The sequence below is a fragment of the Oncorhynchus keta genome, chromosome 12, assembly GCF_023373465.1.
Source record: "Oncorhynchus keta strain PuntledgeMale-10-30-2019 chromosome 12, Oket_V2, whole genome shotgun sequence".
Taxonomy (NCBI): Eukaryota; Metazoa; Chordata; class Actinopteri; order Salmoniformes; family Salmonidae; genus Oncorhynchus; species Oncorhynchus keta.
The window spans coordinates 43,688,214-43,976,571 of NC_068432.1; the positions used below are offsets into that span (position 1 = coordinate 43,688,214).

Here is a 288,358-nt window from a genome sequence, read left to right on the forward strand (position 1 = left end):
CACAAGACCTTTTCCCAGAAGGCCACGCTGCAAGACCACCTTAATCTCCACACAGGGGACAAGCCACACAAGTGCAACTACTGCGCCATCCACTTCGCACACAAACCAGGCCTCCGGCGCCACCTCAAGGACATCCATGGCAAGAGCAGCCTTCAGAACATGTTTGAGGAGGTGGTGTGAGCCTGGGAGCTGCTGGACTTCTGCAGCAAGAGACTTCTGAGTTAAGCATACCAGTGCCTAAATGAAAATTACAAAGAATTTGAACAGCAAAAAATGTAAACTACAGAGAATTAGAACTACAAAGAATTAAAACTACAGAGAATTAGAACTACAAAGAATTAAAACTACAGAGAATTAGAACTACAAAGAATTAGAACTGCAAATAATTAGAACTACAAAGAATTAGAACTACAAAGAATTAAAACTACAGAGCATTAGAACTACAAATAATTCAAACTACATATAATTAGAACTACAAAGAATTAGAACTACAAAGAATTAAAACTACAGAGCATTAGAACTACAAATAATTAAAACGACATATAATTAGAACTACAAATAATTAAAACTACAAAGAATTAGAACTACAAACAATTTAAACTAAAAATAATTAGGACTACAAAGACAAGGAGGAAACTAGTGTAAATGTATGGCACTCAATGTGTATATATGCCAGTATATATTCAACTTGTCTGCCTCTTTAATGATGTAGCTAGAGTTTTAGCACAGACCCATGTCTAAATGAAAACTATGTAGAAGAACAGGCCAGGAGGGAGAAGTAGACTAAACTAGAGTGGATTGAAAAGATATTGAAATGACCAATTGAAGATGATCTTCCACTAGTTTGTCTCTTTCCTGTTTTTGCACTTTATTTTCTCCCCCCATCCACATACTCTAATGAGTGTTTTGATGGATTAGCACAGGAACATACAGAATCAGTCAACAAACTGTAGCTACATCACTGCTATTTATATTTTTGTGCATTAGAGTGTGTACCCACAAGTGTGTGTGTGTATTGTGTGTGTGTGTGTATTTGTGTGTGTGTGTGTGGGTATTCGTGTGTGTGTATTTGTGTGTGTGTATTGTGTGTGTGTGTATTTGTGTGTGTGTATTTGTGTGTGTGTGTGTGTGTGTGTATTTGCGTGTGTATTTGTGTGTGTGTATTTGTGTGTGTGTATTTGTGTGTGTGTGTGTGTGTGTGTGTGTGTGTGTGTGTGTGTGTGTGTGTGTGTGTGTGTGTGTGTGTGTGTGTGTGTGTGTGTGTGTGTGTGTGTTTGTGTGTGTGTGTGTGTGTGTGTGTCTGTGTGTGTGTGTGTATTTGTGTATTTGTCTGTGTGTATTTGTGTGTGTGTGTATTTGTGTGTGTGTGTGTGTATATTTGTGTGTGTGTGTGTGTGTGTGTGTGTGTGTGTGTGTGTGTGTGTGTGTGTGTGTGTGTGTGTGTGTGTGTGTGTGTGTACTGTTAGAGAAATGTGTCCACCTGTCTGTGTTTCTTTACGATAGATATCTGCTGCTTTGATATATGGCCGTGACGCACAACACCTCGAAGGATCCCATGTGTGTGTTTTATTAAGATGATGTTATTAAGATGATGTTGTTAAGATGATGTTGTTAAGATGATGTTGTTAAGATGATGTTGTTAAGATGATGTTATTAAGATGATGTTATTAAGATGATGTTGTTAAGATGATGTTGTTAAGATGATGTTGTTAAGATGATGTTATTAAGATGATGTTGTTAAGATGATGTTATTAAGATGATGTTGTTAAGATGATGTTATTAAGATGATGTTGTTAAGATGATGTTATTAAGATGATGTTGTTAAGATGATGTTATTAAGATGATGTTGTTAAGATGATGTTGTTAAGATGATGTTGTTAAGATGATGTTATTAAGATGATGTTGTTAAGATGATGTTGTTAAGATGATGTTGTTACGATGATGTTATTAAGATGATGTTGTTAAGATGATGTTGTTAAGATGATGTTATTAAGATGATGTTGTTCAGATGATGTTATTAAGATGATGTTGTTAAGAGGATGTTATTAAGATGATGTTTTGGTTTTACTACTTGACTTGTGAAGCACCTGAAAATAATGAGGTAGTTTTATGCTGATTGACAAATCAGACATTGCTAATTTTAGGTAACTTTGCAAATGTAACATTAGCTGTCTCTTTTCATATGAATATTACATAATGTCTCATTGATTAAATGTGTGTCTGTTTAAATCAGCAGTTCTCTTGTCATGGTTGTAGATTTGAACTGCATACTGCGTTGTAGACTTTTATAGATGGCCACAAGGTGGCACCTGCAGTATGGGATGATGTGAATTTCATCTTTCTGACATTTCACTTGGAATAAAGAGTTTACTTGTAGACGGTCATTCTCCAAGAACACGTAATCATGGAATGTGTTGGTGTGTGTGGGAATGGAATGTATTAATCAATATATTCTTTGCGTAAATGAGTGCTCTACAATATGTTGGTGTTTCTGTGTGTTGGTCTGTAGGGCTATGTGTTCTGCATGGGTAAGAGATGTAGAGTGAGGGAAGCAGTGGTATGCCCCAGTATATAACCTGAATCATCTGTGTACCTCACTGAGCCCCAGTATATAACCTGAGTCATCTGTGTACCTCACTGAGCCCCAGTATATAACCTGAATCATCTGTGTACCTCACTGAGCCCCAGTATATAACCTGAGTCATCTGTGTACCTCACTGAGCCCCAGTATATAACCTGAGTCATCTGTGTACCTCACTGAGCCCCAGTATATAACCTGAGTCATCTGTGTACCTCACTGAGCCCCAGTATATAACCTGAGTCATCTGTGTACTTCACTGAGCCCCAGTATATAACCTGAGTCATCTGTGTACCTCACTGAGCCCCAGTATATAACTGAGTCATCTGTGTACCTCACTGAGCCCCAGTATATAACCTGAGTCATCTGTGTACCACACTGAGCCCCAGTATATAACCTGAGTCATCTGTGTACCTCACTGAGCCCCAGTATATAATCTGAATCATCTGTGTACCACACTGAGCCCCAGTATATAATCTGAGTCATCTGTGTACTTCACTGAGCCCCAGTATATAATCTGAGTCATCTGTGTACTTCACTGAGCCCCAGTATATAACCCGAGTCATCACTGAGCATCTACACTGTCTGAGTGTATACTCTTGCATGTCTGAGAGGGTTTCCTTTCAATCTCTCCCCTCCTTAATCTCTCTCAGTCACTCTCTCCTCTTTCTCTTTTATCCCTTTACTGGATAAATGTCAGCCTCACTCAGCTCAGTGCAAACCAACAATTCTCCCATGATCCCCCCGGAGTACTGAGAGGAACACAGAGCGACTGTAAAAGGGAGTTGTGTGTGTGTGTGTGTGTGTGTGTGTGTGTGTGTGTGTGTGTGTGTGTGTGTGTGTGTGTGTGTGTGTGTGTGTGTGTGTGTGTGTGTGTGTGTGTGTGTGTGTGTGTGTGTGTGTGTGTGTGTGTGTGTAAAGTGCTGTTTCCATTATTGAATGAGGAATGGAGGAGAGGAGAGAGGCGGAATATTGGGCCTCTCTTTCTCCATCCTCTGAACAACGTTTCTGCTACTTCTAGAGCCATACTACAACCAGCGAAAACTTAAGATTCCAGTATGGGCTCAATAACTAGGTTATTATAGGAAGGCTACAATCATGACACAGTAACAACTGATGAATTACTGAATGCTAGAAACATTCGGAATGCACTGCACTTTATCTTGCATTAGATTGTACTGTTAGACAAATAAGATTAGCAAGCAGAAACAGTGAGAAGGTCAATTCGATAGGTGACTGTCATTATAGCGCCAAAACCCGCTCAGAGCATTGTGTCTATAGGTCCTATCGCATCCCCTGTCTCTTTAAAAACGATGCGGTCCACGCCTCGAAAAGCGGCTTGTTCCGGCTTTGCCCCTTTACGTCTTTATCCTTGCCCATAATATGAAAATAGTACCATATACGCACAACCATAATAAACAAGGTTTCGAGGTAAATGTTCAATATATATTATTTTGTTCCGCTCGTTTTAACACGAAACACTCTCCTGCTGATCAAGACGCGCCTGCTACCGGCACGCAGTTCAAAAACGGGAAGCGGAGTGATACAATACACACGATCGTTGTCCGTTGTTGTCAAACCAAGGGAGGGTAGGCTACCTGAGCGAACAAGTCGCGTAGGTTGGGAATGAATATAGAAATTGGAGCAGATAACTGTCATTTGATGTGCTGAAATGACAGTTTTCAATGTGGGATCTATATCATTCAGTTGATTACAGCTGTTCCATTGCAACAGCTGCTGATGGTTTTTTCCGTTTGTTCTCTTGGACGATAAAAAGATGATAATTGTAGTACTCCGTTACAGTGCCTAAGGTAAGTGACAGAAAGAGGCGCGAATTTTAGCTGGTTGTCCATTTACGATTTGTTTGTGTTACATGCTACTAAAACGCTAGGCGAATGGCTGTACATTTTGGATGTGGAATCATGTAGTAAATGCAATTTATTTTGGAAATATTGGTGACTTAGCATTTTCTTCAGAGGAATTCATATTTATGCATCGAAAGTGCAGCCCAGTGTTATCATCATGAAGTCAAAATTCACAACCGATAACTGAGAAAAAGACCATATAAACAATTGCATCTTCATCTATTGGAAATAGAGCTATTATTCAATCAAGCTCTTTGCACAGAGGCATCAACAGATTAATGCTAGACAATGTTACACAAACTGGCTGTCCACTGATGTTGCCTAACAAAATGCAGGCTCCAATAATTAATGTTGCACCTACTTCCGTGTATAGTCAGATCTCTCACGGGTGATGTGCCGGTGTCACCCAACCACCGCCAAGGTATTGATGCCAGGCTGAATACACTCTGAAAAGGCCTTCATAAATCAAAATGAATACAGTCTGATATACAGCATATAATGTGCCCCAGGCCTAATATCACAAGGGCTACAAATGTAAAGTTGCACTTATAGTTGTGTTTATAGGACTGCAGTTATTCTGTTCCCAAATGAGAATAACAAATGGTTAAATTAATAGTCTAATATTAACCCTGACATATGGATTATGTTTGAAAGTCACTCCACTAATTAAATTGTAAAATGTTGACCTCTGAATAGAAATCCAAACTGATAAACAAAAACAGGAAATAAACACTGTTGTTATTTTTGAACCCAGGAAGAGGAAACAAGCTTGTTTTGTTGTTTTTCCTACAAACAGTTTGTTTTGAAAGGACCTCGTGTAACGGCTTTCTTCTGTGGACGAAGGAGAGGACCAAAGCGCAGCGTGGTTAGTGTTCATCATCTTTAATATAGACGATAAACGTGAACACTACAAAATACAAAACAACAAATGTGGAAAAACCTAAACAGTTCTGTCTGGTGCAGACACACGAAGACAGAAGACAACCACCCACAAAAACCCAACACAAAACAGGCTAGATAAGTATGGTTCCCAATCAGAGACAATGACTAACACCTGCCTCTGATTGAGAACCATATCAGGCCAAACATAGAAACGGGAAAACTAGACACACAACATAGAATGCCCACTCAGCTCACGTCCTGACCAACACTAAAACAAAGAAAACACAAAAGAACTATGGTCAGAAACTTGACACCGTGATTCTATTTCTCAGATAATGAGGGGTACCGAGCAAAGAGCAAGCTATACCATGCAAAGGAATATAATATTGAACTATTCATTCAGGAGGTAGTGAGGGAATGGTGATTAGGTTTGTGGCGGTCTTTTTTCATGGCTCAAATAGACAGTAATGACTGGGACTCATTGAAGCCCACTCTGCTGGCAATGTTCCGTATTCCATATTCTATATTCCACACATACCTTTGCATGCACGTGTGCACTCTCTCTTTCTGTCTTCCTCTTTCCCTCTTTCTCCCACTCACTCACTCACTCACTCACTCACTCACTCACTCACCACCACCACCACTCACTCACTCACTCACTCACTCACTCACTCACACCACTCACTCACTCACTCACTCACTCACTCACTCACACACACACACACACACACACACACACACACACACACACACACACACACACACACACACACACACACACACACACACACACACACACTTATAAAACAGCCCTACTACTGGAGCTAACCTCCTCACATTACAGGGATTCAGGTTCTACCCCTGCCCAAAGTGGGAGGAGGACCGGCTAACATGAGGGCCTGTCCATCAGCAGACTCACTGATGATCCATTTAGAATGCCAGGCAGTCCTTTAGGTTCTAGAACACCTGCTGTTCTGTTGAGGCACATATGGAGTCAACAGGGAACTCTATGGGGCCATGTGAGGACTGACTGGGCATACAGTATGTTTGAGGAGAGCCAAATGTGTAGAGCCAAACGGGTATAGCCACATGTTAAATGTAAATTATCTGCTGGTGGAAGACTGTGTGTGTGTGTGTGTGTGTGTGTGTGTGTGTGTGTGTGTGTGTGTGTGTGTGTGTGTGTGTGTGTGTGTGTGTGTGTGTGTGTGTGTGTGTGTGTGTGTGTGTGTGTGTGTGTGAGGACAGATATCCCCTTTTCTCACCCACAGTAGTCACAAGATGATGAGCATGCCATTTCCTCTTGTTTATATATAGTTTATCACATCGGTTACTGATTGTATAAGATTCTATATCACGAGGAGATCAGGTCCGATCTTTGCCTATCTGCCACTTTAGGCGAGACTGACGAACACTGCCTCCCGCAAAACTAGAATAAGTAAGCAAAATGACGTTGAAAAGACGTCTAAAAGACATCTAAAATACGTATTTTCCAGAAGTTGAAGTTAGGTTCCATTTAGGTTGTGAATGAAAGTTGAAAATAAGTCATTTATAAATGTCTATGTTTTGGCCAAATCAAGGCTGGTCAAGACCGGACAAAATCGGAACCAAACATAGACCATGTCTGTGGATGTGGAAATCAAGGCAAGTCTGGAACTGCACCAAAAAGAGAGGTCCAAAAGGCATCGGCCTGTGCTTACTGAGGTGTAGCTTACCACGTTGTCTGAAATTGAATGTTATGATGCCCATCAATGTGGTAAGTAAAACACCAAAAAACGTTGTCAGTACAGGATTTAAAAAAATACATCCAAAAGAGGTCGGCTCATGCTTACTGGGGTGTATGTAGCCTACCATGTCGGCCATCCATGTGGTAGGCCCATTTTTTGTAAAACAGGCCATTGCATTGACTTTATAAGTCCTGTTTGCTGTGACAAATCAATTTTACTATTTTAAACTCTGAATATCAGCTACCCAACTCTATCAGTAGTTATCGCGAGCCTATTTGCAATGTGTTTACACAGCGGGAAATACAGAATTATTTTATTTTATATGTCAAAAAAAATTCATAAATGAACAATACAAACTTGAAACCACTGATCATAATAATGGTATGAAACTCCTGGATAATAGTTGTGATTGTCCATTCCATATTGCCCATGTTACTTTGACCGTTACCGTTTTTAGGATATGTTGTTTATTAACATGACAGCACGTTTTTTATTTGTTTGAGCACTATTTAGGTTCGTCTATTTGATCGGAGAAACCTGCTACAGAAAATGCCACATACTATTTCTACCATATCGTATATCTACTACGTGATTTATGTTAGATCATTTTTTTTGAAGGAACTATGGTGGATCGCTGCAGAGATGCGTCTCTCCAACAGCACCATGGAGAGGCGCGCTGGGATTGGACAAGCAAACTGTTTTGCGCCCCTGCCTTTAACAAAGTATTTGCTTATCAACGGGCGCTCACCTAAAAAGCCCATACGCCACTGGTTGAGTGAAATTGTCATCGTTTTTAGGCAGAATTATGTGACGTTTTATGTGTTGTTGTTCGAGGTGCGTCTTGGTCAATTTATCTCAGAAAATGCCTCGTCAATCTGCCACCCTAGGCAGCCGCCTAATCCTTCCTGGGGAGATGTTTTAAATGATCTGGGGCGCCCCGAACAACAGGATATGTCGCCGTATCTTACAGTCAGGAACATGTGGGTTCAACGAGACACTGAATCACTCACTGTGGTTCAAATTGTATTTACCATTTCCCCGCCCAGAGGCTTCGGCGCGTCATCAAATCTAACTTCAGCTCTCCAAAACGTGCCCTTGATAGCCTTTACATGCGTTTTCACTTTAGTCCGCGAGCCAGTGACTGAGCCCTCGCGGAAACATGACGCGCAAGATCAGCACGGAGTTGTTCACGCGGGAGAGGCAATGTGGACACCGCGCGCCCTGGGCCACTTGGATGGTGCGTAATTTAGTTGGAAAAAAGCTTGACCTGCTTGATATTTTAGTAGATAGAATTGTAGGCATGCATATACTTTATGCAACATTTCATTTTCTAGTTGGGTGAGATTCGTGAGTTGAGTTAATTGTTGTTATTACTACATAATGGCATTTTCTAGACTGGCTTATTGGCCAGATCGTCTGCAGCAATGCCAGTCAAGAATGTTCACACACACACACACACACACACACACACACACACACACACACACACACACACACACACACACACACACACACACACACACACACACACACACACACACACACACACACACACACACACACACACACACACACACACACACACACACACACACACACACACACACACACACACACACACACACTTACCTGTCCTTGGGTTCACGGTGGATGGTGTCTCCCTCTCTGCACAATGATTGATTGTGAACAGTAGTGTGTTCCTTTGTTGCATAACTGAACTCAGCATTACAGTAAGATAGTTCAGGTCTAGCCTGGTAGAGCCGTCACTGGGCCTGCCTGATGCAACTTCCTCATGCCATGCATTGGGTGAGGGGTGATGATGGAGCAGTTGGTTCCACCCAGCAGTTGCCGGTCTGTCGGTGCAGCCGTGGCTCCCGGGTGTTTTTCCTGCATCGTACAGAACCCCATGGTCTAAATGAAAGCCTTGCACTGACTGGCTTATTGGCCAGATCGTCTGCAGCAATGATCCTTATCCATTTGGCTACAACTGGCTGTATGAGCATATTCTCTCTATCTCTGTCTGAACCAGAATCTAGCTTTACTGGAGACGTTGATATGGCGAATCTCCTTTAAGCCCATGAAGCAGCCATTCAACTTGCCATTCACTAGCTTTTCAAGGTTAACAATTATTTACTGACGTCACGGCCGGTATGTACTTCCATAAAAGGTTGAAAATAAAAAGGTCTATTCGGGCACCTTCAATCGTTCACGTCCCAAGGGTCCCGAACAGCACTAACCTTACTGCCTACAAATCTACAATACAAAGGATGTTGCCGTAGAGGCATTTTTTCGGGTTGCATGTACATTTTTATTTAGACCTTGCATACCGGCTGTGACAGCAGTAAATGACTATAGCTGATAATCGAAACTCCATATTTGGTGAGTGACTTACGTATTTAGACATTATTAAGCTTGAAACGCTGCTTAATGGCAAGTTAAATGGCTGCTTCCTGGACTTTGCCAGGAGTTTGCCATATAAAGACAGATTCTGGTTAAATCCCTGTCTCCCTCTGTGTGCCCATACTGATCCTGTTGCTTTCTTGGGTTTAACTCAGAGAATTTATAATCCTGTGCCCTGTAGCTGACTTTATAGAGAGAGAGAGAGAGAGACAGAGAGACAGAGAGACAAAGAGACAGAGACAGAGAGCGAGAGAGACAGAGAGAGACAGGGAGCGAGTCAGAGAGAGAGAGGGGTGTAAATCTGGCCTGGTACTCAGTCAGTGTGTAAATCAGACTGATAGGATCATGCCATGGTAGAGCACCTCCATGGTCTTTAGCCAGCCAAGGGAGGCCTCTCCACCTGCTTGCCCAGGAGGAGGCATGATGTAAGGGCAGGGAAGGTATCAGAGAGAGGGTGGAGATGCAGCAGAATGGGTGGGGTTGTGGGTGTGTGACCAACTGAGGTGTTCCCTAATTTCGTGGTCCGCTGAGCTAAAGCCTATGCATTAGATCAGGCAGTTAACACAAGTCTTCAGGTCTCAAGACGAGGTTACTCATCATGAGAGTGTGGTTCAGCAAACCACCTGTGTTACAGAGGGTTGTGGGCACTGGATGAGAGAGGTGTAGAAGAGAGTGAGATTGAGGGAAAGAAAGAAAGCGTTGAGAGATTGCCGCTCACCGCTCTACATTATTTTCCAAGATTGTGATTGTGAAACAGCTACAACGTCTATAGCCACTAGGGGACAGATTTATGGAGCATTGCACCTGGGCAGTTGGCACCTTTTTGTATTTTCAAGGCAACGAAATACAAAAAACTACACTGAAACTCAACAGGCCAGTTTCCCAGACACATTAAAAGCCCAGCCCAAGACTAAAAAGCTTGCTCAATGGAGGAGCAATGGAGTGCAGGATCTCTCTGGCGATGACCAGTCTGGACGCTGACCTGCACTCTAACCCACTTTCTTTCTTCTTCTATACCAGTTGTCAGTGAGCTGTCGGGGCGTGGCGGCATGCGATCCCCCTGAGCAAGACAGCGCCCTCCAGAGGTGACAGCAGGGAGGACAGGCAGCAGGATGCCAGTGCAGGCGGCCCAGTGGACAGAGTTCCTCTCCTGCCCCATCTGCTACAACGAGTTTGACAGCAGTGGCCACAAGCCCATCAGTCTGGGCTGCTCGCACACTGTGTGTAAGACCTGTCTCCACAAGCTGCACCGCAAGGCCTGTCCGTTCGACCAGACAGCCATCAACACTGACATCGACCTCCTGCCAGTCAACAGTGCCCTGCTACAGCTGGTGGGAGCTCAGGTGGGCACAGCATGTCTTGTTGTTGTGGTTCTTCTGATGATGATATTTATGCTAATGATGATAATGATTGTGATGGTAATGATGATTATTGTGATGGTAATGATGATGATTGTGAAAATGATGATGATACTGATGATGATGATACTGAATATTGTGATGATGATGATTGTGATGATAATTATAATGATTGTGATGATACTGATGATGATTGTGAAGATAATGATGATGATTGTGAAGATAATAATGATACTGCTGATGATATTGATGATACTGATGATGGTGATAATGATGATATTGATGATACTGATGACTGTGATGACAATGATGATGATTGTGAAGATGATGATACTGATGATGGTGATAATGATTATAGTGATGATATCGATGATGATTATGAGAGTGATGATAATGATGATGATTGTGAAGCTGATGATACTGATGATGATAACAATGATGATTATACTGATGATGGTGATAATGATTATAATGATGATACCAATGATGAGAGTGATTATTGTGATGATAATACTGATTATGATGTTGAGTGTCATGATAATGATGTTGTGTGTTCCCAGGCTGTGGAGTCCCAGGCTGTGACTCTGAGCAGTGCTGTGGAGGTAGGGCACTATGAGGTGTGCAGGGTGTGTGTGGAGGAGCTGGCTCTCTATCTCAAACCCATCAGTGGAGGAAAAGGTACCAGAACACAGAGATTTGGTGCTAAATGCATCTGTGTGTGTGTGTGTGTGTGTGTGTGTGTGTGTGTGTGTGTGTGTGTGTGTGTGTGTGTGTGTGTGTGTGTGTGTGTGTTTCCAGACAGAGAGGTGCTCTCTGCTGCTGACCCTGTGTTCAACACAGTGTTTTTTTTTCCTTCTGAGGGGACACTGAGGTCAGAGCAGTGTGTGTGTGTGTGCAGTTGAGGTTAGGTTAGGTTAGAGAAACACAGTATTTCCTGTTATTCTCAGGGTCTGAGCTTAATGTGGTGGGAACGTTTGCGTCAGAGCATGTAGAAGCAGCTAGAACCAGGAAGCCCATGCGCTCTGTAAGGCCATACGGAACTTGGGCCCCCAACACCAACACAAAGCCTGAAACCCCACATTACATCAATAGGAAATGTAATGAGTTGTGCCGAAAGTAGTTTGAGTTAAATTAGTTTAATTTAAAGGAGTCCTTCAATTAGATGACAAGAAAAAAGTATATTTACGAAACGTGAAGAAGTTAAACGAACAACATGACTTTACCCTGCATGTCATTTCAAAGGGCACATTTCATTATACCTCATTCTCAGAATAACAGTATATTGCAGAGTAGATCATCTGTAGCGAATACTTTAGTTTATTTATTTTCTTAAAACTACACGGTTGGTTAAGGGCTTGTAAGTAAACATTTCACGGTAAGGTCTACCTACACCTGTTGTATTCAGTGCATGTTACAAATCCAATTTGATTTGATAATTGCATGGTGGAGGATGGAAAATCCTTCTCCCAGGACCCATAAACCGCTGTGAGACGGGCAGTAAACCTTGAGTCCTGTTTTCCCATCAGTGCTTTTAAAAGCCCATATCTGAGGAGCAGTGCTCCGTTTATTGGGTTAATTCACCTGGAAAGCTGAGAATGCAGTTCAATCCCTCGGCAGCTTTGTCAACTGTTTTTGTGGTGATCACAGAATTGGAGAGGGGACAGTGGTCATCCATCCCTGGTCTTTAATAGACTCACTCTAATAAAGGGTTTTAAGACACTTTCGTCAGCACTTTGTCCTGCTATGGGACATTTATTAGAGGATGAGAGGGGTTTTCTACTGTGGGCAGCACTAGCAGACTACATAAATGCACTTTTGTTTTAGACCATGATTACATTTTAGCTCTGGTAAACAATACCAGAGTTTGGGAAATTGTCTCTGTATTAGTATATCATTGTGTGTGTGTTTCTGTTACTGTGTCTGTGTTTCTGTTACTGTGTCTGTGTTTCTGTTACTGTGTCTGTGTTTCTGTTCCTGTGTCTGTGTTTCTGTTCCTGTGTCTGTGTTTCTGTTACTGTGTCTGTGTTTCTGTTCGTGTGTCTGTGTTTCTGTTCGTGTGTCTGTGTGTCTGTGTTTCTGTTCGTGTGTCTGTGTTTCCGTTCGTGTGTCTGTGTTTCTGTTCATGTGTCTGTGTTTCTGTTCGTGTGTCTGTGTTTCTGTTCGTGTGTCTGTGTTTCTGTTCGTGTGTCTGTGTTTCTGTTCATGTGTCTGTGTTTCTGTTTGTGTGTCTGTGTTTCTGTTCATGTGTCTGTGTTTCTGTTTGTGTGTCTGTGTTTCTGTTCATGTGTCTGTGTTTCTGTTCATGTGTTTGTATTTCTGTTTCTGTTCGTGATTCTGTCTGTTTGTGTGCGTATTTCAGTATTTATGTTTCTGATGCCGCCTTCTGACGTTTGACCCCTTCCTCTCTGCAATCCAGGTGTGGTGACCCTCAGTCCGAGCGTGCTCAGTCGGCCCATGCAGAGGAAGCTGGTGACACTCGTCAACTGTCAGCTGGTGGAGGAGGAGGGGCGGTTGCGGGCAGTGCGGGCGGGCAGGTCGCTAGGGGAACGTACCGTCACAGAGCTCATCCTGCAGCACCAGAACCCACAGCAGCTCTCTGCTAACCTGTGGGCCGCCGTCAGAGCACGGGGATGCCAGTTCCTGGGGCCTGGTGAGTGGTGATAGGATAATACACCTGTCAATCACATCTTCAGCATGCTTTTCGCTCTGTGTCCTATCCTCCCTCTCTACTATGTTATATGATGCTGCAGCACTATGGTGTCTTATAATGATTACTCATAGGGCAGATCCTGAGTGAGGGGGTTCCAGTCTGAGGACACTAGTACAACACTGTATCATGTCCTACAGAGTGATAGGATTCCCTCTTGCTGTAAAAAACAAAAATATATGATGAAATGCCAGATATGTACTAATACATATTATGTAATTTATTTATTTGATCAGGTTAGCCTCATTGAGGTGAACAATCTCTTCTACAAGAGAGACCTGGCTAAAATAGCAGCACACAAAGTTTCAGACACATTTACAACATAAACCACAAAGCATAACCTCCCTAAATGACTACCACCCTGTAGCACTCACGTCTGTAGCCATGAAGTGCTTTGAAAGGCTCACATCAACACAATCATCCCGGAAACCCTAAATCCACTCCTATTTGCATAAACACCTCCCTCTGCAACTGGATCCTGGACTTCCTGACCAGCCACCCCCAGGTGGTAAGGGTAGGCAACAACACATATACCACGCTGATTCTCAACAAGGGGGCCCCTCAGGTGTGCGTGCTTGGTCCCCTACTGTACTCCCTGTTCATTCACGACTGCGTGGCTACGCACGACTCCAACACAATCATTAAGTTTGCTGACGACACAACGGTGGTAGGCCTGATCACTGACAATGACGAGACAGCCTAAACGAAGGAGGTCAGAGACCTGGCAGTGTCTTATAACGTTAGCAAGAAAAAGGAGCTGACAGTGGATTACAGGAAAAGGAGGGCCGAACAAACCCCCATTCACATCAACGGAGCTGTAGTGGTGCGGGTCGAGGAAAAGGAGGGCCGAACAAACCCCCATTCACATCGACGGGGCTGTAGTGGTGCGGGTTTAAATTTCTTTGATGTCCACATCACCAACAAACTATGATGGTGCAAACGCACCAAGACAGTTGTGAAGAGGGCACGACATCACCTTTTCCCCCTCAGGAGACTGAAAAGATTTGGCATAGGTCCTCAGATCCTCAAAATGTTCTACAGCTGCACCATCGAGAGCATCCTGACCCGTTACATCACCGCCTGGTATGGAAACTGCTAAACAAGGTGGTGTCAGAGAAAGGCCCAAAAAATTGTCAGAGACTCCAGTCACACAAGTCATAGACTGTTCTCTCTGCTACCGCACGGCAAGCTGTACCTGAGCGCCAAGTCTAGGTCCAAAAGGCTCCTTAATAGCTTCTACCCTCAAACCATAAGACCATAAACCATAAGAACACTTAATCAAATGACAATCCGGTCAATTTGCATTGCCCCCTCCCCCCCTTTGTTTTTACACTGCTGCTACTCGCCGTTTATTATCTATGCATAGTCACTTTACCCCTACCTAAATGTACAAATTACCTCAACTAACCTGTACCCAGCACATTGACTCGGTACCGGTATCCCCTCTAAACAGCCATGTTATTGTTAATTTATTGTGTTACTTTTTAGTTAATTTTTTACTTTAGTTTACTTAGTAAATATTTTCTTTACTCTATTTTCTTAGAACTGCACTGTTGGTTAAATCGGGCTTGTAAGTAAGCATTTCACAGTAAGGTCTGCACCTGTTAGTTAAGGGCTTGTAAGTAAGTATTTCACAGTAAGGTCTGCACCTGTTAGTTAAGGGCTTGTAAGTAAGTATTTCACAGTAAGGTCTGCACCTGTTAGTTAAGGGCTTGTAAGTAAGCATTTCACACTAAGGTCTGCACCTGTTAGTTAAGGGCTTGTAAGTAAGTATTTCACAGTAAGGTCTGCACCTGTTGGTTAAGGGCTTGTAAGTAAGTATTTCACAGTAAGGTCTGCACCTGTTGGTTAAGGGCTTGTAAGTAAGTATTTCACAGTAAGGTCTGCACCTGTTGGTTAAGGGCTTGTAAGTCAGTATTTCACAGTAAGGTCTGCACCTGTTGGTTAAGGGCTTGTAAGTCAGCATTTCACAGTAAGTTCTACACCTGTTGGTTAAGGGCTTGTAAGTCAGTATTTCACAGTAAGGTCTGCACCTGTTGGTTAAGGGCTTGTAAGTCAGCATTTCACAGTAAGTTCTACACCTGTTGGTTAAGGGCTTGTAAGTCAGCATTTCACAGTAAGGTCTGCACCTGTTGGTTAAGGGCTTGTAAGTCAGTATTTCACAGTAAGTTCTACACCTGTTGGTTAAGGGCTTGTAAGTCAGTATTTCACAGTAAGGTCTGCAACTGTTGGTTAAGGGCTTGTAAGTCAGTATTTCACAGTAAGTTCTACACCTGTTGGTTAAGGGCTTGTAAGTCAGCATTTCACAGTAAGGTCTACCTACACCTGTTGGTTAAGGGCTTGTAAGTCAGCATTTCACAGTAAGTTCTACACCTGTTGGTTAAGGGCTTGTAAGTCAGCATTTCACAGTAAGGTCTGCACCTGTTGGTTAAGGGCTTGTAAGTCAGCATTTCACAGTAAGGTCTGCACCTGTTGGTTAAGGGCTTGTAAGTAAGTATTTCACAGTAAGGTCTACTACACCTGTTGGTTAAGGGCTTGTAAGTCAGTATTTCACAGTAAGGTCTACTACACCTGTTGGTTAAGGGCTTGTAAGTCAGTATTTCACAGTAAGGTCTACTACACCTGTTGGTTAAGGGCTTGTAAGTCAGCATTTCACAGTAAGGTCTACTACACCTGTTGGTTAAGGGCTTGTAAGTCAGTATTTCACAGTAAGGTCTACTACACCTGTTGGTTAAGGGCTTGTAAGTCAGTATTTCACAGTAAGGTCTACTACACCTGTTGGTTAAGGGCTTGTAAGTCAGTATTTCACAGTAAGGTCTACTACACCTGTTGGTTAAGGGCTTGTAAGTCAGTATTTCACAGTAAGGTCTGCACCTGTTGGTTAAGGGCTTGTAAGTCAGTATTTCACAGTAAGGTCTGCACCTGTTGGTTAAGGGCTTGTAAGTAAGTATTTCACAGTAAGGTCTACTACACCTGTTGGTTAAGGGCTTGTAAGTCAGCATTTCACAGTAAGGTCTACTACACCTGTTGGTTAAGGGCTTGTAAGTAAGTATTTCACAGTAAGGTCTACTACACCTGTTGGTTAAGGGCTTGTAAGTCAGTATTTCACAGTAAGGTCTGCACCTGTTGGTTAAGGGCTTGTAAGTAAGTATTTCACAGTAAGGTCTGCACCTGTTGGTTAAGGGCTTGTAAGTCAGTATTTCACAGTAAGGTCTGCACCTGTTAGTTAAGGGCTTGTAAGTAAGTATTTCACAGTAAGGTCTACATCTGTTGGTTAAGGGCTTGTAAGTCAGTATTTCACAGTAAGGTCTACATCTGTTGGTTAAGGGCTTGTAAGTAAGTATTTCACAGTAAGGTCTGCACCTGTTAGTTAAGGGCTTGTAAGTAAGTATTTCACAGTAAGGTCTACATCTGTTGGTTAAGGGCTTGTAAGTCAGTATTTCACAGTAAGGTCTGCACCTGTTAGTTAAGGGCTTGTAAGTAAGTATTTCACAGTAAGGTCTACATCTGTTGGTTAAGGGCTTGTAAGTCAGTATTTCACAGTAAGGTCTACATCTGTTGGTTAAGGGCTTGTAAGTAAGTATTTCACAGTAAGGTCTGCACCTGTTAGTTAAGGGCTTGTAAGTAAGTATTTCACAGTAAGGTCTACATCTGTTGGTTAAGGGCTTGTAAGTCAGTATTTCACAGTAAGGTCTGCACCTGTTAGTTAAGGGCTTGTAAGTAAGTATTTCACAGTAAGGTCTACATCTGTTGGTTAAGGGCTTGTAAGTAAGTATTTCACAGTAAGGTCTACATCTGTTAGTTAAGGGCTTGTAAGTCAGTATTTCACAGTAAGGTCTGCACCTGTTGGTTAAGGGCTTGTAAGTCAGTATTTCACAGTAAGGTCTACTACACCTGTTGGTTAAGGGCTTGTAAGTCAGTATTTCACAGTAAGGTCTACTACACCTGTTGGTTAAGGGCTTGTAAGTCAGTATTTCACAGTAAGGTCTGCACCTGTTGGTTAAGGGCTTGTAAGTCAGTATTTCACAGTAAGGTCTACTACACCTGTTGGTTAAGGGCTTGTAAGTCAGTATTTCACAGTAAGGTCTGCACCTGTTGGTTAAGGGCTTGTAAGTCAGTATTTCACAGTAAGGTCTACTACACCTGTTGGTTAAGGGCTTGTAAGTCAGTATTTCACAGTAAGGTCTACTACACCTGTTGGTTAAGGGCTTGTAAGTCAGTATTTCACAGTAAGGTCTGCACCTGTTGGTTAAGGGCTTGTAAGTCAGTATTTCACAGTAAGGTCTACTACACCTGTTGGTTAAGGGCTTGTAAGTCAGTATTTCACAGTAAGGTCTACTACACCTGTTGGTTAAGGGCTTGTAAGTCAGCATTTCACAGTAAGGTCTGCACCTGTTGGTTAAGGGCTTGTAAGTCAGCATTTCACAGTAAGGTCTACTACACCTGTTGGTTAAGGGCTTGTAAGTCAGCATTTCACAGTAAGGTTGTATTAGGCGGATGTTTATTTGATTTGATAATAATACATAAATAAAGCATAGTGATATCAATAATACAGCATATTAATATCAGATACTATGTACTATGTACTAGTACTTAAAACATTCGTTTCGGAACATAAGGTCACTGATATGTACTTCATAAGTACTATGCAGTATGTACTAGTACTTAAATAATTCCTTAATTAATCCTCTTCATCCCCTTTGGAACATAAGGCCACTGATATGTACTAGCATAACTTCATATGTGCTATGCAGTATGTACTGTAGCTACATGATGACAGTTGTGTGTGTTGTCTGATACAGCCACGCAGGAGGATGCTCTGAAGCTGGTACTGTTGGCGCTAGAGGACGGCTCAGCTCTGTCCAGGAAAGTTCTTGTCCTTTTTGTGGTCCAGAAGCTGGAGGCTCGGTTCCCTCAGGCCTCCAAAACCTCCATAGGACATGTGGTTCAGCTACTCTACAGGGCCTCCTGCTTTAAGGTGAGACCTATTCTACTGTATTGGTATATTGTATTGTATATTGTACTGCATATTGTATTGTATAATGTACTGCATATTGTATTGTATATTGTACTGCATATTGTATTGTATGCTCCCAAATGCACTTATGATGCACGTAGGCATGCAAATACACACACATACGCACAAGTACACATGCACACGCACACACCACAAACTCATACACATCACTGGTCTCCATAACCTTGTAGCCTTCAGGCTGTCGTGGTTTAATATAATGATGATAGAAAATATGGTTTTATCAAAGCGCTAAAAAAGCATTTTAAAAGTGCCAGAGACATAACTAGGCACCATACTGTACCATACCACCAGTCATGATTACTGATGCACTCTGAAGTGGTGCCACCTTCTGCCTCTGGCACTCATCATGCCCAGCAGTGGAGAACGCTTCCTCTTGTCACTTACCATGTGTTCCTGAATCTCTCTGGGAGATTTCAAATTCACATCTCTAGTTTAGATTTATATGGCCAATTATGACACATTACTGTAGCTGTCATTAGAAACATGTTCCACATGAAACAACTCAAAATGGTCCTCTTTCTGCTCACTCCTCTGAAAACTCCCAGTGATAGAAACGGTCTGCTAGTGGTGAAGTGTGTGTGTTTGTGTGCATAAGTGCGTGTGCATGTGTGTATGTGTGTGCACTCGTGTATGAGTCCTCCAGCCTGTAAGCATGGTTGGCATGGTTGGCAGGACTGCAATGCCAACCATTTACCCAGGGTGAAACACTGTTCTATATTTTCCCCAGTTGCCCAGTCGGTCACAGAGGCACAGTCACAGAGGCACAGTCACAGAGGCACAGTCACAGAGGGACAGTCACAGAGGGACTGGCCTGGTGTATTATGATAATTACTCATAGGGCCGATTCTGAGTGGGGGAACTCTGTTTCTCACACCTGATCTGAGTTTTGAGTTTCGAGTCTGAGGACACAAGGCAATAAAACACAAATATCTTCTCAGTCATATGAGAGTGATGCGATTCTGTTTACTGGTTACTATAGGTCATTGGGTTACTGAAGGTCACTGGGTTACTGTAGGTCACTGGGTTACTGTAGATCACTGGGTTACTGTAGGTCACTGGGTTACTGTAGATCACTGGGTTACTGTAGATCACTGGGTTACTGTAGGTCACTGGGTTACTGTAGGTCACTGGGTTACTGTAGGTCACTGGGTTACTGTAGATCACTGGGTTACTGTAGGTCACTGGGTTACTGTAGGTCACTGGGTTACTGTAGATCACTGGGTTACTGTAGGTCACTGGGTTACTGTAGGTCACTGGGTTACTGCAGGTCACAGGGTTACTGTAGGTCACTGGGTTACTGTAGATCACTGGGTTACTGTAGATGACTGGGTTACTGTAGGTCACTGGGTTACTGTAGGTCACTGGGTTACTGCAGATCACTGGGTTACTGTAGGTCACTGGGTTACTGTAGATCACTGGGTTACTGTAGGTCACTGGGTTACTGCAGGTCACTGGGTTACTGCAGATCACTGGGTTACTGTAGATCACTGGGTTACTGTAGATGACTGGGTTACTGTAGGTCACTGGGTTACTGTAGGTCACTGGGTTACTGTAGATCACTGGGTTATTGTAGGTCACTGGGTTACTGTAGATCACTGGGTTACTGCAGATCACTGGGTTACTGTAGGTCACTGGGTTACTGCAGGTCACTGGGTTACTGCAGGTCACTGGGTTACTGCAGGTCACTGGGTTACTGCAGGTCACTGGGTTACTGTAGATCACTGGGTTACTGTAGGTCACTGGGTTACTGCAGATCACTGGGTTACTGTAGATCACTGGGTTACTGTAGGTCACTGGGTTACTGCAGATCACTGGGTTACTGTAGGTCACTGGGTTACTGCAGGTCACTGGGTTACTGCAGGTCACTGGATTACTGCAGGTCACTGGGTTACTGTAGGTCACTGGGTTACTGCAGATCACTGGGTTACTGTAGGTCACTGGGTTACTGTAGATCACTGGGTTACTGTAGGTCACTGGGTTACTGTAGATCACTGGGTTACTGTAGGTCACTGGGTTACTGCAGGTCACTGGGTTACTGCAGATCACTGGGTTACTGCAGATCACTGGGTTACTGTAGGTCACTGGGTTACTGCAGGTCACTGGGTTACTGCAGATCACTGGGTTACTGTAGGTCACTGGGTTACTGTAGATCACTGGGTTACTGTAGGTCACTGGGTTACTGCAGGTCACTGGGTTACTGTAGATCATGTGAATTTGTTTGGTTTATTGGGTGTAGGTTTCTAACTGTACTGTATGTCCCAACCCTCCCCCCTACATCCTCTCCCTCCCTCCCTCCCCCCTACCTCCCATCCTCCACTCCTCCTCTCGCACCCCCTCACCTCCTTTCCCTCCACCCTACCTCCCAACCTCCGCACCGCTCCTCCCCTCACCTCCCCTCCCTCCACCTTACCTCCCATCCCTCCCTCTCCTACCTACCTTCCTCCCTCCCTCCCTCCCTCCCTCCCTCCCTCCCTCCCTCCCTCCCCCTCCCTCCCTCCCTCCCTCCCTCCCTCCCTCCCTCCACCCTACCTCCTATCCTCCTTCCCTCCCTCCCTCCCAGGTGACGAAGCGTGACGAGGACTCGTCGTTGATGCAGCTAAAGGAGGAGTTCCGTGCGTACGAGGCGCTGCGTCGCGAGCATGATGCCCAGATCGTACACATCGCCATGGAGGCAGGGCTCCGTATCTCCCCTGAACAGTGGTCCTCTCTGCTCTATGGAGACCTCATCCACAAGTCACACATGCAGTCTATCATCGACAAGGTTTGCTGTCAAATCAAATCAAATCAAATTTTATTGGTCACATACACATGGTTAGCAGATGTTAATGCGAGTGTAGCGAAATGCTTGTGCTTCTAGTTCCGACAATGCAGTAATAACCAACAAGTAATCTAACTAACAATTCCAAAACTACTGTCTTATACACAGTGTAAGGGGATAAAGAATATGTACATAAGGATATATGAATGAGTGATGGTACAGAGCAGCATAGGCAAGATACAGTAGATGGTATCGAGTACAGTATATACATACGAGAAGAGTATGTAAACAAAGTGGCATAGTTAAAGTGGCTAGGACCTATTTGGGCGGTAAGCAAATTGGAGTGGGTCTAGGGTGTCAGGTAGGGTGGAGGTGATATGGTCCTTGACTAGTCTCTCAAAGCACTTCATGATGACGGAAGTGAGTGCTACGGGGCGGTAGTCGTTTGGCTCAGTTACCTTAGCTTTCTTGGGAACAGGAACAATGGTGGCCCTCTTGAAGCATGTGGGAACAGCAGACTGGTATAGGGATTGATTGAATATGTCCGTAAACACACCGGCCAGCTGGTCTGCGCATGCTCTGAGGGCGCGGCTGGGGATGCCGTCTGGGCCTGCAGCCTTGCGAGGGTTAACACGTTTAAATGTCTTACTCACCTCTGCTGCAGTGAAGGAGAGACCGCATGTTTTCGTTGCAGGCCGTGTCAGTGGCACTGTATTGTCCTCAAAGCGGGCAAAAAAGTTATTTAGTCTGCCTGGGAGCGAGACATCCTGGTCTGTGACTGGGCTGGATTTCTTCCTGTCGTCCGTGATTGACTGTAGACCCTTTCCACATGCCTCTTGTGTCTGAGCCGTTGAATTGAGATTCTACTTTGTCTCTGTACTGACGCTTAGCTTGTTTGATAGCCTTGCGGAGGGAATAGCTGCACTGTTTGTATTCGGTCATGTTACCAGACACCTTGCCCTGATTAAAAGCAGTGGTTCGCGCTTTCAGTTTCACGCGAATGCTGCCATCAATCCACGGTTTCTGGTTAGGGAATGTTTTAATCGTTGCTATGGGAAGGACATCTTCAACGCACGTTCTAATGAACTCGCACACCGAATCAGCGTATTCGTCAATATTGTTATCTGACGCAATACGAAATATATCCCAGTCCACGTGATGGAAGCAGTCTTGGAGTGTGGAGTCAGCTTGGTCGGACCAGCGTTGGACAGACCTCAGCGTGGGAGCCTCTTGTTTTAGTTTCTGTCTGTAGGCAGGGATCAACAAAATGGAGTCGTGGTCGTCTTCCTCCCCACCACTGTATTACTTTTATTCGTGTAACCTTTATTAAGGCAAGTCAGTTAAGAACAAATTCTTATTCACAATGACGGCCAACCTCGGCCAAACCCTACCTCGGCCAAACCCTACCTCGGCCAAACCCTACCTCGGCCAAACCCTACCTCGGCCAAACCCTACCTCGGCCAAACCCTACCTCGGCCAAACCCTACCCCGGCCAAACCCTACCTCGGCCAAACCCTACCTCGGCCAAACCCTACCTCGGCCAAACCCTAACCCGGCCAAACCCGACCTCGGCCAAACCAGATGTCTATGTGTCAGGGGAGAAGCTCCAGGTGGTATCCAATTTTAAGTACCTTGGCATCATACTTGATTCCAACCTCTCTTTTAAAAAGCATGTGAAAAAGGTAATTCAAATAACTAAATTCAATCTAGCTAATTTCTGATTTATACGAAATTGTTTGACTACAGAGGTAGCAAAACTGTACTTCAAATCTATGATACTCCCCCACTTAACATACTGCTTGACTAGTTGGGCCCAAGCTTGCTGTACAACATTAAAACCTATTCAGTCTGTCTACAAACAGGCTCTCAAAGTGCTTGATAGGAAGCCCAATAGCCATCATCATTGTCACATCCTTAGAAAACATGAGCTCTTGAGTTGGGAAAATCTTGTGCAATACACCGACGCATGTCTTGTATTCAAGATCCTTAATGGCCTGGCTCCCCCTCCACTCAATATTTTTGTTAAACAGAAAACCCAGACATATGGCAGCAGATCCACAAGGTCTGCAATGAAAGGTGACTGTATAGTTCCCCTAAGGAAAAGCACCTTTAGTAAATCTGCATTCTCTGTGAGAGCTTCCCATGTCTGGAATACACTGCCATCAGACACACATAACTGCACCACATATCACACTTTCACAAAATGCTTGAAGACATGGCTAAAGGTCAATCAGATTTGTGAACATGGTCCCTAGCTGTGTGTTGCCGCTTTCCATGTTGTCTGTAGCTTGTGAGGTATGGAAACACTTTGTTGCTTTTATGAATTTTTGTCTTGCTGCTTTTTTGTTCTATGTTGCTCTGTCTGTATGCTATGTCTTGCTTGTCCTATGTTGCTATGTTGCTATGTCTATGGTGCTATTGTCTATATTGTAATTGTTTTTAATAACCTGCCCAGGGACTGCGGTTGAAAATTAGCCGTCTGGCTAAAACCGGCACTTTTACTGAAACGTTGATTGATGTGCACTGTCCCTGTAAAAATAAAATAAAATAAACTAAACTAAACTAAACCCTAACCCGGCCAAACCCTACCTCGGCCAAACCCTAACCCGGCCAAACCCTACCTCGGCCAAACCCTACCTCGGCCAAACCCTACCCCGGCCAAACCCTACCCCGGCCAAACCCTACCTCGGCCAAACCCTAACCTGGACGACGCTGGGCCAATTGTGCGCCGCCCTATGGGACTCCCAATCACGGCCGGTTGTGATACAGCCTGGAATCGAACCAGGGTCTGTAGTGACGCCGGTTTGCCAGGGACCATGTCCCAGGGACCACATCTGCAGTGGAACACATCCCAGGCACCATGTCCCAGGGACCACGTCCCAGGCACCACGTCCCAGGCACCACGTCCCAGGGACCACGTTCCAGGCACACCGGCGACCTAGGGATCCCCACCATACGTTAGCAACAACAACAACAAAAAATCACAACTTGTCTTGTCATCAGGCGAATGATAATGGCAAGGAGAATTCATCAACATTTTAAAATGAAAACATTTAAGAGATAGTTTTTCATTATTTTGACCTCCCCACATTATAATTGGAAGAGGAAATGTAAACTCTATTGACTGGTAGCCTACCACAGGGTTCAATTCTCGGGCCGACTCTTTTCTCTGTAAATATCAATGATGTCGCTCTTGCTGCGGGTGATTCCCTGATCCACCTCTACGCAGACGACACCATTCTGTATACATCTGACCCTTCTTTGGACACTGTGTTAACTAACCTCCAAACGAGCTTCGATGCCATACAACACTCCTTGCGTGGCCTCCAACTGCTCTTAAACGCTAGTAAAACCAAATGCATGCTTTTCAACCGTTCGCTGCCTGCACCCGCCCGCCCGACTAGTATCACTATCCTGGACGGTTCTGACCTAGAATATGTGGACAACTACAAATACCTAGGTGTCTGGCTAGACTGTAAACTCTCCTTCCAGACTCATATTAAACATCTCCAATCCAAAATCAAATCTAGAATTGGCTTCCTATTTCGCAACAAAGCCTCCTTCACTCAAGCCGCCAAACTTACCCTAGTAAAACTGACTCTCCTACCGATCCTCGACTTCGGCGATGTCATTTACAAAATAGCTTCCAATACTCTACTTAGCAAACTGGATGCAGTCTATCACAGTGCCATCTGTTTTGTTACCAAATCCCCTTATACCACCCACCACTGCAAACTGTATGCTCTAGTCGGCAGCCCTCGCTACATATTCGTTGCCAGACCCACTGGCTCCAGGTCATCTATAAGTCTATGCTAGGTAAAGCTCCGCCTTATCTCAGCTCACTGGTCACGATAACAACACCAACCCATAGCACGTGCTCCAGCAGGTGTATCTCACTGGCCATCCCCAAAGCCAACACCTCCTTTGGCCGCCTTTCCTTCCAGTTCTCTGCTGCCATTGACTGGAACGAATTGCAAAAATCGCTGAAGCTGGAGTCTTATATGTCCCTCACAAACTTTAAACATCACATATCTGAGCAGCTAACCGATCGCTGCAGCTGTACATAGCCCATCTAAATAGCCCACCCAATCTACCTACCTCATCCCCATATTGTTTTTATGTACTTTTCTGCTCTTTTGCACACCAGTATCTCTACTTGCACATCATCATCTGCTAATTTATCACTCCAGTGTTAATCTGCTAAATTGTAATTACTTCGCTACTATGGCCTATTTATGGCCTACCTTGTGTTATTAACTGTACGGTTGTTTATTCCATGTGTAATTCTGTGTTGTTGTTTGTGTCGCATTGCTATTCTTTATCTTGGCCAGGTCGCAGCTGTAAATGAGAACATGTTCTCAACTAGCTTACCTGGTTAAATAAAGGTGAAATATATATATATATTTTTTAATTGACTGGTAGCCTATTGACTAGTCGTCTTCTGACTGGTAAGCCTATTGATTGGCTACTGAATGGTAGCCTATTGACTGGCTATTGACTGGTAGCCTATTGACTGGTAGCTTATTGACTGGCTACTGACTGGTAGCCTATTGACTGGTAGCTTATTGACTGGCTATTGACTGGTAGCCTATTGATTGGCTACTGAATGGTAGCCTATTGACTGGCTACTGACTGGTAGCCTATTGACTGGTAGCCTATTGACTGGCTACTGACTGGTAGCCTATTGACTGGTAGCTTATTGATTGGCTATTGACTGGTAGCTTATTGACTGGTAGCTTATTGACGGGTAGGCTATTGACTGGTAGTCTATTGGCTGGTAGCTTATTGACTGATAGCCTATTGACTGGTAGTCTATTGACTGGTAGCTTATTGACTGGTAGCCTATTGATTGGTAGCTTATTGACTGGTAGCCTATTGACTGGTAGCTTATTGACGGGTAGGCTATTGACTGGTAGTCTATTGGCTGGTAGCTTATTGACTGGTAGCCTATTGATTGGTAGCTTATTGACTGGTAGCCTATTGACTGGTAGCTTATTGACGGGTAGGCTATTGACTGGTAGTCTATTGGCTGGTAGCTTATTGACTGATAGCCTATTGACTGGTAGTCTATTGACTGGTAGCTTATTGACTGGTAGCCTATTGATTGGTAGCTTATTGACTGGTAGCCTATTGACTGATAGCCTATTGACTGATAGCCTATTGACTGGTAGCCTATTGACTGATAGCCTATTGACTGGTAGCTTATTGACTGGTAGCTTATTGACTGGTAGCTTATTGACTGGTAGCCTATTGACTGGTAGCCTATTGACTGATAGCTTATTGACTGGTAGCATATTGACTGGTAGCTTATTGACTGGTAGCTTATTGACTGGTAGCCTATTGACTGATAGCCTATTGACTGGTAGCTTATTTGCGGAGGCTTTGAAAAAGCACGTCAGTTACTCCAGTGAGTGTAACTGACTCCAGTGAGTGTTATTGACTCCAGTGAGTGTAACTGACTCCAGTGAGTGTTATTGACTCCAGTGAGTGTAACTGACTCCAGTGAGTGTTATTGACTCCAGTGAGTGTAACTGACTCCAGTGAGTGTAATTGACTCCAGTGAGTGTAATTGACTCCAGTGAGTGTAATTGACTCCAGTGAGTATAACTGACTCTTTTTTTTCTCAAAGCCCATGTCATATACTCCAGTGTGTTTAATTTGCTCAACATTAGGAGTTGAGAAATAAAGTTGGCATTATCAGGAATAAGATATTCTCCTCTTTTCCTACTGTAGGTATGTCATTCAAAATTAGTTTATTCTGTTGTTGCTAGAGATATTCATAAAAGCATTTTTTCCACTTTTATTTTAATGAAAACATATTTTTTTGTGGATCCCCTGCAGTACCTCCACTGACCCCTGGTTGAATACCGCTGGTGTAGACTCAGTACAACCATATTAAATTGCACTTCACTGTGTTGTTAGGTGTTTCTTCACTAACTCTATTGGATGATGGTCACTCCCACAGCTCCAGTCCCCAGAATCCTTCGCAAAGAGTGTCCAGGAGCTGACGATAGTTCTACAGAGAACAGGAGACTCAGCCAATCTGAACAGCCTCAGACCACACCTGGAACTACTGGCCAACATCGACCACAGCCCAGGTAGACACAGTACAGATCAACCTACACCTTTTAGCTCAGGGCCTGGCGAACCCAGCAGCTACCCATGACACTCCCATGAGGTTCAGTCCAGGGTTTCCCTCTGGCTGCACCTTCTGATTTCTGGCCCATAGCACTACACAGCTGATTCAAATAACCAAAGCTTGATGTTCAGTTGGTTATTTGAATCAGCTGTGTAGTTTTAGGGCAAAAACCAGAAGGTGTACCTGGGGAGGGGAACGAGTTTGGGAAGCCCTAGTTTAGATCATCACCAACTATAGTACTGAACAGAAGAGCTAACATGATAATGCACCATTGTTTCATGTTAGTGGGTGAAAACTGCCTGCAGTGAATACACTATGACTCACTAGACTTGTAAAGAAATGGACAGACCGGCCTGTGAGACAGGTGGACAGACCGGGCCTGTGAGACAGGTGGACAGACCGGGCCTGTGAGACAGGTGGACAGACCGGGCCTGTGAGACAGGTGGACAGACCGGGCCTGTGAGACAGGTGGACAGACCGGGCCTGTGAGATAGGTGGACAGACCGGGCCTGTGAGACAGGTGGACAGACCGGGCCTGTGAGACAGGTGGACAGACCGGGCCTGTGAGACAGGTGGACAGACCGGGCCTGTGAGACAGGTGGACAGACCGGACCTGTGAGACAGGTGGACAGACCGGGCCTGTGAGACAGGTGGACAGACCAGGCCTGTGAGACAGGTGGACAGACCGGGCTTGTGAGACAGGTGGACAGACCGGGCCTGTGAGACAGGTGGACAGACCGGGCCTGTGAGACAGGTGGACAGACCGGGCCTGTGAGACAGGTGGACAGACCGGGCCTGTGAGACAGGTGGACAGACCGGGCCTGTGAGACAGGTGGACAGACCGGGCCTGTGAGACAGGTGGACAGACCGGACCTGTGAGACAGGTGGACAGACCGGGCCTGTGAGACAGGTGGACAGACCGGGCCTGTGAGACAGGTGTAGGTATCTGTGGTATATCTTTCTGAGTTTTGCTGGATTGTTTAGAAGCTGCAGACACTATGATATTGTTTAGAAACAAGGAGACAGGGATGTTGATATGGGATGTGTGTTTTGGTGTAGATGCAGCGGCGGCTCCGTGTTGGGAGGAGCTGGAGAGTGTGATGCTGGCGGTGAAGGTGGTCGTTCATGGTCTGGTTGAGTTTATACACAACTTCAGTAGGAAGAGCCATGAGACAGCACAGGTACAGAACCGGACATCACACGTACCCACACACACACACACACACACACACACACACACACACACACACACACACACACACACACACACACACACACACACACACACACACACACACACACACACACACACACACACACACACACACACACACACACACACACACACACACACACACACACACACACACACACACACACACACACACACACACACACACACACACACACACACACACACACACACACACACACACGTACCCACCCACACACACACATGCACGTACCCACACACACGTGCGTACACACACACACGTACCCACACACACACACACGCACGTACCCCACACACACACGTACCCACACACACACGTACCCACACACACACGTACCCACAGACACACACACGTACGCACGCACACACACGTACTCACACACACACACACACACACGTACTCACACACACGCACAAGAACACACACACACAAGAACACACGCACGTACGCACACACACACACACACAAGAACACACGCACGTACGCACACACACGTACGCACACACACGTACGCACTCACACACACACACAAACACACGCAAATGTACACACACACACACACACACACAGAAGCACATGCACGCACACACACATGCACGCAAAATCACACACGCTCATACACACATGCAAATGTAATACAGCTGTTAAATGTACAACAGAGACAATGTGAGAGACATTGATATGTGACAGATATGTCCTTCATCAAGCACAGTGGTTTTCTATTGTCAGTAACATTGTTCTGTCTGTCTCCTTCCCATGCAGCCGCAGCCCAACAGCAAATATAAGACCAGTATCTGTCGAGACCTCCGGCAGCAGGGTGGCTGTCCCCGAGGATCCAACTGCACCTTCGCACACACACAGGACGAGCTAGAGAAGTGAGGGAGAACACCACCACACTCATTTGCATGCGATGCACAGACCAGTTTTTATCAAAGCTTTTATGTGAACAAAACCTTAAATGGACCTACCCTTCTAATTATCTCTGTCTCTCTCTCTGTCCCCCCCCTCTCCACCCTCTCCATCCCCCTTTCAAGGAACAGAATGAGAAACAAGAAGATCAGTGGCGTGGGCCGGCCCTTCCTCCTGGCCCAGGGGAGTATGGGTAGTGCTCTGAGTATGGAGGGGGGCGACTCAGGAGAGGAGGCCTGCACTGGGGGCCTGAAGAGCTCAGACAGTGGGGGGTCAGGGTCCCTAAAGGAGGGGGCCACACCCTCCCAGCTCATGCCCAGGGGAGAGGATATGATGGAGGAGATGAAGAGGGAGAGGTCTGTATTTAACGGATCCACAGCCTCCAGCCGATCCTCATCTGGCTCTATGGAACAGTAAGTAATTCTCTGTCACATTATGATCCTTCTACTGTAATGCTTCATGCTAGCAGTACAGCATTACTTTCACTTTCGCATTCAGTCACTTACTGTATATTCTTACGTTTCAGCTGTCTTTAATGTGTCATCATGTACAATGAGTCATATTGTTGTCTCTGTAGCTCCCTCCAGTACCCACGAGCACAACCGTTCCTTGATTTTAACTGGCAGCTTTATTCTGTAGTTTTAGTCAGAATTATCACCTTCCGTGAGAACTATAAAGTAAATGAAAAGACAGTTAAACACACTCTTACAACCTCCTTACCTCATGGGTGACTTATTAGCTTGGTATAACTCTGAAGTGCTTACATTCATAAACAGTTTAGCCGGAGCTATAACAGTATCAGATTGAACACATGAAAAATACCTCATTGGCTGCTTATTACAGAAGGGAGGAAATCAAAAACTTCACACTTATTATTCCTTGCATGAATTCACGCTTCAACCTTAATTATAACGTTACCATCCTAACATACACAATTCAACCTTTACGAACTACATCCGAAGACATGAAAACTTAGCCAACACAGCGCGGGATTGCCTTCCCTCCAAAGGTGTGTTGCTACAATAATGATCCCCGTTACAACAGTTATTAGCCACGTAGTTCCACTAGTCTTATCATTTCCCCTGCATAGCGAACACGTAAACAATTAAGCCAAAAAACAACGACAGACTTACAGGGTAATTGTCAGTTACAGTCTCTCTCGACTGACATCCTTTCTCTGTTTCTCTCTCTCTGTGTCTCTCGCTGTTTCTCTCACTGTGTCTCTGTCTGTGTGTGTCTCTCTCTCTGTGTCTCTCGCTGTGTCTCTCTCTCTCTTTCTCTGTCCCTTTCTCTGTTTTTCTGTCTCTCTCTCCCTCAATTTTCAATTTAAGGGCTTTGTTGGCATGGGAAACATATGTTTACATTGCCAAAGCAAGTGAAATAGATAAAACAAAAGTGAAATAAACAATAAAAAATACACAGTAAACTTCCAATACTTCCAAAAGAATAAAGACATTGCAAATGTCATATTATGTATATATACAGTGTTTTCTCTGTCTCTCTCCCTCTTTCTGTCTCTCTCTTTCAGGAAGTCTATTTCTCCTCCAAAGACACCAGTCAATTCCTCCTCAGCTCCTTCTCCCTATGGCCCAGGGTCTAGACTAGAGTGTGACTCTGCACACCCCAAACAGGCCCAGTACCTAATGATAAGACCCCTTCCTCAGCCCCCTCCCCACCAACCTCAGTCCTCTGAACTGTGTTACCAGGACCCCCAACCTCCCTACGACGTGCAGCCCTACCAGCCAGCCAGTGAGTACAGCCATCTAAGAGACATTGTAACCGGTGTCTGTCAGACCTGGGTTGAATAGCATTTGTTCTCTTTCAAATACGTTAGCGTTTGATTGAGCCTCCCTGACTGCCAGAGGGGCGGGGTTTGCACAGACTATTCCATTGGTTCCATTGCTCCAGACAACCATAGTCAATTGCAGCTAAAGTATTTGAAAACAAATGCCTTTGAATCCAGGTGTGTCCGTTTCACTCTATTCGATCTTTCATCATCTAAATAAGGTATTATGTAGACTCACTGATGATGTCTTCTGTCCCTCTTTAGGTAACTACTACCCCTCTGCGATACACCACCACAAACCCTGCGTGGCTCGCTTCCTCCGTTCCAGCCATGTCCCAGAGTCCTCTCTGCCTCCCTCCATGTCCCCTCTGTACTCAGAGCAGTACCCCTCCTTGCCCCCACCACGGGAGCACACTGGTCCCTCTCCCTACGGTCCCTCATCGGTCCCCCAGTACGGGCCCCTGGCCCCAGCCCACGGTGGCTACGCTCCCCTGTATGACAGCCGGCATATGTGGAGGCCCCAGCTGTACCACCGAGAGGACGCCAGGAGTAACTCGCTGCCTCCCGAGGTGCTGCACTCCTCTGTGTACCAGCCCCCCCTTCGAGAGAGATACGCCTCCCTGGACAGCCCCTACTGCTCAGCGGGGGAGCACAGAGCAGCACTGCACAGGGTACGGTTACTGTATAGCCTCCTCTGCAAGCACGCAGAACAGTCTTGAACACAACTGGCTTTATCATGCCTTTCTATTCCTCCTGCCTCTCCTCTCCTCCCAATCAGCATAGCAAACTCATTGTCACCCACATATTCTCTTCCTCCTCCTCCGCCCCCTCATCGTTGCCCTCCTCCTCCGCTTCCCCTCATCGTTGCCCTCCTCCTCCGCTTCCCCTCATCGTTGCCCTCCTCCTCCGCTTCCCCTCATCGTTGCCCTCCTCCTCCGTTTCCCCTCATCGTTGCCCTCCTCCTCCGCTTCCCCTCATCGTTGCCCTCCTCCTCCGCTTCCCCTCATCGTTGCCCTCCTCCTCCGCTTCCCCTCATCGTTGCCCTCCTCCTCCGTTTCCCCTCATCGTTGCCCTCCTCCTCCGCTTCCCCTCATCGTTGCCCTCCTCCTCCGCTTCCCCTCATCGTTGCCCTCCTCCTCCGCTTCCCCTCATCGTTGCCCTCCTCCTCCGTTTCCCCTCATCGTTGCCCTCCTCCTCCGCTTCCCCTCATCGTTGCCCTCCTCCTCCGCTTCCCCTCATCGTTGCCCTCCTCCTCCGCTTCCCCTCATCGTTGCCCTCCTCCTCCGCTTCCCCTCATCGTTGCCCTCCTCCTCCGTTTCCCCTCATCGTTGCCCTCCTCCTCCGTTTCCTCTCATCGTTGCCCTCCTCCTCCGTTTCCTCTCATCGTTGCCCTCCTCCTCCGCTTCCCCTCATCGTTGCCCTCCTCCTCCGTTTCCTCTCATCGTTGCCCTCCTCCTCCGTTTCCTCTCATCGTTGCCCTCCTCCTCCGTTTCCTCTCATCGTTGCCCTCCTCCTCCGCTTCCCCTCATCGTTGCCCTCCTCCTCCGCTTCCCCTCATCGTTGCCCTCCTCCTCCGCTTCCCCTCATCGTTGCCCTCCTCCTCCGTTTCCTCTCATCGTTGCCCTCCTCCTCCGTTTCCTCTCATCGTTTCCCTCCTCCTCCGTTTCCTCTCATCGTTGCCCTCCTCCTCCGCTTCCCCTCATCGTTGCCCTCCTCCTCCGCTTCCCCTCATCGTTGCCCTCCTCCTCCGCTTCCCCTCATCGTTGCCCTCCTCCTCCGCTTCCCCTCATCGTTGTCCTCCTCCTCCGTTTCCTCTCATCGTTGCCCTCCTCCTCCGTTTCCCCTCATCGTTGCCCTCATCCTCCGTTTCCTCTCATCGTTGCCCTCCTCCTCCGCTTCCCCTCATCGTTGCCCTCCTCCTCCGCTTCCCCTCATCGTTGCCCTCCTCCTCCGTTTCCCCTTATCGTTGCCCTCCTCCTCCTCCTCCTATTGAAGGCTATGATTAATGTTGTTGTATATGGTTAGTGTACATGGGGGAGATCTCAGACAACTCTAACCCCTGCTCTCTCTCCATCTCTCAATTCAATTTCAATTTAAGGGCTTTATTGGCATGGGAAAAATATGTTAACATTGCCAAAGCAAGTGAAGTAGATAATAAACAAAAATATTATAAAAATGAACAGTAAACATTACACTCACAGAAGTTCCAAAAGAATAAAGACATTTCAAATGTCATATTATGTATATATACAGTGTTCTCTTTCTCTCTCTCCCTCTCTCTCTCTCTCTCCCTCTCTCTCTCTCTCTCCCTCTCTCTCCTCCTCCCTCTCCCTCTCCCCCTCTCTCTCTCTCCTCCTCCCTCTCCCTCTCCAGAACTCTTATGGGCGTTTTCCTCTTGGATGCGAGGATCTGTTCAGGCGGAAACAGGAGCAGTGGGCACACCATCACCACGGCAACGTGAACAGGCCCTCCCAGTCCTCCCCCGTCTTCACCGTAGACTTTGGTGCAGAGGTACGTAGGCCTGCATGTACACAGAGTGTGTTTGTACATCCGTTGTGAGTCACGACCATAGAACGAGAGAGAGAGGGAGAGAGAGGGACAGGGAGAGAGACGAACAGGGAGAGAGGCAGAGGGGGAGAGGTTAGAGAGGGAGAGAGGGAGAGAGACGGACAGGGAAAGACAGACAGGGAGAGAAGGAGAGGTTAGAGAGGGAGAGAGACGGACAGGGAAAGACAGACAGGGAGAGAAGGAGAGGTTAGAGAGAGAGAGGGGGGGGGAGAGACGAACAGGGGGAGAGGGAGAGAGACGGACAGGGAGACAGGGAGAGAGACGGACAGGGAGAGAGAAGGACAGGGAGAGAGAAGGACAGGGAGAGAGACGGACAGGGAGAGAGACGGACAGGGAGAGAGACGGAGAGGGAGAGAGAAGGACAGAGAGAGAGGGAGAGAGATGGACAGCAAGCGAGAGGAAGAGACGGACAGGAAGCGAGAGGAAGAGACGGACAGGGAGAGAGACGGACATGGAGAGAGACGGACAGGGAGAGAGACGGACAGGGAGAGAGACGGACAGGGAGAGAGACGGACAGGGAGAGAGACGGACAGGGAGAGAGACGGACAGGGAGAGAGACGGACAGGGAGAGAGACGGACAGGGAGAGAGACGGACAGGGAGAGAGAAGGACAGGGAGAGAGACGGACAGGGAGAGAGACGGACAGGGAGAGAGACGGACAGGGAGAGAGACGGACAGGGAGAGAGATGGACAGGGAGAGAGAGGAAGAGACGGACAGGGAGAGAGATGGACAGGGAGAGAGAGGAAGAGACGGACAGGGAGAGAGACGGACAGGGAGAGAGACGGACAGGGAGAGAGAAGGACAGGGAGAGAGACGGACAGGGAGAGAGACGGACAGGGAGAGAGACGGACAGGGAGAGAGACGGACAGGGAGAGAGACGGACAGGGAGAGAGACGGACAGGGAGAGAGACGGACAGGGAGAGAGACGGACATGGAGAGAGATGGACAGGGAGAGAGAGGAAGAGACGGACAGGGAGAGAGACGGACAGGGAGAGAGAAGGACAGGGAGAGAGAAGGACAGGGAGAGAGACGGACAGGGAGAGAGACGGACAGGGAGAGAGACGGACAGGGAGAGAGACGGACAGGGAGAGAGAAGGACAGGGAGAGAGAAGGACAGGGAGAGAGAAGGACAGGGAGAGAGAAGGACAGGGAGAGAGAGGAAGAGACGGACAGGGAGAGAGAAGGACATGAAGCGAGAGGAAGAGACGGACAGGGAGAGAGAGGAAGAGACGGACAGGGAGAGAGACGGACAGGGAGAGAGAGGACCTGCCTTCACTATGGTGAATCACTAAAAGAATACAGAAATACACTACGGAAAACGAAGGAACAGCACGTCAGAAATCAGCTCAATGTAATTGAAGCATCCATACACTCTGACCACTTCTGGGAAAATTGGAAACCACTAAACAAACAACAACAACACGAAGAATGATCTATCCAAAATGGAGATGGGTAAACCACTTCTCCAATCTTTTGGCTCTATAACAAAGAATAAAGAGCAAAAACATATACAGGATCAAATACAAATCTTCTAATCAACTAATAATATATATTAAAGACTACAAGAACCCACTGGATTCTCCAATTACCTTGAATGAGCTACAGGACAAAATAAAACCCTTCCACCCCATAAAAGCCTGTGGTGTTGATGGTATCCTCAATGAAATGATCAAATGTACAGACAACAAATTCCAATTGGCTATACTAAAACTCTTTAACATCATACTTAGCTCTGGCATCTTCCCCAATATTTGGAACCAAGGACTGATCACCCCAATCCACAAAAGTGGAGACAAATTTGACCCCAATAACTACCGTGGAATATGTGTCAACAGTAACCTTGGGAAAATCCTCTGCATTATTATTAACAGCAGACTCGTACATTTCCTCAATGAAAACAATGTACTGAGCAAATGTCAAATTGGCTTTTTACCAAATTACCGTACAACAGACCATGTATTCACCCTGCACACCTTAATTGACAACCAAACAAACCAAAACAAAGGCAAAGTCTTCTCATGCTTTGTTGATTTCAAAAAAGCCTTTGACTCAATTTGGCATGAGGGTCTGCTATACAAACTGATGGAAAGTGGTGTTGGGGGTAAAACATATGACATTATAAAATCCATGTACACAAACAACAAGTGTGCGGTTAAAACTGGCAAAAACACACACATTTCTTCACACAGGGCCGTGGGGTTAGACAGGGATGCAGCTTAAGCCCCACCCTCTTCAACATATATATCAACGAACTGGCGCGGGCACTAGAAAAGTCTGCAGCACCCGGCCTCCCCTGCTAGAATCCGAAGTCAAATGTCTGCTGTTTGCTGATGATCTGGTGCTTCTGTCACCAACCAAGGAGGGCCTACAGCAGCACCTAGATCTTATGCACAGATTCTGTCAGACCTGGGCCCTGACAGTAAATCTCAGTAAGACCAAAATAATGGTGTTCCAAAAAGGTCCAGTCACCAGGACCACAAATACAAATTCCATCTAGACACTGTTGCCCTAGAGCACACAAAAACTATACATACCTTGGCCTAAACATCAGCGCCACAGGTAACTTCCACAAAGGTGTGAACGATCTGAGAGACAAGGCAAGAAGGGCATTCTATGCCATCAAAAGAAACATAAATTTCAACATACCAATTAGGATTTGGCTAAAAATACTTGAATCAGTCATAGAGCCCATTGCCCTTTATGGTTGTGAGGTCTGGGGTCCGCTCACCAACCAAGACTTCACAAAATGGGACAAACACCAAATTGAGACTCTGCACGCAGAATTCTGCAAAAATATCCTCCGTGTACAACGTAAAACACCAAATAATGCATGCAGAGCAGAATTAGGCCGATACCCACTAATTATCAAAATTCAGAAAAGAGCCATTAAATTCTACAACCACCTAAAAGGAAGCGATTCACAAACCTTCCATAACAAAGCAATCACAAACAGAGAGATGAACCTGGAGAAGAGTCCCTAAGCAAGCTGGTCCTGGGGCTCTGTTCACAAACACAAACACACCCTACAGAGCCCCAGGACAACAGCACAATTAGACCCAACCAAATCATGAGAAAACAAAAAGATAATTACTTAACACATTGGAAAGAATTAACAAAAAAACAGAGCAAACTAGAATGCTATTTGGCCCTACACAGAGAGTACACAGCGGCAGAATACCTGACCACTGTGACTGACCCAAAATTAAGGAAAGCTTTGACTATGTACAGACTCAGTGAGCATAGCCTTGCTATTGAGAAAGGCCGCCGTAGGCAGACATGGCTCTCAAGAGAAGACAGGCTATGTGCTCACTGCCCACAAAATGAGGTGGAAACTGAGCTGCACTTCCTAACCTCCTGCCCAATGTATGACCATATTAGAGAGACATATTTCCCCCAGATCACACAGATCCACAAAGAATTCGAAAACATATCCAATTTTGAAAAACTCCCATATCTACTGGGTGAAATTCCACAGTGTGCCATCACAGAAGCAAGATTTGTGACCTGTTGCCACGAGAAAAGGGCAACCAGTGAAGAGCAAACACCATTGTAAATACAACCCATATTTATGCTTATTTATTTTATCTTGTGTCCTTTAACTATTTGTACATTGTGTATATATATATATATATATATATATATATATATATATATATATATATATATATATATATATATATATATAATATGACATTTGTAATGTCTTTACTGTTTTGAAACTGTTGTATGTGTAATGTTTACTGTTAATTTTTGTTGTTTTTCACTTTATATATTCACTTTGTATGTTGTCTACCTCACTTGCTTTGGCAATGTTAACACATGTTTCCCATGCCAATAAAGCCCTTGAATTGAATTGAATTGAATTGAGAGAGGGAGAGACGGACAGGAGAGAGAGAGAGAGAGAGAGAGAGAGAGAGAGAGAGAGAGAGAGAGAGAGACGAACAGGGAGAGAAAGGGAGAGAGTAAGACAGACAGAGAGAAAGAGAGACGAACAGGGAGAGAGAGGGAGAGACGGACAGGGAGAGAGAGGGAGAGACGAACAGGGAGAGAGAAAGAGAGACGAACAGGGAGAGAGAGGGAGAGACGAACAGGGGGAGAGAGGGAGAGACAAACAGGGAGAGAGAGGGAGAGACGGACAGGGAGAGAAAGACAGAGAGAAAGAGAGACGAACAGGGAGAGAAAGACAGAGAGAAAGAAAGAAAGAAAGAAAGAAAGAGAGACGAACAGGGAGAGAAAGGGAGAGAGAGAGAAAGACAGAGAGAAAGAGAGACCGGGAGAGAGAGAGAACGTTTGTGTATAGCACAAGTATAAAAGGCATACTGTAATCAGTTTTATCCACTCTGTTGCCCCATGAAATCATGGTAAAGAATGCTGACTTATACAGTATTGTATGTTGTTTGTGTGTGTTTTTGATTCTGGCCCAAAAGCTGTGTTGAATCCAAAGCTATTTTAGACTGTGACTGTTGCTTGGCAACTGGTAGCTACAGCATAGAGAGTCTCAGTTTGTGTTTGGGAGTCCTCATAACTCTCTCCCCCCCTATTCTCTCTGTCCCCCATCCCCATCCCTCCATTATTTTCCCCCCTCCCTCTCTTCTCTCTCACTCAATTTCAATTCAATTTAATTTAAGGGCTTTATTGTCTTGGGAAACGTATGTTTACATTGCCAAAGCAAGACGAATAGATAATAAACAAAAGTGAAATTAACAATAAAAAATGTACAGTAAACATTACACCTACAAAAGTTCCAAAAGAATAAAGACATTTCAAATGTGTGTCTCTCTCTCTCTTTCTGTCTGGCTATCTGTTCTCTCTCTTTCCCTCTCTCTCTCGTTCTTTCTTTCGGTCTATCTTTCTTTCTCTCTCTCTAGCATGATGACGGTGGTGGTGGTCAGTGTATGAACTGTAAGTTCCGTGGCGAGGAGAATCTGTCCCACTACTCTCCCTGGTCCTGTGGAACCATCAGTACCTGCATCAGCCCCTTTGAACCAGAGTATCACAAGGCCTCAGCTCACTCCCGCTCCGAAAACTTAGTGGGTCTCACAACATGCCTTCTTAATTCAACTAAACAGCCACACAGACACATATAGATCCTACAGAACATAACAATATAGTCTAGCATCACATGACAAATTAGACAATTACTGTGACATTATCTACACTAACAAATGAAAATGTCTATGTTTTCTACTAATGCTTTGTCTTTCAGGAAGTAGACAATGGTGAAAAGACGCGGTGGCTACACACGTTTGAGCCCTACCGCCGTCTGAAAGATGAGGACCCCAGCATACCGTTTGAAACCTACCTCCGTCTGAAAGACGAGGACCCCAGCATACCGTTTGAGCCCTACCGCCGTCTGAAAGATGAGGACCCCAGCATACCGTTTGAAACCTACCGCCGTCTGAAAGACGAGGACCCCAGCATACCGTTTGAGCCCTACCGCCGTCTGAAAGACGAGGACCCCAGCATACCGTTTGAAACCTACCGCCGTCTGAAAGATGAGGACCCCAGCATACCGTTTGAAACCTACCGCCGTCTGAAAGACGAGGACCCCAGCATACCGTTTGAAACCTACCGCCGTCTGAAAGACGAGGACCCCAGCATACCGTTTGAAACCTACCGCCGTCTGAAAGACGAGGACCCCAGCATACCGTTTGAAACCTACCGCCGTCTGAAAGACGAGGACCCCAGCATACCGTTTGAGCCCTACCGCCATCTGAAAGACGAGGACCCCAGCATACCGTTTGAGCCCTACCGCCGTCTGAAAGACGAGGACCCCAGCATACCGTTTGAGCCCTACTGCCGTCTGAAAGACGAGGACCCCAGCATACCGTTTGAGCCCTACCGCCGTCTCAGAGACGAGGACCCCAGCATACCGTTTGGAGAGGGGCCCATCATACCGTTTGGAGAAGGGCCTATCATCTCCAAATGGGGGGTGATATCCCGCGCCTCCCGTACAGGATACCACACCACCGACCCGGTCCAGGCCACAGCCTGCCAGGGAAGCAACAGCACCATCCCCATCAACTTCAGAGGTGAGGAGGGGATGGGGGAGGAAGTGGGGGGTTGGAGTTCAAATGTAAAGGAATAAGATATTATACCTCTCTTGTTATGTTTTATATATCCTGTCTATGACTTGTTATGTCTCTGATTTACTGTGAAATGACAGCAGAAGAAAAAAGGTAAGAATTGTTATTCCCTAGTTCATTTTCTCTTTCAAATATGCTAGTTTTAGGACCAGCTGCTAGTCTAGCACAGAGCAGAATCCTCTTAACATTTTATTTTATTCCTTAATTTAACTAGGCAAGTCAGTTAAGAACAAATTCTTATTTTCAATGACGGCCTAGGAACAGTGGGTTAACTGCCTGTTCAGGGGCAGAACAACAGATTTGTACCTTGTCAGCTCGGGGGTTTGAACTTGCAACCTTCCGGTTACTAGTCCAACGCTCTAACCACTAGGCTACCCTGCCGCCCCAACATGTGTTTTAGGACCAGCTGCTAGGCTAGCACAGAGCAGAATCCTCTTAACATGTGTTTTAGGACCAGCTGCTAGGCTAGTACAGAGCAGAATCCTCTTAACATGTGTTTTAGGACCAGCTGCTAGGCTAGCACAGAGCAGAATCCTCTTAACATGTGTTTTAGGACCAGCTGCTAGGCTAGCACAGAGCAGAATCCTCTTAACATGTGTTTTAGGACCAGCTGCTATGCTAGCACAGAGCAGAATCCTCTTAACATGTGTTTTAGGACCAGCTGCTAGGCTAGCACAGAGCAGAATCCTCTAAACATGTGTTTTAGGACCAGCTGCTAGGCTAGCACAGAGCAGAATCCTCTAAACATGTGTTTTAGGACCAGCTGCTAGGCTAGCACAGAGCAGAATCCTCTTAACATGTGTTTTGGACCGGCTGCTAAGCTAGCACAGAGCAGAATCTTCTCAACATGTGTTTTAGGACCAGCTGCTAGGCTAGCACAGAGCAGAATCCTCTTAACATGTGTTTTAGGACCAGCTGCTAAGCTAGCACAGAGCAGAATCTTCTCAACATGTGTTTTAGGACCAGCTGCTAGGCTAGCACAGAGCAGAATCCTCTCAACATGTGTTTTAGGACCAGCTGCTAGGCTAGCACAGAGCAGAATCCTCTTAACATGTGTTTTAGGACCGGCTGCTAGGCTAGCACAGAGCAGAATCCTCTTAACATGTGTTTTAGGACCGGCTGCTAGGCTAGCACAGAGCAGAATCCTCTCAACATGTGGGGGGATTAGAGCGTGAATATGAATGAAAGTTCTTTCATCTCCAGGCCAGTCTCTGAATGCAACCAGCTCTCAGCAGAGCCGTGGTTCACTACAACCAGCTCTCAGCAGAGCCCTGGTTCACTGCAACCAGCTCTCAGCAGAGCCCTGGTTCACTGCAACCAGCTCTCAGCAGGCCCAGTAGAGCCGTGGTTCACTGCAACCAGCTCTCAGCAGGTTCAGCAGAGCCGTGGTTCACTGCAACCAGCTCTCAGCAGGTTCAGCAGAGCCGTGGTTCACTACAACCAGCTCTCAGCAGGTTCAGCAGAGCCGTGGTTCACTGCAACCAGCTCTCAGCAGGCCCAGTAGAGCCGTGGTTCACTGCAACCAGCTCTCAGCAGAGCCGTGGTTCACTGCAACCAGCTCTCAGCAGGCTCAGCAGAGCCGTGGTTCACTACAACCAGCTCTCAGCAGAGCCGTGGTTCACTGCAACCAGCTCTCAGCAGGCTCAGCAGAGCCGTGGTTCACTGCAACCAGCTCTCAGCAGAGCCCTGGTTCACTGCAACCAGCTCTCAGCAGGCTCAGCAGAGCCGTGGTTCACTACAACCAGCTCTCAGCAGGCCCAGCAGAGCCGTGGTTCACTACAACCAGCTCTCAGCAGGCCCAGTAGAGCCGTGGTTCACTGCAACCAGCTCTCAGCAGAGCCCTGGTTCACTGCAACCAGCTCTCAGCAGGCTCAGCAGAGCCGTGGTTCACTGCAACCAGCTCTCAGCAGGCTTAGTAGAGCCGTGGTTCACTGCAACCAGCTCTCAGCAGGCTTAGTAGAGCCGTGGTTCACTGCAACCAGCTCTCAGCAGGCTCAGTAGAGCCGTGGTTCACTGCAACCAGCTCTCAGCAGGCTCAGCAGAGCCGTGGTTCACTGCAACCAGCTCTCTGCAGGCTCAGTAGAGCCGTGGTTCACTGCAACCAGCTCTCTGCAGGCTCAGCAGAGCCGTGGTTCACTGCAACCAGCTCTCTGCAGGCTCAGTAGAGCCGTGGTTCACTGCAACCAGCTCTCTGCAGGCTCAGCAGAGCCGTGGTTCACTGCAACCAGCTCTCTGCAGGCTCAGTAGAGCCGTGGTTCACTGCAACCAGCTCTCTGCAGGCTCAGCAGAGCCGTGGTTCACTGCAACCAGCTCTCTGCAGGCTCAGTAGAGCCGTGGTTCACTGCAACCAGCGCTCCCATGCATTCACTTAAGCATAGTGTTGACAAGGGTGGGAAAATGTATTATAATAGTTTTGCTCAATGTTGTTATTGTAAATCTATGGTTCTAACAGATTATGGTCCACGCATCGGCCATGGGGACTACAGGTGGAGCTCCGGGGGTTCTGACTCTTCCAGCCACTCCAGTTTCCTAGAGGGGTACAGTATGGATTCTATACTATATACTACTATATAATACTATACTATATAATACTATAAAATATGATATACTATATAATACAATACTATATAATGCTATACTATAAAATACTATATAATACTATACTATATACTACTATATAATACTATAAAATATGATATACTATATAATACAATACTATATAATGCTATACTATAAAATACTATATACTCCTATATAATACTATACTATATTATACTATACTATATATATGTAGAGCCATCCCCCCTTTCTCTCTTTTATACCTTGTCTTTTATACCTTGTCTTTTTTATCTTGTTTTTTTTATCTGGTCTTTTATACCTTGTATTTTTATCTTGTCTTTCTTATCTTGTCTTTTTACTTCGAGGTCCTATTGTATGTATGCAGCTGAGTGTTTGCTTGCTCATCATGACTGTGTTGGAAGTGTTGTTTTCACCCTCTACTCTCCACTCCTCCTCTTCTCTCTCCTCTCCCCTTCTCTCTCCTCTCCACTCCTCCTCTTCTCTCTCCTCTCCCTTTCTCTCTCCTCTCCACTCCTCCTCTTCTCTCTCCTCTCCCATTCTCTCTCCTCTCCTCTCCCCTTCTCTTTCCTCTCTCCCCTTCTCTCTTCTCTCCCCTTCTCTCTCCTCTCCACTCCTCCTCTTCTCTCTCCTCTCCCCTTCTCTCTCCTCTCCCCTTCTCTTTCCTCTCTCCCCTTCTCTCTCCTCTCCCCTTCTCTCTCCTCTCCACTCCTCCCCTTCTCTTTCCTCTCTCCACTCCTCTTCTCTTTCCTCTCTCCTCTCCACTCCTCCTCTTCTCTCTCCTCTCCCCTTCTCTTTCCTCTCTCATCTTCTCTCTCCTCTCCACTCCTCCTCTTCTCTCTCCTCTCCACTCCTCCTCTCCTCTCCCCTTCTCTCTCCTCTCCACTCCTCCTCTTTCCTCTCTCCCCTTCTCTCTCCTCTCCACTCCTCCTCTTCTCTCTCCTCTCCCATTATCTTTCCTCTCTCCCCTTATCTCTCCTCCCCACTCCTCCTCTTCTCTCTCCTCTCCCCTTCTCCTTCCTCTCTCCCCTTCTCCTTCCTCTCTCCCCTTCTCTCTCCTCTCCACTCCTCCTCTTCTCTCTCCCCTTCTCTTTCCTCTCTCCACTCCTCCTCTCCTCTCCCCTTCTCTTTCCTCTCTCATCTTCTCTCTCCTCTCCCCTTCTCTCTCCTCTCCACTCCTCCTCTTCTCTCTCCTCTCCACTCCTCCCCTTCTCTCTCCTCTTCTCTCTCCTCTTCTCTCCCCTTCTCTTTCCTCTCTCCTCTCCACTCCTCCTCTTCTCTCTCCTCGCCCCTTCTCTTTCCTCTCTCATCTTCTCTCTCATCTCCCCTTCTCTCTCCTCTCCCCTTCTCTCTCCTCTCCACTCCTCCTCTTCTCTCTCCTCTCCACTCCTCCCCTTCTCTCTCCTCTTCTCTCTCCTCTCCTCTCCCCTTCTCTTCGCTTTCCTCTCCTCTTCTCTTTCCTCTCTCCTCTCCCCTTCTCTTCTCTTTCCTCTCTCTTCTCCCCTTCTCTCTCCTCTCCCCTTCTCTTTCCTCTCTGCTTATCTTTCCTCTCTCCTCTCCACTCCTCCTCTTCTCTCTCCTCTTGTCTCTCCTCTCCCCTTCTCTATCCTCTCCACTCCTCTTCTCCCTCCTCTTGTCTCTCCTCTCCCCTTCTCTCTCCTCTCCACTCCTCCTCCTCTCTCTCCTCTCCACTCCTCCCCTTCTCTCTCCTCTTCTCTCCCCTTCTCTTCGCTTTCCTCTCCTCTTCTCTTTCCTCTCTCCTCTCCCCTTCTCTTCTCTTTCCTCTCTCCTCTCCCCTTCTCTCTCCTCTCCTCTCCCCTTCTCTTTCCTCTCTGCTTATCTTTCCTCTCTCCTCTCCACTCCTCCTCTTCTCTCTCCTCTTCTCTCTCCTCTCCCCTTCTCTCTCCTCTCCACTCCTCCTCTCCTCTCCTCCTCTTCTCTCCCCTTCTCTTTCCTCTCCCCTTCTCTTTCCTCTCTCCTCTCAACTCCTCCTCTTCTCTTCTCTCTCCTCTCCCCTCCCCTTCTCTTTCCTCTCTCCTCTCCCCTTCTCTCTCCTCTCCTCTCCCCTTCTCTTCTCTTTCCTCTCTCCTCTCCCTTTCTCTCCCGTCTCCTCTCCTCTACTCTCCTCTCCCCTTCTCTTTCCTCTCCTCTTCTCTTTCCCCTCTCCTCTCCCCTTCTCTTTCCTCTCTCCTCTCCCCTTCTCTTTCATCTCCTCTTCTCTTTCCTCTCTCCTCTCCCTTTCTCTCCCGTCTCCTCTCCTCTACTCTCCTCTCCCCTTCTCTTTCCTCTCCTCTTCTCTTTCCTCTCTCCTCTCCCCTTCTCTTTCCTCTCTCCTCTCCCTTTCTCTCCCGTCTCCTCTCCCCTTCTCTTTCCTCTCCTCTTCTCTTTCCTCTCTCCTCTCCCCTTCTCTTTCCTCTCTCCTCTCCCCTTCTCTTTCCTCTCTCCTCTCCCCTTCTCTTTCCTCTCTCCTCTCCCCTTCTCTTTCCTCTCTCCTCTCCCCTTCTCTTTCCTCTCTCCTCTCCCCTTCTCTTTCCTCTCTCCTCTCCCTTTCTCTCCCGTCTCCTCTCCTCTACTCTCCTCTCCCCTTCTCTTTCCTCTCCTCTTCTCTTTCCTCTCTCCTCTCCCCTTCTCTTTCCTCTCTCCTCTCCCCTTCTCTTTCCTCTCTCCTCTCCCCTTCTCTTTCCTCTCTCCTCTCCCCTTCTCTTTCCTCTCTCCTCTCCCTTTCTCTCCCGTCTCCTCTCCTCTACTCTCCTCTCCCCTTCTCTTTCCTCTCCTCTTCTCTTTCCTCTCTCCTCTCCCCTTCTCTCTCCTCTCCCCTTCTCTTCTCTTTCCTCTCTCCTCTCCCTTTCTCTCCCGTCTCCTCTCCTCTACTCTCCTCTCCCCTTCTCTTCTCTTTCCTCTCCTCTTCTCTTTCCCCTCTCCTCTCCCCTTCTCTTTCCTCTCTCCTCTCCCCTTCTCTTTCAGCTCCTCTTCTCTTTCCTCTCTCCTCTCCCTTTCTCTCCCGTCTCCTCTCCTCTACTCTCCTCTCCCCTTCTCTTTCCTCTCCTCTTCTCTTTCCTCTCTCCTCTCCCCTTCTCTTTCCTCTCTCCTCTCCCCTTCTCTTTCCTCTCTCCTCTCCCCTTCTCTTTCCTCTCTCCTCTCCCCTTCTCTTTCCTCTCTCCTCTCCCTTTCTCTCCCGTCTCCTCTCCTCTACTCTCCTCTCCCCTTCTCTTTCCTCTCCTCTTCTCTTTCCTCTCTCCTCTCCCCTTCTCTCTCCTCTCCTCTCCCCTTCTCTTCTCTTTCCTCTCTCCTCTCCCTTTCTCTCCCGTCTCCTCTCCTCTACTCTCCTCTCCCCTTCTCTTTCCTCTCCTCTTCTCTTTCCTCTCTCCTCTCCCCTTCTCTTTCCTCTCTCCTCTCCCCTTCTCTTTCCTCTCTCCTCTCCCCTTCTCTTTCCTCTCTCCTCTCCCTTTCTCTCCCGTCTCCTCTCCTCAACTCTCCTCTCCCCTTCTCTTTCCTCTCCTCTTCTCTTTCCTCTCTCCTCTCCCCTTCTCTTTCCTCTCTCCTCTCCCCTTCTCTTTCCTCTCTCCTCTCCCCTTCTCTTTCCTCTCTCCTCTCCCCTTCTCTTTCCTCTCTCCTCTCCCTTTCTCTCCCGTCTCCTCTCCTCTACTCTCCTCTCCCCTTCTCTTTCCTCTCCTCTTCTCTTTCCTCTCTCCTCTCCCCTTCTCTTTCCTCTCTCCTCTCCTCTTCTCTTTCCTCTCTCCTCTCCCCTTCTCTCTCCTATCCTCTCCTCTCCTCTCCCCTTCTCTTTCCTCTCACCTCTCCCCTTCTCTTCTCTTTCCTCTCCTCTTCTCTTTCCTCTCACCTCACCTCACCTCTCCTCTCCTCTCCTCTCCTCTCCTCTCCCCTTCTCTTTCCTCTCACCTCTCCCCTTCTCTTCTCTTTCCTCTCCTCTTCTCTTTCCTCTCACCTCACCTCTCCCCTTCTCTTCTCTTTCCTCTCGCCTCTCCCCTTCTCTTTCCTCTCTCCTCTCCTCTCCCCTTCTCTCTCCTCTCCTCTCCTCTTCTCTCTCATTGTGCTGCAGTCAGTTCTCTCCTCAGACTAAACATAGAGCATCTCTCAGGTCTGTCGTTGCTTGCTGCTCACGTTCTCTTCTGTAACCCCCTCTGACTAACAGTCTCTCTGTAGCTTTGATTGGAGAGGGGAATCTAGTCCTCTGTTCTGTACTCCACAAGTCTCTCATTCTGCTGTCAGTACATCAGCTATTTACACCATTTCAGTCAGAATACACATGATAACAGTACAGTACAATACAATGCAGTACCATACAGTACAAAGCCACTGTTTTACTGTAATGTTGCATATCTGAAGCAGCACATACAATGAAGATATTGTAGATAATCTTAAATTGCCACCATTCCTGTATGTTAACAGTGAACAGCTAGCCGCCCTTCGGCGGTCCTTCAGCAGTGGAGAGAAGGTTGGTGCAGGAGACATGCTGCAGACTGACTACTGTAAAGACACGACAGAGCATCAACTGGACAGAGACGTAGAACTGGAGCTGTCTGTACTAGACGTAGAGGACCCTGTCCTGCAGGACAACCGTCAACAGTCTGAGGTGCAGTGACGTCTCTATGTGTCTGATTGGTTGATTTCATTATTGACTGATTGATTGATTGGTGTCTGTGTCCCATAAGGGATGATCTGGGATCTGTAAAGTGGTGGAATATTGCAACATCTGAATTTGTAATGTAGTTAGTTGGTTAAATCAAATATGTTTTCCAGGAGGCGGAGCTAGCATGTTGGAGTGAACGGCTGTGCGTGAGAGGCTCCTGCAACTTTTTTGTGAAATAATCTAATTTAACCTACTTTATGGCACTTTTTACAACAAACGTTTCTTTCTAATACAAGATTGTAACTTTTTATATGAAAATGCCGAGTAATAAGCGACCAAAGGACAATAAATTCACAACAGAGGCCTACTCCCCACTAAACAACGAGACAGACATGGCGGGAGGCACATGCAACAACGTGACACTTACAGAACTTACCCGGGCTCTGGGGGAGCTACGTGTTGCTATAGCTGAGGATCTTAAGGCCACTATTGCTGAACTGGACACCAAAATCGAGAGCATCATTCGAACGGTCGCGTCGCATGGCCAGAGTATTGTGGACCTTGAGAAAGCTTCTGAATTCAACGCTGGTAGGATCGACGAGTTAGAGAAGCTATGTATGTCATTGCAGGATACTGTGCAGAGGCTTTCTGTGAAAGTGGTGGACCTGGAGGGCCGATCCAGACGTAATAAACTTTGCGTTGTTGGTCTGGCAGAGGGGATAGAGGCTGGCTCTCGCCCTACCGACTTCTTCGCCAAGCTATTGAAGGATGCAATGGGATCGGATGTTTTGGATTTGGATCCCCAGCTGGACCGCGCACATCGCTCCCTTGTCCCAGTGTCTGGACCGGGCCAATGTCCTCGCCCAGTAATCATCTGTTGTCACAGTTTCAAGACCAAGGATCTTATCCTGCGTGAAGCTCGAATGAGGGGCAACCTGTCACATAAAGGGCATCCATTCCGTGTCTATGAGGATTATGCGCCCGATGTGGCAAAGCATCGCGCCGACTACAGAGATGTCATGACCAAACTCTACAAACTCCATCTTCGCCCAGCCTTACTCTTCCCTACAAGAATAAGAATTACCCCGCCTTCCGGTGAGAAGATTTGGCTCTCCTCGGTTTTGGACGCAGAGAAGTTTATCCGGGGATATACACCAATCCCCCGTACAGGTTAGAGTGCCTTGTTATTGCGTGTTAGGGTCTGCTCATGGACTCGAATCCATACTATACCATATTGGGTGAAAACACATTAAACGGGCTCAACAAGGGCTACCGAACATGTAAGACGCTGAGCAGACCAATGGATGGCGGTCAGAGCTCTCATTTAACTTTAAATTCACTTTCATCCCGGCGGTGCTCAGCGATGCATATTTTTTACTTCCAAGTTTGATCACTGACACCTTCGGACGGATATACTTATATTCCCCCACTTTTGTTTTGTTTCGTTATTTATTTTACAATCCTTACATTATTCTTACTACCATACCATTTATTTATTGCTTGCAGGGGACTGGGGGTGATGGTTGGGAGGGGGCAGACGCCTGGTTAGCAAGTTGATGTTTTGTGCCGTTCTGCCTTTGTCTGGCCGTGGGCCTCTCTCCCGACTAGAGTCCCACCAGCCCTCTGTAGTGCTTATGTATGTGTAGGTGTGCGTAAATATAATTACTATTTGTACTTTATTACTATTTTCTCTTAGCATTTTAGTATTATGTATGTGTACATTTTAAATTAGTGTAGATTGTTATTCTGGGGTATGAATGTTTGTATGTGTATGTGTGCCTATGGATGTATATACATATTCTTTAAATATATATATGATTTTTTTTGTGTGGGTATGTATACATACATGTATGTATGTGTGTTTATTTTTTTAATTTTTTATTTCACCTTTATTTAACCAGGTAGGCTAGTTGAGAACAAGTTCTCATTTGCAACTGCGACCTGGCCAAGATAAAGCATAGCAGTGTGAACAGACAACACAGAGTTACACATGGAGTAAACAATTAGCAAGTCAATAACACAGTAGAAAAAAATGGGCAGTCTATATACAATGTGTGCAAAAGGCATGAGGAGGTAGGCGAATAATAACATTTTGCAGATTAACACTGGAGTGATAAATGATCAGATGGGCATGTACAGGTAGAGATATTGGTGTGCAAAAGAGCAGAAAAGTAAATAAATAAAAACAGTATAAAAACAGTATGGGAATGAGGTAGGTGAAAAAGGGTGAGCTATTTACCTATAGACTATGTACAGCTGCAGCGATCGGTTAGCTGCTCGGTGTGTGTGTGTGTATGTATATATATATGTATATATAGGTATGTGTATGTGTGTGTATGTATATATATATGTGTGTGTGTGTGTATATGTGTGTATGTGTATGTATGTATGTGTATATATTTATATATATATATAAATATATAAGGTATATATTTTTATTTATTTTTTATTAAACATATTTTTTTTATGGGGGGGAATGTTTCATTTAACAAATCCTTGTTCCGATCTCCTGACCCACAGTATGTAAAGGTACGGCTGACTATGTCGGTTGCGAATGGTTTATTTTTTGACCAGCAGTGCTTAGCAATATTATCTTGAGGCTATATCTTGCTTATCTCTGGGATTGACCCAGGATGACGCTTAAATGCGCAATATGTTTAAGTTGCAACTTATTCGGTTTAGGTTTATTAGATGCTAACTGAACACTTAACTCGCGGGAGCCTCCTCAGTTCATATGTTAGTAGAAGTTCTAGGATAGTGAGAGGTGAACGTATAGTTGGGATTTTATTTTTGTTTTACCTTGTTAGAGGTCGCGCCGTGCTTTTTTGGCATCGGCCAGACAATGTGTTTATTATTTTTATTTTTCCTTTTTTTTCTCTCCTGTTTGTACATGCCTGTTAAATGTGGGTTGATGGGGGGGGGGGTAAGTGTTGGGGAAATTAGGGGAACAGGGTGGGAAGTAAAGGTGCTTGCAGGGGGAGGGGTGGGTTGGATACTGCTCGGGTGTAGGTGCTACATATGCTGATCGTGATGGTTTGGTGCGCTTTCTTACCTTTCTATCAAGTTACATGGTATGCAGGCCACCATAGGAACTACAAACGAGAGGAGGACGGGACTTACATTCACTTCCTGGAATGTCAAGGGTTTAAACGAACCAATTAAGGCAAGGTCCTAGCCCACCTGAAAGCACTCTCGTCTGATATTATATTTTTGCAAGAAACCCATCTGAAGAATAACTCTCATAGCAGACTTAAGTGTAGGTGGGTGGGGCAAGTGTATCACTCTGACTTCTCTGCCAAAATGAGAGGCACAGCGATTCTGGTACGGAAAGGAATTCCCTTTCTACATAAAACCACTATTGCGGATAAAGAGGGTCGGTATGTGATCGCAATAGGAGAAATCCACTCTACCTCAGTAACTCTACTAAATATCTATGGGCCAAACATTGACAACCCCTCTTTTTTCAAAAGAGTCCTTGCCCTGATTCCAGATATCTCCCATACTAACCTGGTCATTGGAGGGGACATTAACTGTGTGCTAGACCAATACTTGGATAGATCCTCTACCCGGCGAACCCCTACCTCCTATTCAAGCGAATTCTTGAATACCTACATAAAAAATTCAAACTTATTTGATATATGGAGGATCGCTAACCCTACGGGTAGGGAATACTCCTTTTACTCTCATGTTCACAAGGTTTACACTCGAATTGACTACTTTTTGTTGGATGCTAGACTACTCCCCTATACCTGTAATGTGAGGTATCATGATATTATAATCTCGGACCACAGTCCACTCACCTTCTCCCTGAGATTGGGTGACATTGTACCAAACGAGAGGGTCTGGAGGTTGAATCCTCAGCTCCTCACAGAACCAACATTCTGTGAATATCTTAAAGACCAAATTACATTTTTCTTTGATACCAACTACAACACAGAGACCCCCCCAGCATTATTGTGGGAAACACTGAAGGCTTATCTGAGAGGCTGTATCATCTCCTTTCAGGCTGCCAGGAGTAGGCAAAACAGAGGAAAACTGGAAGAACTAGAGGGACAAATTCACTTACTGGATAGGGAGAATGCTAGCCACCCATCTATGGAGAAACATAAAAAAATTACCTCTAAAATTAGAATATAATCAGATTCAAGATATAATCAGATCCCCCTATCTGCACAAAATGTTGGTTCAGGCCAATGAGGATGGAGCTCTCCCTTCTACTTTGGATGAAGCGTTCATTACAGTTATACATAAGAAGGGTAAAGATCCAGAAGAGGTAGGGTCATACAGACCAATATCTCTCCTTAATACAGACCAAAAGATTTGAGCAAAAACTCTGGCTAACAAGCTTAGCACTTTAATTGGCAAATTGGTCCATTCGGATCAGATTGGCTTTATCCCTAACAGAAACTCATTCTTCAATCTCAGGCGCCTCTTCAATATTATGTATTCTCAGAGGTTACCCAACGTGGACCTTGCCGTCATATCTCTTGACGCCGAAAAGGCCTTTGACCAAGTTGAGTGGCCCTATCTATTCAAGGTCCTACAGAAATGTAATATTGGAGATAGGTTCATAAATTGGATCCAGCTTTTATATAGGAACCCCTGTGCCAGAATACTCAATAACCAATCATTGTCGCCCCGATTTAACCTCAACAGGGGGACAAGGCAGGGTTGTGCGCTGTCGCCTATGCTCTTCGCCCTAATTATCGAACCGCTCGCTCAGACGATTAGATCTCATGCAGCAATACACGGCTATAATACTAAAGATACTCTAAATAAGATCTCCCTATACGCAGATGACATCCTCCTCTATGTAACAGAACCCCAGGCTAGTATCCCAGCTATTCTTGATGTGATCAAATTGTTTGGTACCTTCTCGGGATACAGAATAAATTGGAACAAGAGTGAATTAATGCCCAAACGGTCGCAAAATACCTCCTGGCTAGAACATCTCCCATTTAAGTTATCTTCAGAAAAATTTACCTACCTAGGAATTGTAGTTACCAAACAATACTCCTTACTATTTTGAAGAACTCTCCCAATTTCTCTGCTCGGAAGAATTAATGCCATTAAAATGGTCTTCCTCCCACAACTGCTCTACCTATATCAGAACATCCCAGTATTCATACCTAAATCCTTTCATAAACAACTGGACTCAATAATCAATCCTTTCATCTGGGATTATAAAACACACAGGATAGGTAAAAAACACCTCTGTAAATCCAAGATGGAAGGAGGATTGTCTCTCCCAAATGTTATATTTTATTACTGGGCCGCTAACCTCCGCATTGTTACGTTTCTGTTGGATGACGTACTTCCGGCATCCAGCTGGCTTAGTATGGAGCGTGAGGAGTGTCACCCCTTCTCTATTGGCGCTGTGATTTTGTCGCCTGTCAATCTGGAGATGTCACTTTATTGTAACAATCCTATTATACATAGCACAGTCCGAATCTGGAAGCAAATTAAAGTCCACTTTGAGCTTAGACCAATGTCATTCATGCTCCCTGTCGCCAGGAATCCCTCCTTTGCCCCTTCTAACCTTGATAACACCTTTGAGCAAGAGAGTTGGGGATAAGTACCATAGGGGATTTATACATAGAAGGGACCTTTGCTTCCTTTGAGTTGCTGAGGGAAACTTATAATCTTCCCAGAAGTAATTTTTTCTGATACCTACAAATTAGAGACTACGTTATAAAACACCTCCCAACATTTGAGAATGCTAAACCTTCCATGTTTGACAGATGCATAAAAATATGCCCCACCTCAGATAAACTGATATCGCGTCTATATGATGCTTTTTAATTTGTTAGCACACCTTCTACTGATGCCATCAAGGCAAAATGGGAGGAAGAACTCGGGACTGACATCTCGGTGGCAGACTGGGAAGAGAGCTTGGAGTATATCCACACATGCTCCATTAATTCCAGACATCGTCTCATACAATTCAAGGTATTACAGATTACACTATTCCAAAACTAAACTGCATAGGATATTTCCTGACACATCCTCTACATGTGATAAATGTCAGGCTGCGCAGGGTACACTACTCCACTGCTTTGCCCTGTGCTCTAGCTTGCATGGTTATTGGTGTGGAATTTTTAGGATCCTCTCTGAAGTTTTGGAGACTTCAATAGATCCAGACCCGCTTCTGATAATCCTGGGAGTATCTGAGTCCCTAAACGGATTAACCAACCCCCAAAAACAACTCATCTCGTATGGTCTCATCTCATCAAAAAAACTAATCTTGTTGCTTTGGAAAAGGAGGGAAGCGCCCTCTACCAAATTATGGCTCAGTGAAATGGCAAACACTGTACACTTAGAAAGAATTAAGATATATTCTGAACAATAAATTATCAACATTTGATCAAATCTGGCAGCCTTTACTCTCCTACTTGGATGAGTCGGCGCTGTGAATTTGTACTTATTAACGCACTCTCAATTGTAATATTTTAATCTACTTTGGGCAGCGTGTGCTGGCCCTACCACCCGAGCAGTTGGGAGGGGGGGGGAATAGGGGATGGGGAGGGGGAGAGGGGGGACATCTTCCCTCTTTCTTTCTACGTGTCCTTGTTTTGTATGTCGTGTTTTGTATTATTTGTTCTGCACCCAGAACTCTGAGTCTTATTGTTCCTGTCTGCTCTTTTATGTTTAGATAAGAATTGTATACCTGTCATGTATACCTATACACCATTCTTGTGTGTGTTTAATAAAAATATTTGAAAAATATTAAAAATAAAAAATATGTTTTCCATGTCTACTCTCTCCGTCTGACTTTTTCTCTGGTTGTCTTAGAAGCCCCTGGAGCTGAGAGAGCCCCACCTCCTCACCCCTCCCAGCAGTGAACCCATGAGGACACAGACAGACAAGCTGTCAGCAGACAAGATGGAAGCTCAACTACTGAAGAAGATGGCCTTCAGGTGAGCTCGGTCAACAACTAGCCTCAACCGATGTCTGGCAACGTGAGACAAGTAAACACTAAACACACCAGTAGCAAGGCTCAATATTGATGTGGTTTCTCCCTCATCGCAAACATTCCATTCAATAACCTTTATTTATCCCAGAGGGTAATTATTTTTGGCAGGCATGGTCATAACATGGTCATACACACATCAGATAGGCCAACACTTGGGTGAGTAAGTGCAGCATAAAATAAACAACTGTTCCCTTACTGCAGCTTCTCTATTTCTGACAAGGACTATAAAGGCAGAGATCTCTTCTACTCAGTGGTGACTGATCAGAGCTCATACTGCATCTGTGTTCCAGGAGGTCTCTCTCCCCTGTAGGTCTGGGCTCAGGAGGCCTCAGCGTGGGGAAGCTGATGATGAGGACCGGCCCTCTGAGACTGGGGGACATGGGCCCTTGCCCTAACACAGGCCCTGAGATGCTGCTCAACGGGAACTGAGAGGGCAAACACACCTCACCGCCACGCCTGGGGGTGCCGAAGGTGGTCCCGAAGCGGTGGCCCCGAGCATTGGTACCGGCCCAGCGCTACACAGCTCCTACACCTGCTGTCACAGTAACATCTTAGGATTGTATAGGCCTGTATCATCAGACAGCGATAAGGTCTCACCCCACTAATATCACCAGTCTGAGGGCATATTACATACAGTATGCTACTTTAGACCACAGGTAGTGTTGTTTCAAACATGACAAAGAGAGATGTATAGTTCAGACACACACACACACACACACACCAGTAGCCTCTGTCGCATTTACTCTTTTCTCATCTCGGCAGGGTCTTTTTTTGATCAAGTGTTTGTTTGGGTGTGCTGCTCGCTCTCCACTTCCTATAATGATGGTGATGATGGTGTTTATCATGCTTCACATGGCATCCAATAGTTTTATTTTTGTTAGTTCTACAATGTTTCCAAGGTAACAAAGGTGTTCAGCACTGTTGTGTGTGTGTATGCGATCAGCATCTGTTGACATTGAGCTGATGACAATAACAGCACATTACTATGCATTTGTAGTCATAGGAAGGATATTTGCCTCTCGAAAAATTCAAAGTCTTTACTTTGAAAAAAAATAGCGCTAATTGAACAGGGTTTGTAGGTCTTAAAAGAGGACGATGAACAGGAAGAGATGGAGGATACCAACACTAGATGTTGCTCTAGTCCAACTCCCGTCTACTTTAGACATTGTAGTAGCCTATCAAAGGTTCCTAAGGCTTGGCCGTGTTATCCTGTGTGACGTGTCATTTGTTGGTCTCAAGCATTTCATAGATGAGATTGAAGACGATGACGATCAATCAGATGTCACCGCACTCACGTGTATGCACAACTGTGGCCTTTTTTATGTTGGTCAAATATCTCTTCATATTTAGTCTCCACCATGGGGCTAAGACGTTACAAACACCAAATAGTAAAACATGTATCAACAATCCTTGATATATTCAACAGATTTCACTATTCAGTGGTTCTGGCACCATCATGTATTGCCATCCTCTGTGCAACTGCAGCCAGGGATTGAATTATAGTGATCTGCTGTGATGAAATGACACGTCATACTTACAGATATCTGTACACTGTAATCACATGACATATACTCACAATGTAAACTGGTTGTTGCAGCTCATTTTGCTTCTGTGCATCAAACTCATAACCTGCGTTTACTATGACAGATTGTCAACAAACCACCAGGTGATTATTGTGTTCCCTCATGCTTTCTTTGTTTAGTTCTATCCCTGGTCAAACTTTTCACTAATGTTTTGTTATTTTCTTTGAAGCATTGCTAACTTCCGTGAAGTTGTTTGTCAAAATATTTTGTATCGGGATCTCTGTTTTGTTTCGTTGTTGGTCGTAATTTTTGGGAAGAAATGAAACCGATCCATCAGTCTGTCTCTATATTTACATTTACATTACATTTACATTTATATATTCATGTTTCGAGCAGTCTTTTCACTGCTGGTTAACGGTCTAACGAATACAGTCCATCATCATTATGTGATCGCTACAGAGGGTCATGCATTGTCCTAAAAGGGTCAGTGTTATTTTACTGCAGTTTTGTGCACTGAATGTTCTGTTTGCTGTCTTCTCCTGCCTGTGGGGGTGAAGAGATTCGGGTGACGCTATGTGTTAACTTGCAGCACTTAGATAAACTCTCCTATTTATAATAGGGTTTATTTTGTTACGGTCTGAAAGGAAGCAGACAGGCTAAGTGAGACAACTTGACCAGTGATTGATCATTCTTAAGGACTGCCCCATACATATATAGACATACAGTATATCTATTATCTAAGCATTACTGACAGGCTACTGTATTTCTGTTGCTCTTCTGTTCCTGTTTCAGACTTTGACTTAAGAAATTGTCTTAATGTCATATTGTGTACAATCAATCAGCGGAGTCCATTGTTGTCTAATGGTGGACAGGGCCCTTTAGGGGATAGGGGCCTTTGGGTATAAGATGTGGGCAGGACCAGGGGGTCTATTAAGGTTTAGAACCTGGTCAAGTTCAAGGGTAGTGTTGTGATTCTAGACCAATCTATCTGGCTCCTGTAGTTTAGGTTTGTTCCAGCAGGGAGTGCTAGAGCCTAGTCTCTGCAGCCCTTAGTGATAGAGCCTAGTCTCTGCAGCCCTTAGTGATAGAGCCTAGTCTCTGCAGCCCTTAGTGATAGAGCCTAGTCTCTGCAGCCCTTAGTGATAGAGCCTAGTCTCTGCAGCCCTTAGTGATAGAGCCTAGTCTCTGCAGCCCTTAGTGATAGAGCCTAGTCTCTGCAGCCCTTAGTGAGAGCCTAGTCTCTGCAGCCCTTAGTGATAGAGCCTAGTCTCTGCAGCCCTTAGTGATAGAGCCTAGTCTCTGTAGCCCTTAGTGATAGAGCCTAGTCTCTGCAGCCCTTAGTGATAGAGCCTAGTCTCTGCAGCCCTTAGTGATAGAGCCTAGTCTCTGCAGCCCTTAGTGATAAAGCCTAGTCTCTGTAGCCCTTAGTGATAGAGCCTAGTCTCTGCAGCCCTTAGTGATAGAGTCTCTGCAGCCCTTAGTGATAGAGCCTAGTCTCTGCAGCCCTTAGTGATAGAGCCTAGTCTCTGCAGCCCTTAGTGATAGAGCCTAGTCTCTGCAACCCTTAGTGATAGAGCCTAGTCTCTGCAGCCCTTAGTGATAGAGCCTAGTCTCTGCAGCCCTTAGTGATAGAGCCTAGTCTCTGCAGCCCTTAGTGATAGAGCCTAGTCTCTGCAGCCCTTAGTGATAGAGCCTAGTCTCTGCAGCCCTTAGTGATAGAGCCTAGTCTCTGCAGCCCTTAGTGATAGAGCCTAGTCTCTGCAGCCCTTAGTGATAGAGCCTAGTCTCTGCAGCCCTTAGTGATAGAGCCTAGTCTCTGCAGCCCTTAGTGATAGAGCCTAGTCTCTGCAGCCCTTAGTGATAGAGCCTAGTCTCTGCAGCCCTTAGTGATAGAGCCTAGTCTCTGCAGCCCTTAGTGATAGAGCCTAGTCTCTGCAGCCCTTAGTGATGGAGGATTTATGTTGCTAAGCTACTGATAAAGGGTTTACTCATTACGCTGATTCTGTTGAAGGAAGCAAACGGAACCAAACAAGGAGGGACATACCTGAATTTGTACAATATAAACTCTCATTTTAGTTGCAAAACGCAATATTTTGCAACTGTTTGGCTAATGAGTACACCCCTGAACACATCTTCAGCACTGAATATTATGGGTCATGAGCGCAAATATTTACATTAATGAATATAGTTTAATGTAACTTTTCACCACATAAATGTGCTAAGGAGGGATTTATAATTTGCTATAATGTGTTTATGTCTAGATTCAATACCAAAAGTATTACCCAGTTGGGAAGGGAATGGGCACATTTAAGAACAGGGAGTTATGTTGGTAGAGTTCCCAGAGAGTTCCAGTGCCTGTCTAATGACTCACTGGTGTAATGATCTGATCGCACTGCACTTCCCACGTCATCATTGCAAGGTGCTCTTACTACCCACTATCCAGCCAGTGCCCTCAGGTCATGCATGCTAGTCCCTCTTGTTGTCATGGTGAAGGAGGAAGTACATGATTCTGTAGTTGTGATACAACACACCCAGCCCTGTAAGTGTTCTGCACATGCCCACTGTGTGGCCACGCCAAGTATTTTAGCCTGCCTGCAGCATTTGACTGTTTACTGCTTCTGAAATGCTTTATTATTGACAACGATCAATGTATTATTACTTACTACCATCATTGGTTGAGTTGTAGTACTTCACTCTGGATAAGTCAAGTCTGCTTCTTCAGTTGAATTTTGAACATTTTCTGAAGTCAAAGTTAGCCGAGGATGGTCTTGTAAGGTGAAAACATTTGCCTGTTTGTCAATTGTACAACTATGACAGAACTGATGTTTGAATATTTATGTCTGTATTAGACATTTTCTTAGCAAATCTATTGTTCGATTGAAATGTAAATGAAATACAAGATGGTGCACACATCCATCATTATTGTACACGGCTGGCACCATCGTTAGATGGACTAACTGCTTGTTTATACAACAAAATGTCATCAGATATTTAAATAAATACTGATATAGAGGGACAAATAAAGGTTTCACAATGATGAAACTGGCTGAGACAGCATAAAAAAAGTCTAAATGAATAATATGTATTCCATTTATTTCATTTGAAATATCACTTTGTGAAAGGTTTCCCTGCATTGCAAGGCAATATCCTGAACCGTATTCTTAGTTTGAAGTATTGATTGTGTTCAGATGTGACCAGCCAACTGCCTGACCTGTTGGTTGTCTTTGTGTGCTATTTGCTCCTGCACTGACAGCTTGGCCAAGCAGAATACTCCGATACTTTTTTGATGGACCAGGCAGACCTGTGAAATCAGAGGGAGATGTCAGTACCTGAAACGTTGCTTGCTACAATAAATGAAAAACAAACACAAAATATGTGTCCTGTCTCAACTGCTTAGAGGACTTCGGATCTGGGCCCATATTCTGGGCTCCCAAGAGGCACAGCGGTCTAAGACACGGCATCTCAGTGCGAGAGGCATCATTACAGACACCCTGTGGTCCTTCTGTAGCTCAGTTGGTAGAACATGGCGCTTGTAACGCCAGGGTAGTGGGTTCGATCCCCGGGACCACCCATACGTAGAATGTATGCACACATGACTGTAAGTCGCTTTGGATAAAAGCGTCTGCTAAATGACATATATTTTTATTTTATATTGATTCGATTCCAGGCTGTATTACAACTGGCTGTGATTTTGGAGTCCCATTGGGTGTGCACAATTGTAAATAAGAATTTCATCTTAATTGACTGGACTAGTTAATAAACATAAGGTTAAATATTCATAAAGCTTCAGAACAAGTGTGAATGGCTCCCCCTGGTGGGCTGCCTGTGACTATTGCTACGATTTCCTATTGTACACACTTCCCCTCCAGCTCTATTTCAACAGAATATACCAGAGGTAGATACAGAGTTTTATGAGGTAACATTTCACTCTTTAGTCCAGGAACATGATGAAACAAGCCTTGACAGGAAGAACTAGCGTTACATGGCCTTTACCATGGTGTTGCCGAACCTGAATTTAGATTCTGATACAATGTTTCCTCAGGGTTTTGATGGCGGAGGGGAGTTGCACCAATATGCAACAAGAACCATATGTTCAGAGGGGAGTGTGAGAGGAAATGCAGAAAGAGATGGTGAAGCAACAGCTGTGCTGGAATGAGAACAATATGTGTGTCAGTTCTGATGGTACGGAGCGGGAGGATGAGGGTCAAGGACCAGAATGATCGGTACTGGAAAGACATAGGAAGAAGAGAGATCATGATGCAGAAAGCAGTGGAGCGTCTAGTAAAGAAAACAAAGAGGGCCAAGGTAGAAAGCAATAGTCGTGATGTGTTGGAGTGGAAAGTGGTGTTTGATGAGACCACAAGGCCTCACACCCTATCCAACTAACTAATGCCATAGAGAAAGAGGTCGGTGAAGTGAAATGAGCTTGTCTCATTGGAAATGGTAGATTGTTAACATTGTGTGGTAGACAGGCTCAGCAAGAGAAGATTCTGAAAGTGGAAAAGCTTAATGGGAAGAGGATTAAAAGCCATGTCCCTGGTGATAATGCTAGATTGAGGGGTCTTCACTGGGGTCCCAATATCTACGTCCACAGTTGATATTAAAGAGAATGGGAAGGAAGGCAGAGTGATTGAGGCCAAAAGGTTAATCAGTAGGAAAGAGGGTCAAACAAGTGAAAGCTTATCAGTGATGCCGAGGTTTGAGAAAGTCTTCCTTAGTTTCAATGTTAGAGAATTTGTCCCATATGCACTGTGGTGTTTTAAATACCTAAAGAATGGTACATGTAGCTTCTCAGGGTAAAGGAAAGACAAGATGTGCCAAGTGTGGAGGGGAACATGATTATGGTGAATGTGGAAGCAATGTGAAGGTAATGGGGCAAAACACAGAGCAGCTTTTGGTGGATGCCAACTACAGAGAGGCTAGAGAGGCTCAGAGATACAGGATCAGTCATGATGTATCATATGCAGAGGCTGGAAAACAGATTGGTAGAACTACAGTGCAGACTGATGGATCATGGATGTACAGTGGGGCAAAAAAGTATTTAGTCAGCCACCAATTGTGCAAGTTCTCCCACTTAAAAAAGATGAGAGAGGCCTGTAATTTTCATCATAGGTACACGTCAACTATGAGACAAAATTAGATTTTTTTCTCTCCAGAAAATCACATTGTAGGATTTTTAATGAATTTATTTGCAAATTATGGTGGAATATAAGTATTTGGTCACCTACAAACAAGCAAGATTTCTGGCTCTCACAGACCTGTAACTTCTTCTTTAAGAGGCTCCTCTGTCCTCCACTCGTTACCTGTATTAATGGCACCTGTTTGAACTTGTTATCAGTATAAAAGACACCTGTCCACAACCTCAAACAGTCACACTCCAAAATCCACTATGGCCAAGACCAAAGAGCTGTCAAAGGACACCAGAAACAAAATTGTAGACCTGCACCAGGCTGGGAAGACTGAATCTGCAATAGGTAAGCAGCTTGGTTTGAAGAAATCAACTGTGGGAGCAATTATTAGGAAATGGAAGACATACAAGACCACTGATAATGGGTCCTCGATCTGGGGCTCCACGCAAGATCTCACCCTGTGGGGTCAAAATTATCACAAGAACGGTGAGCAAAAATCCCAGAACCACACATGGGGACCTAGTGAATGACCTGCAGAGAGCTGGGACCAAAGTAACAAAGCCTACCATCAGTAACACACTACGCCGCCAGGGACTCAAATCCTGCAGTGCCAGACGTGTCCCCCTGCTTAAGCCAGTACATGTCCAGGCCCGTCTGATGTTTGTTAGAGAGCATTTGGATGATCCGGAAGAAGATTGGGAGAATGTTATATGGTCAGATGAAACCAAAATAGAACTTTTGGGTAAAAACTCAACTCGTCGTGTTTGGAGGACAAAGAACACCATACCTACTGTGAAGCATGGGGGTGGAAACATCATGCTTTGGGGCTGTTTTTCTGCAAAGGAACCAGGACGACTGATCCGTGTAAAGGAAAGAATGAATGGGGCCATGTATCGTGAGATTTTGAGTGAAAACCTCATTCCATCAGCAAGGGCATTGAAGATAAAACGTGGCTGGGTCTTTCAGCATGACAATGATCCCAAACACACCGCCCGGGCAACAAAGGGGTGGCTTCGTAAGAAGCATTTCAAGGTCCTGGTGTGGCCTAGCCAGTCTCCAGATCTCAACCCCATAGAACATCTTTGGAGGGAGTTGAAAGTCCGTGTTGCCCAGCAACAGCCCCAAAACATCACTGCTCTAGCGGAGATCTGCATGGAGGAATGGGCCAAAATACCAGCAACAGTGTGTGAAAACCTTGTGGAGACTTACAGAAAACGTTTGACCTCTGTCATTGCCAATTGACCCTCCTTAAATATACCAGGAGCTGTGCCAGGCCCGCCACGTCTGACTCATCCAGCTGTAAAGCATAGAATTCACTAGCTTGTATGCAAAGTAGTAATTGTTTCAAAACATCTCCTGCTGTGTCACCGATGCTTCGTGAAACAGTGTTGGTTTGATGAAGGCATTGTTTGTATTGTTTTTTTTGTTGCCTTTTCGACCATCATTGTCCCAGCCATGTCCATGGCAGCAGGAAAACTTAAGTCCTCTACAATAGTATGGGGCTTGCCTGTCCTAGCCACACGGTAGCTCACCATTTAAGACGCTTCGAGACCCTTCTTATTGGTGGTATATGTTGGTTTTATACATATCTTACTACTCAAAATTCGTCTTAATTTTCGCTCAAAAGACTCCTGGGGCTTATTTTTCAAATGTACATGTTTTGTTTCTAAATGTATGCGCAGAGTGAAGGTTTCATCGAGTTGTGAGATAGTACTTGTCTGAGAAAAGGCACTACTCCCAATATAAATGAACCCCAAATCAATGTAGTACTCATTATATTTGCGCCTCTTCGATGGTCCAACGTCCCTGTCTGTTGTTCATTGCTTTCCCGGGTAGCTCTTCGGCTGCATCAGATTCACAACTGTAAGTGTCCATGCTAGCTGGGCTAACAACAAATGTAGAATTACTGATGCTAGCATTGGATGTGCTCGTGGAAGAAGAACAACTTGTGTCGTCGACAGGTACAGTTGTAGTACTGCTGGTAGTAGCAGTATGACCAGTAGAGCTGGTATGTGTCTCTATGGACGCGGGCCTAACTGTTTTTAATCATTCATCAATTTTCGAGCAAACGGAATGAGCAGCAGCTACGTTTGGCAACATACAGACAGACGTTCCCGCTGGAAAGTAACGGATAATGTGATTGGATGTTCATTATTTGACGAGGCTACCTGTGTTTGACATTGTGTTGTTATTTCGCAGAACACTAGATGGTTTCATTTTATTTCATTATTTTTGTAAAATATATGTTTTATGTGAATCATATTTTTATTTGGTAGACTACAGTTTGGGAATACCTGATTGTAGTAGATCACGTTTAATGGGTTTGGGTGGAGGGTGTGGTAGAAGATGATTGATCGTACATTCCAGCACAGTAGGTGGCGACATGCACTTTAAACGTTTGTTTGCAGACCGCCATGATATCATAGAAGAAGAAGAACCATATGTTCATCATCCACATTTTTCTGGTGATGCACTGTTCACGGTGTCATTACTGGTATGCCTGAATCCTATGCAGAATACTTATTTGACACTTCATTCGATTTTTCTCAGACACTCAGTGCCTCTTAATTTTCTCATATAGACTTTAAAAAAAAAGATTTTGCACGGCTACATTTTGACAACCAGGACATTGTGCTGCGCATGCGCCGTTACAGTGGAGTTTGGGTTCTGTTTACAGAAGGAATGCTGTTTCAGAAGTAGCAAGCTAACTTGTGCAATGTTATGTCAACCGTCTTTGGAATAAAACACAATTATGGACAAAGGTAAGATATGACACTTACATGCATATTTGTTTTCAATAAATATGTTGTCTCCTTTTGAACAGGATAATTTGAAGCTAATGCGTCTGTTGTTAGTTAGATTGCTAGCTCCGACAGTGCAGTGGGGCTGCTGGACGAACGTCAACGTTCAAGGCTTGTGCATCACTATTAAGGCCAAGTTTTGCCAAAAGTTTTATCACATATTTAGTTATATTTGGTTTTATGTCCAAACTAGACAGTAGCTAGTCAGTAACGTAAGCTAGTTAGATATATAACGTTAGTCTTCCTTCAACTTAAGTTGGCTGGAGAAAGCAGAGTTAGGTAGCTAACGCGTCAGCTAGGCTAGCGGGGCTATCTGCTCACTAGAGGTAATGATAGTTACCGAGAAAAACAACCATCTACGTTAGCTAGTTAACTTAGCTCTACCCAGGCAGCTACTGTACAGTTTATTGCACTCAATCGTGTGTTAGATGGTTGTTTAGCTAACGTTATTTGTTTGCAGATCAAATAATCGTGCTAACCTTAAGTTAGCGTTATTTACAAATGAAGAGGACTTAAAAGATAGCTACTTTAGCTAGTTGCATGGTATTAAATTCCATAATCGGCATTGGCAGATGAATAGTTAGCCAGCTAGCTGGTGGCCCCCTGATGACTAACAAATGACATCAGGGTACTCGCATAGCGGTAGTCATGGCAACGTAGCCAGACCAGGTGAGGTGTGTTCACTCATCTGAAATACAAGCAGCAGTCGACAAAACAACTATGCAGCTTGTCACGCATCCTCTTCCCCATTATCCTGAACTATATTCAAATATTTGCATAAAAACCTGCTTCGGGAGCCCCAGTGGAGGAAAGCTCTTTCCTAAAGTGGTATTTGATCAGTGTTTGGTGGAGTTGTTGTTGACTGTGTGCAGGTGTTTTGAATAATATACCAGGCTGCAGAATTTCAGTAATTTTCCTTTGTGTAAATTAATAGCTGGCCATGTAGCCTTGAATTGTGTTACTTCAGGTATAGACAGGCCTTACTGTTGTTGCATTGTTACCCCTTTGTCCAGTCAGCCTAGCAGTGGCATCTGTTGACAGCCAGGCATGGACAGGAGTCAGGTCATGACAGGACAAGGCTTTCCCCAGAGAACTTTCACAGGTGGTACTCTGGGCTAATTGTACCTGCTGAACAAGGTAGTCAGGTGTTCGCCTGCAGGATGTCACCTGTGTGGATATAAGACACCTATCCTTGTTCTCTATGCAGACAGACACATAGTGTGTGTGCTATTACTGTACCCCTGAAGTAGCTGAGCACACCACCTGGTCTTTCAGCTATGGGAAGGGAGTTTCAGTGTCAGTGTTGCCATGTGCTGTTCATTGATTGATTGTATTATGCAACCTTTCTTACATGGAAAGGGTGTAGGCCAGGCCAACACATACAGATCTTCATGCAGTTTCTCAGTCTTCCACATAATACAGTTTAGTAGCTTATGATGAGAAACTGTGTGTGTAGGATGTCTTTATGAATAGCCAGAAATCACCCTAAGCCAGTCAAGCTTGTTCATGTGGCTGAGTTCTCTAGGTTCAAAATGAGATGGTTATCATTACAGGCACAATGTGATTCAGTGACTGTCACTGTCTCTCTCTGCCTCTCTCTTTCTCTCCCCCTCCTCTCTTTCTTTTGTGCACTGCCACTCGTGACTTGACTGTCCCAAGCTCAACTGTAACCACGGTGTCTCTCTGTCTGTGTCTCTCTCGCTTTCTTTTTCTCACTGCCTTTGAAATCACTGCTGTAAATGTGGTTGAAACTAGCGAATAAGCAAGCCTGACTGCTTACAGTCCCAGTCCCTGTCTATCTTTAGTGAGATGAGAGGGAGAGCGACAGACAAGGGCACAAAGAGATAAGAGAGTCCCCCTGCAGTGTCGGGACTGAAGACACAGCTGACGAAAGCTGTTGAAAGGCAGTGGCAGCTGATTAGCCGAACTTTAGTAACCAAACTACTCCAGCAGCTGAACAGTGAGCAAAGCAGACCCTAGCCGAACTTCTCGAATACACTGACTGATGACCACTGAGAGGCTTTATTAACAGCCCAGACAGTCATTTTTGTCAATATGTTGAACATCTAGAAATCTTAACATGGTCTCTCTAGAGGGATAGATAGATGGTGTTGTCATGGTGAGACACAACTGACATGAGAACAGCTAAGCCTACAGAACAGAAGACAGAAACTGGTTCTTGATGCATCAGCTTAGCAATCAGAATAACCCCCATTTGCTTTCTTCCCATATATGGATGTGAGAGTGAGACTGAGAGAGAAATGTAGGGGAGAGACGGAGGGAAGAGACAGAGGGAGGAAACATCAGCAGCTTGTGTTTCAGTTCAGAGAGGGAGAGGGAAAGCCTTGACAAAACAGCCTTTATAAGGAGCTGGGAGCAGGGAAACAGAGCAGGGTGTCAGGGTGTGAGACAGCAACATGAAACAACGTCTTCTTGTGTGAATATGTCAGTGCAACTGTTAAAGTGGTTTGTTTATTCAGTTTCAGCCAGTGTATTGTGTGTTATTGTCTGTTCATGCATGTGACTGTCTAACTGTCCCATACTTGGACCCCAGGAAGAGTAGCTGCTGCTTCTGTAAAAGCTCATGGAGATTTTAATAAACAAACATATACTGTGTGTGTTGAATTTCTGCCTGGGTGCATCTACAATATCTCCACAGATTATTCACTCGATGTATAAATGTGAAGCATCCGTTTGGCGTTTCCACTCACTACCAGATATGGTGATGAGAGGAAGCCCAGTGGGAAGCCCAGTGGGAAGCCCAGTGTCCGGCAGTGGGAGAAGATGGAGTGAGATGAATTTCTTCCAACATTCTGCTAATTTTCTCATTGATTAAACATTTGATGTCAGTACAGTTTTCTGTTTCCAAAACTATAACAAACAGAGTGGACTGCGTTTTGTAGACTTCACCCAAAGTGCCAGGACGAATTGAGTTATTGCACACGCACACTTTAGAGTAGGCGTTCCCTAATGGAAATATGCAATTAAATGCTAGAATGCGCCAATAGAATCTCACTAGCTTGTGCTTGGCTCTGCCCACTTCCTTGTTTGTTCTGCCCACTTTGATAAATTTGCTCCGATTGGAAACGACAGGCTCTGGTCTATTTTGGGTTAGTTATTAAAATCTTTGACATCTCTGTGTCAATGTATGTGACTTGAAAATAATTAGGCACTGAGCCAATTTGTGTTCATGTTGAAGGAAATGTTGTCAGTGTCTATGATGTAACAATGTGGTTGGTTTGAGGTGGTTATGCTTAGAGCCTTGTGTCCAAGAAAATCATGTCACATGACTTGTGACGAACTGTTCCCTTTGACTTTTTATATCAGATGGTCCAGCACCATCCTCAGACAATTGCTTTCATTGTTGGTGTAATTCTACTTTCTGGAAAGCCTCAAAATGAAGGTTAAAATCGAGGTCATGTGACATGATGGCCCTAAAATGCCATATGACCAGCTCCCTAGCTGTCCTAGAAAACCAAATCTGTGTCAAATTTGGCTAAATTCAAGAAAGGAGTCTCAACAGCTCAGGATAAAAACCCCAACCATGCTTTACTTTCATGTCAGCTGTTGAATCTAGAATGATGGTTTGTGCTGTTTGTGCCGTCATTCAGTTGAAATACTTTGCATCTGCACTGTTCTTTCAGTAAATGTGTTTTTGTGGGTATTGTTCAATGTAGTCCTTGTGTATAGAGTTATATGGTTGGTTTAACTTTACAATCATTGTTTTTTGTTTGACATACATTTTAAAGTGTCAGTGTCACTCTGTTACCATGGAATTGCCCCATGTTGGATTTGATTGTGTTATTGACATATTGTAAAGCTCCGAGCCGTTGCCTTTGTGTGAACTGCTCCCATGTTTGTTCCTCTTATTCCTCCGTTGTTGGGAAGGATCCAGGTATAGCTTGCTGTATGGGCCTTGACCCTCCGCCAAAACCTTCTGGTGCCCTTTTCTTCCTGTTACATCCCTTCTCTTTCTCTGCTCTGTTTTCCCTCCATTCTCCTTTACGTGTAGCTGGCATCTCTCTCTCTACCTCCTCCCCTCTTCCTGCTAGAGAAATCAGCAGCCATGATAACCTGGCAGGCTGTGTGAGAAAAGGCTCCTTTCAAACATCACATGGCTTTCATTAGGCCTTCATTAGCTACCAGACTCAGAGGAATGTGGTTCAGTTCACTGGGGATCTTTGAAAGTGGTAGTTAAGTTGTGTGACTTGCTAATTTGCTGGCAAATATGTATGTAGGCCAAGTGTTTGAATATATTTGGGGCAATAATTCCTTGCTGGTTAAGTAAATATTTGTATTGGTTAGCTTAGGTATTACAGTCACAGCCCTGTTGTGATGGGGTGTCAGAGGGATCATGTGATGGGGTGTTAAAAATATAGGACAAAACACACATCACGACAAGAGAGACAACACTACATAAAGAGAGACCTAAGATGACAACAGCCTGGTAGCAACACAACAATAACATGATAGCAACACATGGCAGCAGCACAACATGGTAGCAGCACAACATGGTAGCAGCACAAAACGGGGTACAAACATGGTTGGGCACAGAGAACACTACAAAGGGCAAGAAGGTAGAGACAACAATACATCACGCAAGTGACAGACCGCACTCTGGACCCAGAACCGGATCAATACGGACCGCGGTCCGGACCCAGAACCGGATCAATACGGACTGTGGGTCCCGACTTAAAAATAATGAAACTTTTTTTTTTAGGAACTCATTCAGGCTTTCAACTTTCTGCTGTTGAGAGTTGTAATAGTAGAATGCCAAAGGTGCAATTTGTAAATGTTGTAGTGCCCTGGCAGTTTTCCTATTACTGCGTTCACTGACTGACCTTCGAGAGCACACATACAGAACCAGTCGATAGTTTGGACACACCTACTCATTCAAGAGTTTTTCTTTATTTTTACTATTTTCTACATTATAGAATAATAGTGAAGACATCAACACTATTAAATAACACGTGGAATCATGTAGTAACCAAAAATATGTCAAACAATCCAAATATATTTGATATTTAAAAAATATATAAAAGTGACCTTTTATTTAACTCGGCAAGTCAGTTAAGAACAAATTCTTATTTTCAATGACTGCCTTGAAACAGTGGGTTTAACTGCCTTGTTCAGGGGCAGAACGACAGATTTTTACCTTGTCAGCTCGGGGATTTGATCTAGCAACCTTCCGGTTATTGGCCCAATGCTCTCGCCACTAGGCAACATGCTGCCTGAGATTCTTCAAAGTAGGAATGTTCCATCAGCAGGAAAACACCATTATCAAAAGTCACCGCAAAATGCAATTATGCATGTAATGCTTTTATTATAACGGTGCATATTTATGGTGAAAATTATCTTCCCCAAACTTGAAACTCACATGCTGCTTATGAATGCCAGTTAGGCTCTACACCCTTTGTAAAGCGGATTAATGTGCTCAATTTTAAGAAGTTATTTGGCCACTTTAGTTGTGATACAAACCTTATTAAAACATATAGGCCTATGGGCTAGGCTACATGAGGTGTGCGACTATGATTCGAAACAAGTCGAAAAAAAGGCATTGTTTCTTATATTGGGCATCATTCACAAGTGATAATATACAATTCACAAGTGATAGGCTGAAATTGTCACCCATCAAACTATTCTTGATTTAATCTTATCTTTAAATATACTAAATAATGTATGTGACATTTGTTTTGATTTAGAATGGACCATTATCAAGCACCTGTATCGAAGCAGGGGAAAACAATCCATGTCATCTATGCACTGAAATAGCAAAAGGAGGCCGCTTTTCCCCGTGGTTTATTTTCATGCCAGCCAGGTAGGCTATACTCCTGTTGTAAATGTAAGCAATGTGCTTAATATTAGGAAAGTTGAGAAATAACTATAGTAGGCCTAGCCTATAGAAAGCTGATAGAATTCTCCTCTTTTTAAGAGGCCATCACTCTGTTTTCTCCCGCAATTACATAGCCTATAGAAATGTTGTGCAACATGAGCTTTCATGAAGTCTTTGATTAGATTTCGATCACATTTGCATTGATGTCAGAGTCATTAGAGGGACAATAGAGTGCTGAGTACCAGGCAGTTAGCCAGTTTGAGGGGCTACTAATGACCATAAGCAGCATCAAACCTTGGAGAAGCCTAATTACCGTGGCTCATGTGGAATTGAACTGCCTTTATGACTCGTGACCGCCGGTGTGGCGGTAATACGGTCATACCGCAGCCCTGTTTATTTAAATGCATTCAGGTGACTACGTCAAGAAGCTGGTTGAGGGAATGTCAAGGATGTGCAAAGCTGTCATCAAGGCAAATTTAACATTCATTTAACTAGGCAAGTCAGCCAAAGGGTGGCTACTTTGAAGAATCTCAAATATAAAATACATTCCATTTGTGTTATTTCATAGTTTTGATGTCTTCACTATTATTCTACAATGTAGAAAATAGTAAACTTTTGACTGGTACTGTAGGTCTTTTTGTTAACTACACCGATAAATGAAAACATCTATCAGGACCTTCTCGAATAGTATTCCACAGTGCTGCTGCTTTTGAACAGTCCTGCATTAGGACAGGGTAGCCTAGTGGTTAGAGCGTTGGACTAGTAACCGAAAGGTCACTAATCCCCGAGCTGACAAGGTACAAATCTGTCGTTCTGCCCCTGAACAGGCAGTTATTTTTTATTTTATTTATTTAACCCACTGTTCCTAGGCCATCATTGAAAATAAGATTTTTTTTCTTAACTGACTTGCCTAGTTAAATAAAGGTAAAATAAAAACTACTGTGATGGAGGGGATGTTTCTGACAGGTGTACCTAGAGGTGTGCCCCGCCCATGTCCAGGCTTACATCCCTCATCCACACACACATTGGCTTTGTATTGTAATGACACTTGGTTTCGCAGCACCATGGCTAAAACTTTACCTTGCGTTCTCTTACTTTGCAGATGACAAGTTTTACATTATACTTCACTGAAATGCATGACTCAACTTTCAATGCAAAATATGGATCTTATTTTCTTCCCTCTCTCTGCTTTCTTTCTCCATTTCTCATCCACTTCCCTCTTTCTGCCTTTATCCTTCCTTCTCTCTCTCAAACTGTCCTTTTCCTCTTATTTCAACAAAAGAACTTGCTCACTGTTGCCACCATCAGGTGCTTATGTGTAACTGCACAAGCTCAACCTCAATGCTCCCTCTGAGTTCTTGATACTTTCCCTACTGTTTTTTTCTTGAGGTTAAATAATAAATGCTATTCACAATATCGGCCTCATTTCATCATTACTTTTATTTTTGTTTTTCCTTTTCCTTTCTAGGTGATTTTACTCATTTCCCCTCCATTCATGCGTCTGGCTTGGTTTAGCTGTCATGGATGACAAGGCCTTGGTGGGGAAAATTAGCGTGTCGTCCGACTCAGTGTCCACCTTGAACAGTGAGGACTTTGTGCTGGTGTCGCGGCTGGGGGACGACACCCCAGGCTCCTCCATTAATAACGGTAGTGATGACGAAAAGACAGGACTGAAGGTAAGACAAAAGAAAGAGTACCTAGGTGAGTGGACAGAACTCTAACGTGCCCGGATCTAATTCACTCACAACCTTTCACCTTTAGCCTGGATGCCAGTCTGTTGCTGCTCTCCAACTCTTTATGAAAATTGTCATGCCAAACATTGACAATAACAAGTGGAGTAGACATGCACTAACAGATCTGGGACCAGGTTACTTCCTTGGCCCTGTGTCCCTACCTAACCCTGTGATGTTTGCACTGTAGATCTGAACTTCCTGGGTAGGTGGTGTAGGCCTAAGCAATGCAGTGATGGAGTTTTTTGAATGTAACATTTATCTCGACAAGGAGTCATGCTGAGACGAAAGTCTCTTTGACATATGAGCCCTGTAATAACAAAAATATACACATCAATACACTATAAGTGAGTGGGTACATTGCACTGTGTAGGGTGCTGTCTTTCAGATGGGATGTTAAACCGGTGTCCTGACTCTCTGTGGACACTAAAGATCCCATGGTACTTATCATAAGAGTAGGGTTGTTAACCCTGGTGTCCTGACTCTCTGTGGACACTAAATATCCCATGGTACTTATCATAAGAGTAGGGTTGTTAACCCTGGTGTCCTGACTCTCTGTGGACACTAAAGATCCCATGGTACTTATCATAAGAGTAGGGTTGTTAACCCTGGTGTCCTGACTCTCTGTGGACACTAAATATCCCATGGTACTTATCATAAGAGTAGGGTTGTTAACCCTGGTGTCCTGACTCTCTGTGGACACTAAAGATCCCATGGTACTTATCGTAAGAGTAGGGTTGTTAACCCTGGTGTCCTGACTCTCTGTGGACACTAAATATCCCATGGTACTTATCGTAAGAGTAGGGTTGTTAACCCTGCTGTCCTGAATCTCTGTGGACACTAAAGATCCCATGGTACTTATCATAAGAGTAGGGTTGTTAACCCTGGTGTCCTGACTCTCTGTGGACACTAAATATCCCATGGTACTTATCGTAAGAGTAGGGGTGTTAAGCCTGGTGTCCTGACTCTCTGTGGACACTAAAGATCCCATGGTACTTATCATAAGAGTAGGGTTGTTAACCCTGGTGTCCTGACTCTCTGTGGACACTAAATATCCCATGGTACTTATCATAAGAGTAGGGGTTTTAACCCCTGTGTCCTGGCTAAATTCCCAATCTGGCCCTCTCATGGGCGCGCGATTCTCACAATGACAAGCCCCATTGAAAGCAGACATCGCGCTGAAGACATAGAAACTGTTCCCAGGTCTGTAGCTGCTTGGGAAGGGTGGGGGCGATGACGTCAAAGTTGGGCCAACTGATGACAAGAGAGAGTTTGGGAGAATGGCTGCCCTGAGAGTTCTGCTTTACATACAGACATAATTTAAACGGTTTTAGAAGCTTTAGAGTGTTTTCTATTCAATAATAATTATTATATGCATATATTAGCAATTTTGGACAGATTTTTTTTCTGCTTACTATGGGCATGCAATTCCTCCAAAGGGGGCAGTAGTCAGCCCTATCTTTAACAGGTTAATCATCCCCAGTTTACAATTGGCTCATTCATCCCCCTCCTCTCCCCTGTAACTATTCCCCAGGTCTTTGCTGTAAATGAGAACGTGTTCTCAGTCAACTCACCTGGTAAAATAACGGATAAATAAAAATGAGCTGTCTGAATTGCCCTAGAGGCACCAAATCATCACATTTGAGAGTTTTGGAGATTATTCCACAAGTCCCTCTGCATGCACATCAGTGACAACTTGAAATGGTCACTTCACACAGACGGCGTGGTGAAGAAGGTGCAACAGCAGCGCCTCTTCAACCTCAGGAGGCTGAATAGATTTGTCTTGGCCCCTAAGTCCCTCACGATCTACTGCAAATGCACCACTCAACTCAACTGACATCACAAAATATACATTTCATTGCATGAGCCACATCAGTTAAAATGAAATGAAATTCTCCATTACCATGGAAATGATTGCATCACAATAGCAGGCGGCTATTGCGAGTGTACCTATGAGTTTACTAGCCAAAGTTAGATGTTCCAAGCCCATTCAATTCATCATTTGCTACAACACCTTGCTTGTTTCAGCAAGGATCAACAAAGTTTCATCACGTTTTATCGCAGAAACGGACTCAACTGCACGAATGACCAGCCATCCCGTCTTCAGCTAGCAGTTCTTTGGGTGGGGGGGGTTAGATATAATGTTTTTTGGGGTGGGCTATGCCTGTTATTTTATCCATAACTGTCGGTTACATGGTTATACAGCAGTTGTGCCAGCCCTACTGTTCATGTGGGTCTGTACCATTTTATGCTGTCAAAGGGAAAACTAGCCTACAGTACATTTTCATTAGCCTATATTTACAATGTCAGTACAGCATATCCATTAAGAGGAGAGGAAGCCAATGATGTACTGTAAATAAACATGAATACACTGTAGTCTATGTACAGTGGGGCAAAAAAGTATTTAGGCAGCCACCAATTGTGCAAGTTTTCCCACTTAAAAAGATGCGAGGCCTGTTATTTTCCACCATAATTTGCAAATAGATTCATTAAAAATCCTAAAATGTGATTTTCTGGATTATTTTTCTTAAATTTGTCTGTCATAGTTGAAGTGTACCTATGATGAACATTACAGGCCTCTCTCATCTTTTTAAGTGGGAGAACTTGCACAATTGGTGGCTGACTAAATACTTTTTTGCCCCACTGTATATATATTGATTTATATATACATACACACACACACACACACACACACACACACACACACACACACACACACACACACACACGTAATATACAGACATAATAAGTGTATATGTGCGTATACATATGTTTGTTAACATTTATGTTAATGTTAGTTTCCCCTTAAATGTTTTACTTTACTTGGTGCCTCTGGACAGACCCATCTTGTGATGATGTGGTGCTTTGAAGTCACCAGGTTATCCTACGTAGAATGTATGCACACATGACTGTAAGTCGCTTTGGATAAAAGCGTCAGCTAAATGGCATATATTATTATTATTATTATTACCAGCAGGTGGTGCTAGTGGACTACTGAAATGACTATACCCAGCTATTCACAGGCAGGCTACTCAATTTCCTTTGGTTGAGGTAGAAGATATAGAAGACATTTAGAAGATATTTAGCCTAAGGAATGTTAAAATGTAAACTCACAAGTTTCAACTCCAACTGTACACATCATCACCATATTTATTAATCAGCAGAATTTATTTGGAAAAAAAACTTCCCTGTTAGTCACTTCTCCCCAAGCCCACTAGGTAGAGGTATGTAGCACATTGTGTCTAAATGTGTTGTTTGTTACGCAGGTGATTTCTGAGGAAGGGGTCAGCTTTAAGGTCAGTTTCTCTCTCTCCCTCTCTGTGCTGTGATTCTGTGGTGACACTGTCTGTGCTCGGTGAGGCTCTAAGTGTTTTTGATTGGCTGTTGAATGATTTGATTGCCCTAGATTGTCTTGTGAGGAGGTAGCAGCTAGCTCAGTTGCTCTGGAGCAAGATCTTGTTCTAGCTATCAGTCCCGGGCTTTCGGGCCAGACCCCCAGTCACCCCTCCTGAGTTCCCCCTCTTGTAGCCTTGTCCGCCACTTTAGGGTGTGATGCGCTGTTAGGCTTCTGCTGTAGGCTGAGGACTATGCTTCGCAGTCTTCACTAGTTGGTGTTTCAGGTTTTGTGCCCCTCTGTTACTGTAATGTCCTCTTTTGCTTAGCGTCTGTCAGCTCTTGGCACCTGCAGATAGTGAGAATGTGCTTTCTCTTTTCTTCGATAGGCTACAATTTATAAACAGACATACCAGAAGTAGTATCTCGACACTTGTTAACCCACCTTTAGTGATCTAATGGATTCACAATACTAAATTAATTCACATACTAATCTAATCACTTGTTACTTCCTCCGTTTGATAATTCCCTTGTCAATCACTTGGAGAGAATCTCAAGATCAGTATAACATGTTAAACCGAGCCATTCAGTATAACATGTTAAACCGAGCCATTCAGTATAACATGTTAAACCGAGCCATTCAGTATAACATGTTAAACCGAGCCATTCAGTATAACATGTTAAACCGAGCCATTCAGTATAACATGTTAAACCGAGCCATTCAGTATAACATGTTAAACCGAGCCATTCAGTATAACATGTTAAACCGAAACCATTCAGTATAACATGTTAAACCGAGCCATTCAGTATAACATGTTAAACCGAGCCATTCAGTATAACATGTTAAACCGAGCCATTCAGTATAACATGTTAAACCGAGCCATTCAGTATAACATGTTAAACCGAGCCATTCAGTATAACATGTTAAACCGAGCCATTCAGTATAACATGTTAAACCGAGCCATTCAGTATAACATGTTAAACCGAGCCATTCAGTATAACATGTTAAACCGAGCCATTCAGTATAACATGTTAAACCGAGCCATTCAGTATAACATGTTAAACCGAGCCATTCAGTATAACATGTTAAACCGAGCCATTCAGTATAACATGTTAAACCGAGCCATTCAGGTAATTGGGGAGGAAAAAGGTTACTGAGGTTAATGAACTGTTTCTTAAGTAGCTTGATGAATGATAATAACCTTGTATTTTAACCGTATTCCCCATCTGTGTGTGTGTCTGCCTCTGGGATTCTCTGTCTGTTTGTGTGCATCCATCCGCCTGACCGTGTGTGTGTGTGTGTGTGTGTGTGTCTCTGTGTGTCTCTGTGTGTCTCTGTGTGTCTCTGTGTGTCTCTGTGTGTCTCTGTGTGTGTCTGTGAGTCTGTGTGTCTGTGTGTCTGTGTGTCTGTGTGTCTGTGTGTCTGTGTGTGTGTGTCTGTGTGTGTGTGTGTCTGTGTGTGTGTCTGTGTGTGTGTGTGTGTGTGTGTGTGACAACAGATTGTGGGAAACGGCAGTGAGCAGCAGTTGCAGAAGGAGCTGGAGGATGTTCTGATGGACCCCTCTGTAGCTGACCAGATTCTGAGCAGTGGCGGTGGTGGCTGCGGAGACCAGGCGGGAGGGGGGGACCATGTGTCCCAGCCCACCACAGCAGTACCACCCCAGTCCATGCCCCAACCGTGCCCTGACCCCCTCAGCGACCCCCTCAACACCCTGCCAAAAGTTGAGATGGTTCTGCCCGTCCAATCCGCACAAGGTGCACAGGAGAGCGAGCTAAATGAACGATCGTACCGCGGTGAGTCGGAGCAAGGATACCAAATCAACCCCGACACCGGGGGTAGGGAAATGTTTTGACTCAAGGGCCATATTGTAAGTCGCTCTGGATAAGAGCGTCTGCTAAATGACTTAAATGTAAATGTAATATTGGGGTTTCGAAATTCAGCAGATTTCTTTTTTTACGGATTTGTTTGTCAAAATCTATTTGTGGTCTAGACAAAGTGCTCATATTGGAAAATATATAGATCCATGATCATTTGCACGTGGTAATCTATCTATTTCTAGACATTCAAGAGTGGCCTGGAGTGTTTTTTTTTTTAACGTAAAATAATAATCTCCAGCTGGCTGGATTGAATGGGCCCCTCGACACTTCTGTAGATATGAGAGGATTGGATAGATGTCAGAACCTCGGTAATAGCTTCATCTTGTCTTCTGATTGGCTGGGTGGAAATATCAATTCTGTATATCCAATGTCCTAGCGGTAGGGTCTACGGTTAGATTTTGGATTCAGGGTTAATCTGATGTCTCTCCCTCTCACTAGACCCTCTCTGTGTGACCTTTGACTTCCACAGGGGATGAGTCATCATCGGAGTGCAGCCCCAGTACACCCATCCCAGACGAGGACAGTGTGGTCTTCAATAAGCTGACCTACCTGGGCTGTGCCTCGGTCAACGCCCCCCGCAGTGAGGTGGAAGCTCTCTGCATGATGACCGTCCTCAGAGGGCAGTGCCAGCTACCCCTGGCAGTCACCCTATCTGTGCCCGGCGTCTCAGAGGGCACCGTCAGGTCAGGACTGCTTGTCAAACAAACCAACACCGGAGAATATTGTGTGTGTGTCTGTGTGCGTGTGTGTGCACGTGTCTGCGCGCATGTGTGTCTGTTGTCCCATCCGGGTTGCCGGTGGGGCGTACTTGGCGTTACTCCTCCTTTCCTCTCCTTTTATCTACTCCTCTTTCTTCTCCTTCTCTCTGCTCTCTTCTCCTTCTGTCTCTACTCCTGGCTCTCTCCTTCTCTCTGCTCTCTTCTCCTTCTGGCTCTCCTTCTCTCTGCTCTCTTCTCCTTCTGTCTCTACTCCTGGCTCTCTCCTTCTCTCTGCTCTCTTCTCCTTCTGTCTCTCTCCTTCTCTCTGCTCTCTTCTCCTTCTGTCTCTACTCATGGCTCTCTCCTTCTCTCTGCTCTCTTCTCCTTCTGGCTCTCCTTCTCTCTGCTCTCTTCTCCTTCTGTCTCTACTCCTGGCTCTCTCCTTCTCTCTGCTCTCTTCTCATTTTCTCCTTCTGTCTCTACTCCTGGCTCTCTCCTTCTCTCTGCTCTCTTCTCCTTCTGTCTCTACTCCTGGCTCTCTCCTTCTCTCTGCTCTCTTCTCCTTTTGTCCTTCTGTCTCCACTCCTGGCTCTCTCCTTCTCTCTGCTCTCTTCTCCTTTTCTCCTTCTGTCTCTACTCCTGGCTCTCTCCTTCTCTCTTCTCCTTTTCTCCTTCTGTCTCCACTCCTGGCTCTCTCCTTCTCTCTGCTCTCTTCTCCTTCTGTCTCCCCTCCTGGCTCTCTCCTTCTCTCTGCTCTCTTCTCCTTCTGTCTCTACTCCTGGTTCTCTCCTTCTCTCTGCTGTATTCTCATTTTCTCCTTCTGTCTCTACTCCTGGCTCTCTCCTTCTCTCTGCTCTCTTCTCCTTTTCTCCTTCTGTCTCTACTCCTGGCTCTCTCCTTCTCTCTGCTCTCTTCTCCTTTTCTCCTTCTGTCTCTACTCCTGGCTCTCTCCTTCTCTCTGCTCTCTTCTCCTTCTGTCTCTACTCCTGGTTCTCTCCTTCTCTCTGCTGTATTCTCATTTTCTCCTTCTGTCTCTACTCCTGGTTCTCTCCTTCTCTCTGCTCTCTTCTCCTTTTCTCCTTCTGTCTCTACTCCTGGCTCTCTCCTTCTCTCTGCTCTCTTCTCCTTGTCTCCTTCTGTCTCTACTCCTGGCTCTCTCCTTCTCTCTGCTCTCTTCTCCTTTTCTCCTTCTGTCTCTACTCCTGGCTCTCTCCTTCTCTCTGCTCTCTTCTCCTTTTCTCCTTCTGGCTCCACTCCTGGCTCTCTCCTTCTCTCTGCTCTCTGCTCCTTTTCTGCTTCTGCCTCTACTCCTGGTTCTCTCCTTCTCTCTGCTCTCTTCTCCTTTTCTGCTTCTGTCTCTACTCCTGGTTCTCTCCTTCTCTCTGCTCTCTTCTCCTTTTCTCCTTCTGTCTCCACTCCTGGCTCTCTCCTTCTCTCTGCTCTCTGCTCCTTTTCTGCTTCTGTCTCTACTCCTGGCTCTCTCCTTCTCTCTGCTCTCTTCTCCTTTTCTCCTTCTGTCTCTACTCCTGGCTCTCTCCTTCTCTCTGCTCTCTTCTCCTTCTGTCTCTACTCCTGGCTCGCTCCTTCTCTTTGCTCTCTTCTCCTTTTCTCCTTCTGTCTCTACTCCTGGCTCTCTCCTTCTCTCTGCTCTCTTCTCCTTCTGTCTCCACTCCTGGCTCGCTCCTTCTCTCTGCACTCTTCTCCTTTTGTCCTTCTGTCTCCACTCCTGGCTCTCTCCTTCTCTCTTCTCCTTTTCTCCTTCTGTCTCTACTCCTGGCTCTCTCCTTCTCTCTGCTCTCCTCTCCTTCTGTCTCTACTCCTGGCTCTCTCCTTCTCTCTGCTCTCTTCTCCTTTTCTCCTTCTGTCTCTACTCCTGGCTCTCTCCTTCTCTCTGCTCTCTTCTCCTTCTGTCTCTACTCCTGGTTCTCTCCTTCTCTCTTCTCCTTTTCTCCTTCTGTCTCTACTCCTGGCTCTCTCCTTCTCTCTGCTCTCATCTCCTTCTGGCTCTCTCCTTCTCTCTGCTCTCTTCTCCTTCTGTCTCCACTCCTGGCTCTCTCCTTCTCTCTGCTCTCTTCTCCTTTTCTCCTTCTGTCTCCACTCCTGGCTCTCTCCTTCTCTCTGCTCTCTTCTCCTTCTGTCTCCACTCCTGGCTCTCTCCTTCTCTCTGCTCTCTTCTCCTTTTCTCCTTCTGTCTCCACTCCTGGCTCGCTCCTTCTCTCTGCACTCTTCTCCTTTTGTCCTTCTGTCTCCACTCCTGGCTCTCTCCTTCTCTCTTCTCCTTTTCTCCTTCTGTCTCTACTCCTGGCTCTCTCCTTCTCTCTGCTCTCCTCTCCTTCTGTCTCTACTCCTGGCTCTCTCCTTCTCTCTGCTCTCTTCTCCTTTTCTCCTTCTGTCTCTACTCCTGGCTCTCTCCTTCTCTGCTCTCTTCTCCTTTTCTCCTTCTGTCTCTACTCCTGGCTCTCTCCTTCTCTCTTCTCCTTTTCTCCTTCTGTCTCTACTCCTGGCTCTCTCCTTCTCTCTGCTCTCATCTCCTTCTGGCTCTCTCCTTCTCTTTGCTCTCTTCTCCTTTTCTCCTTCTGTCTCCACTCCTGGCTCTCTCCTTCTCTCTGCTCTCTTCTCCTTTTCTCCTTCTGGCTCTCTCCTTCTCTCTGCTCTCTTCTCCTTCTGTCTCCACTCCTGGCTCTCTCCTTCTCTCTGCTCTCTTCTCCTTTTCTCCTTCTGTCTCCACTCCTGGCTCTCTCCTTCTCTCTGCTCTCTTCTCCTTTTCTCCTTCTGGCTCTCTCCTTCTCTCTGCTCTCTTCTCCTTTTCTCCTTCTGGCTCTCTCCTTCTCTCTGCTCTCTTCTCCTTCTGTCTCCACTCCTGGCTCTCTCCTTCTCTCTGCTCTCTTCTCCTTTTCTCCTTCTGTCTCCACTCCTGGCTCTCTCCTTCTCTCTGCTCTCTTCTCCTTTTCTCCTTCTGGCTCTCTCCTTCTCTCTGCTCTCTTCTCCTTTTCTCCTTCTGGCTCTCTCCTTCTCTCTGCTCTCTTCTCCTTCTGTCTCCACTCCTGGCTCTCTCCTTCTCTCTGCTCTCTTCTCCTTTTCTCCTTCTGTCTCTACTCCTGGCTCTCTCCTTCTCTCTGCTCTCTTCTCCTTCTGTCTCCACTCCTGGCTCTCTCCTTCTCTCTGCTCTCTTCTCCTTTTCTCCTTCTGTCTCCACTCCTGGCTCTCTCCTTCTCTCTTCTCCTTTTCTCCTTCTGTCTCTACTCCTGGCTCTCTCCTTCTCTCTGCTCTCTTCTCCTTCTGTCTCCACTCCTGGCTCGCTCCTTCTCTCTGCGCTCTTCTCCTTTTGTCCTTCTGTCTCCACTCCTGGCTCTCTCCGTCTCTCCGCTCTCTTCTCTTTTTCTCCTTCTGTCTCTACTCTTGGCTCTCTCCTTCTCTCTGCTCTCTTCTCCTTTTCTCCTTCTGTCTCCACTCCTGGCTCTCTCCTTCTCTCTGCTCTCTTCTCCTTTTCTCCTTCTGTCTCTACTCCTGGCTCTCTCCTTCTCTCTGCTCTCTTCTCCTTTTCTCCTTCTGTCTCTACTCCTGGCTCTCTCCTTCTCTCTGCTCTCTTCTCCTTCTGTCTCCACTCCTGGCTCGCTCCTTCTCTCTGCGCTCTTCTCCTTTTGTCCTTTTGTCTCCACTCCTGGCTCTCTCCTTCTCTCTGCTCTCTTCTCCTTTTCTCCTTCTGTCTCTACTCTTGGCTCTCTCCTTTCCTCTGCTCCATTCTGTCCCTCATACATCTCTACCTCCTGGGATCCTGCCTCTTCTCTGTCTTGTAAAGTAAGCCATACATTTGTTATAAAAATGATAGCTTATGCTTTTAATGAGTTGCCTAACTAAAGAAAGTTAATTCAGGCTGATTTGACGTTAGCTTGCTAAGTTAACGTTACCTGACACTCTTGTCCCTACTCCACCTTTTTCTTTCGCAGCTGTGGCTGGAAATATTTCAATAAACTCAACTGAGAAAAAGAAAATCAAACCAAAGACCGATAAATGTCTTGCTAGCACTTGATACAGTTCCAAACAAACTAGCTAGCTAACTTGCTAGACTAGTAATGTTAGTTAACTATGTGTCTATCATCAACATACTTGTCTATATTGGATAGCTAATTGCCGTTACAAATTGTGGCAGCAAAATAATAGATCTGAATGATGCTAGAAGAGTTTTTAGGTTATAGCTAGCTTATGTAATTGGCTAGCTAACGTTAGTCAAACAAACAAGATAACGTACCTTTCTAGCCATTTCTCACGCAGGTGCATTTTGAAGTGATTCAAGCTAATTGTGTTTGGCGGCACTGAGCGTCTCAAGCACTGGTCACAGGCTTGCATCACTAGTTAACTACGCATGGTTGATATTACTAGGTTAACTAGCTTGTTCAGTGTTGCATATAATCAATGCGGTGCCTGTTAATTTATCATCGAATCACAGCCTACTTCGCCAAACGGGGAAGGATTTAACAAAAGCACATTCTCGGAAAAGTCACAAACGTTGCACGAATGTACCTAACCATAAACATCAATGCCTTTTCTTAAAATCAATACACAGAAGTATATTTTTTTAAACCTTCATATTTAGTTCAAATAAATTAATGTTAGCAGGTAATATTAACTAGGGAAATTGTGTCACTTCTCTTGCGTTCATTGCAAGCAGAGTCAGGGTATATGCAACAGTTTGGGCAGCCTGGATCGTTGCAAACTATTTTGCCAGAATTATACATAATAATGACATAACATTAAAGGTTGTGCAATGTAGCAGCAATATTTAGACTTAGGGTTGCCACTTGTTCGATAAAATACAGAACGGTTCCGTATTTCACTGAAAGAATGAACGTTTTGCTTTTGAAATGATAGTTTCCGGATTTTACCATATTAATGACCAAAGTCTCGTATTTCTATGTTTATTATATTATAATTATGATTTGATATTTGATAGAGCAGTCTGACTGAGCGGTGGTAGGCAGCAGCAGGCTCGTAAGCATTCATTCAAACTTTACTGCGTTTGCCAGCAGCTCTTAGCCATGCTTGACTCACAGTGCTGTTTATGACTTCAAGCCTATCAGCTCCGGAGATTAGGCTGGCAATACTAAAGTGCCTATAAGAACATCCAATAAGGTATATGAAATACAAATAGTATAGAGAGAAATAGTAAACACATCATAATTCCTATAATAACTACAACCTAAAACTTCTTAACTGGGAATATTAAAGAAATGGGAGTATTGAACCACCAGCTTTCATATGTTCTCATGTTCGAGCAAGTAACTTAAACGTTAGCTTTTTTACATGGCACATATTGCACTTTTACTTTCTTCTCCAAAACTGTGTTTTTGCATTATTTAAACCAAATTGAACATGTTTCATTATTTATTTGAGACTAAATAGATTTTATTTATGTATTATGTTAAGTTAAAATAAGTGTTCCTTGTTCATACAGTATTGTTGTAATTGTCATTATTACAAATATATATATAAAAATCGGTATCTGCTTTTTTTGGTCCTCCAATAATCGGTATCGGTGTTGAAAAATCATAATCGGTCCACCTCTAATCTGGATATAAACTATTTAGGATGTATATGATCTGGATATTGGCTGGATATAGGCTGGATATCATCTCTATATAGTTTCTATATAATCTGGATATAATCTCCTATATAGGCTGGATATAATCGCTATATAGTTTCTATATAATCGGGATATAATCTCTATATAGGCTGTATATAGTTTATGTAATCTGTATGTAGTCGCTATATAGTCTGTATGTAGTCTGTATGTACTCTATATAATATGCATGTAGTCTCTATATAGGCTGTATATAATATGTATGTAGTCTGTATGTAGTCTCTATATAGGCTGTATGTAGTCTCTATAGGCTGTATATAATATGTATGTAGTCTCTATATAGGCTGTATATAATCTGTACGTAGTCTATATAGGCTGTATATAATATGTATGTAGTCTCTATATAGGCTGTATATAATCTGTATGTAGTCTCTATATAGGCTGTATATAATCTGTATGTAGTCTCTATATAGGCTCTATATAATATGTATGTAGTCTATATAGGCTGTATATAATATGTATGTAGTCTCTATATAGGCTGTATATAATCTGTATGTAGTCTCTATATAGGCTCTATATAATATGTATGTAGTCTATATAGGCTGTATATAATACGTATGTAGTCCCTATATAGGCTGTATATAATCTGTGTATAGTCTGTATGTAGTCTCTATATAGTCTGTATGTAGTCTCTAGGCTGTATATAATATGTATGTAATCTCTATATAGGCTGTATATAATCTGTACGTAGTCTATATAGGCTGTATATAATATGTATGTAGTCTCTATATAGGCTGTATATAATCTGTTTCTAGTCTCTATATAGGCTGTATATAATCTGTATCTAGTCTCTATATAGGCTGTATATAATCTGTATGTAGTCTCTATATACGCTGTATATACTCTGTATGTAGTCTCTATATAGGCTGTATATAATCTGTATGTAGTCTCTATATAGGCTGTATATAATCTGTATGTATTCTCTATATAGGCTGTATATACTCTGTATGTATTCTCTATATAGGCTGTATATAATCTGTATCTAGTCTCTATATAGGCTGTATATAATCTGTTTCTAGTCTCTATATAGGCTGTATATAATCTGTTTGTAGTCTCTATATAGGCTGTATATAATCTGTATCTAGTCTCTATATAGGCTGTATATAATCTGTATGTAGTCTCTATATAGGCTATATATAATCTGTTTCTAGTCTCTATATAGGCTGTATATAATCTGTATCTAGTCTCTATATAGGCTGTATATAAACTGTATGTAGTCTCTATATAGGCTGTATATAATCTGTTTCTAGTCTCTATATAGGCTGTATATAATCTGTATCTAGTCTCTATATAGGCTGTATATGATCTGTATGTAGTCTCTATATAGGCTGTATATAATCTGTATGTATTCTCTATATAGGCTGTATATACTCTGTATGTATTCTCTATATATCAAATCAAATCAAATTTATTTATATAGCCCTTCGTACATCAGCTGGTATCTCAAAGTGCTGTACAGATTATATAGGCTGTATATAATCTGTATCTAGTCTCTATATAGGCTGTATATAATCTGTTTCTAGTCTCTATATAGGCTGTATATAATCTGTATCTAGTCTCTATATAGGCTGTATATGATCTGTATGTAGTCTCTATATAGGCTGTATATAATCTGTATGTAGTCTCTATATAGGCTGTATATAATCTGTATCTAGTCTCTATATAGGCTGTATATAATCTGTATCTAGTCTCTATATAGGCTGTATATAATCTGTTTGTAGTCTCTATAGACTGTATATAATCTGTTTGTAGTCTCTATATAGGCTGTATATAATCTGTATCTAGTCTCTATATAGGCTGTATATAATCTGTTTGTAGTCTCTATATAGGATGTATGTAGTCTGTATGTATTCTCTATATAGGCTGTATATAATCTGTGTATCATCTATATTTTACTTTTACCAATTAACTTTGAACTATAACAGCCATAACCTTACCTGCCTGTTTCTCTGCAGGTTGCTGGACCCCCAGACAAGCACAGAGATAGCCAGTTACCCCATCTACAAGATCATGTTCTGTGTGCGTGGTCATGACGGCACGCCTGAGACTGACTGCTTTGCCTTCACAGAGAGCCACTACAACGCAGAGATCTTCCGTATACATGTCTTCCGCTGTGAGATCCAAGAGGCGGTGAGGACACACACACACACACAGAGATTCGGGGATGGTGACAGACTGAGACATCAATAATATATATATAATAATAATAATATATGCCATTTAGCAGACGCTTTTATCCAAAGCGACTTACAGTCATGTGTGCATACATTCTACGTATGGGTGGTCCCGGGAATCGAACCCACTACCCTGGCGTTACAAGTGCCATGCTCTACCAACTGAGCTACAGAAGGACCAACACTTGCACATAGCCTTTACAAAAGCCCAGTGGTAAGTAATTCACTTTCAGTGATTGAGTTGTTTAGCTCCATGTTGCCTTGGACTTCCTTCGCCTAACTACACTTCCGTACACATTTAACTGCAGTATAAATCATGAACTGCAGGGGGAGCCAGAGTCCCTACCCTTTTTCACAGTACCAGATTCTTACCTCTGACAGCACTTTTCTCATGCTGCCCACACACAATGCCCAAACATTCATGTTGAGAGGACATATCTCTCCCTGTCAGCTGTTTACCCCTCTCTTTCTCTCTACCCCCTCTCTCTCTATTTATCTCTATCTACCTTTCTCTCTACCCCTCTACCTCTACCTCTACCTCTCTCTCTCTTTCTCTACCTCTCTCTCTACCCCTCTCTCTCTTTCTCTCTACCCCTCTCTACCTCTCTCTATACCTCTCTCTCTCTTTTTCTCTACCTCTCTCTTTCTCTCTACCCCTCCCCTCCCTCTCTCTACCCCTCTCTTCCTCTCTCTACCCCTCTCTCTCTATTTATCTCTATCTACCTTTCTCTCTACCCTTCTCTCTACCTCTACCTTTCTCTCTCTTTTTCTCTACCTCTGTCTCTTTCTCTCTACCTCTCTCTCTTTCTCTCTCTTTCTCTTTCTCTCTACCTCTCTCTTTCTCTCTCTTTCTCTCTCTCTCTCTCTCTCTCTACCCCTCTCTCTCTCTCTCTCTCTCTACCCCTCCCTCTCTCTCTCTCTCTACCTCTCTCTCTCTCCCTCTTTCTCTACTTTTCTCTACCCCTCTCTACCCCTCTCTCTCTCTCTACCCTCTCTCTCTACCCCTCTCTCCCTCTCTCTACCCCCCTCTCTCTCTACCCCTCTCTCTCTCGCTACCGCCCATCTATATACCTCTCAATTCAATTCAAAGGGCTTAGAATAGACAATAGACAATAAACAAAAGGGAAATAAACAAGGGAAACATCAGTAAACATTACACTCACAAAAGTTGTAAAATAATATAGACATTTCAATTGTTATATTATTGGCTATACAGTGTGCATATAATTGAAGTATGAAAGGGAAAATAAATAAACAGATGAATATTGGTTGTATTTACAATGTTGTTTGTGTTCTACTGGTTGACCTTTTCTCATGGCAACGGGCCACAAATCTTGCTGCTGTGATGACACACTGCAGTATTTTGCCAAACAGATATGGGAGTTTATCAATGTTTATTTGTTTTCTAATTCTTTGTGGGTCTGTGTGATCTGTGGGAAATATGTGTCTCTAACGTGGTCATACATTTGGCAGGAGGTTAGGAAGTACAGCTCAGTTTCCACCTAATTTTTCTTGGGCAGTGTGCACATAGGCACATGTGCTCATATAAATATCTTGGCATTTTAATTGATGACGGCCTCTCTTTTAAATTGCATATTCAACAACTTACAAAAATATTGAAGCTGAAATTGGGATTTTATTTTAGGAATAAGGCCTGTTTTTCTTTTGAAGCCAGAAGGAGGCTAGTATCAGCTACAGTTATGCCTTTACTAGACTATGGGGATATTTTATATATGAATTCTTCCCCTCAGTGTTTGAGATCAATTGACACTCTTTACCATGGCACTTTGAGATTTATTTTAAACTGCAAAACCCTTACGCACCACTGCACTTTGTATACCAGGGTTGGCTGGCCTTCTAGTCACTCGTAGGCTCAGGCACTGGTATACTTTATTTACAAAACCATTTTGGGTTTACTACCTTTTTATTTGGGCATTTTTATTGTTCAGAAATGTGGTGGGTACTCTCTTCGTTCGCTGGACTTTATCCTGCTAACTGTTCCAAATGTCCCAACTGAATTTGGTAAAAGGGCTTTGATGTACTCTGTGCCATCGTCTTGGAACGCCTTACAAAATACTTTTAGACTGGAAGAACTTGTCCCGATTGGTATTTTTAAATCGCTGATGAATGATCTTGAGACTGATTCCCTGACCTGTCAATATTTTGAATTTGTTGTTTTTGATTTTGTTATACTTTTGTGAATTCTATGGGTTTTTAGTAGATTACTTGTAGTTTGTCATGTTGTTCGTCTATAATTTTTGTCATGACTTGGTGCTGCCTATCTTGGCCAGCACGCTCTTGAAAAAGATATTTTAAATCTCAATGAGCCCTTCCTGGTTAAATAAAGGTTAAATAAATAGGCAGACATGGCTCTTGAGAGAAGACAGGCTATGGCCTTTCTCTCAATAGCAAGGTTATGCTCACTGAGTCTGTACATAATCATGGATTTTCTTAAGGTATTCTGTATAACACTTAGTGACATCGGCTGATGTATAAAGGGCTTTATAAATACATTTGATTGAGATAGCGTTCCAATTTGTTTGGTTGATTCTTTCCAGTATGTCAAATAGTTCTCTTTTTGCTTTCTCATAATTTGGTTGGATCTAAATGTGTTTCTGTCCTGGGTAGAGATGGGTATCGTTAACATTTTAACGGTATTACTACTCTTACCGATACTGCTTATCCATCCGGTACTTTAACAGTATTCTTTCGGTTATTTTTTACGAGAAAAACAAAAACAAATTAAGAACAGAATTCACATTGCTTTATTTTCTGAAATATAATGTTTTGATCGAATCACTATTATAGACTAGGTTGTGATGATAGGGTTGGGAGCCAGGCCTTTATAGAGTTCGACCTCAAGGTCAACACGCTTGGTGAGGGACGAGGTGTCCTGTTGGATCGTCAACCTCAACTCCCTGTCCTCCTCTGAGAACAGCTCCTCCAAGGCACTCCTTGTTTTGTACAATGGAGGGACTGTCTCCTCCATTTCCTCTCCTTCAGACTCCTTCTGTTGCTGGTGCTCTGTGTCTGTCTGCTGCGGCTCCTCAACAGTTGCCTTCCTCAGCCTGTCCCAGGTGGCGTCACTCACCAGCCTCCCTTTAAATCTGGGGTCCATTGCTGTGTCCTCATGCAGGAAGGATGGAATGTCATCATCCTGATAGCACTCGGAGAGGTTCTCCCACACCTTCTCTTTGATGGTTGCCACTAACATTGTATCTTCATGCTTCACTGTGAAGTTCTCTTCCAGTTTGTGGAGGACGGGTTTGATCTGACCACAGGTGGCATTCTTTTCACATGACACAGTGTGGATGTATAGAGGATTCTCATGAGCTGGACAAACTCCTCAGCCTTATTTATTAAAAAAATAAAATAATAATTTCACCTTTTATTTAACCAGGTAAGCTAGTTGAGAACAAGTTCTCATTTACAACTGTGACCTGGCCAAGATAAAGCAAAGCAGTGTGACACAAACAACAGAGTTACACATGGAATAAACAACCGTACAGTCAGTAACACAATAGAAAAAAAAGAAGTCTATATACAGTGTTTGCAAATGTCATGAGGAGGTAAGGCAATACATTTCCCATTGTAGCGAAGTAATTACTGGTGTGCAAAAGAGCAGAAAAGTAAATAAAAACAATATGGGGATGAGGTAGGTAATTTACAGGCTATTTACAGATGGACAATGTACAGCTGCAGCGATCGGTTAGCTGCTCAGATGGCTGATGTTTAAAGTTAGTGAGGGAGATATGAGTCTCCAGCTTCAGCGATTTTTGTAATTCGTTCCAGTCATTGGCAGCAGAGAATTGGAAGGAAAGGCGGCCAAAGAGGTGTTGGCTTTGGGGATGATCAGTGAGCTATACCTGCTGGAATGCGTGCTATGGGTGGGTGTTGTTATCAAGACCAGTGAGCTGAGATAAGGCAGAGCTTTACCTAGCATAGACTTATAGTTGATCTGGAGCCAGTGGGTCTGGCGACGAATATGTAGCGAGGGCCAGCCGACTAGAGCATACAGGTCGCAGTGGTGGGTGGTATAAGGGGCGTTGGTGACGAAACAGATGGCACTGTGATAGACTGCATCCAGTTTGCTGAGTAGAGTATTGGAAGCTATTTTGTAAATGACATCGTCGAGGATCGGTAGGATCGTCAGTTTTACGCGAGTATGTTTGGCGGCGTGAGTGGATGGAAGTCCTCGTCCTTCAGACGGTCCAGCTTGTCATTGCTTTTCACAGTCGTGGGTCCAAGGCTGCTGCTTGGATTGTTGTATACTGCTCCATGAATCTCTCTATCATTAGATAGAGTTCCATCTGGTCCTGACATCAAGGATGAGTGAGTGTTGCGGAAGGTCTGAAACGACAACAACAACACAACATACATTTATTACCGCACACTGGAATATTGAATTAAATTCTTAAATGTGTGAATTTCAAAATAATATTTGAATATTGTTTTGGGACGGTAGGTAGCCTAGTGGTTAGAGCGTTGGACTAGTAACCGAAAGCGGACAAGGTAAAAATCTGTCATTCTGCCCCTGAACAAGGCAGTTAACCCACAGTTCCTAGGCCGACATTGAAAATAAGAATTTGTTCTCTACTGACTTGCCTAGTTAAATAAAAGGTACAATTAAAACATATATATTGAGCTGTGGCTTCTTACCAATGAGCTGCTGCTTTTCCTTCGACTGTTTTGGACATCGAGGATCTCTTGAACCACACAACCACTGCTCTGATTTCTGTGCTGCCACATTCAATGTGTAGCCTCTTGATGGCAACATCCATATTAACAGCATTATCAACAGTCACAGCTACAATCTGCTCGGCTCTGTCTCAAACTCTTCCAGAATGTCTGAGATGTCCTCTGACACTACTTAGCCAGTTTGTACACTGCCCTGGAGTGGGTGACCTTCTGTTTTACACTGTCCTGGAGTGGGTGACCTTCTCTTTTACACTGCCCTGGAGTGGGTGACCTTCTGTTTTACACTGTCCTGGAGTGGGTGACCTTCTGTTTTACACTGCCCTGGAGTGGGTGACCTTCTGTTTTACACTGTCCTGGAGTGGGTGACCTTCTCTTTTACACTGCCCTGGAGTGGGTGACCTTCTGTTTTACACTGTCCTGGAGTGGGTGACCTTCTGTTTTACACTGCCCTGGAGTGGGTGACCTTCTGTTTTACACTGTCCTGGAGTGGGTGACCTTCTCTTTTACACTGCCCTGGAGTGGGTGACCTTCTCTTTTACACTGCCCTGGAGTGGGTGACCTTCTCTTTTACACTGCCCTGGAGTGGGTGACCTTCTGTTTTACACTGTCCTGGAGTGAGTGACCTTCTCTTTTACACTGCCCTGGAGTGGGTGACCTTCTCTTTTACACTGCCCTGGAGTGGGTGACCTTCTGTTTTACACTGTCCTGGAGTGAGTGACCTTCTGTTTTACACTGTCCTGGAGTGGGTGACCTTCTGTTTTACACTGTCCTGGAGTGGGTGACCTTCTGTTTTACACTGTCCTGGAGTGGGTGACCTTCTCTTTTACACTGCCCTGGAGTGGGTGACCTTCTGTTTTACACTGTCCTGGAGTGGGTGACCTTCTGTTTTACACTGCCCTGGAGTGGGTGACCTTCTGTTTTACACTGTCCTGGAATGGGTGACCTTCTCTTTTACACTGCCCTGGAGTGGGTGACCTTCTGTTTTACACTGTCCTGGAGTGAGTGACCTTCTGTTTTACACTGTCCTGGAGTGAGTGACCTTCTCTTTTACACTGCCCTGGAGTGGGTGACCTTCTCTTTTACACTGCCCTGGAGTGGGTGACCTTCTGTTTTACACTGTCCTGGAGTGAGTGACCTTCTGTTTTACACTGTCCTGGAGTGGGTGACCTTCTGTTTTACACTGTCCTGGAGTGGGTGACCTTCTCTTTTACACTGCCCTGGAGTGGGTGACCTTCTGTTTTACACTGTCCTGGAGTGGGTGACCTTCTGTTTTACACTGTCCTGGAGTGAGTGACCTTCTGTTTTACACTGCCCTGGAGTGAGTGATCTTCTGTTTTACACGGTCCTGGAGTGGGTGACCTTCTCTTTTACACTGCCCTGGAGTGGGTGACCTTCTGTTTTACACTGCCCTGGAGTGGGTGACCTTCTGTTTTACACTGCCCTGGAGTGGAGGACCTTCTGTTTTACACTGTCCTGGAGTGGGTGACCTTCTGTTTTACACTGTCCTGGTGTGGAGGACCTTCTGTTTTACACTGTCCTGGTGTGGAGGACCTTCTGTTTTACACTGTCCTGGAGTGGGTGACCTTCTCTTTTACACTGCCCTGGAGTGGGTGACCTTCTGTTTTACACTGTCCTGGTGTGGAGGAGCTTCTGTTTTACACTGTCCTGGTGTGGAGGACCTTCTGTTTCACACTGTCCTGGTGTGGAGGAGCTTCTGTTTTACACTGTCCTGGTGTGGAGGACCTTCTGTTTCACACTGTCCTGGTGTGGAGGAGCTTCTGTTTTACACTGTCCTGGTGTGGAGGAGCTTCTGTTTTACACTGTCCTGGTTTGGAGGACCTTCTGTTTTACACTGTCCTGGTGTGGAGGACCTTCTGTTTTACACTGTCCTGGTGTGGAGGAGCTTCTGTTTCACACTGTCCTGGTGTGGAGGACCTTCTGTTTCACACTGTCCTGGTGTGGAGGAGCTTCTGTTTTACACTGCCCTGGTGTGGAGGACCTTCTGTTTCACACTGTCCTGGTGTGGAGGACCTTCTGTTTCACACTGTCCTGGTGTGGAGGACCTTCTGTTTCACACTGTCCTGGTGTGGAGGACCTTCTGTTTCACACTGCCCTGGTGTGGAGGACCTTCTGTTTCACACTGCCCTGGTGTGGAGGACCTTCTGTTTCACACTATCCTGGTGTGGAGGACCTTCTGTTTTACACTATCCTGGTGTGGAGGACCTTCTGTTTCACACTGTCCTGGTGTGGAGGACCTTCTGTTTCACACTGCCCTGGTGTGGAGGACCTTCTGTTTCACACTGCCCTGGTGTGGAGGACCTTCTGTTTTACACTATCCTGGTGTGGAGGACCTTCTGTTTTACACTATCCTGGTGTGGGTGACCTTCTGTTTTACACTGTCCTGGAGTGAGTGACCTTCTGTTTTACACTGTCCTGGAGTGGGTGACCTTCTCTTTTACACTGCCCTGGAGTGGGTGACCTTCTGTTTTACACTGCCCTGGAGTGGAGGACCTTCTGTTTTACATTGTCCTGGAGTGGGTGACCTTCTGTTTTACACTGTCCTGGTGTGGAGGAGCTTCTGTTTTACACTGTCCTGGTGTGGAGGACCTTCTGTTTCACACTGTCCTGGTGTGGAGGAGCTTCTGTTTTACACTGTCCTGGTGTGGAGGAGCTTCTGTTTTACACTGTCCTGGTGTGGAGGAGCTTCTGTTTTACACTGTCCTGGTTTGGAGGACCTTCTGTTTTACACTGTCCTGGTGTGGAGGAGCTTCTGTTTTACACTGTCCTGGTGTGGAGGAGCTTCTGTTTTACACTGTCCTGGTGTGGAGGAGCTTCTGTTTCACACTGTCCTGGTGTGGAGGACCTTCTGTTTCACACTGTCCTGGTGTGGAGGAGCTTCTGTTTTACACTGCCCTGGTGTGGAGGACCTTCTGTTTCACACTGTCCTGGTGTGGAGGACCTTCTGTTTCACACTGTCCTGGTGTGGAGGACCTTCTGTTTCACACTGTCCTGGTGTGGAGGACCTTCTGTTTCACACTGTCCTGGTGTGGAGGACCTTCTGTTTCACACTGCCCTGGTGTGGAGGACCTTCTGTTTCACACTGCCCTGGTGTGGAGGACCTTCTGTTTTACACTATCCTGGTGTGGAGGACCTTCTGTTTCACACTGTCCTGGTGTGGAGGACCTTCTGTTTCACACTGCCCTGGTGTGGAGGACCTTCTGTTTCACACTGCCCTGGTGTGGAGGACCTTCTGTTTTACACTATCCTGGTGTGGAGGACCTTCTGTTTTACACTATCCTGGTGTGGAGGACCCTCTGTCATCTTCCAGACAGTCCAGACCCCCATATCATCTTCCAGACAGACAGTCCAGACCCCCCGCCATATCATCTTCCAGGCAGACAGTCCAGACCCCCCCCATATCATCTTCCAGACAGACAGTCCAGACCCCCCGCCATATCATCTTCCAGACAGACAGTCCAGACCCCCATATCATCTTCCAGACAGACAGTCCAGACCCCCATATCATCTTCCAGACAGACAGTCCAGACCCCCCCCCCATATCATCTTCCAGACAGACAGTCCAGACCCCCGCCATATCATCTTCCAGACAGACAGTACAGACCCCCATATCATCTTCCAGGCAGACAGTCCAGGACCCCCCCCCATATCATCTTCCAGACAGTCCAAAACCCCCTCCCCATACCCCCTCACAGTCCAGACCCCCCCCATGTCATCTTCCAGACAGTCCAGACCCCCATGTCATCTTCCAGACAGTCCAGACCCCCCACCCCCATATCATCTTCCAGACAGTCCAGACTAGAGGTCGACCGATTAATCGGAATGGCCGATTTAATTTGGGCCGATTTCAAGTTTTCATAACAATCGGAAATCGTATTTTGGGGTGCCGATTTAACGATTTTTTAAAAACTTATTTGTTCATATTTTTTCATATATTATTAGTTTTTATTTATTTTTACACCTTTATTTAACTAGGCAAGTCAGTTAAGAACACATTCTTATTTTCAATGACTGCCTCGTTCAGGGGCAGAAAGACAGATTTTCACCTTGTCAGCTCGGGGGATCCAATCTTGCAACCTTACAGTTAACTAGTCCAACGCAATAACGACCTGCCTCTCTCTCATTGCACTCCAACAAGGAGACTGCCTGTTACGCAAATACAGTATGCCAAGGTAAGTTGCTAGCTAGCATTAAACTTATCTTATGAAAAACAATCAATCATAATCACTAGTTAACTACACATGGTTGATGATATTACTAGATATTATCTAGCGTGTCCTGTGTTGCATATAATCTGACTGAGCATACAAGTATCTAAGTATCTGCCTGAGCGGTGCTAGGCAGAAGCAGGTGAGTAAACATTCATTCAAACAGCACTTTCGTGCGTTTTGCCAGCAGCTCTTCATTGTGCGTCAAGCATTACGCTGTTTATGACTTCAAACCTATCAACTCCCGAGATGAGGCTGGTGTGACCGAAGTGAAATGGCTGGCCAGTTAGTGCGCGCAAATAGCGTTTCAAACGTCACTCGCTCTGAGCCTTCTAGTAGTTGTTTCCCTTGCTCTGCATGTGTAACACTGCTTTGATGGTGGCTGTTGTCGTTATGTTGCTGGTTCAAGTCCAGGGAGGAGCGAGGAGAGGGACGGAAGCTATACTGTTACACTGGCAATACTAAAGTGCCTATAAGAACATCCAATAGTCAAAGGTTAATGAAATACGAATGGTATAGAGGGAAATAGTCCTATAATAACTACAACCTAAAACTTCTTACCTGGGAATATTGAAGACTCATGTTAAAAGGAACCACCAGCTTTCGTATGTTCTCATGTTCTGAGCAAGGAACTGAAACATTAGCTTTCTTACATGGCACATATTTCACTTTTACTTTCTTCTCCAACACTTTGTTTTTGCATTATTTAAACCAAATTGAACATGTTTCATTATCTACTTGAGGCTAAATTGATTTTATTGATGTATTATATTAAGTTAAAATAAGTGTTAATTCAGTATTGTTGTAATTGTCATTATTACAAATATTTTTTAAATTTTTAAATCTGCCAAATAATCGGTACCGGCTTTTTTTTTGGGTCCTCCAATAATCGGCATCGGTGTTGAAAAATCATAATCGGTCAACCTCTAGTTCAGACCCCCCCATGTCATCTTCCAGACAGTTCAGACCCCCCATGTCATCTTCCAGACAGTTCAGACCCCCCCATGTCATCTTCCAGACAGTTCAGACCCCCCCCATGTCCTCTTCCAGACAGTTCAGACCCCCCCCCATGTCATCTTCCAGACAGTTCAGACCCCCCATGTCATCTTCCAGACAGTTCAGACCCCCATGTCATCTTCCAGACAGTTCAGACCCCCATGTCCTCTTCCAGACAGTTCAGACCCCCCCCCCATGTCCTCTTCCAGACAGTTCAGACCCCCCCATGTCATCTTCCAGACAGTTCAGACCCCCCCATGTCATCTTCCAGACAGTTCAGACCCCCCCATGTCATCTTCCAGACAGTTCAGACCCCCCCATGTCCTCTTCCAGACAGTTCAGACCCCCCATGTCATCTTCCAGACAGTTCAGACCCCCATGTCATCTTCCAGACAGTTCAGACCCACCCCCTCATATCCTCTTCCAGACAGTCCCGACCCCCATGTCATCTTCCAGACAGTTCAGACCCCCCATGTCATCTTCCAGACAGTTCATATCCCCCATGTCATCTTCCAGACAGTTCATATCCCCCATGTCATCTTCCAGACAGTCCAGACCCCCTATATCATCTTCCAGACAGTCCAGACCCCCTATATCATCTTCCAGACAGTTCAGACCCCCCGTGTCATCTTCCAGACAGTACAGACCCCCCTCCCATGTCATCTTCCAGACAGTTCAGACCCCCATGTCATCTTCCAGACAGTTCAGACCCCCCATGTCATCTTCCAGACAGTACAGACCCCCCTCCCATGTCATCTTCCAGACAGTTCAGACCCCCATGTCATCTTCCAGACAGTACAGAACCCCCCCTCCCATGTCATCCTCCAGACAGTCCAGACCCCCATGTCATCTTCCAGACAGTCCAGACCCCCCATATCATCTTCCAGACAGTTCAGACCCCCCCATGTCATCTTCTAGACAGTCCAGACCCCCCATGTCATCTTCCAGACAGTTCAGACCCCCCATATCATCTTCCAGACAGTTCAGACCCCCCATGTCATCTTCCAGACAGTACAGACCCCCCTCCCATGTCATCTTCCAGACAGTTCAGACCCCCCATGTCATCTTCCAGACAGTACAGAACCCCCCTATATCATCTTCCAGACAGTTCAGATCCCCCATGTCATCTTCCAGACAGTCCAGACCCCCCTATATCATCTTCCAGACAGTTCAAACCCCCCTTGTCATCTTCCAGACAGTACAGACCCCCCTCCCATGTCATCTTCCAGACAGTTCAGACCCCCCATGTCATCTTCCAGACAGTTCAGACCCCCCATATAATCTTCCAGACAGTTCAGACCCCCATATAATCTTCCAGACAGTTCAGACCCCCCTTGTCATCTTCCAGACAGTACAGACCCCCCTCCCATGTCATCTTCCAGACAGTTCAGACCCCCCATGTCATCTTCCAGACAGTTCAGACCCCCCATGTCATCTTCCAGACAGTACAGACCCCCCATGTCATCTTCCAGACAGTTCAGACCCCCCATGTCATCTTCCAGACAGTACAGAACCCCCCTCCCATGTCATCCTCCAGACAGTCCAGACCCCCCATGTCATCTTCCAGACAGTACAGACCTCCCCCATGTCATCTTCCAGACAGTTCAGATCCCCCATGTCATCTTCCAGACAATCCAGACCCCCCCCCCCCTATATCATCTTCCAGACAGTTCAGATCCCCCATGTCATCTTCCAGACAGTCCAGACCCCCTATATCATCTTCCAGACAGTTCAGACCCCCCGTGTCATCTTCCAGACAGTACAGTCCCCCCTCCCATGTCATCTTCCAGACAGTTCAGACCCCCATGTCATCTTCCAGACAGTTCAGACCCCCCATGTCATCTTCCAGACAGTACAGACCCCCCTCCCATGTCATCTTCCAGACAGTTCAGACCCCCATGTCATCTTCCAGACAGTACAGACCCCCCTCCCATGTCATCTTCCAGACAGTTCAGACCTCCCCATGTCATCTTCCAGACAGTTCAGATCCCCCATGTCATCTTCCAGACAGTCCAGACACCCCCCTATATCATCTTCCAGACAGTTCAGATCCCCCATGTCATCTTCCAGACAGTCCAGACCCCCTATATCATCTTCCAGACAGTTCAGACCCCCCATGTCATCTTCCAGACAGTACAGACCCCCCTCCCATGTCATCTTCCAGACAGTTCAGACCCCCATGTCATCTTCCAGACAGTACAGAACCCCCCTCCCATGTCATCCTCCAGACAGTCCAGACCCCCATGTCCTTCTGTGGCTCAGTTGGTAGAGCATGGCGCTTGTAACGCCAGGGTAGTGGGTTCGATTCCCGGGACCACCCATACATAGAATGTATGCACACATGACTGTAAGTCGCTTTGGATAAAAGCGTCAGCTAAATGGCATATATTATTATTATTATTATATTATGTCATCTTCCAGACAGTCCAGACCCCCCATATCATCTTCCAGACAGTTCAGACCCCCCCATGTCATCTTCTAGACAGTCCAGACCCCCCCATGTCATCTTCCAGACAGTTCAGACCCCCCATGTCATCTTCCAGACAGTACAGACCCCCCCATATCATCTTCCAGACAGTTCAGACCCCCCATGTCATCTTCCAGACAGTACAGACCCCCCTCCCATGTCATCTTCCAGACAGTTCAGACCCCCATGTCATCTTCCAGACAGTACAGAACCCCCATATCATCTTCCAGACAGTTCAGATCCCCCATGTCATCTTCCAGACAGTCCAGACCCCCCTATATCATCTTCCAGACAGTTCAAACCCCCCTTGTCATCTTCCAGACAGTACAGACCCCCTCCCATGTCATCTTCCAGACAGTTCAGACCCCCATGTCATCTTCCAGACAGTTCAGACCCCCCATATAATCTTCCAGACAGTTCAGACCCCCCTATATCATCTTCCAGACAGTTCAGATCCCCCATGTCATCTTCCAGACAGTCCAGACCCCCCTATATCATCTTCCAGACAGTTCAAACCCCCCTTGTCATCTTCCAGACAGTACAGACCCCCCTCCCATGTCATCTTCCAGACAGTTCAGACCCCCATGTCATCTTCCAGACAGTTCAGACCCCCCATATAATCTTCCAGACAGTTCAGACCCCCCTTGTCATCTTCCAGACAGTACAGACCCCTCTCCCATGTCATCTTCCAGACAGTTCAGACCCCCATGTCATCTTCCAGACAGTTCAGACCCCCCATGTCATCTTCCAGACAGTACAGACCCCCCTCCCCCCATGTCGTCTTCCAGACAGTTCAGACCCCCATGTCATCTTCCAGACAGTACAGAACCCCCTCCCATGTCATCCTCCAGACAGTCCAGACCCCCATGTCATCTTCCAGACAGTCCAGACCCCCCCCATATCATCTTCCAGACAGTTCAGACCCCCCATATCACCTTCCAGACAGTTCAGACCCCCCCATATCATCTTCCAGACAGTTCAGACCCCCATGTCATCTTCCAGACAGTCCAGACCCCCCATATCATCTTCCAGACAGTACAGACCCCCCTTATCATCTTCCAGACAGTCCAGACCCCCCTCCCATGTCATCTTCCAGACAGTTCAGACCCCCATGTCATCTTCCAGACAGGTCAGACCCCCATGTCATCTTCCAGACAGTACAGACCCCCCATGTCATCTTCCAGACTTTTCAGACCCCCATGTCATCTTCCAGACAGTACAGAACCCCCCTCCCATGTCATCCTCCAGACAGTTCAGACCCACCCCCCATATCATCTTCCAGACAGTTCAGATCCCCCATGTCATCTTCCAGACAGTCCAGACCCCCCTTATCATCTTCCAGACAGTCCAGCCCCCCATGTCATCTTCCAGACAGTCCAGACCCCCATATCATCTTCCAGACAGTTCAGACCCCCCATGTCATCTTCCAGACAGTACAGACCCCCCATATCATCTTCCAGACAGTTCAGACCCCCATGTCATCTTCCAGACAGTACAGACCCCCCTCTTATCATCTTCCAGACAGTCCAGACCACCCCCCCATGTCATCTTCCAGAGAGTCCAGACCCCCCTTCCCATGTCATCTTCCAGACAGTTCATACCCCCCTATCATCTTCCAGACAGTACAGACCCCCCCCTCCCATGTCATCTTCCAGACAGTTCAGACCCCCTCATGTCATCTTCCAGAGAGTTCAGACCCCCCCATGTCATCTTCCAGACAGTCCAGACCCCCATGTCATCTTCCAGACAGTACAGACCCCCCACCCATGTCATCTTCCAGACAGTCCAGACCCCCCATATCATCTTCCAGACAGTACAGACCCCCCTTATCATCTTCCAGACAGTCCAGACCCCCCTCCCATGTCATCTTCCAGACAGTTCAGACCCCCATGTCATCTTCCAGACAGGTCAGACCCCCATGTCATCTTCCAGACAGTACAGACCCCCCCCATGTCATCTTCCAGACTTTTCAGACCCCCATGTCATCTTCCAGACAGTACAGAACCCCCCTCCCATGTCATCCTCCAGACAGTTCAGACCCACCCCCATATCATCTTCCAGACAGTTCAGATCCCCCATGTCATCTTCCAGACAGTCCAGACCCCCCTTATCATCTTCCAGACAGTCCAGCCCCCCCATGTCATCTTCCAGACAGTCCAGACCCCCCCCATATCATCTTCCAGACAGTTCAGACCCCCATGTCATCTTCCAGACAGTACAGACCCCCCATATCATCTTCCAGACAGTTCAGACCCCCATGTCATCTTCCAGACAGTACAGACCCCCCTCTTATCATCTTCCAGACAGTCCAGACCACCCCCCATGTCATCTTCCAGAGAGTCCAGACCCCCCTTCCCATGTCATCTTCCAGACAGTTCATACCCCCTATCATCTTCCAGACAGTACAGACCCCCTCCCATGTCATCTTCCAGACAGTTCAGACCCCCTCATGTCATCTTCCAGAGAGTTCAGACCCCCATGTCATCTTCCAGACAGTCCAGACCCCCATGTCATCTTCCAGACAGTACAGACCCCCCACCCATGTCATCTTCCAGACAGTTCAGACCCCCTATATCATCTTCCAGACAGTTCAGACCCCCCCTCCCATGTCATCTTCCAGACAGTCCAGACCACCCCCCTTCCCATGTCATCTTCCAGACAGTTCAGACCCCCTCATGTCATCTTCCAGAGAGTTCAGACCCCCCCATGTCATCTTCCAGACAGTCCAGACCCCCATGTCATCTTCCAGACAGTACAGACCCCCCACCCATGTCATCTTCCAGACAGTCCAGACCCCCATGTCATCTTCCAGACAGTCCAGACCCTCCCATGTCATCTTCCAGACAGTCCAGACCCTCCCATGTCATCTTCCAGACAGTCCAGACCCTCCCATGTCATCTTCCAGACAGTCCAGACCCCCCCATGTCATCTTCCAGACAGTCCAGACCCCCCATGTCATCTTCCAGACAGACAGTCCAGCCTGGTGGGGGCACAGGGCATCCACTGAAACACACACAATCACACACACACACACACTACATACAGAGAGAGAATTTAGCTCAGCCCTATCTATGATACTCTATCATGTCTCCCAATGACTGAAAAACGCTCTAGTACTCTAATGGTGTGTGTATGTCACTGATATTCAATCCCTGTGTGTGTGTGGTGTGGTGTGGTGTGTGTGGTGTGTGAACTCCACAGGTCAGCAGGATACTGTACAGCTTTGCCACAGCCTTTAGGCGGTCTGCCAAGAAGACGCTCCTCTCGGGCTTGGCTCCGCCCCTGACGCCAGACAGCGACGTCTTCACCTTCACCGTCAGTCTAGAGATCAAGGAGGATGATGGGAAAGGGACCTTTAGGTATGGTGCATCGCAACCATGCCATTCATCTTATCAATCTGTACTCTAGAGTCATTGTCCTTAGTCTCTACTTAGTCTCTACGTGTGGTATGGTACATTAGGGTTCATCGTGGACTGGATGGTACATTATATTTCATAATGGACTGGATGGTAAATTAGGATTCATTGTGGACTAGATGGTACATAGTTAAAGCTGTAATGTAACAAAATACTTTCCGAAGGGACTGTATTAGAGGTTGACGGATTAATCGGAATGGACGATTAATTAGGGCCGATTTTAAATTTTCATAACAATCGGAAATAGGTATTTTTGGGCGCCGGTGTGCCGATTTTTAAAAATGTTTTTAGATTTATTCTTTATACTTTTTATATAACTAGGCAAGTCAGTTAACCTCTCTAGGGTAGGTGAGACCCTAACGTCCCACCAGGCCAAAATCTTGTGAAACTGCAGAGAGCTAACATTCTAAATACACCATTTGTGATAGTAAACATTCTTGTAAATACATGAATCTTACATCATTTAAAAGATGAACATCTTGTTAATCCAGTCAGATTTCAAGAAGCCGTTACTGCGAAAGCAAACATGCTATTCTCTGGGGACGGCGCCACGCACACACAAGTATTACTAGTATTTTCCAGCCAAGCATTAGCGTCATGAAAGTCCGAAATAACAATAAAATAATAACAAATAAAATAAATCGCTTACCATTGAAGATGCCAAGTGTCCTAACTACACAGTGAATGTTTGTTTTGTTTGATAAAATGTATTTTTATAGCCAAATACGAAACATTTGTAAACAGCTTGCGTCGTGATTTCCGTCTCATTCAACTTTGGACGATGCGTTCGTGGTAATTACACACACTAAACAAACTTTTATCCAGTCATGGTTTCTTTGCAATCCTCTGAATGTTACTAAAACAACCATACTTGATGGTTCTTTTCCGTATTGACCGAAACAAACAAACAAACAAAACGATTTGAAGACACCAATCAATGACATCATTGCGCACCAATGGTAGGACCGGTCTATCGTTGATTGACTTTATTTTTGCCCAATGACCACTGATCATCTTGAAATATAGCTTGGAAGATTGCCAATGAGCTGAGGTAAACGGCAATATGTAATGGTAATACGTTTGAAGACCAGCCTTTGTCGTGAACTCTGGCGTAAAATCGGTTAATTCGCCGTTGCAAATCCTACTTGACAGAGCCACGGGTGTTACGCATAGCAGTACATATTCAAAAGCATTTTCAACAAGTTTATATATTTAAAATATTTAAAATATTTAAAATGCAAGTGGACATAGATAACAACCAGGGATTCAGGCATTTAGACCTATTCTGTAAACAACAATAATAACCTGCACTGAACATTTGTTTCTTAAACACTGTGATCTGAATAGCAACAAATTCAAAACTACTAAGATGTAGGCTATAGATTATTTACACTATAGAAGTAGTCACTATTTTTGACTGAAAACTCAAATGATTTGTTATTGCATTCCCTCAGATATTAGAATGTATGCACACATGACTGTAAGTCGCTTTGGATAAAAGCGTCTGCTAAATGGCATATATTATTATTATTATATGGCAAATAAATCAGGAAAAGCTAAAACAAAGTTTAGGTATACAGATTTCACCCAAATTATAGAGGAAATAGATAGATACAGAGAGATCGAGTTGCTTCAGGAAAATGAATCTTTCAGCTAAGCTAGTTTTGACTCCCAGGCGGAAGACATGTTTCTTTATGGCGAGGATGCCATGCTGGATTGATAAGTTCTAATGTCATTGTTTGAAATTAATAATATCAAATATGATTCTATTGAGATTTAAAAAAATATTTTCTTATTTTATTTGCAATATATAAAAATATAATCTGTAATGAAATGTGTAAAGTACACATTGGCTAAACTGTGTGTGTGTGTGTGTGTGTGTGTGTGATATATATTTTTAACATTTATTTGACATAAACATGGAATGGAACAGCCCTTCACCACTTCACCATAGTTATTATATTCCATGTACTTGTTGATACAGGGCTCATGTATTATATTAAGATAAAATATGTGTTCATTCAGTATTGTTGTAATTGTCATTACAAATAAATAAAATAAAAACCAGCCGATTAATCGGCATCGGCTTTTCTGGCCCTCCAATAATCGGTATTGGTATCGGCGTTGAAAAATCATAATCGGTTGACCTCTACACTGTACTGTATATTACATTAGAACATTTTAGAACGTCACTGGCCTCATTCTCTCATCTATTTGTTGCTTATTTACAAGGTTATTTCCCCCTCTCAAACCACACCAGTAACTGAATTAGTTCTACTGAAATGTATGGCATTCAATCTCACTCCCTGAAAGAAATATGGCCCTTAAGTGAACAAGGAAATGACAAAAATAGAAATGTCTATTTTTTTTCTTCTTTTAGAGTTCTTTCTTAGAAGTGTAGACATGCTTCCACTAATTTATCACCCTGAGCAGCAGCCTGGCCGTCTCTGCTCTGATACCCTGGTTTCACAAAGAGGCTTATTCACCAGCGGAGTGACACTGGCCCAGGCCAACACACAGACACATTCTCCTAGGATAGGAATCATCACTACTGGACCGGAGACAGCCTGGTTCTGCTCACCAGACAGCCTGGTTCTGCTCACCAGACAGCCTGGTTCTGCTCACCAGACAGCCTGGTTCTGCTCACCAGACAGCCTGGTTCTGCTCACCAGACAGCCTGGATCTGCTCATCAGACAGCCTGGATCTGCTCATCAGACAGCCTGGATCTGCTCACCAGACAGCCTAGTTCCGCTCACCAGACAGCCTGGTTCCGCTCACCAGACAGCCTGGTTCCGCTCATCAGACAGCCTGGTTCCGCTCATCAGACAGCCTGGTTCCGCTCATCAGACAGCCTGGTTCCGCTCATCAGACAGCCTGGTTCTGCTCACCAGACAGCCTGGTTCTGCTCACCAGACAGCCTGGTTCTGCTCACCAGACAGCCTGGTTCTGCTCACCAGACAGCCTGGTTCTGCTCACCAGACAGCCTGGTTCTTGCTCATCAGACAACCTGGTTCTTGCTCATCAGACAGACAGAGAAGATAGTCACTGACTGTCACAGGGTGACTTTAGACATGCCTGCTTGGAATGGAAAGGGAGTGCGGATGCTCTTCAGGCAGGCATAGGTCCTATTATTAGTCAGCTCTGAGCTGGGTTTTATTTATTTTTTGGATGAGAGCAGGATCTGGTCTCTAGAACTAATGGCTTCTCCTCCAAGGCTCTGTCTCAATTGCCTAAAAATGTGTCCTGTCCTCCTCTCCTCCCTGTCATTGTCTACAGTGTCTTCCTGTCCTCCCCTTCTCCTCATCATCTGCACTGATTGGTGGAGGCTCGTCAGTTCTCTCAGATCAGAGTGATGGAGGAGAGGACAGGGGCCGTATGTATCAAGTGTCTCAGGGTAGGATTGTGATATAAAAGGCTAACCTGATCCTGGATCAACACTCCTTCTCTTAATATAATATATAATAATAATAATAATTCTCTTAAAACATACTGCCCCCGCTTTTTATGGCAATTAAGACATAGCCCTAAATCTAACCCGTCCTTCTCAGGCTCTGACATAGCCCTAAATGTAACCCGTCTGTCTTCTCAGGCTCTGACATAGTCCTAAATCTAACCCGTCTGTCTTCTCAGGCTCTGACATAGCCCTAAATCTAACCCGTCTGTCTTCTCAGGCTCTGACATAGCCCTAAATCTAACCCGTCTGTCTTCTCAGGCTCTGACATAGCCCTAAATCTAACTTGTCCTTCTCAGGCTCTGACATAGCCCTAAATCTAACCCGTCCGTCTTCTCAGGCTCTGACATAGCCCTAAATCTAACCTGTCCTTCTCAGGCTCTGACATAGCCCTAAATCTAACCCGTCTGTCTTCTCAGGCTCTGACATAGCCCTAAATCTAACTTGTCCTTCTCAGGCTCTGACATAGCCCTAAATCTAACCCGTCCGTCTTCTCAGGCTCTGACATAGCCCTAAATCTAACCCGTCCGTCTTCTCAGGCTCTGACATAGCCCTAAATGTAACCTGTCCTTCTCCTCAGGCTCTGACATAGCCCTAAATCTAATCTGTCCTTCTCCTCAGGCTCTGACATAGCCCTAAATCTAACCTGTCCTTCTCCTCAGGCTCTGACATAGCCCTAAATCTAACCTGTCCTTCTCCTCAGGCTCTGACATAGCCCTAAATCTAACCTGTCCTTCTCCTCAGGCTCTGACATAGCCCTAAATCTAACCTGTCCTTCTCCTCAGGCTCTGACATAGCCCTAAATCTAACCTGTCCTTCTCCTCAGGCTCTGACATAGCCCTAAATCTAACCTGTCCTTCTCCTCAGGCTCTGACATAGCCCTAAATCTAACCTGTCCTTCTCCTCAGGCTCTGACATAGCCCTAAATCTAACCTGTCCTTCTCCTCAGGCTCTGACATAGCCCTAAATCTAACCTGTCCTTCTCCTCAGGCTCTGACATAGCCCTAAATCTAACCTGTCCTTCTCCTCAGGTTCTGACATAGCCCTAAATCTAACCTGTCCTTCTCCTCAGGCTCTGATGGGGGTTGTTTCCAATTCCCACCAAACAAGTCACTTCCCTTAGCTCACAAATAGCCAAATACTACACTGGTTGTTTTGAAAACATAAAAGTCCCATTGCTTATTTTTAGACGGGCATATTTCCTCCTCATTAAGCCTTGGGTTGCTTGTTTGTGGAATGCTGAGATCTAAGAGCAGCGTTCACACGCTAGCTAGTAATACGCAAGTAGCCTAGTGGTTAGAGCGTTGGACTAGTAACCGGAAGGTTGCGAGTTCAAACCCCCGAGCTGACAAGGTACAAATCTGTCGTTCTGCCCCTGAACAGGCAGTTAACCCACTGTTCCCAGGCCGTCATTGAAAATAAGAATTTGTTCTTAACTGACTTGCCTGGTTAAATAAAAAGGTAAAAATGTTAAGCTCCAGGAATTCCAGAACAGACACTACAACTACAGTACTCAGCAAATATGCAAAGATTGTAAAAAATATTGTTTAGTGTGAAGAGCTGAAATGATCCTTTTTAAGGAACTTGGACTGTCTTACCGTTCAGTCTTCACCCTCTAATATGGTGTTCATTAGCAAATGTATTGGTTTTGTTAAACGTGTATTTACAGAATTACTCTTAGACCGGTTGACACTGTTTTTATTTTGCAGACTAACTTACTGTTTTTACGATCTCACATGATCATAGCTCCCGTGTGGTGTATCTAAAAGCATGTTTGTGCTGTTTTAGTGCCTGAAGTGTGTGCTGTGGAAATTCTTTGTGATTTGTGTAATATATTTTGGGTGGAGGAGTCAGGCTTTGATCAGGTTGACTCATCTATTTCGGCAGACATTCAAAACATTACGATTCAAAACAGAATGAATGATCAGTGCTCGCGTCATCACGTTAGATCAATGAAATGCATGAACAAACGCAAAGTGGGATATTATCATCATGCGTATGGTATTGCGAATTTCATGGAGCTAAAGACTCTCAGGGCAATGAGGCAAGATCTCTCCCAATCCCAGCCAAAGCATTTCAGAGAAAGAACTCTTTATTTTTCTATTTTTCCAGCGCTGTGGCGAAAGACAAAGACAAGAACAGCTTTAAGCTGCGTCCTGGAATGGACAAGAAGGTCTTCATCTACGTACAGCAGACGTCCAATAAGGAGCTGTCTATAGAGAGGTAACGTATACACACAACGCAGACATGACACAGTCCTGCCACCACGGAGACTTCTCAGGCTGGACGTCTCCCTGGTATTCATAACAGGCCGTAATTCAGTTCTAATTGATAAACAACCTCTGTTTGATGTCTGTCTGTTTCCGAGTTGAAGTGTCCCAGTTCAGCCATGAGAATTAGATGGATGTTTCTGTTCTGAGCCTGCTAATTCTCTATGGTTAATAATGTTGTTTTGAACCACCGTCCTCTCATTTCCATGGCTCTTTGTTATTTTACACTTCCTATACTGGGCCGGAATTGGAGAGCTCTTTTATCCTCCGTTTTATGAAGGATATATAGCTAGCTAGACTGATACTATGTGAGAGATGAATCAGCTGAGAATTTCCACCTGGTTCCACTCTTATGAGGTGTGTGTGTGATCTTTGCTTCCTCTCTGTGCGTGTGCTCTTGTGTGTGCTCTTGTGTGTGTTCTGTGTGTGTGTGTGTGTTCTGTGTGTGTGTTCTGTGTGTGTGTTCTGTGCGTGTGTGTGTTCTGTGCGTGTGTGTGTTCTGTGCGTGTGTGTGTTCTGTGCGTGTGTGTGTTGTGTGTTCTGTGCGTGTGTGTGTTGTGTGTGTGTGTGTCTGTGTGTTCTGTGCGTGTGTGTGTTCTGTGCGTGTGTGTGTTCTGTGCGTGTGTGTGTTCTGTGTGTGTGTGTGTTCTGTGCGTGTGTGTGTTCTGTGCGTGTGTGTGTTCTGTGTGTGTGTATTCTGTGCGTGTGTGTATTCTGTGCGTGTGTGTGTTCTGTGTGTGTGTGTGTGTTGTGTGTGAGATCTGTGCTTCCGCTCTGTGCGTGTGCTCTTGTGTGTGTTCTGCGTGTGTTCTGTGTGTGTGTGTGTGTTCCAGGTGCTTCGGCCTACTGCTGAGCCCAGGGAAGAACGTGAAGAACAGTGACATGCACCTGCTAGACCTGGAGTCGATGGGGAAGTCATCCGATGGAAAGTCCTACATCATCACAGGGAGCTGGAATCCCAACACGCCTCAGTTCCAGGCTGTCAACGAGGAGACAGCCAAAGGTACAGCAGGCCATCATGCAGTGGTGTCCCTAGCTTGTTATGTAGAGCCAATTTAACATTGGTATTTGCCCTGTCTGTATATGTCCACCTTTCTAAGTATAATGACCCCAGATAGTTCATAGCCAACCGTGACCGTGGCTGGCTCTCTAGCTGATGTCGTCTCGCTACATAGCTACGATCACAGCTACTGTACTGGTCATAGAGATATTTGTGTTCCAGATAAGTTAATTTACAGGTCCACAACTTTAAGGTTTACATTGATGAGTGTTGGGTTCAAGTACCTGATCACAGATTATTACATTTGTTTTATTTAATTTATTTTTTATTCCAAAATGTTTTTGTTGTACTTTTACCCCCTTTTCTCCCCAATTTCGTGGTGTCCAATTGGTAGTTAGTCTTGTCTCATCGCTGCAACTCCCGTACGGACTCGGGAGAGGCGAAGGTCGAGAACCGTGTGTCCTCCGAAACACAACCCAGCCAAGCCGCACTGATTCGTGACACAACGCCTGCTTAACCCGGAAGCCAGCTGCACCAATGTGTCGGAGGAAACACTGTACATCTGGCGACCGTGTCAGCGTCCACTGTGCCCGGCCCGCCACAGGAGTCGCTAGAGTGCGATGGTACAAGCACATCCCTGCCGGCCAAACCCTCCCCTAACCCGGACGACGCTGGGCCAATTGTGCGCCGCCCCACGGGTCTCCCGGTCGTGGCCGGCTGCGACAGAGCCTGGACTCGAACTAGGATCTCTAGTGGCACAGCTAGCTCTGTAATGCAGTGCCATAGACCACTGCACCACGCAGGAGACCTCGCCTGACCACAGATATAAGGGTTTCTTTAAGGGTTATATTAATGGCGATTATGGGTTATGTCAAACAGATACGTTTATCTACATGACGACGGCGGTGGACCTGGTGATCACTGAGGTGGAGGAGCCGGTTCGTTTCCTGCTGGAGACCAGGGTCAGAGTCTGCTCCCCCAACGAGAGGCTCTTCTGGCCATTCAGCAAACGCAGCTACACAGAGACTTTCTACCTGAAACTCAGACAGGTGAGAGGTTCTTCCTGAAACTCAGACAGGTGAGAGGTTCTTCCTGAAACTCAGACAGGTGAGACGGATCTTCTAGCTGAAACTTGAGACAGGTGAGACGGAGCTTCTAGCTGAAACTTGAGACCGAGCTTCTAGTTGAAACTCAGACAGGTGAGAGGTGAAAGCTGAAACTCAGACGGGTAAGATAGTTTTAAACACTTTAATATCTGACATCATCCTCTATTTATATTCATTGTACTTCACTGAAACCACTACTCCTTTTTCCTGGCTTTTATTGTTGTGCTATTAATAATATATATTTTTATGACACTTAAAAATGAGTGGCCGGTTTCCAATGGATAATCCACATCGAACATACCTTTTGGTGTTCATTTATGTCAACCCAACATGAATTGTGAGAAGGCTCTTTTATATTTTCTTTGACAATGTAACTGCTAGTTAAAGTGGTCACCTATTGTCTTGAGCTTGTATGTGACTCCATTTCCCTCCCCCTTCCCAGAGAGGGACAACAACACCATCCAATGCTTTTAGATCCATGACAGGAAGGGTGTATGTGCCTCTTTACCCATGAAACCGGTTACCTATTGTCTCGACCCTGTACATGACTTTCCCACCTTCCCAGATGGAACGTAAGAGGAACAAGGACACCCTGTACGAGGTGCTGAGCCTGGAGAGCGAGTTAGAGAGGGAGAGGAAGAAGACTACAGCCAGCCCCAACATCCTGCAGTCTGCCTCCCAAGGATCCATGGTGCCATCGCCCCCTGAGGATGATGAGGAGGAAGGTGACTGACTGACATGTAAAAAACATGTATCTTTTCACAGAAAGTCCCATCGAGGCCAGAAGACCTAGTTCCCATTACATTGATATTTTAGTCATTTACCAGACGAGTGGCGCAGTGTTCTAAGGCACTGCATCTCATCACTACAGTCCCTGGTTCGAATCCAGGCTGTATCACATCCGGCCGTGATTGGGAGTCCCATAGGGCGGCGTACAATTGGCCCAGCGTCATCCAGGTTTGGCCTGGGTAGGGCGTCATTGTAAATATGAATTTGTACTTAACTGACTTGCCTGGTTAAATGAAGGTTACAAAGTAGGTAAAGCTATCACAATAATTGCAAGTAAACCCTCCCATTGCTCTATGGTGCCATTACTCTGACGATGACAAGGAGGAAGGTGATCATCTGAGCAACCCTCCCCTCCTGCCCTTCTATGCTGTCTTTATAACCCAACATTTATATTTTATTCATTTAGCATATGGTGTAATCCAGAGCAAATAACAATTTAAAAGTAGCTAGAAAAAGAAAAAAACACCAAATTATTGCAAGTGAAACTTTCTTGAGAATAGCCCCTTTCTGCTGAAGCAGTGCTAGGGGGAGTAAATGATAACCCTTCCTGCACTCCTGTCTCTGTAGCTCTATCCCAATTCAATCCCTAGCCTCTTCCCCCAGCCTATGTCATAGGCACTTGTTGAGTTCTGAGAAGATTAGACAGGCAGAAAATCGACACAGCTGAACTTTAAAACAAAATACAGATTTTGATGGTAGTCTCTCCCTGCCTGTTTGGGGATTGGGTGGTAGTCTCTCCTTGTCTGTATGGGAATTGGGTGGTAGTCTCTCCCTGCCTGTTTGGGGATTGGGTGGTAGTCTCTCCCCTGCCTGTTTGGGGATTGGGTGGTAGTCTCTCCTTGTCTGTATGGGAATTGGGTGGTAGTCTCAACACCATAGTGCCCTCAAAGCTGATCACTAAGCTAAGGATGCTGAGACCAAATACCTCCCTCTGCAACTAGATCCTGGACTTTCTCACGGGCCGCCCCGAGGTGGTAAGGGTAGGTAGCAACACATCTGCCACACTGATTCTCAACACTGGAGCCCCTCAGGGGTGTGTACTTCGTCCCCTCCTGTACTCCCTGTTCACCCATGACTGCATGGGCAGGCACGACTCCCAACACCATCATTAAGTTTGCAGACGATACAACAGTGGTAGGCCTGATCACTGACAACGATGAGACAGCCTATAGGAAGGAGGTCAGAGACCTGGCCGGGTGGTGCCAGAATAACAACCTATCCCCCAACATAATCAAGACAAAGGATATGATTGTGGATTACAGGAAAAGGAAGACCGAGCGCGCTCCCATTCTCATCGATGGGGCTGTAGTGGAGCAGGTTGAGAGCTTCAAGTTCCTTGGTGTCCACATCGCCAACAAACTAGACTATGCATTGTACCCCGCCAACCCCTCTTTTACGCTGCTGCTACTCTCCGTTTATCATCTATGCATAGTCACTTTAACTAATCCTACATGTACCTCAAATAGCCCGACTAACCGGTGCATCTGCACATTGACTCTGTACCGGTATCACCTGTATATAGCCTCACTACTGTTATTTTTTACTGTTTAGAAAAAATCTTTACTTATCTATTGTTCACCTAATACCTATTTTCATACTTAAAAATTGTACTGTTGGTTAAGGGGCTTGTAAGCATTTCACTGTAAGGTACCTGTTGTATTCGGCGCACGTGACAAATAATCTTTGATTTAATGTGAAGCGCAGAGATCGCTCCATGAGTGATCGGGATTTCTGACCGCTCAAGTCTGCTTGCATACTCTGAATTGGGTGGTAGTCTCTCCCTGTCTGTCTGTGGATTGGCTGGTAGTCTCTCCCTGTCTATCTGGGGATTGGCTGGTAGTCTCTCCCTGTCTATCTGGGGATTGGCTGGTAGTCTCTCCCTGTCTGTCTGGGGATTGGCTGGTAGTCTCTCCCTGTCTATCTGGGGATTGGCTGGTAGTCTCTCCCTGTCTATCTGGGGATTGGCTGGTAGTCTCTCCCTGTCTATCTGGGGATTGGCTGGTAGTCTCTCCCTGTCTGTCTGGGGATTGGCTGGTAGTCTCTCCCTGTCTATCTGGGGATTGGCTGGTAGTCTCTCCCTGTCTATCTGGGGATTGGCTGGTAGTCTCTCCCTGTCTGTCTGGGGATTAGCTGGTAGTCTCTCTCTGTCTGTTGTGCCTTATTCTACTCCCTGTACAGTTTGCACTTTGCTAGCCTTGTATGACAGCTAGGTCTATCCCCTCACTGTGTTTGTCACCTGTCTAGCCAGCCTGTTATGTGCCTTATTTTTATTTATTTTATTTCACCTTTATTTAACCAGGTAGGCCAGTTGAGAACAAGTTCTCATTTACAACTGCGACCTGGCCAAGATAAAGCAAAGCAGTGCGACAAAAACAACAACACAGAGTTACACATGGAATAAACAAACGTACAGTCAATAACACAATAGAGAAGTCTGTGTACAGTGTGTGCAGATGAAGTAAGGAGGTAAGGCAATAAATAGGCCATAGTGGCGAAGTAATTACAATTTAGCAATTAACACTGGAGTGATAGATGAGCAGATGAGGATGTGCAAGTATAAATACTGGTATGCAAAAGAGCGGGAAAAAAATATGGGGATGTGGTAGGTAGTTGGTGGGATGGGCTATTTACAGATGGGCTGTGTACAGCTGCAGCGATCGGTAAGCTGCTCTGACAGCCGATGCTAGTGAGGGAGATATAAGTCTCCAACTTCAGTGATTTTTGCAATTCGTTCCAGTCATTGGCAGCAGAGAACTGGAAGGAAAGGCATCCAAAGCAGGTGTTGGCTTTGGGGGTGACCAGTGAGATATACCTGCTGGAGCGCGTGCTATGGGTGCGTGTTGCTATGGTGACCAGGGAGCTGAGATAAGGCAGAGCTTTACCTAGCAAAGACTTACACATGACCTGGAGCCAATGGGTTTGGTGACGAATATGTAGCGAGGACCAGCCAATGAGAGCATACAGGTCGCAGTGGTGGGTGGTATATGGGGCTTTGGTGACAAAACGGATGGCACTGTGATAGACTGCATCCAGTTTGCTGAGTAGAGTTTTGGAGGCTATTTTGTAAATGGCATCACCAAAGTCAAGGATCGGTAGGAGAGTCAGTTTTACTAGGGTAAGTTTGGCAACATGAGTGAAGGAGGCTTTGTTGCGAAATAGGAAGCCGATCCTAGATTTGATTTTGGATTGGAGATGCTTAATGAGTCTGGAAGGAGAGTTTACAGCCTGGCCAGACACCTAGGTATTTATAGTTGTCCACATATTCTAAGTCAGAACCGTCCAGAGTAGTGATGCTAGTTGGGCGGGCGGGTGCGGGCAGCGTTGAAGAGCATGCATTTCGTTTTACTAGTGTTTAAGAGCATTTGGAGGTCACGGAAGGAGTGTTGTGTGGCATCGAAGCTCGTTTGGAGGTTTGTTAAGACCGTGTCCAAAGAAGGGCCAGATGTATACAGAATGGTGTCGTCTGTGTAGAGATGGAGCATGGAATCACTCGCAGGAAGAGCGACATTGATATATGCAGAGAAGAGTCGGCCCTAGAATTGAGCCCTGTGGCACTATTCTCTCTCTGCATGACTGTTTGTGTGTTTATCTGTCTAGTAAGTCACTATACATACAGCATGTTTTTTTACTCTAATCCACACTCAGCTGTGTTGATATGTCAACCCTTTGTCTCTGCCTGCGTCCCAAATGGCACCCTATTCCCTACATAGTGCACTACGTTTGACTATTGGTTGATGGTAGTAGGGTACCACTTGGGACTCTCTCAGTTTTCATCTCTGGAGCAGAGCATAAAGATACATTTATTTCGCAAGATGGACAATAAAGTTGTATTAAATTATATTTTGTCAGACAATGACGAGCCGTTGCTGAGTGGCTCAGGAGACGTGTCAAAAGAGTGTGCTGAGAAGATCCTGGAGACCTGGGGAGACCTGCTGTCCAAATGGTGAGTGACTGACATCTCTGTGGATGTCATACCTTGTCTTCATGTAAATCATAGCACCACCCACTGGGCACCAACTGGTTGAATCAATGTTTCCATTTCATTTCAACATAAAGAATTAAATGTGATGTCTGTCGAGTCAATGTAAAAAACCTGACTTGATTTGCAAAAACGTCATCAATGTAAAGGAATTTCCGAGATTGTTTGTCTTTTCACCCAACTTTTAACCGAAATCTAATGACGTGGTTGAATTTTTTAAATTTCACGTTCAATTCAGGTAAGTTGACAACCCAATCAGATGTCAATCCAAACCTGATGTTGACCTAACGTCTGTGCCTAGTGGGCAGTGTATTTAGCATGTCTCATCTGCATTTCGCTCCACATTCAAAGTGGTGTTAAAGAAAAAATGTACTGTAAACTAACAGAGAAGGAGATGATTTGAACTTTATTTCATTGACCTTGTGAGAATAATAACCAACATGACCACCAGGCAGCAGCCTCTTTCCCAGTGAATAGTTAGCCTGCCTTACCGTCATGGTGTGTAGTTAGTCAGCCTTACCGTCATGGTGTGTAGTTAGCCTGCCTTACCGTCATGGTGTGTAGTTAGCCTGCCTTACCGTCATGGTGTGTAGTTAGCCTGCCTTACCGTCATGGTGTGTAGTTAGCCAGCCTTACCGTCATGGTGTGTAGTTAGTCAGCCTTACCGTCATGGTTTGTAGTTAGTCAGCCTTACCGTCATGGTGTGTAGTTAGTCAGCCTTACCGTCATGGTGTGTAGTTAGTCAGCCTTACCGTCATGGTGTGTAGTTAGTCAGCCTTACCGTCATGGTGTGTAGTTAGTCAGCCTTACCGTCATGGTGTGTAGTTAGTCAGCCTTACCGTCACGGTGTGTAGTTAGCCTTACCGTCACGGTGTGTAGTTAGCCTTACCGTCACGGTGTGTAGTTAGTCAGCCTTACCGTCACGGTGTGTAGTTAGTCAGCCTTACCGTCACGGTGTGTAGTTAGTCAGCCTTACCGTCACGGTGTGTAGTTAGCCTTACCGTCATGGTGTGTAGTCAGCCTTACCGTCATGGTGTGCCAATTTATTGGGCTACAATACCTATTTTGCCAATTTGCCTGGACCCTTTTACTGCCTACACGGAGCCCTGCCAATCCAACATGACTGGTCTGCCGATGTAACTGTCCGACGGCGCTACAACAAACTTTCTTCCATCGCGCCGTACCCCCCTAAGGCCCTTCTGCTAGCCCCGGCCCGCTAGCTGTCTGAATCGCCATGTCTCCAGCTCGCCTAGCCTCCCACTGGTCCCTATGATCACTCGGCTACGCATGCCTCTCCCTACTGTCAATGTGTCTTGTCCATTGCTGTTTTGGTTAGTGATTACTGTCTTATTTCACTGTAGAGCCTCCAGCCCTGCTCAATATGACTTAGCTAGCCCTTTTTGTTTCACCTCCCACACATGCGGTGACCTCACCTGGTCTAAATGATGTCTCCAGAGACAAAACCACTCTCATCATCATGCAATGCCTAGGTTTACCTCCACTGTATTCATATCCTACCATACCCTTGTCTGTACATTATGCCTTGAATCTATTCTTCCGCGCCCAGAAACCTGTTCCTTTTACTCTCTGTTCCAAACGCACTAGACGACCAGTCCTTATAGCCTTTAGCCATTCCCTTATCCTACTCCTCTTCTTTTCCTCTGGTGATGTAGAGGTTAATCCAGGCCCTGCAGCGCCTAGCTCCACTCCCATTCCCCAAGTGCTCTCATTTGTTGATTTCTGTAACCGTAAAAGCCTTGGTTTCATGCATGTTAACATTAGAAGCCTCCTCCCTAAGTTTGTTTTACTCACTGCTTTAGCACACTCTGCTAACCCGGATGTCCTAGCCGTGTCTGAATCCTGGCTTAGGAAGGCCACCAAAAATCCTGAAATTTCCATCTCTAACTATAACATTTTCCGACGAGATAGAACTGCCAAAGGAGGCGGAGTTGCAATCTACTTCAGAGAGAGCCTGCAGAGTTCTGTCATACTATCCAGGTCTGTGCACAAACAATTCAAGCTTGTACTTCTAAAAATCCACCTTTCCAGAAACAAGTCTCTCACTGTTGCCGCTTGTTATAGACCACCCCCAGCCCCCATGCCTCCAGCCATGCCCTGGACACCATATATGAATGGATTGCCCCACATCTATCTTCAGAGATCGTTACTGTTAGGTCACCTAAACTGGGACATACTTAACACCCCCGCCGTCCTACAATCTAAGCTAAATACCCTCAATCTCACACAAATGATCAATGAACCTACCAGGTATAACTCCAAATCTCTAAACATGGGCACCCTCCTAGATATCATCCTGACCAACCTGCCCTCTAAATACACCTCTGCTGTCTTCAGCCAGGATCTCAAATCAAATCACATTTTATTTGTCACATACACATTGTTAGCAGATGTTAATGCGAGTGTAGCGAAATGCTTGTGCTTCTAGTTCCGACAATTCAGTAATAACCAACGCGTAATCTAACCCAACAATTTCACAACTACTACCATATACACACAAGTGTAAAGGGATAAATTATATGTACATAAAGATATATGAATGAGTGATGGTACAGAATGGCATAGGCAAGATACAGTAGATGGTATAGAGTACAGTATATACATATGAGAAGACTAATGTAGGGTATATAAACATAAAGTGGCATCTCAGTGATCATTGCCTGCGTCCGTAATGGGTCTGCGGTCAAATGACCAAACCCTCATCACTGTCAAACGCTCCCTAAAACACTTCAGCGAATAGGCCTTGCTAATCAACCTGGCCCGGGTATCCTGGAAGGATATTGACCTCACTCCGTCAGCAGAGGATGCCTGGTTATTCTTTAAAAGTTCCTTCCTCACCATTTTAAATAAGCATGCCCCATTCAAAAAATGTAGAACCAGGAACAGATATAGCCCTTGGTTCACTCCAGACCTGACTGCCCTTGACCAGCACAAAACATCCTGTGGCGTACTGCATTAGCATCGAACAGCCCCCGCGATATACAACTTTTCAGGGAAGTTAGGAAACAATATACACAGGCAGTTAGGAAAGCTAAAGCTAGCTTTTTCAAACAGAAATGTGCATCCTGTAGTAATAACTCAAAAAAGTTCTGGAACACTGTAAAGTCCATGGAGAAAAAGAGCACCTCCTCCCAGCTGCCCACTACAATGTCACCACTAGGAAACAATGTCACCACCGATAAATCCACTATAATTGAGAATTTCAAAAAGTATTTTTCTACAGCTGGCCATGCTTTCCACCTGGCTACCCCTACCCCGGTCAACAGCCCTGCACCTCCCACAGCAACTTGCCCAAACCTCCCCCATTTCGCCTTCACCCAAATCCAGATAGCTGATGTCCTGAAAGAGCTGCAAAATCTGGACCCCTACAAATCAGCTGGGCTTGACAACCTGGACCTTCTCTTTCTAAAATGATCCGCCGTATTTGTTGCAACCCCTATTACTAACCTGTTCAGCCTCCCTTTCGTGTTGTCTGAGATCCCCATAGATTGGAAAGCTGCCGCGGTCATCCCCCTCTTCAAAGGGGGAGACACTCTAGAACCAAACTGCTACAGACCTATATCTATGCTACCCTGCCTTTCTAAAGTCTTTGAATGACAAGTTAACAAACATATTACCGACCATTTCAAATTCCACCGTACCTTCTCCGCTATGCAATCTGGTTTCCAAGCTAGTCATGGGTGCACCTCAGCCACGCTCAAGGTCTTAAACGATATCATAACCGCCATCTATAAAAGACAATACTTTGCAGCCATATTCATCGACCTGGCCAAGGCTTTCGACTCTGTCAATTACCACACTCTTATCGGCAGACTCAACAGCCGTGGTTTCTCAAACGACTGCCTCGGCGGGTTCACCAATTACTTCTCAGACAGAGTTCAGTGTGTCAAATCGGAGGGCCTGTTGTCCGGACCTCTGGAAGTCTCTATTGGGTGTGCCACAGGGTTCAATTCTCAGGCCAACTCTTTTCTCTTTATACATCAATGCTCTCGCAGCTCTTGCTGCTGTTGATTCTCTGATCCACCTCTACGCAGACGACACCATTCTGTATACTTCTGGCCCTTCTTTGGACACTATGTTAACTAACCTCCAGACGAGCTTCAATGCCATACAACTCTCCTTCCGTGGCCTCCAACTGCTCTTATATGCAAGTAAAACTAAATGAATGCTCTTCAACTGATCGCTGCCCGCACCTGACTTAGAATATGTGGACAATTTCAAATACCTAGGTGTCTGGTTCGACTGTGGACTCTCCTTCCAGAATCACATTAAGCATCTCCAATCCAAGATCAAATCTAGAATCGGCTTCCTATTTCGCAACAAAGCATCCTTCACTCATGTTGCCAAGCATATCCTCGTAAAACTGACTATCCTGCCGATCCTTGACTTTGGCGATTGTCATTTACAAAATAGCATCCAACACTCTACTCAGCAAGTTGGATGCAGTCTATCACAGTGCCATCCGTTTTGCCACCAATGCCCCATATACCACCCACCATTGCGACCTGTATGCTCTCGTTGGCTGGCCCTCGCTTCATATTCGTCACCAAACCCACTGGCTCCAGGTCATCTGTAAATCTTTGCTAGGTAAAGCTCTGTCTTGTCTCAGCTCACTGGTCAACATAGCAACACCCACCCGTAGCACACGCTCCAGCAGGTATATTTCACTGGTCACCCCCAAAGCCTATTCCTCAATTGGCCGCCTTTCCTTCCAGTTCTCTGCTGCCAATGACTGGAACGAATTGAAAAAAATCACTGAAGCTGGAGACTCATATCTCCCTCACTAACTTTAAGAATCAGCTGTCAGAGCAGCTCACGGATCACTGCATCTGTACATAGCTCATCTGTAAATAGCCCATCCAACTACCGCATCCCCATATTGTTATTTGCACAACAGGAGTCTTTCAATAATGTACCATGTACCAGATTCTTCTTCACGCAGGTTCTTTGACTCAACATTTTAGTGGGAAATGCACATTTATCTATGATATGAAAAGAAAACTAACACTAGTTACTGCTTGTAAAATATACGCTTATCCTTCATACAGGGTTCGTTCATCATGAAAATCCTGGAAAAGTCATGGAATTTTAAAGTGGTGTTTTTCTGGGCCTGTAAAAAAAAAAAGGTTTTGGAAAAAGTAATGGAATTATTTTAAGAATTTATATTAATGTAATATATTTAGGCACAGTTTTATGTTATCAATCAAATAAAAATCAACATATCAGCCAGGATCGGCATAATACTTTAGCGTATCTGTGTTTGTGCGTCTCTCCTTGGGCCATTGCTCAAGGAGAGAGACCGTTCATTCACTGCAGCAGCAGGTTGGTCTAGCCTATAAAATATGTAGAGAACAGATTAACAGGTAGCCAATTCAAAAAATATATTGTACCCGCTAGTTAACTGTTTTATCTATCATGTTTTCATGTTTTCGTTATGTTCCCAAAAACGTTCCACTGACACTTGCGAATAAGGCCATACAAAGTTGATTACTTTTTTCTGAACGATTCGTATTATTCATTTACACTATTTTGGACAAAACTATAACGATCCACTTTCCTTCAACCCAGACTTCAGAGAGGGAGGGGAGGGAAGAGGGAGGGAGCACATACAGCCACTAGGTGCATAAAAGGTGCTTTTTTTGCCTCCCAAATACTTTAACACTGTTTTTAGGCTTTGCTATTAACGTGTATCTTGAGAATTGCTGTGCTGACTGAAATAAAACAACTATGTTTAGGAAATTTGCTTTCCTTCAAACTTGCAAAGAATGGTAAATAAATTGCGTAATTCAAATGGGACTGTGATGTGACTCGATGCAGGGCTCTCGTTGTCAGTGGGAGCCATTTTGTATTGCCAACCCGCTGAGCACCAGGGCTGGTTTCACTTACATCACACTGAAAGTACGCCCTTTCTTGTTTCAACTGTTTTATCTGAGCAGAAAAGAAATGCCACGTTGCATTGCGTAACCAACCAAGTAACTCGGGATAAATAAATACATGAAAAGTGGGGGAAAAGTTAACGATTCATCTGGAATGTTCTTAGCTCTCCCAGGGGCATGTGGTGTGGTGTGGAACCTGATCATATGTGCTTCTTGGCATTGTGACTTGTACCTTCCTCCCCCGCCAGCTGCCCAGGGTTCTGGGAAGAACTGAGGGGAGACTCTCTCTCTGTGTCTGTTCTGATCAGAGATAACCCTTTCTCTCTTCTTCTCTCTCTTGCTCGCTCTCCTCTCTCTCTTTCTCTCTCTTCTACCCCTTCTCTCTCCCTCCTCCCTTGATCTCCAGGCCCCACATCACACCTGTTAGATAAGACTCCATCCTCCTGTTCCTCTCCTCTGCCCCTTTAGATACGCCAATTACATTCTCATGATCAGCCCAGCTGGATTTAGTACATAACCGAGACATAGACATTCACTGAGAACCTGGGTCTGTATGTACGGCGTAGTCTGTCGTATGAGACTAATGGGATATACTGCATATATATCGTCTGTCGTATGAGACTAATGGGATATACTGCATATATATCGTCTGTCGTATGAGACTAATGGGATATACTGCATATATATCGTCTGTCGTATGAGACTAATGGGATATACTGCATATATATAGTCTGTCGTATGAGACTAATGGGATATACTGCAGATATATCGTCTGTCGTATGAGACTAATGGGATATACTGCATATATATCGTCTGTCGTATGAGACTAATGGGATATACTGCATATATATCGTCTGTCGTATGAGACTAATGGGATATACTGCAGATATATCGTCTGTCGTATGAGACTAATGGGATATACTGCAGATATATCGTCTGTCGTATGAGACTAATGGGATATACTGCATATATATCGTCTGTCGTATGAGACTAATGGGATATACTGCATATATATCGTCTGTCGTATGAGACTAATGGGATATACTGCATATATATCACCTGAGCTTTGCCTCCTGGAAGGCCGCCATTGTTTTCCCATGACAGCCCTTAATCTAGTCAGTGGTCTCTCCTCCCAGTGTAAATCAGAGCTGATAAGATGGAATTAATGGCCTGCTGACCTGGAACGGTGATATATGACTTGTTTCTGACATGGCTGGATATCTTTCACCTCCATTGATTACATTAAATCAGATTAAATCATACCATCATTATTCAGTTATCATCAGGGATGTAGTGTTTGGTATACGCAGTGCTGTTTACACTCCTTGTCATCTGTGTACGCCACCAATTAAGTTGGATTTGATAGCATTAGTGTTTACATAATGGTTGGTTACATCATGGCTTTCCTCCCTCTGTCCCCAGGCATCTGAACCTGTCTGTGCGTCCCAAGCAGCTCCCGGCTTTGGTGCGTAGCGGGGTCCCAGAGGCCCTCAGAGGAGAGGTGTGGCAGCTCCTGGCTGGTTGCCATAACAACGACCACCAAGTGGAGGAGTACCGCACCCTCATCACTAAGGTAGGCCTGACCCTTGAACCTTCATGGAAATAAATGTATTTCCTGTTACCAAGTCATTTACGTTTTCAATGCCTTTAGTTTTCCATGTGGACCAATTTATCTGTAAATTGTGAAAAGTTATCCAAGGATTGATGCGTCTCCGCTTGGCACTCCGTATTAAGGAGATAGATTGGGGGTAAGGCCCTGCGATAGACTAGCATCCTGTCCAGGGTGTGTACAGCAAGCAGCCTCACGCTACAGAAACAGGAGATGGGGCTCCTGCCCTATGAGCAGTTCTGACTCATACAAGCTAATGCTCGTACCAGGTTACTTACTATCCAAGGAGATTGTTCCATAGGTATTTTAGGGAGTGATATAGTTTTTTGTAGAATACGTTTCATTTTTTTCAATTTTTTTCCATGTTATCTTATTTTTAACTATGAAGTTGTTGATGAAGTTGTTGAAGTTGTTCTTAGCTTTATCCTTTGAAAATAGACACGTAAAAAGATACTGGAGATGAGCATGTGCATCTTCAATATGTACCTGTGGTTCCTCTTTAGTACATTTAACTATCTGTCTCAAGTAAAAGCTTTGGGTGGCGAGTTGATACAAATCCAAGTCTGGAAGGTTAAAACCCTCCTCAGACTTAGGAAGATGTAAAACTTTCCTATTTATTCCATGAGTTTATGGACAGAGTATACTGTTTTAAAGAATGTCTTCAGTGGGGTAATGGACATTACTGAGAAAAAGTATAAAAACTTTGGGAACCATGCCATTCTGAAGAGGTGTATTCTACCTGTTAGATTTATGGGAAGATTGTTCCATTTAATTAGGTCTGCTTTCATATTGTTGAGTAATGGGCTAAAGTTATCTTTATATATTTGTTGTTTGGTATTTCATATTTTGTTTATTGTCCACTTAAAAGATTGCTGTTGAACATGAGTAATTATTTTTCCTATTGCGATTATTTAGTTGTTTTCCACAATAAGTTTATATCTTGAGATTTTTGAGTATTCTGAAAATATTTTCAGCAGGCTGGGGAATTGAGTTTTCAATATTGGTCAGGTACAGTTGAAGTCGGAAGTTTACGTACATCTTAGCCAAATACATTTAAACTCAGTTTTTCACAATTCATAACATTTAATCCTTGTAAAAATTCATTGTTTTAGGTCAGTTAGGATCACCACTTTATTTTAAGAATGTGAAATGTCCAAATAATAGTAGAGTGAATTATTTCAGCTTTTATTTATTTCATCACATTCCCAGTGGGTCAGAAGTTTACATACACTCAATTAGTATTTGGTAGCATTGCCTTTAAATTGATTAACTTGGGTCAAATGTTTCAGGTAGCCTTCCACAAGCTTCCCACAGTAAGTTTGGTGAATTATGTAATTGAGTTAGGTTTGTTGGCCTCCTTGCTCACACACGCCTTTTCAGTTCTGCCCACACATTTTCTATAGGATTGAGGTGCTTTGTGATGGCCACTCCAATACCTTGACTTTGTTGTCCTTAAGCCATTTTGCCACAACTTTGGAAGTATGCTTGAGGTCATTGTCCATTCGGAAGACCCTGTTTGCGACCTAACTTTCTCACTCATGTCTTGAGATATTGCTTCAATATATCCACCTAATTTGATGATGCCATCTATTTTGTGAAGTGCACCAGTCCCTCCTGCAGCAAAGCACCCCCGCAACATGATGCTACCATCCCCGTGCTTCACAGTTGGGATGTTGTTCTTCGGCTTGCAAGCCTCCCCCTTTTCCTCCAAACATAACGATGGTCATTATGGCCAAATAGTTATATTTTTGTTTCATCAGACCAGAGGATATTTCTCCAAAAAGAACGAGCTTTGTCCCCATGTGCAGTTGCAAGCCGTAGTCTGGCTTTTATGGCGGTTTTGGAGCAGTGGCTTCTTCCTTGCTCAGAGGCCATTCAGGTTATGTCGATATAGTACTTGTTTTAATGTAGATATAGATACTTTTGTACCTGTTTCCTCCAGGATCTTCACAAGGTCCTTTGCTGTTGTTCTGGGATTGACTTACATTTTTTTCATCTCCAGGAGACAGAATGCGTCTCCTTCCTGAGCGGTATGACGGCTGCGTGGTCCCTGCGTGGTCCCATCAGAAGCTTCTAAAGCCATGACATAATTTTCTGGAATTTTCCAAGCTGCTTAAATAAAGGCACAACAATTACTTGTGTCATGTACAAAGTAGATATCTTAACCGACTTGCCAAAATGATAGTTTGTTAATTTGTGGAGTGGTTGAAAAACGTGTTTTAATGACTCCATCCTAAGTGTATGTAAACTTCTGACTTCAACTGTATATCAGGAGATCGTCTGCAAGATTGTAAACATATTCATGTTTATCAATACTGCATGTATCAGTAGTCATTATTGATAAATCACCAGTGCCTTCGGAAAGTATTCAGACCCCTTGACTTTTTCCACATTTTGTTATGTTACACCCTTATTCTAAAGTGCATATATATTTTTAAATCCCCTCATCTTCACACAATACCCCATAACGACAAAGGAATTTTTTGACATTTTTTTGCAAATGTATAAAAAAATAAAAAAACACATCACATTTGCATAAGTTTTCAGACTCTGTACTTTGTTGAAGCACCTTTGGCAGCAATTACAGCCTCAAGTTTTCTTGGGTATGACGCTACAAGCTTGGCACACCTGTATTTGGGGAGTTTCTCCCATTCTTCTCTGCAGTTCTTCTCAAGCTCTTTCAGTTTGGATGGGGGGCATTGCTGCACAGCTATTTTCAGGCTACAGATGCAAGTGCTACGGGGCTATAGTCATTTAAGCAATTTACCTTGGTGTTATTGGGTAGGGGGGCTATGGTTGTCTGGTATTTCAATTGGTATTACAGACCAGGTCAGGGATATGTTGAAAATGTTAGTGAAGAACTTGAAGCTCTCGACCCCGCTCCACTGCAGCCCTACCTTAGGTTCACGATCAGCTCCTTTGTCTTGTTGAGGTTAAGTGACAGGTTGTTGTCCTGTCACCACACTGACAGGTCTCTTGACCTCCTCCCTATAGGCTGCCTCATCGTCTTCAGCTCATATTTTGAGTACACATCCTGGTATTCCATTTGGGCTCACAGCTTTGCGAATGTTAACCTATTTAAAGGTCTTACTTCATCAGCTACGGAGAGCGAGATCACACAGTTGTCCGGAACAGCTGGTGCTCTCATGCATGGTTCAGTGTTGCTTGCCTTGAAGCGAGCATAGATGGCATTTAGCTTGTCTGGTAGGTTTGCATCGCTGGGTAGCTCGCCGCTGGGTTTACCTTTGTAATCTGTGATAGTTTACAAGCCCTGTCACATCTGTTCCAGTTTCGTTGGAGGCCACAGTGGGATTTCTTATAAGCATCTGGATTAGTGTCTCGCTCCTTGAAAGCGTTATCTCTAGCATTTAGTTCATTGTGGATGCTGTCTGTAGTCCATGGCTTCTGGTTGGGGTATGTACGGTCACTGTAGGAACGACATCATAGATGCACTTGTAAATGAAGCCGGTGACTTGTATGCATTTCTGTGTGTGGAGTAAAAGTGATCTAGAGTTTTGTTGCCTCCTAGTTGCACAGGTGACATGCTGGTAAAAAATTAGGTAAAACGGATTTGATTTTCCTTGCATTAAAATCACCGGCCATGAGAAACGCTGCCTCTGGATGTGCATTTTCTTGTTTGCTTATGGCTCAATACATATTTTATTTTCATTTTATTTAACCTTCATTTAACTAGGCAAGTCAGTTAACAAATTCTTATTTACCTTGACAGCCTACCTTCCCCTCGTTGAGTGTGGTCATCGGTTTAGGGTGGTAAATAGACAGCTACAAAAAATATAGATGAAAACTCTTGGTAAATGGTAATGTACTCGAATAAGAAAGTGAGTTGTAAATTAAAACAATGGGTCAATGTTTTGACCTCTCTAATCGAACTCCAATTTTATTATTATATTTAGTGGAAATAATAAACAGATTTTGTTTTACAAGATTGTAGGACCAGCTCTTAATCATCTAAGTCATGTGACTCTATCACTAGCTTGATAGCTTAATATTCATCTATGTAATATTTGTGGAATGTAGATTTTGAACAGTGATAATGTTGTTGCTGATGCTTGATTGGTTGTCATTGCTCCCTTCCTGTCACCTGTGTGGTGTTCAGCAATGTACTCGTTTGCGATGGGGTCTTGGCCGAGTTACTGTAAAGTCCTTTTGTGACTGCTGATGTAAAAAAAAAGACTTTTTGCCGCACATCAATTTGATTGAATGATTGATGGATTGAATGCCAGTTAGCCATAGAGATGATCTGCCATTTTGTGTCCTTGCATTGCACACACAGGCAGATGAAGGAATCTGAGGTCAAAACCTCTCTCTTAAGTCATCAAAGTGGAAGATGAAGGCTCATTTACGTACAATATCTCTCTCTGTGACAATCTCAAAATCTTAACAGCCATTTAAAGTCATTATGTCCTTCTTTCCCCCTAATTCGTCAATGTCCTATTTCTTCTTAATATCATTTCTATGTTATGTGACTGCTGGTCAGCCCCTCGTTAGGAGTTTGCACTAAGGTGGTGCTTGGCTGCGGTGTGCTGCAAGTTCTTTACTCACACTGTGGTAGGAGGTTGTGAGCTAAGTACCAGAGTCGTGTGTGTGAGTGTGTGTGTGTGTGCCTCGTAGAAGTGATGGATGGTAATGCTAAATGTTTGTCAACTCTTCTCACATTTAACATTCTGTCCTCCTATATCAAAATGTCAACGTTTTCTTTCCACTGAGGATGACTGAACATTCAAGTTTAAAGTGGACCTTGACCAATGACTACGGCTCTTCTAAGGACATGACAGCATTATACACAAACATGAAGTAGTAGACTGAACCTCTATGTTATCACCATAGCAGACACCTCAGAATATAACATAACAGCTAGACAACTAATGCTGGGTGGACACAACACAACTTTCAAAACCCTAACATCGCTGAGTCTCTCACATTAAATGACCATCTTTCCTGTAGTTGTTTTGTCTTGCCAACGTAGTGGTGCCACACTAAACCATTTTCACTTGGTCGTGAGGATTCTCCATACCACGCTGTCACGCGAAAACAATGATGTGATTAGATTTTACATAGCTAGAAAGAGCTGTGGCTCAAAGCAGGCTCATAGACGTGTTCAATCAGAAATTCAGGCATGCCATACAGAGTTGAAATATCTAGCCACATTTTGAATGGAATAACATTGCTTGCGAACTTCAGGCAAGTACAAACGCATACTAGTAGTAGTCATGGCTCCTGCTCCAGAGTCTACACATCCTGGGTGATGCCAAACAACGGCATCATCTCCTGCTCCAGAGTCTACACATCCTGGGTGATGCCAAACAACGGCATCATCTCCTGCTCCAGAGTCTACACATCCTGGGTGATGCCAAACAACGGCATCATCTCCTGCTCCAGAGTCTACACATCCTGGGTGATGCCAAACAACGGTATCATCTCCTGCTCCAGAGTCTACACATCCTGGGTGATGCCAAACAACGGTATCATCTCCTGCTCCAGAGTCTACACATCCTGGGTGATGCCAAACAACGGCATCATCTCCTGCTCCAGAGTCTACACATCCTGGGTGATGCCAAACAACGGCATCATCTCCTGCTCCAGAGTCTACACATCCTGGGTGATGCCAAACAACGGCATCATCTCAATGGCTACTTCTCTGGCGAGCTCTCATTGGCTATTGCAGATCACCGTTTTCAAATGTGTCTTTGCACATCTCACACTACAAGAACATAGCGAATGTTGTGCCGATAAAATCAAACATGTTTGAAAAGACAGGATCGGTAGCCCTCAGTTGAGCCTCTAACCATCTCACATTAAACGAGCGCTGGTTACTGTTGTGCGCCCCGAGTAAGCAACAAACATCCAGCTTAAGTCTACAGTACAACAATGATGTGCTAAGTAAGCATCCCATACGGTGTGAGCAGATATTTTGTTTATCACACAGATATTGCGTAAAGCTGTGGTAACTTAGTCTGCCCTGTTTGTTTGTTGGCTTGGTGTGGGGCAGTGTTTTTAGTGGCCTCCGCATCAGTCATGTCAACTGGCATTATGTAAAGCCAGCATCCCGCGGTGCCCATGCCAGGTTCCTAGGTGGCAACAAGATGCCCCCCCACTCCCTGCACTCCCATTCCTGTCTGGCCCCATCGTCCTCGCCTGGACCACTGTTCCTGTCTCTATCCTTATCACCTGGGGTTTGTCCAAATGAACTTCATCGCATGCCGTTGCAGGACGTGCGTCTGTGTTGTCATAAGAAATCACTAGCCCAGTATTGTTTGTGTCAGTATCCTGCTGACTGTGGCAATGCTAAGATGGTGGTGGAGTGATATTGATCTGGATGAGAGAGTAGACTTCACCAGGGTGGTAGCTCTAGATAGATGTATTTTCTGTCAGACCATGGAGGTTTGTGGAGCACGCCACACACACACACACACACACACACACACACACACACACACACACACACACACACACACACACACACACACACACACACACACACACACACACACACACACACACACACACACACACACACACACACAGATACAAAGTGCTGAGACGATTGCTGCTTTATTTATCCTCCTCTAAGTAGGACTGCTTGTACCTGATGACTCGAGACACGAGACGTTCCCAGATCTAACCAGGTCACCACTACTCACTGACGAGAGGAATCATCACGTTGGAATCATAAACACAACCTTTTTTCCCCTAAACAAAACATTGTTTTATTTTATTATGGCCTTGGAATGTGAATGTGTGGCGTTCCTCACTCCTAAGTGCCTGGTGGTAACTTATTAAGAATTAACATTATTCTCTGCATAGATGAACTAGAGGAGTACTTTGAATACACATGTATGTTTTATTTGAGGTGGTCCATGCTAAAGGTATCTACAAGGATTTGATTTTGGGGGGCTATTAGCCTAGTGACTACTGAGTGACTAAAACCATGCTGCACTGTAGCTAAATGAGAACCCTTATCTTCATGTGGCCTTTCTTTGCACTGATTGTAAGTATTTGTACTGTTTGTAAGTGGGGAAATAACATCCATGTGTGTCCTTGTACGTACAGCCTGTCCTCTTTTTTACTCCCTCGCTCGCTTTCTATCCCTCTCTCTCCTTCTCTGTGTCTCTTGCTCTCATTTACTCTCTCTCACTCTATTTCTCTCTCTGTCTCCTTCTCTCTGTTTCTTGCTCTCATTTACTCCCTCTCACTCTATTTCTCTCTCTCTCCTTCTCTCTGTCTCTTGCTCTCATTTACTCTCTCTCACTCTCTATTTATCTCTCTCTCCTTCTCTCTGTCTCTTGCTCTCATTTACTCTCTCACTGTATTTCTTACTCTCTCTCTCGCCATCTCTCTCTCTATGTCTCTCTCTCTCTCTCTGTGTCTGTTCAATAAAACATTATAGGAGCTTTATTGGCTTGGGAATCATGTTTACATGGCCAAAGCAAGTGAAAAAACTAAAATACAATGACAAAAAACAACAACAATCAGACAGTAACAGTAAACATTACACACAAAAAGTAAAATAAAATGATTAGCAGTTTAAAATGTTACATTAGCTATACTTTATGTAGTGTTGTGACGATGTACAAATAGTAGAATGTGTGAGTGACGGGGAAATACATACTGCTGGGACACAGATACGGAAGTTAGTCAAAATTTGATTGTTTTGAATTCAAATGATTTGTGGGTTTGTTGAGTCAATTAGACCATGTCCATTTCATGCAAAAAAATAATGATATTTCAGAATATTTAGGCATGTTAGCTGGCTAACTCATTGATCCTGATTTGTGGTATACCCCTGTGGAGGTTGACGTTTGTATGGTTGATTCATCTATTTTTCTACATGTAAAAGGCTCTACCAGCTCACAACCATGAATTAAATCCTTATGGTGTTTTTCCTAAGCCCCATCAGATGCATTGATAACAAGCTACCATGTGGAGAGTCATTTGTCTTGCACATTGCTGTTGACAAAATGTCAGTCCTTGAATACACAATGCTCTACATTAGGTTTATAGTGGACTCTCTCCACGGTCACTCTGATTGGCAAAGTGAATCTACGGAGGTCTAATAGCCTGACCTTATGTGAACTTTTGTGTTGGGCTTAACAACCACTATTCTGTTCCTCTCTCTGCACTCCACCATTGTACTTGATTCAATGGTATTGGCAACAGGAAATACCACCGTATCTGATCTGCATTCTATTTCAGGTTTCAGCCACGTTACCATGTGGTCCTAAAAAGTCAAGTAAGGAATCACTGTGTGTACAAAAGACATCTATCCAATGAATCCTAACAAAGTACATAGTACCTACACAAAACTTGAAATCTAAATAGCCTATTCCTGGGTTTAAGTTATATCTTACACCCACAATCTATTATGATTTAGCCTTTTCAGGTAGTCCTAGTACTATCCACAGAGGTATGGGTTTAAATAATACTGAGTTTCAGTTATGATACTCTAACTGCAGCCTGCATGGAGTTATTGTATGACTCCAAATGGCACCCAATTACCTACAGTTTCCTACTTTTAACCAGAATCCTATAGGGCCCTGGTAAAACAGTTCACTGCGTTGGGATTAGGGGCCATTTTGGAAAGAATAAAAAAAAAACGTTATTGTCTTTGGCATCACCTCACATCTGCTGCCATGTTGTGTTGCTACCATGTTGTGTTGTCATGTGTTGCTGCCATGCTGTGTTGTTGTCTTAGGTCTCTCTTTATGTAGTGTTGTCTCTCTTGTCGTGATGTGTGTTTTTGTCCTATTTTACCTCTTTTTTTTATATCCCCGTCCCCATGGGAGGCCTTCATTGTAAATAAGAATGTGTTTTTAGCTGACTTGCCTAGTTAAATAACGGTTAAATAAAAGATAGAAATAAAGAAACTAATTAAAAGTATCACATACATTCTCACATCAGACACATTTAAACCAGTCGGTCCATCATACTGCATACACTAACATAGAGGATATTGATACATTCACTCACAACTGACCGCTGCCCCAACTGCACTGGATAGATAGGTACATATACCAATATAATTTACATTGCATTTAGTAGCTCAGTGGAGGCTCCTCCTCCGAGGAGGAAGGGGAGGACCATCCTCCTCAGTGAACTTCTTAACTTTAATGTTTCACAAATGTATTTTTATCCATTTTAAATAAAACTAGATTAAATATATTCACATGACACCAAATAATAGCTTCTGCCGTCCTCTGCGTACATTGACTTCAATATACTACCTAGGAGGCTTTTGGTTCTCACACCCATCTATAGACTTACACAGTAATTACGACAACTTCCAGAGGACGTCCTCCAACCAGAGCTCTTGTTCTCCACCCTACAGCTAGTTAGCACTGCAGTGCATAAAATGTGGTGAGTAGTCAACTCAAAGAGCGAAAGACGATAGTTGAACAGTTTTGAACAAATTCATTTCTTCAAAAATGGAGGAGAGGAGAGAGAGGTTTCGTTGTATTTTTTTAAACTTACTTAGCTAGCGTATGCAGGTAGCTAGTTTAGCCTACTGATACAGAGAGGGATACTATGTTAGCTAGATGGCTATGGCTATCCAACAATGGAAATCTTCCTAGTCAAGTTAAGCTTTTGGTTTTATTAATGTATTACCACAGGGGTCAGCCGGTGTGACTGCTTGCTGCTGACTGTACACTGTACTACATGATTGTAGCGGGTTTACTAACGCGTTAGTTCCAGTAGCTATGTTGACTATGACGTTAATATGTTGACAATGATAGCAGTTAGCAGTCATGATATGAAGGTTTGGCTTAGTTTTTTTTTGTTGCCTGGTCACAGACAGCTGATGTGTTGTGCACTGAAGTCCACAAGCGAAGGGAAAGGTGAGTGGAGGAGAGTGTGGAGATGCAAGAAGTCATTATACAACAATCAAAGGTATCATGCTGTTTGTATGTGGCTGCTATGAAAGTGAAGTGTGTTTGTGATCAGTGGTGTATTCATTCCGCCAATTCTGTTGAAAAAACGTTTCTTAAACTAAATGAGGATAGACATATCTGAATTCGTCCAATCGAAACTCTCGCTAGATGCAGGCAGGAGTGTGCAAAGAGGTATTGAATGTGTAGGAGTGTGCAAAACCGTATTGAATGTGTCTGTCACCTTTATTACTATTACTAATGTTTCTCGACCTGTGAACCTACATTTTCAACTGTCATTCATAGTCTAGGTTGTAACAACCTCATGATGAGTACAGGGAACATTTCAGTATCATGCAGGAGCCTAAACCTGTCGCTGTTACATTGAACTGGGTGAATGGAATATGAGTGACAGTCATCCAATATGCTGTAGTAGAAGTAAGGCCATGCTCCTAAAAAACCCAGCACCGCCCTCCAGTGAATCAGCATCACACTTTCCAGGTCTAACAGTATACACTGTGTCTGACGCAAGTCTAGAAACCTGTGTGTTTGGCTGTGCAGTAATGGCCATCCCCTACAGCAGTTTCCCCAATCAGCTTTATCATCATCCTTTTCCTTTTCCTCCTCGCCAGCTTCCCAGATTTGGGGCTTGATGACACGAGATCCTCCATGACTGACACAGGATGTTCTCTCATGGTGCTGCTGTTGTACAGAATGGCTGAACCTGAGGGTATTTCCACAGAGGTTCTGGAGGTTTTCTATGTTTTTTGATACATTCACTGTTTTTCAGACCAAACAGAGCCCATGTCTTAACCTGTGGCTGACACCTCTTCCTCCTCCTCCTCTACCTCCACCAACTCTTCCTTCCTTCCCTCCTCATCCTTCTCCTCCCTTCCGCATCATTCTCCACCTCCTCCTCCTCCTCTTTCTTCACAGCCTCCTCTTCCTTGTCCTGTTGGTGTCTGGTGCTGTCCACATGCTTGTCTGTGCTATTTGGTTACGGTGGACTGGGAGGGGGTTCTACTAGTGTGTGCTCTCTCTCGTTACAAAGCCTGTGGCCGTGTGCTGGTTGGATGGCAGTTGGCTACGCAAGCACCCATTCACCCCACTACCACACACATCCCATATATCCATACTGCCTCCAGATGTGTCCCAGTCCTTCTGTCCATAAACAGAGACCAGAGAGGTCAGACACCATAGAGGTCAGACACAGTGCCGCTGCTGAGGCCCTGGCCCCACGCACGTCACCTCACCCCACGCTGTTAGGGAAAACAAACGCTCCCACAATGACCTGCCTGTTCTCTCAGACTCTCCTGTCGGTCTGTCTGTCTGTGTTTTGTCTGTGTTTGTGTTTGCTCCAGGCCCACAGGACACACCCTTTAAAAAAAGTGTCTGTGTGTGTGTGTGTGTTTGCCCCAGACCCACCACACTACAGAACGTTAAGACCGGAAGCCTGTCACTATCCTGAAGCATCATTCTGTCAGAGTCAATCTTCTAATTCTTCCAAGAAGAGGTTTTCTACCTGGAGGGTTGTGGAACTTGGTTTCCTTTGTTGTTGTTATTACGTCTGTTGTATGTTAGATGTATTATCATACAAAGCCAGTTGATCATGTCGTGGAGAATAATCTCTCTCATTCATTCATTCATTCATAATGGATGAGCCCAGTGTTGTCTTGTATATTATAAATATAGCCTCTATACTTAGCCTCTGGTGTGTGCAGAGGGGAGAGGTGCGTGTCCGACCCTGGCGGTGCATCTTTGAGCTTCATCACGCTACATCCATCTCTCTGCCACGAGGCCTGATGAGACACTGCAGAACTAACAAAGACATCCGGACCGTGACAGACACACTGCGGTAGAGATGGACGGACGGCGGAGAGACAGACAGTGATGCGTCTGGGAAGAAACTCAAAGACAATGCAGTCAGTCATTGTGGGACAGACCAGTAGGCAACATCTAAGTCATGCTCTGTCAGTCTGACCAATGACAACTCTTTCATCTTCATTATTCATTGTTTTTACGTGAGGAAGGGTTGTCAACCAACTTGAGAAAAGGTGCAACCAAAAAATAAATGAGCTTAAGAAAGGAAAATGCACAACTCGCAATTCAAAACTTGATGTTTTTAATTGTGGCGGTTTTGGCCGTCCTTGGCCTACATCTGTGGGAGGCATGACTGGACTGTGTTGTGATGAGCGTCTTCAGTTCAGAGCAGAAGACACGCCGTGGTCCTCAGAGCAGAAGTCACGCCGTGGTCCTCAGAGCAGAAGTCACGCCGTGGTCCTCAGAGCAGAAGTCACGCCGTGGTCCTCAGAGCAGAAGACACGCCGTGGTCCTCAGAGCAGAAGACACGCCGTGGTCCTCAGAGCAGAAGACACGCCGTGGTCCTCAGAGCAGAAGACACGCCGTGGTCCTCAGAGCAGAAGACACGCCGTGGTCCTCAGAGCAGGAGACACGCCGTGGTCCTCAGAGCAGGAGACACGCCGTGGTCCTCAGAGCAGGAGACACGCCGTGGTCCTCAGAGCAGGAGACACGCCGTGGTCCTCAGAGCAGAAGTCACGCCGTGGTCCTCAGAGCAGAAGACACGCCGTGGTCCTCAGAGCAGAAGACACGCCGTGGTCCTCAGAGCAGAAGACACGCCGTGGTCCTCAGAGCAGAAGACACGCCGTGGTCCTCAGAGCAGAAGACACGCTGTGGTCCTCAGAGCAGAAGACACTCTGTGGTCCTCAGAGCAGAAGTCACGCCGTGGTCCTCAGAGCAGAAGACACGCCGTGGTCCTCAGAGCAGGAGACACGCCGTGGTCCTCAGAGCAGGAGACACGCCGTGGTCCTCAGAGCAGGAGACACACTGTGGTCCTCAGAGCAGGAGACACACTGTGGTCCTCAGAGCAGGAGACACACTGTGGTCCTCAGAGCAGGAGACACACTGTGGTCCTCAGAGCAGGAGACACACTGTGGTCCTCAGAGCAGGAGACACGCCGTGGTCCTCAGAGCAGGAGACACACTGTGGTCCTCAGAGCAGGAGACACGCCGTGGTCCTCAGAGCAGAAGACACACTGTGGTCCTCAGAGCAGAAGACACACTGTGGTCCTCAGAGCAGAAGACACACTGTGGTCCTCAGAGCAGAAGACACACTGTGGTCCTCAGAGCAGAAGACACACTGTGGTCCTCAGAGCAGAAGACACGCCGTGGTCCTCAGAGCAGAAGCTAAATGAAGGAAAAGCCTAATGAGAAGCAGGTGTATGAGAGATGACACACACACACACACACACACACACACACACACACACACACACACACACACACACACACACACACACACACACACACACACACACACACACACACACACACACACACACACACACACACACACACACTTCAATGAAGGGCCTTGAGGAAAGAAGTGCATGTAAACACACTCATCTCACACAGTGAGTCCCCTGAAGGACACTAGCTATATTCATATTAATACAAATCACATAAGCCTATCTTAAACATGTTGTAAACTCTGGAAGTATGGTCTTAAATGTCAAATTCGGTATTGTTTTATTGATATGCTGCATGTTAATGGGAGGTGCTAGTTCAGGCTGACCTGCTAATGTTGGCCAGCGCCCACAGCCACACAGGCTTTTACTGGGAGCACATTCAATGATTGCAAACGTGTCGTTTGAGTGTTTCTGTGGTGTTTGCGGTTAAAGTTGAAGAAAAATGCAAAATTCCTTCACAAGATGGACAATAAAGTTTGAAAACACAGATATGCTAAAATAGTGTACTCCCAATGCCCTGCTCATATAAAGTCAAGATCTCCCACAATACAGTTTGATGGGAAAGTCCTGGCTGCTAACACAATTACTATAACAATACACAGTACATATAGTTCCAAAAAACACACTAGTATTTATTTGATTTAGCATCAACTGGGTGAGACCAAGGACCCAAGGCATAGATAACATCCACTGATGTCATTTCAACTATGTGAAAATGTGTGAATCTGAGAGAGTTGGCCTAGTACTAGCGAGGTACTACGTGTGTATCAGTCAAGCAATGAGGAACAATTGGGATTGGCATTTCGGTTAACTTCCTGATTAACTTCATAAAAATGGAAGTGAAACTCCAACCATGGTATTGGGAGAGCGAGGACATTGTTTGTATTATAGCAGTGTACAAATAACCCAATATTAAAACCTATATGGCTGCAGACAGAAACATATGCTAGCTAAACCGCTGGAATCCAAATGTGGTTATATACATCCTAAAGGTATCTAACAAGAGGAGAGATGGGGAGAAAGGGCCTTTTTAACATGAGACTGGTATGACCATAATGCACCAGTTGTTTCTAGATAAGACGGTGTGTGTATATGAGAGAGAGGTGGTGTGTGTGGGAATTAGATAATGGCGGCAGGGGTATGCTGTGTGCAGCCAGCCAGCCAGTCAGTCAGTCATGGGATGAACGAGTGAGACTTGTGTACCCACAGCTGCTTACTGGCTGGAGCCAGAACAGGGGGAGGAGTGTCTCTGCCCTGCCTGCTGCAGGGAGAGAGAGGTAGTTAGAGAGAGCAGAGCGTGAGAGAAAGAAGAGTGAATCCACTCCACAGAAGAGGGAGAGAAGGAGCAGAGAGAGAGGTAGTTAGAGAGAGCAGAGCATGAGAGAAACAAGACTGAATCCGCTCCACAGAAGAGGGAGAGAAGGAGCAGAGAGAGAGGTAGTTAGAGAGAGCAGACCGTGAGAGAAACGAGACTGAATCCGCTCCACAGAAGAGGGAGAGAGCAAGGGAAAGGGACAGAGAGAGAGGTTGGGGTCGCTGCATTGGTATGCCTGCTCCTCCTGCTCTCTCATTTCCACTCCACACGCTGCTGCCTTTCTGAGTAGACCCAGACTCTGTTTGAAATGCCAATCACCTCCTTGAGGCTGCGCCTTCATCTTCATTCATTTACATTTATACTCACCTTTCCCTGCGTGAGGGAGACCGGGACTGCCTCAGACATTCGTGGAGGATCATTTCTGCTGAAGTTGCTGTGAAGAAATTCTGCTCTTTGGATGTGATCCGCCTGATCTTTCCGTGTTTGGAGAGGACACAAAGTCTCTGGAAACATCAAACTCTATATCACCTGGAATATTTGAGAATTTGTGACTGCATCTTTTAGAGACATACAGGAATTCCTGTAAGCCAAGACGATCAAACTTGTTGACAGTTTTCTATATTTTGTTGTCTTTTCTAAGGAGAGAACCAGAGGAGTAGAAGGATAGGCTGCCATAGTATTTTTCCTCCATCTGTGTGTGTCTGCATGATTGAACTGTCTGTGTCTGCACAGTGAGGGATGCCCTGGGGGACTCCCAGATCCTGGTCGTGGACGAGGGCTAGTCTTCACGTTGCTGCTGATATGGCAGAGGGTACACGGCTCCTCTCTCTCGGCCACCAGCCTGATCTGCTGCTGAGCTAGGACCAGGACTAGGACCAGGACGACCAGCCCCAGCCAAGCCCCCTGTCTCTGAGTCTAGGATCAGACCAGACAAGGATCTTTCTGGAGCTTCCTGCCCTCTGCCGGTTGATCTGGTTTCAGACCAGGAGCTTTCAGAAAGCTCTCTGGCTGCAAGATGATGAACTCTTCCCTGGACCTGCTGGAGCTTGAGCTCCTCAACCTGAGCGGCCCTCCTTTCTGCCTCCTGGACGTGGGCTACAGCCAGATCTTAAACACCTGTCTACTGGAGGTAGCCATCATCCTGCTGCTTACTGTCCTCATCATCTCTGGCAACCTGGTGGTGATCTTTGTGTTCCACTGTGCTCCTCTTCTCCAGCACCACACAACCAGTGCCTTCATCCAGACCATGGCCTACGCAGACCTGTTGGTGGGTGTCAGCTGCCTCATCCCCTCCCTGTCCCTCCTCCACCACCTGAAAGGCCTGGATGAGGAGCTGACCTGTAAGGTGTTTGGTTACATGGTTTCCGTGTTGAAGAGCGTTTCCATGGCGTCGCTGGCGTGTGTTAGCGTGGACCGCTACATGGCGATAACACGGCCTCTGTCGTACGCTACCTTGGCGACGCCGTGCCGGATCCGCGCGTGCATCCTCCTCATCTGGGTCTACTCTGCCCTTGTCTTCTTGCCCTCCTTCTTCGGCTGGGGGAAGCCCGGCTACCACGGCGACGTGGTGGAGTGGTGCGCGGTGGAGTGGGAGACGAGGCCGCTCTTCACATCGTTCATTGTGGCGCTGCTCTACGCGCCAGCCGCCATGACGGTCTGCTTCACCTATGTCAACATCTTCCGGATCTGCCGGCAGCATACGAGGGAGATCAGCGAGCGCCGCGCCCGCTTCGGCCCACAGGAAGGCTCTCTGGGACAGGATGGCCAGCCGCAGCATGCGCCGGCGTGCACGGACAAACGCTACGCCATGGTGCTGTTCCGCATCACCAGCGTCTTCTACCTCCTCTGGCTTCCCTATATCCTGTATTTCCTGCTGGAGAGCGCTGACATCTACAGTCACCCTGCCGCCTCGTTCATCACCACCTGGCTGGCTATCAGCAACAGCTTCTTTAACTGTCTGATCTATAGTCTGTCCAACAGTGCCTTCAGGAAGGGTTTAAAACGCCTCTGTTTGTTCTGTGTGCAGCGCGTGGACAGTAAGAAGTCCTTCAGCCCTTCACCAGGGTACGGACAGGGGCCCGTCTGCACACGCTCCACATGCCATGTCTAGGATCTCCCAGAGAGCCTTGTGGCGGTTGAGTCAGAGTATCGTGTTGTTATAGCACTAAGCATGTCCCATACTGATGCTGAGCTAAAGGGAACAGGCTTCGCAGGGAGTTGTGTTGCTGCAGATGCTGCAGATGCTGCAGATGCTGCAGATGCTGCTGTTTATCGACAGTTGAAGGTTTGTTGGAGGGTTGCGTCCCTGGCCACTGCTGCCACTGACGGGATCGTCTCCAGGGCCTGAGAGCTGGGAGACCCACTTGGGAAGTACAGGCAAGGCTCAGCCCCAGCCATGAGAGCGGTGGGAGAGGCGGGATGTGGAGTTACCCTAACCTTTGACTCCTGATATAGATGACGACGTTATGGCTACGTTGTTTCAGCGGGTGAGAGTTGAGGTGACTGAAGACCTCCCTTCTGACAGTACTTGCCAAAAACACAAACTGTAAGAAGAACACACATTGTTTTAGGGGAGGGTTTTTTGCTGGGACTCTGTATCTTCCTAGCAGTTTGTGAAACTATTTGTATTTGTGCTACAATGTATAGAATGCAAAAAAGGACTTGCGTTACTTAAAGGTCCAATGCAGTCAAAATGAAGTTTTTCCTGTTCCATTTCCATTTGAGTAATTTAGCAGGCGCACTTATCTAGAGCAATTTACAATTAGCGGATTCATCTTAAGACAGCTAGGTGTGACAACAACACATCACAGTCGTATCAAGTACATTTTTCCCTCAACAAAGTATCTATCAGCAAAGTCAGTGCCAGTGAAACACTGTGAGAGTTATTTAAGATGCTCTTCAAAGAGGTAGGGTTTCAGACGTTTCAGAAAGATGGGGCTGTCCTGGCTTCAGGGGGAAGCTTGTTCCACCATTGGGGTGCCAGGACAGAGAAGAGCTTTGACTGAGTTGAGCGGGAACATCCCTCCCGTAGGGGTGGTAGAGCCAAGAGACCAGAGGTGGCAGAATGGAGCGCTCGGGTAGGATGTAGGGTTTGAACATAGACGTTAGGGAGGGGCAGTTCCTATTGCTCCTCCATAGGCAAGCACCAGGATGCCAGTAGTGAGCAGAGGAGCGGGGTTACAAGGAGAACCTAGCAGGGTTGAGCCCCAGGCAGCCTGCGGCATTTATAATCTACTACTAATACAGTAAGGTACTTAATTGTTACCCAGAAATTATTTGATGTTAATATAAAAATAGCTGCATTGGGCCTTTAAAAAAACCAGAGAAAAACTTGATTGCTGCTTTCTTATGCCTGAGGGGAGCTGTCAATAACTTATTTAAATGTTTGCCTTTGTGGTTTTTACAGAAACAGATTATTTACAACATTGTGCGCTGAGGGGTGCAACAACCTCCAACTCTGAAGAGAATCTTGTAGGTCTACATCATTTATTTACATCTGGGTTATTCTGAGGCAGAGAAAGAGAGGACTTTGTTTAGCTGCTCAAACACCAGGATTATTAGTAAAGCCTGACCGATAATATTGGCTATTCCACTGATAAACGATGAAAAAAAAGAATCTCATGCTTTCCTGAAAGATTGCGTAACTGTTACTCATTTCACAGTGTAAGAAATCAACATTTGAAGTGTATTTCTTGGACGGCAATTTATGTGGAAAAGAGTATATCGGCAGATATATCAGTACGTTTTGTCACCCCAAAAATCTGAATCGTATCGGATCCCCAAAAAAACATTGGTCGGGCTTTAATTAGTAGTCTCATTTGAACTAGTTACTACTGAGGGATCAGCGTAATCATTGACTGGATGACTCTTGTTTCGACAAACTTCCTCATCATCAGAGCCTGTCTGGCTCTGTAACCAAACTACATTGCACTTCACTTATGAGGAGAATGTGGTCGTTGTGTCAAAGCAGAAGGTTATAGAGAAGTGATTAAGCTCCAGAATAGTTGATCATCTCCAAAGATTTACCCCACATATGTGATCTGTTCTAGTCTAGGAGTGTCTGCTGCTATACCGATGGGGCTCTTACGTTGTGGAGCACAGGGAGGGTTGGGAATCATTAAATCAACCTCACATCTGTCTTAACGTTAATGAAAGTGAATGTTGATGGTGAGTACTGAGAATGCTGTGAGCTGCTGTTAGCTGAGGAACATTCTGCCTCTGGCTGGGTGTGGTAAACGTCTCGTCCGTCTGTCTGTCTGCCCCCCTACCTTTCTCCTCCTGCTCATTACATCACAGAAAGCCAGGGGGATAAAGAGAGGGAGAAAGAGCAGAATAGCAGCTGTGGAGTGAGAGAGAGCCCTAAGATAAACATTATGGCCACAGTAATACTGTGCCACACACACCCACACACACACACACACACACACACACACACACACACACACACACACACACACACAAGGTAATGTGGGACGTTAAACAGTACCACTGTATGTCCAGACCCAGATGCTTCAAGACATTTCACTTTTCCCGCCGGGGCCACAACACTACAGTATAAAACAGGCTGGTTCAGACCAGGCTGTTCCAAATGGAACCTTATGTAGTGCTCAAGTGTTTTTAAACTAATGTTACTGGATATTTATTAGACTTTTTCACAAGTTTTGGCTTCTTGTCACTTTTCTCTCTTTAGTACTCTGACATTTGGGAGCAAATATACAACGGACACAGGGGCTTTATTTTCCTAGTCGACCAAAGTTGAATATTTATTGGATTTTGTATATTTGAAGAAGAAAGAGACTGAATGAGAGATGGCAAGAAAAAGAAAGTGTGATTCAGGTTGATTACTTTCTTTTATGGATGTTTTCATGTTAGGAATTTTGCAGTGATGAAGGTGTGGCCAGACATTGAGGCTGCCTCTGCAATGAATCCAGTGTTCTGGGTACAGGCTCCATCGAGAGGTTTTCAGAGTTGCCTGTACAGCAGTCCTATCTGAATTGATTTAGTCTTTGAGCAGTTACGGTGTGACTATTAAAATGTATTTATTTTAAAATATTTCAAAGCTGTACGTAGTCTTTTATGCATGTTTTACTTACTGTATATATTTGATTGAATTGTCACTTTTCGTATTCAAATCACAAACTGTTGTCAAACTGTCTAAAGTGTAAATGCTTTTGGAGACGTACGTCTTCACGGCAATGCTGTCAAAGGGCACAGTGCAATACATTCAGTCTTCCTCCATTTTGTCAATGTTTTATTGAAGACAGAGAATACACAATAGAAATAGTTATTTTCTTCATTTACCTTTTGAGTGTGTATTGAATAGCGCTGCCCCCGACTATAAATAAATCTTGGTAGACCGAGAGTCATCTGTTATTTCGACCAATTGATTGGTTGAAATTTTAAAACGTGCCGAGCTCAGACTGTGTTTAAAAAAAAAGTCAGTAAGTGACTGGGGGACTAGTATCCGTTGTCTCTCTGTCCTCCATGCTGCAGCGACCACCACAGAGCATCAACAGTGTGAATCGCGCTGTCCATGTTGCTGAAGCTGCAACATAATGCCAGCAGTATACCACCCTGCCAGTAGTCTACCACCCTGCCAGTAGTATACCACCCTGCCAGTAGTATACCACCCTGCCAGTAGTATACCACCCTGCCAGCAGTATACCACCCTGCCAGCAGTATACCACCCTGCCAGTAGTATACCACCCTGCCAGCAGTATACCTCCCTGCCAGTAGTATACCTCCCTGCCAGTAGTATACCACCCTGCCAGTAGTATACCACCCTGCCAGTAGTATACCACCCTGCCAGTAGTATACCACCCTGCCAGCAGTATACCACCCTGCCAGTAGTATACCACCCTGCCAGTAGTATACCACCCTGCCAGTAGTATACCACCCTGCCAGTAGTATACCACCCTGCCAGTAGTATACCACCCTGCCAGTAGTATACCACCCTGCCAGCAGTATACCACCCTGCCAGTAGTATACCACCCTGCCAGCAGTATACCACCCTGCCAGCAGTATACCACCCTGCCAGTAGTATACCACCCTGCCAGTAGTATACCACCCTGCCAGTAGTATACCACCCTGCCAGTAGTATACCACCCTGCCAGTAGTATACCACCCTGCCAGCAGTATACCACCCTGCCAGTAGTATACCACCCTGCCAGTAGTATACCACCCTGCCAGCAGTATACCACCCTGCCAGTAGTATACCACCCTGCCAGTAGTATACCACCCTGCCAGTAGTATACCACCCTGCCAGTAGTATACCACCCTGCCAGCAGTATACCACCCTGCCAGTAGTATACCACCCTGCCAGCAGTATACCACCCTGCAACCCACTGCTGGCTTGCCTCTGAAGCTAAGCAGGGTTGGTCCCTGGATGGGAGACCAGATGCTGCTGGAAGTTGTGTTCGAGGGCCAGTAAGAGGCACTCTTTCCTTTGGGCTAAAACAATATCCCAATGCCCCAGGGCAGTGAGTGGGTACATTGCACTGTGTAGGGTGCTGTCTTTCAGATGGGATGTTAAACGGATGTCCTGACTCTCTGTGGACACTAAATATCCCATGGTACTTATCATAAGAGTAGGGTTGTTAACCCTGGTGTCCTGACTCTCTGTGGACACTAAAGATCCCATGGTACTTATCATAAGAGTAGGGTTGTTAACCCTGGTGTCCTGACTCTCTGTGGACACTAAATATCCCATGGTACTTATCGTAAGAGTAGGGGTGTTAAGCCTGGTTAACCCTGGTGTCCTGGCTAAATTCCCAATCTGGCCCTCATACCATCATGGTCACCTAATCATCCCCAGTCTACAATTGTCTCTTTTATCCTCTCCCCTGTAACTATTCTCCAGGTCGTTGCTGTAAATGAGAATGTGTTCTCAGTCAGCCTACCTGGTAAAATAAGGGTCAAATATATAAATAAATAAAAATGACAGCCATTTCTTACTGAAAAGTTCTGTTACTGAAATGGCTAAATGGTTTAGGTTAAAACAGTCCCTATTCCCTCAACGTGCGCATCTCATGCACATGACTGACAGGGCCTGATCTATTGCATGTCATAATCACATCAATAAATTGGTTTTAACCAACTCTGAACACCATAACAGCAAAATGGATGCAGAGGACGTGACAAACTGGAGATGGGGGAATGTGTACTGGTTTCTCAGGAAGTAAAGGGGAAGTCAGATGTGTGGAATAAATGTGACTAGTTGTTAAATATTGGAGATGAAGATAAGGAACAAGCTTTGTCTGCGTATTATGTTTCCAAACAGATGCTGTTAGATTACAATAAACCTTTTCTGACTGTTTGGAACCGTTTAAACAACACTAAATAAATTATAAGCATACCAGAGTCTAACGTTTAAAAAAAAAATATTTGTAAAGCCTTTATTAAAGCAAAGACTAGAAACAGTCACATTCATTCTTGAATGCAATTTCCGGACATGGAGCAGTTTATTGAATGTTTTGCTAATTATTTAACGATCGCTTTCTTATTAAATATTTGAACTACAATGCTTTATTGCTCATCCAAAGAAATATCAGTCGACCAAAAGCCCATAGACCAAACCAGTTGACTAAATAAGTCCAGGCCTAGAATTGAAACAATAGATGCCAATCTGTTTCTCTCTATTGGCTATATGCTGTTTTTGTATTGTTAGTGATATTGCCTTCTGGTAATAACAGCGTTTCTGCCAGAGTCGTCACACGTTGTTCACTGTTTTTTATTAAGTTCACATGACTCTCCTCCGCCTGACGCTTCTGCCCTTTGGGGATGGATTTGTGTGTCTGGGTGGTTTGTATGCCAGTGTGTTTGATGTGCAAATAATGTGTAAAGGAATAGGTTCATGTACAGTAGATGTGTTCGGTCAGGCATCTCAATTCTCTCACTCTTGGAAGCCTTATCAAATGTTGATTGGTTTTACTGCTACTGTACTTTCAAAGAGGCTGTTATTTTTTCCCCCGAGCTGCCAAGGTAAAAATCTGTCGTTCTGCCCCTGAACAAGGCAGTTAACCCACTGTTCCTCATTGAAAATAAGAATTAGTTCTTAACTGACTTGCCTAGTTAAATAAAGGTCAAATAAAAATAAAAACCATTGACCCTGCTTTCAGTTTTACCCCACATGGGTTCACTAATATTGTTGTGTATTTCAAAGACAATTCAAGTGTCCTTCTTTTGAGGCAGATATGAGTTCAATATTTTACAGTAGTTCCATCCAGGTGTCAGTTAGTCAAACTCTACTCCACCCAGTTAGTCAAACTCTATTCCACCCAGTTAGTCAAACTCTACTCCACCCAGTTAGTCAAACTCTACTCCACCCAGTTAGTTGAACTCTACTCCACCCAGTTAGTCAAACTCTATTCCACCCAGTTAGTCAAACTCTACTCCACCCAGTTAGTCAAACTCTATTCCACCCAGTTAGTCAAACTCTATTCCACCCAGTTAGTCAAACTCTACTCCACCCAGTTAGTCAAACTCTATTCCACCCAGTTAGTCAAACTCTATTCCACCCAGTTAGTCAAACTCTACTCCACCCAGTTAGTCAAACTCTATTCCACCCAGTTAGTCAAACTCTACTCCACCCAGTTAGTCAAACTCTATTCCACCCAGTTAGTCAAACTCTATTCCACCCAGTTAGTCAAACTCTTTTCCACCCAGTTAGTCAAACTCTACTCCACCCAGTTAGTCGAACTCTACTCCACCCAGTTAGTCAAACTCTATTCCACCTAGTTAGTCAAACTCTATTCCACCCAGTTAGTCAAACTCTTTTCCACCCAGTTAGTCAAACTCTACTCCACCCAGTTAGGTGAACTCTACTCCACCCAGTTAGTTGAACTCTACTCCACCCAGTTCGTTGAACTCTACTCCACCCAGTTAGTTTAATTTTATTCCACCCAGTTAGTTGAACTCTACTCCACCCAGTTAGTTGAACTCTACTCCACCCAGTTAGTTGAACTCTACTCCACCCAGTTAGTTGAACTCTACTCCACCCAGTTAGTTGAACTCTACTCCACCCAGTTAGTTGAACTCTACTCCACCCAGTTAGTTGAACTCTACTCCACCCAGTTAGTTGAACTCTACTCCACCCAGTTAGTTGAACTCTACTCCACCCAGTTAGTTGAACTCTACTCCACCCAGTTAGTTGAACTCTACTCCACCCAGTTAGTTGAACTCTATTCCACCCAGTTAGTTGAACTCTATTCCACCCAGTTAGTTGAACTCTACTCCACCCAGTTAGTTGAACTCTACTCCACCCAGTTAGTTGAACTCTACTCCACCCAGTTAGTTGAACTCTACTCCACCTAGTTAGTTGAACTCTACTCCACCCAGTTAGTTGAACTCTACTCCACCCAGTTAGTTGAACTCTACTCCACCCAGTTAGTTGAACTCTACTCCACCCAGTTAGTTGAACTCTACTCCACCCAGTTAGTTGAACTCTACTCCACCCAGTTAGTTGAACTCTACTCGACCCAGTTAGTTGAACTCTACTCCACCCAGTTAGTTGAACTCTACTCCACCCAGTTAGTTGAACTCTACTCCACCCAGCAGTCAGTTGATGGTACTTTAGAAAGGGGCAAAACTGGAGGAAAGGTTTCTTACTTTGCTGACCAAAGAGCCATGGCCGCCTCCTTTCTCTTTCCTGTGGGAAAACGTCAAAACGAGGGCTAGTGATCTCTAGGGACTCAAGCTCCCATAACGACCTGCTCTCTGCAGTGCCATATTAGGACGTTGTGTGAGCTGGCGTGGTACTGGGAACATCCATGCCAACTCTGGGACAGAACTGTTTCCAGTGATCTGAGCATTGAGGCCCTAACTTTACTGTAGGACTGACTACACACCCACACACACAGGCAGAAAGGCAAACTACACACACACACTGTTTTCCCGTCTCTTATCCATCAAATACTTACTCAGATATGTGTTATCGACTGATCATTACCACACATAACAAATCTGGGATCACCACCATCTTCAATCTTGACCACTTTGAACCTTAGCAGTATTTGGGTGCATTTTATTTTAAATCAGGCATAGTTGATCTAAAGATATTTCATAGGTTAGCTCTGTGTGTCCCTGCTTGGAGCCGGTAGTCTGCTTGCTTGTTTAGTAGCCTGTTATCTGGAGCCAGAGGAGCTAGCCATGCTGTACAGAGGCTGAGGGTGGCTATCTGAGGGAGGGCAGGTGGCTGCTCCACACAGGGCCAGGGGAGGATGTGAGGACTATCTCTCCCCCTCTCCCCCCCACCATACTGCCCAGTGCAGGGCTTTCATCTCCCCACTCCCCCCCACAAACGATCTCTCCCTCTCTCCCCCTCTCCCTCCCACCATACTGGCCAGTGCAGGGCTTTCATCGCCCCACTCCAGGTCTCATAATCAGCCCCAAGTAAGAAAAACAAATGTCCATTACACCCATTGTGTTACGATTAACCTGAACTGTTAACAATGGAGGAAAGGGTTACAGTGCTTCCTGCGGAAGACACACACACACGCACGCACGCACGCACGCACGCACGCACGCACACACGCACACACGCACACACGCATGCGCTCCATCACTAACCACCAGCATCACCAAACACAGTCTGTGTTTTTCTCCCTCCCTCCCCACTCACGCAAAGGCTCTTGTTATATCACTGGGCTTTTTAACACTAGAAGAGCAGAGTGAGTCATTTTCACTCAATATGAATTTAAAATGAAAATATCTCTGCCATTTTTAAAGTCATGCCCCCTGCCTCCTTTACTTTTCCTAAATACGTCTATTTAACACGCGTTGGTGTAAGAATTCCAATATCACAAACAGAGTTTGTGTTATAAGCAGTTTTTTAAAGAGGACATGTTTATTTTCTTTGCCCGAAGCGCCATAAAGTGACTTTTTAGAATCCTACAGTCACATGCAGGTAAGACATGATTTCTATATATTATCAGAAAGAGCAGATTCAGAGTTTCCAAAACCCTTACCATTGCCAAATAACTCAGAGAATTGAAGAGACGAGGTCCTTTTAAAAATATATTTTTTCCCCACACATGAGCACGCGGCAACAGATCAGCCTACAGTCACATAAACTAATGAAAATGCTATTTTGTTTCCTATTCTGTTACCCAAAACCTTCATAAACACTCCATAAACACAACCATATTTATTAGACTGTTAGAATGTTTTGAGTCAAAATGACTGCTCATTGGCTCAAAGTGGGGGTCCGCCCTCGAGGCCCGCATTTTCTAGTGTTAAAGGATCTCAGGGTCCGAGATGATAACCCTCCCGAACTTACACATGGATCCTTATCCGTGATGAAGCCTAGGGCCGATACAGGCCCCCGTCCAGGGTGCATCCCAAATGACACCCTATTCCATCCCTATATAGTGCACGGCTTTTGACCAGGGTTCATGTACTGTAACAAAGACTGGACTGGGAGAAAAAAATAAAATAGTGGTTCTGTGTGTCGTTTGGGGCCTTAGTTCCGCCCACCATTCAGTTGTATATTCTTCTGTACATTCTCCTGCTCTCTCTTGGTTTCACTGTTTCTCTATGGAAGTAGAAACACAGTCTTGATGGATGGAGGGAGAGAGGGAGGCAGTCGGTCCACTTGGTGCATTAAGGAGTTTGTCTTTGCTAGCTGGAGATTGGTATAACCAACGGGGTCTAATAGTTTATTATCACTGACTAATACTTTTACGCCCACAACAAAACTATTTACTAAAACAAACTGCATTTTATATATATATATATGATTCACTTCCCCACATGGATATTTTCCAAATACACTGGCATGTTTTGGACTACTATTAGCACCTTTAGTTTTAGATACAGGCGTCTTGGTTGAACCAATTGCTTAATCTATTTATTTTGCATCCATGGATAACCATTAGTCTGTGGGATGGATAACCATTAGTCTGTGGGATGGATAACCATTAGTCTGTGGGATGGATAACCATTGTTCTGTGGGATGGATAACCATTAGTCTGTGGGATGGATAACCATTAGTCTGTGGGATGGATAACCATTAGTCTGTGGGATGGATAACCATTAGTCTGAGGGATGGATAACCATTAGTCTGTGGGATGGTTAACCATTAGTCTGTGGGATGGTTAACCATTAGTCTGTGGGATGGTTAACCATTAGTCTGGGATGGTTAACCATTAGTCTGTGGGATGGTTAACCATTAGTCTGCGGGATGGATAACCATTAGTCTGTGGGATGGATAACCATTAGTCTGTGGGATGGATAACCATTGTTCTGTGGGATGGATAACCATTAGTCTGTGGGATGGATAACCATTAGTCTGTGGGATGGATAACCATTAGTCTGAGGGATGGATAACCATTAGTCTGTGGGATGGTTAACCATTAGTCTGTGGGATGGTTAACCATTAGTCTGTGGGATGGTTAACCATTAGTCTGTGGGATGGATAACCATTAGTCTGTGGGATGGATAACCATTAGTCTGTGGGATGGATAACCATTAGTCTGTGGGATGGTTAACCATTAGTCTGTGGGATGGTTAACCATTAGTCTGTGGGATGGTTAACCATTAGTCTGCGGGATGGATAACCATTAGTCTGCGGGATGGATAACCATTAGTCTGCGGGATGGATAACCATTAGTCTGTGGGATGAATAACCATTAGTCTGTGGGATGGATAACCATTAGTCTGTGGGATGGATAACCATTAGTCTGTGGGATGGATAACCATTAGTCTGTGGGATGGATAACCATTAGTCTGTGGGATGAATAACCATTAGTCTGTGGGATGGATAACCATTAGTCTGTGGGATGGATAACCATTAGTCTGTGGGATGGATAACCATTAGTCTGTGGGATGGTTAACCATTAGTCTGTGGGATGGTTAACCATTAGTCTGTGGGATGGTTAACCATTAGTCTCTGGGATGGATAACCATTAGTCTGTGGGATGGATAACCATTAGTCTGTGGGATGGATAACCATTAGTCTGTGGGATGGATAACCATTAGTCTGTGGGATGGATAACCATTAGTCTGTGGGATGGATAACCATTAGTCTGTGGGATGGATAACCATTAGTCTGTGGGATGGATAACCATTAGTCTGTGGGATGGTTAACCATTAGTCTGTGGGATGGTTAACCATTAGTCTGTGGGATGGATAACCATTAGTCTGTGGGATGGATAACCATTAGTCTGTGGGATGGATAACCATTAGTCTGTGGGATGGATAACCATTAGTCTGTGGGATGGATAACCATTAGTCTGTGGGATGGATAACCATTAGTCTGTGGGATGGATAACCATTAGTCTGTGGGATGGATAACCATTAGTCTGTGGGATGGTTAACCATTAGTCTGTGGGATGGATAACCATTAGTCTGCGGGATGCATAACCATTAGTCTGCGGGATGGATAACCATTAGTCTGTGGGATGGATAACCATTAGTCTGTGGGATGGATAACCATTAGTCTGTGGGATGGATAACCATTAGTCTGCGGGATGGATAACCATTAGTCTGTGGGATGGATAACCATTAGTCTGTGGGATGGATAACCATTAGTCTGTGGGATGGATAACCATTAGTCTGTGGGATGGATAACCATTAGTCTGTGGGATGGATACCCATTAGTCTGTGGGATGGATAACCATTAGTCTGTGGGATGGATAACCATTAGTCTGCGGGATGGATAACCATTAGTCTGCGGGATGGATAACCATTAGTCTGTGGGATGGATAACCATTAGTCTGTGGGATGGTTAACCATTAGTCTGTGGGATGGTTAACCATTAGTCTGTGGGATGGTTAACCATTAGTCTGTGGGATGGATAACCATTAGTCTGTGGGATGGATAACCATTAGTCTGTGGGATGGATAACCATTAGTCTGTGGGATGGATAACCATTAGTCTGTGGGATGGATAACCATTAGTCTGTGGGATGGATAACCATTAGTCTGTGGGATGGATAACCATTAGTCTGTGGGATGGTTAACCATTAGTCTGTGGGATGGTTAACCATTAGTCTGTGGGATGGTTAACCATTAGTCTGCGGGATGGATAACCATTAGTCTGCGGGATGGATAACCATTAGTCTGTGGGATGGATAACCATTAGTCTGTGGGATGGATAACCATTAGTCTGTGGGATGGATAACCATTAGTCTGTGGGATGAATAACCATTAGTCTGTGGGATGGATAACCATTAGTCTGTGGGATGGATAACCATTAGTCTGTGGGATGAATAACCATTAGTCTGTGGGATGGATAACCATTAGTCTGTGGGATGGATAACCATTAGTCTGTGGGATGGATAACCATTAGTCTGTGGGATGGATAACCATTAGTCTATGGGATGGTTAACCATTAGTCTGTGGGATGGTTAACCATTAGTCTCTGGGATGGATAACCATTAGTCTGTGGGATGGATAACCATTAGTCTGTGGGATGGATAACCATTAGTCTGTGGGATGGATAACCATTAGTCTGTGGGATGGATAACCATTAGTCTGTGGGATGGATAACCATTAGTCTGTGGGATGGATAACCATTAGTCTATGGGATGGTTAACCATTAGTCTGTGGGATGGTTAACCATTAGTCTGTGGGATGGTTAACCATTAGTCTCTGGGATGGATAACCATTAGTCTGTGGGATGGATAACCATTAGTCTGTGGGATGGATAACCATTAGTCTGTGGGATGGATAACCATTAGTCTGTGGGATGGATAACCATTAGTCTGTGGGATGGATAACCATTAGTCTGTGGGATGGATAACCATTAGTCTGTGGGATGGTTAACCATTAGTCTGTGGGATGGTTAACCATTAGTCTGTGGGATGGATAACCATTAGTCTGCGGGATGGATAACCATTAGTCTGCGGGATGCATAACCATTAGTCTGCGGGATGGATAACCATTAGTCTGTGGGATGGATAACCATTAGTCTGCGGGATGGATAACCATTAGTCTGCGGGATGGATAACCATTAGTCTGTGGGATGGATAACCATTAGTCTGTGGGATGGATAACCATTAGTCTGTGGGATGGATAACCATTAGTCTGTGGGATGGATAACCATTAGTCTGTGGGATGGATACCCATTAGTCTGTGGGATGGATAACCATTAGTCTGTGGGATGGATAACCATTAGTCTGCGGGATGGATAACCATTAGTCTGCGGGATGGATAACCATTAGTCTGTGGGATGGATAACCATTAGTCTATGGGATGGTTAACCATTAGTCTGTGGGATGGTTAACCATTAGTCTGTGGGATGGTTAACCATTAGTCTGTGGGATGGATAACCATTAGTCTGTGGGATGGATAACCATTAGTCTGTGGGATGGATAACCATTAGTCTGTGGGATGGATAACCATTAGTCTGTGGGATGGATAACCATTAGTCTGTGGGATGGTTAACCATTAGTCTGTGGGATGGTTAACCATTAGTCTGTGGGATGGTTAACCATTAGTCTGTGGGATGGTTAACCATTAGTCTGTGGGATGGTTAACCATTAGTCTGTGGGATGGATAACCATTAGTCTGTGGGATGGATAACCATTAGTCTGTGGGATGGATAACCATTGGTCTGTGGGATGGATAACCATTGGTCTGTGGGATTAACGGGGGATGACTAGAGCGGCGTTTGTGTGACAAGGGCGGATCTCAAAGAATTATAACTGCGGGCCGGGTCTTTTTACAAAAGTGGCTGTAGGTAAGGGGTTCTTCATCCCAGGACATAGTGTCTCTAATACTGTAAGGGGTTCTTCATCCCAGGACATAGTGTCTCTAATACTGTAAGGGGTTCTTCTACATAGACGGTCATAGTAAATCCCAGGACATAGTGTCTATAATACTGTAAGGGGTTCTTCATCCCAGGACATAGTGTCTATAATACTGTAAGGGGTTCTTCATCCCAGGACATAGTGTCTATAATACTGTAAGGGGTTCTTCTACATAGACGGTCATAGTAAATCCCAGGACATAGTGTCTATAATACTGTAAGGGGTTCTTCTACATAGATCATAGGAAATCCCAGGACATAGTGTCTATAATACTGTAAGGGGTTCTTCTACATAGACCATAGTAAATCCCAGGACATAGTGTCTATAATACTGTAAGGGGTTCTTCTACATAGACGGTCATAGTAAATCCCAGGTCATAGTGTCTATAATACTGTAAGGGGTTCTTATACATAGATCATAGGAAATCCCAGGACATAGTGTCTATAATACTGTAAGGGGTTCTTCTACATAGACGGTCATAGTAAATCCCAGGACATAGTGTCTCTAATACTGTAAGGGGTTCTTCTACATAGACGGTCATAGTAAATCCCAGGTCATAGTGTCTATAATACTGTAAGGGGTTCTTATACATAGATCATAGGAAATCCCAGGACATAGTGTCTATAATACTGTAAGGGGTTCTTCTACATAGACGGTCATAGTAAATCCCAGGACATAGTGTCTCTAATACTGTAAGGGGTTCTTCTACATAGACGGTCATAGTAAATCCCAGGACATAGTGTCTATAATACTGTAAGGGGTTCTTCTACATAGATCATAGGAAATCCCAGGACATAGTGTCTATAATACTGTAAGGGGTTCTTCTACATAGATCATAGTAAATCCCAGGACATAGTGTCTATAATACTGTAAGGGGTTCTTCATCCCAGGACATAGTGTCTATAATACTGTAAGGGGTTCTTCTACATAGACGGTCATAGTAAATCCCAGGACATAGTGTCTATAATACTGTAAGGGGTTCTTCTACATAGATCATAGGAAATCCCAGGACATAGTGTCTATAATACTGTAAGGGGTTCTTCTACATAGATCATAGAAAATCCCAGGACATAGTGTCTATAATACTGTTATAAGTTCACATAGTTGCTGTCACAAACTCTTAACTCCACACAGTTGTCACTGACCAGTTGAAATGTAATTTCCCACTGAGCAAACAATTTCTGTACTTTTTGTTCTACTTGCAGCCCCGGTTGTCCTGAAAGGAAAATGGTAAAACACTTCATTGTGATGCAAAATATAAGGGCTGGACATGCAGATAAATGAAAGTCAGATAAATGAAAATATCATTTTTTCTCAGGACTGCCAGGGTTAAAAGTATTGCATCGGTTTAGAGCATAGTGTTCACCAAATGTCTTATACCGATGTACTGCTTTTAAATCATGAGAAAGAGTAAAGGGGGGCACAGGCTGCCACACTTCAGGGAGAGATCTGGAATTGGTCTGTTGGTGACCAGACTGTTGGTCAGCCGCTATGGTCTTGGTAGCTAGTGCTGGATGGTCCCTGTCTCTGTGCTGAGCCAGTCACTAACTGTGACTGTGTGTGGATGCCACTAACTGTGACTGTGTGTGGATGCCACTAGCTGTGACTGTGTGTGGATGCCACTAGCTGTGACTGTGTGTGGATGCTACTAGCTGTGACTGTGTGTGGATGCCACTAGCTGTGACTGTGTGTGGATGCCACTAGCTGTGACTGTGTGTGGATGCTACTAGCTGTGACTGTGTGTGGATGCCACTCACTGTGACTGTGTGTGGATGCCACTAGCTGTGACTGTGTGTGGATGCTACTAGCTGTGACTGTGTGTGGATGCCACTAGCTGTGACTGTGTGTGGATGCTACTAGCTGTGACTGTGTGTGGATGCCACTAGCTGTGACTGTGTGTGGATGCCACTCACTGTGACTGTGTGTAGATGACACTAGCTGTGACTGTGTGTGGATGTCACTAACTGTGACTGTGTGGATGCCACTAACTGTGACTGTGTGGATGCCACTAACTGTGACTGTGTGTGGATGTCACTAACTGTGACTGTGTGTGGATGTCACTAACTGTGACTGTGTGTGGATGCCACTCACTGTGACTGTGTGTGGATGCCACTAGCTGTGACTGTGTGTGGATGTCACTAGCTGTGACTGTGTGTGGATGTCACTAACTGTGACTGTGTGTGGATGTCACTAACTGTGACTGTGTGTGGATGCCACTCACTGTGACTGTGTGTGGATGCCACTAGCTGTGACTGTGTGTGGATGTCACTAGCTGTGACTGTGTGTGGATGTCACTAACTGTGACTGTGTGGATGTCACTAACTGTGACTGTGTGGATGTCACTAACTGTGACTGTGTGTGGATGCCACTCACTGTGACTGTGTGTGGATGCCACTCGCTGTGACTGTGTGTGGATGCCACTAACTGTGACTGTGTGGATGTCACTAACTGTGACTGTGTGTGGATGTCACTAACTGTGACTGTGTGTGGATGCCACTCGCTGTGACTGTGTGTGGATGCCACTAACTGTGACTGTGTGGATGTCACTAACTGTGACTGTGTGTGGATGTCACTAACTGTGACTGTGTGTGGATGCCACTCACTGTGACTGTGTGTGGATGCCACTAACTGTGACTGTGTGTGGATGCCACTCACTGTGACTGTGTGTGGATGCCACTCACTGTGACTGTGTGTGGATGCCACTAGCTGTGACTGTGTGTGGATGCTACTAGCTGTGACTGTGTGTGGATGCCACTAGCTGTGACTGTGTGTGGATGCTACTAGCTGTGACTGTGTGTGGATGCCACTAGCTGTGACTGTGTGTGGATGCCACTCACTGTGACTGTGTGTAGATGACACTAGCTGTGACTGTGTGTGGATGTCACTAACTGTGACTGTGTGGATGCCACTAACTGTGACTGTGTGGATGCCACTAACTGTGACTGTGTGTGGATGTCACTAACTGTGACTGTGTGTGGATGTCACTAACTGTGACTGTGTGTGGATGCCACTCACTGTGACTGTGTGTGGATGCCACTAGCTGTGACTGTGTGTGGATGTCACTAGCTGTGACTGTGTGTGGATGTCACTAACTGTGACTGTGTGTGGATGTCACTAACGGTGACTGTGTGGATGCCACTCACTGTGACTGTGTGGATGCCACTAACTGTGACTGTGTGTGGATGCCACTAACTGTGACTGTGTGTGGATGCCACTAACTGTGACTGTGTGTGGATGCCACTAACTGTGACTATGTGGATGCCACTAACTGTGACTGTGTGGATGCCACTAACTGTGACTGTGTGGATGCCACTAACTGTGACTATGTGGATGCCACTAACTGTGACTGTGTGGATGCCACTAACTGTGACTGTGTGGATGCCACTAACTGTGACTGTGTGGATGCCACTAACTGTGACTGTGTGGATGCCACTAACTGTGACTGTGTGGATGCCACTAACTGTGACTGTGTGTGGATGCCACTAACTGTGACTGTGTGTGGATGCCACTAACTGTGACTGTGTGTGGATGCCACTCACTGTGACTGTGTGTGGATGCCACTAACTGTGACTGTGTGTGGATGCCACTAACTGTGACTGTGTGTGGATGCCACTCACTGTGACTGTGTGTGGATGCCACTCACTGTGACTGTGTGTGGATGCCACTAACTGTGACTGTGTGTGGATGCCACTCACTGTGACTGTGTGTGGATGCCACTCACTGTGACTGTGTGTGGATGCCACTAACTGTGACTGTGTGTGGATGCCACTAACGGTGACTGTGTGTGGATGCCACTAACGGTGACTGTGTGTGGATGCCACTAACGGTGACTGTGTGTGGATGCCACTAACTGTGACTGTGTGTGGATGCCACTAACTGTGACTGTGTGTGGATGCCACTCACTGTGACTGTGTGTGGATGCCACTAACTGTGACTGTGTGTGGATGCCACTAACTGTGACTGTGTGTGGATGCCACTAACTGTGACTGTGTGTGGATGCCACTAACTGTGACTGTGTGTGGATGCCACTAACTGTGACTGTGTGTGGATGCCACTAACTGTGACTGTGTGGATGCCACTCACTGTGACTGTGTGTGGATGCCACTCACTGTGACTGTGTGTGGATGCCACTCACTGTGACTGTGTGTGGATGCCACTCACTGTGACTGTGTGTGGATGCCACTCACTGTGACTGTGTGTGGATGCCACTAACTGTGACTGTGTGTGGATGCCACTCACTGTGACTGTGTGTGGATGCCACTCACTGTGACTGTGTGTGGATGCCACTAGCTGTGACTGTGTGGATGCCACTAACTGTGACTGTGTGGATGCCACTAGCTGTGACTGTGTGTGGATGCCACTCACTGTGACTGTGTGGATGTCACTAACTGTGACTGTGTGGATGCCACTCACTGTGACTGTGTGTGGATGCCACTAACTGTGACTGTGTGTGGATGCCACTAACTGTGACTGTGTGTGGATGCCACTAACTGTGACTGTGTGTGGATGCCACTAACTGTGACTATGTGGAAAGTGTAGTTGCATTATTTAGAGTGTTCTGTTCCAGATAAACATCAATAATGGAAACCAGGGTAATTAATTTTTGAAAAGAGGGTTTGCTAGCATTTTCGTCTGTGTGAGTGTGTGTGTGAGAGTGAGAGTACCAGTCCCTCATATCTAGTGATGGGGGGATAATCGAAAGTCACATATCTGGATATCATTTTTTAAAACAGCATTACCTGCACCAAAACTCACGATTTTTTCCTCATAGCTTGTTCTCCATCTTCATTTTAAATAGGGAGCCAGTTTGTTTTCAGCACTTTTATTTCCATGACTGACCAAAACTATTTTTGTCATGGCTCAGTCTTGCCCCTCTGCAGCAGACATATGGTGAGAAATATGTTTTGAATCGCAGTATAGAATCACAATACATAGAGAATCGTCATAATCATACTCTCACGCTTGGTCGCCCTGGGATACAGATGCAGGTTGGTGGCGTTGATATCTGGCAGTCTGGACCAGCTACATAGGCTTACTGTACATAGCCTTCAGATTACAGGCCTACCTAAGAGTAGAGCAAAAACAACTGGCTAGGTACTGCTCTGTTTCAGCTGTTATGGGAAGCCTAGCTGTGTGGAGAAGGTACTGCTCTGTTTAAGCTGTTATGGGCAGCCTAGCTGTGTGGAGGAGATACTGCTATGTTTCAGCTGTTATGGGCAGCCTAGCTGTGTGGAGGAGATACTGCTATGTTTCAGCTGGTATGGGCAGCCTAGCTGTGTGGAGGAGAAGGTACTGCTCTGTTTCAGCTGTTATGGGCAGCCTAGCTGTGTGGAGGAGAAGGTACTGCTCTGTTTCAGCTGTTATGGGCAGCCTAGCTGTGTGGAGGAGAAGGTACTGCTCTGTTTCAGCTGTTATGGGCAGCCTAGCTGTGTGGAGAATGTACTGCTCTGTTTCAGCTGTTATGGGCAGCCTAGCTGGGTATAGAAGATACTGCTCTGTTTCAGCTGTTATGGGCAGCCTAGCTGTGTAGGATGAGATACTGCTATGTTTCAGCTGTTATGGGCAGCCTAGCTGTGTGGATGAGATACTGCTATGTTTCAGCTGTTATGGGCAGCCTAGCTCTGTAGAGGAGAAGGTACTGCTCTGTTTCAGCTGTTATGGGCAGCCTAGCTGTGTGGAGAAGGTACTGCTCTGTTTCAGCTGTTATGGGCAGCCTAGCTGGGTATAGAAGATACTGCTCTGTTTCAGCTGTTATGGGCAGCCTAGCTGTGTGGATGAGATACTGCTATGTTTCAGCTGTTATGGGCAGCCTAGCTGTGTGGATGAGATACTGCTATGTTTCAGCTGTTATGGGCAGCCTAGCTGTGTGGAGGAGAAGGTACTGCTCTGTTTCAGCTGTTATGGGCAGCCTAGCTGTGTGGAGAATGTACTGCTACGTTTCAGCTGTTATGGGCAGCCTAGCTGTGTGGAGGAGAAGGTACTGCTATGTTTCAGCTGTTATGGGCAGCCTAGCTGTGTGGAGGAGAAGGTACTGCTCTGTTTCAGCTGTTATGGGCAGCCTAGCTGGGTATAGAAGATACTGCTCTGTTTCAGCTGTTATGGGCAGCCTAGCTGTGTGGATGAGATACTGCTATGTTTCAGCTGTTATGGGCAGCCTAGCTGTGTGGAGGAGAAGGTACTGCTTTGTTTCAGCTGTTATGGGCAGCCTAGCTGTGTGGAGGAGAAGGTACTGCTCTGTTTCAGCTGTTATGGGCAGCCTAGCTGTTTGGAGAAGGTACTGCTGTGTTTCAGCTGTTATGGGCAGCCTAGCTGTGTGGAGGAGAAGGTACTGCTCTGTTTCAGCTGTTATGGGCAGCCTAGCTGTGTGGAGGAGAAGGTACTGCTCTGTTTCAGCTGTTATGGGCAGCCTAGCTGTGTGGAGGAGAAGGTACTGCTGTGTTTCAGCTGTTATGGGCAGCCTAGCTGTGTGGAGGAGAAGGTACTGCTCTGTTTCAGCTGTTATGGGCAGCCTAGCTGTGTGGAGGAGAAGGTACTGCTCGGTTTCAGCTGTTATGGGCAGCCTAGCTGTGTGGAGAAGGTTCTGCTCTGTTTCAGCTGTTATGGGCAGCCTAGCTGTGTGGAGGAGAAGGTACTGCTCTGTTTCAGCTGTTATGGGCAGCCTAGCTGTGTGGAGGAGAAGGTACTTTTTGTTTCCTTATGTGTCCTTACATCAATGGCCTTTAAAATGTTTGAATCCTTTATGATGTAATGTGATTTGTGGATTCTAATAAAGTATTTAAAGTTTGTACAGTGTGTATGTACTGTGTGAGCACTCTTGTGTGTGTCCTATAATCACAGTTATTCTATTCTGGTGGTGCCATGTCAGAACGGGGATCCCAGTGGACTAACGTGTCACTACCTCCATGGTTCTTCTCTTGTGATTTTAACACAGACTTGTATTACATGTGTTACTGTAACGTGAGAACAATAATATAGAGCTTGACTGGTAACCAGAGTTGAGCTGACCGGATGGGATCTATTCCACAACACTGTCATCTGAGTGTTGTTTTAAGAAGAGCGGGAGGAGAGGTAAGGAGGCTATAGAGTATTGGAAAAGAATGAAAGAGACAGAAGAAGTGTGGGATCCATCCCTTTCATTGCTTAGTGTTGTTTTAAGAAGAGGTTGAGGAATGAGAGGTAAGGAAGGCATGTATTAAGAAGTGAATGATGTAATAAATTAAGGAAACAGACAGAGATGCAGGTTGAATTAAAGTGTGTGAGAGAGAAGGAGAGAAAGAGGAAGCGTGTGAGGAAGGTGAAGTGACCTGACCACTGGGACATTAAAATTGCATGATGGCCTTAATTCACCCTATACTGCACCTCACTCAGTGCTGAGGATGGCATGGGGGTTCTTTCCTACCCAGACCTCCTGCTGGGACTGCTGTTATGTTGTCTCTAGCAGTGGAAGGGGAGGCTGCTGCCAGTCTAGGCTGGGACTATGCAGAGGGCAATGTGGAGACTTCTTAGGATATCAGGGTTTTCGGTATCAAAAAGGGTCTTAGGTGGTGGCCATGGCAGGGGGGCGTGACAATGGACAATTCCGGCTGAACTATTATGCCACTTTTCTGCAATTCTACACATTTTGACATGCATCTGAGAGAACATGTTGCAGTTTTAAAGCAAATTTACTCAAATTCTATGCATTTTTCCATGGCTATTGCTGTGTTCTTTTGGTCAAACATATCAATATCCATCCCGAAAATGTATTTTGGACTTCGATACAATATTTGGACATCGGGTCAACATTGATTCAACATCCCTTAAACCCCAAAAATGTTAATTCATTATAGACATGTCTGTGTTGTAAAAATCTACCTGCCTACTACTTCAACTGGGTACTAATCGTACCACTATATAGCACAGCATGCCACTGCTTTGAAGACAACTGGGAACTCGGAAACAAAACGACATCAGACTACAAAAACCATGACGTCGATGATCTTCAAGTCGGAGAAGTCGGAGCTCTAAGATGGTGTCTGAGTTTCTGACTTGTAATTCCAAGTTGGATGACCGTTCAAAAGGATTTTTGACCAATCGGAGAGTTTTCACCCAGTTGTCTTGAACGCAGCATCAGTTACGGCTTCACATATGAACCGGAAAGCATCGTCTGTAGCCCTACCCAGTGACCTTAAACTACACAGGAGTGAAGTTGTTTTGGGCTACACTTAACTAAGTAGCTTCCATTTATTTGGAACGACGTAAACTTGAGTGTACCGTATGCCTACACATGTATCTCAACTGAAGAGTCACATGAAGCTTGAGAGGAATGGGAGGTGCAGTAGATGAATGCAGTGCTGAGGCAGAGGGCTCGTAATGAGGACGACTGGCTACTACTCTGAACTGTGTGATGAGCTTTCTGGCGCCCAGAGCTGCTGAGGCATCACCCAAGTGGGTTCCACGCATTGTGAAGGAGCAGTCCAGTTGCTACACGACTCAGGCTGGTTCCCAGAGTAGCTCTCTAAAATATTGCCAGACTCCATCTTCATCAACTATCGCCCTGACCACCTTCCTTTGGTCAACCCATGAACTCTCCATCTTTGGAGGATGTATGCAGTCAGACTTAGCCTCTATTGGTTGACCTACTGTAGTCAAGTATAGCTGGGCTACTCATGGTAATATATTGCTTGTTGTTTTTTTAAACTTTTGATGCGCTTTGAGATTATGAAAAGCATTATAGAAATGTAATCAATTATTATTAAATCGAAGATGGTTTATTTAGTTTAGTAGAGCGAAAAGCTGCCGACACCTGTGCTTTAATAGAAAATGGATACTAGCAATAGCAGTGTCGGGGTACATTTTTTTTCTTTCAAGTGAGCTAGTTGTTAATATGCACCTTCAACAATATAACTCAGATGTGCAAGTGCAATTTTTAATCATGAAATGTTGAAAGTACAAGGAAAGGGGGATACCTAGTCAATTGTACAACTGAATGCCTTCAACTGAAATGTGACTTCCGCATTTAACCCAACCCCTCTGAATCAGAGAGGTACGGTGGGCTGCCTTAATCGACATCCATGTCATCGGCGCTTGGGGAACAGTGGGTTAACTGCCTTGCTCAGGGGCAGAACGACAGATTTTTACCTTGCCAGCTCGGGGAGTCGATCCAGAAATCTTTCGGTTACTGGACCAACGCTCCAAAAACAGTAGATACAATTTTGTTACAAACAAGAAACAGTTTAAAATGAAAAAACAACTCCACCTTGGACACCAAAAATAGTACTAAATGAATAACTATAAATAAAATACATACAGAATACTTAAAACTACTTCTTAATCATGGCCTGTAAAATGACCATAAGGCATGCCTCCATGGCAGTCACCTCCTCCCGCTCCTTCTCCTGCCTCCACATCTGGACCCTTCTGGGAGGGAGAGGAGCCCACAGCTGCACCTTGGGAGGATGAGTAGATGATGATGCAATGGCAGCCCCACAGCGCCTCATCCATCACAGCATACCACTTCCAGGAAGCAGCCTCCTCTCCCTCTGTGCTGACTCCGGTGGGTGGAGCTTTCAACTCCTAAAAAATATGGAAAAGGATCAGCATCAAACATACTTCTTGTAAATCCCTGTAACGAGTATTATTTCAACTGCAGTTTATTTAATTTTTTATTTTACCTTTATTTAACCAGGCAAGTCAGTTAAGAACAAATTCTTATTTTCAATGACGGCCTGGGAACAGTGGGTTGCCTGTTCAGGGGCAGAACGACAGATTAGTACCATGTCAGCTCGGGGGTTTGAACTTGCAACCTTCCGGTTCCTAGTCCAACTCTCTAACCACTAGGCTACCCTGTCGCCCTGCGGCAGTTGCACATTTCTAACATGTATATCTTCACACTTACATGAATGTGCCATTGAAGCATAGGAAATCGATGGGAAAGGGTTGTTTCTCTCAGAGAAAAAGGATAACTTTATTAGCTAAGTACAGTACAGTAATAAATGTCAAGATAACATACAGTAGCGTACCATGTATTTTTGCTTAAGGTTTTTCACCCATGCAGGTGACAGCTGCCCCTCCAGCTCTCACTCCTTTATGTAGATCCTAAGAAGACTTAACCAATATATAAGCCAAGTAGAGTTGTGTGAACTTGTGTAGATTGCTAGACTGCCACATGCTTTATCAAATTGAAGTTCCAAGTTGAAAAAGTAATGAGTGCAGCTTACCATTACTTTCACCATAACAGGTTATGTGGAATGAAACTAGACCCGTTCAGGCAGAAACTAATATAGACCCGTTCAGGCTGTAACCGTTCAGGCAGAAACTAATATAGACCCGTTCAGGCTGTAACCGTTCAGGCAGAAACTAATATAGACCCGTTCAGGTGGAAACTAATATAGACCCGTTCAGGCAGAAACTAATATAGACCCGTTCAGGCAGAAACTAATATAGACCCGTTCAGGTAGAAACTAATATAGACTTGTTTAGGCTGTAACCGTTCAGGCAGAAACTAATATAGACCTGTTCAGGCAGAAACTAATATAGACCCGTTCAGGTAGAAACTAATATAGACCCGTTCAGGTAGAAACTAATATAGACCCGTTCAGGCAGAAACTAATATAGACCCGTTCAGGCAGAAACTAATATAGACCCGTTCAGGCAGAAACTAATATAGACCCGTTCAGGCAGAAACTAATATAGACCAGTTCAGGCAGAAACTAATATAGACCCGTTCAGGCAGAAACTAATATAGACCCGTTCAGGTAGAAACTAATATAGACCCGTTCAGGCTGTAACCGTTCAGGCAGAAACTAATATAGACCCGTTCAGGCAGAAACTAATATAGAGCCGTTCAGGTAGAAACTAATATAGACCCGTTCAGGCAGTAACTAATATAGACCCGTTCAGGTAGAAACTAATATAGACCCGTTCAGGCAGAAACTAATATAGACCCGTTCAGGTAGAAACTAATATAGACCCGTTCAGGCAGAAACTAATATAGACCCGTTCAGGTAGAAACTAATATAGACCCGTTCAGGCAGAAACTAATATAGACCCGTTCAGGCAGAAACTAATATAGACCCGTTCAGGCAGAAACTAATATAGACCCGTTCAGGCTGTAACCGTTCAGGTAGAAACTAATATAGACCCGTTCAGGTAGAAACTAATATAGACCCGTTCAGGCTTTAACCGTTCAGGCAGAAACTAATATAGACCCATTCAGGCTTTAACCGTTCAGGTAGAAACTAATATAGACCCGTTCAGGTAGAAACTAATATAGACCCGTTCAGGTAGAAACTAATATAGACCCGTTCAGGTAGAAACTAATATAGACCCGTTCAGGCAGAAACTAATATAGACCCGTTCAGGTAGAAACTAATATAGACCCGTTCAGGCTGTAACCGTTCAGGTAGAAACTAATATAGACCCGTTCAGGTAGAAACTAATATAGACCCGTTCAGGTAGAAACTAATATAGACCCGTTCAGGCTGTAACCGTTCAGGTAGAAGCTAATATAGTCCCGTTCAGGTAGAAACTAATATAGACCCGTTCAGGTAGAAACTAATATAGACCCGTTCAGGTAGAAACTAATATAGACCCGTTCAGGCAGAAACTAATATAGACCCGTTCAGGCAGAAACTAATATAGACCTGTTCAGGCTGTAACCGTTCAGGTAGAAACTAATATAGACCCATTCAGGCTTTAACCGTTCAGGTAGAAACTAATATAGACCCGTTCAGGCAGTAACTAATATAGACCCGTTCAGGCTTTAACCGTTCAGGCTGTAACTAATATAGACCTGTTCAGGCAGTAACTAATATAGACCCGTTCAGGCAGTAACTATTCAGGAAGAAACTAATATAGCATAGCATCAACACAGATAAACTGAGGTGAAAAATTGAAGAAAAGAGAAGAGTTGGGACCAGGAATGTGGACAATAGGAATGTAGGCTACTGCATTACTGTAGTTATAGCTATTGCATCGTGCAGGCAACAGAGAGCTAGCTATGGCCATATGACTTACTCAAAACCTTACGTTCACGAGTTGTTCGCCACTGAATTAAATGCCTGCTATTGTCATCAGACCCTGCAACAGTTTGAACAAAAGCCTTGGCTAGCTAGCTAGCTAATTAGGCTAAAGTTAAATATGAAGTGGTCGCTCAACAGCAAGTAACTAACGTTACTGTTCGAACAGTTAGAACTTCTACTCCTACTAGCCAGCTAAAAGCAAAGCAGGCAGCAAGCTGCAAATCTGTTTTCAAATCTGTGTGATGAAACAGTCGCGATCCTTTTAAAGACAACAAAAACGACTAACATTTTAACACCACCACAGAAGCTTCTCTATTCGCCATCTTCCAAGAGTTCTAGCTGTCAAAACTTGCAGCTCCCCTCTTCCAATGCGAATTTCCTAAAATTGTGCTGCAAATTATACAAGGTGAAAAGCTCAAATTAGTATAACATTTTGGCATTTAAAACATACTCGATTTTTGAAAATTCACATTCTATTTTCTAACTACTTTCGCAAAACTAAGATATTGTATTGTTTTCCGCTATTCATTGATTTCGGTAGTGCATCGCCATATCTAATTGATCAACTGATTATCAGTTGTTTTCAAAGCCAAAATTAGTATGACATCCGGGCATTTAACGTATACTTGATTTATTGCATACTCAAACGGCCTACTATTTAGAACATAAGTATAGGTATTCGGACACTGCCATTGTTCAAATTAGTTTATTCTGCTGACCACACACACTGTTTAATATTACTCATGTGAGCAGTGTGAGTACCATTATGAGTACCATTGAGTACATTCCTTGGTAAAATGCAGCTGTTTTTATTTCAATATCAAACCATTTCTGGGTAATAATTAAGTACCTTACTGTGATTTGTTTTCAATTAAAATGGTTAAAAATAAACAAAAATAGCTTCTCAACAAAGAGCCATTTCTCAAGCTAGGACTTTTCTGGGAGAGGTATGAGTGGGGAGGGGGAACTGAAAACTTGCTGTTATTGGCAGAGAGGTTTGGAACTCTCCTAGCCAACCAAAACAGGCTGAAATGTCAGGTGTTCTTTTCAAACAGCTCTTACACTAAAAGGGTATGATTATTTTCACAATTTCACAGTATCATCACAATCTCATAGTGTGGAAATATATATAAAACACAGGAAAATCATGTTTTTGACTGCACTGGGCATTTTAATAGTTGTATATTTCTTGGTTAATATGCACCACCTTACTTTCTTTCTTTCCTCGTCTCTCTCTCTCTTTATCTGTCTCTATCTCGCTCCCTAAGGCAAGTTTGCAGCCCATGTGATTATAGGGGCTGAGTTCTCAAACAGAAAGCTTTGAGGGAGCAGAAATGATACACCCTCCAGCGATGGGACTGGTAGCAATAAAATGCTTGATAAGTGCATCATAAGCATGCTTTTAAACAGCTCTTTGTTCTGGGGTTTTGCTTGTTTTAAAAATGTCAAATCCTCCTGTGACACCGGTCCCATACAGGGTACAGAGGTTGGTAATAGCTGACACATATACACACACACACAGTCTTGCACAATTAACCTTGTGGGAACAGTCCCATTCAAAATCCTATTAACCTAACCCTAACTTTAAGCCAATAACCTAACCTAATCCTAGCTCCTAACCCGAAAACTAACCCTAGCTCCTAAAACTAACCCTAGCTCCTAACCCTAAAACTAACCCTAGCTCCTAACCCTAAAACTAACCCTAGCTCCTAACACTAAAACAACCCTAGCTCCTAACCCTAAAACTAACCCTAGCTCCTAAACCTAACCCTAGCTCCTAACCCTCAAACTAAACCCTAGCTCCTAACCCTCAAACTAACCCTAGCTCCTAATGCTCAAAATAACCCTAGCTCCTAACCCTAAAACTAACCTTAGCTCCTAACACTAAAACTAACCCTAGCTCCTAACGCTAAAACTAACCCTAAACCTAACCCTAGCTCCTAACCCTCAAACTAACCCTAGCTCCTCACCCTAAAACTAACCCTACAACTAACCCTAGCTCCTAACCCTCAAACTAAACCCTAGCTCCTAACCCTCAAACTAACCCTAGCTCCTCACCCTAAAACTAAACCTAAAACTAACCCGAGCTCCTAACCCTCAAACTAAACCCTAGCTCCTCACCCTAAAACTAACTGTAGATCCTAACCCTACAACTAACCCTAGCTCCTAACCCTAAACCTATCCCTAGCTCCTCACCCTAAAACTAACCCTAGCTCCTCACCCTCAAACTAAACCCTAGCTCCTAACCCTAAAACTAACCCTAGCTCCTCAACCTCAAACTAAACCCTAGCTCCTCACCCTAACCCTAGTTCCTAACCCTAAAACTAACCCTAGCTCCTCACCCTAACCCTAGCTCCTAACCCTCAAACTAAACCCTAGCTCCTCACCCTAACCCTAGCTCCTAACCCTAACCCTAAAACGAACCCTACCCCTAGCTCCTCACCCTCAAACTAAACCCTAGCTCCTCACCCTAACCCTTAATGGAATTCTAACACTAATTCTAACCTTAACCCTAAACCTCCTAGAAATAGCATTTGACCTTGTGGGGACCAACAAAATATCCCCAGTTGGTCCAATTTTTGTTTGTTTACTATTCTTGTGGGGACATCTAGTCCCCAGATGAATAGTTACTTCACGCGCCGTGGTTACGTCACGCGCCGTGGTTACGTCACGCGCCGTGGTTACGTCAAGCGCCGTGGTTACGTCACGCGCCGTGGTTACGTGACCCTGTTGTCATGTGATGCCGTCAGAATGACCAGTGGTTTCTCATTGTTGGATGTGGTTAGTTCCTCTGGGGTTTCTGTCATATAGCCATGTAAAAAGAAAAGATACCCACACACCGTTAAAGGCTCACGCTGTTTTATTGTGCCTTTCCAGCCAAAGATCTTCTTCTGGGGTCAACATTTTGGTCCCATGTGAATGTACTGTACACTACATTAGCATTTTTAAACTAGCCTTAACATGCCATTCAGCGGACGCTTTTATCCAACGAAACTTACAGTAGTACAGTACAGAGTGTATACATTTTTACATGTGACCCCAGCGGGAATTAAACCCACACGACCCTAGCGTTGCTAGCACCACACTCTTACCAACTGAGCCACACAGGACCACAGCTGTGGGGGTTAACTGGGCCAGAATAAGCCCCTGCTGTGATAGTGACCTAACGTTCCCTGATTCTGCTTTTACACCACGGGATGGCCAGTTGTGACATTTGAGAAGTTTTTGTTTTGTTTGTTTTGGTCAATTGACAGAGAGAGACATGGAGAGAGACATGGAGAGAGACATGGAGAGAGACATGGAGAGAGACATGGAGAGAGACATGGAGAGAGACATACAGACAGAGAGACATACCGAGAGAGAGAGACATGGAGACATGGAGAGAGACATGCAGACAGAGAGACATACCGAGAGAGAGAGAGACATGGAGACATGGAGAGAGACATGCAGACAGACAGAGAGAGAGACATGCAGACAGAGAGACATACCGAGAGAGAGAGACATGGAGACATGGAGAGAGACATGGAGAGAGACATGGAGAGAGACATACAGACAGACCGAGAGAGAGAGAGAGACCGAGAGAGAGAGACAGACCGAGACATGGAGAGAGACATGGAGACATGAAGAGAGACATGGAGAGACATACCGAGAGAGAGAGACATACCGAGAGAGAGAGACAGACCGAGAGAGAGAGACAGACCGAGAGAGAGAGACAGACCGAGAGAGAGAGACAGACCGAGAGAGAGAGACAGACCGAAAGAGAGAGACAGACCGAGAGAGAGAGACATGGAGACATGGAGAGAGACAGACCGAGAGAGAGAGACAGACCGAGAGAGAGAGACAGACCGAGAGAGAGAGACATGGAGGGAGACATGGAGAGAGACATGGAGAGACATACAGACAGAGAGACATACCGAGAGAGAGAGAGAGAGAGAGAGAGAGACAGACAGAGAGAGAGAGACAGACCGAGAGAGAGAGACAGACCGAGAGAGAGAGACAGACCGAGAGAGAGAGACAGACCGAGAGAGAGAGACAGACCGAGACATGGAGAGAGACATGGAGAGAGACATGGAGACATGGAGAGAGACATGGAGAGACATACAGACAGAGAGACATACCGAGAGAGAGAGAGAGACATACCGAGAGAGAGAGACAGACCGAGAGAGAGAGACAGACCGAGAGAGAGAGACATGGAGACATGGAGAGAGACATGGAGACCGAGAGAGAGAGACAGACCGAGAGAGAGAGACAGACCGAGAGAGAGAGACAGACCGAGAGAGAGAGACAGACCGAGAGAGAGAGACATGGAGACATGGAGAGAGACATGGAGAGACATACAGACAGAGAGACATACCGAGAGAGAGAGACAGACCGAGAGAGAGAGACAGACCGAGAGAGAGGGACAGACAGACATGGAGAGAGAGAGAGACAGGCTAGGTTACGTCAGAAATCCCTATAATTGGTTGATAGAGCAGAGGTAGCAGTTCCAGTATAGTGCAGTACAGACCCCTCCAACTCTCCAGTCATCCCCCTCTCTTCTCATCCTCTACTGCGAGGACAAGGGGTGTGGAAAAGTTGATTCTTCTGCACCAATGAGGATGGTTCCGTGCCAATGTTTTGTTTTTGAAGCTCTTGTCACTGTACAGAAGCTGAGACCTCTTTCTCTCTCATGTCAATGAACTCTGTAATGATGGGTCTTACTTTAGACAAAGAGCCCTGGCTTGTTTTTGGACATTCTCCAGGTCATCCTGGGGTGTTGTACAGACACCAACCAGCACCAGAGGTTACTGAACAGGGATACATCCACACACAGAGCTGTAGGAGAGAACCCTGGGTCTCCATCTGGATCTATGTGGCTGGAGACAGACCCTGGCACTGGGCCCAGCACTGCTCTCTGGCTGTCGAAGACACTGTGTCTCAGCCCCTTTCTCAGCTGAGCCAGCCTCAGCCCCTGCCTGTCAGATGTGTTGTGTGTACACATCTCAGATATGCTGCGTTCTGGGTGCCTTCCCTCTCTCCAATCCCCCCTTGTCTCCCCCTCTCTCCTCTCCCAGAGAGTCAGACAAACAAACAGAGAGGCTGCATCCAGCCTGAACAGACAGGGGGAACACTCTGTACCATGCTCTGACAGTCTGGCTGACTAGGAGGGAGATGCTCTGACAGTCTGGCTGACTAGGAGGGAGATGCTCTGACAGTCTGGCTGACTAGGAGGGAGATGCTCTGACAGTCTGGCTGACTGGGAGGGACATGCTCTGACAGTCTGGCTGACTAGGAGGGAGATGCTCTGACAGTCTGGCTGACTGGGAGGGACATGCTCTGACAGTCTGGCTGACTGGGAGGGACATGCTCTGACAGTCTGGCTGACTAGGAGGGAGATGCTCTGACAGTCTGGCTGACTGGGAGGGACATGCTCTGACAGTCTGTCTGACTGGGAGGGAGATGCTCTGACAGTCTGTCTGACTGGGAGGGACATGCTCTGACAGTCTGTCTGACTGGGAGGGACATGCTCTGACAGTCTGGCTGACTGGGAGGGAGATGCTCTGACAGTCTGGCTGACTGGGAGGGACATGCTCTGACAGTCTGGCTGACTAGGAGGGAGATGCTCTGACAGTCTGGCTGACTGGGAGGGACATGCTCTGACAGTCTGTCTGACTGGGAGGGAGATGCTCTGACAGTCTGTCTGACTGGGAGGGACATGCTCTGACAGTCTGGCTGACTGGGAGGGACATGCTCTGACAGTCTGGCTGACTGGGAGGGACATGCTCTGACAGTCTGGCTGACTGGGAGGGACATGCTCTGACAGTCTGGCTGACTGGGAGGGACATGCTCTGACAGTCTGGCTGACTGGGAGGGACATGCTCTGACAGTCTGGCTGACTGGGAGGGACATGCTCTGACAGTCTGGCTGACTGGGAGGGACATGCTCTGACAGTCTGGCTGACTGGGAGGGACATGCTCTGACAGTCTGGCTGACTGGGAGGGACATGCTCTGACAGTCTGGCTGACTGGGAGGGACATGCTCTGACAGTCTGGCTGACTGGGAGGGACATGCTCTGACAGTCTGGCTGACTGGGAGGGACATGCTCTGACAGTCTGGCTGACTGGGAGGGACATGCTCTGACAGTCTGGCAGACTGGGAGGGACATGCTCTGACAGTCTGGCAGACTGGGAGGGACATGCTCTGACAGTCTGGCTGACTGACTGACTGGCTGGCTGACTGGGAGAGACATCCCCTTACTGGCTGACTGGGAGAGACATCCCCTTACTAGCTGACTGACTGATTGACTGGCTGACTGGGAGGGACATGCTCTGACTGACTGGGAGGGACATGCTCTGACTGACTGGGAGGGACATGCTCTGACTGACTGGCTGGGAGGGACATGCTCTGACTGACTGGCTGACTGGGAGGGACATGCTCTGACTGGCTGACTGACTGAGAGGGACATGCTCTGACTGACTGACTGGGAAGGACATGATCTGACTGACTGAGAGGGACATGCTCTGACTGACTGACTGGGAGGGACATGCTCTGACTGACTGGCTGGGAGGGACATGCTCTGACTGGCTGGCTGACTGGGAGAGACATCCCCTTACTGGCTGACTGGGAGGGACATGCTCTGACTGACTGACTGGGAGGGACATGCTCTGACTGACTGACTGACTGGGAGGGACATGATCTGACTGACTGGGAGGGACATGATCAGACTGGGAGGGACATGATCTGACTGACTGGGAGGGACATGATCTGACTGGGAGGGACATGATCTGACTGGCTGACTGGGAGAGACATGCTCTGACTGACTGGGAGGGACATACTCTGACTGACTGACTGGCTGACTGGGAGGGACATGATCTGACTGACTGACTGGGAGGGACATGCTCTGACTGACTGACTGACTGGGAGGGACATGATCTGACTGACTGGGAGGGACATGATCAGACTGGGAGGGACATGATCTGACTGACTGGGAGGGACATGATCTGACTGGGAGGGACATGATCTGACTGGCTGACTGGGAGAGACATGCTCTGACTGACTGGGAGGGACATACTCTGACTGACTGACTGGCTGACTGGGAGGGACATGATCTGACTGACTGACTGGGAGAGACATGCTCTGACTGACTGGGAGGGACATGCTCTGACTGACTGACTGACTGACTGACTGGGAGGGACATGCTCTGACTGACTGACTGGCTGACTGGGAGGGACATGATCTGACTGACTGGGAGGGACATGATCTGACTGACTGACTGGGAGGGACATGATCAGACTGGGAGGGATCTGACTGACTGGGAGGGACATGCTCTGACTGACTGGCTGGGAGGGACATGCTCTGACTGCTGACTGGCTGACTGGGAGGGACATGCTCTGACTGACTGACTGGGAGACATGGACATGACTCTGACTGACTGACTGACTGGGAGGGACACTGGCTGACTGGGAGGGACATGCTCTCTGACTGACTGGGAGGGACATGATCTCTGAGGGACTGACTGACTGGGAGGGACATGATCTGACTGACTGGGAGGGGGACACTGGGAGGGACATGATCTGACTGGCTGACTGGGAGAGACATGCTCTGACTGACTGGGAGGGACATACTCTGACTGACTGACTGGCTGACTGGGAGGGACATGATCTGACTGACTGACTGGGAGAGACATGCTCTGACTGACTGGGAGGGACATGCTCTGACTGACTGACTGACTGACTGGGAGGGACATGATCTGACTGACTGGGAGGGACATGCTCTGACTGACTGACTGACTGACTGGGAGGGACATGATCTGACTGGCTGACTGGGAGGGACATGATCTGACTGGCTGACTGGGAGGGACATGATCTGACTGGCTGACTGGGAGGGACATGATCTGACTGGCTGACTGGGAGGGACATGATCTGACTGGGAGGGACATGATCTGACTGACTGACTGGGAGGGACATGATCTGACTGACTGACTGACTGACTGACTGACTGACTGACTGACTGACTGACTGACTGACTGACTGACTGACTGACTGGGAGGGACATGATCTGACTGACTGGGAGGGACATGATCAGACTGGGAGGGACATGATCTGACTGACTGGGAGGGACATGATCTGACTGGGTGGGACATGCTCTGACTGACTGACTGGGAGGGACATGCTCTGATTGACTGACTGGGAGGGACATGCTCTGACTAGCTGACTGGGAGGGACATGCTCTGACTGGCTGACTGGGAGGGACATGCTCTGACTGACTGACTGACTGGGAGGGACATGCTCTGACTGACTGACTGGGAGGGACATGCTCTTGGGCACCAATGATCTGACTCACTGTCTCAGTAGTTCTGGGGAGAGGGATTTACAATAGTACACTGGCCCCTGGTGGAGCCAGAGAGGAACGGTGTTGACTGGTTTGGGTGAATTTATACTGTTTGCTTTCGCACTCGTCAGCCTGTTGGATTCCTCAGGTTTTAACTGAACTTCATGTACAGTAGCAGTGGTTCATTGGGGACGATCTAACTCCAGGAGAACAGCCAATCTCAATGGAATGAACTATATGGACCACTGGCTGTTTCCTGTCTCTCTCTCTGTCTCTCTCTCTGTCGCTTTCAATTCAATTCACTTTATTGGCATGACGTAACAATGTACATGTTGCCAAAGCTTATTTTGTATTTTTACAATATAAAAATAAATCAAAATGAGAATCAAAATTGTCAATGGGACAACAGTAGCAAAAATAACCAGACATTCAACAATAACAATAAGTATACATGTGCAGGTTGATTGGTCTGTCAGACACTGTCCCTCAACTTATGGTAGGCAGCAATGTAGTGCGCTGCCAACCCACAGCTCTCTGTGTTCTTCCCCTCCCTCTTTCTCTCTCTCTGTTTCTCTCTCTCTCTGCTCTCTGTCTCTCTTTCTCTCTCTCTCTGCTCTCTGTCTCTCTTTCTCTCTCTGTTTCTCTCTGTCTCTGTCTCTCTCTCTCTCTCTCTCTCTGTTTCTCTCAATTCAATTCAGTTCAAGGGCTTTATTGGCATGGGAAACATGTGTTAACATTGCCAAAGCAAGTGAGGTAGACAACATACAAAGTGAATATATAAGGTGAAAAACAACAAAAATGAACAGTAAACATTACACATACAGAAGTTTCAAAACAGTAAAGACATTACAAATGTCATATTATATATATATATATATATATATATATATATATATATATATATATATATATATATATATATACATACACACAATGTACAAATAGTTATGGGACACAAGATAAAATAAATAAGCATAAATATGGGTTGTATTTACAATGGTGTTTGTTCTTCACTGGTTGCCCTTTTCTCGTGGCAACAGGTCACAAATCTTGCTGCTGTGATGGCACACTGTGGAATTTCACCCAGTAGATATGGGAGTTTTTCAAAATTGGATTTGTTTTCGAATTCTTTGTGGATCTGTGTGATCTGGGGGAAATATGTATCTCTAATATGGTCATACATTGGGCAGGAGGTTAGGAAGTGCAGCTCAGTTTCCACCTCATTTTGTGGGCAGTGTGCACAAAGCCTGTCTTCTCTTGAGAGCCATGTCTGCCTACGGCGGCCTTTCTCAATAGCAAGGCTATGCTCACTGAGTCTTTACATAGTCAAAGCTTTCCTTATGTTTGGGTCAGTCACAGTGGTCAGGTATTCTACCACTGTGTACTCTCTGTTTAGGGCCAAATAGCATTCTAGTTTTTTTGTTCTTTCCAAATTGTCAAGTAATTATCTTTTTGTTTTCTCATGATTTGGTTGGGTCTAATTGTGTTTGTCTTTCTCTCTCTCTCCCTCTCTGTGTGTTCTCTTTTCAATGGCTCTCAGGAGTCTCCCCAGGACAGTGCCATCACCAGAGACATTAACAGGACTTTCCCAGCTCACGACTACTTCAAGGACACTGGAGGAGACGGGCAAGACTCACTCTACAAGATCTGCAAGGTGTAGTAGTAGTATGTAGTATCAGTAGTAGTACGCCCCCGCCCCCTTGGGGAATAATAAAACCTTTACATTACTCGGAGAGAGGACTCCACAACCGCTCAAATGTTCGTTGGAATAAGAAGAACTGGAGCCCAAAACCTGGATCTACGTTACAGCAACGCTTGGCTTAGTAGTGAGCACTTCACTGTTGAGTCTAGAGGTCGACCAATTAATTAGGGCCGATTTCAAGTTTTCATAACAGTCGGTAATCTGCATTTTTGGATGCCGATTATGGCCGATTATATTGTACTCCACGAGGAGACTGCGTGGCAGGCTGACCACCTGTTACGCGAGTGCAGCAAGGAGCCAAGGTAAGTTGCTAGTGTGAGGTTCTTATTTTTCAGAGTAAATAACTCACGGACACTAGAGAAGCTTTAACAAAGTTTAATTCTTCCCAAAGGGTCTGTACAGCTGTAATTCAGACACAGACATGGCTTCCCCTGTGGTGGTATTCATACCCCACGTTGCTCTCCTCCCGTCCACCCAACACATTCCAAAGCCGCCTGTCTTTCTACAGAGAACCATTAACTTCTAACATAAAACCCAGTCTCTTTCACTCCTCATATTCTATGCTTCTTCTCTATCATTTATTTAATATCTCAATATTAAAAATGTCAAATCCAACACTAGCTAGCATTAAACTTCTCTTATAAAAAACAATCAACCGTAACATAATCACTAGTTAACTACACATGGTTGATATTACTAGTTTAACTAGCTAGTCCTGCGTTGCAAATAATCAATTTGGTGCCTGTTAATTTATCATCGAATCACAGCCTACTTCGCCAAACGGGTGATTATTTAACAAGCGCAAGCACTGTCGCTGCACCAATGTGTACCAAACCATAAACATCAATGTGTACCAAACCATAAACATCAATGTGTACCTAACCATAAACATCAATGTGTACCTAACCATAAACATCAATGTACCTAACCATAAACATCACTGTACCTAACCATAAACATCAATGTACCTAACCATAAACATCACTGTGTACCTAACCATAAACATCAATGTACCTAACCATAAACATCACTGTACCTAACCATAAACATCACTGTGTACCTAACCATAAACATCAATGTACCTAACCATAAACATCAATGTACCTAACCATAAACATCAATGTACCTAACCATAAACATCACTGTGTACCTAACCATAAACATCAATGTACCTAACCATAAACATCAATGTGTACCTAACCATAAACATCAATGTGTACCTAACCATAAACATCAATGTACCTAACCATAAACATCACTGTACCTAACCATAAACATCAATGTACCTAACCATAAACACCAATGTACCTAACCATAAACACCAATGTACCTAACCATAAACACCAATGTGTACCTAACCATAAACATCACTGTACCTAACCATAAACATCAATGTACCTAACCATAAACACCAATGTACCTAACCATAAACATCAATGTACCTAACCATAAACATCAATGTACCTAACCATAAACATCACTGTACCTAACCATAAACATCACTGTACCTAACCATAAACATCACTGTACCTAACCATAAACATCACTGTACCTAACCATAAACATCACTGTACCTAACCATAAACATCAATGTACCTAACCATAAACATCAATGTACCTAACCATAAACATCAATGTACCTAACCATAAACATCACTGTACCTAACCATAAACATCACTGTACCTAACCATAAACATCACTGTACCTAACCATAAACATCACTGTACCTAACCATAAACATCACTGTACCTAACCATAAACATCACTGTACCTAACCATAAACATCACTGTACCTAACCATAAACATCACTGTACCTAACCATAAACATCACTGTACCTAACCATAAACATCAATGTACCTAACCATAAACATCACTGTACCTAACCATAAACATCACTGTACCTAACCATAAACATCACTGTACCTAACCATAAACATCACTGTACCTAACCATAAACATCACTGTACCTAACCATAAACATCACTGTACCTAACCATAAACATCAATGTACCTAACCATAAACACCAATGTACCTAACCATAAACATCACTGTACCTAACCATAAACATCACTGTACCTAACCATAAACATCACTGTACCTAACCATAAACATCACTGTACCTAACCATAAACATCACTGTACCTAACCATAAACCATAAACATCACTGTACCTAACCATAAACATCACTGTACCTAACCATAAACATCACTGTACCTAACCATAAACATCACTGTACCTAACCATAAACATCACTGTACCTAACCATAAACATCACTGTACCTAACCATAAACATCAATGTACCTAACCATAAACATCAATGTACCTAACCATAAACATCAATGTACCTAACCATAAACATCACTGTACCTAACCATAAACATCACTGTACCTAACCATAAACATCACTGTACCTAACCATAAACATCACTGTACCTAACCATAAACATCACTGTACCTAACCATAAACATCACTGTACCTAACCATAAACATCACTGTACCTAACCATAAACATCACTGTACCTAACCATAAACATCAATGTACCTAACCATAAACATCACTGTACCTAACCATAAACATCACTGTACCTAACCATAAACATCACTGTACCTAACCATAAACATCACTGTACCTAACCATAAACATCACTGTACCTAACCATAAACATCACTGTACCTAACCATAAACATCACTGTACCTAACCATAAACATCAATGTACCTAACCATAAACATCAATGTACCTAACCATAAACATCACTGTACCTAACCATAAACATCACTGTACCTAACCATAAACATCACTGTACCTAACCATAAACATCACTGTACCTAACCATAAACATCACTGTACCTAACCATAAACATCACTGTACCTAACCATAAACATCACTGTACCTAACCATAAACATCACTGTACCTAACCATAAACATCACTGTACCTAACCATAAACATCACTGTACCTAACCATAAACATCACTGTACCTAACCATAAACATCACTGTACCTAACCATAAACATCACTGACGTCATTTCCGGTCACAACTTGCAGGCTTGTTTTCGAGTTGCTGTGCGTTTTGTTGCCAACCTATTTTGCTACCGGACAACTTTACGGTTTTCACTTTTTAATTACCGTTCATATATTTATTTATTTTTTCCTCAACTTTTTCACTCCGGACGATTTCTGGACACGATTCGTCAGGAACTCCAACAGCCGAAGCTAAGTAGTAACATTAACATGATGCCTTCTAATTGTAGTCGCTGTACTCGCCTTACGGCGAGGATAGCTGTGCTACAAGCCCAGCTTCAGACGCAATCGTTAGGCAAGGGTAATTTCAGTGTAGGAAAGGATGAAACAGCGTCTGTGCCACCAGTAAGTACAGATAGTAGTATAAATCCCCTGGCACAGTCCCCGCAGCCGGACAACTTTCTCACGGTTTCTGGAAGGAAATGCTGTAGGAAAGCTCAACCGGTGTCGCTCATTCAGCCGACAGAAACTTTCAACCGGTTTTCCCCATTAAGCAGCGGGTCGGAGTCAGAGGCCGAGTCTTCTCTGGTCTCTACTCCTCCCGTTACGGGGTCTGAGACGCCGAAGCTTCCCACCATTAGCTCTGACAAATTGAAAACTCTAGTCATTGGCGACTCCATTACCCGCAGTATTAGACTTAAAACGAATCATCCAGCGATCATACACTGTTTACCAGGGGGCAGGGCTACCGACGTTAAGGCTAATCTGAAGATGGTGCTGGCTAAAGCTAAAAATGGCGAGTATAGAGATATTGTTATCCACGTCGGCACCAACGATGTTAGGATGAAACAGTCAGAGATCACCAAGCGCAACATAGCTTCTGCGTGCATATCAGCTAGAAAGATGTGTCGGCATCGCGTAATTGTCTCTGGCCCCCTCCCAGTTAGGGGGAGTGATGAGCTCTACAGCAGAGTCTCACAACTCAATCGCTGGTTGAAAACTGTTTTCTGCCCCTCCCAAAAGATAGAATTTGTAGATAACTGGCCCTCTTTCTGGGACTCGCCCACAAACAGGACCAAGCCTGACCTGCTGAGGAGTGACGGACTCCATCCTAGCTGGAGGGGTGCTCTCATCTTATCTACCAACATAGACCGGGCTCTAACTCCTCTAGCTCCACAATGAAATAGGGTGCAGGCCAGGCAGCAGGCTGTTAGCCAGCCTGCCAGCATAGTGGAGTCTGCCACTAGCACAGTCAGTGTAGTCAGCTCAGCTATCACCATTGAGACCGTGTCTGTGCCTCGACCTAGGTTGGGCAAAACTAAACATGGCGGTGTTCGCCTTAGCAATCTCACTAGGATAAAGACCACCTCCATTCCTGTCATTACTGAAAGAGATCATGATACCTCACATCTCAAAATAGGGCTACTTAATGTTAGATACCTTACTTCAAAGGCAATTATAGTCAATGAACTAATCACTGATCATAATCTTGATGTGATTGGCCTGACTGAAACATGGCTTAAGCCTGATGAATTTACTGTTTTAAATGAGGCCTCACCTCCTGGCTACACTAGTGACCATATCCCCCGTGCATCCCCCAAAGGCGGAGGTGTTGCTAACATTTACGATAGCAAATTTCAATTTACAAAAAAAAAAATGACGTTTTCGTCTTTTGAGCTTCTAGTCATGAAATCTATGCAGCCGACTCAATCACTTTTTATAGCTACTGTTTACAGGCCTCCTGGGCCATATACAGCGTTTCTCACTGAGTTCCCTGAATTCCTATCGGACCTTGTAGTCATAGCAGATAATATTCTAATCTTTGGTGACTTTAATATTCACATGGAAAAGTCCACAGACCCACTCCAAAAGGCTTTCGGAGCCATCATCGACTCAGTGGGTTTTGTCCAACATGTCTCTGGACCCACTCACTGTCACAGTCATACGCTGGACCTAGTTTTGTCCCATGGAATAAATGTTGTCGATCTTAATGTTTTTCCTCATAATCCTGGACTATCGGACCACCATTTTATTACGTTTGCAATTGCAACAAATAATCTGCTCAGACCCCAACCAAGGACCATCAAAAGTCGTGCTATAAATTCACAGACAACACAAAGATTCCTTGATGCCCTTCCAGACTCCCTCTGCCTACCCAAGGACGCCAGAGGACAAAAATCAGTTAACCACCTAACTGAGGATCTCTATTTAACCTTGCGCAATACCCTAGATGCAGTTGCACCCCTCAAAACTAAAAACATTTCTCATAAGAAACTAGCTCCCTGGTACACAGAAAATACCCGAGCTCTGAAGCAGGCTTCCAGAAAATTGGAACCGAAATGGCGCCACACCAAACTGGAAGTCTTCCGACTAGCTTGGAAAGACGGTACCGTGCAGTACCGAAAAGCCCTTACTGCTGCTCGATCATCCTATTTTTCTAACTTAATTGAGGAAAATAAGAACAATCCAAAATTCCTTTTTGATACTGTCGCAAAGCTAACTAAAAAGCAGCATTCCCCAAGAGAGGATGACTTTCACTTTAGCAGTGATAAATTCATGAACTTCTTTGAGGAAAAGATTATGATTATTAGAAAGCAAATTACGGACTCTGGGTCTCGACCCCGCCCTGTGCAACTGGGTACTGGACTTCCTGACGGGCCGCCCCCAGGTGGTGAGGGTAGGTAACAACATCTCCTCCCCTCTGATCCTCAACACTGGGGCCCCACAAGGGTGCGTTCTGAGCCCTCTCCTGTACCCCCTGTTCACCCACGACTGCGTGGCCACGCACGCCTCCAACTCAATCATCAAGTTTGCGGACGACACAACAGTGGTAGGCTTGATTACCAACAACGACGAGACGGCCTACAGGGAGGAGGTGAGGGCCTTTGGAGTGTGGTGTCAGGAAAATAACCTCACACTCAACGTCAACGAAACTAAGGAGATGATTGTGGACTTCAGGAAACAGCAGAGGGAACACCCCCCTATCCACATCGATGGAACAGTAGTGGAGAGGTTAGCACGTTTTAAGTTCCTCGGCATACACATCACAGACAAACTGAATTGGTCCACTCACACAGACAGCATCGTGAAGATGCTGTCAACCTCAGGAGGCTGAAGAAATTCGTCTTGTCACCAAAAGCACTCACAAACTTCTACAGATGCACAATCGAGAGCATCCTGGCGGGCTGTATCACCGCCTGGTACGGCAACTGCTCCGCCCTCAACCGTAAGGCTCTCCAGAGGGTAGTGAGGTCTGCACAACGCATCACCGGGGGCAAACTACCTGCCCTCCAGGACACCTACACCACCCGATGTTACAGGAAGGCCATGAAGATCATCAAGGACATCAAAAACCCGAGCCACTGCCTGTTCACCCCGCTATCATCCAGAAGGTGAGGTCAGTACAGGTGCATCAAAGCTGGGACCGAGAGACTGAAAAACAGCTTCTATCTCAAGGCCATCAGACTGTTAAACAGCCACCACTAACATTGAGTGGCCGCTGCCAACACACTGACACTGACTCAACTCCAGCCACTTTAATACTGGGAATGGATGGGAATGATGTAAATAGCCACTTTAAACAATGCTACCTTAAATAATGTTACTTACCATACATTATTCATCTCATATGCATACGTATATACTGTACTCTATATCATCGACTGCATCCTTATGTAATACGTGTTTCACTAGCCATTTTAACTATGCCACTTTGTTTACATACTCATGTTATATGTATATACTGTACTCGATACCATCTACTGTATCTTGCCTATGCTGCTCTGTACCATCACTCATTCATATATCCTTATGTACATATTCTTTATCCCCTTACACTGTGTATAAGACAGTAGTTTAAGAATTGTTAGTTAGATTATTGTTGTTGTTGTTGGTTATTACTGCATTGTCGGAACTAGAAGCACAAGCATTTCGCTACACTCGCATTAACATCTGCTAACCATGTGTATGTGACAAATAAAATATGATTTGATGTAGTAAAATTAGGGAGGTAAGGCAATAAATAGGCCGTAGTGGCGAAATAATTACAATTTAGGAATTAAACACTGGACTGATAGATGTGCAGAAGATGAATGTGCAAGTAGAGATACTGGAGTGCAAAGTAACAAAAAATAAATAACAATATGGGGATGAGGTGGTTGGATGGGCTATTTACAGATGGGCTATGTACAGGTGCAGTGATCTGTGAGCTGCTCTGACAGCTGATGCATAAAGTTAGTGAGGGAGATATCGTCCCTATCATTGGCAGCAGAGAACTGGAAGGAAATTGGCTTTGGGGGTGACCAGTGAAATATACCTGCTGGAGCACGTGCTACGGGTGGGTGCTGCTATGATGACCAGTGAGCTGAGATAAGGTGGGGCTTTACCTAGCAAAGACTTATAGATGACCTGGAGCCAGTGGGTTTGGCGAAGAATATGAAGTGAGGGCCAGCCAACGAGAGCGTACAGGTCTCAGTGGTGGGTGGTATATGGGGCTTTGGTGAGAACGGATGGCACTGTGATAGACTACATCCAATTTAACTCGTATTTCTGTGTGTTTATTATATTATAATTAAGTCTATGATTTGATATTTGTTAGAGCAGTCTGACTGAGCGGTGGTAGGCAGCAGCAGGCTCGTAAGCATCCATTCAAACTTTACTGCGTTTTCCAGCAACTCTTAGCGATGCTTGACTCACAGCGCTGTTTATGACTTATCAACTCCCCAGATTAGGCTGGCAATACTAAAGTGCCTATGAGAACATCCAATAGTCAAAGGTATATGAAATACAAATGGTATAGAGAAAAATAGTCCTATAATAACTATAACCTAAAACTTCCTACCTGGGAATATTGAAGACTCATGTTAAAAGGAAGCACCAGCTTTCATATGTTCTCATGTTCTGAGCAAGGAATTTAAACGTTAGCTTTTTTACATGGCACATATTACAGCAACACTCGGCTGAGTAGTGAGCACTTCACCGTTGAGTCGACAGAGAAGTTGAATTTTGGCTCAGATACTAATTAGGCAGTTGGGTCAATGGGCTAACACCACACTTCCAAACATGATAAACTGAGGCCCAGTTCCCATAATGATTAAACTGAGGCAATGTTTGTGTTTGAGTCTACTGGCCGGGCGGTCTCTATCCATCAAGGAGGACTGAGCAAGCAGCAGTGCTTTGGTGTAGTTGACTGGTTTCACTCTCGATTCCCTGTGACTGGGAGAAAGGTTTGTGGCGATCTAAGTTATTGTTTTTTTGTTTGACCTTTATTTAACTAGGCAAGTCCGTTAAGAACAAACTCTTATTTTCATTGACGGCCTAGGAACAGTGGGTTAACTGGTCTAGGAACAGTGGGTTAACTGGTCTAGGAACAGTGGGTTAACTGGTCTAGGAACAGTGGGTTAACTGCCTTGTTCAGGGGCAGAACAACAGATTTTTAACTTGTCAGCGATCTTTCAACCTTTCTTTACTAGTCCAACGCTCTAAACACTACCTGCTGCCCCATATATTCCTCTGACGTCATGAATCATTTATCCTTTTCAAACAATAACCCCAGGTACTTCTCAATAATTCATCAACTGTCTCTCTCATCTCTCTCTCTGTGTGTGTGTGTGTGTGTGTGTGTGTGTGTGTGTGTGTGTGTGTGTGTGTGTGTGTGTGTGTGTGTGTGTGTGTGTGTGTGTGTGTGTGTGTGTGTGTGTGTGTGTGTGTGTGTGTGTGTGTGTGTGTGTGTGTGTGTGTGTGTGTGTGTGTGAGTGAAAGGGAGTGATCCATATCAATGAACTCCCTGAACTGTTAATGGGGAGAGAGTACTTTCTGTCACTAACATCTACTCTCTCTCTTTCTGTCTCTAACATCTGCACTCTCTCTTTCTGTCTCTAACATCTGCTCTCTCTCTCTTTCTGTCACTAACATCTGCTCTCTCTCTTTCTGTCTCTAACATCTGCTCTCTCTCTTTCTGTCTCTAACATCTGCTCTCTCTCTTTCTGTCTCTAACATCTGCTCTCTCTCTTTCTGTCTCTAACATCTGCTCTCTCTCTTTCTGTCTCTAACATCTGCTCTCTCTCTTTCTGTCTCTAACATCTGCTCTCTCTCTTTTTCTGTCTCTAACATCTGCTCTCTTTCTGTCTCTAACATCTGCTCTCTCTCTTTCTGTCTCTCACATCTGCTCTCTCTCTTTCTGTCACTAACATCTGCTCTCTCTTTCTGTCTCTCACATCTGCTCTCTTTCTGTCTCTAACATCTGCTCTCTCTCTTTCTGTCTCTAACATCTGCTCTCTCTCTTTCTGTCACTAACATCTGCTCTCTCTTTCTGTCTCTCACATCTGCTCTCTCTTTCTGTCTCTAACATCTGCTCTCTCTTTCTGTCTCTCACATCTGCTCTCTCTTTCTGTCTCTAACATCTGCTCTCTCTCTTTCTGTCTCTAACATCTGCTCTCTCTCTTTTTCTGTCTCTAACATCTGCTCTCTTTCTGTCTCTAACATCTGCTCTCTCTCTTTCTGTCTCTCACATCTGCTCTCTCTCTTTCTGTCACTAACATCTGCTCTCTCTTTCTGTCTCTCACATCTGCTCTCTTTCTGTCTCTAACATCTGCTCTCTCTCTTTCTGTCTCTAACATCTGCTCTCTCTCTTTCTGTCACTAACATCTGCTCTCTCTTTCTGTCTCTCACATCTGCTCTCTCTTTCTGTCTCTAACATCTGCTCTCTCTCTTTCTGTCTCTAACATCTGCTCTCTCTCTTTTTCTGTCTCTAACATCTGCTCTCTTTCTGTCTCTAACATCTGCTCTCTCTCTTTCTGTCTCTCACATCTGCTCTCTCTCTTTCTGTCACTAACATCTGCTCTCTCTTTCTGTCTCTCACATCTGCTCTCTTTCTGTCTCTAACATCTGCTCTCTCTCTTTCTGTCACTAACATCTGCTCTCTTTCTGTCACTAACATCTGCTCTCTCTCTTTCTGTCTCTAACATCTGCTCTCTTTCTGTCTCTAACATCTGCTCTCTCTCTTTCTGTCACTAACATCTGCTCTCTCTCTTTCTGTCACTAACATCTGCTCTCTCTCTTTCTGTCTCTAACATCTGCTCTCTTTCTGTCTCTAACATCTGCTCTCTCTCTTTCTGTCTCTAACATCTGCACTCTCTCTTTCTGTCTCTAACATCTGCTCTCTCTCTTTCTGTCTCTAACATCTGCTCTCTTTCTGTCTCTAACATCTGCACTCTCTCTTTCTGTCTCTAACATCTGCTCTCTCTCTTTCTGTCTCTAACATCTGCTCTCTCTCTTTCTGTCTCTAACATCTGCTCTCTTTCTGTCTCTAACATCTGCACTCTCTCTTTCTGTCTCTAACATCTGCACTCTCTCTTTCTGTCTCTAACATCTGCACTCTCTCTTTCTGTCTCTAACATCTGCACTCTCTCTTTCTGTCTAACATCTGCACTCTCTCTTTCTGTCTCTAACATCTGCACTCTCTCTTTCTGTCACTAACATCTGCTCTCTCTCTTTCTGTCACTAACATCTGCTCTCTCTCTTTCTGTCACTAACATCTGCTCTCTCTCTTTCTGTCTCTAACATCTGCTCTCTCTCTTTCTGTCTCTAACATCTGCTCTCTCTCTTTCTGTCTCTAACATCTGCTCTCTCTCTTTCTGTCTCTAACATCTGCTCTCTCTCTTTCTGTCTCTAACATCTGCACTCTCTCTTTCTGTCACTAACATCTGCTCTCTCTCTTTCTGTCACTAACATCTGCTCTCTCTCTTTCTGTCACTAACATCTGCTCTCTCTTTCTGTCTCTCACATCTGCTCTCTCTTTCTGTCTCTAACATCTGCTCTCTCTCTTTCTGTCTCTAACATCTGCTCTCTCTCTTTTTCTGTCTCTAACATCTGCTCTCTTTCTGTCTCTAACATCTGCTCTCTCTCTTTCTGTCTCTCACATCTGCTCTCTCTCTTTCTGTCACTAACATCTGCTCTCTCTTTCTGTCTCTCACATCTGCTCTCTTTCTGTCTCTAACATCTGCTCTCTCTCTTTCTGTCTCTAACATCTGCTCTCTCTCTTTCTGTCACTAACATCTGCTCTCTTTCTGTCTCTAACATCTGCTCTCTCTCTTTCTGTCTCTAACATCTGCTCTCTTTCTGTCTCTAACATCTGCTCTCTCTCTTTCTGTCTCTAACATCTGCTCTCTTTCTGTCTCTAACATCTGCTCTCTCTCTTTCTGTCACTAACATCTGCTCTCTCTCTTTCTGTCTCTAACATCTGCTCTCTTTCTGTCTCTAACATCTGCTCTCTCTCTTTCTGTCTCTAACATCTGCACTCTCTCTTTCTGTCTCTAACATCTGCTCTCTCTCTTTCTGTCTCTAACATCTGCTCTCTTTCTGTCTCTAACATCTGCACTCTCTCTTTCTGTCTCTAACATCTGCACTCTCTCTTTCTGTCTCTAACATCTGCACTCTCTCTTTCTGTCACTAACATCTGCTCTCTCTCTTTCTGTCACTAACATCTGCTCTCTCTCTTTCTGTCACTAACATCTGCTCTCTCTCTTTCTGTCACTAACATCTGCTCTCTCTCTTTCTGTCTCTAACATCTGCTCTCTCTCTTTCTGTCTCTAACATCTGCTCTCTCTCTTTCTGTCTCTAACATCTGCTCTCTCTCTTTCTGTCTCTAACATCTGCTCTCTCTCTTTCTGTCACTAACATCTGCTCTCTCTCTTTCTGTCACTAACATCTGCTCTCTCTCTTTCTGTCTCTAACATCTGCTCTCTCTCTTTCTGTCTCTAACATCTGCTCTCTCTCTTTCTGTCTCTAACATCTGCTCTCTCTCTTTCTGTCTCTAACATCTGCTCTCTCTCTTTCTGTCTCGAACATCTGCTCTCTCTCTTTCTGTCTCGAACATCTGCTCTCTCTCTTTCTGTCTCGAACATCTGCTCTCTCTCTCCTCTTCTCTCCAGGCCTACTCAGTGTATGATGAGGAGATTGGTTAATTTCTGTCTCTAACATCTCCTCTCTCTTTCTGTCTCTAACATTGAGTCTCTCTCTCCTCTTCTCTCCAGGCCTACTCAGTGTATGATGAGGAGATTGGTTACTGCCAGGGACAGTCTTTCCTGGCCGCTGTGCTGCTGCTGCACGTGAGTTACGGATGACCAACGCTGAGAGATGATGTAGACATGCTCTGTCTGTCTCTCTCTGTGTCTCTCTCTGCATTTCTGTCTCTCTCCATGTTTCTCTGTCTGTGTCTCTCTCCATGTCTCTCACACATGTTCTCACTTCTCTTTCTGTCTTCACATGCTCAGGGCTGTGATGGAGTGGTCTAAGCTGAAAGAGTTTCAGAGAAGATCTTTCTCTTCCTCTCAGACACCACAGTGCCAGAGCTCTCTGAAGGAAACACGGACACCTGGTGGACAGAACTGAACTGATATACTGTCATCTCTCTCTCTCTCTCTCTCTCTCTCTGTGTCTGTTTCTCTGTGTCTCTCTCTCTGCCCTGTATGTAGATGCCTGAGGAACAGGCCTTCAGTGTTCTGGTCAAGATCATGTTTGACTACGGACTCAGGGACCTCTTCAAGCAGAACTTTGAGGATCTACACTGCAAGTTCTTCCAGCTGGAGAGACTCATGCAGGTGAAATGCCTTTACCATCTATAACCCCTACAATGCAGTAATCAATAACACATGAATACTACAAATAACAAGGTAGAACATAAACATAAGTTCTAACAATAAGAACATGATAATGTAAGTAAGAATACTATATACAGGATCAGTCAGCTTCAGTGCCATATCTACAATGATCCTGGAGTGATGGAGGTAGATATGTATAGGGGTAAGGGGACTAGGCATCAGGATATATGATAAACAGAGTAGCAGCAGTGTACAGTATATGATGATTGTATGTCAGTATAAATGTATGTGCATATTATGTGTGTGAGCATTTGACTGTTTGTATGTGTTGGAGTAACAGTCTGTGTGTGATGGAGTAACAGTCTGTGTGTGTGTGTGTGTGTGTGTGTGTGTGTGTGTGTGTGTGTGTGTGTGTGTGTGTGTGTGTGTGTGTGTGTGTGTGTGTGTGTGTGTGTGTGTGTTGGAGTAACAGTCTGTGTGTGTGTGTGTGTTGGAGTAACAGTCTGTGTGTGATGGAGTAACAGTCTGTGTGTGTGTTGGAGTAATAGTTTGTGTGTGTGTTGGAGTAACAGTCTGTGTGTGTGATGGAGTAACAGTCTGTGTGTGATGGAGTAACAGTCTGTGTGTGTGATGGAGTAACAGTCTGTGTGTGTGATGGAGTAACAGTCTGTGTGTGTGATGGAGTAACAGTCTGTGTGTGTGTTGGAGTAACAGTTTGTGTGTGATGGAGTAACAGTCTGTGTGTGTGTTGGAGTAACAGTTTGTGTGTGATGGAGTAACAATCTGTGTGTGTTGGAGTAACAGTCTGTGTGTGATGGAGTAACAGTCTGTGTGTGTGATGGAGTAACAGTCTGTGTGTGTGTTGGAGTAACAGTCTGTGTGTGTGTTGGAGTAACAGTCTGTGTGTGTGTGTTGGAGTAACAGTCTGTGTGTGTGTGTGTTGGAGTAACAGTCTGTGTGTGATGGAGTAACAGTCTGTGTGTGATGGAGTAACAGTCTGTGTATGTGTTGGAGTAACAGTCTGTGTGTGTGTTGGAGTAACAGTCTGTGTGTGTGTTGGAGTAACAGTATGTGTGTGTGTTGGAGTAACAGTCTGTGTGTGTGTTGGAGTAACAGTCTGTGTGTGTTGGAGTAACAGTCTGTGTGTGATGGAGTAACAGTCTGTGTGTGTGTTGGAGTAACAGTCTGTGTGTGTGTTGGAGTAACAGTCTGTGTGTGTGTTGGAGTAACAGTATGTGTGTGTGTTGGAGTAACAGTCTGTGTGTGTGTTGGAGTAACAGTCTGTGTGTGTGTTGGAGTAACAGTCTGTGTGTGTGTTGGAGTAACAGTCTGTGTGTGTGTTGGAGTAACAGTCTGTGTGTGTGTTGGAGTAATAGTCTGTGTGTGTGTTGGAGTAACAGTATGTGTGTGTGTTGGAGTAACAGTATGTGTGTGTGTTGGAGTAACAGTCTGTGTGTGATGGAGTAACAGTATGTGTGTGTGTTGGAGTAATAGTTTGTGTGTGTGTTGGAGTAACAGTATGTGTGTGTGTTGGAGTAACAGTCTGTGTGTGTTGGAGTAACAGTCTGTGTATGTGTTGGAGTAACAGTCTGTGTGTGTGTTGGAGTAACAGTCTGTGTGTGTGTTGGAGTAATAGTTTGTGTGTGATGGAGTAACAGTCTGTGTGTGTGTTGGAGTAACAGTTTGTGTGTGATGGAGTAACAATCTGTGTGTGTTGGAGTAACAGTCTGTGTGTGATGGAGCAACAGTCTGTGTGTGTGATGGAGTAACAGTCTGTGTGTGTGATGGAGCAACAGTCTGTGTGTGTGATGGAGTAACAGTCTGTGTGTGTGTTGGAGTAACAGTCTGTGTGTGTGTTGGAGTAACAGTCTGTGTGTGTGTGTTGGAGTAACAGTCTGTGTGTGTGTTGGAGTAACAGTCTGTGTGTGATGGAGTAACAGTCTGTGTGTGATGGAGTAACAGTCTGTGTGTGTGTGATGGAGTAACAGTCTGTGTGTGTGTGTTGGAGTAACAGTCTGTGTGTGTGTTGGTGTAACAGTCTGTGTATGTGTTGGAGTAACAGTCTGTGTGTGTGTTGGAGTAACAGTCTGTGTGTGTGTGTGTGTTGGAGTAACAGTCTGTGTGTGTGTGTGTTGGAGTAACAGTCTGTGTGTGTGTGTGTTGGAGTAACAGTCTGTGTGTGTGTTGGAGTAACAGTCTGTGTGTGATGGAGTAACAGGCTGTGTGTGTGTTGGAGTAATAGTTTGTGTGTGTGATGGAGTAACAGTCTGTGTGTGTGTTGGAGTAACAATCTGTGTGTGATGGAGTAACAGTCTGTGTGTGTGTTGGAGTAACAGTCTGTGTGTGTGTTGGTGTAACAGTCTGTGTGTGTGTTGGAGTAACAGTCTGTGTGTGTGTTGGAGTAACAGTCTGTGTGTGTGTGTGTGTTGGAGTAACAGTCTGTGTGTGTGTTGGAGTAACAGTCTGTGTGTGTGTTGGAGTAACAGTCTGTGTGTGATGGAGTAACAGGCTGTGTGTGTGTTGGAGTAATAGTTTGTGTGTGTGATGGAGTAACAGTCTGTGTGTGTGTTGGAGTAACAATCTGTGTGTGATGGAGTAACAGTCTGTGTGTGTGTTGGAGTAACAGTCTGTGTGTGTGTTGGAGTAACAGTCTGTGTGTGTGTTGGAGTAATAGTTTGTGTGTGATGGAGTAACAGTCTGTGTGTGTGTTGGAGTAACAGTTTGTGTGTGATGGAGTAACAATCTGTGTGTGTTGGAGTAACAGTCTGTGTGTGATGGAGCAACAGTCTGTGTGTGTGATGGAGTAACAGTCTGTGTGTGTGTTGGAGTAACAGTCTGTGTGTGTGTTGGAGTAACAGTCTGTGTGTGTGTTGGAGTAACAGTCTGTGTGTGTGTGTGTTGGAGTAACAGTCTGTGTGTGTGTTGGAGTAACAGTCTGTGTGTGATGGAGTAACAGTCTGTGTGTGATGGAGTAACAGTCTGTGTGTGTGTGATGGAGTAACAGTCTGTGTGTGTGTGTTGGAGTAACAGTCTGTGTGTGTGTTGGTGTAACAGTCTGTGTATGTGTTGGAGTAACAGTCTGTGTGTGTGTTGGAGTAACAGTCTGTGTGTGTGTGTGTGTTGGAGTAACAGTCTGTGTGTGTGTGTGTTGGAGTAACAGTCTGTGTGTGTGTTGGAGTAACAGTCTGTGTGTGATGGAGTAATAGTTTGTGTGTGTGATGGAGTAACAGTCTGTGTGTGTGTGTTGGAGTAACAATCTGTGTGTGATGGAGTAACAGTCTGTGTGTGTGTTGGAGTAATAGTTTGTGTGTGTGTTGGAGTAACAGTATGTGTGTGTGTTGGAGTAACAATCTGTGTGTGATGGAGTAACAGTCTGTGTGTGTGTTGGAGTAACAGTCTGTGTGTGTGTTGGAGTAACAGTATGTGTGTGTGTTGGAGTAACAGTCTGTGTGTGTGTTGGAGTAACAGTCTGTGTGTGTGTTGGAGTAACAGTATGTGTGTGTGTTGGAGTAACAGTATGTGTGTGTGTTGGAGTAACAGTCTGTGTGTGTGTTGGAGTAACAGTATGTGTGTGTGTTGGAGTAACAGTCTGTGTGTGTGTTGGAGTAACAGTCTGTGTGTGTGTTGGAGTAACAGTCTGTGTGTGTGTTGGAGTAACAGTATGTGTGTGTGTTGGAGTAACAGTATGTGTGTGTGTTGGAGTAACAGTCTGTGTGTGTGTTGGAGTAACAGTCTGTGTGTGTGTTGGAGTAACAATCTGTGTGTGATGGAGTAACAGTATGTGTGTGTGTTGGAGTAATAGTTTGTGTGTGTGTTGGAGTAACAGTATTTGTGTGTGTTGGAGTAACAGTCTGTGTGTGTGTTGGAGTAACAGTCTGTGTGTGTGTTGGAGTAACAGTCTGTGTGTGTGTTGGAGTAACAGTCTGTGTGTGTGTTGGAGTAACAGTCTGTGTGTGTTGGAGTAATAGTCTGTGTGTGTGTTGGAGTAACAGTATGTGTGTGTGTTGGAGTAACAGTCTGTGTGTGTGTTGGAGTAATAGTTTGTGTGTGTGTTGGAGTAATAGTATGTTTGTGTGTTCGGAGTAACAATCTGCCTACTCCAGGTTTTTAAATCATGTGAGCAAAAAATATTTCATTTTATTTGGAATGCTGAGCCAGACAAAATTAAACGTGCCTATTTATATCATGAATATGAGTTTGGGGGGCTAAAATGATTAAATATTAAAGCTTTAAACCTCTCACTAAAAGCTTCACTCATACATAAGTTATACTTAAACCCAAAATGGTTCTCCAGTAGATCATTAAGAAAGGCTCATCCGTTGTTCAAAATGGTCTTTTTACCTTTATGCAGATTACAACTTCTCATTCTGACTAATTGAAAATGAAGTGTTGTTTAAAGTATCACCCTTTCTTAACAAGCCATACTAAGCTGGTTACAATTTCAGTTTTATCCTTCAGAAAATATAGAACCAATATTACAACAAATGTTATGGTTAAACTCAAATATACTTATTCATTTAAAAAAAAAACATTCTTTATGGATTTTCTTATTTAAAAAAAATCTATATTTATGAATGATATTATGAATAGAAACGGAGGAGTTATGTCACATATGCAGTTATCGAACATATATGGGAACATCTGCTCTTTCCAAACTACACTACCACAAAAATGGAGGAGGCAAGTGGAAAAGGGAGAAGGTAGGGACCTTGTTCGCCTGCCGTATATTAAAGATATTGGCTGAAAAGAACTGGCATAAATTGAAAAATATTCCAGTTTCATTTGAGGACACAAATGTTGACAGCTGCGCCATACAGGTTTGCAAAATAAATGGGAAGAGATTTCCGATGTACCGATTCCATGGCACATGGTTTATGAACTGGTACAAAAAACTACAATTGATTCAATACTTAGAGTTTTTCAATTCAAATTATTGTATAAAAATTCTTGTCACCAACAGAATATTATATATATGGGGCATACAACAATGTCAGCTCTGTAGATTTTGTTGCGAAGAGACGGAATCAATAGATCACCGGCAACCAGAAATATATAAATCATATTTAAATGAATCACAGGCAACCAGACATAGAGTGCCTTGCGAAAGTATTCGGCCCCCTTGAACTTTGCGACCTTTTGCCACATTTCATAAAGATGTAAAACTGTATTTTTTTGTGAAGAATCAACAACAAGTGGGACACAATCATGAAGTGGAACAACATTTATTGGATATTTCAAACTTTTTTAACAAATCAAAAACTGAAAAATTGGGCGTGCAAAATTATTCAGCCCCCTTAAGTTAATACTTTGTAGCGCCACCTTTTGCTGCGATTACAGCTGTAAGTCGCTTGGGGTATGTCTCTATCAGTTTTGCACATCGAGAGACAGAAATGTTTTCCCATTCCTCCTTGCAAAACAGCTTGAGCTCAGTGAGGTTGGATGGAGAGCATTTGTGAACAGCAGTTTTCAGTTCTTTCCACAGATTCTCGATTGGATTCAGGTCTGTACTTTGACTTGGCCATTTTAACACCTGGATATGTTTATTTTTGAACCATTCCATTGTAGATTTTGCTTTATGTTTTGGATCATTGTCTTGTTGGAAGACAAATCTCCGTCCCAGTCTCAGGTCTTTTGCAGACTCCATCAGGTTTTCTTCCAGAATGGTCCTGTATTTGGCTCCATCCATCTTCCCATCAATTTTAACCATCTTCCCTGTCCCTGCTGAAGAAAAGCAGGACCAAACCATGATGCTGCCACCACCATGTTTTGACAGTGGGGATGGTGTGTTCAGGGTGATGAGCTGTGTTGCTTTTACGCCAAACATAACGTTTTGCATTGTTGCCAAAAAGTTCAATTTTGGTTTCATCTGACCAGAGCACCTTCTTCCACATGTTTGGTGTGTCTCCCAGGTGGCTTGTGGCAAACTTTAAACAACACTTTTTATGGATATCTTTAAGAAATGGCTTTCTTCTTGCCACTCTTCCATAAAGGCCAGATTTGTGCAATATACGACTGAGTGTTGTCCTATGGACAGAGTCTCCCACCTCAGCTGTAGATCTCTGCAGTTCATCCAGAGTGATCATGGGCCTCTTGGCTGCATCTCTGATCAGTCTTCTCCTTGTATGAGCTGAAAGTTTAGAGGGACGGCCAGGTCTTGGTAGATTTTCAGTGGTCTGATACTCCTTCCATTTCAACATTATCGCTTGCACAGTGCTCATTGGGATGTTTAAAGCTTGGGAAATCTTTTTGTATCCAAATCCGGCTTTAAACTTCTTCACAACAGTATCTCGGACCTGCCTGGTGTGTTTCTTGTTCTTCATGATGCTCTCTGCGCTTTTAACGGACCTCTGAGACTATCACAGTGCAGGTGCATTTATACGGAGACTGGATTACAGGTGGATTGTATTTATCATCATTAGTCATTTAGGTCAACATTGGATCATTCAGAGATCCTCACTGAACTTTTGGAGAGAGTTTGCTGCACTGAAAGTAAAGGGACTGAATAATTTTGCACGCCCAATTTTTCAGTTTTTGATTTGTTAAAAAAGTTTGAAATATCCAATAAATGTCGTTCCACTTCATGATTGTGTCCCACTTGTTGAGTCTTCACAAAAAAATGCAGTTTTATATCTTTATGTTTGAAGCCTGAAATGTGGCAAAAGGTCGCAAAGTTCAAGGGGGCCGAATACTTTCGCAAGGCACTGTATATAAATAAATCACAGGCGCAACCAGAAATATATAAATGATATATAAATAAATCACAGGCAACCAGAAATATATTTTATTGCATGACAAGTATTTGATCATCTACCAACCAGTAAGAATTCCTCCTCTCACAGACCTGTTCGTTTTTATTTAAGAAGCCCCCTGTTCTCCACTCATTACCTGTTTTAACTGCACCTGTTTGAACTTGTTACCTGTATAAAAGTCACCTGTCCACACACTCAATCAAACAGACTCCAACCTCTCCACAATGGCCAAGACCAGAGAGGGTGTAAGGACATCAGGGATAAAATTGTAGACCTGCACAAGGCTGGGATGGGCTACAGGACAATAGGCAAGCATCTTGGTGAGAAGGCAACAACTGTTGGCACAATTATTAGAAAATGGGAGAAGTTCAAGATGACGGTCAATCACCCTCGGTCTGGGGCTCCATGAAAGATCTCACCTCGTGAGGCATCAATGATCATGAGGAAGGTGAGGGATCAGCCCAGAACTACATGGCAGGACCTGGTCAATGACCCGAAGAGAGCTGGGACCACAGTCTCAAAGAAAACCATTAGTAACACACTACACCGTCATGGATTAAAATCCTGCAGCGCACACAAGGTCCCGCTGCTCAAACCAACGCATGTCCAGGCCCGTCTGAAGTTTGCCAATGACCATCTGGATGATCCAGAGAAGGAATGAGAGAAGGTCATGTGGTCTGATGAGACAAAAATAGAGCTTTTTGGTTGGTCTAACTCTAACACTCGCCATGTTTGGAGGAAGAAGAAGGATGAGTACAACCCCAAGGACACCATCCCAACTGTGAAGCATGGAGGTGGAAACATCATTCTTTGGGGATGCTTTTCTGCAAAGGAGACAGGACGACTGCACCATATTGAGGGGAGGATGGATGGGGCCATGTATCGTGAGATCTTGGCCAACAACATCCTTCCCTCAGTAAGAGCATTTTAGGTGGGTCGTGGCTGGGTCTTCCAGCATGACAACGACCCGAAACACACAGCCAGGGCAACTAAGGAGTGGCTCTGTAAGAAGCATCTCAAGGTCCTGGAGTGGCCTAGCCAGTCTCCAGACCTGAACCCAATAGATCATCTTTGGAGGGAGCTGAAAGTCCGTAATGCCCAGTGACAGCCCCGAAACCTGAAGGATCTGGGGAAGGTCTGTATGGAGGAAGGGGCCAAAATCCCTGCTGCAGTGTGTGCAAACCTGGTCAAGAACTACAGGAAACTTATGATCTCTGTAATTGCAAACAAAGGTTTCTGTACTAAATATTAAGTTCTGCTTTTCTGATGTATCAAATACTTATGTCATGCAATAAAATGCTAATTAATTACTTAAAAATCATACAATGTGATTTATGGATGTTTGTTTTATATTCCGTCTCTCACAGTTGAAGTGTACCTATGATAAAATTACAGACCTCTACATGCTTTATAAGTAGGAACACCTGCTAGATCGGCAGTGTATCAAATACTTGGTCTCCCCACTGTACATTTATATATTAACAAGTCACAGGCAACCAGAAATGTATAAATTATATATAAATAAATCACAGGCAACCAGAAATGTATAAATTATATATAAATAAATCACAGGCAACCAGAAATGTATAAATTATATATAAATAAATCACAGGCAACCAGAAATATATAAATTATATATAAATAAATCACCAAACCAGAGTTTCTCTGTATCATTTTCTAACAGGAATACATCCCAGACCTGTATAACCACTTCCTGAACGTGGGTCTGGAGGCTCATATGTACGCCTCTCAGTGGTTCCTCACGCTCTTCACAGCCAAGTTCCCCCTCTACATGGTGTTCCACATCATAGACCTGCTACTCTGTGAGGTATCCATCTCCCTCACCCCTATACCCTAACCCTATACCCTCACCCCTATAACCTAACCCTACACCCCTAACCCTACACCCTTACCCCTAACCCTATACCCTCACTCCTTACCCTACACCCTCACCCCTAACCCTATACCCTCACCCCTAACAATATACCTTAACCCTATACCCTCACCTCTAACCCTTAAACCCTCACCTCAAACCCTATACCCTCACCCCAAAACCCTATACCCTCGCCCCTAACCCCTATACCCTCGCCCCTAACCCTATACCCTCACCCCTAACCTCTATACCCTATACCCTAACCCCTTACCCTCACCCCCTATACCCTCTCCCTAACCCATATACCCTATACCCTCTCCCTAACCCCTATACCCTCTCCCTAACCCCTATACCATATACCCTCTCCATAACCTCTATACCCTATACCCTCTCCCTAACCCCTATACCCTCTCCCTAACCCCTATACCCTCTCCCTAACCCCTATACTTTCTCCCCAACCTCTATACCCTCTCCCTAACCCCTATACCCTCTCCCTAACGGTATACCCTCTCCCTAACCCATATACCGTCTCCCTAACCCCTATACAGCCTCCCTAACCCCTATACCCTCTCTCTAACCCCTATACCCTCTCCCTAACCCCTATACCCTATACCCTCTTCCTAACCCCTATACCCTCTTCCTAACCCCTATACCCTCTCCCTATACCCTCTCCCTAACCCTACACCCCTACACCCTAACCCTATACCCTCACCCCTAACCCTCTCCCTAACCCCTATACCCTCTCCCTAACCCCTATACTCTCTCCCTAACCTGTATACCCTCTCCCTAACCCCTATACCCTCTCCCTAACTCATATACCGTCTCCCTAACCCCTATACCCTCTCCCTAACCCCCATACCCTCTCCCTAACCCCTATACCCTATACCCTCTCCCTAACCCCTATACCCTATACCCACTCCCTAACCCCTATACCCTCACCCCTCTCCATAACCCTTTCTTGCTTTCTACCCTCACTTCCTGTCTCCACGGCTTTCTACCCTCACTTCCTGTCTCCACGGCTTTCTACCCTCACTTTCTTTCTTTCTTTTTGAACTCAAACTCTCTCTCTGTGTCCCCCCAAACCTCTCCCTTCCTTCTACTTTGTGTTTCACTACCAACCCTCTCCCTCCCTCTACCCCCTCTCTCTCTCTACCAACCCTCTTCCTCCCTCTACCGTCTCTCTACCAACCCTCTTCCTCCCTCTACCCTCTCTCTCTCTACCAACCCTTTCCCTCCCTCTACCGTCTCTCTACCAACCCTCTTCCTCCCTCCCTCTACTCCGTGTCTCTGTACCAACCCTCTCCCTCCCTCTACTCTGTGTCTCTCTACCAACCCTCTCCCTCCCTCCCTCTACTCTGTGTCTCTCTACCAACCCTCTCCCTCCCTCCCTCTACTCTGTGTCTCTCTACCAACCCTCTCCCTCCCTCTACTCTGTCTCTCTACCAACCCTCTCCCTCCCTCACTCTACTCTGTGTCTCTCTACCAACCCTCTCCCTCCCTCACTCTACTCTGTGTCTCTCTACCAACCCTCTCCCTCCCTCCCTCTACTCTGTGTCTCTCTACCAACCCTCTCCCTCCCTCACTCTACTCTGTGTCTCTCTACCAACCCTCTTCCTCCCTCCCTCTACTCCGTGTCTCTGTACCAACCCTCTCCCTCCCTCTACTCTGTGTCTCTCTACCAACCCTCTCCCTCCCTCCCTCTACTCTGTGTCTCTCTACCAACCCTCTCCCTCCCTCCCTCTACTCTGTGTCTCTCTACCAACCCTCTCCCTCCCTCTACTCTGTCTCTCTACCAACCCTCTCCCTCCCTCTACTCCGTGTCTCTGTACCAACCCTCTCCCTCCCTCTACTCTGTGTCTCTCTACCAACCCTCTCCCTCCCTCCCTCTACTCTGTGTCTCTACCAACCCTCTCCCTCCCTCCCTCTACTCTGTGTCTCTCTACCAACCCTCTCCCTCCCTCTACTCTGTCTCTCTACCAACCCTCTCCCTCCCTCTACTCTGTCTCTCTACCAACCCTCTCCCTCCCTCACTCTACTCTGTGTCTCTCTACCAACCCTCTCCCTCCCTCACTCTACTCTGTGTCTCTCTACCAACCCTCTCCCTCCCTCACTCTACTCTGTGTCTCTCTACCAACCCTCTTCCTCCCTCCCTCTACTCCGTGTCTCTGTACCAACCCTCTCCCTCCCTCTACTCTGTGTCTCTCTACCAACCCTCTCCCTCCCTCCCTCTACTCTGTGTCTCTCTACCAACCCTCTCCCTCCCTCCCTCTACTCTGTGTCTCTCTACCAACCCTCTCCCTCCCTCCCTCTACTCTGTGTCTCTCTACCAACCCTCTCCCTCCCTCTACTCTGTCTCTCTACCAACCCTCTCCCTCCCTCACTCTACTCTGTGTCTCTCTACCAACCCTCTCCCTCCCTCACTCTACTCTGTGTCTCTCTACCAACCCTCTCCCTCCCTCACTCTACTCTGTGTCTCTACCAACCCTCTCCCTCCCTCCCTCTACTCTGTGTCTCTCTACCAACCCTCTCCCTCCCTCTACTCTGTCTCTCTACCAACCCTCTTCCTCCCTCACTCTACTCTGTCTCTCTACCAACCCTCTCCCTCCCTCCCTCTACTCTGTGCCTCTCTACCAACCCTCTCCCTCCCTCCCTCTACTCTGTGTCTCTCTACCAACCCTCTCCCTCCCTCCCTCTACTCTGTGTCTCTCTACCAACCCTCTCCCTCCCTCCCTCTACTCTGTGTCTCTCTACCAACCCTCTCCCTCCCTCCCTCCCTCTACTCTGTGTCTCTCTACCAACCCTCTCCCTCCCTCTACTCTGTCTCTCTACCAACCCTCTCCCTCCCTCACTCTACTCTGTGTCTCTCTACCAACCCTCTCCCTCCCTCACTCTACTCTGTGTCTCTACCAACCCTCTCCCTCCCTCCCTCTACTCTGTGTCTCTCTACCAACCCTCTCCCTCCCTCACTCTACTCTGTGTCTCTCTACCAACCCTCTCCCTCCCTCACTCTACTCTGTCTCTCTCTACCAACCCTCTCCCTCCCTCACTCTACTCTGTGTCTCTCTACCAACCCTCTCCCTCCCTCACTCTACTCTGTGTCTCTCTACCAACCCTTTCCCTCCCTCACTCTACTCTGTGTCTCTCTACCAACCCTCTCCCTCCCTCCCTCTACTCTTTGTCTCTCTACCAACCCTCTCCCTCCCTCCCTCTACTCTTTGTCTCTCTACCAACCCTCTCCCTCCCTCCCTCTACTCTTTGTCTCTCTACCAACCCTCTCCCTCCCTCTACTCTGTGTCTCTCTACCAACCCTCTCCCTCCCTCTACTCTGTGTCTCTCTACCAACCCTCTCCCTCCCTCACTCTACTCTGTGTCTCTCTAGCAACCCTCTCCCTTGTTTCTTTCGTGTCTCCCCCATCTCACTCTACTCTGTGTCTCTACCAACCCTCTCCCTCCCTCACTCTACTCTGTGTCTCTCTAGCAACCCTCTCCCTTGTTTCTTTCGTGTCTCCCCCATCTCACTCTGCTCCCCCTTCAGTAACTCATCGTCTCTCTTCTCTCTTCTCTGTCTCAGGGCATCAGTGTGATCTTCAACGTGGCTCTGGCTCTCCTGAAGGTAAGTAAGCCACCAGTCTGTGCACACAAACACGCACTACATACACACACACTACACACACTACATACACAAACACACACACACACACTACATGTACACACACACTACATACACACACACACACACTACATGTACACAAACACACTACATACACACACACACTACATACACACACACACTACATGTACACACACACTACATACACACACTACATGTAGACACACACTACATGTACACACACACACACACGACATGTACACACCCACACAATACATGTACACACACAATACATGTACACACACACTACATATATTCACACACATACTTTACATGCACACACACACTACATGCACACAGACACTACATGCACACACACACTACATATAGACACACACACTACATATAGACACACACACTACATGCACACACACACATGCACACACACACACACACACACACACACACACACACACACACACACACACACACACACACACACACACACACACACACACACACACACACACACACACACACACACACACACACACACACACACACACACACACACATTACAGGCACACACACACATTACATGCACACAGACACTACATGCACACAGACACGACATGTACACACACACACACACACGAGATGTACACACCCACACAATACATGTACACACACAATACATGTACACACACACTACATATATACACACACATACTTTACATGCGCACACACACTACATGCACACAGACACTACATGCACGCACACACTACATATAGACACACACACTACATGCACACACACTACATACACACACACACACACACACACACACACACACACACACACACACACACACACACACACACACATTACAGGCACACACACACATTACAGGCACACACACACATTACATGCACACAGACACTACATGCACACAGACACTACATGCACACAGACACGACATGCACACACACACTACATGCACACAGACACTACATGCACACAGACACTACATGCACACAGACACTACATGCACACAGACACGACATGCACACAGACACGACATGCACACAGACACTACATGCACACACACACTACATGCACACAGACACTACATGCACACACACGACATGCACACAGACACGACATGCACACACACACTACATGCACACAGACACGACATGCACACAGACACGACATGCACACAGACACGACATGCACACAGACACTACATGCACACAGACACTACATGCACACAGACACTACATGCACACAGACACGACATGCACACAGACACTACATGCACACAGACACTACATGCACACAGACACGACATGCACACAGACACGACATGCACACAGACACTACATGCACACAGACACTACATGCACACAGACACTACATGCACACAGACACTACATGCACACAGACACGACATGCACACAGACACGACATGCACACAGACACTACATGCACACAGACACTACATGCACACAGACACTACATGCACACAGACACGACATGCACACAGACACGACATGCACACAGACACGACATGCACACAGACACTACATGCACACAGACACTACATGCACACAGACACGACATGCACACAGACACGACATGCACACAGACACGACATGCACACAGACACTACATGCACACACACACTACATGCACACAGACACGACATGCACACAGACACGACATGCACACAGACACGACATGCACACAGACACGACATGCACACAGACACACACACACACACACACACACACACACACACACACACACACACACACACACACACACACACACACACACACACACACACACACACACACACACACACACACACACTACATATACACACTACACACACACACACTACACACACCACACACACACACACACTACACACACACTACACACACACTACACACACACACACACACACACACACACACACACACACACACACACACACACACACACACACACACACACACACACACTACACACACACACTACATACAGCAGACGATCTCCTGATATACATTTGTCAGAAGTTTACATACACTTATGTTGGAGTCATTAAAACTCCTTTTTCAACCACTCCACAAATTTCTTGCAAACAAACTATAGTTTTGACGAGTCGGTTAGGACACCTACTTTGTGCATGTCACAAGTCATTTTTCCAACAATTGTTTACAGACAGATTATTTCACTTATAATTCACTGTATCACAATTCCAGTGGGTCAGAGGTTTACATACACTAAGTTGACTGTGTCTTTAAACAGCTTGGAAAATTCCAGAAAAGGATGTCATGGCTTTAGAAGCTTCTGATAGGCTAATTGACATAGTGGTGTACCAGTGGGTGTATTTCAAGGTCTACCTTCAAACTCTGTGCCTCTTTGCTTGACATTATGGGAAAATCAAAAGAAATAAGCCAAGACCTCAGAAAAACAATTGTAGACCTCCACAAGTCTGGTTCATCCTTGGGAGAAACTTCCAAATGCCTGAAGGTACCACGTTCATTTGTACAAACAATAGTACACAAGTATAAACACCATGGGACCACGCAGCCGTCATACCGCTGAGGAAGGAGACTCGTTCTGTCTCCTAGAGATGAACGTACTTTGGTGCGAAAAGTGCAAATCAATCCCAGAACAACAGTAAAGGACCTTGTGAAGATGCTGGAGGAAACGGGTACAAAAGTATCTATATCCACAGTAAAACGAGTCCTATATCGACATAACCTGAAAGGCCGCTCAACAAGGAAGAAGCCACTGCTCCAAAGCCACCATAAAATAGCCAGACTACGGTTTGCAACTGCACATGAGGACAAACATACTTTTTGGAGAAATGTCCTCTGGGCTGATGAAACAAAAATAGAACTGTTTGGCCATAATGACCATCGTTATGTTTGGAGGAAAAAGGGGGAGACTTGCAAGCTGAAGAACACCATCCCAACCTTGAAGCACGGGGGTGGAAGCATCATGTTGTGGGGGTGCTTTGCTGCAGGAGGGACTGGTGCACTTCACAAAATAGATGGCATCATGAGGTAGGAAAATTATGTGGATATATTAAAGCAACATCTGAAGACATCAGTCAGGAAGTTAAAGCGTAGCCACAAATGGGTCTTCCAAATGGACAATGACCCCAAGCATACTTCCAAAGTTGTGGCAAAATAGCTTAAGGACAACAAAGTCAAGGTATTAGAGTGGCCATCACAAAGCCCTGACCTCAATCCCATAGAAAATTTGTGGGCAGAACTGAAAAGCTTGTGCGAGCAAGGAAGCCTACAAACCTGACACAGTTACACCAGCTCTGTCAGGAGGAATGGGCCAAAATTCACCCAACTTACTTTGGGAAGCTTGTGGAAGGCTGCCTGAATCATTTGACCCAAGTTAAACAATTTAAAGGCTATGCTACCAAATACTAATTGAGTGTATGTAAACTTCTGAAATGTGATGAACGAAATAAAAGTTGAAATAAATCATTCTCTCTACTATTATTCTGACATTTCACATTTTTTAAATAAAGTGGTGATCCTAACTGACCTAAAACAGGGAATTGTATTATGATTAAATGTCAGGAATTGTGAAACACTGAGTTTAACTGTTTAAATGTATTTGGTTAAGGTGTATGTAAACTTCCGACTTCAACTGTATGCGAGAATGCTGTTCATTGGCTAAAGCTGAGCATTCAACACCATTGTCCCCTCCAAGCCCTCAAAACTGTACATACACACACGCACTACATAGGTACACGCACACTTCATAGATACACACACACACTACATACTGTACACACACACACACACACACTACATAGATACACACACTACATACTGTACACACACACTATATACACACTACATAGATACACACACACTACATACTGTACACACACACTACATAGATACACACACACTACATACTGTACACACACACTACATAGATACACACACTACATAGATACACACACACTACATAGATACACACACACACTACATACACACTACATAGATACACACATTACATAGATACGCACCCACTACATAGATACAAACACTACATAGATACACACACTACATAGATACACACACACTACATAGATACACACACACTACATAGATACACACACACTACATAGATATACACACACACTACATAGATACACACACACTACATAGATACACACACACTACATACACACTACATAGACACACACACTACATAGATACACACACACTACATACACACTACATAGACACACACACACTACATAGATACACACAGACCACATAGATACACACATACTACACACACACTACATAGATACACACACACACTACATAGATACACACACACACTACATATATACACACACACTACATAGATACACACACACTACATACACACTACATAGATACACACACTACATAGATGCACACACTACATAGATACACACACACTACATACACACTACATAGATACACACACACTACATACACACTACATAGACACACACACTACATAGATACACACAGACCACATAGATACACACACACTATATACACACTACATAGATACACACACACTACATACTGTACACACACACTACATAGATACACACACACTACATACTGTACACACACACTATATACACACACACTACATAGATACACACACTACATAGATACACACACACACTACATACACACTACATAGATACACACACACACTACATACACACTACATAGATACGCACACACTACATAGATACAAACACTACATAGATACACACACTACATAGATACACACACACACTACATACACACTACATAGATACACACATTACATAGATACGCACCCACTACATAGATACAAACACTACATAGATACACACACTACATAGATACACACACACTACATAGATACACACACACTACATAGATACACACACACTACATAGATACACACACACACTACATACACACTACATAGATACACACATTACATAGATACGCACCCACTACATAGATACAAACACTACATAGATACACACACTACATAGATACACACACACTACATAGATACACACACACTACATAGATACACACACACTACATACACACTACATAGACACACACACTACATAGATACACACACACTACATACACACTACATAGACACACACACACTACATAGATACACACAGACCACATAGATACACACATACTACACACACACTACATAGATACACACACACTACATAGATACACACACACACTACATAGATACACACACACACTACATATATACACACACACTACATAGATACACACACACTACATACACACTACATAGATACACACACTACATAGATGCACACACTACATAGATACACACACACTACATACACACTACATAGACACACACACTACATACACACTACATAGACACACACACTACATAGATACACACAGACCACATAGATACACACACACTATATACACACTACATAGATACACACACACTACATACTGTACACACACACTACATAGATACACACACACTACATACTGTACACACACACTATATACACACACACTACATAGATACACACACTACATAGATACACACACACACTACATACACACTACATAGATACACACACACACTACATACACACTACATAGATACGCACACACTACATAGATACAAACACTACATAGATACACACACACTACATAGATACACACACACTACATACACACTACATAGACACACACACTACATAGATACACACACACTACATACACACTACATAGACACACACACTACATAGATACACACAGACCACATAGATACACACACACTACATACACACTACATAGATACACACTACATAGATACACACTACATAGATACACACACATTACATAGATACACACTACATAGACACACACACTACATAGATACACACACACACTACATAGATACATACACAAACACATACAGACTACATACTGTACACACACACACACTACATACATACATACATACATACATACATACATACATACATACATACATACATACATACATACATACATACATACATAGATACACACACACACTACATACACACTACATAGATACACACACACACTACATACACACTACATAGATACGCACACACTACATAGATACAAACACTACATAGATACACACACTACATAGATACACACACACTACATAGATACACACACACTACATAGATACACACACACTACATACACACTACATAGACACACACACTACATAGATACACACACACTACATACACACTACATAGACACACACACTACATAGATACACACAGACCACATAGATACACACACACTACATACACACTACATAGATACACACTACATAGATACACACTACATAGATACACACACATTACATAGATACACACTACATAGACACACACACTACATAGATACACACACACACTACATAGATACATACACAAACACATACAGACTACATACTGTACACACACACACACTACATACATACATACATACATACATACATACATACATACATACATACATACATACATACATACATACATACATACATACATACATACATACATACATACATACATACATACATACAGTGCCTTGCGAAAGTATTCGGCCCCCTTGAACTTTGCGACCTTTTGCCACATTTCAGGCTTCAAACATAAAGATATAAAACTGTATTTTTTTGTGAAGAATCAACAACAAGTGGGACACAATCATGAACTGGAACGACATTTAAAGCCGGATTTGGATACAAAAAGATTTCCCAAGCTTTAAACATCCCAAGGAGCACTGTGCAAGCGATAATATTGAAATGGAAGGAATATCAGACCACTGCAAATCTACCAAGACCTGTCCGTCCTTCTAAACTTTAAGCTCATACAAGGAGAAGACTGATCAGAGATGCAGCCAAGAGGCCCACGATCACTCTGGATGAACTGCAGAGATCTACAGCTGAGGTGGGAGACTCTGTCCATAGGACAACAATCAGTCGTATATTGCACAAATCTGGCCTTTATGGAAGAGTGGCAAGAAAGCCATTTCTTAAAGATATCCATAAAAAGTGTTGTTTAAAGTTTGCCACAAGCCACCTGGGAGACACACCAAACATGTGGAAGAAGGTGCTCTGGTCAGATGAAACCAAAATTGAACTTTTTGGCAACAATGCAAAACATTATGTTTGGCGTAAAAGCAACACCCTGAACACACCATCCCCACTGTCAAACATGGTGGTGGCAGCATCATGGTTTGGGCCTTCTTTTCTTCAGCAGGGACAAGGAAGATGGGAAGATGGATGGAGCCAAATACAGGACCATTCTGGAAGAAAACCTGATGGAGTCTGCAAAAGACCTGAGACTGGGACGGAGATTTGTCTTCCAACAAGACAATGATCCAAAACATAAAGCAAAATCTACAATGGAATGGTTAAAAAATAAACATATCCAGGTGTTAGAATGGCCAAGTCAAAGTCCAGACCTGAATCCAATCGAGAATCTGTGGAAAGAACTGAAAACTGCTGTTCACAAATGCTCTCCATCCAACCTCACTGAGCTCAAGCTGTTTTGCAAGGAGGAATGGGAAAACATTTCTGTCTCTCGATGTGCAAAACTGATAGACATACACCAAGCAACTTACAACTGTAATCGCAGCAAAAGGTGGCGCTACAAAGTATTAACTTAAGGGGGCTGAATAATTCTGCACGCCCAATTTTTCAGTTTTTGATTTGTTAAAAAAGTTTGAAATATCCAATAAATGTCGTTCCACTTCATGATTGTGTCCCACTTGTTGTTGATTCTTCACAAAAAAATAGTTTTATATCTTTATGTTTGAAGCCTGAAATGTGGCAAAAGGTCGCAAAGTTCAAGGGGGCCGAATACTTTCGCAAGGCACTGTACATACATACATACATACATACATACATACATACATACATACATACATACATACATACATACATACATACATACATACATACATACATACACACCACACTACATACACACACTACATACACTACATACACACACTACATACACATACACACACACGGTTCCTCCCCCTCTATTCTCTGTTCTTGACAGTAGTATAGATGGTAGACTGTGACTGAGGGGGCTCTTGGCTGGAACCGAGGATATACCAGAGCCTCTCTAGCTGGGACGTGTCTCTCTTTGTCTCTTCTCTCCTGCTTGTAGACCTCAAGGGAAGACCTGCTGGCAACAGACTTTGAGGGGGCGCTCAAGTTCTTCCGGGTCCCGGTTCCCAAACGCTACCGCTCAGAGGAGAACGCTAAGAAACTGATGGAGCTGGCCTGCAGCATGAAGGTACTACAATCTACCCTGGCTAACTGTCATGTTGAATCTACCCTGGCTAACTCTGTCATGTTGAATCTACCCTGTCTAACTGTCATATTGAATCTACCCTGGTTAACTCTGTCATGTTGAATCTACCCTGGTTAACTCTGTCATGTTGAATCTACCCTGGTTAACTCTGTCATGTTGAATCTACCCTGGCTAACTCTGTCATGTTGAATCTACCCTGGCTAACTCTGTCATGTTGAATCTACCCTGGCTAACTCTGTCATGTTGAATCTACCCTGGCTAACTCTGTCATGTTGAATCTACCCTGGCTAACTCTGTCATGTTGAATCTACCCTGGCTAACTCTGTCATGATGAATCTACCCTGGCTAACTCTGTCATGTTGAATCTACCCTGGTTAACTCTGTCATGTTGAATCTACCCTGGCTAACTGTCATGTTGAATCTACCCTGGCTAACTGTCATGTTGAATCTACCCTGGCTAACTCTGTCATGTTGAATCTACCCTGGCTAACTCTGTCATGTTGAATCTACCCTGGCTAACTCTGTCATGTTGAATCTACCCTGGCTAACTCTGTCATGTTGAATCTACCCTGGTTAACTCTGTCATGTTGAATCTACCCTGGCTAACTCTGTCATGTTGAATCTACCCTGGCTAACTCTGTCATGTTGAATCTACCCTGGCTAACTCTGTCATGTTGAATCTACCCTGGCTAACTCTGTCATGTTGAATCTACCCTGGCTAACTGTCATATTGAATCTACCCTGGTTAACTCTGTCATGTTGAATCTACCCTGGTTAACTCTGTCATGTTGAATCTACCCTGGTTAACTCTGTCATGTTGAATCTACCCTGGCTAACTCTGTCATGTTGAATCTACCCTGGCTAACTGTCATGTTGAATCTACCCTGGCTAACTCTGTCATGTTGAATCTACCCTGGTTAACTCTGTCATGTTGAATCTACCCTGGCTAACTCTGTCATGTTGAATCTACCCTGGCTAACTCTGTCATGTTGAATCTACCCTGGCTAACTCTGTCATGATGAATCTACCCTGGCTAACTCTGTCATGTTGAATCTACCCTGGTTAACTCTGTCATGTTGAATCTACACTGGCTAACTGTCATGTTGAATCTACCCTGGCTAACTGTCATGTTGAATCTACCCTGGCTAACTCTCATGTTGAATCTACCCTGGCTAACTCTGTCATGTTGAATCTACCCTGGCTAACTCTGTCATGTTGAATCTACCCTGGCTAACTCTGTCATGTTGAATCTACCCTGGCTAACTCTGTCATGTTGAATCTACCTGGCTAACTCTGTCATGTTGAATCTACCCTGGCTAACTCTGTCATGTTGAATCTACCCTGGCTAACTCTGTCATGTTGAATCTACCCTGGCTAACTCTGTCATGTTGAATCTACCCTGGCTAACTCTGTCATGTTGAATCTACCCTGGTTAACTCTGTCATGTTGAATCTACCCTGGTTAACTCTGTCATGTTGAATCTACCCTGGCTAACTCTGTCATGTTGAATCTACCCTGGCTAACTCTGTCATGTTGAATCTACCCTGGCTAACTCTGTCATGTTGAATCTACCCTGGCTAACTCTGTCATGTTGAATCTACCCTGGCTAACTCTGTCATGTTGAATCTACCCTGGCTAACTCTGTCATGTTGAATCTACCCTGGCTAACTCTGTCATGTTGAATCTACCCTGGTTAACTCTGTCATGTTGAATCTACCCTGGCTAACTCTGTCATGTTGAATCTACCCTGGCTAACTCTGTCATGTTGAATCTACCCTGGCTAACTCTGTCATGTTGAATCTACCCTGGCTAACTCTGTCATGTTGAATCTACCCTGGCTAACTCTGTCATGTTGAATCTACCCTGGCTAACTCTGTCATGTTGAATCTACCCTGGTTAACTCTGTCATGTTGAATCTACCCTGGCTAACTCTGTCATGTTGAATCTACCCTGGCTAACTCTGTCATGTTGAATCTACCCTGGCTAACTCTGTCAAGTTGAATCTACCCTGGTTAACTCTGTCATGTTGAATCTACCCTGGTTAACTCTGTCATGTTGAATCTACCCTGGCTAACTCTGTCATGTTGAATCTACCCTGGCTAACTGTCATGTTGAATCTACCCTGGCTAACTCTGTCATGTTGAATCTACCCTGGTTAACTCTGTCATGTTGAATCTACCTGGCTAACTCTGTCATGTTGAATCTACCCTGGCTAACTCTGTCATGTTGAATCTACCCTGGCTAACTCTGTCATGATGAATCTACCCTGGCTAACTCTGTCATGTTGAATCTACCCTGGTTAACTCTGTCATGTTGAATCTACCCTGGCTAACTGTCATGTTGAATCTACCCTGGCTAACTGTCATGTTGAATCTACCCTGGCTAACTGTCATGTTGAATCTACCCTGGCTAACTCTGTCATGTTGAATCTACCCTGGCTAACTCTGTCATGTTGAATCTACCCTGGCTAACTCTGTCATGTTGAATCTACCCTGGCTAACTCTGTCATGTTGAATCTACCCTGGCTAACTCTGTCATGTTGAATCTACCCTGGCTAACTCTGTCATGTTGAATCTACCCTGGCTAACTCTGTCATGTTGAATCTACCCTGGCTAACTCTGTCATGTTGAATCTACCCTGGCTAACTCTGTCATGTTGAATCTACCCTGGTTAACTCTGTCATGTTGAATCTACCCTGGTTAACTCTGTCATGTTGAATCTACCCTGGTTAACTCTGTCATGTTGAATCTACCCTGGCTAACTCTGTCATGTTGAATCTACCCTGGCTAACTCTGTCATGTTGAATCTACCCTGTCTAACTGTCATATTGAATCTACCCTGGTTAACTCTGTCATGTTGAATCTACCCTGGTTAACTCTGTCATGTTGAATCTACCCTGGTTAACTCTGTCATGTTGAATCTACCCTGGCTAACTCTGTCATGTTGAATCTACCCTGGCTAACTCTGTCATGTTGAATCTACCCTGGCTAACTCTGTCATGTTGAATCTACCCTGGCTAACTCTGTCATGTTGAATCTACCCTGGCTAACTCTGTCATGTTGAATCTACCCTGGTTAACTCTGTCATGTTGAATCTACCCTGGTTAACTCTGTCATGTTGAATCTACCCTGGTTAACTCTGTCATGTTGAAGCTACCCTGGCTAACTCTGTCATGTTGAATCTACCCTGGCTAACTCTGTCATGTTGAATCTACCCTGGTTAACTCTGTCATGTTGAATCTACCCTGGTTAACTCTGTCATGTTGAATCTACCCTGGCTAACTCTGTCATGTTGAATCTACCCTGGTTAACTCTGTCATGTTGAATCTACCCTGGCTAACTCTGTCATGTTGAATCTACCCTGGCTAACTCTGTCATGTTGAATCTACCCTGGCTAACTCTGTCATGTTGAATCTACCCTGGCTAACTCTGTCATGTTGAATCTACCCTGGCTAACTGTCATGTTGAATCTACCCTGGCTAACTCTGTGTCATGTTGAATCTACCCTGGCTAACTCTGTCATGTTGTTTTCTCTTTAGTTTGAATCTACTCTGGTCAATTGAGTCACTTAATATTGTCTTCGGTTTGTGTCTTGATTAGGGTTTGGTTTGCATACTGTACAAGGAAGTAACTGTGTGGCTGTACAGTAGAAACACACAAACAGTCAGAATTGAGTCCCTTTTACAAGCTAAAGGACAGCTGGGTGAATTAGATTGAATGCAGGGAGTGCATTCCTTCTTACTGGAAAATGAGTGGATCAATTACCAGCTATACATGAGGCTTTGATTCTAATGGAGCAATTTATATGCTTCAATAATGGGTGGATCAGGAAGCATTCAGTACTGTATGACTGAAATGGAATACTACTCCTCAATAACCTGTGGAGGGCAGTGTTGAGCTGTAGTAGAAACTGGCAGCTATAGCCTGTGAATAACCTTATCTCCTGTGCTCTTTACTGACCTAGAAAGTCCCTAATATTTTACATCTTATATGAATGTATCTACATCTTTGGAAATCTAAAACACCTAAAAACATCTGCAATAATTCTCAGATGTATTTGTCTAATCCCAAACAGCATACCTCTGCTCTGCCTGGACCTAGAAACTCTGGTGTGTGCTTAAACAGATTTATTTTAGACATTTGATCTAAATATTTTGAATTTGGACGACATCTAAAACCTCAGAGGAGGTTGGCTCATCCTAAACTACATTACATAACACATACAGTCCATTTGGTCAGAGATCACCTGTGTCCTCTGATTCAGACAGGTGTTCTGTTTGGTCAGCTGGCTATAGAACAGACCTCTCTTGTCTCATGGGTTATATCTATATCATATAACACAACCGTCTACCATATCAATTGTTTTTTTGTAATGGCAGTAATGATCACATGACCAGTAATTAAAGGGTATGTTATAACTAAGGTAGGCGTAGGGGTTAGGCCGGAGGTCATATACCTCTGATGTGACCTTTTTGACAGGTCTGGTCACCTGACCCCGCTCCCTGGTAGAGAGGCGTTTTAGAGAAGGATAAGGATCTTAAGGGCTGAGAGGTGCAGGCAGGTCCTCAGAGTGACACACAAACACACACACTGAGATCCTCAGTGTCACCAAGCTGTCACCAGAAATCTAATTATGTTACTGCGTCGACCACAAGGACAAAACGAAACCCAGAGCCAGGTGGCAGGATCTGAGAGGTGGATCAGATTCCTTTCTCCTCTTAACCTCCTGCCTCTCCCCTCAACCCCCTGCCTCTCCCCTCAATCCCCTGCCTCTCCCCTCAACCCCTGCCTCTCCCCTCAACCCCTGCCTCCCCTCAATCCCTGCCTCCCCTCTTAACCCCCTGCCTCTCCTCTCAACCCCTGCCTCTCCCCTCAACCCCCTGCCTCTCCCTCAATCCCCTGCCTCTCCCCTCAATCCCCTGCCCCTCCTCTCAACCCCCTGCCTCTCCCCTCACCCCCTGCCTCTCCCCTCAATCCCCTGCCTCTCCCTCAATCCCCTGCCTCCCCTCTTAACCCCCCCTGCCTCCTCTTAACCCCCTGCCTCCCCTCTTAACCCCCTGCCTCTCCTCTCAACCCCTGCCTCTCCCCTCAACCCCCTGCCTCTCCCCTCAATCCCCTGCCTCTCCCCTCAATCCCTGCCCTCCTCTCAACCCCTGCCTCTCCCTCAACCCCCTGCCTCTCCCCTCAACCCCCTGCCTCTCCTCTCAACCCCCTGCCTCTCCCCTCAATCCCCTGCCCCTCCTCTCAACCCCTGCCTCTCCTCTTAACCCCCTGCCTCTCCCTCAACCCCCTGCCTCTCCTCTTAACCCCCTGCCTCTCCTCTTAACCCCCTGCCTCTCCCCTCAACCCCTGCCTCTCCTCTCAACCCCTGCCTCTCCCCTCAATCCCTGCCCCTCCTCTCAACCCCTGCCTCTCCTCTCAACCCCCTGCCTCTCCCCTCAATCCCTGCCCCTCCTCTCAACCCCCTGCCTCTCCTCTCAACCCCCTGCCTCTCCCCTCAACCCCCTGCCCCTCCTCTCAACCCCCTGCCTCTCCTCTCAGCCCCTGCCTGCCTCCCCTCAATCCCCTGCCCCTCCTCTCAACCCCCTGCCTCTCCTCTCAACCCCCTGCCTCTCCCCTCAATCCCCTGCCCCTCCTCTCAACCCCCTGCCTCTCCTCTCAACCCCCTGCCTCTCCCCTCAATCCCCTGCCTCTCCCTCAACCCCTGCCTCTCCCCTCAACCCCCTGCCTCTCCCCTCAACCCCCTGCCTCTCCTCTCAACCCCTGCCTCTCCCTCAACCCCCTCCCTCTCCTCTCAACCCCTGCCTCTCCCCTCAATCCCCTGCCCCTCCTCTCAACCCCCTGCCTCTCCTCTCAAGCCCCCTGCCTCTCCCCTCAATCCCTGCCTCTCCCCTCAGCCCCCTGCCTCTCCCCTCAACCCCCTGCCTCTCCCCTCAACCCCTGCCTCTCCCTCAATCCCTGCCTCTCCCTCAATCCCTGCCCCTCCTCTCAACCCCCTGCCTCTCCTCTCAACCCCCTGCCTCTCCCCTCAATCCCTGCCTCTCCCTCAACCCCCTGCCTCTCCTCTCAGCCCCCTGCCTCTCCTCTCAACCCCCTGCCTCTCCCCTCAATCCCCTGCCTCTCCCCTCAATCCCCTGCCTCTCCCTCAATCCCTGCCTCTCCCCTCAATCCCTGCCTCTCCCCTCAACCCCCTGCCTCTCCTCTCACCCCCCTGCCTCTCCCCTCAACCCCCTGCCTCTCCCCTCAACCCCCTGCCTCTCCCCTCAACCCCCTGCCTCTCCCCTCAACCCCCTGCCTCCTCCCTCAACCCCTGCCTCTCCCCTCAACCCCCTGCCTCTCCCCTCAACCCCCTGCCTCTCGCCTCAACCCCCTGCCTCTCCCCTCAAGCCCCCTGCCTCTCCCTCAACCCCCTGCCTCTCCCCTCAACCCCCTGCCTCTCCCCTCAACCCCCTGCCTCTCCCTCAACCCCCTGCCTCTCCCCTCAACTCCCTGCCTCTCCCCTCAACTCCCTGCCTCTCCCCTCAACCCCCTGCCTCTCCTCTCAACCCCCTGCCTCTCCCCTCAACCCCCTGCCTCTCCCCTCAACCCCCTGCCTCTCCCTCAACCCCCTGCCTCTCCCCTCAACCCCCTGCCTCTCCCCTCAACCCCCTGCCCCTCCTCTCAACCCCTGCCCCTCCTCTCAACCCCCTGCCTCTCCCCTCAACCCCCTGCCTCTCCCCTCAACCCCCTGCCTCTCCCCTCAACCCCCTGCCTCTCCCCTCAACCCCCTGCCTCTCCCCTCAATCCCCTGCCTCTCCCCTCAACCCCCTGCCTCTCCCCTCAACCCCTGCCTCTCCCCTCAACCCCCTGCCTCTCCTCTCAACCCCCTGCCTCTCCCCTCAACCCCCTGCCTCTCCCCTCAACCCCCTGCCTCTCCTCTCAACCCCCTGCCTCTCCCCTCAATCCCCTGCCTCTCCCCTCAACCCCCTGCCTCTCCCCTCAACCCCCTCCCTCTCCTCTCAACCCCCTGCCTCTCCTCTCAACCCCCTGCCTCTCCCTCAACTCCTGCCTCTCCCCTCAACCCCCTGCCTCTCCCCTCAACTCCTGCCTCTCCACTCAACCCCCTGCCTCTCCCCTCAACTCCCTGCCTCTCCCCTCAACCTCCTGCTTCTCCCTCAACCCCTACCGTATCCTGCCTCACCCCTCAACCCCCTGCCTCTCCTCTCAACCCCCTACCCTGCCTCTCCCCTCAACCTCCTGCCTCTCCCCTCAACTCCTGCCTCTCCCCTCAACCCCCTGCCTCTCCCCTCAACCCCCTGCCTCTCCCCTCAATCCCCTGCCTCTCCCCTCAACCCCCTCCCTCTCCTCTCAACCCCCTGCCTCTCCTCTCAACCCCCTGCCTCTCCCTCAGCCCCCTGCCTCTCCCTCAACCCCCTGCCTCTCCCCTCAACCCCCTGCCTCTCCCTCAACCCCCTGCCTCTCCCCTCAATCCCCTGCCCCTCCTCTCAACCCCCCTGCCCCTCCTCTCAACCCCCTGCCCCTCCTCTCAACCCCCTGCCTCTCCCCTCAACCCCCTGCCTCTCCCCTCAACCCCCTGCCTCTCCCCTCAACCCCCTGCCTCTCCCTCAACCCCTGCCTCTCCCCTCAATCCCCTGCCTCTCCCCTCAACCCCCTGCCTCTCCCCTCAACCCCTGCCTCTCCCCTCAACCCCTGCCTCTCCCTCAACCCCCTGCCTCTCCCCTCAACCCCTGCCTCTCCCCTCAACCCCCTGCCTCTCCCCTCAACCCCCTGCCTCTCCTCTCAACCCCCTGCCTCTCCCCTCAACCCCCTGCCTCTCCCCTCAACCCCCTGCCTCTCCCCTCAACCCCCTGCCTCTCCCCTCAACCCCCTGCCTCTCCCCTCAACCCCCTGCCTCTCCCCTCAACCCCCTGCCTCTCCCCTCAACCCCCTCCCTCTCCTCTCAACCCCTGCCTCTCCTCTCAACCCCTGCCTCTCCCTCAACTCCCTGCCTCTCCCCTCAACCCCCTGCCTCTCCCCTCAACTCCCTGCCTCTCCCCTCAACCCCCTGCCTCTCCCCTCAACTCCTGCCTCTCCCTCAACCTCCTGCTTCTCCCCTCAACCCCCTACCGTATCCTGCCTCACCCCTCAACCCCCTGCCTCTCCTCTCAACCCCCTACCCTGCCTCTCCCCTCAACCTCCTGCCTCTCCCTCAACTCCTGCCTCTCCCCTCAACCCCCTGCCTCTCCCCTCAACCCCCTGCCTCTCCCCTCAATCCCCTGCCTCTCCCCTCAACCCCCTCCCTCTCCTCTCAACCCCCTGCCTCTCCTCTCAACCCCCTGCCTCTCCCCTCAACTCCTGCCTCTCCCCTCAACCCCTGCCTCTCCCCTCAACCCCCTGCCTCTCCCCTCAACCCCCTGCCTCTCCCCTCAACTCCCTGCCTCTCCCCTCAACCTCCTGCTTCTCCCCTCAACCCCCTACCGTATCCTGCCTCACCCCTCAACCCCCTGCCTCTCCTCTCAACCCCCTACCCTGCTCTCCCCTCAACTCCCTGCCTCTCCCCTCAACCCCCTGCCTCTCCCTCAACCCCCTGCCTCTCCCCTCAACCCCCTGCCTCTCCCCTCAACCCCCTGCCTCTCCCCTCAATCCCTGCCTCTCCCCTCAACCCCCTCCCTCTCCTCTCAACCCCCTGCCTCTCCTCTCAACCCCTGCCTCTCCCCTCAACTCCCTGCCTCTCCCCTCAACCCCCTGCCTCTCCCCTCAACTCCCTGCCTCTCCCCTCAACTCCCTGCCTCTCCCCTCAACTCCCTGCCTCTCCCCTCAACCTCCTGCTTCTCCCCTCAACCCCCTACCGTATCCTGCCTCACCCCTCAACCCCCTGCCTCTCCTCTCAACCCCCTACCCTGCCTCTCCCCTCAACCTCCTGCCTCCCCTCAACTCCTGCCTCTCCCTCAACCCCCTGCCTCTCCCCTCAACCCCCTGCCTCTCCCCTCAACTCCTGCCTCTCCTCTCAACCCCCTGCCTCTCCCCTCAACCCCCTGCCTCTCCCCTCAACTCCCTGCCTCTCCCCTCAACCCCCTGCCTCTCCCTCAACCCCTGCCTCTCCCTCAACCCCTGCCTCTCCCTCAACCCCCTGCCTCTCCTCGCAACCCCCTACCCTGCCTCTCCCCTCAACCTCCTGCTTCTCCCCTCAACCCCCTGCCTCTCCCCTCAACCTCCTGCTTCTCCCTCAACCCCTGCCTCTCCCCTCAACCTCCTGCCTCTCCCCTCAACCTCCTGCTTCTCCCTCAACCCCTACCCTATCCTGCCTCACCCCTCAACCCCCTGCCTCTCCTCTCAACCCCCTACCCTGCCTCTCCCCTCAACCTCCTGCTTCTCCCCTCAACCCCCTACCCTATCCTGCCTCACCCCTCAGCCTCCTGCCTCTCCCTCAGCCTCCTGCCTCTCCCCTGCTTCTCCCCTCAACCCCCTGCCTCTCCCTCAACCCCTGCTTCTCCCCTCAACCCCTGCCTCTCCCTCAACCTCCTGCTTCTCCCTCAACCCCTACCCTATCCTGCCTCTCCCCTCAGCCTCCTGCCTCTCCCCTCAACCTCCTGCTTCTCCCCTCAACCCCCTACCCTATCCTGCCTCACCCCTCAGCCTCCTGCCTCTCCTCTCAACCCCCTACCCTGCCTCTCCCCTCAACCTCCTGCTTCTCCCCTCAACCCCTACCCTATCCTGCCTCACCCCTCAGCCTCCTGCCTCTCCCCTCAGCCTCCTGCCTCTCCCTGCTTCTCCCCTCACCCCCTGCCTCTCCCCTCAACCCCCTGCCTCTCCCCTCACCCCCCTGCCTCTCCCCTCAACCTCCTGCTTCTCCCCTCAACCCCCTACCCTATCCTGCCTCTCCCCTCAGCCTCCTGCCTCTCCCCTCAGCCTCCTGCCTCTCCCCTCAGCCTCCTGCCTCTCCCCTCAACCCCCTGCTTCTCCCCTCAACCCCCTGCCTCTCCCCTCAGCCTCTTGCCTCTCCTCTCCTTGCAGCCTCCTGCCTCTCCTCTCCTTTCAACCTCCTGCTTCCTCTCAGCCTCCTGCCTCTACTTTCCTCACAGCTCCCTGCCTCTCCTCTGAGCCTCCTGTCTCTCCTCTCAGCCCCCGGCCCCTCCTCTCTCCTCTGTTCCTCTCTCCTCTCCTTCTCTCTTATTTCCCACTCTCTACCACCCTGTTCTGCCCAGGGGCTCTACCAGTCTCCCACTGAGCTACCTTACATCACTGGTAGATTACCATTGAGGTAATGTTACTCTACTTTAGTCTGTACAAGCTACTTTACAGAGGCAAGCAGGTATTACTGTAATATTAGTCCCAGGGACTCTGCTCAGAATCAACCAGTTGTTTTCTACTGTGGCTTCAGTAAGAGAGAGGCGTACAGCATAGCCACTGTTTACAGGCAGTACACACACACAGTCTGTATAGTGCATACACAGTGAAACACGCACACACACACGCACACACACACACACACACACACACACACACACACACACACACACACACACACACACACACACACACACACACACACACACACACACACACACACAGTCTGTATAGCGCATAAACAGTGAAACACACACACACACACAGTCTGTATAGTGCATAAACAGTGAAACACACGCACACACACACACACAGTCTGTATAGTGCATACACAGTGAAACACACAGTCTGTATAGTGCATACACAGTGAAACACACACACACATAGTCTGTATAGTGCATACACAGTGAAACACACACACACACACACACAGTCTGTATAGTGCATACACAGTGAAACACACACACACACACACACAGTCTGTATAGTGCATACACAGTGAAACACACACACACCACACACACACTCTCTGTATAGTGCATACACAGTGAAAAACACACACACAGTCTGTATAGTGCATACACAGTGAAACACACACACGCAGTCTGTATAGTGCATAAACAGTGAAACACACACACACACACAGTCTGTATAGTGCATACACAGTGAAACACACACACACCACACACACACTCTCTGTATAGTGCATACACAGTGAAAAACACACACACAGTCTGTATAGTGCATAAACAGTGAAACACACACACAGTCTGTATAGTGCATACACAGTGAAACACACACACAGTCTGTATAGTGCATACACAGTGAAACACACAGTCTGTATAGTGCATACACAGTGAAACACACAGTCTGTATAGTGCATACACAGTGAAACACACAGTCTGTATAGTGCATACACAGTGAAACACACACACACACACACACACAGTCTGTATAGTGCATACACAGTGAAACACACACACACCACACACACACTCTCTGTATAGTGCATACACAGTGAAAAACACACACACAGTCTGTATAGTGCATACACAGTGAAACACACACACGCAGTCTGTATAGTGCATAAACAGTGAAACACACACACACACACAGTCTGTATAGTGCATACACAGTGAAACACACACACACCACACACACACTCTCTGTATAGTGCATACACAGTGAAACACACAGTCTGTATAGTGCATACACAGTGAAACACACAGTCTGTATAGTGCATACACAGTGAAACACACAGTCTGTATAGTGCATACACAGTGAAACACACACACAGTCTGTATAGTGCATACACAGTGAACACACACACACACACACACACACACACACACACACACACACACACACACACACACACACACAGTCTATATAGTGCATACACAGTGAAACACACACACAGTCTGTATAGTGCATACACAGTGAAACACACACACACACACACACACACACACACACACACACACACAGTCTATATAGTGCATACACAGTGAAACACACACACAGTCTATATAGTGCATACACAGTGAAACACACACACAGTCTGTATAGTGCATACACAGTGAAACACACACACACACCACACACACACTTTCTGTATAGTGCATACACAGTGAAACACACACACACAGTCTGTATAGTGCATACACAGTGAAAAACACACACACAGTCTGTATAGTGCATACACAGTGAAACACACACACACAGTCTGTATAGTGCATACACAGTGAAACACACACACAGTCTGTATAGTGCATACACAGTGAAACACACACACACACACACACAGTCTGTATAGTGCATACACAGTGAAACACACACACAGTCTGTATAGTGCATACACAGTGAACCACACACACAGTTTGTATAGTGCATACACAGTGAAACACACACACACACACAGTCTGTATAGTGCATACACGGTGAAACACACACACACACACACACACACACACACACACACACACACACACACACACACACACACACACACACACACACACACACACAGTCTGTATAGTGCATACACAGTGAAACACACACAGGCACAGACACACAGACACACACACACACATATCCTTCCCTTTTTTGTAAGCACTGTATTTGTGTGGTTGTGCTGTTCCATAAATGTACTTAGTTCCAGAGCCTGGTTCCTGTGTTTGTGTGGTTTATATAGCACTCAGGTGCAGGATTAGAGGTGAACTCTAACAACAGACACGCACACACCCACACGCACACACGCAGGCAGGGCAGGCCAGGCAGGCCAGGCAGGCAGGCCAGGCAGGCCAGGCAAGGCCAGGCAGGCCAGGCAGGCAGGCCAGGCAGGCCAGGCAGGCAGGCCAGGCAGGCAGGCAGGGCATTTTTCTCTCTCACTCAACTGCTACAGTCAACTATTTGGTCCTTTCAGTAGATAATGTGATAGTGTGGGAATTCAGTTCTAGCTGACAAAAGAAGTTCTCTCACAAATAAACAAAAACATTTTGGGATTTTGAAAATGCAATTTTTATTCAAGCTTTATATACTGATCACATGTACACAGACACACACTGTTTAGTGCACACAGTTTATTTCATCAGTACGTTGGAAGACTTGGAGTTTTGGGGATGACTCTTTCGGATCCGGGTAGACACATACTTAGGATGAAGATACTCTCATCCTGTCATAGGTTTTGTCAGTAGTGTTTAGTTTGCTAGTCTCCAAGTCTTTCTGTTCTGCTCTGATGGCTTCTCTAACAGCAGCTGTCGGACTGGGACAACATCTGTCAGACTGGGACAACAGCTGTCGGACTGGGACAACAGCTGTCGGACTGGGACAACAGCTGTCGGACTGGGACAACAGCTGTCGGACTGGGACAACAGCTGTCGGACTGGGACAACAGCTGTCGGACTGGGACAACCGCTGTAACAGCTGTCGGACCGGGACAGCGGCTGTAACAGCTGTCGGACCGGGACAGCGGCTGTAACAGCTGTCGGACTGGGACAGCGGCTGTAACAGCTGTCGGACTGGGACAGCGGCTGTAACATCTGTCGGACTGGGACAACATCTGTCGGACTGGGACAACAGCTGTCACAGCTGTCGGACTGGGACAACAGCTGTCGGACTGGGACAACAGCTGTCGGACTGGGACAACAGCTGTCGGACTGGGACAACAGCTGTCGGACTGGGACAACAGCTGTCGGACTGGGACAACAGCTGTCGGACTGGGACAGCAGCTGTCGGACTGGGACAACAGCTGTAACAGCTGTCGGACTGGGACAGCAGCTGTCGGACTGGGACAACAGCTGTAACAGCTGTCGGACTGGGACAACAGCTGTAACAGCTGTCGGACTGGGACAGCAGCTGTCGGACTGGGACAGCAGCTGTCGGACTGGGACAGCAGCTGTCGGACTGGGACAGCAGCTGTAACAGCTGTCGGACTGGGACAGCAGTTGTCGGACTGGGACAACAGCTGTAACAGCTGTCGGACTGGGACAGCAGTTGTCGGACTGGGACAACAGCTGTAACAGCTGTCGGACTGGGACAACAGCTGTCGGACTGGGACAACAGCTGTCGGACTGGGACAACAGCTGTAACAGCTGTCGGACTGGGAAAACAGCTGTAACAGCTGTCGGACTGGGACAGCAGCTGTCGGACTGGGACAACAGCTGTTGGACTGGGACAACAGCTGTAACAGCTGTCGGACTGGGACAGCAGCTGTCGGACTGGGACAACAGCTGTAAAAGCTGTCGGACTGGGACAGCAGCTGTCGGACTGGGACAGCAGCTGTCGGACTGGGACAGCAGCTGTCGGACTGGGACAGCAGCTGTCGGACTGGGACAACAGCTGTTGGACTGGGACAACAGCTGTAACAGCTGTCGGACTGGGACAGCAGCTGTCGGACTGGGACAACAGCTGTAAAAGCTGTCGGACTGGGACAGCAGCTGTCGGACTGGGACAGCAGCTGTCGGACTGGGGCAACAGCTGTAACAGCTGTCGGACTGGGACAGCAGTTGTCGGACTGGGACAACAGCTGTAACAGCTGTCGGACTGGGACAACAACTGTCGGACTGGGACAACAGCTGTAACAGCTGTTGGACTGGGACAACAGCTGTCGGACTGGGACAACAGCTGTCGGACTGGGACAACAACTGTCGGACTGGGACAACAACTGTAACAGCTGTCGGACTGGGACAACAGCTGTAACAGCTGTCGGACTGGGACAGCAGCTGTCGGACTGGGACAGCAGCTGTCGGACTGGGACAGCAGCTGTCGGACTGGGACAGCAGCTGTCGGACTGGGACAACAGCTGTCGGACTGGGACAACAGCTGTAACAGCTGTCGGACTATAACAGCAGCTGTCGGACTGGGACAACAGCTGTAACAGCTGTCGGACTGGGACAGCAGCTGTCGGACTGGGACAGCAGCTGTCGGACTTGGACAGCAGCTGTCGGACTTGGACAGCAGCTGTCGGACTTGGACAGCAGCTGTCGGACTGGGACAGCAGCTGTCGGACTGGGACAGCAGCTGTCGGACTGGGACAGCAGCTGTCGGACTGGGACAGCAGCTGTCGGACTGGGACAACAGTTGTCGGACTGGGACAACAGTTGTCGGACTGGGACAACAGCTGTAACAGCTGTCGGACTGGGACAACAGCTGTAACAGCTGTCGGACTGGGACAACAGCTGTAACAGCTGTCGGACTGGGACAGCAGCTGTCGGACTGCCGTTCTGTCTCAACCTCACTGTGGACTGTGGACCCACCTAAATCTCATTTGCCACAAAACGCACACACACACATTCAATATTGAAGGCTAGCATTGAAAGTCATGTAGCCTGTGCTGTTCCAGATACAAACACGGCCACTAGCTCCTGAGCCATGATAGCAGGGGTGTCAGTAATGTAGCCAGGTTATCCACTATAGCTGAATCCATCACTGGGTTCATTATGGACCGTTCCTCCACAACTGACCCGGTTCTGTACTGTGGTCTGAGCCGGAGGAAATGACAGCCGGCTAAATAGATCTCATTTACAACGAGCTGCATGCTGGAGAAAGAGCATATTTACACATGCACGCACACACACACACACACGCACATCAGGGGAGAGAAGAGGGAAGTGGAGGGGAGAGAAGAGGAGGGGAGAGAAGGGGAGGGGAGAGAAGGGGAGGGAAGAGGAGGGCATCGAAAGAAATGTTAATGAAGCTTGTTTTGCGTCACACAGACAGATGCATGATTGTTTATGGGTCTTTATTAAATAGGAAGAGGTGCTATAATGTACATGCAGGATAACCTTCAAGTAGCTCGTGCTTGACACAGGTTTGTGTGTAGATACCAGTCACCTGACTGGTACTGTCATCAAAGATGCCTTTGCTCCATGACTAGAGCTGTAATCAGACAGAGGCTATGGGGAGCCTTCACCTCTGTGTCGTCTACTGTACGTACATCTGTAGATGTTGTCCAGTTACACTGGGTCTGTCCCTGTCTCAACAGATCAGCCAGAAGAAGCTGAAAAAGTATGAGAAGGAATATGACAGCATGAGAGAACAGCAGGAGCAGCAGGAGCCTCCCATTGAGAGATATGAGGTACGAACACTCAACCAATTCATCAATCAATGTGTTAGATTGTTTACTTGCTTTCAGTCGTTCTATTATATTGACTTTTCTTATCTTCTCCCAAGAGAGATGGTAATCACAGAACACTTCAGTAGTCCAGGGAGTCTCTGAAATAGACTGTGTACACCTACTTGTACACATATGCAATCCCATCCCAGTGGAATCCATTAGCTAGTTGTAATGCCATTCATGTCTGCAGTGCAGGTGAATGTGGACTGCAGACAGGTCCATTTTTTTCACCAAGGTTGTTCTCAGAGGATGTTATTTACAAGAATAGTGTAACATTATATATGTCACCAGTCCACTGAAACAGGAAGACCGCAACACTCTCTTCTATCAGCAACAGGCTACTCTCTCTTCTATCAGCAACAGGCTACTCTCTCTCTCTCTTCTATCAGCAACAGGCTACTCTCTCTCTCTCCTCTATCAGCAACAGGCTACTCTCTCTCTTCTATCAGCAACAGGCTACTCTCTCTTCTATCAGCAACAGGCTACTCTCTCTCTCTCTCTCTTCTATCAGCAACAGGCTACTCTCTCTCTCTCTCTTCTCTCTCTCTCTCTTCTATCAGCAACAGGCTACTCTCTCTCTCTCTCTTCTATCAGCAACAGGCTACTCTCTCTCTCTTCTATCAGCAACAGGCTTCTCTCTCTCTTCTATCAGCAACAGGCTACTCTCTCTCTCTTCTATCAGCAACAGGCTACTCTCTCTCTTCTATCAGCAACAGGCTTCTTTCTCTCTCTCTCTCTCTATATATCTCTCTCTCTCTCTATCTCTCTCTCTCTCTCTATATCTCTCTCTCTCTATATCTCTCTCTCTCTCTATCTCTCTCTCTCTCTCTCTCTCTCTCCTACCAGCAACAGGCTTCTCTCTCTCTCTCTCTATCTCTCTCTCTCTCTCTCTCTCTCTCTCTCTCTCTCTCTCTCTCTCTCTCTCTCTCTCTCTTCTATCAGCAGCAGGCTACTCTCTCGTTTTCCAATCCTCTACTCTTTCCACTATTCATCTCACTGAGTCCTCTTAACTTTCTCTCTCCCAATATCTCTACTTCCCCCCCTTCTTCCTCTCTCCACTCACTCACTCACTCACTCACTCACTCACTCACTCACTCACTCACTCACTCACTCACTCACTCACTCACTCACTCACTCACACACTCACTCACTCACTCACTCACTCACTCACTCACTCACTCACTCACTCACTCACTCACTCACTCACTCACTCACTCACTCACTCACTCACTCACTCACTCACTCACTCACTCACTCACTCTTACCTTCCTCCTCTCCTCCCCTGTAGAGGGAGAACCGTCGTCTCCAGGAGGCTAACATGCGTCTGGAGCAGGAGAATGATGACCTGGCCCATGAACTGGTCAGCAGCAAAATCGCTCTGCGCAAAGACCTGGACAACGTAAGACACATCCCTCGTGAATCCTTTTTTACTTGTGCAAGTCTGTAAACCTGTATGTGTGTTTATACATTTTCTAATACTCTGCTAGGTTTTTCTTGTCATTTGGCATTAGCTAATGTCAGTAGACCTGTTACCCGTACCCATGTGTCTGTCTGTCTGTCCCTCAGGCTGAGGAGAAAGCAGACGCTCTGAACAAGGAGCTGTTGATGACCAAACAGAAGCTGGTGGATTCAGAGGACGAGAAGAGACGACTAGAGGAGGAGTCTGCACAGGTCTGTCTGGCTGGCTGGCTGGCTAGCTAGCTGTCTGTCTGGATAGCTGGCTGGCTAGCTGTCTGTCTGTCTGGATAGCTGGCTGGCTGGCTGTCTGGCTGGCTAGCTGTCTGTCTGGCTAGCTGTCTGTCTGGCTGACTGTCTGGCTAGCTGGCTGGCTGTCTTGCTGGCTAGCTGTCTGTCTGGCTGGCTGGCTGTCTGTATATCTAGCTGGCTGGCTGTCTGTCTGTCTGGCTAGCTGTCTGTCTGGATAGCTGGCTGGCTGGCTGGCTGGCTGACTGGCTGGCTGACTGTCTGGCTGGCTGGCTGGCTGGCTAGCTGTCTGTCTGTCTGTCTGTCTGTCTGTCTGTCTGTCTGTCTGTCTGTCTGACTGTCTGGCTAGCTGACTGTCTGGATAGCTGGCTGACTGTCTGGCTAGCTGTCTGTCTGGCTGTCTGGCTAGTTGGCTGACTGACTGTCTGGCTGTCTAGCTGTCTGCCTGGCTAGCTGTCTGGATAGCTGGCTGTCTGGATAGCTGTCTGTCTGACTGTCTGGATAGCTGTCTGTCTGTCTGACTGTCTCTGGCAAGCTGTCTGTCTGACTGTCTCTGGCTAGCTGACTGTCGGGATAGCTGTCTGTCTGGCTAGCTGGCTGTCTGTATGGCTAGTTGGCTGTCTGGTTAGCTGTCTGTTTGACTAGCTGTCTGGCTGACTGTCTGTTTGGCTAGCTGTCTGGCTGACTGTCTGTTTGGCTAGCTGTCTGGCTGACTGTCTGTTTGGCTAGCTGTCTGGCTGACTGTCTGTTTGGCTAGCTGTCTGGCTGGCTGTCTGTTTGGCTAGCTGTCTGGCTGGCTGTCCATTTAAAATAAACAAAAGATTCCTTTAGTATTTGAAAAGAGAACGGAGGTCCACTGACCATGGACATTGATGTATTGGTTTGATCCATAAATATACCATTGTCCTTTGGAGAGTCGCTGAATGTTCTTCAGATTGCTCGTCTGTTGATGCACCTTGATTGGAGAGCAGTGTTGTTTCTGTCTTTCTGTCTCTTTAAGACAGAGGGGGATGTTGTCCTCCCCTATTCACTGTGGCCACTGCCTGTGTTCCAGGACTTTGGCCCAACACAGGACCTGTAATTACCTGCTCTCTCTACGTTATTTCTCATGTCGTCGCTCAAGGGACATCTGTTGCTGTCCTCTTCATGACTACATTACACTCCTTGTTGAGTGTGTCACTACTGTAGGTAGTTTATACAGGCCCAAGGACAGTTGACTGCTGACTGAGAGGAGGTTATCATGTAGGTCACAGTAGGCAGCCATGAGAATCATTCATTCAGTGTATAATATCACTGCGTGCGTCTGCGTGTGTCCACAGCTGAAAGAGATGTGCAGACGGGAGCTGGGTAAATCAGAGTCTGAGATAAAGAACAATGGTTCCATCATAGGAGAGTACAAACAGGTAAGCTGACAGGAGATATACCATGTTTAGTTTTGTTCTACATGTATAAAGTACTTTCAAATTGTATTCTACATAGTGACATCATATTTATTACTTACCTAGGGACTGCGGATGTAAATTAGCCGTCTAGGTCATTTGTCTACACTATGTTTTGATCACAACTGACAGATAAGGGCCTCCTGAGTGGGGAAGCGGTCTAAGGCACTGCAGACAGACAGACATTTTAGAGACACTCCCCCACCCCTACACCCACTGACTTTTGCCTCCCCCACCCCTACACCCACTGACTTTTGCCTCCCCCCACCCCTACACCCTCCGACCTTTGCCTCCCCCCCACCCCTACACCCTCAGACCTTTGCCTCCCCCCACCCCTACACCCTCAGACCTTTGCCTCCCCCCACCCCTACACCCTCAGACCTTTGCCCCCCCACCCCTACACCCTACACCCTCTGACCTTTGACACCCCTACACCCTCCGACCTTTGCCTCCCCCTACCCCTACACCCTCAGACCTTTGCCTCCCCCCACCCCTACACCCTCCGACCTTTGACTCCCCCACCCCTACACCCTCAGACCTTTAACTCCCCCCACCCCTATACCCTCAGATCTTTGCCCCACCCCTACACCCTCCGACCTTTGCCCCCCCCCACCCCTACACCCTCCGACCTTTTCCTCCACCCCACCCTTACACCCTCAGACCTTTGACTCCCCCACACAGTCCAATACGTCCCCACAAGTTTTGTGTGTCTATGTGGAGTTGACCTCAGTGCTCTGTTTGACCTTTGTGTTGATCCCTGTAGATCTGCTCTCAGCTCAGTGAGCGTCTGGAGAAACAGCAGATGGCCAACAAGGGAGAGGTGGAGAAGATCCGGGTGAGTCCCCATCATCACATGACCTGACACACGATCACATGACAGACCGCAATCACATCAAACAATCACGACAATCACATGACAGATATGACTGACCACTGTATTAAAACACGTGACGTCACACAAACAAATGACCGACAAGACACACAATCAATCACATGACATGCAATCACATGACTTGACAGAGTACTGTATATGTTGATGCTCTCTTTGTGTGGCTGTGTTTGTAGTGCTGCTTAGCGAATTAACATTAGCTGTTTATGTATAGATGTTAGTCTCATGTAGAATGTCAAGTGTGTAGTATACATGATTATAGCCTTAGTGTAATTATATGCAGACATTAGTAGTCTTATATGCGGAGTATGATGAAGAATCCATTGCGATTCCATTTTGATGACAAACAGAATAGCCCAGTTCTTCGTTTGTGAACAGTGATAGTGGATGGTAAGTACAGCCAGGGCAGTAGTGTTTCTCATGTCCAGGCTAGGTGTGGTGATGGGGTGGATGAGAGGGCTCTTGAAGCAGCTGGGGACTGTCTCACCAGTGGAGGAGAGACACTCAGCCTGACACTTAAAACCTCTTCTCATCCCCTTGCTAGCCTCCTTACAACCACTCTGTCCATTACAGCAGCTGCAGCCTGAACTGACTCAATCCCACACCTCCCGGGGGTGGGGGAGGGGCGGTGCTTATATACTCCCTTAAGACTGACAATAGAACTGTTTTTCTATTTTGAAACCGTAGCCAGTATACGCTCCCTCAAAATAGCCAACTTTAATCTAAGATAATTCAAGATATGTCATTTATTTTGATGTTTTTGCCAAATAAATCTTAGTCACGCAATTTTACTTCTAACTCATATTTCTTTCAGTTAAAAAATGTAAACGAGTAGTCTCTCATTGAATGACAACAAAGATTTGATTGAAGAATCACTACTGTTGACCAGTCAACGACGAAGGGGTGTAGACTTCGGCTTACCCCCAGAAAAAAATGTGTGTGCCCAAAACAAACAAAAACATCACAAAATGTCTTCATAATATATACACAAACTCTGCCGAGCTGTTTCAGCTGGGAAGCATGCGGACGCCTTTAGATGCTCTGTGGTGTAGTGTTATAACCTGTACCTGATTTATATAGTGTAGTGTTATAACCTGTACCTGATTTATATAGTGTAGTGTTATAACCTGTACCTGATTTATATAGTGTAGTGTTATAATCTGTACCTGATTTATATAGTGTAGTGTTATAACCTGTACCTGATTTATATAGTGTAGTGTTATAATCTGTACCTGATTTATATAGTGTAGTGTTATAATCTGTACCTGATTTATATAGTGTAGTGTTATAACCTGTACCTGATTTATATAGTGTAGTGTTATAACCTGTACCTGATTTATATAGTGTAGTGTTATAACCTGTACCTGATTTATATAGTGTAGTGTTATAACCTGTACCTGATTTATATAGTGTAGTGTTATAACCTGTACCTGATTTATATAGTGTAGTGTTATAACCTGTACCTGATTTATATTGTGTAGTGTTATAATCTGTACCTGATTTATATAGTGTAGATTTATATCGTGTAGTGTTATAATCTGTACCTGATTTATATAGTGTAGATTTATATAGTGTAGTGTTATAACCTGTACCTGATTTATATAGTGTAGTGTTATAATCTGTACCTGATTTATATAGTGTAGTGTTATAACCTGTACCTGATTTATATAGTGTAGTGTTATAATCTGTACCTGATTTATATAGTGTAGTGTTATAACCTGTACCTGATTTATATAGTGTAGTGTTATAACCTGTACCTGATTTATATAGTGTAGTGTTATAATCTGTACCTGATTTATATAGTGTAGTGTTATAATCTGTACCTGATTTATATAGTGTAGTGTTATAACCTGTACCTGATTTATATAGTGTAGTGTTATAACCTGTACCTGATTTATATAGTGTAGTGTTATAACCTGTACCTGATTTATATAGTGTAGTGTTATAACCTGTACCTGATTTATATAGTGTAGTGTTATAACCTGTACCTGATTTATATAGTGTAGTGTTATAACCTGTACCTGATTTATATAGTGTAGTGTTATAACCTGTACCTGATTTATATTGTGTAGTGTTATAATCTGTACCTGATTTATATAGTGTAGATTTATATCGTGTAGTGTTATAATCTGTACCTGATTTATATAGTGTAGATTTATATAGTGTAGTGTTATAATCTGTACCTGATTTATATAGTGTAGTGTTATAATCTGTACCTGATTTATATCGTGTAGATTTATATAGTGTAGTGTTATAATCTGTACCTGATTTATATAGTGTAGTGTTATAATCTGTACCTGATTTATATAGTGTAGTGTTATAATCTGTACCTGATTTATATAGTGTAGATTTATATAGTGTAGTGTTATAATCTGTACCTGATTTATATAGTGTAGTGTTATAATCTGTACCTGATTTATATAGTGTAGTGTTATAACCTGTACCTGATTTATATAGTGTAGTGTTATAATCTGTACCTGATTTATATAGTGTAGTGTTATAACCTGTACCTGATTTATATAGTGTAGTGTTATAATCTGTACCTGATTTATATAGTGTAGATTTATATAGTGTAGTGTTATAACCTGTACCTAATTTATATAGTGTAGTGTTATAACCTGTACCTGATTTATATAGTGTAGTGTTATAATCTGTACCTGATTTATATAGTGTAGATTTATATAGTGTAGTGTTATAACCTATACCTAATTTATATAGTGTAGTGTTATAACCTGTACCTGATTTATATAGTGTAGATTTATATAGTGTAGTGTTATAATCTGTACCTGATTTATATAGTGTAGTGTTATAATCTGTACCTGATTTATATCGTGTAGATTTATATAGTGTAGTGTTATAATCTGTACCTGATTTATATAGTGTAGTGTTATAATCTGTACCTGATTTATATAGTGTAGTGTTATAATCTGTACCTGATTTATATAGTGTAGTGTTATAATCTGTACCTGATTTATATAGTGTAGTGTTATAACCTGTACCTGATTTATATAGTGTAGTGTTATAACCTGTACCTGATTTATATAGTGTAGATTTATATAGTGTAGTGTTATAACCTGTACCTGATTTATATCGTGTAGTGTTATAATCTGTACCTGATTTATATAGTGTAGTGTTATAACCTGTACCTGATTTATATAGTGTAGTGTTATAACCTGTACCTGATTTATATAGTGTAGTGTTATAATCTGTACCTGATTTATATAGTGTAGTGTTATAATCTGTACCTGATTTATATAGTGTAGTGTTATAACCTGTACCTGATTTATATAGTGTAGTGTTATAATCTGTACCTGATTTATATAGTGTAGTGTTATAACCTGTACCTGATTTATATAGTGTAGTGTTATAACCTGTACCTGATTTATATAGTGTAGTGTTATAACCTGTACCTGATTTATATAGTGTAGTGTTATAACCTGTACCTGATTTATATAGTGTAGTGTTATAACTTGTATCTGGTTTATATAGTGTGGTGTTATAACCTGTACCTGGTTTATATAGTGTAGTGGAATAACTTGTATCTGCTTTATATATTGTTGTGGTATATCCTGACCTGATTTATATAGTGTAAATAACCTGTGGAATAACCTGTGACCTGGTCTAAGGCTGTGAGAAGTACAGTGTCCTCCTTAACAAGTAGGGTCATCTCTAATGGGATAAGGTTTAGGGTTAGAGATGCAATGTTGTAACCTGGCCTATGATGTCTGTCTCTCCCCCAGCTGAAGGTGGAGGGCTGTGAGAAGTGCTCTATCCTCTTCAACAAGGAGGGTCGTCTAAAGGCAGTGAGGAAGATGAAGGAGGGCAGCGAGGAAGAGACGGACGAGGAGAAGGAGGGTCTGAAGAACCAGCTCAGAGAGATGGAGCTGGAACTGGCCCAGACCAAACTACAACTGGTGGAGGCAGAGTGCAAGATACAGGTACTGACCCAGACCAATGATACAGGTACTGACCCAGACCCTAACCCAGACCAATGATACAGCTACTGACCCTAACCCAGACCAATGATACAGGTACTGACCTAGACCCTAACCCAGACCAATGATACAGCTACTGACCCTAACCCAGACCAATGATACTGGTACTGACCCTGACCCTAACCCAGACCAATCATACAGCTACTGACCCTAACCCAGACCAATGATACAGCTACTGACCTAGACCCTAACCCAGACCAATGATACAGGTACTGACCCAGACCAATGATACAGCTACTGACCTAGACCCTAACCCAGACCAATGATACAGGTACTGACCCAGACCCTGACCCAGACCAATGATACAGGTACTGACCCAGACCAATGATACAGGTACTGACCCAGACCAATGATACAGCTACTGACCTAGACCCTAACCCAGACCAATGATACAGGTACTGACCCAGACCAATGATACAGGTACTAACCCAGACCAATGATACAGGTACTGACCTAGACCCTAACCCAGACCAATGATACAACTACTGACCCTAACCCAGACCAATGATACAGGTACTGACCCTAACCCAGACCAATGATACAGGTACTGACCCAGACCAATGATACAGGTACTAACCCAGACCAATGATACAGGTACTGACCTAGACCCTAACCCAGACCAATGATACAGCTACTGACCCTAACCCAGACCAATGATACAGGTACTGACCCAGACCAATGATACAGGTACTAACCCAGACCAATGATACAGGTACTGACCTAGACCCTAACCCAGACCAATGATACAGCTACTGACCCTAACCCAGACCAATGATACAGCTACTGACCCTAACCCAGACCAATGATACAGGTACTGACCCAGACCAATGATACAGGTACTAACCCAGACCAATGATACAGGTACTGACCTAGACCCTAACCCAGACCAATGATACAGCTACTGACCCTAACCCAGACCAATGATACAGCTACTGACCCTAACCCAGACCAATGATACAGGTACTGACCCAAACCCAGACCAATGATACAGGTACTGACCCTAACCCAGACCAATGATACAGGTACTGACCCTAACCCAGACCAATGATACAGGTACTGAGCCTAACCCAGACCAATGATACAGGTACTGACCCTGACCCTAACCCTAACCCAGACCAATGATACAGGTACTGACCCAGACCAATGATACAGGTACTGATCTCAAACCCTGACCCAGACCAATGATACAGGTACTGACCTCTGACCCTAACCCAGACCAATGAACTCACCTGGCTATAGCAACAGAACTCTCCTGGCTATAGCAACTGAACTCTCCTGGCTATAGCAACTGAACTCTCCTGGCTATAGCAACTGAACTCTCCTGGCTATAGCAACTGAACTCTCCTGGCTATAGCAACTGAACTCTCCTGGCTATAGCAACTGAACTCTCCTGGCTATAGCAACTGAACTCTCCTGGCTATAGCAACTGAACTCTCCTGGCTATAGCAACTGAACTCTCCTGGCTATAGCAACTGATGTCTACTGATGTCACTTCATTTAAATTCAGCTGCTATATCATAACAATTCGTGAATTAATTCCTGAAGGGAATTTGAGGCAATACAAGTTTGAATGATTTCTAGGCTCAGTCTCCTGTCCCATTACCCCGGGCTAGCTATGCTGCCCCTTGCCTAACCTCCTTTCTGTATGTTTTCTTCCCTGCAGGACTTGGAGCACACCCTGGGTCTGGCCCTGAACGAGGTCCAGGCAGCCAAGAAGACCTGGTTCAACAGAACCTTAACCTCCATCAAGACCGTGACCGGAGCACAGGGGAAGGAGACGACCTAACCTGAGACCCTCCTCCTCGACCACAGACCGTTCCCTGCAGCTCCCAAACCTCGACCTGTTCCTCTCCCAGCCTCCCCCTCCTCCCCTTGGTCAGGGGTACCAGCCACTAACTTGACCGGAGTGAACCAAACCTCACCACGACAGGAGTTTTAAATAACGACTGAGTTCAAAGGTACCACTGCCCCAAACTAAATGATATACTTAATTAAAAAAGAAACAGAAAAGAAAAGAGTCTTCAACATTGGTCTTTATACTACTGATATTTAACAGGTAAGGAAGGGGTTGTAGAGAGTTACCTGAACTGTCCTCTCTCCAGACATGGGAAAGACAGCGCTTCATTTTACTGTCCTCTCTCCAGACATGGGAAAGACAGCGCTTCATTTTACTGTCCTCTCTCCAGACATGGGAAAGACAGCGCTTCATTTTACTGTCCTCTCTCCAGACATGGGAAAGACAGCGCTTCATTTTACTGTCCTCTCTCCAGACATGGGAAAGACAGCGCTTCATTTTACTGTCCTCTCTCCAGACATGGGAAAGACAGCGCTTCATTTTACTGTCCTCTCTCCAGACATGGGAAAGACAGCGCTTCATTTTACTGTCCTCTCTCTGGACATGGGAAAGACAGCGCTTCATTTTACTGTCCTCTCTCCAGACATGGGAAAGACAGCGCTTCATTATGCTGTCCTCTCTCCAGACATGGGAAAGACAGCGCTTCATTTTACTGTCCTCTCTCCAGACATGGGAAAGACAGCGCTTCATTATGCTGTCCTCTCTCCAGACATGGGAAAGACAGCGCTTCATTTTTACTGTCCTCTCTCCGGACATGGGAAAGACAGCGCTTCATTTTACTGTCCTCTCTCCGGACATGGGAAAGACAGCGCTTCATTTTACTGTCCTCTCTCCAGACATGGGAAAGACAGCGCTTCATTTTACTGCCCTCTCTCCAGACATGGGAAAGACAGCGCTTAATTTTACTGTCCTCTCTCCAGACATGGGAAAGACAGCGCTTAATTTTACTGTCCTCTCTCCAGACATGGGAAAGACAGCGCTTCATTTTACTGTCCTCTCTCCAGACATGGGAAAGACAGCGCTTCATTTTACTGTCCTCTCTCCAGACATGGGAAAGACAGCGCTTAATTTTACTGTCCTCTCTCCAGACATGGGAAAGACAGCGCTTCATTTTACTGTCCTCTCTCCAGACTACTTGCACCAACAACAACTCCAACTGTAATCTAGGTACTACCAGAGCTAAATAACAGCCTCCTTCTTTTCAAACTGAGCGTTTCTCATTTCTGATCTATGATACCTTTCTTTTTCTGTATATGTGTGACTCTGAACATGCTTATGAATAAACATGAGTGAAAACTGAGCACACCAGAGTGTATGTATGGGTGTGTTTATTAATGTGTGTGTGAGTGTTAAGGGGAGTGTGAGTGTGCATGAGTACGTATGTTTGTACAGGTAACTGCCACAGTAATGGAAGCGATTAAATGAGGGATAGAAAGTATTTTGAAAGCAGATGCCTCCATACAGGTGTGGTTCTTGAGTTAATTAAGTAATTAACATCCCATCATTATGGCCATGTATTAAAATGCTGGACATGTCATTATTTTGGCTACCATGGCTATACCCCCACAGGACACGAGTGGTCACTGAATGGTTTGATGAGCATGAAAACTATGTAAACCATGTGCCATGGCTGTCTCAGTCACCAGATCTCAACCCAATTGAACACTTTTTTTTTTTTTCTTTTTTTTACCTTTATTTAACCAGGCAAGTCAGTTAAGAACAAATTCTTATTTTCAATGACGGCCTCGGAACAGTGGGTTAACTGCCTGTTCAGGGGCAGAACAACAGATTTTGTACCTTGTCAGCTCGGGGATTTGAACTTGCAACCTTTCGGTTACTAGTCCAATGCTCTAACCACTAGGCTTATGTGAAGCTTCTCTAGGGGAGCCTGAGATGGCGTTTTTCCATTAACATAACACCAAATGATGGAATTTCACTTGTAGAATCTATGCCCTGGGTACATTGAAGTAGTTCTGGCTCGTGGCGCCCCAGCGCTCTATGAAGACACTTTATGTTACCATTTCCTTTATTTTGGCAGTTACCTGTGTGACTGATGTTTTGAGTGTGGTCTTCCTGTGAAGTTCAGCAGGATAGGAGCTGGGTGCTGTATAGTGAGCTGAGGGGGAGTTATATGAGGAAGAGTATCTTACTGATGAAGCCTTGACTTGAAGGTTGAGGGGAACATGGTAAACATTATGTACTGGGTAACTGTAGATATATAAGCAGCAGCCTTGGGTCTGTCCGGTTACTTGGTGTAACCGTGTCAAGACAGAGGCCACTAGTGGTTGGTCCTGGCGCTGTCCTCACAGTGCACTTTCTGGGCTGTCTGAGCCTGGCTGGGCTCAAAGCATGGGAGCTCAGTGGCTGGAATTGCAGAGACAGATAGATGGGTGTGGCCCTCCCTTGCCTCAGACTCCACCCACAGACGTAGAACAGAACCTCCCCCTTTGGGACTCCTCCCTCCACGGCTGTGTCCGACATGGCATACTACTGGTCTATCAAACGTATCCTACTATATAGGGACTGGTGTTCCGTCCTCCTCTCTGAAACCAGCTGTTCCTCTGGCTTCTCTACTAGAAGACCCTTCATGACCTCTGACCTCATCAATCAAGTTTATGCCATGTTATCCTAGTCACGGACACCACTCTCCCAACATAGACATAGACGCGTCACAGCCAGCCACCTACCGACCTACACTACTGACAGGGAGAGAAATGGCACACAGGTATTGTCTGGTCGTCAATCTCAGGCTGTGTGCTTATGTGGCAGAATGAGTCAGGGGTCATCAAAGGTCAGGGTTTGTCAGAGGTCAAGCTGGCATTCTCTCTGAAAGAGTCGGGTGCACATTGTTGAATGTTATGAATAGAGCAGTCATGATTCCTCATTCTACATGTAAGAGAGACATGTTTGTTGTTCTACATAATATATTTCTGTCTGAATGCTCCGTTAGAGGTCTCTGTCCTACTCTCTACTGACAGTCTGTGTGTGTGTGGTCGGGGTGGGGACTTTGCCCCTTAACATTCATATTTATAATGTATGGTATCTTTCTAAGCTTACTTAAAGGGAAAAATTCACTCTAATCCATTTTGTTTGTATTTTTTTCACTAGTCCACTCTTGATACAGTCTCAAAATGTTTTGCATGTCAGCATTCAAGAAGCCAAGTGTCACTTGCCACATAATCAATGCGTTTTGCAGTGTATTTTTCCTTTAAGTCTGTGATGCCAGTGGAAGGAAGGCCTGTGTAATGTACTGAGAACAAAGAGGTCGTTCTGTAAGGCATTGGGTTGTACATAAGAATGATGATAATGATTAAGTTTTTAATTTTGTATTTCTACTGCTGTAACTCAACTAAATAATAATGTTGCCTAAAATAACAATGTATTGTTGTACTGTGTCACAGATTAATGATGATCATGACCTACATACAGTACCAGTCAACAGTATGGACACCTACCGGTTCTTCTTTGTTTTTACTATTTTCTACATTGTAGAATAATAATGAAGACATCAACACTATGAAATGACACATATGGAATCATGTAGTAACCAAAAAAATTGTTAAACAAGTCAAAGTAGCCACCCTTTACCTTGATGACCTCTTTGCACACTCTTGGCATTCTCTCAACCAGCTTCACCTGGAATGCTTTTCCAGCAGTCTTAAAGGAGTTCCCACATATTTCTAGAAAATAGTGAAAATAAAGAAAAACCCTGAATGAGTAGGTGTGTCCAAACTTGACTGGTACTGTATGTTCTTTTGCTCAAAAGCTTTCCGTCATCTTAAATGTCAGACAAACTGCTGTCTCGTCCATTACATGACAAAATGTACCTTCATCCATCCAACATTTCTGAAGGTGTGGAACATTGTAGTGTGTGTTACATTATTGTCTATACTTAATGCATTTGAATATAAAGATGTGAACTCAGACCACTTTGTTGTTTGTTTCATTCTTATTCTCATCCTAATGTATGCATGGATCACACACTTTAGAGGTCAGTCTATTTTACCTCGCGTCCCTGCGTGTTGTCTGTTCCATAAAGAGTTGTTATCAGTCACTCAATTATAGGATCTCTTATGACCTGCTCCATTATCAATAGAAGGAATACCACATTCTTGTTGCTATAATAATAGTATTAATAGCAATAATACTACTAGTAATAATAATAGCAATAATACTACTAGTAATAATAATAATCGTCATAATGATATCAATAATACTACTAGTAATAATAATAGCAATAATACTACTAGTAATAATAATAGCAATAATACTACTAGTAATAATAATAATCGTCATAATGATATCAATAATACTACTAGTAATAATAATAATCGTCATAATGATATCAATAATACTACTAGTAATAATAATAATCGTCATAATGATATCAATAATACTACTAACAGTCATACCAATAGTAATAATAATAACAACAATAATAGTCATAATAATAATGATAATAGTAATAATAAGTCATAATAATAACACTAATATAATAACAACAGTAATAATAACAATAGTCACAATAATAATGATAATAGTAATAGTAATAATAAGTCATAATAATAACACTAATAACAATAACAACATTAATACTAATAATAGTCATAATAATAATAGTCATATAATAGTAGTAATAGTAATAATAAAAGGCGTAATAATAATAGTCATAATAATAATGATAATAGTAATAATAAGTCATAATAATAACACTAATATAATAACAACAGTAATAATAACAATAGTCACAATAATAATAGCAGTAATAATAGTCAGAATAATAACAATAGTCAGAATAATAACAATAATCATAATAGCCATAATAATAATAGTCATACTGATAAAGTATTAATAATAACATCCATAATAATATAGTCATAATAATAATAATATTAGTCATAATAATAGTCATAATAATAGTATTAATAATAACAGTAATAATAATTATAGTAATCATTAATACATGGGACTTATCCTCAACAAAAATATAAACACAACATGCAACAATTTCAAAGATTTTACTGAGTTACTGTTCATATAAGGAAATCGGTCAATTTAAATAAATAAATTTGGCCCCAATCTATGGATTGCCTCCTCTTCGTCTGAAGAGGTGTAGCAAGGATCGGACCAATATGCAGCGTGGTAAGTGTCCATGTTTTAATAGAAAAAGACTGAACATGACACAAATACAAAATAACAAAGTTAAATGGAAACGAAACAGTCCCGTGTGGCACAAACACTGACACAGGAAATGATCACCCACAAAATACCCAAAGAATATGGCTGCCTACATATGGTTCCCAATCAGAGACAACGATAAACACCTGCCTCTAATTGAGAACTAATCTAGGCAACCATAGCTGAAGGTGACCCAGATTTACCTAGGGGTAGTTACGCTTTTGGTCGTGCCCCAGAGACATTTGATATTGTTGGGAACTTACGGTTATTGCCTCGGTTTAATGAAAGGGACCCCGAGACATTCTTTTCGTTGTTTGAGCGGGTTGCTGACGCTAGGAGTTGGCCTGATTCTGACCGCACTTTAATGTTGCAATGTGTGCTGACTGGTAAAGCGCAGGAAGCATATTCAGCTCTTAGTGTACACGACAGTGCCAGTTATGATAAAGTTAAAACAGCTGTGTTACAGATTTATGAATTGGTCCCTGAGGCTTACCGCCAACGATTTCGAACTTTAAAAAGGGATGATAACCAGACTCATGTTGAGTTTGCGCGACAGTTATCTTTACAGTTTAATCGCTGGTGTTCCGCCTCTGCAGTTGTGACTTTCCAAGGGCTGTGTGATCTGATTATGTTAGAGCAATTTAAGGACACAATTCCTGATCGTATTGCCACGTATATTAATGAACAGAAAGTAAAGAATGTTGCTGAAGCTGCGGTTTTGGCGGACGAGTATGTGTTGACTCACAAAAGAGTCTTTGCAGAGCCCCGTATTCGGAAAGAGTGGGGGCGTTGGGATAGATTTGGGCTTCGCTCACCGAGATACTTTGGTTCTCGGGCAGAGTTCTATTCAACTAGGGTTGAACCTGACTCCCATGGTAAAGCTGACTTTGGGCAGGAGTGTCACTACTGTCAAGGTTCAGGTCATTGGAAAAACGAATGTCCACTTCTCAGGTCAAAGGGGAGCGTCTGCTAAATGACTTAAATGTAAATGTAAAGGGTGCTTACGCTAAATCTAAGCCTACTGCGTTAGCTGCACCTGTTCCACATCAGTTCATTCATGACTCATTTCCTCAGGCCCAGGAGAATGTGAAAGTCCATATTGATCCAGACTATTTACCTTTCATTACGGAAGGTTTTGTGTCTATGATAGGAAGTAAAGACCTAGTGCCAGTGAAGATCCTGAGAGACACAGGTGCCTCTGAATCATTTGTGTTGGAGTCTGTGTTACCCTTTTCTGCTGAGACTGATTCGGGGAATAGTTCTAATTAGGGGAATAGGTTTGAACACTCTGTCAGTTCCATTGCATAAACTGATGTTGGATTGTGGGCTGGTGAAGGGTGAAGTTGTTGTGGGTGTGCGTCCTTCGTTGCCTATTGAGGGTATCGATGTTATCCTTGGGAATAACTTGGCTGGTGAGCGTGTATGGCCTGTCGTGTTTCCATCTCTAGTGGTTTCCACTAAGCCGTCATTTGTAGGGATTCCTGATGAGAGTGTACAGAGTTTCCCAGAGGTGTTCTCTGCGTGTGCAGTGACACGTTCTATGAGCCGTGGCGAACTGGTCACTGCGCCGACTAATGATAATAATACAAAGTATGTCACTGTTTTCCCTGTTATCCCGTTATCTGTAACCCGGTCAGATCTAATCAATGCTCAACGGGATGACCCCACGTTGGAAGAGTTGCGTGATCAAATTGTGCCTATAGAACAGTTGGGAGATGTCGCCCATGGCTATTTTCTCCACGAGGATGTCCTGATGAGAAAGTGGGTGTCTCATGATAGTGTTTTTCTGGGGGAGACAATTAGTCAGGTTGTTGTACCAGTTAAGCTTCGTGAGTTGGTGTTGGAAACTTCTCACAGCGACGTTGCTGGACATATGGGGGTGAGGAAAACCTACAATCGCATATTAAGACATTTCTTTTGGCCTAGATTAAAGAGGGATGTTTCTGATTTTATCAAAACTTGTCACACCTGTCAATTAACTGGTAAGCCTAATCAAGCTATTAAACCAGTACCATTGTTTCCTATTCCTGTACTCAGCCAACCTTTTGAGTATCTGATTATTGACTGTGTGGGTCCTCTGCCTCGTTCTAAAAATGGTAGCAGTTACCTGTTCACTGTGATTTGTCAGACCACTAGGTTTCCTGCAGCCTATCCTCTCCGATCTATCACGACTAAATCTGTGTGAAAAGCTTTGACTCAGTTTCTCTCATTGTTTGGAATCCCTAAGGTCATTCAGAGTGATCAAGGATCTAATTTTACCTCTAATCTGTTTGGTCAGGTTCTTCAACAGCTCCATATTAAACACAATTTGTTTAGCGCCTATCACGCGCAAAGTCAAGGAGCACTGGAACGTTTCCATCAAACACTTAAGTCTTTGTTGAGAGCTTATTGTACTGAGATGGATAAGGATTGGGAGGAGGGGTTGCCTTGGTTACTGTTAGCCTCTAGGGAAGTTTCACAGGAGAGCACAGGTTTCAGTCCAAATGACCTTGTGTTTGAACATAGGGTGTGTGGACTTTTATCTGTTCTCCAAGATGACTGGAAGTCTCCCGAGCCTCCTCAGTCCCTGGTATCGTATGTGTGTGATTTCCGGCGACGGCTGTACGCCGCGGGTGAAATGGCTAAGGAGAAGTTATCATCTTCACAGGAGAGGATGAAGGGCATATTTGATCGCCGAACTGAGCCTCGTCACTTTAGTCCAGGTGACCAGGTTCTTGCTCTGCTGCCAATTGTTGGTTCTCCTTTTCAAGCCAAGTTTCAAGGTCCATATACAGTGGTGCGCCAGTACACTGAGCAAAATTATCTAGTTGCCACTCCAGAACGGAGGAAAGCACACCAGCTGTGCCATGTAAATCTGTTAAAACCCTATTATGCACGTTCCTCTGAGACTGAACAGTGGGGTTCTACAGAGGACGGTAAAACCTGTTCTTTTGGCTGATACCATTGTTTCCTTGGGTTCTTGTCGTGCTCGATCTGTGCATGAGGAGGAAGATGTTCCTGGTCCTGACGATTGTATATTGCAGGGTAAATTGAAAAATTCAGAAACACTGGATATATTAGACAGTCTTCTCACTCACCTACCTGTTGATGGGCGGAAAGAGATGGTTGGTTTGATTCAGAGATTTCCAGGTTTGTTTTCTGATACACCTACACGTACAAACTTAATAGAACATGATATTGACATTGGAATTGTTGGAAGTGACTATGAAATGTTGGGAGTTGTAAAAATGAAGAAGGACCCTGATGTTCTTTTCGTTGGAGTTTGTAGCTGTTGTGGTCTTTTGTGCCATGTTCCTGAATGTTTACGTGACTGACCATTGTTTCAGGTTGTCATGTTCTATCTTTCCTGTCTGTTCCCTCCTGGTCTTGTGTTATTCTTTCCTCTTAAATATTGCTTCCTATGCGCAAAGGTTGCTGAGGTCTGGGGAGGAGGAGGTTGGATGGGGCAGGTGGAGGTGTGAACTCATAACTCCTCAACAATTTTGGACGCAGAGGCTGTGTCAATTTGGGACGCAGAGGCTGTGTCAATTTGGGACGCAGAGGCTGGTATGTTGTTCCGGGGTCCTTGTTGGTCCCCGGTTTTATGGGGGGGAATGTGACGACCCTCCCACTCTGTCTGCCCTATTCTCTCTTTGTTCTTGTTTCCTTATTAGGATGCCGGTGGGCGGAGTTGGGAGGGTCGTCAGCTACATGGGAAACACCTGGGCCAGGTGTCTCCCAGGATAAATAGACCTCTTCCACATTCATGGAGGAGACTCTCTCCATGCAGACACCTTTTGTAGATTGTGTTGTGGTTCTTGGTGGCCTTTTGTTTGTTTGCTTTAGCACCTTTCATCACCCTGCATTATCACATTCATACATGCAAAACACTCACTTACACTACTGATTACTGATTACACACACCATTGTATATTATACTTAGTTGCTTTAGTTAATAAATATATATTTTGCTACTCCTTATCTCCACGTTGTCTCCCTTTGTTACGGGCTTTGAGCCGGTTTGTGACATAAATCTACAAAAAAAATCCTAGACAGTATCCACACCCTAGATAAGACAAAAAACACACATATCACCCATGTCACACCCTGACCTAACCAAAATAATAAAGAAAACTAACAATACTAAGGTCAGGGCGTGACAATTTCGCATGACTGGACAGGGGTGCAGCCATGGTTGGGTCTTGGAGGGCATTGGCCCACCCAATCAGAATGTGTTTTTCTCCACAAAAGGGCTTTATTACAGACAGAATACTCCTCAGCACCCCCACACCCCCCTCAGATGATCCCGCAGGTGAAGAAGCCAGATGTGGAGGTCCTGGGTTGGCGTGGTTACACGTGGTCTGCGGTTGTGAAGCCGGTTGGACGTATTGCCAAATTCTCTTAAAAGACGTAGGAGGCAGCTTAGAGAAATGAACATTAAATGCTCTGGCAACAGCTCTGGTGAACATTCCTGCAGTCAGCATTCCAAATGCACGCTCCCTAAAAACTTGAGACATCTATGGCATTGTGTTGTGTGTGACAACACTGCACATTTTAGAGTGGCTATTTATTGTCCCCAGCACAAGGTGCACCCGTGTAACGATTATTCTTTTTTAATCAGCTTCTTGATATGCCACAGCTGTCAGGTGGATGGATTTGTGTACAAAAATTGAGAGAAACAATCTTTTTGTGTGTATGGAAATGTCTGATTTTTGGGGGGGGACCAACACATGTTGCAGTTGTATTTTTTAAAGTGTATATAGCGCTTTCCAATTATCAAAAGTTGCTTAAATGCTGCCTCCGGTCATAGTAAAGCAGATATCTTGATTTGTTTTACCTTTATTTAACTAGGCAAGTCAGTTAAGAAAACATTCTTATTTTCAATGACGGCCTAGGAACAGTGGGTTAACTGCCTGTTCAGGGGCAGAACGACAGATTTGTACCTTGTCAGCTTGGGGATTTGAACTTGCAACCTTCCGCTTACTAGTCCAACACCCTAACCACTAGGCTACCCTGCCGACAGATGTCTCTGTCTGGGATAAATCCTGGGATGTATCCCAAAAAATACTTTAACCAGGGACCACTCTGGTGAAAAGTAGTGCACCATATAGGGACGAGGGTGCCATTTGGGATACAACCCTCCCATCTTGCTCCACTGAAAAGACCTTGAAACACCTTTAATACATCTAGTTCTCCCCTTTGTCCTCTTTTCAGACTCTTTTTATATCCCTCCCTATCTCCCTTCTCTCTCTCTGTCTGTTGATGAATAGCGGTCATAACTCAAGGGCCCAGAGACACCTTCCCTCCCTCTTTTGATCCCTCCTTCCCTCCCTACCTCCTTCCCTCCCTCCTTTTATCCCTCCTTTTATCCCTCCCTACCTCCTTTTATCCTTCCTTCCCTCCCACCCCTTTCTAATTTGTGACAGAGAAAAGACTGTGAAGGGGACTACAGACACAGACAGACAGGTGTCATGGTAACCAGGTAGTTGTAACCCTGCTGTAAAGACATTGTGCAGTGATGGGGTTTCTCTCTCTGTAGTCTAACTGGACAGGTAGATGGGGTTTCTCGCTCTAGTCTAACTGGACAGGTAGATGGGGTTTCTCTCTAGTCTAACTGGACAGGTAGATGGGGTTTCTCTCTCTGGTCTAACTGGACAGGTAGATGGGGTTTCTCTCTCTGTGGTCTAACTGGACAGGTGTAATGGGGTTTCTCTCTCTAGTCTGACTGGACAGATGTAGGGGGGTTTCTCTCTCTGTGGTCTAACTGGACAGGTAGATGGGGTTTCTCTCTCTGTGGTGTAACTGGACAGATGTGATGGGGTTTCTCTCTCTGAGGTCTGACTGGACAGATGTAATGGGTTTTCTCTCTCTGTGGTCTAACTGGACAGATGTAATGGGGTTTCTCTCTCTGTGGACTGACTGGACAGATGTAATGGGGGTTCTCTCTCTGTGGTGTAACTGGACAGATGTGATGGGGTTTCTCTCTCTGAGGTGTAACTGGACAGATGTGATGGGGTTTCTCTCTCTGAGGTCTGACTGGACAGATGTAGTGGGGTTTCTCTCTCTGTGGTCTGACTAGACAGATGTAGGGGGGTTTCTCTCTCTGTGGACTAACTGGACAGGTAGATGGGGTTTCTCTCTCTGTGGTGTAACTGGACAGATGTAATGAGATTTCTCTCTCTGAGGTCTGACTGGACAGATGTAATGGGGTTTCTCTCTCTGTGGTCTAACTGGACAGATGTAATGGGGTTTCTCTCTCTGTGGTCTGACTGGACAGATATACTGGGGGTTTTCTCTCTGTGGTCTACCTGGACAGATGTAATGGGGTTTCTCTCTCTGTGGTGTAACTGGACAGATGTAATGGGGTTTCTCTCTCTGTGGTCTAACTGGACAGATGGAGTGGGGTTTCTCTCTCTGTGGTCTAACTGGACAGATGTAGTGGGGTTTCTCTCTCTGAGGTGTAACTGGACAGATGTAATGAGATTTCTCTCTCTGAGGTCTGACTGGACAGATGTAATGGGGTTTCTCTCTCTGTGGTCTAACTGGACAGATGTAATGGGGTTTCTCTCTCTGTGGTCTGACTGGACAGATATACTGGGGGTTTTCTCTCTGTGGTCTACCTGGACAGATGTAATGGGGTTTCTCACTCTGTGGTGTAACTGGACAGATGTAATGGGGTTTCTCTCTCTGTGGTGTAACTGGACAGATGTAATGGGGTTTCTCTCTCTGTGGTCTAACTGGACAGATGGAGTGGGGTTTCTCTCTCTGTGGTCTAACTGGACAGATGTAGTGGGGTTTCTCTCTCTGTGGTGTAACTGGAGAGATGTCGTTGGGTTTCTCTCTCTAGTCTAACTGGACAGATGTAGTGGGATTTCTCTCTCTTTGGTGTAACTGGACAGATAAAATGGGGTTTTCTCTCTCTGTGGTGTAACTGGACAGATGTAATGGGGTTTCTCTCTCTGTGGTGTAACTGCAGAGATGTAGTTGGGTTTCTCTCTCTAGTCTAACTGGACAGATGTAGTGGGATTTCTCTCTCTGTGGTCTGACTGGACAGATGTAGGGGGTTTCTCTCTCTGTGGTCTAACTGGACAGGAAGATGGGGTTTTCTCTCTGTGGTCTAACTGGACAGATGTAATGGGGTTTCTCTCTCTGTGGTCTAACTGGACAGATGTAATGAGGTTTCTCTCTCTGAGGTCTGACTGGACAGATGTAATGGGGTTTCTCTCTCTGAGGTGTAACTGGACAGATGTGATGGGGTTTCTCTCTCTGTGGTCTAACTGGACAGTTCGATGGGGTTTCTCTCTCTGTGGTGTAACTGGACAGATGTAATGAGGTTTCTCTCTCTGAGGTCTGACTGGACAGATGTAATGGGGTTTCTCACTCTGTGGTGTAACTGGACAGATGTAATGGGGTTTCTCTCTCTGTGGTGTAACTGGACAGATGTAATGGGGTTTCTCTCTCTGTGGTCTAACTGGACAGATGGAGTGGGGTTTCTCTCTCTGTGGTCTAACTGGACAGATGTAGTGGGGTTTCTCTCTATGTGGTGTAACTGGAGAGATGTCGTTGGGTTTCTCTCTCTAGTCTAACTGGACAGATGTAGTGGGATTTCTCTCTCTGTGGTGTAACTGGACAGATAAAATGGGGTTTCTCTCTCTGAGGTCTGACTGGACAGATGTAATGGGGTTTCTCTTTCTGTGGTCTAACTGGACAGAGGTAGTGGGGGTTCTCTCTCTGTGGTCTGACTGGACAGATGTAATGGGGTTTCTCTCTCTGTGGTCTGACTGGACAGATGTAATGGGGTTTCTCTCTCTGTGGTCTGACTGGACAGATGTAGTGGGGTTTCTCTCTCTGTGGTCTGACTGGACAGATGTAGTGGTGGTTCTCTCTCTGTGGTCTAACTGGACAGATGTAATGGGGTTTCTCTCTCTGTGGTCTGACTGGACAGATGTAGTGGGGTTTCTCTCTCTGTGGTCTGACTGGACAGATGTAATGGGGTTTCTCTATCTGAGGTCTGACTGGACAGATGTAATGGGGTTTCTCTCTCTGTGGTGTAACTGGACAGATGGAGTGGGGTTTCTCTCTCTGTGGTCTAACTGGACAGATGTAGTGGGGTTTCTCTCTCTGTGGTGTAACTGGAGAGATGTCGTTGGGTTTCTCTCTCTAGTCTAACTGGACAGATGTAGTGGGATTTCTCTCTCTGTGGTGTAACTGGACAGATAAAATGGGGTTTCTCTCTCTAGTCTAACTGGACAGATGTAGTGGGATTTCTCTCTCTGTGGTCTGACTGGACATATGTAGGGGGGTTTCTCTCTCTGTGGTCTAACTGGACAGGTAGATGGGGTTTCTCTCTCTGTGGTGTAACTGGACAGATGTGATGGGGTTTCTCTCTCTGAGGTCTGACTGGACAGATGTAATGGGGTTTCTCTCTCTGTGGTCTAACTGGACAGATGTAGTGGGGTTTCTCTCTCTGTGGTGTAACTGGAGAGATGTAGTTGGGTTTCTCTCTCTAGTCTAACTGGACAGATGTAGTGGGATTTCTCTCTCTGTGGTCTGACTGGACAGATGTAGGGGGGTTTCTCTCTCTGTGGTCTAACTGGACAGGTAGATGGGGTTTCTCTCTCTGTGGTGTAACTGGACAGATGTGATGGGGTTTCTCTCTCTGAGGTCTGACTGGACAGATGTAATGGGGTTTCTCTCTCTGTGGTCTAACTGGACAGATGTAATGGGGTTTCTCTCTCTGTGGTCTGACTGGACAGATGTAATGGGGGTTCTCTCTCTGTGGTGTAACTGGACAGATGTGATGGGGTTTCTCTCTCTGAGGTGTAACTGGACAGATGTGATGGGGTTTCTCTCTCTGTGGTCTAACTGGACAGGTAGATGGGGTTTCTCTCTCTGTGGTGTAACTGGACAGATGTAATGAGGTTTCTCTCTCTGAGGTCTGACTGGACAGATGTAATGGGGTTTCTCTCTCTGTGGTCTAACTGGACAGATGTAATGGGGTTTCTCTCTCTGTGGTCTGACTGGACAGATATACTGGGGGTTTTCTCTCTGTGGTCTACCTGGACAGATGTAATGGGGTTTCTCTCTCTGTGGTCTATCTGGACAGATGGAGTGGGGTTTCTCTCTCTGTGGTCTAACTGGACAGATGTAGTGGGGTTTCTCTCTCTGTGGTGTAACTGGAGAGATGTCGTTGGGTTTCTCTCTCTAGTCTAACTGGACAGATGTAGTGGGATTTCTCTCTCTGTGGTGTAACTGGACAGATAAAATGGGGTGTCTCTTTCTGTGGTCTAACTGGACAGATGTAGTGGGGTTTCTCTCTCTGTGGTCTGACTGGACAGATGTAGTGGGGGTTCTCTCTCTGTGGTCTGACTGGACAGATGTAATGGGGTTTCTCTCTCTGTGGTCTGACTGGACAGATGTAATGGGGTTTCTCTCTCTGTGGTCTGACTGGACAGATGTAGTGGGGTTTCTCTCTCTGTGGTCTGACTGGACAGATGTAGTGGTGGTTCTCTCTCTGTGGTCTAACTGGACAGATGTAATGGGGTTTCTCTCTCTGAGGTCTGACTGGACAGATGTAGTGGGGTTTCTCTCTCTGTGGTCTGACTGGACAGATGTAATGGGGTTTCTCTCTCTGAGGTCTGACTGGACAGATGTAATGGGGTTTCTCTCTCTGAGGTCTGACTGGACAGATGTAATGGGGTTTCTCTCTGTGGTCTGACTGGACAGATGTAATGGGGTTTCTCTCTCTGAGGTCTGACTGGACAGATGTAGTGGGGTTTCTCTCTCTGTGGTCTGACTGGACAGATGTAATGGGGTTTCTCTCTCTGAGGTCTGACTGGACAGATGTAATGGGGTTTCTCTCTCTGAGGTCTGACTGGACAGATGTTATGGGGTTTCTCTCTCTGTGGTCTGACTGGAAAGCTGTGATAACAGTGGGGCTTGGGATGGTGTTTACCCAGACATTTATTTTCAAATGCTTTTGTCGGCTCAGCAATATAATTTAATTTATACCTAGATAATATTACACAGCAGATTGTATCAAAAGACTTATTTCTCTTTCCAAATAAACAAAACCTTCATACAAAATAATCTCTTGAGAACTGATGTTTAGGGGGAGGGAAATCACAGAAGATTGTAACATGAAAAGCTCTTTGTTTTTTATGTTTTCTCTGCGTAATTTATTCTGTAGTTCTGATAACAGTCTCCCTGTCAGACAACTCATATCCTGACTCCCTGTCAGACAACTCATACCCCGGCTCCCTGTCAGACAACTCATACCCTGACTCCCTGTCAGACAACTCATACCCTGACTCCCTGTCAGACAACTCATACCCTGACTCCCTGTCAGACAACTCATACCCTGACTCCCTGTCAGACAACTCATTTGACTGGCGGTTTGATATGTTGTTTTATGCATGCCCCCCACCTTCTGAATTTGCATTTTCCCACAGTTTTATCATTGGAATGTGATACAAAACAAGGCAACAGTGTGCTTTAGGACCATGTGGACGCACGCTTCTGAGGGGTCGGGAAACCTGTTTAGAGATTTTATCTGACTGGATAATATATATATATATATATATATATATATATATATATATATATATATATATATATATATATATATATATGTATATGTGTGTGTGTGTCCCACTTCTAAAACCAAAGTTGCGCCACTGGTTTTCAGTAATGAATGAGCTATTTTTTTATATTTTTTAAAAATATTTTATTTTTGCATTTTCCAATTAAGAACATTGTAGTGAAAAGATATGAGACAACGATAGGACAAAGTGACAGTAACAGACGAACGTAACAAAAATAAATTATAATTATAGTTATATAAACAAACATACAATAATAAAAAATAAAAAAAATAATAAAAAAATAACGAGACATTGGATCACCTGCCGTAGGCTACATAATATACATTACGTGTGAAACATTATGTGAGGATTATATATGGATTCAATCAATGAGATGTGGGGGGAGATTCTCCATATAGTCAATAAAAGGTTGCCAAATTCTGTAAAATGTCTCTAACTTATTCCTCAAGCAGTAAGTGATTTTCTCCAAAGGGATACGACTATTAACTTCCGATAGCCACATTGCAACTGGCAGGGAGGAATCCAATTTCCATTTCAAGGCAATACATGTCTTGGCAATCACTAGCAATATTTCTGTTAGCTTTATAGTATGGCTTTGCCTAAGATTGTTGTTAGTAAAGTTACCCAGTAGACAGACCTCCGGGTCTAAAGGGAATGCAACCCCGTGAATTGAGACTATGGTATCGCATACCCCCTGCCAGAAACCGTGTAGTTTTGAACACTGCCAAGTGGAATGGAGGAATGTTCCTTCATCTGAGCCACATCTAAAACATAGGGAGGAGATATCTGGGTTGAACCTGTGCAGTCTGGATGGGGTGATATAGAGCTGATGGAGGAAATTAAACTGGATCAGTCTGTATCTGGAGTTCAATGTGGATGTAATCCCATCCCTGCACATGTCACTCCATAGATCCTCATCAAGATCAATACCCAGATCTCTCTCCCATCTAAGTCGGGGTTTATGAATGAGCTATTTTTAAACATGAAACATTACTCCCCTCAGTTGTCCCTGAGTTTAAATGTACAGAGTGTATGGTGTGTATGGATTGTGGCAGCTTTCTTATATCGTTTAAGGGTGTTTATAACTTCGGGGACCCCATAAAGTTATCACCGGGCTGAGGTTTCTACTTGCGAGGCGTGGAAAACCTATTACCGGCAGTGAGTAACGAGCGTCGGGAATTATGCAATCAAACACTGAACAACCCCCTCCTTTCCCCCAATCGCCGCTTACCTCGCTAAAAATACAGCCAACCAGCAGAGAGTGGAGTATGGGAAACATGTTTATGGGATTGAGTTGCAGAAAGATACTGAGGCAGGCAGTGAGGCAGCATCGCTCTGTGATTTGGGAGTCTAGAGGGACCAGGGGGACGGGTTTGGCCTCAGAGAGACACCACACTCCCTTCATCGCAGACCCCTCCACCCCCAACCCCGCTCCATCCCTACTATCTCCAGCTCAGACCCTTTATCACCTCTGCTTAACACATGTGGCAGTCTCCAGAGTCTAAAATAGGAAAATCCTGGGCCTGGTCACGGAGCTGTTCGCTCTGTGTGTGTGTGTGTGTGTGTGTGTGTGTGTGTGTGTGTGTGTGTGTGTGTGTGTGTGTGTGTGTGTGTGTGTGTGTGTGTGTGTGTGTGTGTGTGTGTGTGTGTGTGTGTGTGTGTGTGTGTGTGTGTGTGTGTGTGTGTGTGTGTGTGTGATACCAAAACCCTTCCGCTGTTCCTGATTACTTTCCCAGATGGACGGTGTCTCTGATAAACAGCTCCGGCCTCCTATATCCACACTGCTGAACAAGGAGAGGGAGATATTTACCCAGAGCAGCAGCTAAATCAGCCCCTATTAGCGGCTCCTTACAGTGCAAATCAAGTTCTCTACACCTGTTCCTTCCTCATCAGTGTTCTGTCAGTGTAGATGTTGGGTGGTCCTATACTTTTCCTTTTTCAATGCGTCTTTCCTTGATTCCTCATGTGCTCTCTACTCACCTCCTTCTCAAAATGAATTGGATGAGAGGAGAGAGGCGACAGAGAAGACGAGATTAATCACAAATTGAGAATAGGCTTCAGTCCATCCAGCTAATCTGGCACTGTCCGTTAGCCTAAGTTAGTTCAGAGTTGGAAGGATCTGACCCTGTCCGTGAGCCTAAGTTAGGTCAGAGTTGGAGAGATCTGGCCTTGTCTGGAGTGTTGGGTCAGAGTCAGAAGGCCTGTGAGGTGTAATCTAATCTACACTGAGTGTACACAACACCTGCTCTTTCCATGACATAAACTGAACCAGGTCAATCCAGGTGAAAACTATGATCTCTTATTGATGTCACTTGTTAAATCCACCAATCAATGTAGATGAAGGGGACGAGCCAGGTTAAAGAAGGATGTTTTAGCCTTGAGACAATTGAGACATGGATTGTGAATGTGTACCATTCAGAGGGTGAATGGGCAAGACAAAATATTTACGTTCTTGTGAACGGCGTATAGTAGTAGGTGCCAGGTGCACCGGTTTGTGTCAAGAACTGCAACGCTGCTGGGTTTTTCACGCTCAACAGTTTCCCGTGTATATCAAGAATGGTCCTCCACCCAAAGGAAATCCAGCCAAATTGACACAACTGTGGGAAGCATTGGATTCAACATGGGCCAGTATGTATCCCTGTGAAACGCTTTAGACACCTTGTACAGTACATGCCTTGTATAGTACCTGCCTTGTAGAGTACATGCCTTGTATAGTACCCGCCTTGTAGAGTACATACCTTGTAGAATACATACCTTGTAGAGTACATGCCTTGTACAGTACATGCTTGTATAGTACCTGCCTTGTAGAGTACATACCTTGTACAGTACATGCCTTGTATAGTACCTGCCTTGTAGAGTACATACCTTGTAGAGTACATGCCTTGTATAGTACCCGCCTTGTAGAGTACATACCTTGTAGAGTACATACCTTGTAGAGTACATGCCTTGTATAGTACCTGCCTTGTACAGTACATACCTTGTATAGTACCTGCCTTGTAGAGTACATACCTTGTAGAGTACATACCGATGAATTGAGGCTATTCTGGGGGCTAAAGGGGGTTCAACTCAATATTACGAAGGTGTTCCTAATGATTTGTCCACTCAGTGTATCTGCAGAATCTTGGAGGATCAGGTTGTGTCAGTTTGCTTATAATGCAACAAGCCTCAGATTACTGTGCTGATGGACTGGTGTCGTCTTACCAAACAGAAACTCATTTCAGCATGGACAGCAGACCTGGGTTCAAATACCTTTTCAAATCATGTTAAATGCTTTAGCTGGGCTTGATTGAGTTTAACAGGTGCAAGGAAACAAATAGGAGAGTTGCAATAGTATTTGAACCCGGTTCCGATGGACAAACAGGGCCTCACACACAGGGGCTAATATCAGGAATATGTGACCGTTATTTATACAACTAATATCTTGTTAAGTAACCGCCTGATTTGTAACACAGTGCTCAAAAAAGGACAGGAGTTTTATTGGAGATGTGATAAGAGTGAGAAGAGAAAGGATAACAGACTGAGTGATCCTCAGAATACGTTTTGAAGTGCATACGAACAGTCATTTGAGGTTCTAGCCATGTGTGTGTGTGCACGCGCGCTTGCATGCATGTGTGCTGGAGGGTGTACGTAATGACTCAAGATTATCGTTTACAGACCCCCCCCCCACAGCGTTGAATATTGGAGATGTCATTAGAGATGTCATGTAATACGTTGACTCACTCAGAAGCTATGCAGCAATGCGTGTGATTGACAGCCGTTTTGCACAACTACCCCCTAGTTCATTACTCAGCCTTCAAATCGGTCCCCACTATCACAGCCATGGTATGACTTAAGATGTAAATTGTTTTCCTCAACTACCCCAGGCCTAATAGACTCTTTAGCCTCCACATCTGCCCCAATTATCATCAAACTAACTGTAAAACAAGATTCAATCATTATTTCTGAGAAAAAATACCTACAATCCCTGGTATGTTGTTCAACCGTTGCCTTGGACACTATCATCGTGACTTGCAACGAACTATACTGAACTAAAAATATAAATGCAACACGCAACAATTTTATTTTAGGAAATCAGTCAATTTAAATAAATAAATTAGGCTCTAATCTAAGGATTTCACGACTGGGCAGGGGCGCCCACCCACTGGGGAGCCAGGCCCAGCCAACCAGAATGAGTTTTTCCCAACAAAGGGGCTTTATTACAGACAGAAATACTCCTCAGTTTCATCAGCTGTCCGGGTGGCTGGTCTCAGACGATCCCGCAGATGAAGAAGCCAGATGTGGAGGTCCTGGGCTGCTGTGGTTTCACGTGATCTGGGGTTGTGAGGCCAGTTGGACGTACTATAAAATTATTTTAAATGACGTAGGAGGCAGCTTATGGTAAAGAAATTAACGTTCAATTCTCTAGCAACAATTCTGGCAGACATTCCTGCCATCAGCATACCAATTGCCCGCTCCTTCAAAACTTAAGACATCTGTGGTGTTGTGTGACAAAACTGCACAAGGTGCACCTGTGTAATGATCATAGTGTTTAATCAACTTGTTGATATGCCATACTATCTTGGCAAAGGAGAAATCCTCACTAACAGGGAGGTAAAGAAATTCATGCACAACATTGGAGAGAAATACATTTTTTGTGTCTATGGAACATTTCTGGGATCTTTTATTTCAGCTCATGATACATGGAACCAACACTTTACATGTTGTGTTTATATTTTAGTTCAGTATTAGATGTAAGATCTTCAATCTCTACTGAGAAAAAACACTAGCAGCCCTAGTATATTCTTCTACTCTTTTATACGGCAGGTAGTCTAGTGGTTGGAGCGTTGGGCCAGTAACCAGCAGGTAGCCTAGTGGTTGAAGCGTTGGGCCAGTAACCAGCAGGTAGCCTAGTGGTTGGAGCGTTGGGCCAGTAACCAGCAGGTAGCCTAGTGGTTAGAGCGTTGGGCCAGTAACCAGCAGGTAGCCTAGTGGTTGGAGCGTTGGGCCAGTAACCAGCAGGTAGCCTAGTGGTTGGAGCGTTGGGCCAGTAACCAGCAGGTAGCCTAGTGGTTGGAGCGTTGGGCCAGTAACCAGCAGGTAGCCTAGTGGTTAGAGCGTTGGGCCAGTAACCAGCAGGTAGCCTAGTGGTTGGAGCGTTGGGCCAGTAACCAGCAGGTAGCCTAGTGGTTAGAGCGTTGGGCCAGTAACCAGCAGGTTGCCTAGTGGTTGGAGCGTTGGGCCAGTAACCAGCAGGTAGCCTAGTGGTTGGAGCGTTGGGCCAGTAACCAAAAGGTTGTTGGAGCTGACAAGGTAAAAATCTGTCATTCTGTCCCTGAACAGGCAGTTAACTTACTGTTCCCCGGTAGGCCGTCATAGTAAATAAGAATTTGTTCTTAACTTACTTGCCTAGTTAAATGTAAAAATAAATACATTTATATACAACCTTATATACTTAGCCTTCTATACTCAGCCTACTCAGCATATGGTCTGATATACCACGGCTATCAGCCAATCAGCATTCATGGCTCGAACGACCCAGTTTTTAAAGTATTTTTACACACAATACCCCATAATGACAAAGCAAAAACAGATTTAAAAATGTTTGGAAATGTATTAAATATAAAAAACGGAAATTACATTTACACAAGTATTCAGACCCTTTACTCAGTACTTTGTTGAAACACTTTTGGAAGCGATTACAACCTCGAGTCTGAAGCTACAAGCTTGGCACACCTGTATTTGGAGAGTTAATCCCATTATGTTCTACAGATCTCCTCAAACTCTATTTTCAGGTCTCTGCAGAGATGTTCCATCGGGTTCAAGTCCGGACTCTGTCTGGGCCACTCAAGGTCATTCAAAGACTTTTCCCGAAGCAACTCCTGCGTTGTCTTGGCTGTGTGCTTAGGGTCGTTGTCCTGTTGGAAGGTTAACCTTTGCCCCAGTCTGACATCCTGAGCACTCTGCAGCAGGTTTTCATCAAGGATTGCTCTGTTCATCTTTCCTTCAATCCTGACTAGTCTCCCAGTCCCTGCCGCTGAATAACACCCCCACAGCATGATGCTGCCACCACCATGCTTCACCATAGGGATGGTGCCAGGTTTCCTTCAGACGTGACACTTGGCATTCAGAGTTCAATCTTTAGGTGCCGTTTGGCAAACTCAGAGGGCTGTCATGTGCGTTTTACTTTAGTGCCTTCCGTCTGGCCACTCTACCATAAAGGCCTGATTGGTGGAGTGCTGCAGAGATGGTTGTCCTTCTGGAAGGTTCTCCCATCTCCGCAGAGGAACTCTGGAGCTCTGTCAGTGACCATTTTTTACAAAAATATCTAAAAACCTGTTTTTGCTTTGTCATTATGGGGTATTGGGTGTAGATTGCAACAACAACAACAACAACATTGGGTGTAGATGCAACAAAATGTGGAACAAGTCAAGGGGTCTGAATACTTTCTGAATGCACTGTATATAATCTGACTTTAATATACAGCCTTTTACATACTCAGCCTTATATACAGCCTTTTACATACTCAGCCTTATATACAGCCTTTTACATACTCAGCCTTATATACAGCCTTTTATATACTCAGCCTTATATACAGCCTTTTACATACTCAGCCTTATATACAGCCTTTTACATACTCAGCCTTATATACAGCCTTTTACATACTCAGCCTTATATACAGCCTTTTACATACTCAGCCTTATATACAGCCTTTTACATACTCAGCCTTATATACAGCCTTTTATATACTGTTCGGTCTCCACTGTCATAACTTCCATCAAACTAGCTGTAAAACATTCAATCTCTGCTTCTGAAGGAAAAGAGACAAGGACATTAAAATAATACACCACACAGCAAAAAATGGTTTATAGTCTGCATTTATTTCATGGTAATGTAAAAAAGTTTAGACACTTAAAATAATATTAAGCTATTTTTATTTTTTCAAGCATAAATGATGGCAAACAGTGACAAACATATCACCATGGTGACTACTAATAATTTAATACCACAGCTAGCAAACATCTACTGCCGTCATTTCGAATGAATAGCTTCTATATTTAAGCACAGCTCGCTCACAGAGGTTTGTGCACAATCACCACTTCACATTGGATTACCTTGTTGATTATAACTTTATAGTTCAAATTTATATACTTTATTATTTTATGCCACATGATTATAATAAAAAGTATGAAATGCACAACTCTGACAAGTCGGGCTGATTTCTATGGAGTTACTTTTGTGGCAAAAAAATCTGAAAGATGGAGGGACGAGTCCATCGCTCAGAAGACGCCACGCTCAAAAAACATTGTAAATAAATAAGAGAATAATAATTAGAAATGTAAACACAAACCAGGCAGGAAGTGCCCAAATGACTTACACAAGTAGTTTAAAAAAGGTGTGTGTGTATATATATATATATGTCTTTACAAAAATGCAATTACTGTAGCTCTGCTATGGCTATACATTCTACTCTACAACAACAGTGTACATTCCAAACCAAAGCGTTTCGATCGACAGCCAGGATATTGTAATATTGCACATGGGATGGGTTTTCTACTTGTGAGAGACTTTAACCCTGAACTATGTGCTGCGGCTATTTAGAGCACGAACGGACATGAAGAAAACGTTCAGTTCAGCATTTTCATTTTGCGAAGCCTCGCTCTCATAGGCCAAAACCAGATCTGACTCATATTTCAGAACTGCTGCAGGCTGGATCACAAAATTGAATTCCCGGCATTCTACTTTGTCCTAGTCCCACACACAAGTCCCCCTCTCTCTCAGTGAATCATGATAGCTGCAGGAGGTTTTCCACATATAAACAAAACATAAGTAAACCACTTTACAAGAAGTCTATACACAGCTACAGCCCATTGTAGTAAAGCACCAAGGTACATTTAGACAAGGTTTATGGGGGGTGGAAGTCATTCCTCTGGAACAAATGGCTCCATTCCCGCAGTATATCTTCAGTAACAGCCTGTGGCTTACCCTAAATACAATCGTTGAGCTGGAGTAGTAGAGCCCCATAGGAGAGAGTCTACACTGTGTGTTATAGTACTGAGGATGTGCGTGACGAGGAGGATGACAAGGGTGGGTGATTGTGAGGTGGGCTGGAATAACTCCGGCTACAGTGTGTGTGTGTGTGTGTGTGTGTGCGCGCGTGCGTGTGTGTGTGTGTCCGGTGGGCCCTGAGTAGGTGGTGGTAGAATATTGCTAATGTGGTTTTGTGCTTGTTGTATCCCATGTCAGGCAGGAGGACCTATCATAGGGACAGTTTAGGGGACATCGGGATGGACAAGGTTATATTTCAGCAATAAGGCACCTAAGGGGTTTGTGGTATATGGCCAATATACCACGGCTACGGGCTGTTCTTCAGCACAACGCAACGTGGAATGCCTGGATACAGCCCTTAGCCGTGGTATATTGGCCATATACCACAAATCCCTGAGGTGCCTTATTGCTATTATAAACTGGTTACCAACATAATTAGAACAGTAAAAAAATGTTTTTGTCACACCCACCCGTGGTATGCGGTCTGATATACCACGGCTTTCAGCCAATCAGCATTCAGGGCTCTAACAACCCGGATTGTAATCCGTCACACAAATCAAACAATATCATTCAAACAAACATAATCATTGTTCATCATCAACAAGCCAATTAACCATGGCTGTGATATTCCTTATTATCCCAACAAAGATATCCTCATTATTGCAATATACACTATTTATACAAAAGTATGTGGACAACCCTTAAAATTAGTGGATTTCGCTAATTCAGCCGCACCAGTTGCTGACAGATGCATAAAATCGAGCACACCGCCATACAATCTCCATAGACAAACATTGGCAGTAGAATAGCAGTAGAATAGCCTTACTGAGGAGCTCAGTGACTTTCAACATGGCACCGTCATAGGATGCCACATTGTCAAATGTCTGCCCTGCTAGAGCTGCCATGGTCAACTGTAAGTGCTGTTATTGTGAAGTGGAAACATCTAAGAGCAACAACAGCTCAGCTGCGAAGTGGTAGGCCACACAAGCTCACAGAATGCCGAGGCTATGCTGAAGCACATAGCGGGTAAAATCACCTGTCCTCGGTTGCAACACTTACTACCGAGTTCCAAACTGCCTCTGGAATCAACTTCAGCACAATAACTGTTCATCAGGAGCTTCATAAATTGGTTTCCATGGCCGAGCAGTGGAAGCGTGTTCCCTGGAGTGATGAATCATGCTTCACCATCTGGCAGTCCAACATTCGAATCTGGGTTTGGCGGATGCCAGGAGAACACTACCTGTCCCAATGCATAGTGCCAACTGTAAAGTTTGGTGGATGAGGTCTAATGGTCTGGGGCTGTTGCTCATGGTTCGGGCTAGGCCCCTTAGTTCCAGCGAAGGGAAATCGTAACGCTAAAGCCTACAATGACGTTCTAGATGTTCTGTACTTCCAACTTTGTGGCAACAGTTTGGGGAAGGCCCTTTCCTGTTTCAGCATGACAGTGCCCCAGTGCACAAAGCGAGGTCCATACAGAAATGGTTTGTCAAGATCAGTGTGGAAGAACTTGACTAGCCTGCACAGAGTCCTGACCTTAACCCCATCGAACACCTTTGGGATTAATTGGAACACCGATTGTGAGCCAGGACTAATCGCACAACATCAGTGCCCGACCTCACTAATGCGCTTGTGGCTTAATGTAAGCAGGTCCCCAACATCTAGTGGAAAGCCTTCCCAGAAGAGTGGAGGCTGTTATAGCAGCAAAGGGGGGACCAACTCCATATTAATGCCCATGATTTTGGAACGAGATACTCGACAAGCAGATGTCCACATACTTTTGGTCATGTAGTGTATTTCAAGCCATTTATATATTCTGCCTGGTCTTGTCATCACGTGGATCTCATAATATATATTCTAGAATATAGAGCTGTGTGTGCAGTAGTACAATCTACCCATTGAAAATGCAGTAACTGAGGCTTGGCTCTCTCCACTACACTACAGGTTACAATGTACTACAAAAACTATTTGAAATATTTTTTCAATACTTTTAACTGTATCCTGTCTGGAGTGCCAGATGGGCTGGGTTTGCACTTTTGTGACTATTCCACTGGTTCCATTGCACCAGGCAAGCACAAGCCCAGTTGAAGTATGTTAAATGATGTAAAATAGTTTTGAACCCAGTGTAGGCTACTGAGAAACATTGCTTTGTATTGTGGGCCCCCTTAGGGAGCAGATGCATGGGTCAAAAGACCCCGATGATCAGAGGGAGACATTTAAAGCCAACCAACACTCAGTTGACATCCAGTAGTCTATTATTCACAAAGGCCATCTGGTCAGAGCATGCCTCAACAACACACAGCCCTCAGAGAGAGAGAACAGAATGTTGTGTTAATGGGGTCGCCCCCCCAATGACTTTCTGACCGTAAAGCCTGATTTTTTAAAATTCTAAGACAAACATAACTTCTAGAGGTCCGAAACAAACATCTCCACTAAATATTGAGGTAAAACCACATAACACTAAATAGGACTCAGCTCTGCTGTGAGCAATCGAACCCGAGAGGAGCCAGTCCGAGTTAGCCCAGCCAGCCATCACAAGTGCTGTGCCATATGGCTTTCAGGCAGTCATGGGACTAACTAGCATGGGAACCAGTCTGTTTAGCTAACCTCCACTCCTTTTACTCTGTGTCATTGCCACTTGTTTAGTAATGACATAGAAAACAAGGAGTGAAATGTGAGATGAACAGGTTGGTACGCCAGCTTGGGACTAAACCCTCTCAGAACCATGATTTGGAATATCCCATTGGTTCTCAATGGACTATCCCTGCAGTTGTTTTTCTCCATGTGAGGCTTTGGTTGGAGATTTACTCTGCATGAGTTAGGGTTATACACATTCTCAATGAGACACTGGTACCAGGGGCCTAATCAATAGGAATGATTGGCTATCATTTAATGAATAATTGTGATTGGCTATCACTTAATCACGCGGAGTGATTTGTTTCCAGCTAATAGATGACGACTGATGAATTTCAATTACTGGTACACAAACACAGGATCAGAAAGGGGCTTGTGTGGATCAGAAAGGGGCTTGTGTGGATCAGAAAGGGGCTTGTGTGTTTGACAACCCCCGATCATTACCAAATGACGGAACATTGAAATGTAGATATAGTTTAGTTCAGTTTGATCTTCTACTTGCTGCGTCTAACTGTGATGTGACTAACTGTGATGCGTCTAACTGTGATGCGTCTAACTGTGATGTGTCTAACTGTGATGTGTCTAACTGTGATGCGTCTAACTGTGATGCGTCTAACTGTGATGTGACTAACTGTGATGCGTCTAACTGTGATGCGTCAAACTGTGATGCGTCTAACTGTGATGTGTCTAACTGTGATGTGTCTAACTGTGATGCGTCTAACTGTGATGCGTCTAACTGTGATGCGTCTAACTGTGATGTGACTAACTGTGATGCGTCTAACTGTGATGCGTCTAACTGTGATGTGACTAACTGTGATGTGACTAACTGTGATGTGACTAACTGTGATGCGTCTAACTGTGATGTGACTAACTGTGATGTGACTAACTGTGATGCGTCTAACTGTGATGCGTCTAACTGTGATGCGACTAACTGTGATGCGTCTAACTGTGATGTGACTAACTGTGATGTGACTAACTGTGATGCGACTAACTGTGATGCGTCTAACTGTGATGTGTCTAACTGTGATGTGACTAACTGTGATGTGACTAACTGTGATGTGACTAACTGTGATGCGTCTAACTGTGATGTGACTAACTGTGATGTGACTAACTGTGATGTGTCTAACTGTGATGCGTCTAACTGTGATGCGACTAACTGTGATGTGTCTAACTGTGATGCGTCTAACTGTGATGCGTCTAACTGTGATGTGACTAACTGTGATGTGTCTAACTGTGATGCGTCTAACTGTGATGTGACTAACTGTGATGTGACTAACTGTGATGTGTCTAACTGTGATGTGTCTAACTGTGATGTGACTAACTGTGATGTGACTAACTGTGATGTGTCTAACTGTGATGCGTCTAACTGTGATGTGACTAACTGTGATGTGTCTAACTGTGATGCGTCTAACTGTGATGTGTCTAACTGTGATGCGCCTAACTGTGATGCGTCTAACTGTGATGTGACTAACTGTGATGCGTCTAACTGTGATGCGTCAAACTCAACAATAACTGACCCATGATGTCATTCAGACTTAACAGGATTTCTGCCCTAAAAGATTGATTTAAATTATTCATCTTCAAAATTACACTGAGGCTCAATAACTTTTCCCACATGATTTAAAAAAACAAAAGAAAATAAAAAACATTTAAAATGACAAACTCTGAAGATCAAACTGCCATGAAGATGCATAAGAAGAACCAAAGGTTTTGATCTAATAGTTGATCCGTTTCCTTCCGACTGAAGTTGTATTTTTTAAAGGCTGTCATGTTGAACATCCAGAAGAGTGGCGAGGACCTAACATCAGAAGCTGTTAGCAACTGAAGCTCCATACATAAATACATACCATATGTTTGTGAAGATGTGACCCACCAACCAATGCTATAAAGCTATGCTTCAATAACATGCATTCCCTTTGGGATGTGTATTGTCTAGGCAATAGCCAGTTATCAGATCATTTAGTTATGGATATATTCGTATCAGCCTAGTGCATTTACTTTAAAGTGGCAGTATGTACATTTTTGGGCAACCCCACCAAATTCACATAGAAATGTGAGACATAGATCTACCATTCTACTTGAAAGCAAGTCTAAGAAGCGGTAGATCTGTTCTATGTGGGCTATTTCTATGCTTCATGTTCTTAAGTTTTGTTTTTGTGTATTGTACTTTCGGTTTTGTACACCAGCTTCAAACAGCTGAAACAACAATATTGATTTGGAAAATAGATTTCACAGCAGTTCAGATGGTACAATGATTCTCTATACCATCTTATTTTGTCACATAAACTGAAATTAGGTGAACTATTAAATTAGGCAAAATATTAGTTTTAGCAACTAGGAAATGGAGGAGCGATTTCTGCATAGTGCAACTTTAAGGATAACAAAGTGATATTACAGAATGTACTAGCGAAATGTTGATTTGTGGTTGATTGAACATTATGTTAGCAGCTTTTATATAAATACGATTTAAAAAACAACAATATACCTTATCTGATTCTATAGTTTGTAATTCATATTGATATAGGACGAATGTAGTGATTTATCCTGTTATACAGTAGGATGTCCACTTATTCAAGACCAGGTAATATGGCCTTGAGGCTGAGTTGATAATCTTGCTGGGCACTGTAGTTCACCATCATCACCACCATACACTAACATAACCCCACACAAACTCATATCAACTACAGTTTACTATGGTTTCACCTGATCAGTTAGATATAACATATCAATGTAGTGTAGTATACTACACAACCGATCCAAAGTTTAAGAACACCTACCCATTCAAGGGGTTTTCTTTATTTGTACTATTTTCTACATTGTAGAATAATAGTGAAGACATCATAACTATGAAATAACATGTAGTAAACAAAAAAGTGTTAAATCAAAATATATTTTATATTTCAGATTCTTCAACTTCCACTCTTTGCCTTGATGACAGCTTGGCATTCTCTCAACCAGCTTCATGAGGTAGTTATCTGGAATGCATTTCAATTAACAGGTGTGCCTTGTTAAAAATGAATTTGCGTTTGAGCCAATCAGTTGTGTTGTGATAAGGGGGGGTATACAGAAGAGAGGCCTTTTTGGTAAAAGACATGGTCCATATTATGGCAGGAACAGCTCAAATAAGCAAAGAGAAATGACAGTGCATCATTACTTTAAGACATGAAGGTTAGTCAATACAGAAAATTTCAAAAACTTTTAAAGTTTCTTCAAGTGCAGTCGCAAAAACCAAGTGCTATGATGAAACTGTCTCTCATGAGGACCGCCACAGGAAAGGAAGAGCCAGAGTTACCTCTGCTGCAGAGGATAAGTTCATTAGAGTTACCAGCCTCAGAAATTGCAGCCCAAATAAATTCTTCACAGAGTTCAAGTAACAGACAAATCTCAACATGAACTGTTCAGAGGAGACTGTGTGAAGCAGGCCTTCATGGTCAAATTGCTGCAAAGAAACCACTACTAAAGGCACCAATAAGAAGAAGAGACTTGCTTGAGCTAAGAAACACGAGAAATGGACATTAGACTGGTGGAAAATTGTTATTTGGTATAGAGTCCAAATTTGAGTTTTTTGGTTCCAACCGCAGTGTCTTTGTGAGATGCGGTATGAGTGAATGGATGATCTCCACATGTGTATTTCCCACTGTGAAGCATGGAGGAGGAGGTGTTATGGTGTGGGGGTGCTTTGCTGGTGACACTGTCTGTGATTTATTTAGAATTCAAGGCACACTTAACCAGCATGGCTACCACAGCATTCTGCAGTGATATGCCATCCCATATGGTTTGGCCTTAGTGGGAGTATCATTTGTTTTTCAACAGGACAATGACCCAACAGACCTCCAGGCTGTGTAAAGGATATTTGACCAAGAAGGAGAGTGATGGAGTGCTGCATCAGATGACCTGGCCTCCACAATCACCCGATCTCAACCTAATTGAGATGGTTTGGGATGAGTCAGACTGCAGAGTGAAGGAAAGGCAGCCAGCAAGTGCTCAGCATATGTGAGAACTCCTTCAAGACTGTTGGAAAAGCTTTCCAGGTGAAGCTGGTTGAGAGAATTCCAAGAGTGTGCAAAGCTGTCATCAAGGCAAAGGGTGGCTATTTGAATATTTTTTTAGTTGTTTAACACTTTTTTGGTTACTACATGATTCCATATGTGTTATTTCATAGTTTTGATGTCTTCACAATTAGTCTACAATGTAGAAAATAGTACAAAAAAAGAAAAACCCTTGAATGAGAAGGTGTTCTAAAACTTTTGACCGGTAGTGTATATAGTATATAAATATATCAACTAGAGGGGGTCATGTAAAGCTGGGGGTTATGAAATGACTGGGTCCTGACTGTCTTTATACAGTAATGTACAGTTAATGTACATAATGTCAGAGTATACATTATAATTAGATGTTAGCCATTAATCAATGTGTGGTTGGACTGTTTCATAGTGACAAGGCTGGTTGGTCTGCGACTGAGTTGACAGTAATAAGCCCTGTGTGTTGGTTTGTCTGAGTAGCATGCTTTACTTAAAGTAACTGGGCCACCCATCACCTTTACAAGCAGACAAACTGTTAACTGTGCTTTTGGTCCCACGTTCATGCTGTAGGCATGAGAGAGACAGAGGACCGTGGTTGGTCCTGTCTAGGAGGGGGTTTCTGTGTTACCCTCGCTGCCCAACACACCCAGCTTATTAACAGGACAAAGTGTACGGTGCGGTACAGGATACCCTGTGAGCAGAGAGACAGTGGACCGTGGTTGGTCCTGTCTAGGAGGGGGTTTCTGTGTTACCCTCGCTGCCCAACACACCCAGCTTATTAACAGGACAAAGTGTACGGTGCGGTACAGGATACCCTGTGAGCAGAGAGACAGTGGACCGTGGTTGGTCCTGTCTAGGAGGGGGTTTCTGTGTTACCCTCGCTGCCCAACACACCCAGCTTATTAACAGGACAAAGTGTACGGTGCGGTACAGGATACCCTGTGAGCAGAGAGACAGTGGCGCTGTGAGAAATGTTTCACTGAGAAAAGTGTGCTTTCTGACAGGAAGTAAACAGGAGGTTGTGTGTTTGTAGTGTCACACAGGAAGTGCGTGTGTATGTGCCGTGTGTACGTGTGGTAGAGAGGGCGGTCGGTTTACAAGGTTGAGTGAGCGAGCGCCTCTCGTCTGACCAGGCCGTGCTAGCGAAAGGCTCAGACGAGAAGACATCCAGGTGAAAGGAAGGAGAAATCACTAAACTATTCTAGAAGCACAGGTGAATTAAGAAACAGGTTTATATTGCATGTCCAGTACTAGAGTAAAGTCCATTTCTCAGTGTGCATCAACCTGGAAGAAGAACGTCTCTATATTGTGGGATTGTGATTACATATCACTTTCTAAAATAATTTATACCAACAATAAGTATATCATATATTTACATATGTACATCATAAATTATATCAACACATATAATACATATTTATAGAAACGTATAGCAGACATATAAATGCATATATTCCATGGTATAGGCACACATACACTCAGTGAATATACAATTGAAGTGATATATTGCAACGCTGTGCTTGTGTAAGACTCAATGGAACATTCACATCATCTCAAGTAAGCTTGAAGCCAAAACAGTTCAGGTGTCGTATTGCTATATAAGAAAAAGACCCAAAGATCAAGGTCCTCAGCTTTTAGTTTTGACGCAGCTGAGATTTTTAAAAAGTCCAATCAAATATTGCTTTTTTTAGGTTTGTTTCTATTGATTTGGGTCGTGAGGAGACAGAACAGAGTGAGAGGAGTTCAGTTTGACCACTCGCTGGCTCTGTAAATGATGGTGGGAGACAGACAGACAGACAGCCTGCTGGGTCAAAGGGCAAGCCTGGAACAGCACTGTTGTCAGATAGTTTAGAAGCAACACAACCTGATGGTTCTAGAAGTCAGAGAAGAGATCTTGAGGACCCAACTGAATAATAAATGGTGCGATGGTCCGAGCCTGGTAAAAGGGATTGTCAATGAAAAGACCACCTACAGTGAGGAGAAGAGCAGAGACAGATTGTGTAATTACTGTGGTGGCCCTGTAGGAGGCAGCATATCTTACTCTCGACATAGGTTGTTATCTCTGCTCTGTCTGGCTGTACTGTACGTGGGGTTTTCATTGCACCGGGGCGGGGTCAGGTTAAAAAAGACATCAACAACTTAAGTTGCAACGGTTACCAATTTCTGACAAAATCAATCCAACTAAAATTAAAACGGAAAACTATTGGACATTTAAAAACAAACAAACTCATTCATTTAAAATATTAAAGCAGAGAGATGTGATAAGACATGTAGCTGCTTTAACGTGATTTATTTAAGACAATGTGATTAGTACATAACTCTGACAAATCAAATCCAATATTGTGATTTTGGAGAGAGTATAGTAGGATGGCTGCCATCACGACAAGAGGGAGAGCCCATGGGAGAGGGAGAGAGGGAGGAAGATAGGGAGAGAGAGATGGAGAGCCCATGGGAGAGGGAGAGAGGGAGGAAGATGGGGAGAGAGGGAGGAAGATGGGGAGAGAGAGATGGAGAGCCCATGGAACAGGGAGAGAGGGAGGAAGATAGGGAGAGGGATGGAGAGCCCGTGGGAGAGGGAGAGGGAGGCAGATAGGGAGAGAGATATGGAGAGCCCATGGGAGAGGGAGAGGGGGAGAGAGGGAGGAAGATAGGGAGAGAGAGATGGAGAGCCCGTGGGAGAGGGAGAGAGGGAGGAAGATAGGGAGAGGGAGAGGAAGATGGAGAGCCCGTGGGAGAGGGAGAGAGGGAGGAAGATAGGGAGAGGGAGAGAGAGATGGAGAGCCCATGGGAGAGAGAGAGAGGGAGGAAGATAGGGAGAGAGAGATGGAGAGCCCATGGGAGAGGGAGGGGGATAGGGAGAGAGAGATGGAGAGCCAATGGGAGAGGGAGGCGGATAGGGAGAGAGAGATGGAGAGCCCATGGGAGAGAGGGAGGAAGATAGGGAGAGAGAGATGGAGAGCCCATGGGAGAGAGAGAGAGGGAGGAAGATAGGGAGAGAGAGATGGAGAGCCCATGGGGAGAGGGAGAGGGAGGAAGATAGGGAGAGAGAGACGGAGAGCCCATGGGGGAGAGAGAGAGAGAGGGAGGAAGATAGGGAGAGAGATGGAGAGCCCGTGGGAGAGGGAGGCGGATAGGGAGAGAGAGATGGAGAGCCCATGGGAGAGGGAGAGAGGGAGGAAGATAGGGAGAGAGAGATGGAGAGCCCATGGGAGAGAGAGAGAGGGAGGAAGATAGGGAGAGGGAGAGAGAGATGGAGAGCCAATGGGAGAGGGAGGCGGATAGGGAGAGAGAGATGGAGAGCCCATGGGAGAGAGGGAGGAAGATAGGAGAGAGAGATGGAGAGCTCTTGGGAGAGGGAGAGAGGGAGGAAGATAGGGAGAGAGAGATGGAGAGCCCATGGGAGAGAGAGAGAGAGAGGGAGGAAGATAGGGAGAGAGAGATGGAGAGCCCGTGGGAGAGGGAGGCGGATAGGGAGAGAGAGATGGAGAGCCCATGGGAGAGGGAGAGAGGGAGGAAGATAGGGAGAGAGAGATGGAGAGCCCATGGGAGAGAGAGAGAGGGAGGAAGATAGGGAGAGAGAGATGGAGAGCCCATGGGAGAGGGAGGGGGATAGGGAGAGAGAGATGGAGAGCCAATGGGAGAGGGAGGCGGATAGGGAGAGAGAGATGGAGAGCCCATGGGAGAGAGGGAGGAAGATAGGGAGAGAGAGATGGAGAGCCCATGGGAGAGAGGGAGGAAGATAGGGAGAGAGAGATGGAGAGCCCATGGGAGAGAGAGAGAGAGAGGGAGGAAGATAGGGAGAGAGATGGAGAGCCCATGGGAGAGGGAGGGGGATAGGGAGAGAGAGATGGAGAGCCAATGGGAGAGGGAGGCGGATAGGGAGAGAGAGATGGAGAGCCCATGGGAGAGAGGGAGGAAGATAGGGAGAGAGAGATGGAGAGCCCATGGGAGAGAGGGAGGAAGATAGGGAGAGAGAGATGGAGAGCCCATGGGAGAGGGAGAGAGGGAGGAAGATAGGGAGAGAGAGATGGAGAGCCCATGGGAGAGAGAGAGAGGGAGGAAGATAGGGAGAGAGAGATGGAGAGCCCATGGGAGAGGGAGGGGGATAGGGAGAGAGAGATGGAGAGCCCATGGGAGAGGGAGGCGGATAGGGAGAGAGAGATGGAGAGCCCATGGGAGAGGGAGAGAGGGAGGAAGATAGGGAGAGAGAGATGGAGAGCCCATGGGAGAGGGAGGGGGATAGGGAGAGAGAGATGGAGAGCCAATGGGAGAGGGAGGCGGAGAGGGAGAGAGATGGAGAGCCCATGGGAGAGAGGGAGGAAGATAGGGAGAGAGATGGAGAGCCCATGGGAGAGGGAGAGAGGGAGGAAGATAGGGAGAGAGAGATGGAGAGCCCATGGGAGAGGGAGAGAGGGAGGAAGATAGGGAGAGAGAGATGGAGAGCCCATGGGAGAGAGAGAGAGAGAGGGAGGAAGATAGGGAGAGAGAGATGGAGAGCCCGTGGGAGAGGGAGGCGGATAGGGAGAGAGAGATGGAGAGCCCATGGGAGAGGGAGAGAGGGAGGAAGATAGGGAGAGAGAGATGGAGAGCCCATGGGAGAGAGGGAGGAAGATAGGGAGAGAGAGATGGAGAGCCCATGGGAGAGAGGGAGGAAGATAGGGAGAGAGAGATGGAGAGCCCATGGGAGAGAGGGAGGAAGATAGGGAGAGAGAGATGGAGAGCCCATGGGAGAGGGAGGCGGATAGGGAGAGAGAGATGGAGAGCCCATGGGAGAGGGAGGCAGATAGGGAGAGAGATATGGAGAGCCCATGGGAGAGGGAGAGAGGGAGGAAGATAGGGAGAGAGATATGGAGAGCCCATGGGAGAGAGAGAGGGAGGAAGATAGGGAGAGAGAGATGGAGAGCCCATGGGAGAGAGAGAGAGGGAGGAAGATAGGGAGAGAGAGATGGAGAGCCCATGGGAGAGAGGGAGGAAGATAGGGAGAGAGAGATGGAGAGCCCATGGGAGAGAGAGGCGGATAGGGAGAGAGAGATGGAGAGCCCATGGGAGAGGGAGGCGGATAGGGAGAGAGATATGGAGAGCCCATGGGAGAGGGAGAGAGGGAGGAAGATAGGGAGAGAGATATGGAGAGCCCATGGGAGAGAGAGAGAGGGAGGAAGATAGGGAGAGAGAGATGGAGAGCCCATGGGGAGAGAGAGAGAGGGAGGAAGATAGGGAGAGAGAGATGGAGAGCCCATGGGAGAGAGGGAGGAAGATAGGGAGAGAGAGATGGAGAGCCCATGGGAGAGGGAGAGAGGGAGGAAGATAGGGAGAGAGAGATGGAGAGCCCATGGGAGAGAGGGAGGAAGATAGGGAGAGAGAGATGGAGAGCCCATGGGAGAGAGGGAGGAAGATAGGGAGAGAGAGATGGAGAGCCCATGGGAGAGGGAGGCGGATAGGGAGAGAGAGATGGAGAGCCCATGGGAGAGGGAGGCGGATAGGGAGAGAGATATGGAGAGCCCATGGGAGAGGGAGAGAGGGAGGAAGATAGGGAGAGAGATATGGAGAGCCCATGGGAGAGAGAGAGAGAGAGAGAGAGAGGGAGGAAGATAGGGAGAGAGAGATGGAGAGCCCATGGGAGAGAGAGAGAGGGAGGAAGATAGGAGAGAGAGATGGAGAGCCCATGGGAGAGAGGGAGGAAGATAGGGAGAGAGAGATGGAGAGCCCATGGGAGAGAGGGAGGAAGATAGGGAGAGAGAGATGGAGAGCCCATGGGAGAGGGAGGCGGATAGGGAGAGAGAGATGGAGAGCCCATGGGAGAGGGAGGCGGATAGGGAGAGAGATATGAGGAGCCCATGGGAGAGGGAGAGAGGGAGGAAGATAGGAGAGAGAGATGGAGAGCCCATGGGAGAGGGAGAGAGAGAGGGAGGAAGATAGGGAGAGAGAGATGGAGAGCCCATGGGAGAGAGAGAGAGAGGGAGGAAGATAGGGAGAGAGAGATGGAGAGCCCGTGGGAGAGGGAGGCGGATAGGGAGAGCCCATGGGAGAGGGAGAGAGGGAGGAAGATGGGGAGAGAGAGATGGAGAGCGCATGGGAGAGAGGGAGGAAGATAGGGAGAGAGAGATGGAGAGCCCATGGGAGAGGGAGGCGGATAGGGAGAGAGATATGGAGAGCCCATGGGAGAGGGAGAGAGGGAGGAAGATAGGAGAGAGAGATGGAGAGCCCATGGGGAGAGAGAGAGGGAGGAAGATAGGGGAGAGAGATGGAGAGCCCATGGGAGAGAGAGAGAGGGAGGAAGATAGGGAGAGAGAGATGGAGAGCCCATGGGAGAGAGGGAGGAAGATAGGGAGAGAGAGATGGAGAGCCCATGGGAGAGAGGGAGGAAGATAGGGGGAGAGAGATGGAGAGCCCGTGGGAGAGGGAGGAAGATAGGGAGAGAGAGATGGAGAGCCCATGGGAGAGAGGGAGGAAGATAGGGAGAGAGAGATGGAGAGCCCATGGGAGAGGGAGGCGGATAGGGAGAGAGATATGGAGAGCCCATGGGAGAGGGAGAGAGGGAGGAAGATAGGGAGAGAGAGATGGAGAGCCCATGGGAGAGGGAGAGAGGGAGGGAGATAGGGAGAGAGAGAGAGAGAGAGAGAGATGGAGAGCCCGTGGGAGATGAAGCGAGAGGGGGAGCCCATGGAAGAGAGAGGAGGAGATGGAGGAGAGGGAGAGGCCATGGGAGAGGGGGGGAGCCCATGGGAAAGGGAGAGAGGAGGAGAGAGAGAAGGAGAGAGCTGGAGAGAGAGAGACAATGGGAAAGGGAGAGAGGGGAAGCCCATGGGAAAGGAAGAGAAGAGGAGAGAGAGAAGGAGAGAGCCCATGAGAAAGGGAGAAAGGGAGAGCCCATGGGAGAGGGAGAGAGGGGGAGCCAATGAGAGAGGAGAGAGAGGAAATGAGGAAGAGAGAGAGAGAGGAAATGAGGAAGAGAGAGAGGAAATGAGGAAGAGAGAGAGGAAATGAGGAAGAGAGAGAGGAAATGAGGAAGAGAGAGAGAGGAAATTAGGAAGAGAGAGAGAGGAAATGAGGAAGAGAGAGAGGAAATGAGGAAGAGAGAGAGGAAATGAGGAGAGAGAGAGAGGAAATGAGGAAGAGAGAGAGAGAGGAAATGAGGAAGAGAGAGAGGAAATGAGGAAGAGAGAGAGGAAATGAGGAAGAGAGAGAGGAAATGAGGAAGAGAGAGAGGAAATGAGGAAGAGAGAGAGAGGAAATGAGGAAGAGAGAGAGAGAGGAAATGAGGAAGAGAGAGAGAGAGAAAGAGAGATGGGGAGCCCATGGGAGATGAAGCGAGAGGGAGCCCATGGTAGGGGGGTTGGGATCAGACAGAATGGGCTTCCCCTGGCTGTCACTGAACTTGGTTTCAACCAACCATTGGAGAGGACACTGGGACCTCTGGTCTATGGCTGTGCCTCATAGTGATAACCATGGAGATGGCAGTCCTAAATGGACCATAACCCAAGGGGCTTTTCTCTCAATGGTGATCGGGACCACATCCTCTCAGCCACGGGCCAGCACGGACACAACCTTCTCAGATTGACCCAAATATCCTCATATTAGATATATTTTAGGTGTCAATATAAGATCACTTTTAGGGTTTAACAGAAAATCTATATTTGGGTAAAAATATAGATGGATGCTGAATGAATTCCAAGTTGGACTTCACTGTGTTGTATACAGAACAGTATGTATGTTGTTGTGTAGTGAGCCATCGAGCCAGGTAGGGAGCAGCGTTGTGACTGAACTGGCTAAACTCCGGTAGCTGGCCCCCGGGGAGAGGACTGACTGGACAGCTGAGTCACACTGATGCACTCACCAATAAAACAAATGAAAAAGTAAAACGACCACAGAGATGAAGCAGGGCCCGGTTTCCCAAAACCATCTGAAGGCCAAGTTCAACATCAGAACCTTCGTAGGAGCATTGTTAAATCTCAGAGCCGTTTCCCAAAACCATTGTTATTAACGTTGCACTTAAAAACACTTGTACTCTAACTCCTGCCTCAGCTAAGTGCGTAGTTAGATACGTTTTTGCCCTCCCGCATCACTTTATACACAGAAGATCTCCACTAAACATAGAATCACATGGTTTATCCGTCTCTCTGTGACCAAAGTCGACTACAAATACAATGTTGCCAATGTCTTTGCAATTAATACAACAAGTGACGTATAAAGAAGATGCTTCAAATGAAAAAGCAGATGACTGCATTAAATTGTAAACAGTAAGCTATAGACCTGTTTCAATCATATTGAAATACATTTCATGTTCAATCAACTGTGTTCTATTTCACTACTTGTAGGCTGTTGTCTGTTTTTGTCTCAATATATTTCATGATGTGTAGCGTAACATGTGCACAATGATTTGCCAAATCTGTGATTTAGTGCATTTAATTGGTTAAGCATTAGAATAAGCCGGCTATATATTTGCAGCCGTAGGCGGTAAAATCTCTCTAGGAGCTGCTCCGTTGTCAGTATTGTGAAATAACTTTAATGTTTAGGAGAGGTTTTCATGGAGAAAGCTGATCCGAGAGCAGCGCTCCCTTTCTTTCAATCCTATCAGTATGGACATGCTACAAAGACGCACCTAGCGACTGTTCTCTCTGCTTGGTGTTTAGGGAAATGTTACATCTTCGTCCGTTGTAGGAAAGATGCATCGTTAAACACTCGTAAGCATAAATTATATCGCTATCGGGAAACCGGGCCCAGGACAAATTACATAGCAGTCTCCATTGGTTGGATAGGGTCCCTTGTTGCTGCTTTCCATTCTCCAGTGTGTAGCTGTGGTTCCATATTTCCATGTGTCCAGTGCTGTGCTATGCTGTAGGTGTATTCGATAGGACTCAGGGGAACCAGCCAACTAAGCAGCCATATCAGATTGCTGTGTGAACTGTGAATGGTGTTCACGGAATGGGTTCGGGAACCCAATGTGCAATGAGAGAGTGGCGAGTGGGTTGTGAGGGTTATGAGGGTTACGAGGGGTCAGACTCTGGGTTTACGAGGGGTCAGACTCTGGGTTTACGAGGGGTCAGACTCTGGGTTTACGAGGGGTCAGACTCGGGGTTACGAGGGGTCAGACTCGGGGGTTACGAGGGGTCAGACTCTGGGGTTACGAGGGGTCAGACTCTGGCGTTACGAGGGGTCAGACTCGGGCGTTACGAGGGGTCAGACTCGGGCGTTACGAGGGGTCAGACTCGGGCGTTACGAGGGGTCAGACTCGGGCGTTACGAGGGGTCAGACTCGGGCGTTACGAGGGGTCAGACTCGGGCGTTACGAGGGGTCAGACTCGGGCGTTACGAGGGGTCAGACTCGGGCGTTACGAGGGGTCAGACTCGGGCGTTACGAGGGGTCAGACTCGGGCGTTACGAGGGGTCAGACTCGGGCGTTACGAGGGGTCAGACTCTGGCGTTACGAGGGGTCAGACTCTGGCGTTACGAGGGGTCAGACTCTGGCGTTACGAGGGGTCAGACTCTGGCGTTACGAGGGGTCAGACTCTGGCGTTACGAGGGGTCAGACTCTGGCGTTACGAGGGGTCAGACTCTGGCGTTACGAGGGGTCAGACTCTGGCGTTACGAGGGGTCAGACTCTGGCGTTACGAGGGGTCAGACTCTGGCGTTACGAGGGGTCAGACTCTGGCGTTACGAGGGGTCAGACTCTGGCGTTACGAGGGGTCAGACTCTGGCGTTACGAGGGGTCAGACTCTGGCGTTACGAGGGGTCAGACTCTGGCGTTACGAGGGGTCAGACTCTGGCGTTACGAGGGGTCAGACTCTGGCGTTACGAGGGGTCAGACTCTGGCGTTACGAGGGGTCAGACTCTGGCGTTACGAGGGGTCAGACTCTGGCGTTACGAGGGGTCAGACTCGGGCGTTACGAGGGGTCAGACTCGGGCGTTACGAGGGGTCAGACTCGGGCGTTACGAGGGGTCAGACTCGGGCGTTACGAGGGGTCAGACTCGGGGGTTACGAAGGGGTCAGACTCGGGGGTTACGAGGGGTCAGACTCGGGGGTTACGAGGGGTCAGACTCGAGGGTTACGAGGGGTCAGACTCGAGGGTACTGAGGGTTATGGGGTGTCAGACTCAGGGTACTGAGGGTTATGAGGGGTCAGACTCAGGGTACTGAGGGTTATGAGGGGTCAGACTCAGGGTACTGAGGGTTATGAGGGGTCAGACTCAGGATTATGACAGGACAGAACAGGACAGGTGATGATTTCATCAAGATATCAATGACCAGGGTTAATTCCATTTCATTCAGTCAATTCAGGATTTAAACTGAAATTCTAATCGGAATTCTCCCTGAATAAACTGAATTGAAATGTAATGAAATGATAGCAGTGGGTCTGAGCTTCGATCTATTAGAATATCCATTTTCAACTTCCTATGTAACTTCCTGTTCCAACCAGGAAATAGCTTAAAATAGCTTCTCTAGCCAAATAGAGAGTGCTACAATAGTGTAGCCCATAAGGATGTATATACTATTACTGTCCCTTGTTTCGGTTAGACAACAGGCACTGCTCAGATTGTTGTAGGATATATAAAAGGTTTTATTTGTCCACAATAGTTCAATTATAATTCCTATGCATCCTTCACACAGCTCAGGTTTACAGAGAATGTGTTCTGTGCCAACTTGCAAGGCCTAAATCTTTCTTACTTAAGAACAGATACAACAAATAACAAAAAAGTATGATATCATTTAGATTCAAAAGAATGAGGTAACGATTCACGGTACAAATCAAGTTTGATTTTTTATTATTTTTTAAATCTTTATCATCAAAATACACTTCTTTTACAAATCATATTCTGCTCAAGTCCTTTTGTTCACTTCTCCCTCCATATGTAGGACAAATAAAAAGACTCAGATTCCCTTCTACTGGGGTGTTTTGGGGTCCCTGTTCTAAAAGAAGGAGTAGTGGGGGACGGGGTAGGCGGGCATTTTCATAACAGGCAACAGAAGCATTCTGTTGGGGGAGAAACCTTGAGGGGAGACATGAAAACACAGAATACTCCACATGAGTCCACGGCAGGCAGGGCAAAAGAAAAACAAACGCTTCTGTTCTGATCTACTAGCTACTATACCCAGAGTCTAGGCCACAGAACTAGAATCAATAGAACACCAGGTTATCCATTTTTTAAATGCTATCGTCAAAGCAGCATTGCTCTATTCATTTAATTTCTATGGTCTAGGCCCTAGACAGACCCTGTGTGCAGAGCTATACAGTAGAACACAGAGAGAGGGGCAATGTGTGAGAGGAGGAGGAGGAAGGAAGACCAACATGTCAATGGTTGTGAACAATGCAGGGCTGTGGTTGGTTGGCTGGTTTCTTTGTGTCTTTATTTAAAGGGCACTGTAATATGGAAAGGATATTATTGTGTACTTGAGTGTGTGTTCTTGAGTGTGTGTTTCTCACAGTCTTGAACCCATATAGAAATCCCAAAGCAGCAACATGAGGCTGAGCGCCACACACCAGTGAGAGTCAGATAGATAGATAGATAGATAGATAGGATTATAGTGGGGACGATTAACCAGCATGCAACAGCATCTCAGAAGCACTGACGGGGACTGGGGGGGGTAGTGGACAGGATATGTTATCTGATCTCACAGCAGCCAATACCAGGACTTCCTTAATAATGCCATGACTGACACGACTGAGCGGGTACTAAAGGAACACTCGTTCTGGCAGAGACCAGGCTGGGTCGGATCGAGCCACAAGGGTTAAGGGATAAATTGGGTATTTTAGACATTACAGTTATATGGTCCTGGCCCATAGACTATCATAAGTATTCACCCACTTGGATTCCTTCACATTTTATTGTGTTACAAAGTGGAATTAAAATGGATGTAATTATAATTGTTGGTCAAGGATCTACACAAAATACTCTGTAATGTCAAAGTGGAAGAACAATTCTACAATTTTTAAAGACGAATGAAAAAGGTAAAATTAATATCTTGATTAGATAAGTATTCACCCCCCTGAGTCAATACATGTTAGAAACATCTTTGGCAGTGATTACAGCTGTGAGTCTTATTAGGCAAGTCTCTAAAGCCTTGTTCACATTGGCAGTTTGATGTGACTCAAGTCCAATTTTATTTGCATATCGAATCTGCTATTGTTCCTGCAGCCTGAACAGCCAAAAAGCACATGGAATCAGATATTTCAAGCCACCTTCGTAGGTGGTTTGAAGTCCGATACAAATTTGATTCCTGGCCATGTGACTTGTGTCTAAACTGTGAAATCGGATATACTTACCCTCAAGTGGTTTTAGACTGTTACTTGGCATAACTTGTTGCTTGCTAGCTACTCTGTTGACAGTTTGACAAGAACACGTGCTTGTTCTTTTTTTTTTTTTTTACAAACAAATGAGTGAATGTGCTAGAAAGCTAAATAGGTACCTAGCTAATAGCTAAATAGCTACCTCACTAATAGCTAAATAGCTACCTCACTAATAGCTAAATAGCTACCTAGCTAATAGCTAAATAGCTACCTCACTAATAGCTAAATAGCTACCCCACTAATAGCTAAATAGGTACCTCGCTAATAGCTACCTAGCTAATAGCTAAATAGCTACCTAGCTAATAGCTACCTCACTAATAGCTAAATAGGTACCTAGCTAATAGCTAAATAGCTACCTAGCTAATAGCTAAATAGCTACCTCACTTATAGCTAAATAGCTACCTAGCTAATAGCTAAATAGCTACCCCACTAATAGCTAAATAGGTACCTCGCTAATAGCTACCTAGCTAATAGCTAAATAGCTACCTAGCTAATAGCTACCTCACTAATAGCTAAATAGGTACCTAGCTAATAGCTAAATAGCTACCTAGCTAATAGCTAAATAGCTACCTCACTTATAGCTAAATAGCTACCTAGCTAATAGCTAAATAGCTACCTAGCAAATAGCTAAATAGCTAATTAGTTTAATGTATTAAGGCCTGCAGTGTGAACAAGGGCTTAAGAGCTTTGCACACCTGGATTGTGCAATATTTTCCATTATTCATTTCAAGATGTCAAGGTGTTGGGGATCATGGCTAGACAGCAACTTTCAAGTCTTACCATCAATCTTCAAGCAGGCTTCAATCAAAACTGTAACTTGGCCACTCAGGAACATTCACTGTCTTCTTGGAAAACAACTCCAGTGTATATTTGGCCTTGTGTTTTAGGTTATTGTCCTGCTGAAAGGTGAATTCATCCTCCAGTTACTGGTGGAAAGCAGACTGAACCAGGTTTTCTTCTAGGATTTTGCCTGTGCTTAGCTCCATTGTGTTTGTTTTTATCCTGGAAAAATGACCCAGTGCCGATGTCAAGCATACCAATACCATGATGCAGCCAACACCATGTTTGAAAATAAGGAGACAGTTACTCAGTGATGTGTTGTGTTGCATTTGCCCCAAACATAAGGCTTTGCATTATGGCCAAAACGTGTTTTCCTTTGTCATGTTTTTTAAAGGTATTACTTTAGTGCCTTGTTGCATACATGATGCAGCGCAGTTCAGGACGACTGCATCTTCCATGTGTCTAGGTGGTTCATACATCATCCACAGCTTCATTATTAACTTGACCATGTGCTGAAAGAGATATTCAATGTCTGATTTGTTATTGTTACCCATCTACCAATCACTGCCCTTCTCTATGAGGCTTTCAAAAAAAGCTCCCTGATATTTGAATCTGTGTTTGAAATGGAATACTGGACTGAGGGACCTTAGATGTTGTATGTATGGGGGACAGAGGAAGGGGAAGTCATTAATAAATCATGTCAACCCCTATTATTTCAAACAGAGAAACTGGCTTGCTCAGATCAAATTCTTGTAGTAGTAACTGGGTTCAAAAGACATATACTCAAATAAAGGGAAAAACCTGCACTCACTGAAATATTATTTTAATATACTTTTAATATATATTTTTAGCAGCAGCAGTCTTAACAAATGGACACATTTCGGCGTCCGTCCTTCGTCAGCATTTGGAGAACAAACATTTCAGTACAGCGTCTTTCTTTATTTACAATGATTTAATGGATGTAAATAATAACAGTATGGCAATGTGTTGTCATCTATAAATGTGGGTGGATGACTATTGTTCTCCAAACGCCTACAAAAGCTGCAGTCCGTTTGTTCTGACAAAATACATGAAATCTTAAGGAATATTTCAGTGAGTGCAGGTCTGTCCTTTCTTCAAGTAAACCACTATTATTTCACACAGAGTGAGTCCATGTGACTTATGTGATTCACCCCCTGAAAAAAGGGGATGAATACTTTTGCAACAACAATATTTTAGTTGTGAATTTTTTTTATTCATTTGTAAAAAAAAAAAAAAAAAAGTCTAATTTTCTTTTCACTTTGACATGGAGTATTTGGTGTCAATCAATGACAAAACAATCACAAATAAATCTGCTTCAATCCCACTTTGTAACGCAACACAATGTGGAAAGATCCAACGGGGTGAATGTTTATGATACCCACTGTATAACTGGATAATACCAAACGTACAGCACTCCACTTCAGTGTAAATAAAGGAGTATGGAGCCTGGAGTCCAGCCCCATGCAAGGTTAAGGCCCATATTCAGAAAGTATATCAGAGCAGGAGTGCTGGGCTCTATACGGACAGGTCCCACCTGTTCATATAATCTTATTCAAAGACAAAACTGATCCTATATCAGCACTCCTACACAGACTCTTTGTGAATACAAACCCATGGTTCTCTGGCGGTTCCTTTAAGAATATGTTGTGTCCACCCTGTAACCAGCCCGGTCCAGTCTCCCATCCTGAACATAAGACTCATTCAAAGCCCCCAGAACCAGAAACAGGCAGGTCTCTCTGTGAAAGAGGGGAGGGGCCTCCCAATGCCACGCAACAACACACAAGGACCAGTTTGTTCTAAGACTAGGTTTTGTGTGATCGAGAAAGAGGGAGAGGTGGAGGGAGGGAGGGGAAAAGAGAGAGACGGAGAGGGAAGGTAGAGAGAGGGAGAGGGAGGGGAAAAGAGAGAGGGAGAGGTAGGGAGGGAGGGGAAAAGAGAGACGGAGAGGGAAGGTAGAGAGAGGGAGAGAGGGAGGGGAAAAGAGAGAGGGAGAGGTAGGGAGGGAGGGGAAAAGAGAGACGGAGAGGGAAGGTAGAGAGAGGGAGGGAGGGAGGGAGGGAGGGAGGGAGGGAGGGGAAAAGAGAGAGGGAGAGGTAGGGAGGGAGGGGAAAAGAGAGAGGGAGAGGTAGGGAGGGAGGGAAAAGAGACGGAGAGGGAAGGTAGAGAGAGGGAGAGGTGGAGGGAGGGAGGGGAAAAGAGAGAGACAGGGAGGGAGGGAGGGAGGGAGGGAGGGAGGGAGGGAGGGAGGGAGGGAGGGAGGGAGGGAGGGAGGGAGGGAGGGAGGGAGGGAGGGAGGGAGGGAGGGAGGGAGGGGAAAAGAGAGGGAGAGGTAGGGAGGGAGGGGAAAAGAGACGGAGAGGGAAGGTAGAGAGAGGGAGAGGTGGAGGGAGGGAGGGGAAAAGAGAGAGACGGAGAGGGAAGGTAGAGAGAGGGAGAGAGGGAGGGGAAAAGAGAGAGGGAGAGGTAGGGAGGGAGGGGAAAAGAGAGACGGAGAGGGAAGGTAGAGAGAGGGAGAGAGGGAGGGGAAAAGAGAGAGGGAGAGGTAGGGAGGGAGGGGAAAAGAGAGAGGGAGAGGGAAGGTAGAGAGAGGGAGGGGAAAAGAGAGAGGGAGAGGTAGGGAGGGAGGGGAAAAGAGAGAGGGAGAGGGAAGGTAGAGAGAGGGAGAGAGGGAGGGGAAAAGAGAGGGAGAGGTAGGGGAAAAGAGAGAGGGAGAGGTAGGGAGAGAGGGGAAAAGAGAGACGGAGAGGGAAGGTAGAGAGAGGGAGGGGAAAAGAGAGAGGGAGAGGTAGGGAGGGGAAAAGAGAGAGGGAGAGGGAAGGTAGAGAGAGGGAGAGAGGGAGGGGAAAAGAGAGAGGGAGAGGTAGGGGAAAAGAGAGAGGGAGAGGTAGGGAGAGAGGGGAAAAGAGAGACGGAGAGGGAAGGTAGAGAGAGGGAGGGGAAAAGAGAGAGGGAGAGGTAGGGAGGGGAAAAGAGAGAGGGAGAGGGAAGGTAGAGAGAGGGAGAGAGGGAGGGGAAAAGAGAGAGGGAAGGTAGAGAGAGGGAGAGAGGGAGGGGAAAAGAGAGAGAGGTAGAGAGGTAGGGAGGGAGGGAGGGAGAGGAAAAGAGAGAGAGCATGTATATATTTTTTTACATGATCATATGTTTTTGAGTGTAGAAATCTGTAAGACAAAGTGGGTGTGAGTGATTGAGCATCGTGAGTGTTGCTGTCCTCAAACCGCGAAGTGCTATATTGAATTATGCTGAGAGTGAAAGGGGAGGGGAGTGGAGTGGGGGGAGTGGAGGAGAGCAGAGCACATTGAATCTGATCTAGTTTTGTAGCGATGAAAGAGACTATGGGAGATATTTAAACCCTCCAGAGATCTTAGACAAGCTACTGGCTGCCTGGCAGAGACTGAGCAGGCCACAGCTGACTGACCGACTGGCTGACCGACTGTCTAACCAGAGGACCAGCCAGTCTAACCAGAGGACCAGCCAGTCTAACCAGAGGACCAGCCAGTCTAGCCAGAGGACCAGCCAGTCTAGCCAGAGGACCAGCCAGTCTAGCCAGAGGACCAGCCAGTCTAGCCAGAGGACCAGCCAGTCTAGCCAGAGGACCAGCCAGTCTAGCCAGAGGACCAGCCAGTCTAACCAGAGGACCAGCCAGTCTAACCAGAGGACCAGCCAGTCTAATCTAGGAGTGGGAAACCTACACTATGTGGACAGTAGGGCTGATCCCATTTAGTTGACTGGTCGATAGGCTGTTGGTCGACCAATATTTTTTTTAGTCGAGCAGTAGCAAATATATATCAAATGTACGAGACACCTGTCTGATTCACGCATGCCTCAGTAGACTAATCTATTGCGTAGGCCGCAGGATGGCACACCAGTACCACCAGTATTCCTCTATTTGTAAGTGCTCTGGTTGAGTGAGAGCACACGTGCACCTGATTATCCATAGAAGTGGGTCTAGGCTACCTGGCCAGCGTGCAAATGTAGGCATATAAATGTGCCCATCTGGGGATCTGATAATCATAAATACTGTCTTAACTCACCACCACCACAGCTTCTCAAAGTTATTTTTCCTTCACCTCAAACAGCAAGTAAACAAAGTCTGATTTTCCATCCATTGAGAAGGACAATAGTTCCTCAACGTAGTCTATTGGGAAAAAAACTCTTTTGACCACTCGGTGTGAAAGAGGAAAAAAATGTCCTGCTCTTATCTGGTGGAAAATAGGCCTAATTGATCGCAGACGCTCGTTGGCGCGTGCCAGCAGTGTGGGTGCAATAACTGAACAACATGGATTTCTAAATGTATTTTGTGATGCTCGCACACGCGACGTGTCCGGTCTGGTCAGCATGTAAGGGGATGCATTTTCACCATTTCGCCACAGTAGCCTACTTGGCCACTGTTAAAACTGTAACTTAAAGCGGGTACAACCTCAGTGTTCACAGTAAAACTGTAACTTAAAGCGGGTACAACCTCAGTGTTCACAGTAAAACTGTAACTTAAAGCGGGTACAGCCTCAGTGTTCACAGTAAAACTGTAACTTAAAGTGGGTACAGCCTCAGTGTTCACAGTAAAACTGTAACTTAAAGTGGGTACAACCTCAGTGTTCACAGTAAAACTGTAACTTAAAGCGGGTACAACCTCAGTGTTCACAGTAAAACTGTAACTTAAAGTGGGTACAACCTCAGTGTTCACAGTAAAACTGTAACTTAAAGCGGGTACAACCTCAGTGTTCACAGTAAAACTGTAACTTAAAGCGGGTACAACCTCAGTGTTCACAGTAAAACTGTAACTTAAAGCGTGTACAGCCTCAGTGTTCACAGTAAAACTGTAACTTAAAGTGGGTACAGCCTCAGTGTTCACAGTAAAACTGTAACTTAAAGTGGGTACAGCCTCAGTGTTCACAGTAAAACTGTAACTTAAAGCGGGTACAGCCTCAGTGTTCACAGTAAAACTGTAACTTAAAATGGGTACAGCCTCAGTGTTCACAGTAGACACGCGCTGGAAGTTGCACAGAATTTTTACAACTTTCAAGTTTGCGCCCAGCAGACCTGAAATGTACTCAGTGCCACAAATAATTTGAGGGAACATTTGCAACGATACTCTCGGTCGACATAAACACTTTTGTTGTTGTTGTCGGGGACAGCCCTAGTGTAGAGTGAATTAAACCGTCCGCTGTTAATGTATCCATTGTTTATAAGGATTAAGTAAGGCTTTGAGATACAATTGGTTGGAAGAGGTTGTGTGTGTGTGTGTGTGTGTGTGTGTGTGTGTGTGTGTGTGTGTGTGTGTGTGTGTGTGCGTGCGTGCGCGCGTGCGTGCGCGCGTGCGTGCGTGTGTGTGCTGTACTGCATTACAGTAGAGCTAGCTTTGGTTAGAAGGTAGTCTACAGAGGTAGTGTTAGTGGGTATAACCCATATAGACGGTCTTTGTGTGTGTTGGTGGCATCGGTCTCTGCCTGGGCTGGGCAGCTTTGAATGGGCTGTCTGGCTGTGGATAGAGAGCCTGGGGGGTTTACACTGAGGAGAGAGATGTCCAGAGAGTCAGGGTGGGCAGACTGACGGACAGACAGACAAGCAGAAGGGCAGAACAAGCAGCAGTCTGGACACTCAGGCGGGTGAAGAAGCGCAACAAGGCTTGCTCCAACCACAGTAAGAACCAAAAGGTTATGATCAGTTCCATTTTTAATTTAGCTATTAAATTCGCCCGATTCTTCAGTTTCAATTTCGACCTCTATATGTAACTCCGACTCAATGGGAATATGCAGTGTTGTTTTCCAGTAGGGCCTCCAACAGGTGTAGGAAGGAAAAGAATAGTGAGGTAGATGTTAACCCTATAGACTTACCATAGGCTGGGGCGGCTGCAGCACTGTATCCATATGGGGTCCCGAAGCCTGTCACACATTTTAAAGCCATGTAGACTATTAGTATCGCTGGTTGACTGGACATAATGATAACACACACACACACACCGTTATGGCAGGGAAATGGACAGGTCAGACAGAGACAAAACACACACAAAAGATGACCCACATATTTCCATGTACCTGGTATCTGTGTGTATCCTGGTGCAGTGGCTGTGGTAATGAAGGCTCCACTGGTCAGGGCTGCCGCTCTACCTCTCCCTCTGGCCACCTGGGCTGCTACTGCTGAGGCTGCCACTGCTGCAGCGAGGGAACATTTTGTCTACAGGGACACAGAAACAGTAGTAAACAAGTAGCATTGATGACTGATCAGACTACCCTGTAAACAGGCTGTATTGATGACTGATCAGACTACCCTATAAACCGGCTGTATTGATGACTGATCAGACTACCCTGTAAACAGGCTGTATTGATGACTGATCAGACTACCCTATAAACCGGCTGTATTGATGACTGATCAGACTACCCTGTAAACTGGCTGTGTTGATGACTGATCGGACTACCCTGTAAACCGGCTGTATTGATGACTGATCAGACTACCCTGTAAACTGGCTGTGTTGATGACTGATCAGACTACCCTGTAAACTGGCTGTGTTGATGACTGATCAGACTACCCTGTAAACAGGCTGTATTGATGACTGATCAGACTACCCTGTAAACCGGCTGTATTGATGACTGATCAGACTACCCTGGACCACTACCGTGGTCCTTCTGTGGCTCAGTTGGTAGAGCATGGCGCTTGTAACGCCAGGGTAGTGGGTTCGATTCCGGGACCACCCATACGTAGAATGTATGCACACATGACTGTAAGTCGCTTTGGATAAAAGCGTCAGCTAAATGGCATATATTATATTATTATATATTATATATATATATTACCCTGTAAACTGGCTGTGTTGATGACTGATCGGACTACCCTGTAAACCGGCTGTATTGATGACTGATCAGACTACCCTGTAAACTGGCTGTGTTGATAGTTTGGAAAGAATCTCTATTAGAGACTTCTCAGGTTGAGAAGGTAAGAGAGGAAGTATTGATACTTGATAAGATTCTTCAGGTAGCCTAGGGGTTAAGAGCATTGGGCCCTTGAGCAAGGTACTTAACCCTAATTGCTCCTGTAAATTGCTCTGGATAAGAGCGTATGCTAAATGTAAATGTAAACAAGGCAGCATTGATTACTGATCAGGACGGTAACTCTCCAGGAACAGGGTTGGAGTGAAACCCTACAGGACAGTAACTCTCCAGGAACAGGGTTGGAGTGAAACACTACAGGACAGTAACTCTCCAGGAACAGGGTTGGAGTGAAACACTACAGGACGGTAACTCTCCAGGAACAGGGTTGGAGTGAAACACTACAGGACGGTAACTCTCCAGGAACAGGGTTGGAGTGAAACCCTACAGGACGGTAGGTCTCCAGGAACAGGGTTGGAGTGAAACCCTACAGGACGGTAGGTCTCCAGGAACAGGGTTGGAGTGAAACCCTACAGGACGGTAGGTCTCCAGGAACAGGGTTGGAGTGAAACCCTACAGGACGGTAACTCTCCAGGAACAGGGTTGGAGTGAAACCCTACAGGACGGTAACTCTCCAGGAACAGGGTTGGAGTGAAACACTACAGGACAGTAACTCTCCAGGAACAGGGTTGGAGTGAAACACTACAGGACGGTAACTCTCCAGGAACAGGGTTGGAGTGAAACCCTACAGGACGGTAACTCTCCAGGAACAGGGTTGGAGTGAAACACTACAGGACGGTAACTCTCCAGGAACAGGGTTGGAGTGAAACCCTACAGGACGGTAACTCTCCAGGAACAGGGTTGGAGTGAAACCCTACAGGACGGTAACTCTCCAGGAACAGGGTTGGAGTGAAACCCTACAGGACGGTAACTCTCCAGGAACAGGGTTGGAGTGAAACCCTACAGGACGGTAACTCTCCAGGAACAGGGTTGGAGTGAAACCCTACAGGACGGTAACTCTCCAGGAACAGGTCTGGAGTGAAACCCTACAGGATGGTAACTCTCCAGGAACAGGTCTGGAGTGAAACCTTACAGGACAGTAACTCTCCAGGAACAGGGCTGGAGTGAAACCCTACAGGACAGTAACTATCCAGGAACAGGGCTGGAGAGCCCTGCTCTAAAAAATGTATATTGCTAACTGACCGCTCAGACTCCTGTGAACAGAAAGTGTTGATAGCTGATCAGAGAGACAGTACTGCTAACGTACAGAGTGTTGAGGGATGATCTTCTTCTTCTTGATAGCGGTGGCGTTGGGACCAGAGAACAGTTTCTCCAGAGCAGCCAAGGCAGCGGATGCCTTCGCTACCTTCTTATTAGGCCCCGCCCCCCGGAACTTCTGACCATCCACCTCCACCTGGAGACAGAAGGAGACACACACACACACTCAAGTAAGCATGCGTTGGGTAAAGAAGAGCTGATCAGATGTGTCTGTTGAGTTTGAATCGATAAGGATTTTTATTTTATTTACTCATCTAATATATATATAATGTATACTGTATACTTCACTATCTATTCTTCACTATCTATTGCATCTTAGCCACTCTGTCACTGCCCATCCATATATTTTATACTTATATATTCTCTCATCCCATTCCTTTACTAGATTGTGTCTATTAGGTTGTGTTGTGTAATTGTTAAATATTAGGTTGTGTTGTGTAATTGTTAAATATTACCTGTTAGGTACTGCTGCACGGTCGGATCTAGAAGCACAAGCATTTCACTACACTCGCAATAACATCTGCTAACCACGTGTATGTGACCAATAAAATTTGATTTGATTTGAACTTCTGTTTTACTACAGGATATCCTGTATGTCTGGTGGTATAGTATAGAGATATCCTGTATGTCTGGTGGTATAGAGATATCCTGTATGTCTGGTGGTATAGTATAGAGATATCCTGTATGTCTGGTGGTATAGAGATATCCTGTATGTCTGGTGGTATAGTATAGAGATATCCTGTATGTCTGGTGGTATAGTATAGAGATATCCTGTATGTCTGGTGGTATAGAGATATCCTGTATGTCTGGTGGTATAGAGATATCCTGTATGTCTGGTGGTATTGTATTGCTACTGGTGCTGGTGCTGACTAATGACACCAGCCAGAGGAAGGATCTGTAGCTTCAACACCTGTATCCATCAGGAGAAACACTACATGTCAGGTGTGACAGACTTGACCTTCGCAAAGTGATGTGGATATATCACAGAGTCACTGAGGTGTGACAGAAAACATCACAGCTGAGCAGAGGGAGGAATGAGTGGATGGGACAACACTACACTGGTCTGGAGGGAGGAATGACTGGATGGTACAACACTACACTGGTCTGGAGGGAGGAATGACTGGATGGGACAACACTACACTGCTCTGGAGGGAGGAATGACTGGATGGTACAACACTACACAACACTGGAGGGAGGAATGACTGGATGGTACAACACTACACAACACTGGAGGGAGGAATGACTGGATGGTACAACACTACACAACACTGGAGGGAGGAATGACTGGATGGTACAACACTACACTGGTCTGGAGGGAGGAATGACTGGATGGGACAACACTACACAACACTGGAGGGAGGAATGACTGGATGGTACAACACTACACTGGTCTGGAGGGAGGAATGACTGGATGGGACAACACTACACTGGTCTGGAGGGAGGAATGACTGGATGGTACAACACTACACAACACTGGAGGGAGGAATGACTGGATGGGACAACACTACACTGGTCTGGAGGGAGGAATGACTGGATGGTACAACACTACACTGGTCTGGAGGGAGGAATGACTGGATGGGACAACACTACACAACACTGGAGGGAGGAATGACTGGATGGGACAACACTACACTGGTCTGGAGGGAGGAATGACTGGATGGGACAACACTACACTGGTCTGGAGGGAGGAATGACTGGATGGTACAACACTACACAACACTGGAGGGAGGAATGACTGGATGGGACAACACTACACTGGTCTGGAGGGAGGAATGACTGGATGGTACAACACTACACTGGTCTGGAGGGAGGAATGACTGGATGGTACAACACTACACAACACTGGAGGGAGGAATGACTGGATGGGACAACACTACACTGGTCTGGAGGGAGGAATGACTGGATGGGACAACACTACACTGGTCTGGAGGGAGGAATGACTGGATGGGACAACACTACACTGGTCTGGAGGGAGGAATGACTGGATGGGACAACACTACACAACACTGGAGGGAGGAATGACTGGATGGGACAACACTACACTGGTCTGGAGGGAGGAATGACTGGATGGGACAACACTACACTGGTCTGGAGGGAGGAATGACTGGATGGGACAACACTACACTGGTCTGGAGGGAGGAATGACTGGATGGGACAACACTACACTGGTCTGGAGGGAGGAATGACTGGATGGGACAACACTACACTGGTCTGGAGGGAGGAATGACTGGATGGGACAACACTACACTGGTCTGGAGGGAGGAATGACTGGATGGGACAACACTACACTGGTCTGGAGGGAGGAATGACTGGATGGGACAACACTACACAACACTGGAGGGAGGAATGATTGGATGGGACAACACTACACTGCTCTGGAGGGAGGAATGACTGGATGGGACAACACTACACAACACTGGAGGGAGGAATGACTGGATGGGACAACACTACACTGGTCTGGAGGGAGGAATGACTGGATGGGACAACACTACACTGGTCTGGAGGGAGGAATGACTGGATGGTACAACACTACACTGATCTGGAGGGAGACATGACTGGATGGGACAACACTACACTGATCTGGAGGGAGGAATGACTGGATGGGACAACACTACACAACACTGGAGGGAGGAATGACTGGATGGGACAACACTACACTGCTCTGGAGGGAGGAATGACTGGATGGGACAACACTACACTGGTCTGGAGGGAGGAATGACTGGATGGGACAACACAACACTGGTCTGGAGGGAGGAATGACTGGATGGGACAACACTACACTGATCTGGAGGGAGGAATGACTGGATGGGACAACATAACACTGGTCTGGAGGGAGGAATGACTGGATGGGACAACACTACACTGGTCTGGAGGGAGGAATGACTGGATGGGACAACACTACACTGATCAGGGGGAGGAATGACTGGATGGGACAACACGACACTGGTCTGGAGGGAGACATGACTGGATGGGACAACACTACACTGGTCTGGAGGGAGGAATGACTGGATGGTACAACACTACACTGGTCTGGAGGGAGGAATGACTGGATGGGACAACACTACACTGATCTGGAGGGAGGAATGACTGGATGGGACAACACTACACTGCTCTGGAGGGAGACATGACTGGATGGGACAACACTACACTGCTCTGGAGGGAGGAATGACTGGATGGGACAACACTACACTGGTCTGGAGGGAGGAATGACTGGATGGGACAACACTACACTGGTCTGGAGGGAGACATGACTGGATGGGACAACACTACACAACACTGGAGGGAGGAATGACTGGATGGGACAACACTACACTGCTCTGGAGGGAGGAATGACTGGATGGGACAACACTACACTGGTCTGGAGGGAGGAATGACTGGATGGGACAACACTACACTGGTCTGGAGGGAGGAATGACTGGATGGGACAACACTACACTGCTCTGGAGGGAGACATGACTGGATGGGACAACACTACACTGCTCTGGAGGGAGACATGACTGGATGGGACAACACTACACTGCTCTGGAGGGAGACATGACTGGATGGGACAACACTACACTGGTCTGGAGGGAGGAATGACTGGATGGGACAACACTACACTGGTCTGGAGGGAGGAATGACTGGATGGGACAACACTACACTGCTCTGGAGGGAGGAATGACTGGACGGGACAACACTACACTGCTCTGGAGGGAGGAATGACTGGATGGGACAACACTACACTGCTCTGGAGGGAGGAATGACTGGATGGGACAACATAACACTGGTCTGGAGGGAGGAATGACTGGATGGTACAACACTACACTGGTCTGGAGGGAGGAATGACTGGATGGGACAACACTACACTGCTCTGGAGGGAGGAATGACTGGATGGGACAACACTACACTGCTCTGGAGGGAGGAATGACTGGATGGGACAACATAACACTGGTCTGGAGGGAGGAATGACTGGATGGGACAACACTACACTGGTCTGGAGGGAGGAATGACTGGATGGGACAACACTACACTGGTCTGGAGTGAGACATGACTGGATGGGACAACACTACACTGGTCTGGAGGGAGGAATGACTGGATGGGACAACACTACACTGCTCTGGAGGGAGGAATGACTGGATGGGACAACATAACACTGGTCTGGAGGGAGGAATGACTGGATGGGACAACACTACACTGGTCTGGAGGGAGGAATGACTGGATGGGACAACACTACACTGATCTGGAGGGAGGAATGACTGGATGGGACAACACTACACTGGTCTGGAGGGAGGAATGACTGGATGGGACAACACTACACTGGTCTGGAGGGAGGAATGACTGGATGGGACAACACTACACTGGTCTGGAGGGAGGAATGACTGGATGGGACAACACTACACTGATCTGGAGGGAGGAATGACTGGATGGGACAACACTACACTGGTCTGGAGGGAGGAATGACTGGATGGGACAACACTACACTGGTCTGGAGGGAGGAATGACTGGATGGGACAACACTACACTGGTCTGGAGGGAGGAATGACTGGATGGGACAACACTACACTGCTCTGGAGGGAGGAATGACTGGATGGGA

The 288,358-nt window shown here is 45.4% G+C and overlaps 5 protein-coding genes and 1 long non-coding RNA gene across 18 annotated transcripts in view; 4 read left to right on the forward strand and 2 right to left on the reverse strand.

Moving 5' to 3' along the window:
• Positions 1-2,384, forward strand: part of LOC118391739 (zinc finger and BTB domain-containing protein 26-like) — a 4,231-nt gene extending 1,847 nt beyond the window's left edge. Inside the window, exon 3 of the mRNA XM_035783233.2 lies at positions 1-2,384. This exon is cut by the window's left edge and continues 12 nt beyond it. Within this exon, the coding sequence (XP_035639126.1) occupies positions 1-180 (180 nt within the window). The 3' untranslated portion in view covers positions 181-2,384.
• A 1,691-nt stretch (positions 2,385-4,075) lies between these two features.
• Positions 4,076-54,888, forward strand: LOC118391615 (roquin-2-like). 3 transcript variants are annotated; one of them, XM_052458418.1, is made up of 19 exons: positions 4,076-4,389; positions 10,470-10,792; positions 11,368-11,485; positions 13,224-13,457; positions 18,317-18,492; positions 21,113-21,313; positions 27,276-27,408; positions 28,509-28,630; positions 29,447-29,559; positions 29,719-30,006; positions 31,122-31,342; positions 31,644-32,050; positions 33,753-33,890; positions 38,816-38,977; positions 39,154-39,979; positions 42,486-42,570; positions 47,021-47,204; positions 53,997-54,118; positions 54,465-54,888. In XM_052458418.1, the coding sequence occupies exons 2-19, from the start codon at positions 10,562-10,564 to the stop codon at positions 54,601-54,603; spliced, it is 3,900 nt and encodes a 1,299-aa protein (XP_052314378.1). In that variant the 5' UTR covers positions 4,076-4,389; positions 10,470-10,561; the 3' UTR covers positions 54,604-54,888. The 3 variants fall into 3 exon arrangements, with proteins under 3 accessions (XP_052314378.1, XP_052314375.1, XP_052314376.1); XM_052458415.1 differs by having other exon boundaries at positions 4,077-4,389; positions 53,994-54,118; XM_052458416.1 differs by lacking the exon at positions 4,076-4,389 and adding an exon at positions 7,982-8,286 and having other exon boundaries at positions 53,994-54,118.
• Positions 54,889-63,252: 8,364 nt separating this feature from the next.
• Positions 63,253-236,051, forward strand: LOC118372688 (rab GTPase-activating protein 1-like). Of its 5 annotated transcripts, XM_052458420.1 has the most exons (27): positions 63,253-63,588; positions 69,330-69,445; positions 70,929-71,136; positions 74,457-74,486; positions 76,023-76,317; positions 76,871-77,084; positions 84,693-84,867; positions 100,500-100,657; positions 106,279-106,389; positions 107,270-107,439; positions 108,316-108,485; positions 109,108-109,267; positions 113,181-113,274; positions 120,627-120,777; positions 172,878-172,991; positions 185,044-185,118; positions 185,485-185,610; positions 194,044-194,187; positions 197,804-197,845; positions 206,155-206,283; positions 222,112-222,204; positions 223,532-223,642; positions 223,810-223,914; positions 225,267-225,350; positions 226,150-226,221; positions 230,016-230,213; positions 231,934-236,051. In XM_052458420.1, exons 3-27 carry the CDS (start codon positions 70,981-70,983, stop codon positions 232,054-232,056), a joined length of 3,300 nt encoding a protein of 1,099 aa, XP_052314380.1. In that variant the 5' UTR covers positions 63,253-63,588; positions 69,330-69,445; positions 70,929-70,980; the 3' UTR covers positions 232,057-236,051. The 5 variants fall into 5 exon arrangements, with proteins under 5 accessions (XP_052314380.1, XP_052314379.1, XP_052314381.1 ...); XM_052458419.1 differs by lacking the exon at positions 69,330-69,445; XM_052458421.1 differs by lacking the exons at positions 69,330-69,445; positions 74,457-74,486.
• Positions 84,879-92,975, reverse strand: LOC127906389 (uncharacterized). Its single transcript, XR_008061147.1, has 5 exons — positions 92,761-92,975; positions 91,481-92,664; positions 90,617-91,256; positions 90,361-90,456; positions 84,879-90,328 (listed from the first exon to the last, which is right to left on the reverse strand). It is a non-coding gene; the product is annotated as an uncharacterized LOC127906389 (long non-coding RNA).
• On the forward strand, positions 133,872-140,515 carry LOC118372687 (probable G-protein coupled receptor 21). The gene has a single exon (XM_035758645.2). It carries the CDS (start codon positions 136,293-136,295, stop codon positions 137,385-137,387), a length of 1,095 nt encoding a protein of 364 aa, XP_035614538.1. The 5' UTR covers positions 133,872-136,292; the 3' UTR covers positions 137,388-140,515.
• Positions 236,052-254,780: 18,729 nt separating the features above from the next.
• The window catches only part of LOC118374857 (spermatid perinuclear RNA-binding protein-like), a 228,398-nt gene continuing 194,820 nt past the window's right edge, over positions 254,781-288,358 (reverse strand). For 5 of the 7 annotated variants that reach the window (XM_052458425.1, XM_052458428.1, XM_052458430.1 and 2 more), the window contains 4 exons: positions 283,775-283,921; positions 281,680-281,818; positions 281,479-281,526; positions 254,781-264,532 (listed from right to left, as the gene is read on the reverse strand). In XM_052458425.1, the coding sequence (XP_052314385.1) occupies positions 264,438-264,532; positions 281,479-281,526; positions 281,680-281,818; positions 283,775-283,921 (429 nt within the window). In that variant the 3' untranslated portion in view covers positions 254,781-264,437. Of the gene's footprint in view, positions 264,533-273,306; positions 273,549-281,478; positions 281,527-281,679; positions 281,819-283,774; positions 283,922-288,358 lie in introns of those variants that run through there. The other 2 variants (XM_052458431.1, XM_052458429.1) reach the window with 1 other exon arrangement.

What these genes read in the sequence shown, in the direction of transcription:
- LOC118391615 (XM_052458415.1), top strand. Translation starts at nt 10,562, where the DNA reads ATGCCAGTGCAGGCGGCCCAGTGGACAGAGTTCCTCTCCTGCCCCATC. An exon ending in TCATCTGGCTCTATGGAACA is followed by an intron (nt 30,007 to 31,121) that starts GTAAGTAATTCT and finishes TCTCTCTTTCAG; the next exon opens with GAAGTCTATTTCTCCTCCAA. An exon ending in CTGAAGAAGATGGCCTTCAG is followed by an intron (nt 54,119 to 54,464) that starts GTGAGCTCGGTC and finishes TCTGTGTTCCAG; the next exon opens with GAGGTCTCTCTCCCCTGTAG.
- LOC118372688 (XM_052458420.1), top strand. Translation starts at nt 70,981, where the DNA reads ATGGATGACAAGGCCTTGGTGGGGAAAATTAGCGTGTCGTCCGACTCA. An exon ending in TCTACCTGAAACTCAGACAG is followed by an intron (nt 108,486 to 109,107) that starts GTGAGAGGTTCT and finishes CCACCTTCCCAG; the next exon opens with ATGGAACGTAAGAGGAACAA. An exon ending in TGCGCAAAGACCTGGACAAC is followed by an intron (nt 223,643 to 223,809) that starts GTAAGACACATC and finishes TCTGTCCCTCAG; the next exon opens with GCTGAGGAGAAAGCAGACGC.
- LOC118372687 (XM_035758645.2), top strand. Translation starts at nt 136,293, where the DNA reads ATGATGAACTCTTCCCTGGACCTGCTGGAGCTTGAGCTCCTCAACCTG.